Source organism: Stomoxys calcitrans, chromosome 4 (assembly GCF_963082655.1).
Source record: "Stomoxys calcitrans chromosome 4, idStoCalc2.1, whole genome shotgun sequence".
NCBI classification, from domain to species: domain Eukaryota; kingdom Metazoa; phylum Arthropoda; class Insecta; order Diptera; family Muscidae; genus Stomoxys; species Stomoxys calcitrans.
Genome location: NC_081555.1, coordinates 28,279,946 through 28,523,738, shown reverse-complemented (window position 1 = coordinate 28,523,738; position 243,793 = coordinate 28,279,946). Strand labels below are relative to the sequence as shown.

At 37.3% G+C, this 243,793-nt stretch overlaps 16 protein-coding genes and 2 long non-coding RNA genes across 33 annotated transcripts; 8 read left to right on the top strand and 10 right to left on the bottom strand.

The window, feature by feature from the left end:
• The first annotated feature begins 13,207 nt into the window (after window positions 1–13,207).
• LOC106087565 (uncharacterized) lies at window positions 13,208–13,955 on the top strand. Its single transcript, XM_013252650.2, has 2 exons — window positions 13,208–13,315; window positions 13,436–13,955. The coding sequence occupies exons 1-2, from the start codon at window positions 13,304–13,306 to the stop codon at window positions 13,721–13,723; spliced, it is 300 nt and encodes a 99-aa protein (XP_013108104.1). The 5' UTR covers window positions 13,208–13,303; the 3' UTR covers window positions 13,724–13,955.
• A 2,073-nt stretch (window positions 13,956–16,028) lies between these two features.
• Window positions 16,029–17,266, bottom strand: LOC106087564 (eukaryotic translation initiation factor 3 subunit F-1). The gene is made up of 3 exons (XM_013252649.2): window positions 17,109–17,266; window positions 16,890–17,036; window positions 16,029–16,803 (listed from the first exon to the last, which is right to left on the bottom strand). The coding sequence occupies exons 1-3, from the start codon at window positions 17,218–17,220 to the stop codon at window positions 16,220–16,222; spliced, it is 843 nt and encodes a 280-aa protein (XP_013108103.1). The 5' UTR covers window positions 17,221–17,266; the 3' UTR covers window positions 16,029–16,219.
• A 645-nt stretch (window positions 17,267–17,911) lies between these two features.
• On the top strand, window positions 17,912–18,315 carry LOC106087563 (uncharacterized). Its single transcript, XM_013252648.2, has one exon. It carries the CDS (start codon window positions 17,994–17,996, stop codon window positions 18,216–18,218), a length of 225 nt encoding a protein of 74 aa, XP_013108102.1. The 5' UTR covers window positions 17,912–17,993; the 3' UTR covers window positions 18,219–18,315.
• LOC106087560 (uncharacterized) lies at window positions 18,208–20,299 on the bottom strand. The gene is made up of 2 exons (XM_013252647.2): window positions 20,097–20,299; window positions 18,208–20,032 (listed from the first exon to the last, which is right to left on the bottom strand). The coding sequence occupies exons 1-2, from the start codon at window positions 20,109–20,111 to the stop codon at window positions 18,359–18,361; spliced, it is 1,689 nt and encodes a 562-aa protein (XP_013108101.2). The 5' UTR covers window positions 20,112–20,299; the 3' UTR covers window positions 18,208–18,358.
• A 156-nt stretch (window positions 20,300–20,455) lies between these two features.
• Window positions 20,456–24,823, bottom strand: LOC106082099 (uncharacterized). The gene is made up of 3 exons (XM_013244426.2): window positions 24,538–24,823; window positions 24,208–24,480; window positions 20,456–20,810 (listed from the first exon to the last, which is right to left on the bottom strand). The coding sequence occupies exons 1-3, from the start codon at window positions 24,778–24,780 to the stop codon at window positions 20,637–20,639; spliced, it is 690 nt and encodes a 229-aa protein (XP_013099880.2). The 5' UTR covers window positions 24,781–24,823; the 3' UTR covers window positions 20,456–20,636.
• Window positions 24,824–27,618: 2,795 nt separating this feature from the next.
• Window positions 27,619–34,958, top strand: LOC131996886 (uncharacterized). Its single transcript, XM_059367071.1, has 2 exons — window positions 27,619–27,902; window positions 29,478–34,958. The coding sequence occupies exon 2, from the start codon at window positions 29,754–29,756 to the stop codon at window positions 34,956–34,958; it is 5,205 nt and encodes a 1,734-aa protein (XP_059223054.1). The 5' UTR covers window positions 27,619–27,902; window positions 29,478–29,753.
• A 9,655-nt stretch (window positions 34,959–44,613) lies between these two features.
• Window positions 44,614–68,249, bottom strand: LOC106082088 (arylalkylamine N-acetyltransferase 1). Of its 4 annotated transcripts, none has more exons than XM_013244412.2 (4): window positions 68,036–68,249; window positions 48,194–48,403; window positions 45,389–45,658; window positions 44,614–45,330 (listed from the first exon to the last, which is right to left on the bottom strand). In XM_013244412.2, the coding sequence occupies exons 2-4, from the start codon at window positions 48,389–48,391 to the stop codon at window positions 45,157–45,159; spliced, it is 642 nt and encodes a 213-aa protein (XP_013099866.2). In that variant the 5' UTR covers window positions 48,392–48,403; window positions 68,036–68,249; the 3' UTR covers window positions 44,614–45,156. The 4 variants fall into 4 exon arrangements, with proteins under 4 accessions (XP_013099866.2, XP_013099865.2, XP_013099863.2 ...); XM_013244411.2 differs by lacking the exon at window positions 68,036–68,249 and adding an exon at window positions 55,345–55,483; XM_013244409.2 differs by lacking the exon at window positions 68,036–68,249 and adding an exon at window positions 48,588–48,606.
• Window positions 68,250–69,571: 1,322 nt separating this feature from the next.
• LOC106082110 (septin-1) lies at window positions 69,572–112,401 on the top strand. Of its 4 annotated transcripts, XM_013244445.2 has the most exons (5): window positions 86,025–86,577; window positions 86,633–86,774; window positions 110,993–111,444; window positions 111,520–111,885; window positions 111,943–112,401. In XM_013244445.2, the coding sequence occupies exons 2-5, from the start codon at window positions 86,757–86,759 to the stop codon at window positions 112,187–112,189; spliced, it is 1,083 nt and encodes a 360-aa protein (XP_013099899.1). In that variant the 5' UTR covers window positions 86,025–86,577; window positions 86,633–86,756; the 3' UTR covers window positions 112,190–112,401. The 4 variants fall into 4 exon arrangements, with proteins under 4 accessions (XP_059222182.1, XP_013099899.1, XP_059222183.1 ...); XM_059366199.1 differs by lacking the exons at window positions 86,025–86,577; window positions 86,633–86,774 and adding an exon at window positions 69,572–69,706; XM_059366200.1 differs by having other exon boundaries at window positions 86,025–86,774.
• Window positions 72,700–74,277, bottom strand: LOC106082091 (NAD-dependent protein deacylase Sirt4). The gene is made up of 2 exons (XM_013244417.2): window positions 74,019–74,277; window positions 72,700–73,566 (listed from the first exon to the last, which is right to left on the bottom strand). Exons 1-2 carry the CDS (start codon window positions 74,197–74,199, stop codon window positions 72,818–72,820), a joined length of 930 nt encoding a protein of 309 aa, XP_013099871.1. The 5' UTR covers window positions 74,200–74,277; the 3' UTR covers window positions 72,700–72,817.
• Window positions 76,864–77,703, top strand: LOC131996639 (unconventional myosin-XV-like). Its single transcript, XM_059366203.1, has 2 exons — window positions 76,864–77,279; window positions 77,560–77,703. Exons 1-2 carry the CDS (start codon window positions 76,874–76,876, stop codon window positions 77,655–77,657), a joined length of 504 nt encoding a protein of 167 aa, XP_059222186.1. The 5' UTR covers window positions 76,864–76,873; the 3' UTR covers window positions 77,658–77,703.
• Window positions 77,652–79,283, bottom strand: LOC131996638 (uncharacterized). The gene is made up of 2 exons (XM_059366201.1): window positions 79,267–79,283; window positions 77,652–78,767 (listed from the first exon to the last, which is right to left on the bottom strand). The coding sequence occupies exon 2, from the start codon at window positions 78,765–78,767 to the stop codon at window positions 77,652–77,654; it is 1,116 nt and encodes a 371-aa protein (XP_059222184.1). The 5' UTR covers window positions 79,267–79,283.
• Window positions 83,005–85,107, bottom strand: LOC106082094 (pineapple eye protein). Of its 2 annotated transcripts, XM_013244421.2 has the most exons (4): window positions 85,042–85,107; window positions 84,678–84,956; window positions 84,001–84,613; window positions 83,005–83,809 (listed from the first exon to the last, which is right to left on the bottom strand). In XM_013244421.2, the coding sequence occupies exons 2-4, from the start codon at window positions 84,816–84,818 to the stop codon at window positions 83,127–83,129; spliced, it is 1,437 nt and encodes a 478-aa protein (XP_013099875.2). In that variant the 5' UTR covers window positions 84,819–84,956; window positions 85,042–85,107; the 3' UTR covers window positions 83,005–83,126. The 2 variants fall into 2 exon arrangements, with proteins under 2 accessions (XP_013099875.2, XP_013099874.2); XM_013244420.2 differs by having other exon boundaries at window positions 84,678–85,089.
• Window positions 112,402–129,616: 17,215 nt separating the features above from the next.
• Window positions 129,617–131,173, bottom strand: LOC106082096 (decapping nuclease DXO homolog). The gene is made up of 3 exons (XM_013244422.2): window positions 130,423–131,173; window positions 130,079–130,310; window positions 129,617–130,006 (listed from the first exon to the last, which is right to left on the bottom strand). Exons 1-3 carry the CDS (start codon window positions 131,097–131,099, stop codon window positions 129,770–129,772), a joined length of 1,146 nt encoding a protein of 381 aa, XP_013099876.2. The 5' UTR covers window positions 131,100–131,173; the 3' UTR covers window positions 129,617–129,769.
• A 1,140-nt stretch (window positions 131,174–132,313) lies between these two features.
• Window positions 132,314–189,225, top strand: LOC106082103 (phosphorylase b kinase gamma catalytic chain, skeletal muscle/heart isoform). 3 transcript variants are annotated; one of them, XM_013244430.2, is made up of 9 exons: window positions 132,314–133,639; window positions 168,206–168,384; window positions 168,465–168,749; window positions 169,016–169,106; window positions 169,187–169,323; window positions 171,788–171,885; window positions 177,546–178,076; window positions 188,179–188,337; window positions 188,419–189,225. In XM_013244430.2, the coding sequence occupies exons 1-9, from the start codon at window positions 133,548–133,550 to the stop codon at window positions 188,551–188,553; spliced, it is 1,707 nt and encodes a 568-aa protein (XP_013099884.1). In that variant the 5' UTR covers window positions 132,314–133,547; the 3' UTR covers window positions 188,554–189,225. The 3 variants fall into 3 exon arrangements, with proteins under 3 accessions (XP_013099884.1, XP_013099885.1, XP_013099886.1); XM_013244431.2 differs by lacking the exon at window positions 177,546–178,076 and adding an exon at window positions 172,511–172,594 and having other exon boundaries at window positions 132,318–133,639; XM_013244432.2 differs by lacking the exon at window positions 177,546–178,076 and having other exon boundaries at window positions 132,318–133,639.
• On the bottom strand, window positions 150,290–193,751 carry LOC106082104 (uncharacterized). The gene is made up of 2 exons (XR_001220451.2): window positions 193,533–193,751; window positions 150,290–150,653 (listed from the first exon to the last, which is right to left on the bottom strand). It is a non-coding gene; the product is annotated as an uncharacterized LOC106082104 (long non-coding RNA).
• Window positions 193,752–194,075: 324 nt separating this feature from the next.
• Window positions 194,076–195,048, top strand: LOC106082098 (uncharacterized). The gene is made up of 2 exons (XM_013244425.2): window positions 194,076–194,193; window positions 194,259–195,048. The coding sequence occupies exons 1-2, from the start codon at window positions 194,162–194,164 to the stop codon at window positions 194,887–194,889; spliced, it is 663 nt and encodes a 220-aa protein (XP_013099879.2). The 5' UTR covers window positions 194,076–194,161; the 3' UTR covers window positions 194,890–195,048.
• A 3,987-nt stretch (window positions 195,049–199,035) lies between these two features.
• On the bottom strand, window positions 199,036–219,134 carry LOC106082107 (cytospin-A). Of its 7 annotated transcripts, none has more exons than XM_059366599.1 (10): window positions 219,057–219,134; window positions 214,952–215,953; window positions 214,722–214,865; window positions 205,340–205,516; window positions 203,962–205,246; window positions 203,725–203,882; window positions 200,264–200,398; window positions 199,988–200,189; window positions 199,643–199,917; window positions 199,036–199,565 (listed from the first exon to the last, which is right to left on the bottom strand). In XM_059366599.1, the coding sequence occupies exons 2-10, from the start codon at window positions 215,666–215,668 to the stop codon at window positions 199,476–199,478; spliced, it is 3,183 nt and encodes a 1,060-aa protein (XP_059222582.1). In that variant the 5' UTR covers window positions 215,669–215,953; window positions 219,057–219,134; the 3' UTR covers window positions 199,036–199,475. The 7 variants fall into 7 exon arrangements, with proteins under 7 accessions (XP_059222582.1, XP_059222583.1, XP_013099891.1 ...); XM_059366600.1 differs by having other exon boundaries at window positions 219,061–219,132; XM_013244437.2 differs by having other exon boundaries at window positions 218,950–219,130.
• On the top strand, window positions 217,536–219,140 carry LOC106082108 (uncharacterized). Its single transcript, XR_009397960.1, has 2 exons — window positions 217,536–217,874; window positions 218,492–219,140. It is a non-coding gene; the product is annotated as an uncharacterized LOC106082108 (long non-coding RNA).
• The last annotated feature ends 24,653 nt before the right edge of the window (window positions 219,141–243,793 follow it).

Below are 243,793 nucleotides of genomic sequence, written 5' to 3'. Positions count from 1 at the left end.
TAACGAGATCGTGTGCTAAATTTCAAGGCCCTAGGTGGTGCGGTCGCCTTTTGACAGACACCTAAAGTTGGTCACCTCGGTATTTCGAAAAATTGTTCAGGCTGCTAAATCTTCATCCATGGTCTATTTTTTTTTTGTGAAATTTTAACGGAGATCTACTTTGTATTTTGCAATTTTTAAAGGCATTTGTGGTTCGATTTTCATCGAATTCTGGAGATAAGTGTTTGGGGGCACGCCTTAAATCGCCCTCAAAACTGAACTTCATTTCCGACCATACCAATATGGAGCTCAAATCATCGGTTTTGGGAATAATTTGAATATTTCAAAATTATGTGGTCTAATCTAGACTTGAAAAGGTCGAATAGGTTCGAAAAGTGAACATTTTAAAGTTTCGCCTTTGGTACAAAAATTCTGTATATGAAGAATGAAATTTATTGTCAGGGTAAAATAGCTTTATAATTGTCACAAATTCTTGTAAAAAACATGTACTTGCATCGTAAACAAAGTCCAACGTTTTTCACAAAAGAAGTGTTCTTATCGAAAATTTCCTTTACGTGAATCGAATTATTTTTGCATGTGTCCCGCACTGGCATTCAGAAGGAGTTTCACTTTAAGTTCTCATTTCTTTGAAAACTCGTCTGATTTAGCGGATGTGAACATTCCCAAGTTGTTGGGCTTTTTTTGAAAGCGATCAGAATGGTTCAACGATAGAGCCTAGAAGGCATCTTCCTTTTCCTGTTTTTGTGGTATTACAATGGTCGAAAACATCTAAGTGAATCCGATGACAGACTGCCACTAAGGTCTAACCTAACCCAAAGCCGAATAATTGAAAATCAGGACTGCAGAATGACAAGAAAGCTAAGAGCTTAGAGAATCTACGCTCGGGAACAGGTGTTCACCCATTATCTTGTGTCTTCTCATCGCAATTGCAGGACTATGATACAAAAGGTGTTCGACTGTCTCCAACTCTTCCTCGTCATCGCACATCCTGCAGAGGTCTGCCTCTCCCTGCGCCCAACGTGACGTCAAAGACCTGACGTTGCAATGATCAGTCAGGACTTCTTTTAGCAGTCCCAAGTCATGCTTTCCCAGGCCCAGAATAAGCGACGTTCTGTTTTGGGAAATACTCTGCCATATGGTCTTTGAAACTCTGTAATCTGCAGCTCCAGCCCGCGCCTTATTCGCGCAGTCATCGTAGAAGGCGTCCACTCTACCAACAAGCTCGCGCAGTGGAGATCTTAATGATTCCATACCAAGATCTGTGCTGATTGCCGCACCCAGAAACCAGCTATCAAAGTCTGCAAAAATATTGAACACTTTTTTGCTATTGAGAAAGCACAAAATGTTTGCTACGATGGCAAATATATTGCATTGCATTGAGAGTGAGTGTATATTTGCGGGGAACGTTATTTATTCTCCCATTTTATTTTAGTTTTGCACCGTTTTGATGGTTCTTATCCTGAAGGCGGGAAAACTGAGTCAGTCTCTACCCAGAACTGCAGACCAATAAGTCTCTCATTGTTAGTTTTGTAGTCTTTGAAGAGACTAAAACATATGTCAATTAGTCTCTTCAAAGACTGCAAAACGAACCAAGAAAGACTTATTGGTCTGCAGTTCTTGGGAGACTGACTCAGTTTTCCCGCTTTCATGAACCATCAAAATGCTGCTCCTAAAAATCATCTCAAGGAGTTGTATGACAATCGGTCCAGCCCTTTGCAACGTAGCAGGCAATACGCCATATGGTGTCATTGACTTGTAGGGTTCAAATGAATTCACCGTCCAGACTATTTCCCCTCTGTTTTCATGTCTTCAACCATGGGAGTGAGACATATTGGCCCATAGTCCATTGGTAGACAATAACTCAGTTTCCCCCCAAAAAACCAACCTTACCTCCTGCAACCCTTTTGAAATCACGCTACAGTCTTCAAAAATAGAGATATTGAGCTGAAATTTTGCACAGAGTCTTTTTTTGTCCATAAGCAGGTTGAGTTCGAAGATGAGCTATATCGGACTATATCTTGATATAGCCCCCATATAGACCGCTCCGCCGATTTAGGGTCTTAGGCGCATAAAAGCCACATTTATTATCCGATTTTGCTGAAATTTGGGACAGTGAGTTGTGTTAGGCCGAACTTAACGCCTTTTTACTTGTTTCTTACATTTTTTGATCTTTCTTAAAGAACAAAAAAGTTTCTTTTAGCAATTTTAGACAAAGCAAAGTACAAACCTCGTACCTACAATAACACTGTAGTGATTATAAAAGTCAACCTAAACAATTATTCAAGTAGTTTTACCATTGTTTTATAATAAAATATTTTTTTTATTATTTTAACTTCTGCTAGCAATTATAGCTAACAAAAGCTCCATACTCACTGGGCGAAACATAAAACCAATTGAGATTGATTGAATTGATGTGCTACTTTTTTCATTTGTTTCTCCATTTTTACTAACAATAACTAAATCGTGATGTGATTTATTTAAATCAAGCAACAGATGTTTATGCTATCTTCCATCGAGAAAAAATACTTAAAAATAAATATTGCATAATTGAAGTCATCGTTCTACCAACAAAAGTTCTAACAAATTTAATTAAAATTAGTCATTCGGTTTTTTAAATATCAATGTCTACCTTGTAAAACCATTTAAAATGCACCATAAAAGCTTGACATTTCTTGTAATAAATATTATATATATCATTTTTCCTTTCATTTTCTTTTGATTAAATTGCCACATTGCTATGACTTATGACTGTGCGACTATTTTAATTATTGTGTAAGTTGCGGTAGGCCCACCAACAACCTATTGCCGCATTGAAATCGAAGACACTCTGTTGTAAATTGATATTGAATTACTAATATCCATAGTCATGAGTTCCATATACGTTTTTTTCTCCTTTTTCAGCTAGCTCTACTAATTATGAAGACTCTTGGAGGCACTTGCATTGCGTATGTCTGTCATCATACATTTGATACCATTCTTTAATAGGTTTGCCTACTTTTTGGGCATTGCGGTCATTTAATAATCATATTAGTTTACAATTTTGTATGTGTGTGTATGGGTATGTCTGCAATGTGCATGGTATTCCCTCACGCATACATTACCTTTAATGCACACAGTGAGAAAAATATACGATACATAAAAAAGCAAAACAAAAGACTTAAGAAACAAACCTGAAAATTTGTTAATCCCTTTAAAGTTGCAAGTCATATAGAATAATGATTTTTTAGAAGATTTTTTTTGGAAATTTCCAGAAAAAATCTGGGGATATGTCTCGTTTCAAACTCAAAGAATGGTTTTAAACCCGTGAAGGTTTTGGAGGCAGTGGAAAAATTCCAGAGAGATTAAAGATACATGTATCTAGAAGCCACCACCAGAGAACTGCATGAGACCTAAAATTTGGCAGTCAATAGCAACTTTGACCAAAGCAATTGTCTGTATCGCATGCCACATAAAAATAAAGTTAGCTAGAAAAACACAAGCATATATACAATAGAGTGAGAGATGCGCGATCGTTCAGTGGATGTGATTTTCAATTTGGTCGACGAACATCGTGTGTTGTTTGCAAATGAACACCACTCAGATGAGTGCCATATGAAGCCAAAGCAAGCAGAGCAATGAGACATCAAGTTTGGTTGAGCGGCATAGATTTTTTTTGCACTTGCTTTTTTATTTTTGGATGAGAATTGCTTTTATCAGTGGCGTACGTGCTGTCTGTCTCCGTCTGTTCAAAAGTGACAGACTTACTTCCATTTTTCCTCCTTCCTCCATAGGATTCAGTTTGCAACACCTCGAAATATGCGTTTAAAACCCCATAAAGTATATATATTCTTGATCGTCATGACATTCAAAGTCTATCTAGCCATGGCCGTCCGTCTGTCTGTCGAAAGCACGCTAACTTTCGAAGGAGTAAAGGTAGACGCTTGAAATTTTCCACAAATACTTTTTATTAGTGTAGATCGGTTGGGATTGTAAATGGGCCAAATAGATCCATGTTTTGATATAGCTGCCATATCAACCGATCCTAGGTCTTGACTTCTTGAGCCTCTAGAGGGTGCAATTCTCGTCCGATTTGACCGAAATTTTGCACGCCGTGTTTTGGTATCACTTCCAATAACTGTGCTAAGTATGGTTCAAGTCGGTTCACAACCTGATATAGCTGCCATATAAACCGATCTGGGGTCTTGACTTCTTGAGCTTCTAGAGGGCGCAATTCTCGTTCGATTTGATTGAAATTTTGCATTTTGATTGATTTTTGGGAAATTGGTATTCATTTTCGTGACAAAGACCTTGGGGTCCACCCCATCCTCAAACACAACTTATTTACTATGGGGCACATATGAAAGAGAAAGTGAATTTTTTACATTACCATGCAGGGGGTGCAATTCTCGTCCGATTTGACTGAAATTTTGCACGCCGTTTTTTGGTATCACTTCCAATTACTGTGCTAAGTATGGTTTAAGTCGGTTCACAACCTGATACAGCTGCCATATAAACCGATCTAGAGTCTTGACTTCTTGAGCCTCTAGATGGCGCAATTCTCGTCCGATTTGATTGAAATTTTGCATTTTGCCAAATATAGCCCGATCTCCACCATATTCAAGAAGGCTATGTTAGGGTCTAATACAACTCATTGTCCTTTCATCGGTTAAAAAATTCACCTTTTTTGGGTCTAATAACTTAAATAGATAGATCGGTAGATATGTACATGACAGCTATATCCAAATATAGAACGATTTATAGACCTTAATCGATCTTCAATCGAGAAATCGGTCCATATGACAGCTACATCCAAATCTGAACTGATCTGGGCCGTATTGAAGAAGGATGTTGAGAGGCCTAACGCAAATCACTGTCTCAAATTCCAGCGGAATCGTATAATGAATATAGCTTTAATGGGCCTAAGTCCTTAAATCGGCAGATCGGTCTATATGACGGCTATACCAAGATATAGGCCGATTTAGTCCATCTTCGAACTTATCCTGCCTATGGACAAGAAAATAATCTGTGCAAAGTTTCAGCTCAATATTCCTTTTTTTAAAGGGATATTAAGCTGATTTCAACAGACAGACCGACGGACAATCTATATACTTTATAGGGTGGGAAACGGAATGACAAAATGAATAGACCCCCCATCCTTCGATGGTGGGTATAAAAACACTGTGTGCAAAATTTCAGCCCATAACAATTGCGGCTCCCCTGTAAGCCGCTCAATCTGTCAAATCGAGAAATAGTATTATTCATTTATATGAGTGCTATTTTAAGTTATAATTTGGATTTGGACCATACTTGGCACGATGGTTTAAGTCTTAACAGAACACTAAGTGCATTCCAGCTCAATAGGATAAAAATTGTAGTTTCTAGGGGTTCAGAGGTCAAGTCGAGAGACCACTTTATATGGGTGCTATATCCAAATCTGAACCCAAATGGACGATTGCCCAAAACTTCAATCGTGATTTCTATAAACGGGACGGACATGGCTAGAATTTCCATCCATCTAAGGCTTTTGTCTATCATATGCATACACACAATTACAATAAAATTTATCATCTCGGTATATGCGTTTCTACAGTAAATGCCAATGTAAGTGAACATTATTTCTATTAAATCACTCCTAATCCAAAGGCATTAGCCAGCACTCAACATAAGGAAAATTCGTATACGCAAGAAAATAAATTTTAAATCTATGCTAATGGAATTTCCCCAAAAAAATTCCAAATTTTTACTTTTTTCCCTTTCATCAAAATCCCTGTACCACAAATAAGAACATTTTTCCCCTATCACGAAAAAAAATCACCTGTTTGGGGAAATTTCTCCTAGTCTGTCAATACTGTTACAAAGCACGCAAGTTAATTTCAGCTCTCTTTCAAAAGTAGCTGAGTGCGTGTGTCTTCTATTCAGTTGGGCTCAATGTGAGCCATCATGTGTATTGCCTAAAATGCAAAATAGGATTGATAATCATTTTATGCTCATAGGCAAGAACACTTACAATAGCTCAGCGTTTTGGTCGTTGAGAGTCGCAAGCGTCAACAATGATTGCTGGTATAAGGTGGGAGCGTGTCATTCGGTTCATGTCTACCGTGTGCACTCATTTTTAATGTGGCTTGCTGCTGTTCTCTGGTTAGCATGTCCGCCTGTGATGCTAAAGGCCTGGGTTTAAATCCTGGCAAGAACATGGGAAAAAATGTTCAGCGGTGGTAATCCCCTCCTAATGCTTTTGCATTTGTGAGGTCCTATACCATGAAAAAACTTCTCCCCAAAGAGGTATTGCACTGCGGCACGCTGTTCAAACTCGTCTATAAAAAGAAGGTTCCATATCATTGTGCTTAAATCATGAATCGGAGAAGTTTTCTCCTGTTCATGCCCAAATTTGTATCTGGCAGCACTCTACCCTGTGTTTCGAAAATGGTTATTCTTGGGAAAATGTAACGTAACCTTGACTTTTCAGTAAAAGCTAATATTTTCCAAAACCTTGAACCAATACCTATTAAACAATAACCAATTAATGACCAACATTATTTCTCAACACCACAACCTTTGAGATTCTCTTGTGACTACGATTTAATCAATAGTGAATGACAGGTTTTTACTCTTGAACATTTTAATAATTGGATGCACTATTTTCATTCTAAATGCTAATATTAAAGCATATGAAACAATTGTGGCCAAACCCAGCATTTAATTGATACATGATATCCTATACACACCAGTACAAAATGAAAGGTCAATTGCTTGGTATCAACATACTATGGTACTATCTCAATGTAGTAACATTGATGTGTGAGTTACGTATCAATTAAACAGCTGCAACTTGTATTAGAAAAATGTTTGGTTTATTAGAATAATTGTATTAATAAATACGTTCAATTATAATTGTAGCAGGAGAAAATTTGTAAAGCATAAAATCAGAAAAATAAAAAAGAATTCAATTCAAGATGGATATATTGGGTTGCCCAAAAAGTAATTGCGGATTTTTCATATTGTCGGCGTTGACAAATTTTTTTACAGCTTGTGACTCTGTAATTGCTTGCCCAAAAAGTAATAGTGGATTTTTCATATAGTCGGCGTTGACAAATTTTTTCATAGCTTGTGACTCTGTAATTGCATTCTTTCTTCTGTCAGTTATCAGCTGTTACTTTTAGCTTGCTTTAGAAAAAAGTGTAAAAAAAAGTATATTTTATATTCTAAGTTTCATTAAAAATGCATTTACTTTCTTTCAAAAAATCCGCAATTACTTTTTGGGCAACCCAATAACAACTAAAAAGGTGCTGAATCTTGGGAACAGTGTTGCCACTCAACAATATTATTTCCTATCAAATTTTAAGAAAAATCCTATCAAACCCCACCAAAACCTACCAAGTGTTTTAAAAGCCAAAAATGGCACCAATGCCAAATGCACCCACCATCGATGAGTTAGCCATTTTTTTATAACTATACAAAGTACTAGATCATCGTTATGCATATAGGATCTAGACATGTCCGTCCGTCTTTTTGTCAAAATCACTCTATAGCCTTACGTTCAAAGATGGCCTATATCTTGATATAGCACCCTTTATACCGACCTCCCGATAAGAAATCTTGAGTTCAGAAAGTCGTAGCTTTGCCCCGATTTCAAAGAACAACCGGGCCGAGTTCGGATAAAAGGATCTCCCGACTTAAACGTTTGAGCCCAAAAATTCGCTTTACTACGCTACCAAAAACGGCAACACTGCTCGGGAATCCACTACCATGAAATATATTGGGTTGCCCAAAAAGTAATTGCGGATTTTTCATATAGTCGGCGTTGACAAATTTTTTCACAGCTTGTGACTCTGTAATTGCATTCTTTCTTCTGTCAGTTATCAGCTGTTACTTTTAGCTTGCTTTAGAAAAAAAGTGAAAAAAAAATATTTTTGATAAAAGTTCATTCAAAGTTTTATTAAAAATGCATTTACTTTCTTTTAAAAAATCCGCAATTACTTTTTGGGCAACCCAATACTAAAAATTTACCGAAATTAACTTCGTTGAAGGGCACATGTGTACTGTACGTACAAAATTGCCAACAAATTGGGCAAATTTTTAAACTTCTTGAGGACGTAGATTGTCACATTATACCCCATTTGGATCATACTTACCACGCTTGTTGAAAGGCGTATCAGAACACTTCGTATAAAATTTCTGCTAAATCGGATAACAATTACGACTTCCAGGGGCTCAAGGTTTCAATTCGGGAGATCGGTTTATATGGAAGCGATATTAGGTTGTAGAACGATTTAGACCGTACAAGGCACGGTTGTTTGGAGCCATCATAAAACACTATTTCACCCAAATCGGATAACAATTACGGCTTCCAGGTGTTCAAGATCTCAAAGCGGGAATTCGGTTTATATGGAAACTATATCAGGTTATGGGCCGATTTGGACCGTACTCGGCACAGTTGTTGGATGTCCAGAAAGAACACTAGTGATGAATTTCAACCAAATCGGATAACAATTATGGCTTTCAGGGACTTAAGATCTCAATTCGGAAGATCGGTTTATGTGGGAGCTATATCAGGTTACAAGTTGTTAGGTTAGGTTGAAAAGAGGGTGCGGACATTAATCCGCCCCATGTCAATATGGGCATACACCTCAGCCAGTAAACGGCTTGTTGTGCGCTCTTAAAACTAAAAAGTAATCTCGAAAAAATAATTTTTAATTGTTTTCCATACCAATCACCTAAGTTGGTTCATATCTGGTATTGTGTCCCCACTTAAGAACCGGTGTCTTTTAGCCGCGAAAGCCGGGCAAACACATAGGAAATGCTTCAACGTCTAATAATCTTACCCCCATGCCTTACACATGCTATCACTTGCCGCACCGATTTGCATAAGTGAGCTCGTTGTCCTTTGTGCCCCATTATGATATCAATAGCTATACTGACCTCCTTCTAACTTCCTTTCTGTAATAGCCTCGTCTTCTCACGAACCGGATCACCCCATAAGATTTTCGCCGTCCTACCGACAGTTACATGCGCGTTTGTCGCCTACGTCCTTAAATCGGACTGCATCGAGCGGAAAGGCCACGGGTTAACCAAGTTTATTGACGGCAGTCCTCCATTCCCCCTTACTCCGCTTTGGCCCGGCACCCAAATGATGCGGATTGTGCCATCCTCAGAAAAGGCGTTAATCTCCCTTTTGGCCATTTTACTGTCCGTAAAGATGTTTACACTCGATGCCCTCACGTTAGTACCGCACCATATTCTATATTCTCCCAACGCCTTTAGTCTCGTAGTCGCTGCCTCATACTTAATCTGTATGTCAAAGGGTCGGATATCTAGAATAGTCTCCAATGTCCTAGTAGGTGTGATCCTCATCGCTCCGCCTATGCCAAGACAACATGTTCTCTGAACCTGTTGTATGGTCCTTATCTTGCACTTTTTCTCCATAGCAGTCCACCAAACTACTGAAGGGTAGGTAAGTATTGGTCTAATCACGCTCAGGCCCCATTTCGAGCATACGGCCCGTCTACTTGGTGCCCAACATCTGTGAGCCTTCTTAGTACGTTCCTGAATGTGACACTTCCAATTTAGTTTCCTATCCAAGATCACACCTAAGTATTTGACCTTGTCAGATATCGAAATAGTCTTATTGAGGAAACGTGATGCGTAAAATTGGCCCACCTTCGCCTTTCTCGTGAACAGGCATATGCCATATGCAAGACCCTTTCGGCCCTTCTGCATAGCTGGTTCGGATCCTTAACCCTAATCCCTCCTCATTCAGCTTCCTTAATAGGTCATATATGGTGGTCACCCATAGGAGTGTCGATTAAATACCCCCCTGTAGCGTGCTTGTGCCACTTTCTACCTTATATTTCTGCCATGGAACACACAATTTATCCACCTGTTCCTTAGCATATGGTTTATCCAGTCTCTAAGGATCGGGTCCAGCCGGTACTGGTCTAAGGATTGGATCAGTTAGTCGGTCCGCGGATCATCCATCCATCACGTCCGGGTGACTTAAATGGTTTGAAGCTCCTCACGGCTTCCTTCACCTTAAATTCCGTTATGATATCATATTGGTATTCTACTCCCAAATTTCTTTCATTTCAGCGTTATACTGCTATGGTCAGTAAATATGTCCGATATGGCGGTGATTTTTGGGTGAGGTTCAGACTCTACTTCCAAAAATTACATTTGAACTAAATATTGCTATAGTCGGTATATATGTGTGGTTTAGGGGAAGTTTTTGTGGTGAGACGTCCCTGAAAAACTTGGCCATAAAACAGATATCAGATTTGAACCCCTTTTTGCCATAATCCACAAATATGTCCAGTTTGAGGTGTATCTAGGGTGGGGCGACCACCCACCCACTTAGCCCTGAAAAAATGTGAGCATCGTGCTCTACTCCCAAATTTCTTTTATTTGAGCCAAGATTGCCATTGGTTTAGGGTCCTCCTCCTGTGTTTATCCCAATTTGTGGGTAAAAAGTGTACTCTCCTACCAAAGACCTTTTATTGGTGTCCTATTCTATCCTGATCGGCCTTCATTTTTTATTTTCATAATTCCTTGTTTTGGGTAGGAAGGAGAGAGGGCGATTGCCCTTTGACGCGTCTTTTCATTTGAATACAATATATTCTCGGTCGTCCTACATGACAATTTGGTGTTGTTCTTACTGGGAGGGTCGCTCCCCCCGACGCTCCTAAGACCCAAAAGACAATTTATTTGAGTCCTTTAATGTCGTGATCTACATGTCCAGTTGAATGGCAGGACGCAAGGGCGCGACCCAATACCTTCCATTAGATATCAATATTGTCCAAAGCGGTAAAAGTGTTCTGCTGGAGGGTTTTGGGGGGTGGGGAGGCCCCTCAGACACCAAGGAATACATTTTTATCTCAAATTTGTACTCTACTTTTAAATACTTTTCATTTGATACCCATATTGCCCAAAGCAGTAAAAGTGTTCTGTTGGATGGTGTTTTTGGGAGTAGGGGACCCCCCGACACTAAAGCTAACATTTTCATACCAAGTTCGTACTCTACTCTTAAATACCTTTCATTTGATACCCGTATTGTCCCAGTCGGTAAACATGTCCGTTCGGGTGGGTTTTGAGATAGGGCGTCCCCCCAGGTAATTGACCCCACAATTTTATGCACATTTCATGTTTTTGAGGTACCATAAGGTGGCATTCAAAATTTCGCAGAAATCGGTACACCCATCTCCGAGATCTGGCGTTTTAGAAAATGGGGGTATGGGGGAGGGTCCGCCCACCCCCACCCCTTCGGATATCAAAAAATATAGTACTTTATTTTCACCGGGGCCTCAAACTCTACCATCTGTGAAAATTTCATACGAATCGGTTCAGACGTTTTTGAGTCTAAACAAACAAAGCGCAACAATTTCATTTTTATACCCTCCACCATAGGATGGGGGTATACTAATTTCGTCATTCTGTTTGTAATACCTCGAAATATGCGTCTAAGACCCCATAGAGTATATATATTCTTGATCGTCATGGCATTTTAAATCGAACTAGCCATGTCCGTCCGTCTGTCTGTCTGCCGAAAGCACGCTAAATTTCCAAGGAGTAAAGCTAGGCGCTTGAAATTTTGCACAAATACTTTTTACTAGTGTAGGTCGGTTGGGACTATAAATGGGCCACATCGGTCGATGTTTGGATATAGCTGCCATATAAACCGATTTTGGGTCTTGACTTCTTAAGCCTCTAGAGGGCGCAATTATCGTCCGATTTGACTGAAATTTTGCATGAGGTGTTTTATGATGACTTCCAACAACTGTGCTGAGTATGGTTCAAATCGGTTTATAACCTGATATAGCTGCCATATAAACCGATTTTGGGTCTTGACTTCTTAAGCCTCTAGAGGGCGCAATTATCGTCCGAATTTTGCACGTGGTGTTTTGGTATCACTTCCAACAACTGTTGAAGGTATAGTTCAAATCGGTTCACAACCTGATATAGCTGCCATTTAAACCGATCTTGGGTTTTGACTTCTAAAATCTCTGTTATCGCCCGACTTGGCAGAACTTTTGTACCACATCTTCTCCCATGACCTTCAATATAGGTGTCCAATATGGTCTGAATCGATCTTTCTTGCTTCTTGAGCCCCCACAAGGCGCAATTCTTGCCCGAATGGACTGAAATATCACACAATGACTTCTACAACGTGCAGCATTCAATTCATTTATGGTTCGAATCGGACCACAACTTGATATTGCTCCAATAGCATAACAGTTCTTATTCATTATTCTTTGTTTGCCTAAAAAGAGATACCACACAGAGAACTCGACAAATGCGATCCATGGTGGAGGGTATATAAGATTCGTCCCGGCCGAACTTAGCACGCTCTTACCTGTTATATTGGGATGCCCAAAAAGTAATTGCGGATTTTTTAAAAGAAAGTAAATGCATTTTTAATAAAACTTAGAATGAACTTGATTCAAATATACTTTTTTTACACTTTTTTTCTAAAGCAAGCTAAAAGTAACAGCTGATAACTGACAGAAGAAAGAATGCAATTACAGAGTCACAAGCTGTGAAAAAATTTGTCAACGCCGACTATATGAAAAATCCGCAATTACTTTTTGGGCAACCCAATATAATAGATTTTATTTTAGAACACTTTCAAGGTGACCCTTTTCAATGTACATCCCTTTACATTGACGCGTATAGGCAAATGCGTATGAAATTCAATTACCATGAAGACAATGTTGGCGGCTTTTTGATACCTTAAAGGCATACGTGCTGCTAAAAACAAAAGCAAAATTAATATTTGGAAATCTATTTTTTTTGTTACGTTTTTTTTTTCAACAGTTTTTAATGTTGGAAAATATGAGAGACAATGGCAATAGGTCAAATTTAGACAATAGGCCAAATGGGTATGGTAGGTGGAAGCCCCAACTACATATGCAAGTTGATATACATTCAAAATTTGCAATGGGGGTAAGTGGAAGCCTCTTTTTGAGTGATTGTTTGCCTCCAACCCAACTTGGTGAAGATTGCGGCGGTGGTGTTGCTGCACTACATAGCCCTATTGCAATTGATATTGTTGAGCTCTACTGGATACTCGGATAATGACGATCTAAGTGCAGTTTTAGCGCTGTTTAAGGGTGACGACAACAGAGAGGGCTTAAAGCCATGCTCAGCAATTGCATGCAAAAATTATTCTCCACAGCTGCACCCAACTCGGTTTGCATTTTGCTGTTGGTCTCAAATGGTTGCAGTATAAATATTGCTGCACCAGCGACTACTAGACATCAAAAGCAATTAAGCATTCGTGCAAATAAGATCACTATCTAAAACAATTCTAAGAGAATACCAAAAACTTGCCACAATGAAATATTTCGTAAGTGTGAAATTTAATAAAAAAAATCAAATCCTTTAGGCAAGACTAATAAAAAAAGGATAAAAAGTTAAGAAAAAAAAATATAAATTGGTGTTTGTGTTTACTATTTTGTAATTCCAGAGTGTTTTGTGCATTTTTGTAATCTTCGCCTTGGCCGCTTGCTATGCTGCCAACGCTGAGCCTAGCCAGTTGGATGTGGCCGATGCTTCCCTAGCCGAAAAGAAGACTGAGAAGCGTGGCATTTATGGCTTTGGTTATGGCCATGGGGGCTATGGCCATGGATTCGGAGGCTATGGTGGTTATTATGGCCATGGCATTGGCTATCCTCATTATGGCGGCTATCATCATGGCTTTGCTGCTCCCTATTATGGTGGCCATGGATATTATCATCATGGTCTTTATCATTAAATTTGTCTAAATTCACGGTAGTCGTTTGTAAAAAAGTTGGCTAACAAATTTTTCTTAACAAAACTACATCTTAAAGGACTAAACATACTTTTTAGCAACTTAACAAGGGCCAGTTTTAAAAATTCACACAAAACAATGCAATAAACATCATTGCCACGGTGGAACTAAAGAAGAAAAGCCAAACAAGAAAACCTTTTTGTAAATAAAAACACACTTTTTCATAAAAAAACAATTTTTTGTCAATTTAATCGAAGCATAAAAAATGCAGGGAAGGAAGTCAAAGTCGCTGAAAAATATAAAATATAAGAAAGGTTAGGTTGAAATAGGTGGTGAGGACTAAAATTCTCCTTAAGGCAATATGGACATGAATTTTAGTCAGCTGCAAACTGCACGGAACCTGGACGTCAAAAACCTGTAAACACAACAGCCTGTCTGCCATCCGACAGTCTCAACTGCTTAATAAACTAGCAGTAACCCTGCTGAAGAATAATAAGGCAGTAAAAACCGATGGGTTAGCAGCTGAACTATTTAAGATTGGAAGCGAAACACGTATGCTTCCGTTCATCTGCGCGATGCGCATTTGTACAACACATACCCATGATTAAAATTCCAGCATTCTATGTTCCGTACACAACTATAGGGAAATCCATCTCCATCCTTTTATAAGCCTTACATCTTTCTCAAACCATGGAGCTAATGATGTACACTATGATAAAGAGTAGGACATCCAGCGACTTTTTCATGTACAAGCAGCACTCCTATGTCAAGGGGTACCTGCTGCCCGCCACAGCGGAGTAGAGGAGAGAGCAGACTATTTGTTGGTAAGGTTTAGAGGACTATCTTCGGTAAACTTGATGAATGCGAAACCGTTCAGGGCAAGCATTTAAAGCAATGTACAAGGAAAGGCTACGGGGTCATCCGGATACGAGGCCATCCCGTGACTTTTAGCAACACATGGGATGGAACTCTGTATTCCCATTTGTGTGATGTTCATCGTCATTACGAAAAGCTCAGCTGGGAGCTACCGGTTGCGTCCACAGGTTGCGGAATGCTTCGTATAGGGACTAGCTGCAAATGTAGTCTCGGACAATCAGCGATATCGAGGAAGAGTGGCTACAACAACCACATTTTTATATGGCGGTGATGATCCTCGTCAAACTTCTACAGGTGAGCAGGCCCATTCCAACGCCGTATCGCCGCGGGAATGTGATAACCATTGGTTATTTAAAAGCGCCAATAACTCGCCTTGTCATATCGAGCATCATAGGCACTCAGTATTTATGCAAAAACCAGTGACGCCCGACCGCTCGATACCGTTGATTGTCCGCGACTGCCCTTGCAGCTACTCTGCATGGAGCATTTCACTATCCACAAGCTGTGGACGAGCCAGGTAGCTCGCAGCTAAGCTTCTCGTGACAGCAATCAACACCACACAGATCGGAACTCAATGTTTCAGCCTGTGTGGTGCTTTCCCGTCCCGAGTGAAGAGTCTCAGCGAGAGGCCGGTCGGTACGAGCTCTTGCTTAAATACGGAGTGCCTGTGATACTCGATATGACAAGGAGAGTTATTGGCGTCTTTAAATATCCAATGGCCATAAAGATCCCGCAGCCATCGGTCCTATGGACCGGAACGAGTTTGCTCATCTATGGAACTTGACGAGGATCGCTACCTCCACATGAAAATGTGGCTCCAACATCAACTGAGCGGAAGTAAAAAGTAGATCCCAGCAAGGGATAACTATACAAACCACACAGGCTGGAACCTTGAGCTCCGATGTATGTGGTCCACAGGTTGGAATGTGAAATGCTCCATAAAGACTAGCTGCAACTACTGTCGCGGGCAATCTTGCTTAAATACTGAGTGCCTATGTTGCTCAATATGACAAGGCGAGTTGATGGCGCCTTTAGATAACCAATGGGCATCACGTCACCTGTTTAACTGCCCAGCCAGACTCACTCGACTCAGACCCAAATCGCTGTGGACGCACCCCATCTTAGTCGCAGAGTTCCTGGGTGTTGACACTCAACAGAATCAATCAGAAGAAAGATAGAACACAACAAACTGCTACAACAACAACGTTCCCGAGGCGATACGGCAGTTGGACCGGAATGAGCCTGCTCACCCGTAGAAGAATGACGAGTACCTCTACACACAAATGTGGCTAATACAACAACAACAAGGAGATAAGTATGGATTTCGGTATCATTACGGACATATTAGTCTACGGGCGTTTTTTACCTTAATATTAATAAATTTTTTAAATAACAAATAAATATAAGACATTCCATAAAAAAAATATAAAAGTTTGTGAAGTAGACAAAAGCGCATAAAAATTTTATTTTCCATTAATACAGGTGATTTCTTTCTTCTTTACAAAAACAAATGCCACACTAATGTCCTCTTCGGTAACTATTACTTTCGCCGCAACGACCTTACGCTTTATCTTCAAATAATAAAACTATCTCAAATAAGTATGTACGTATAGCTTAATAAACTCAATTTGTTGGCAAATAAGTTAATTTCTCGTTCAATTGAAGTTGTGTCTTAATGAGGTTGGACAAAGTGATGACCATTAACAAATCGCGTACATTGGCATTAAACATTTGTGTGAATTGTTCATGGGTCATGTGTGGCACCGAGTGGATGAGGTCCAAGAGTTGACGACCTACAGCATTATCTGGTGGTTGTTTGTGAGCAATAACATCTTCCACGTACTTAAGAATAAGCTCCAAAAGACTTTGTAGTTTTGTTGAAGCCTCGGCAATTTGTGCCAAATCCAACATAGGCGATACTGTTTTTGTGCGGTGTAGAGCCGAATGACCGACGGTCTTTTGCAGCAATTTCAAGCCGACAGTTTCAGGTTCGTAGCATGTCATCTCCACAGGAATGGGAGTGAACATACAACCAGTTTTGCCACCGGGTACTCCCAATGGTATACAAACGTAGGCACACAAACCCATACGACCACCCTGCAGTGAAGTATCCACAGTCAAATGGACAGGATTGTTGCATTCACGGGCATAGTATTCGTGAATGACAGAGCTGTGATTGGTCACTTCGTTGCCAGTGGCCCACCAACCTGAAAATATTGTAAATATATATGTATTTAGTCGACAATTGACATTATTCACTTTTCCGCCTCTTATTGAGGTTATGTTTACTCACCCACAACATTTTCATTGGGATTTACTTTGCGATTTAAGTCATACAAATCCAAGGCATAACTTAATTCGGCTTCCACTTGATCATCATGTTCCTTGTGAGGTACACAAAAGCAATTGGTCACCTCAACAACACCTTTATCGACAGAGCCTGAAATTTGCAAAAAGTAACAGCGTGTCAGCACCATCGACATCAAAACAATTCTTAGGTGATTTTACTTACCCAATAAGGTGCCAATAACACGATGGGAGTCAGCATTACGCCTTTCATAGGCATCTACCACCTGGAACAGCACTACAGGATGCACTTTTACCACCAAATTAAGACCAGACATTGCGTGGCGTTGCAAATTGTAAATTTGATGCGAAAAAAAGAACTATTGGAAGAAGAACAAGCACCAATTATCGACTATCGATAAATCGACTTTATGTGCCAAGACGTTGAAGTCGACTTTCTGTTTTGAAAAAATCGATCAATTGATTTTGCAGATGAGTAGTACTTAATTGTATATTGTAACAGGTTTGCATTTGGATAAATCCCCATTTCTTATTCTGTAAGTCAACTTTTCTGCCTTTGAGCTTGACCGGCAGCATAGCACTTGTGCGGTGTGCAAATCAGTTGTTATCGATTTGCTGCATTGTGCATACTCGAAAACGAATCGGCTTTTTTGCCGTGTTTTTTTTAGTTCTATCCAGTCTTCTGTACTGGAAGGACACAGTTATACAAGATTGTTATCGGTATCAAACAACAGATAACAAAAACCGATGAATCGTGATTTTCACCGTACCGTACGAAAACAACAAATCGTAAACTAGTTATTGGAAATCGATTTACAGTGCAGAATGGTTTACCAAAGAATTTTTTGCAAGGTTTTTTCTTTCTTCAAAGTTGTGATTACAACTTCCTTTCCAAATCTTGTTCAAGTCAATTCGTTCTAATATAGACACCAAATTTTAGTTTTTTTCAAGTGTATTCATGCAAACATTGCGCAGACCCTAGTAATATCTACTGTGAATGCCTTGCAGAACAGCTGTTCGATTGATAAACTCTACTAATAGGTTATAAAACACCCCAGAATTCGGCAGCATTTATTAAACTCCTCAAAAAATGCAAAAGAAACGTATTAGCACCTCAAGTCTGCTTGATAAATTGCATCGCGGTGCCGTCTACACCTGCTTAGGTATCACACTCTATGGTACCTTCTTGTTGGGTATGAGGGGATGGCGTTACTACACTGTGGTTCGTCCAGAAAGGCAGCAGGCGGATCTCAAGATGTTGGAAGAGGGAGCTCCAACACAGAACAACGATACAGCAAAGGAACTAAAATGTTGAATCTAAATAATTTATTTGTTGGCTGTTGCTTTTTAAGTTCATAATGATACTAATAAATAATGATTACTTTAATATAAAGTATTATAAATTAAACTAATTGCGGCCGTTTGCCGGTCTTGCTTGTTGTATTGTGCAACTTGTTAGTTGGTTGTTTTGGATGCTTCCGTTATGGTAGGATGCAATAATGTCAATAGTTCGATTGATGCCGTGGGTCCTATGTTATGTCTGCTTAACCAATTCAATATTTTCTGGTGCAATGTTTCGGTAGCCACCGGAGCTTCGGGAGCAGTTGTTTTTAAAGTCATTGGGTGCAGGGGTGAAGGTGAGCGCAGGTTTGGCTTGATGTCCTCATGCTCTGACTCTGAGTCGGTTAAATCAACAAATTGCTCTTGTCCCATCATAAAAGGTTTAATATCTATGTGACCATTATGTTGACTAAAACTATAATCATCCGCCTCGACTAATTCCCTTTTCATATTAACCTCATGGTCAATGTGAATGTCATCATCATCATCACCACCACCTCGGCCATAAATAGCTTCGGGCACATGAACCTCATTAGATATGTGGGTTTCTTCATCCGTATTAGACGCATAGAATGGTATTTTGCGATGCAATACTTGATTTTCATTAAAGTCCATATTCATGCGTATTTTCCACTTCTCAAGCCAACCTGTGGAAGCTTTGAAATCAATTTGCATGCGATCTGCAATTTCTTTAGCCTTTGTTTTAATTTGTGATCTAGTTAAAGTTGCGCCTTCCTCCATTTGTTTAAGCACCCAAGAATTCAATTCCACCTCACCCTCTTTGAATATACCGCCTCTGACCCTTTTCATTTGTAAATTTTGACCTATGGCAGCAAATTTAAGTATCTTCTTTTCATCAGCCACAATTTGGGACATGGCAGATTGAGAGAGGCGATATTCAATAATCAAATCTTGTCTTCTTTCACCATTTTTCATGCGTTGTAAAATTTCCAGCTTTTGCAGTAGCGTAAGAAATGTTTTCTCTTTGCGATATCTTCCGGTGCTGGTAAGAACATAAACAGGATCATAACTGTAAGGAACTTTTCTGCCAGAGGTGGAGGGGGATGTGTTTGAAGATATCGGTGGACTTTTAGGTGTTGGCTGTTTCATTTGCTCCAAATGGGGGCTGGCGTGGGCTTGCTGCGGTGTCTGCTGATTTTTTGATAGTGTTGACTCAACAAAGTCTAGGAAACTTGGTTGATTTTGTTGTTGTGCAAAACTTTCGCGATATTCTTCGTCTTCAGACATTTTTAATCTCTTAGTGTCAGCAGTTGGTATTTGCATTTCGTTGGAGCTTTCCTTTCTCTCCAATAAAAGACCTTTTAAAATGTCCTCATTTGCCACAGAATTGATGAATGGATCGGGATCATCTGTTTTATATTTCTTGCAAAATTGAACGTTTTCCCTTTCTTTCCATTTATAAAGCCAACCGGCTGATGGCTTAAAATCTTGTCCCATATTGCGAGCCAACTCCTCGGCCTTTTCTTTAACTGCAGCCGCTGTTATGGTATAGTTATTGCGTTTCATTTCCTGTGCCCACTTACTCAAAGCTTCATCGATTTCTTTGTATGTGACCATAGCCACCCGCTTACGGTTTAAATTCTTTCCCTCCTCGGCCAATTCCAGTAAAATTTGTTTATTCACCAGCACCCTTGCAAGAGTAGATTGGCTGCATTTAAATTGTTCGCCAATTTCCTTGCGAGACACACCAGCCTCTAGTTGCTTTAAAATGGCAAGTTTTTCTTGGAAGGAGATGGCTTTGATGGTCTTTTTCGTCTGCAAATCTGACTTTGAAATGTAGGAAAATTATGGCATCCACATGGGAAAGACGAAAAATATGTCCAACACTTACTTGATTTGTTGTCATTATAGGAATACTCCAAAATTATTGAAATTTCCCTTTTTTCCTAAACCTGTGTCTTGTGGAATTCTTGGTAAACAAAATCAACTAGCTTCTTTTTCTTAGGTCGTGGCATGCACAAATGAATGATAGCCCAATGGCTTTTGTTGGTGGTCATATTTCTCTATACGAAAAATACACTTTCATTTCTATATACAGAACTGAGAATAAAAACACATTGAATTAACTGTTCTTGTTCTCTCTAAACAGAAATGAGAACAAGGCGTTTGTTCGAGCTGACATTGGGAGGTGAATACAGAAGTGAACTATCCCGCACTTGCATTAAAATAAAATATGGTATCGGTATCAAATTCAAGTAAGTAAATTTAACGTTATTTATTATTTCCAAAAACTTTACAATGGTCATGTTTTATTTTTCTTCTATTCAGTGCAAGTCAGATGTACTAGATAGTTTGGCAGTGCAAACTGATAACTACGAACCGCTTGTTTTGCCATGCATATAACTTAAACACAGCCTTGAAAATGTAATCTTTAACGTAATAGTTTGTATAGTAATTGATATTTGGAATGTGGTAAATTCCGCAACTTTATTGAGTTGTCATCCTTTTTTGAATAGTTGTTATAAGGGACCTCGTTCAAACACTTGAAACCACAGTATGAAAATATCTTTTGAGAAAAATTACCAGTTGCATCGGCTTTCATAACCTAAAAAGGTAAGAACATTTTATATAGAGTGATTTGAATAACGAATATTGTAATTAAAAAAAACCCCTTTGCAAAACACAGCGGAAATCCTAAACTCTTTAGGATATGTAGGTAAGGGGTAAGGTAAGAGTGGCAGTCCTTTACAGACTCACTTGGACAATTTTAGTCCATTGTGATACCACAGTAGCGACAAACTAAGGCCTCTGCTGGGAATCCAAAACACGACTGCCGCACGGCAATCCGAGCACGCTATCAACTCTGCTACAAGGCTGGTCTGAGCCAAAAAATGTCTAACAGCACAGTATGATGAATAACAGTATCATTTAGGGGCACTTCTGTTCAGTAGATAGTAAGAAAGACTAATTTTCCAGCATATGGAGGTCAATTGCTTACGTGCTGATGTGAGACGCAGTTATAAAAAATGCATCACCTTGTTTGTAAAAGAACGCATATCCTGTTGATTGGAACAATAGCATACTGTACCCAGTGACAACAAGGGAAAGAAAACTCTTTAGGTACACTATTCAAAAAGTATCAGTTTTCGCCTTATCATATACAGGACATTGACCACCATTTTTGTCAATCCCGTAGAAGCCGATTCTATAAACCAGATTGAGCCGATGAAGTTATATGTGTGTTTAAGGTTAAATACACATATTGTACGATTGAGTTGTGTAAGTGACTGATATCCACAGTTGATGAGGCAATAGGACATTTTAATGGGCAACCGTAGCGCATAGATAAGCCAGTTCCCAATGACGCTGAAGGCGTTGATTATCCCTAACTGGACTGTATATAGGAAGTCCCTTATTGATAATTGAAAAATCTCCATGATGCTTCATAATGTTATGTATGTGGGTAAATTTCTCATACTTGATTGCCGTCGTGTAACGTGTATATACCATACCGGCACGGTAAGGTTATGGGAGGTCTGCTGGGATCAGTGTACGGAACTGCGATAAGATTCGGCGATGGCATGTATAAGATTCGGCGATGGCATGTACGGGCTTGCGTGAGGAATAGGCGTTTCCAGCTTTTCTGTTTCTGTTTTTATTCGTGTATAACCTCTAGATATGGTTCGATGTCTCACATCTCCTTTCTCTTCTCCTTCTTTCATAATGGGCCAAACTGACCTTTGAGTGAACTCACATATGGTCGGCAAACCATTCAACTTAACCTAACCTAACAAACGGAATGACGAAGTTAGTATACCCCCTGATGGAATATTTCCGGCGGAGCCTCATCTGGTCAATATTTTCACAGCGTGCCTAGGACTTGCATATACTCCGAAAGCCTGGCAGGAGGCAAGGGTGGTGTTTATACCCAGGCCAAAGGCCAACAGACCCATAAGCATTACTCCCTTTCTACTCAAAACCGCGGAACGTATTGTGGACACCATGATAAAGAATAGGACATCCAGCGAACTGCTCAAATACAAACAGCATGCCAATGTCAAGGGAAGGTCGGTGGAGACTACCCTGCACGAGGTTGCCCATAAAGTAGAAGAATCCTTCGATGCCAAAACGTACACCCTGGCGGTATGCATTGACATCGAGGGGGCTTTAAGCAATGTGCGGACCGACATACTGATTCAATCCTAAGACCAGTACTGGGTGGACCCGGTCCTTAGAGACTGGATAAACCATTTTCTAAGGAACAGGTGGATAAATTGTGTGTCCCATGGCATAAATATAAGGGAGAAAGTGGCACAAGGCACGCCACAGGGAGGCATTTTATCGCCACTCCTATGGGTGACCACCATAAATGACCTATTAAAATGCTGACTGAGGAGGGATTTGAACCCGTCTGTTACGCAGACGATGCTATAATACTTCTAAGCGGTAAGGATCCGAACGAGCTATGCAGAAAGGCCGAAAGGGTCTTGCATAGACCCAGAGGTCTCAATGTTAACCCAGAGAAGACTGAAATATGACTGTTCACGAGGAAGACGAAGGTGGGCCAATTTAACGCACCACGTTTCCTCAAAAAGACGATTTCAATATCTGACAAGGTCAAATATTTGGGTGTGTTCTTGGACAGGAAACTGAATTGGAAGTGTCACATTCAGGAGCATACTGAAAAGGTTCACAGATGTTGGGCACTATAGGCTCGAAATGGGGCCTGAATCCGAGGATTGTCCACTGGCTCTACAGGAGCGTGATAAGACCAATACTAACTTACGCCTCAATAGTTTGGTGGACTGCTATGGAGAAAAAGTGCAACATAAGGATCATACAACAGGTTCAGAGAACATGTTGTCTTGGCATAGGCGGAGCGATGAGAACCACGCCCACTAGGGCACTGGAGGCTATTCTAGATATCCGACCCATTAACATACAGATTAAGTGTGAGGCAGCCACTGCGGCTATGAGACTTAAGGTGAGGGGAAAATGGATTGAGGATGGAAGCAGCTCATACCATCGCGGTATAATCGAGGCGACGATAGGAAACTTGGAAGGAAGGGAAGAGGTTTCCAATCGGATACCTGAGATGAACCTTGAGGCCGAGTGCGAGGCACTGCTGCCAGCGGCACAGTCTTGGATTGACGGAACTCTAGTATTGCCATTTGGAAGATCATGTTACACGGATGGATCAAAGCTAGTAGACAGAGTGGGCCTGGGGTCTACATTGGGAACTCAGGGACTGAGATCTGTTTTAGACTGCATGACCATAATATGATCCTGCAGGCGGAGATCCGGGCGACCACGGAATGCTTGAAGTGGTGTGGTGCTAACGCGAGGCCGTCGAGTTTGAAGATCTTTATCGACAATAAAATTGTCATAAGGGCAATAACAACCAGGACGGTAATATCACCAAAAATCTTGCAGTGTAAGAAGGAGATTAACGCCTTCTCTGGGGATGGCAAAATCCGCATCGCTTGGGTGCCGGGCCATAAAGGAGTAAGGAGGAATGAAATGGCAGCGTGTCAATAAACTTGGTTAACCCGAAGCCTTTCGGGTCGACGCAGCCCGAGTTAAGGGAGAGGGCGACTAACTTAAAATTTTCTTTTTAGAGTTTACTTTATAGTATTTAGAGCGCACAACAAGCCGATTACTGGCTAAGGCGTATGTCCATTGTGGCATGGGGCGGATTAATATCTGCACCCCCTTTTCAACCTAACCTAACTAGTATACCCCCGTCCTATGGTGGAGGGTATAAAAGGTAAATGGCACAGATCAATTTAACAATTGATTATCGATTTCAATAAAAATTTTGAATATATGATGCAAATTTGATTCTTTTGTTAGATTTCTAAAAACCCCAATTAAAAATCACTCCTTAATTTCATTGATCGATTACTCGAGATGTTAAAAAGGTAATGTCAACATAGATCAATGCAATCCTTTCCTATTGTGATATGTATACGAAAATTTGACCATTCGATACATTTTCTTACCTTATGGTCCTTATTGCCAGCTACTATTTCACTTAGACGAATCAATTGTTTACCCATGATGCGTCCATTATAATTTCTGCTATCAACCGAAAGTAGGCGTGTCTCGAATACTTTTCTGGTTTTACAAAGATCAAAGATATTGTTCTTCATATTCTCTTCCAATTGCAATTGGAGTATACTTTGCAAATGCGAATCTTTTATTTTAGTTAAGCAATTTTTTAAATCCTGTAGGTACTCGGGATTTGCAACACCATTGAGAACAATGCCAACAATCTAAGAATTTGAGTCAATACATATTAAATTCTCATTTATTGACACTTCCATACTCACATTCCCTTGGCTGTTAAGGGCCATTAGGCTTAGTTCATCGTTGAGCGTTTTATATGTAAAATATTCTACAAATTCATCGCCTCCCTTACGTATGCACTCGCAAATTGTTTTATTTAATGGATCGGTTTGTGCACACATATCCCTTAAATGAAACATTACATCCTTATAGCGATCGAGAGTTATGAGTCTGTAGTCTAAATTAATGAAATTTTTAGCCATAGGCAAAATACTTCGTCTAAACATTTTAGATGATTAAGATTTTGATTTTTTTTTGAAAATTTTTGAGGCAATTGAAATTTTTAATATTTTTTTAGCATATGAAAGAAAGAAATTTGTTTTTAAAATTTAATAAACCAATGTATGTATGTATGTCAGTTTGTTGAATGTTATTTCCAACGCTTCAACCCAAGGTAAGACTTATTGAATAAGGTGACCGCATCGGCAGAAATATCCGTTTTTATGCGAAGTAGCAGCAAATGCGGAGCAAGCGGCTCGCCACAACGAAGGATACATGTGCAATCCCACAAAACCCATGCGATTGGGGCGCTGGGCCAGTAACCCGCCCCCGGAAAACTATGAGCAACAAAGGGAAAGTAAAAACGGACCCCCCAAACTTTGACGACACACGCAAACGAAAAAAGGGCCATGATTTGCGGACCTGCACCTGGAGTGTCCGCACTCTTTATAGAGAAGGTGCAGTATACGCGCTGGCGGATGTATTAGAGTAGTACAAGGCAGATATTACCGCCTTACAGGAAGTGCGTTGGACTGGGAATGGCGTCACTACAACACTAAACGGTGATGAACTTTACTACAGCTGCCATAACACGAGACATGAATTTGGCTGTGGATTTGTGGATAGTCGGAGACTGAAACACCTTGTCTCCAGCTTTACTCCGGTGGATAAGAGGCTAGCCACAATCCGCATAAAAGCCAAATTCTTCAAGACTAATTTCTGCCCATGCCCCGATGGAAGACAAAGACGAGCAGACCAAGGATATTTTCTATGAGCGCCTAGAGAGAGTATATGACCGCTGCCCCGCCCATGATATTAAAATCGTTCTGGGAGATTTTAATGCGAATATAGGGAAGGAAGACATTTATGGTCCAACAGTTGAAAATGTAGCTTCCAAGAGATAACGACTAGTAATGGGTTGAGGCTGTTTGATTTCGCTTAGTTAGTAGCCCCAGATTTCAACATAAAAATATTCACAAGGCCACATGGCTGTCACCCGATCAAAACACGAGGAACCAAATTGATCACGTTGTGATAGATGGAAGGCATATATCCACCGTGTTAGATGTACGATCGATCCGTGGAGCGAATAAAGATTCGGGTCATTACCTTGTTGCAGCAAAGGTTCGCACCCGTTTGAACATGGCGAGGAAAGTACGATCTGACACTGCACGGAAGCTGGACATTGAAAAGCTGAAAACACAACAAATTGCAGCGGCATACTCCACTCGACTGACCCAACTGCTTAATGAAAGCACTCCTTGTTTCGATGATATAATGGCGCAGTGGCAAACTATTTCCCACTCCATGGAAAATGCCGCGAAATCCGTACTTGGGTACCGGAAGCCTCCTCCAAGAACCATGGTTATAATGCGTTATATAGAGCAACCCTGCAATCAGTAGCAACGAGGTATCGGGAGAAAAGGAGAGGAAAAACGAAAACGAAATTTTACCAAAGAATGGAACATCAAACCGATGGCTTTGGTGCAGGCACATCCTCCTGCAGAGGCAAAGAAAGAAATCTGGTAACTGATACAGATAACATGCTGAGGATATGGAAAGAACATTTTACCCAAATGCTAGTGTCCGATGTTGGCGGCGAAGAGTATACCGCAGAACCAATCCCTGATGATGGTATAGAATGTTTACCTCCTAGTCAGAATGAGGTGCAAGTAGCAGTGACCCGACTAAAGAACAACAAGGCAGCAGGAGCCGACGGGTTACCCGCTGAACTGTTTAAGACCGGAGGCGACACGCTGATAAGGCGTATGCATCAGCTTATCGGCGCAATCTGGCTAGAAGAACGCATACCCGATGATTGGAACCTCAGCATACCGTCTTGTCTCCTTTCTTGTGTACGGGACATAGTACACAAAAAGGAGACAAGACGGTATGTGTCAACTACAGAGGAATAAGACTCATCCCCATAGCATACAGGATACTTTGGAGCGTACTGTGTGAACGATTAAAACCTAAAGTCAATGAGATAATTGGGCCCTATCAATGTGGCTTTAGACCTGGTAAATCCACCCTGGACCAGATATTCACACTGCGCCAAATCCTGGAAAAAACCCCAGAAGGACAAATCAACACCTACCATCTCTTTGCTGACTACAAAGCCGCCTTCGATACTCTTTTACGTTTAAAGGTATTTCAAGCCATGTCTGAGTTTAGTATCCCTGCAAAATTATTAAGACTCTGCAGACCATTGCGATGTCAAAGTCCTGACATCGCAATGGCTTTTCAGGACTTTCAGTAGTGAGAGCGGCAGCTCCATCACTTCTAGGAGATGTCGCCTGAACATACCAAATTATTGGGTTGCCCAAAAAGTAATTGCGGATTTTTTAAAAGAAAGTAAATGCATTTTTAATAAAACTTAGAATGAACTTTTATCAAATATACTTTTTTACACTCTTTTTCTAAAGCAAGCTAAAAGTAACAGCTGATAACTGACAGAAGAAAGAATGCAATTACAGAGTCACGAGCTGTGAAAAAATTTGTCAACGCCGACTATATGAAAAATCCGCAATTACTTTTTGGGCAACCCATATAGTACCATGTTAATCTTTCGGGGGTTTACGTCAAGCCCATTGGCCAATTTTGTCAGCATTCTGTATGCACTCTGTGCAGTCACACATCATGATGACAACGTCATCCTCTTAGCCAACAAATTTAAACCGTCTAAATGACCTGAAAGTCCCACAAATATCCAAGGGACAATAAGGGGTACACAACCCCTCCTTGTGGTGATTGTACTCTTTTCACAGTCTTCCTATTTGAGCCATTTGTTAGAATACATTAATTATTCCGCCCATCAATATCAGCATTCACTTGGTACCTGTTGAAAGTAGTTTCCCTCTGATGTTATTTTGAATTATTTGAATTGATTATCTAATTTACCTTACCTTATTTTGAATTACCATGTAATAGTTTTTAAGTCACTGTTGAAACATCCCAGTATTCCAAATTAATAGTATGGCAACAAGTTAACCATCCTCTTTGTGTGTTGTTGTATTGAGTGGAGGCCGATGCTTCTTGGTGTTGCCACGAAGAAGTCTCGATCTCTTTTTACTACAGCATCACATCCAAGTGGTTGGTTCTCTGCAGCTTTTTATCATCTACATAAAATGTAAGTTGTATCCCATACACCCCTCTAAATAAAAGACAACCATATCATCCCATTTTGAACTCAATCATCTCGGGTTTTCATTTAAAAGGCAAGTGAGGTGATTCATTCCTCAATAAACTTGAAGCTTTTATTTTATTTGAAATAAAATAAAAAATATAAATAGTGAATTTGGAGTAATTTTCAAACAAAACGAAAAATATACTACATCTCCGTAGTATGAATTTGCCATGTGCAAAGTTTCTCCACATTAATGACACAAATCCCAGCTCATTTACTCCCAAATAGCTAAAATCCCTTATTGATATTGAACATGGTCCTTCGAACCCTTATTGAACACAGCTTAATGGTTAAATACCTCAAAAGTTCATTTTGTTAGTATCACGGAAACCCTAACTCGCTGTAACAAATGTCAAACTGTCGTTTTTTTACATGTGCCAAGACCGAAAGGAGAATTATAAGTTTTTATTAAATATTTTTCATCAGACAACGGAAAGTTAGTTCAAGATCGTGAAATCGGTGGAAAACTATTGTTCTCCATCCCACGCAACGAGAACGCGAAGAATTGCTGAAATTTTTAGTTACAAGGCCCTGACACGTGTAGGTAACGGTTCAAGGCCACCAACCTTGGAAACGGGCACATTCTGCAGGAACTGTACACTTCAGCAAAACCACAAAATTAATTAATCGATAATAAAGGCGGCGGCATCGTAACTTCCAATTACAGGAAGCCCCATCATCGCATAAAGTAATGTGAATAATATCCAATATTTCTTTTGGAAAACATACAGAACGTACATAAATACGTAGTCTTCGCCTGAACCACGTTATCTAAATGTATGTACATCCCTGTTTAAAAGAGGAGGCGACAAAATTTCGAAAGGCTTGTACAACTAAATTGTTCTCACCGACTCATTCCTCCAAGTCAATAGACAGGGACACCCAATTTCTAAACCCTTTCAACTGCACCACCTCGTCAGCAGTATATTTTCTTTGGTGATGTCCCGCTGGATTAATGATGTAAGTCCAATTCCAATTTTTAGCTAGAAAGATAAGTGAAAAAATATGAACCATCTCATTTCTTACGGCTGAACAATCCAAGTTCCCTCCGAGAAAGATACAGGCGAACGAAAACTACCATCTTTCGGTAGAATTTAGTTTCATGATAGTTTTACTACATTTGCCTACAGATTTCTGGACACACCATCAAAGCCTAACACATTTTCACCAACATTCACAATAGGCGTCATCAATTTTTTTTTTTGCATGTTTATAAGCCAATATAGGAGAAACTCAACACATTCCGATTAGACTAATAATTGTTGAATGCAAATGCCCAACACAATAACCACCTTTGAACAATCACAGATCTCCATTTATTCTAAATGGAATCTGGAATAATAAACTGGAATCATCCTTAAAGTACGCCACACTATTTCTACATTAGTGATTCACAATAACACACATTTGGTACCATATATAATTTTTCACCTTTTGCACAAGCTGGTTATTTATGTTAACTGGAGTTGTACTATGCAATAGTATTTGATTCTAATTTATAAATCTATTCTCGATTAGAACCCTTATAAAGGCCGCTAGAGACTAATTTTTGGCACACATGCTGGACGTTTTAACTGGTATGAAATTCATCTACAATAACTTGTATTGCCCCCTGCATGCGGAATCTGTTTTCTTCTAATTGCAATGTAAAGATAATATACACGCAGTATTGGTTTGAATCAGTATTTTTTGGACCCAATTGATAAACAATCCCTTTGTTTTAAGAGATAACCCCGTTTGAATTCACAATACCTGAGTTTTATATTCCTCTTTTAAGCCAAGACACAAACCATTATGGAGGATTTTACATTTTATTCCGATGATTTGGTAATATTTTGTTCGGAATTTGATAACCTTGCAAAGACTGAAATTACGGACTCAATGCTTGAGGTAAATTTGCATGACTTGAACCATCGATGGTCAGAGGTGCAAAGGTCATATAAGGAACTTCTTATCAATAAGAAGGGCGACCTTGACCAGAAGTCATTGGAAGCGGCACGAGGCAAATATAGCACATGCACGAAGTCCTTTCATAATTGTAAGGCGAATATCTTCGACTTGCAGAAAACTTTTGTTGCTTCCCCTATAAGCTCCTCCTTTATAGCGAATGACATTCCAGCTACCGATTTAGCTATAAAGGTACCTCCCTGCGACACGGAGCTGTTCTATGGAGGCTACGAAGAATGGCCAGCATTTAGAGACATGTTCTCTGCGGTATATGTCGATCACCCTAGACTACCGCCTGTTCAAAAGCTTTATCACCTCCGCCTCAAGTGTCGCGGGCAGGCAGGAGAGATTGTGAAGAAGTATAAGCTCTGCGGTGAAAATTTTTGCTTAGCATGGGAGGCTTTGCGTATGAGGTACGAAAATAAAAGGATATTAGTGGACAATCAACTTAAAATTCTTCTAAATTTACCTCCCATTACTTCCGAAAGTTGTGAGTCCCTTCAATACTTGCGAAGCACAATTAATGACTGCCTCTCTGCTCTGAAGGCGCAGAATATCTCGACAAAGGACTGGGATCCTATACTTATTTACATTTGCTCCACTAAACTTCCCCACGAAACTCTCTCCCTGTGGGAACAGTCCCTGAAATCTCACAAGGAACTTCCAGAATGGGAACAAATGGACACCTTTCTCTCACATAGGTATGAAGTGGTGGAACGTTTGAATAGCATTCAAGATGCACGACCTGCAACTAAAGAAATTCATAGGGAAAGTACTACTGTGACCAAGAATGAAGCCAGTTTCCCGTGCAAGATATGCAAACTTAACCACCCATTGAAACAATGCCCAGAATTTAAAAAGCTTGACCCACAATCTCGAAGCACATTTGTCTCCTTAAATAACATATGCATTAATTGTCTCTCTTATACTCATACTCGGAAGAACTGTCAGAGCAAATTCACATGCAACACTTGTAACAAGAACCATCATTCACTACTGCATTTTACCCGAAATGGAGCTAGTTCTAATCAAAAAAGCTATAGTCCAAAATCACCGGTTAGCGACGAATCTCAGGCCCCAGAAGAAGCCCCGGATTCTTCTTATACGCATCACAGCAATGTAACTTTGGAAACAGCTTCACACTTTACTTCTAATGCTGACAATTCTTGGAAAGGAAACACTTTGCTACCTACTGCTGTTGTCCAAATAAAGCACAATGGTGATTTGTTAAAAGCAAGAGCTTTTCTTGATCAAGGCTCTGAGCGCTCTTTTGTTTCGAAGACTCTTCAGCAGCGATTAAAGCTTGTGGTTGAGAATAAGAATTTCCAGATCCATGGAATGGGTGGTGAAATTGTGGCAAATTCTAATTCCATATGTTCGTTAACTCTGTATTCAGAGAAGCATGAGATTGAGGTGAATTTGGGAGCGATAGTTGTCCCAAGAATCACAAGGCTTTTACCTAATTTCGAGATAGCCAAGTCACAAACCAATTTTAGTGGCATAGAGGGTTTGGAACTCGCAGACCCTGATTTCTACACTCCTGGGAATGTAGACTTGCTCCTCGGCAGCGATGTGATGCCCTCTCTTCTCATAAACGGGTTACGTAAGATTTCTGAATCTCTCCTTGCTCAAGCCACAATATTCGGTTGGATTATTAGCGGGCCTATTCAGTGTCAATCTGTTTCGGCATTCTCCATTGGAATTTCTGAAATGGATGACGAAGCCATTAGTACACAACTCAGAAGATTTTGGGAGCAGGAAGAGATACCGAATAAGATTCCCTTTTCGAAAGAAGATGAGTTCTGCGAATCTCTGTATTTGAAGACCACGTATAGGAATAAGGATGGCCGATATGTGGTTAAACTTCCATTCAAACCTGGGTTTCCACGGGAGATGCCTTTGGGGTGTTCTCGTTCTAAAGCCCTCATCCAGTTTATTGGTATGGAAAATTCTTTGAAAAAAAATTCCGAGTTTGCCGAAACTTATCGAAATGTTTTGGCCGAATATTTGACACTTGGTCATATGACACCAACATCATCTCAGGAAATAATTTCCCAAGGTTCATTTCACTCATATTATATGCCTCACCATGCGGTTATGAAGCCCGACAGTCGGAGTACTAAGCTAAGGGTAGTCTTCAATGCTTCAAGGAAAAGTAACTCAGGCAACTCCTTAAATGACATCTTATTAGTTGGACCAACCCTACAACTGGACCTCATGACCCTGATCGTTAATTGGCGGCTATATCAGTACGTTTTTTGCGGTGATATAGAAAAGATGTATCGCCAGATCTTGGTCCATGATGGAGACACTCCCTTTCAACGAATCGTCTTTCGGATGAACCCATGCGATCCCATTCAAGACTTCACACTCCGAACGGTGACATTTGGTGTAAATTGTGCACCATATTTAGCCATCAGGACATTATTACAGCTTGCCAAAGACTCTGAGGATCGTTTTCCTCAGGCAGCACATATTTTAAGAAATGAGACATACGTAGACGATATTCTGACAGGCTCTCATGATTTAAATTCGGCTATAAAAGTGCTCTCTCAAATCATTACGGTATTGGAATCTGCTGGATTTCATTTGAGAAAAATATCGGCAAACACCAAAGATATACTGGAATCCGTTCCCAACGAATCACTCTTAGATTGTGACTTTCTCAAGTTCGCAGAAACAAGCGGTACTAAAACGCTTGGAATACAGTGGAACGCGCTGAAAGATTGTTTTTCATATAAAATAGAACCCATAGAAAAACAATTAGATATTACAAAAAGAAAAATACTGTCCACTGTCGCAAAAATATTTGACCCGGCGGGGTGGATTTCGCCCATTATAATCCAGTCAAAAATGCTCCTACAACATCTCTGGTTGGAAGGAACTAAGTGGGATGAAAGCGTCAAACCCAATACCCTGCTCAAGTGGAATCAATTTGTAGATAACATACAGCTAATACCCAACATACATATTCCTCGCTGGGTAAAGTTTGCCCCCCTTGTCTCTACGCAGATTCACGGTTTCTGTGACGCGTCTGAGAAGGCGTATTGCGCGGTTATCTATTTACGTGTCCAAAGAAATCAATCAACGGAATCTAATTTATTTGTGTCAAAAACCAAAGTGGCTCCGCTAGAACCCGTAAGTCTACCAAGACTGGAATTGTGTGGTGCTCTACTTCTCTCTCGGTTGGTGAAAAAAGTACTGTCTCAACTCCCGATAAATAATTATGACCTCTACTTATGGTGTGACTCATCGATTGTCCTCGGCTGGTTAGAAAAACCGCCATCATCATGGAAGACATACGTCGCTAATAGGACAGCAGAAATTATTCGAAATATTGGTAACATTTCATGGCGTCACATTCGATCAGCAGACAATCCAGCAGATGTGGGTTCTAGGGGTTGTAATACTATGGACCTCATGCAGAATTCCTTGTGGTGGAAGGGTCCAACATGGCTTATAGAGCCGCCAAACGAATGGCCAAAGTCTCTTCCTGCATATATTGACCCGCCCGAAAAGAAAAAGATAAATGTTTTCCATATGAACGAAATTGTAGATCCCTTAGAAAGATTTTCAAGGTGGGACCGCGCCATACGAGTAATTTGCTATGTACGAAGGTTTTTGCATAACTCCCACAAAGAAAAACGACAACAACACACTCAAGACTCCAAAATTATAACACATTCCGAATTCACCGAAACAAAAAACTTGCTAATTACTTTGGCCCAAAGGCAGTACTATGGCAAGGAATATCATTCACTTTTGACGTCAAAACCTATTAGCAAGAAAAGTCCTTTATATTCTCTAAATCCTTTTATTGATAAATGTGGGGTACTCAGAGCCTCAGGCAGAATCTCAAATTCAGATTTCGCCTTTAACGAACGCCATCCCATCATAGTCCCCGTAAAGTCCAAATATTGCACTTTATTAATCGAGTTTACTCACATTTTTTTGATGCACGCCGAACACAACCTAATGATAAGGACAATTCGAAGCGAATATTATGTATCGAGGCTTAGATCAGCAATAAAGAAATGCATACATCAATGCAAAACTTGCATTGCATATAAACAGCGCCTCCAAACACAGTTCATGGCAGCATTGCCTATTGAACGAAGCAAATTTTCCCCTCCGTTCACCATAACAGGTCTAGATTTCGCGGGACCATTTCCAATAAAGGTGTCTCGACTACGACAGGCTACATTTCTTAAAGGTTATGTTTGCATTTTTATTTGTCTAAGTACGAAATCCATCCATTTGGAACTCTGCTCGGACCTTTCATCTGCCTCATTTCGGGCTGCCTTTGTAAGATTTGTTGGAAGGCGAGGCCTGCCACAAAAGTTGATGTCGGATAATGGTACTAATTTTGTGGGGGCTGAGAGAGCATTTAATTTCCAATATGTCCATTTTCTCAAAGCCATATCCAAGGATATTGTTGAAAAGTACGCTACACATGGATTTCAGTGGACCTTTATTCCTCCCAATGCCCCACATATGGGGGGAATTTGGGAAGCTGGGGTGAAATCCTTTAAAATGCATTTTCGGAAAGTAACCCAGAATGCCAAATACACGTTCGAGGAATTTTGCACCCTTTTAGTACGAATCGAGGCGGTCTTAAATTCTCGACCCCTATCACCGATGACGGACGACCCTTTGGAATTATTAGCCTTGACCCCAGGTCACTTTTTACGAGGTGCTCCTATGGTTGCTATGCCGGAGGCTACTGACGAGACATTTCCTATTGTAGACAAATGGGATAAACTCAAATCTATCCAACACCAATTTGCTCGGAGGTGGAAGGATGAGTACATTAAGGAACTTCAAAGCAGATACAAGTGGCAGCGTTTGCAAAAGAATTTATCCGTAGACCAGTTCGTCCTTATTAAAGACGACTCCTTGCCTCCGTGTGAATGGCGGTTGGGTCGCATTACAAAAGTTTATCTAGGACCAGACGGTCTTGCCCGGGTAGCTGATATAAGGACTCAGCTTGGGACCTTAAGGAGACCAATAGTAAAATTGTGTATTTTACCATATAATGCTCCTCAATCTTAAATATTCCTTACAATCGTTTCTGTCAAGACGTACCTATTTGAAATTATCATTATTTCATATCATCACACAAAATTTTGTCTTCCACAGGGACAGAAGAAATTCCAGAATCCATCAATGCCTAATTTGTAAAAATTATCACCCTCTTAGATATTGTAGACAGTTCTTAAAAATGGCGGTCAAAGATCGTCGTCGTGCTGTTGTTCGCCATAAGTATTGCTTAAATTGTTTGGCCCGTTCGCATAAAACAGCACAGTGCACATCAACTAATTTATGCCAACGTTGCGAAAGGGGACACCACACCCTACTCCATGAACCAATTCAACAAAGACTACAACCAGAACGATGCCGAGCTGACAGAAGAAGAGTTCTAAAAAACAAATGCCAACGTCCAACTACACAATTGCGTCCAGCCGAGAGAGGTGGTCATAACTCAGCAAATTCTAGACTACGTTATGGTAATAACAGTAATTCAGAAAAATCTCAACGGTGCCTGGAGAAAGCTTTTCGTATATTGAACCAGCTCAAACGCGCTCTATAATTGTTGCCCTTTCCGGCCAAGGGGGGCAGGATGTTGAAAGTAGTTTCCCTCTGATGTTATTTTGAATTATTTGAATTGATTATCTAATTTACCTTACCTTATTTTGAATTACCATGTAATAGTTTTTAAGTCACTGTTGAAACATCCCAGTATTCCAAATTAATAGTATGGCAACAAGTTAACCATCCTCTTTGTGTGTTGTTGTATTGAGTGGAGGCCGATGCTTCTTGGTGTTGCCACGAAGAAGTCTCGATCTCTTTTTACTACAGCATCACATCCAAGTGGTTGGTTCTCTGCAGCTTTTTATCATCTACATAAAATGTAAGTTGTATCCCATACACCCCTCTAAATAAAAGACAACCATATCATCCCATTTTGAACTCAATCATCTCGGGTTTTCATTTAAAAGGCAAGTGAGGTGATTCATTCCTCAATAAACTTGAAGCTTTTATTTTATTTGAAATAAAATAAAAAATATAAATAGTGAATTTGGAGTAATTTTCAAACAAAACGAAAAATATACTACATCTCCGTAGTATGAATTTGCCATGTGCAAAGTTTCTCCACATTAATGACACAAATCCCAGCTCATTTACTCCCAAATAGCTAAAATCCCTTATTGATATTGAACAGTACCTATCTACGGCTACAATAACCTAATGAAAACTATTTAAACCAGCCATCTTGGTGGTTTTGTGGGTAAAGCCTCTGGAGCTAATTGGAATTTTTAAAATTTTTTTTAAATTTGTTATTTCTTGCTTCACAAGATCAAAAATTAATAAACTTCTTCCATCTTGCTCCGATTGGTCGAAGCAAATTTGCCGAACATTTGCTTCGACCAATCGGATGTTGCAGCAATTCGCCGATGCGGCCACCTTATTAAATACGCCTTTCTTGTTCACTACCATTGCTTTGCTCATATTGTAAAGCTCGACCTCACTTTGGAGAAAAAACTAATAAAGTAATCATATATACATGACCGACCTGTAATAGGTTTACATAAATGAAAGCAGAAATATTTTTTTTTTATAAGAATGTTGTAAAAATTGTTTTTACCGACCTACTTATGTAGACTAGCCTGGCTGATTTTTATTATTACCTTGTTGGTATACCAACAATTCCAATATTCACAAAACGATTATAAAGGGTGATTTTTTTGAGGTTAGGATTTTCATGCATTAGTATTTGACAGATCACGTGGGATTTCAGACATGGTGTCAAAGAGAAAGATGCTCAGTATGCTTTGACATTTCATCATGAATAGACTTACTAACGAGCAACGCTTGCAAATCATTGAATTTTATTACCAAAATCAGTGTTCGGTTCGAAATGTGTTCATTCACCGTAACGTTGCGTCCAACAGCATCTTTGAAAAAATACGGTCCAATGATTCCACCAGCGTACAAACCACACCAAACAGTGCATTTTTCGGGATGCATGGGCAGTTCTTGAACGGCTTCTGGTTGCTCTTCACTCCAAATGCGGCAATTTTGCTTATTTACGTAGCCATTCAACCAGAAATGAGCCTCATCGCTGAACGGTGAATGAACACATTTCGAACCGAACACTGATTTTGGTAATAAAATTCAATGATTTGCAAGCGTTGCTCGTTAGTAAGTCTATTCATGATGAAATGTCAAAGCATACTGAGCATCTTTCTCTTTGACACCATGGCTGAAATCCCACGTGATCTGTCAAATACTAATGCATGAAAATCCTAACCTCAAAAAAATCACCCTATATAAACCTACAAATGCTTCACACGCTATACACATATTTGTTCCATCCACGTATACTTAATGGGTCTATGTGCTCATATTACTTATACGCCACCCATGTCATGTTATGCCTATCTAAATGAATTACAAAATTTTTCATGCAAAATTCATTAAATTATGATACACAAATTCCATTTCATTGCAAACGCTTTAATGAATATTTGTTGTGGGTTGTAAAGTTTTATAGCGCGCATCGACTTAAATGTTCTTTTATTCTTATTTTAATTTTAATGATGATGATTAACACATTGCAAATAAACTTAATTTTGTATGACGAAATATTCTTACGTTTGTAAGTTTAAAACTACGAAAAAACTATAGACGTCCCTGTAAACAATTTATGCATACAGCAAATACCAGTGGTGGGCCCTGCACGGGATAGCTGTGAGCACCACCCAGGCTGGAACATTGAGGTCCCATCTTTGTGGTTTTTATTGCTGTCACGAGTAGCTTAGCTGAGAGCTACCGGGCGGGTTCACAGGTTGCGGTTAGTGTGCTTCATACGGAGTATTGTGACAATCAGCGGTATCGAGCGGAGAGTCTTAGTAAAAGTTCGGGCGGCACCGACTCTTGCACAAATACTGAGTGCCTATGAAGCTCGATGTGACAAGGCAAGTTATTGGCGCCTTTAAATAACCAATGGCCACACTGTTTCTACGGCGATCGGTCCTTTGGACCGGAACGAGCTTGCTCACCTACAGGGGCTTGACGAAGATCGCCACCTCCACATGAAAATGTGGCTACAACAATAACAACTGCCTTAATAGAGACGTAAAAAAATACGTTAAAAGATATTGAGCTGAAATTTGGCACAGATACGTCTTTTTGATGCACGCTGGTTTAGTTCTACCATATTTGGATATAGCTGCTATATAGACCGATCTGACGATAAAGTGTCTAATGCCCATAAATGCTTTATTTTTTATCCGATTTCGCTGATATTTGAAACAGTGAGTAGTTAAAGGCCTCCCAACATCTGACCCAAATATGGTTCAGATCGGACTATATTTAGATATAGCTGCCATATCGACTGATCTCCAAATAAATGGTTTGAAGCTCATAAAAGCATTATTTTTTAACCGATTTCGCTGAAATTTTAAGTAGTGAGTAGCTTTAAGCCTCCCAATATCTGACCTAAATATGGTTTAGATCGGACTATATTTAGATATAACAGCCATATAGACCGATCTGCCGATAAAGGGTCTGAAGCAAATAAAAGCTTTATTCATTACCCAATTTCACTGAAATTTGAAACAGTGAGTCGGTTTGAGCATGTCGATATCCGAGCTTAATATGGTTGATGTTGGACTATATTTAAATATAGCTGTGGTATAGACCGATCTGCCGATAAAGGGTCTGAAGCCCACAAAAAGCTTTATTTTTTATGCGATTTCGATGAAATTTTAAACAGTGGGTAGTTTTAGGTCTCCCGATATCTGACCCAACTATAGTCAAGGTCGGACAGTATTTATGTATGTTCGTCCGATTTTCATTAATACTGCAATAAAATGGTCATTTGTTAACAAACAGGGGGCCGACAACGAGACAATCACGGCGTCTCGGAGTATTGGAAAGACTAGGAGAAGCAAAAATCCTAACACTAAAATATCAGACAGTGCAGTAATGAGAGACCCAACATAGCCGACGACAGACCCATCACCGACTTAAAGATTCGGAATACTGTGATAGGTAAAGATCCTAATATTGAAACATTAGGCAGCGCAGCGACAGGAGTCTCAATGCAACCCAACGAACAGGGAGCCGATGATGGTACCATCACCTACTCCTAAGAAGCCCAATTACTTAATATTTGGAAGACTAAGATAGGCAAAGATCCTAGTATTGAAACATCAGGCAGTACAGGGAATGAAAACCCAATACAGCTTAACGAACAGAGACCCGACGATGGAACCATTACCGACTTTATAAAGAGTCGGAAGACTAGACTAGGCAAAGAACCTAAAACGATGACATCAGGCAATGACAGAAAGGTCACCTACTCCCAAGATGCCCATCTACTGGAGGACCAATGATTGAGGTAATCCAGATAAACCTCCACCAGAGCGAGACAGCGACATCCGCTCTGATGGAGAAAATCGGAAAGGGCAAGATTCATATTGCCTTAATTCAGGAGCCATAGACGAACCGGAACAAAGTTTCTGGACTGAACCATATCGGCCGAGGACCTCCGTTATTTGCCATAAAAATTTTAATTATACATTTTTTCCACAGAGTTGTCAACGTCGGATGCAATAGTGGAGCATACCTGTCATCACTTTATCTGCCTTTCGACTCTCCGACACCGCCACCCACGTCGGAGCTGCAACGGCTAATAAGGAAAGCTAAACAGACAGGAAATGAGGTACTGATAGGGTGCGATGCGAACTCTCACCACATTTCGTGGGGTAGTACCAACACTTATAATCGGGGCCAAGCCCTGGCATAGGTCTTGGATACTTACAACCTAATAACACTTAATATTGGTAAAACCGCTACCTTTGTTAATAGGATTAGGGAGGAGGTATTAGATGTGACGATATGTTCAGAAAATCTAATCGAAGAGGTTCACAATTGGAGGGTCTCCATGGAACATCTTTCTCTGATCATCGCTACATTAGGATTAGAAAAGCACGGCCAGCGCCGAATCCGATAAGCTCCTAGAATAAGTTGAAAACCAAATGGACAAAATTCGGAAGGCTACCCAGAAGAAGACTTGGGCGACATGATTTAGATTGTCCAAGCATAGAAGACATTGACGAAAATGTTAACAGGATTACGACTGCACTGGTGGGGTCCTTCGAAGACAGTTGTCCTCTTCGGGAAAGGAAATCAGCCCAAGAAAAACCCTGGATGACCGGGGAGATTCGCAATATTGGGAAAGAGGTCCGCAGACTTTTTAACAGAGCACGTCGTAAAAAACGGAAGTTTATTGGGATGTGTATTACACACGGCTCATGGAATACAATAAGATTACCAGAGCGGCAAAATGTGCCTCTCGGAAGCTTTTCTGCGAACAGGTCGATAGCGTTAATGACGCGGCCAAGATAAAAAAGTTTCTCTCAAAAACCCATGTCCAAACTGAATCTTTAGTAGACGACATGGGAGTGAGAGCAGAGACAACGGAGGACGTGTTGAGGCTTTTGATGAAAACCCATTTTCCACAGAATACGAAGGGACTCACGGAGACATCGGAATCTTGGAATAATGACGTTGATCGAAGGTTTATAATTACGGAATTTATGCATTGACATCGAGGGGGCTTTTAACAATATGCGGACCGACACACTGATCCAATCCTTAGACCAGTACCGGGTGGACCCGGTCCTTAGAGACTGGATAAACCATATGCTAAGGAACAGGTGGATAAATTGTGTGTTCCATGGTATAAATATAAGGGAGAAAGTGGCAGAAGGCACGCCACAGGGGGCATTTTATCGCCACTCCTATGGGTGACCTCCATAAATGACCTATTACGGATGGTGACTGAGGAGTGAATTGAACCCGCCTGCGATGTTATAATACTTCTAAGCGGTAAGGGTCCGAACGAGCTATGCAGGAGGGCCGAAAGGGTCTTGCATAGATCCAGAGGTCTCAATGTTAAAGCAGAGAAGACTGAAATATGTTCACGAGGAAGACGAAGGTGGGCCAATTTTACGTACCACGTTTCCTCAATAAGACGATTTCGAAATCTGACAAGGTCGAATAATTGGTTGTGTTCTTGGACAGGAAACTGAATTGGAAGTGTCACATTCAGGAGCGTATTGAGAAGGCTCACAGATGTTGGGCACTATGTAGACGGGCCGTAGGCTCGAAGTGGGGCCTGAATCCGAGGATAGTCCACTTGCTCTACAGCAATACTTACTTTCGCCTCAGTAGTTTGGTGGACTGCTATGGAGAAAAAGTGCAACATATGGACCATACAAGAGGTTCGGAGAGCATGTTGTCTTGGCATAGGGGGAGCGATAAGGACCCCGCCCACTAGGGCACTGGAGACTATTCCAGATATCCGACCCATTGACATACAAATTAAATGTGAGGCAGCCACTGCGGCTATGAGACGAGGATGGGAGCAGCTCATACCGTCTGCTCCCATAATAATGGAAGAGCTTTCCGATCCGATGAACCTTGAAGTCGAGTGCGAGGCACCGCTGCCATCGGCACAGTCTTGGATTGACGGAACCCTAGTATTGCCATCTGGATGATCATTGTCACGGATAGATCAAAGCTAGGGGACAGAGTGGGTCTGGGGGTTTACATTTAGAACCCAGGGACTGAGATCTGTTTTAGACTGTCTGACCATAATACGGTCCAGCAGGCGGAGATCCGGGCGATCACGGAATGCGTGATGTAGTGTGGTGCTTACACAAGGACGTCGAGTGTGAACATCTTTACCGACAGTAAAATTGCCATAAGGGCAATAACTTTTCAACGGCGGTTAACCGCCTAAGACGCTGGGTTCGAGTCTTGGCGAGAACATCAGAAAAAGTTTTCAGCGTTGGCCATCCCTTCCTAATACAGGCGACATTTGTGAGGTACTATATCTTGCAAAAGCTTCTCCCCAAAGAGGTGTCGGTCTACGGCACGCTGATTGAATCTTATATATGAACCTATATATAAATTTGTGTTTGTTTGTAGGTTTGTTTGTATGTTTGTGTGTTCCTTATAGATTCAGAAACGGCTGAACCGATTTTCTTGACATTTTCACAGATGGTGCATAATGATCCCGTGGTGAAAATAGGGTACTACATTTTTTGATATCTCCCTTACCCAAATTTTCAGAAACGCCAGATCTCGGAGATTGGTGGTGCGATTTAAGCGAAATTTTGTGTGCTCTCATATAGTACCCTAAAAATAAAAATTTGGTATCCACATTTCGGATAGGGTACCTTGAGGGGGCCGCCCCACCCTAAAACCTACCAAACATATATTTAGGCCAATCACGTCAATATGGGACTCAAATCAAAGGTATTTAGGATAAGAAAACGTACGTGATATCCAATTGTCGGGCCAAGTGCTAGGGGGACCACCCCAAGCCCCAAAACACCCCTAAATCGGACATATTTACCGACCTTGGCAAAATGGGTCTCAAATGAAAGGTATTTCCGAGTAGAATACGAATCTGATATCCAAATGTGGGACCACGTTTCTGGGGGTCCACCCCTTCCCCAAAACACCCCCTAAACAGGTCTTATTTACTGACCATGGAAATATGGGGCTTAAGTAAAAGGTATTTGAATGTAGAATACGAATCTGATATCCAAATATGGGACCAAGTGTTTGGGGGGCCGCCTTTCATCAAAAACATCCCCCAAAGGGGAAAAATTTACGACCATAGCAATATGGGGCTCAAATGAATGGTCTTTGGGAGTACAGCATGAATTTGATATCAATATTCGGGAAAAGTGTCTATGGGGCCACCACACCCCCACAACATCACCCAAATAGTAAATATTTGCTGACTATTGCAATATGAGGCTCAAATAAGAGGGTTTTTAAAGTGGAACACGAATCCTATATATATTTTCAAGGCCAACACCCCCCAAGCCGGTCATATTTGTCGACTATGGAAATATGGAGCTCAAATTAAAAGTATGTGGAAGTAGACCACGTATCTGATATCAACATTAGGAGCCAACTGTCTAGCGGACGTCCCACCACCATAACAACCCCCAAATAGGACATATTTGCTCACCAAGACAATTTGGGTCTTAAAGAGAGTGGGACTAAATATTCATAGTTTTTAGGTCCAATACCCCAAACAGGACATATGTGCTGACTTTTGCAATAAGGAGTTTAAATGAGATTAGAAAACGAATTTGATATCCAATTTGAGGGCAATGGCAATATGGGGTTCAAATAAATGATATATAGATATATGAGAATAGAGCACGTTGCTGATATATTTTCAGGGCTTAGTGTTTGGGGGACCACCTCAATCCCCTAAACACCCATAAATCGGGCATATTTACCGACCATGTCTATGTGGAGCTTAAATGAAAGGAATTGGGGGGTAGAGCAAGAATTGATACCCATTTTCGAGACCAATTTTCTGGGGGTCTACCCCTTTTCCTAAATACCTCACAAACAGCAATTTTTTACTGACCATCACAATATGGGGCTCAAATGAAGGTATTTGGGAGTAGAATACGAATTTAATATCAAAATTTAGGACCATGTATTAAGGGCATCATCCCTTTCCTAAAACACCCCCAAAGGAATAAAAATTTTCGACCATGCCAATATGTGGCTCAAATAAAAGGTATTTGAGATTAGAAAACGAATTTGATAACCTATTTTGGGGCCATGTGTGTGGGAGACGCCTTATCCTGTAAACTCTTCTTAAGCCAATGGCAATATGGGGTTTAAATAAATGGCATTTGAGGGAAGAGCACGATGCTGATATTTTTTTAGGGCCAAGTATTTGGGGGACCACCTGTTCCCCGAAAACACCACTAAATCAGAAATCATGAGAATATCGGGCTGAAATGAAGTATTCTAAGAATGGAGTACACCTTACATACAAACTTAAATTCGTAGACCAATAAAGATCATATGGGATTCAGATAAAGGCACTTATATTGTTGAACTCTTAGTCAAGTTAGCATGGTAATTCACGAAAAAATCTTCGAAAATAAATATTCCAAGGAAACTTTTGTTCCATATGAAGTAAAAGAAGGCGCAGCGGAGCGGGCCCGGGTCAGCTAGTACGGCTATAAAAAGGAGGTCCCTTATCATTGATCATAAACTTGAATCGGACAGCATTTATTGACATGTGAGAACTTTGCCCACTGTTCTTTAATGGAATGTAGGTGGGAAATTTGCATAGCGATCAGGCTGGTTCAGCGATAGGAATAGGAACACATCTTCCTTCTCCAATGAAATCGCAATGGGCTAGAATGTGTAAGGGAAACTGATTGCAGATTCCCACTAAAACCTTATCTAGACCTATAAGAATCTGTTGTTTTATTTGATATTTATTTGACTAAACATTTTCAAAGTTTTGTTGTTTTAAGTTAATCGCATGATTTTAGTCTTGATTAATATTCCATTTCATTTAAATTGTTTCAAGGATTCTGGGTGCCTAAAATTAACCATAGACTTTTACATTTTTCAAGTACATGCACCAGTGCGTACACTACATTTTCTCCATAGAGATTTTGGACGTTTCAAAATTCCTAAAAATTCCTTCTATGGTTTTTAAGGTTCTAGATTTTAGTCAAATACTTTATGGCAGTATTAAGGCTACCAAGTCCCCTTGTTAGGTTTACCTCCTAACATAAGCTGCTAATAAACATATTCCAGTTCGTTAATTTCTTATAACAAAATTTCACCAATTAAGTTATAGTTCTTCAATATTTTGATTAAATTTTATTTTTTATATTTTTGATTGGTTTTCTAAAACACATTACAAACATACATACAAAATAAACTTATGCCATGTATATATTGTATATATTAACTCACGTTCAAATTCTTATATATTCCTGTTTGCGTCTTGGGCTATACTAAATATACTGCATTGAGTGCATTGAGCTTAACTACGTACATACATATAGGTATGGGCTTAAACATTTCATAAATATACTTATGTATATATAAATACATAAATGGTAATTATTGTTTTTGTATAGTTTAGTATATTCGTTTTATTGTCTTAAAATTAGAAAAAAATACGCTTGTGGTCGCATGTGTGGACAATGGTTTTTTTTTTCTCTCATGCTACTAGCTATGATCAAAATATTTGGTCTCAGGAACCTTATTCTTTGGTGGATGTAAAAAAAATATATAAAGTAGCATTTAGCATTAAGGTTTTGCCTTCACAAAAGGAAACATTTGTAAAAAAATCTTAGGTTAGGTTAGAGATTTTTCTTCATTTCTTAATTTAGTCCAGTAATTTATAAAGCAACTGTAACTTAATGTGGGGAGATTCCACATTCAACACAGGTTGGCCAAATTCATCAACATACTTATCGTAATACTGTTCCAGCAGTACCTCAAAGCCATGGGATTTTAAAATCTTTTGGGAGAAAATGCCAGTGGCATCGGCCTTCATGATCTGTAAGGAACATATTATGTGATGACCATGTTCCAAGTTTCATTGTTTAAATGCTTACCTTATATCCATATTCTTTGGCTAAATCCTCACTATGCCTCACCAAATGTTTGGCTATACCTTGGCCTCGATACTGACCATCCACTGATAATATACGCAAATCAAATGCCTTGTCCACATTGAATCTTTGAAATATGTCTTCTTTAAGATTGAGGGTATATAAAAGTTGGAATATTTTCTTAAATTTCACATCGTCATTCAATTCTAGTTTCTTTTGTGATGTTAAAATATCACCTGGACGCAAAATGCCATTTAAGATGACTCCAGCAATCTGAAAATGAGATATGCCATTTTTTAAAAGCTTTATTTATTAAAAATTTAATTTTTTAGAAAATTTTGTGAAAGTGTTTTTTACAGAAAATTTTGTTTATTTATTTTATAGAAAAATTTTAAATTTTATATAAAACTAGCTGACCCGGGCCCGCTCCGCTGTGCCTTCTTTTACTTTATATGGAACAAAAGTGTCCTTGGAATATTTATTTTGGACAATTAAAGACCTTTTCGTGAAATACCATGCTAACTTGACTAACAGTTTAACAATATAAGTGCCTTTATCTGAATCCCACATGTGCTTTATTGGTCTACGAATTTAAGTTTGGATGTAAGGTGTACTCCATTTTTAAAATACTTCATTTCAGCCCGGTATTCTCATGTCTGATTTAGTGGTGTTTTCGGGGAAGAGGTGATCCCCCAAATACTTGGCCCTGAAAAAATATCAGCATCGTGCTCTTCTCTCTAATACCATTTATTTAAACTCCATATTGCCATTGGCTTAAGAGGAGTTTACACGATGAGGAGTCCCCCAAACACATGGCCCCAAAATAGGTTATCAAATTAGTTTTTTAATCTCAAATACCTTTCATTTGAGCCACATATTGGCATGGTTGACAAATTTTTTCCCTTTGGGGGTGTTTTGGGAAAGGGGTGATAGCCTAAATACATGGTCCTACATTTGGATATCAAACTCGTATTCTACTCCCAAATACCTTTATTTGAGCCTCATATTGTGATGGTCACTAAAAAATTGCTGTTTGTGGGGTATTTTGGGAAAGGGGTAGACCCCTAGAAAATTGGACCCGAAAATGGGTATCAATTCTTGCTCTACCCTCTAATACTTTTCATTTAAGCTCCACATTGATATGGTTGGTAAATATACCCGATTTAGGGGTGTTTTGGGGATTGGGGTAGTCTCCCAAATACTAAGCCCGGAAAATATATCAGCAACGTACTCTATTCTCATATAACTTTATATCATTTATTTGAACCCCAAACGGCTTGGGGGTGTTTTGGGGAACGGGTGGCCACTCAGTGAGTTGGCCTTGAACATATAAATCGGATTCGTGTTCCACTTTAAAAACCCTCTTATTTGAGCCTCATACTGCAATAGTCAGCAAATATTTACTTTTTGGGTGGTGTTGTGGGGGTGGGGTGGCCCCATAGACACTTTTCCCGAATACTGATATCAAATTCGTGGTTTACTCCCAAAGATTTTTCATTTGAGCCCCATATTGCTACGGTCGTAAATTTTTCCCCTTTGGGGGATGTTTTTGGTGAGAGGCGGCCCCCCAAAACACTTGGTCCCATATTTGGATATCATATTTGTGTTCTACATTTAAATACCTTTTATTTAAGCCCCATATTCCCATGGTCAGTAAATAAGTCCTGTTTGGGGGTGTTTTGGGAAAGGGGTGGACCCACATTTGGATATCAGATTCGTATTCTACTCGCAAATATCTTTCAATATTGCCATGGTCGGTAAATATGTCCGATTTAGGGGTGTTTTGGGGCTTGGGGTGGTACCCCATCTGAAATTTGGATACCAAATTTTTATTTTTAGGATACTATATGAGAGCACAAAAAATATCGCTTAAATCGCACTACCCATCTCCGAGATCTGGCGTTTTTGAAAATTAGTGTTAGGGGGAGGGTCCGCCCCCCCCCCCCCTCCCCCTTCAGATATGAAAAAATGTAGTACCCTATTTTCACCACTGTGTCATTATGCACCTTCTGTGAAAATTTCAAGAACATCGGTTCAACCGTTTCTGAGTCTATAAGGAACACACAAACATACAAACAAACCTACAAACAAACACAAATTGAATTTTATATATAAGATTTTGTCAAAAATAAATTTTTACAGAAAATTTGTCAAAATTTTATTTCTGAAGAAAATCTTGTCAAAATTTTATTTCTATAAAAATTTTGTCAAAATTTTATTTCTATAAAAAATTTTAATTTTTAATAATTTAATTTTTATATAGAACTAGCTTTGCGATAAGCGTTTGCAGCCCTTTTTTGACATGGTCCAAATAGCTTTCAATAGAGGCATAATTTTTGTTTGGGGCGACCCGGAAATCGACCTAAATTTTTATATAATTTTCGTATTTTTCTCTCAAATACCTTTTGTTTGAGTCCCATTTTGTCCCGTTCAGTGTATACATACATATGGCATTTGGGGATGGGGATGGGGCGCCCCCCCTACACTTCTACACTTAAACACCTTTAATTTTATGCCCATATTGTCCCAATACGTAAACATGCCCGTTTACTCTACCATCTATGAAAAACGGTTCAGCAGTTTTAAGTCTATTCGGAACAAACAAACAAAGCGCAATGCTTAAATTTTTATTTTGTATAAAAGATTTGCCTTGCAAGAGGCGTACTCAATAGGTAGGGTTAAGCTTAAAAGGCAAAAAACAAACATGCCGCTTATATCAAAATCCCAATTTGTGATTCGATTTCCTAACACCAACAACCATGACATTGATTGATTGATTTGATTTAGCGTACTGTTTTATTACTTTACCTGATTGTTGTCTGCCACAGCCATAAAACTTAAATTATCCTCTAATGTTTCCAAACTATGATGTTCTAGATCACGATTTCCAAAACCACGTTGGCATAAGCCAGCAGCTTTGTTTAAAGGTTCATCGGCAAAGAAATTGTCTCTTAAATGTCGTATGACATCATCGTAACGATCTTCTGTGATAAGTTTATACTCCATTGTGGAAATTAGCTGAAAAAAAGAAAATATTAAAAAAAACATAGAAAAAAATTTCGAATAGAAAAAAAAATAAATATTTTAAATAATTGGCTCCAAAGCTGAAAAATATCCAGTTGAGATCATACACGTTCAGATAAAAACAAGCAAAATGAAGTTTTAAACTAAGATTTTCATAACAAAGTTGATTTTATTTAACTTTCATGTCGTTCCACTCTCGTAAAGTTAATGCGAAATTCTATTTAATTGCAAAGCGTATAACAGACATTTGTTTGTGGTTGTTAAGTTTTCAAGTGTACGTCGATAAAATTTTTGAACTAAAAAAATAGCATAGTACATTTTACGGTAATAAAACGATTAGTATATGAGAGGTATATCTAAATCCGAAACGACTTTCAAACAGATTGTTTGAAAATTGTTGTTACTACGGCCATATAAGTGGTGATACATATAATCAGGTGATACATATATATGGGAACTATATACAAATCTGAACCGATTTTGATCAAATCTTGCAGATATGTTAAGATCAGTAACAAAGCAATCCATGCCAAATTTTGTGCAGATCGGTTGAAAATTTTAGCTACTACGGACATTTAAGTAAAAATCGATCGCTACATATTTATGGGAGCTATATCTTAATCTGAACCGATTTTGACGCAATTTTGTAGATATGTTAAAATCAGTAACAAACGAGAGTTATAGGAAAATCCTTCCTGTCAAATTTCGAGAGAATCGGTTAACAAATGACCATTTTATTGCTGTATTACTGTAAATCGGACGAACATATATATGGGGCTATATCCAAATCTGAACCAATTTCTATGAAATTAACCATTAATATCGAGAGTTATAAAAAAATCCTTCCTGCTGAACTTCGAGAGAATCGGTTAACAAATGACCATTTTATTGCTGTATTACTGCAAATCGGACGAACCTATATATGGGAGCTATATCCAAATCTGAACCGATTTTTTCCAATTTCAATAGGCTTCGTCTCTAGGGCGAAAAACATGCCCATACCAAATTTAAAGACGATCGGATGAAAATTGCGACCTGTCTGCAGACGGACAGAAAGATAGACGGACATAGCTAAATCGAATCAGAAATGTTGCCAGCATTAAGGGGGGAAAACCAACGCTGACATTTTTATCTCATGGTCTCGCAAGGATTCGAACCCAGGCGTTAAGCGTCATAGCTTACCTCTGCGCTACGGTGGCCTCCATATCGCCCTTTTATATGTCCCTCTGTCATCTCATAAGTTTTTCATTCAACTACAATAAAAGTTATCTACACTATTGCTCCAGTTTTTTGCAACACCCTCATTTCTCGCAAAAATTAATTTACGCCATGTAATAAAATTTCAATTTTCTTCTTACCGGCCACATCAATTAACATATTTACGTACTGTGTGAAAAAAAGGGAATACAACGTAGGCTGCACCATGTTGCATAGCAAAACAGTTCAGCGTTTGTCTCTTAAAGCAATTAACGGCAATTTTATGCCGCTAGTAGACAACGTAGGCGCATCGCATCCCCATACCATTTGGCATTATTTATTGCAAATTATTTGAGAATTATTGCCATGATGCTAAAAACCAATTAATAATGGTTTGTTTGTAAACAAGCGATTAATGTGAACAGGCCGGAGAGTTCCCTCTCTGCAGATGGCACAAATGTTGGAAAAACAAAAATTGCCTAATAAATTAGCCAATTAATAATTAATAAAAAGCAATACTCTGTTGTTTATTAGTCTACGTTGCTCTTGTTGGCTCTTAGAAGTTTGCGAAAATTGTCGCAGACATAATGAAGCTTCTGATGTTGTAACGTGGATGTTGAAGCAACGCACAAGGGATAAATTCATGGAAGATGAATGCAACGGAGATACTACATGTTGTGCTGTAAAAGATGCAAAAAGATATTGAGAGAGGGAAAAATATAAGGCGAAATCTTAAAATTTGCTGGAAATTACCCCGGTGTGCTTTGATCTACCTTTAAGTTGTTGCGGCCCACTTTTGATATGGTCAAAATTGTAAAATAATTTATATGTGTATTTAACTCTCAAATACCTTTCAATAGCACCCCATATTATCCCGTTCGGTCTACATATCCATTTGGTGCATAATTTTGGGATGTGACCCCAATTTTTTTATATAAGTTTTTATTCTACTCTCAAATACCTTTCGTTTGAGTCCCATATTGATCGATCTACATGATCGTGTGAGAGTGGTTTTTGTTGTGGGGCGGTCCCCCTTGAACTTGACCTCACATTTTTATATAAGTTTCGTATTCTACCCTCAGATACCTTTCCTTCTAGTCCCATATTGTCGTGTTTGGGGTATATGTGCATTTGGGGCATAATTTTCGGATGGGACGACTCCCCTGGGAATAGACCCTAGATTTTAATCTAAGTTTCCTATTCTACTTTCGAATACTTTTTGTTTGAGTCCCAAATTATCCCTTGCGGTCTACATATCCGTTTGGGGATGTTTTATGCAAAATTTGTATATCAAGTTAGTATTCCACTCTTAAATACCTTCAATATGATAAACAAATTGTCCCAATCAATAAACATGTCCATTTGGATGGGGTTTTGGGGTAGGGCCTATCTGGGGGAACGACCTAAATTACGTGTTTTTGGATTACCATAAGCGTGCAAACCAAATTTCGCGCACTCATCTCCGAGATCAGGCGTTTTCACAAATTGGAGTAAGGGGAAGGGTCGGTTCCCCCTTCGGACATAAAAAATAGGGTACCCTTTTTTATATGACAGCTATATCAGTTTATTGACCGATTTCAACCATACTAAGCACAGTTGTTGGAAGTTATACCAAAACACCTCATGCAAAATTTCAGCCAAATCGTATAATAATTGCGCTTTCTAGTGGCTCAAGAAGTCAAGTCCCAAGATCGGCTTATATGACAGCTGTATCAGGTTATTGACCGATTTCAACCATACTAAGCACAGTTGTTGGAAGTCATAACAAAACACCTCATGCAAAATTTTAGCCAAATCGAATAAGAATTGCACTTTCTTGTGGCTCAAGAAGTCAAGATCCATGATCGGTTTATATGGCAGCTATATCAAAACATGGACCGATATGACCCATTTACAATCCCAACCGACTTACACAAATAGGAAGTATTTGTGCAAAATTTCAAGTGACTAGCTTAACTCCATCGAAAGTTAGCGTGATTTGAAGACAGACGAACGGACAGAAGGACGGACGGACAGAAGGACGGACGGACAGAAGGACGGACCGAAAGAAGGACGGACGGACAGAAGGACGGACGGACAGAAGGGCGGACATGGCTAGATCGACCTAAAATGTCATGAAAAATTTCAAGTGGCTAGCTTAACTCCTTCGAAAGTTAGCGTGATTTGAAGACAGAAGGACGGACGGACGGACAGAAAGACGGACGGACGGACAGAAGGACGGACGGACAGATGGACGGACGGACAGATGGACGGACGTACAGTTGGACGGACGTACAGAAGGACGGACGGACAGAAGGACGGACGGACAGAAGGACGGACGGACGGACAGAAAGACGGACGGACGGACAGAAGGACGGACGGACAGAAGGACGGACGCACAGAAGGACGGACGGACAGAAGGACGGACGGACAGAAGAACGGACGGACGGACAGAAGGACGGACATGAATAGATCGACCTAAAATGTCATGACGATCAAGAATCTATATACTTTATGGGGTCTTTGACGAATATTGCGAGGAGTTACAAACAGATTGAAGAAATTAGTATACCCCCATCCTATGGTGGAGGATATAAAAAGCGCAACACTTTGATTTTCATCCGTTTGCAACACATAGAAAAACCTCCTTTTCCGAACCTACAAAGTGTATATATGTCGAGTCGTTGTAAAATTCTAAGTTGATTTAACGATGTCCGTCGGTCTGTCCCTCCGTCCGTCAGTTGTAATCACCATACAGTCTAAAAATTGAGATATTGAGCTGAAATTTGGAACAGATCCGTGTTTCCTGCTTACGTAGATTTATAGTTCTTGAATGAGCCAAATCGGATTGTATTTGGATATAGCTGCCATATATACCGATCTGCCGGTTTAGGGCTTAAAGCTCATAAACGACTCATTTATTTCCCAATTCCACTGAAATTTGGAAGATTGAGTTTGACAAGGCATGCCATTGTCCAAACTGCAGATGGTCGAGATCGGATTTTATTTGATACAGCTTCCATATTGACCGATCTGCCGATTCAGGGTCTTAAGCTCATAACAGGCTGAGATTTAAAACAGAGAGTTAAACTATGGCTCCCGATATCTATCCTGAATATAATCCATATGGGGCAATATTTACATTTGACTGCCATATAGACCAATCTGCCTATTCTGAATCTTAAGCACATAACAGGCGCATTTATAACCCAATTTCGCCGATATCTGACCCGAATATAATCCATATCGTGCTGTTTACATATAGATGTCATATATACCGATTTGCCGATTCATGATCTTAAGTCCATAATATAACCTGATTTAGTTAAGATTTAGAACAGGAGGCCACCGTTGCGCAGGGCTTAGCATGTCCGCCTATGACTGTGAACGCCTGGGTTCGAATCCTGGCGAGGTCATCACAAAAAATTTTCAGCGGTGGTTTTCCCCTCCTAATACCGGCAACATTTGTGACGTAGGTATACCAAAGAGATATCGTACTGCGGCACTCCGTTCGGACGCGGCTATAAAAACGAGGCCCCTTATCATTGAGCTTAAACTTGAATCGGACTGCACTCATTGATATGTGAGAAGTTTGCCACTGTTCCTTAGTGGAATGTTCATGGGCAAAATTTGCATTTGCAATTTGGGTTACACTAGACATCTCGTTGTCCATATCGGACGATATTCTGATACAGCTATCACATACACCGATCTGGCGATTTAGAGTCTTAAGCTCAAAAAAACAAATTCAAAAGCCGATTTCGCTGAAATTTGGAACATTGAGTTTGACAAGGCCTGCCGTTGTCCAAACTGCAGATGGTCGAGATCAGACTTTATTTGTCGTATTGACCGATGTGCCGATTTAGGGTCTTAAGCCTATTAAAGACGCATTTATTATACAAATTCTTTGAAATTTGGGACTATATGCAGAGAAAGCTTTCATGTAGAAGGATCTGCCGATTTATGGTTTAAATCCCATATATTTACATACGATTTCTTGTCTGATTTCGCTGAAGTTTGAAACTGTGGTGCATATAAGGCCTTTTTTATGCCAAAAATAAATATGATCCTGATAGGCCCATATTTGGACATAACTTAGAATAAAGTAGATAGTTTTAATTAAATAAGATTTTTAATACCCTTGGTGTTGGATATCCAAAACTATTGTGCGGACGAACTTAATACGTTTTTACTTACTCGTATCGCATTTGTCAAGTCCTTTGCCTGGTATCTTTTTATAGGCAAACAAAGGATAATGGATAAAAGTTTCTATGCTTTTGGAGCTATATCAGTGTATGAATCGGCTTGGATGTTGGAGACCATAGTAGATGCGATTATGCAAAATTTCAACCAAGTCCTGTTTATATGGGGCTATATCAGATTATATACCGATTCGGCCATATTTGGCACTTTACTAAAACAGCAGTTTTTGTTTGCTGAAAATAAGAAAGCAGGCAGCAAAAATAGAACTGCTGATTAGCAAACATTTCTAACGACCTTAGATGTCAAAAAAATTCTTTATTTATATATTTCTCCTTATGCCAATCAAAACTACATTTGGATATCTCTTGCCTAACTCGAACTAGACAATTCTATTTTTTGGTATTTTTCTATTCATTCGGCGTTAATGGACCTGGTTCTCTTTTCAGTTAACAATGAACATCTTCCTTTGCTTTACTAATCACTTGTCTAGTTTTACTGACTTCTTATAATGACTGTCAATCATGTAAAAAATTCCAATTTTCTTAAAAAATAATGTTATCCTGCAATCGATTTCTTTTGATAATGTGTACTCAGACACAATCATACATACTTGTAATTTTTTACTTTCTTCATCATACATACACGATGAACTACACAGCAGATTCTTAAGATTATGCACACATTCTACACTGTGCTGTGTATCAACAATCCATCACACACAATGTGTGCCAAGAGGCGGATACGCATATACACATTCATACTAACACACTGGCACAATCACTAGAACGGAAGCAACAACCACCTGTCGCCATGGTGGCAGCAAGTAATCACACTCGTAATTTCACTACCAATCATTTACTACCATTCAAATATTTATCAGAAGATGAATGTGTGCAAAAGCCGGAGGCGAAGAGGTTGAGGATGATGATGAGGATGATGATGATGATGATGGCGAAGATGATTGCCCTTTAAATTACTTTGTCGAGCTTCCATTACTGTTGTTGGTGATTTTGCTTTGCAAATTTTGCTTTTTTATCATAATCCTATTATAATCTCTTCCAATGTGAAACCATTAACGTAATAGCATTTAAGGCTTATGCATGCATGCAGTTGTATATGTATGTGTTGCTGTTCCTCTCAGTTACTCACGTTCCCTAAGAACGAATGCATTTTTGTGATTTATTCTCTAATCTCAGTTGAAATAGAGCGTGTTGACCACAGGGAGAGAATAAGAGTTTCAACCTAAAGGATTGCCCATGAACTGCAGCCACTATGGCAACAAAAGAGTACTATAACATATACTCGTAGAGTACAATAACTGGTTTAATTATAATTTGTCACACGCACGCTTATTTTGTATATAACTCACACTCCAACTCTTATGGTGTTTGTGACTGACTCTTAGGGGAACCCAACAAGTGCCAAATGAATTATTAAAGCATATATTAAAGCACGCATACACAAATTTGAGTCATATTTAAAAATAAAACTTCAAAACCAACAGCTATTTAAATATTTTAAACCATACACTAGTTAGGGTATATCTTACTACCTACTGCCTGTTATTAATATTCTTTACTATTTTCAATAAATCTTATTTTTTTTGTTAATTTTTTTTTTATTATTTTCTAAGCTTATTTAAAGTAAAAAAAAAGCTTTGTCATCCGCAATATTTTTTCGGGGGAAAAAAAGTAAACCGTTCCGTTTGAATTTTGCCACTACACTAAACATTGAAAAGTCAAATAACAGAAAATCTAAAGGAAATTCCCCCCCCAACACTAACACAGTCATTTGCCAATGAAGAAAGTGATGCTGGGATGTAGAGGACGATAACACAAAACCGAGTGATTTTGAGCTGAATGTTTGATTGTGTGTGATACGATGTGATGGGATGTGATATTTGGTCATACTTACATACACGCATATGATACGCATCAGTGATGAGAAAAGGGCTCGTTAAATGGAACAAGTAAAAGTGTGCCAAGTTCGGCCGGTCCGAATTTTGGGAAGCCACCAACATAGATTCTTCTAAAACATGGGAACTAAATCTAGTTATAGACGGAATTGGACAGTTGTTGCAAAACACTATATGCAAAATTTCAGGCAAATTGGAAAAAAAAATCGCGATTTGTAAGGGCTCAAGAAGTCAAATCGGGAGATTGGTTTATATGGGAGCTATATCATGTTCTTGACCGATTTGAACCGTACTTAGCACAGTTGTTGGGAGTCTTAACATAACACCATGTACAAAATTTCAGCCAAATCAGATGAAAATTGTGGCTTCCAGGGGCTCAAGAAGTCAAATCGTTTTATGTGGGAGCTATATCAGGTTCTTGACCGATTTGGACCGTACTAGGCACAGTTATTGGAAGCCATAACCGAACTATAACCGGTTGAACGCGTAAAGCTGGCCGTTTGAAATTTTGTACAGATACTTTATATTGATGTAGGTCGTTGAGGATTGCAAATGAGCCATATCGTTTCAGATTTGCGTTTCAGATAGCCACCGTATAAACCGATCTCCCGATTTGATTTCTTTAGCCCATGGAAGCCACAATTCTTATCCGATTTGTCTGAAATTGTGTGTAACGACTGCTCCTATGGCCTTCAACATACATGCCAAATGTGACTTAAATCGGTTGATAACCTGATATAGCTCCCATATTAACCGATTTCCCGATTTTACTTCTTGAGCATCTATAGTGTGTAATTCTTATCCGATTTAGCTAAAATTTGGTACAGTGACATTTAATCTAACCACAAACATACATGCCAATATGGGTTGAATCGGTACATAACCTGATATAACTCCCATATAAACCGATCTCCCGATATATCTTCTTGAGCCCCCATAGGGCGCAATTCTTATCCGATTTGGCTGACATTTTGCACAATGACTTTAAAATCCAACATCCAAAGCAAGTATGGTTCGAAACGATCCATAACCTGATATAGCTCGAATAGCAGGCAATTTTTATCCATTATCCTTTGTTTGCCTATAAAGAGATAGCGGGCAAAGAACTTGACAAATGCCATCCATGTTGGAGGGTATATAAGATTCGGCCCGGCCGAACTTAGCACGTTTTTACTTGTTTTTTCTTAAACTTAGTTTTCAATCCCATTTATGAATTCATGCCTACCGGTCCGTATGTGTTCCAATTTTTCTGCCAACTAAAAACTCGCCAAAACCTTTGTTCGGCAACTTTGCAGCTCATTGCAGTTTATGCCAAATATAATAATAATTTTGGCAAAATTATTTGATCAAGGTGAGAACTCTATTTATCGAAACAGACGTCAAGCCAAAAATAACGTTTGACACTTAAACAGAACCTCATTTATTTGCATTAATCTAATATTTACTTAACACTAACACTAGGTACTAAATTATTAAACGCGAGCTAAATTCGATCGAGCCGAATCTTGGTTACCCACCACCATGAATTAACAAGTGAGGAAAGACAGAAGTCGAGCCAAGCCGACTATATAATACCCTGCGACACCAAATCTGACTATTGCAAATTTTCCCATGAACATTCCATTAAGGAACAGGGGCAAACTTCTCACATATCAATGAGTGCAGACCGATTCAAGTTTAAGCTCAATGATAAGGGGCCTTCTTTTTATAGCCGAGTCAGAACGGCGTGCCGCAGTGCGACACCTCTTTTAAGCAGAAGTTTTTACATGACAAAGTACCTCGCAAATGTCGCTAGCATTAGGAGGGTATAACCACCGCTAATATTTTATGATTTGAACCCCTAGGATTTGAACCCAGAAGTTCAGCGTCATAGGCGGACATGCTAACCTCTGTGGGCTCTACCTCCATAATAGGGCATACCAAATAAAAGATATATGTTTATGGGAACTATACCCAAACTGAAGTTGTTGAAGTTTTGCGCACAAATTTAGACGTCAAATCAAACATCTCGCGCAAAATTTTGTAAAGACCGAACCAAAACTGTGGCTGCTACAGTCATAATAGGCCACATCGGGTGAAAGATATATATGAGAGCTATATCTAATTCTGAAACTATTTTGTTGAAATTTTGAGCACAAATCGAAACGTTAAATCAAACACCTCCTGCAAAATTTTTTAAAGATCAAATGTCTATAGCCTTAATGGGCCACACCGGATGAAAGATATGTATGGGAGCTATATCCAAAAGTGAACCGATTTTAATGAAATTTCGCGCACAAGTTGAGACGTCAAATCATACACCTCGTGGATGATTGTTCGTTAAGATCGGACCAAAACTGTGGCTGCTGCAGCCATAATAAGACACACCAGATGAAAGATATGTATATGGGAGCTGCATGTAAATCTGGACCGATTTCTTCCAAAGTCAACAACGTCCGTTCTTGGGTTAATAAAATAGCATGCACAAAATTTGATGGTAATAGGACAACAAATGGGACATGTACCATGATTACAAGAGTTCATGGACAGACAGACGGACATGTCAGACTCGTCTCCTTATTACCATTGCAAACAAATGCCCAAAGTTATAATACCCTGTTCCACAGTTGTGGTGTAGGGTATAAAAACTATCCTCGCCATTTTATTCACATAAATATTTTTGTTCAGAATTTTTTAGAATATTTTTTTTTGTATATTTGAACATTTGTCGAAAATGTGTTCAAAGTTTATTTTTTTTTTCAAAACTTACGACGAAATCTGCACACAAATAAGTACCCACAATGACTAGGTGCCATCACTGACCAAAACATATACACAAATGACCGTTTACATTTAATTCTGCACAGCATTGCCATGTAGGTTTTACTAAATGGGGGAATATGGAAAAATTCTGCTCACCTGTAACCATAACACAGAAGTACGTAATAAATTGGCAAACATATAATAGAAATAAAGGATTTTAGGTATATGAAACCTCTTACCCTTAAAGCACCACCCAAAAATAAAAGTGGGCCCATCGAAACAATATGGAACTCAAATGAAAGGTATTTAGGAGCAGTGTATGAGTTGGATATAAAAAAATTGGTCCAAGTACTTAGAAGCCCGCGCCTACCCCAAAACCTCATCAAATAGACCTATTGTCATGACAATATAGGACACAAATGAAAAGTCTTCATGGGTAGATTACGAATATGGTATTGAAAATGAGGTTCAAGTCATGCGATCTGTATAGGCTCAAAAGGGCTGACCCGATTTTCTTGAAATTTTGCACAATTGGTATTGGGTTGCCCAAAAAGTAATTGCGGATTTTTCACAGCTTGTGACTCTGTAGTTGCATTCTTTCTTCTGTCAGTTATCAGCTGTTACTTTTAGCTTGCTTTAGAAAAAAAGTGTAAAAAAAGTATATTTGATTAAAGTTCATTCTCTTTTATTAAAAATGCTTTTACTTTCTTTTAAAAAATCCGCAATTACTTTTTGGGCAACCCAATATTAGAAGCGGGAGGAAAATCCCTTTACCTTAATCTTCAAAAACACCAGATGAGAGGTATCCCTCAAAACCCGCCCAAACGGATACAAAGACCGTTCAGCGCAATATGAGGCTCAAATGAAATGAACTAAAGAGTAGAGAACAAATTGTGCATGCACATTCGGGACTAAGGGTTTAGGGTACGCCCGTCCCCCAAAAATCCACCAAACCAGACATGTTTACCAACCATAGCAAAATGGGACTCATATAAGAGATGTTTGGGTAAACGCTTTCGAACCCAAGGCTTTAGACGGGCACGGTTCAGCTAGTAACATCCATAAAAACAAACCCCTGCTTTTACGTCATTTTTTTTTTACGCCATTTTTTATTCCCATTATTTTAAAAAGATATGTCGTCTATTCCAACTCTTGTTAAGGATGATCAAACGTTCACTGACCCGTTTGATAAGGCTAACCTCTTGGCTGATATATTTGCAGGGAACTCTTCCCTGCCGAATGGCAATCAACCACACTCCTTAATCGAAAATGTACCTGGTGTCATGCCCCAAATATATTTTCGAACTCGTGGAGTTAAAAGTGTTCTTGAGAATCTTGACGTAAATAAATCCCCGGCCCGGATGGCATACCAACACTTGTCTTACGCAGATGTTCTTCGACGCTCGCTCGTCCATTAAGAAACCTTTTCAACCTTGCCTACCATGCGGGAGTCTTCCCGGCGCGTTGGAAGGTTGCGAACGTTTAACCAATACCCAAAAAGTGTGAGGCAAACAACACTGCGAATTATCGGCCAATTGCGATATGCTCCGCTCTCTCCAAAGTCATGGTGAGCATGGTTAATCACCATCTTGTGAGGTATTTGGAGTCGAATGGCCTTATTAGCGACCAAAAGTATGGGCTCCGCAGAAATCGCTCTATAGGCACTTCTGTCGGAACGTTTAAGTCCCTCAATCCATCAGTTTGGTGAGAGTAAGGTTGTGGCTCTTGGTATCTCCAAGGCATTTGATAGGGTCTGGCATGGTGAACTACTATCAAAGCTTGTGGTGTCTGTAATGGCTTCGTTCGATTTATTTCGAGCTTTCTCAGAGATCGCACTATTCGAGTCGTTATAGATGGGTTCTTTCATCCAATGAGCATAAATTGACCGCAGGTGTACCACAGGGCTCTGTTCTTTCTCCTTCTCTTTTTTTTTTTTGTTTTCATCAACGATCTGTTGGGTCAGACATCGAAACCGATCTACTCATTCGCGGATGACAGTGATCTCTGTCATTCGTACTCATTCCACCATAGGCCGAGTCTTCGAGATATTGAGGACAAGAGGCGGGTTATGGATGATACACTCTGCCAGGATTTGCTGGCCATTTCTGAGTGGGGTCGAATGAATCGAGTCGATTTTAATGCACGGAAGACTCAGTGCTGCATGTTGTACTCCAGGGCTCCGTTCTTCCTCCTTCTCTTTTTCTTATTTTCATCAACAATCTGTTGGGTCAGACATCGAAACCGATCTACTCATTCGCGGATGACAGTAATCTCTGTCATTTGTACTCATTCGACCATAGGCCGAGTCTTCGAGAGATTGAGGACAAGAGGCGGGTTATGGATCTGCCAGGATTTGCTGGCCATTTCTGAGTAGGGTCGAATGAATCGAGTCGATTTTAATGCACGGAAGTCTCAATGCTGCTAATTGTCACACAAACGATTCGCTGACCCATAACGATCATCTTTGTCTATCAACGCTATAGGTGTTGAGCAATCAGAAGCTCTTGATGTTCTGGGCATGAAAATACAAAGTAATGTCCGTTGGGCTAAACATGTATTTGAAGTGTCGAAAGAAGCATTCAAGTGTTTGGGCTTCCTTAAACGGTGTAAGAATTACTTTACTCCGTTTGATCCTCTTAACATCTACACCACTTTGATAAGGCCGAAAATAGAGTACAGCTCACATGTATGGGCTGGAGCTTCAAAATCACCCCTGGAGCTACTGGACCGTGTACAGAGGAGAGTGATGCCGTTGATTGGGGACAGTAAGGTATCCAACCTTATTGCCTCCTTTGATCATCGTCGCAATGTGGGTTGTTTGCGCTGTTCTATCGGTACTTTCATGGTGTGTGTTCATCTGATATTCGTCTTCTTATTCCTGATGTAAGGATGTATGTCAGGGATACTAGACATCTCAGGAACTCACACCCGTTTGTAATTGATTGGCCTGAGGACCGCACAATGCATTATAGAGAGAATTCTTATTTCGCCCGTACCGTTCGTATGTGGAATTCCGGCTAATGTTTTTCCCACCCCCTTTGACATCCAAATATTTAAGACAAATGTCAATAAGCACTACATCCTTTTCCCCTCCTCCAATTCCTAATTTCCTCTCGCCAACGTAATGCACTGCATTCATAGGGGACATCCCCTGAGTGTTGGCTGATAGAAAAAAAAAGAAAAATGCCATTGGATATTGAAAAAGTAATACCAACAGCTTTTGGTAATGTGCTGACGTTTTTTAATATCTGCTCTGGCTTTGATAAAAATGCCATGAAGTGTACTCTATATGGTCTATGCCACAATCGACAGTATTTGAGCTCTTCCAGGAAAAATTAAATACCTTCGAAAGCCTTGCAAGGCTCAAAGGTGGTGACTTGTTGACACATGCCTCTGGAGATAGAGCTGCATATAGACGACATTATCATCCCCATAAAGACGTCTGTCAAATACCTAGGGATGAGACTGAATGCCAAATTAACGTACTCGAAGCAAATTGAGTACGCAACGACGGAAACAGCGGAAATAACCTCATAGCTAAGCAGGGTTAGGGCCAATATATGCTGACCTCTTCCAAGCAAAATAAAGATACTAATGAAGACCATTAAAAGTATTTTACTCGCAATGGAGCGACTGAGGATCTTTAAAGCCAAACAGGGCGTGGATTATACTAACCTCGCCCGAAGTATAGAAGATGGCAACAAAGATGGTTAAACGAGGCACGAAGAGTTGGCCGAACGCGATATGTGAGTTCTGTTATAGTGGGCATCTAAAATCAGACATGATTTAAGCTCCATTGAGAAATGACAAGGAGCAACCCTAGTAGAAAATTTACGTATGAACTCCATATTAGTAATGACAGCTCGTGGGATGGGATACTTTGCTGAACCTTACTTAAATCGTTTTCATTTGTTTTAGTTTAACAGAAAATCATCCAGTCTACCCTGCTGATACCTATTTCCCCTACCAATCTGGTAACATTAAATCTTTTATCGCTTTGTGGGCATGTCCATTATTTGCCAGTAGGAAATTTATGCGGTTATCAGTAACTAGGTTAGGTTTTCAAATAAAAAATTCCTAAGAGGATAAATTGATGACTGAATGTCGACTCCTGTCATTTATGGCTGCTATACGAGGTGTGCGATTGTGTGTGAGAACGAGAGATTGAACTCTCACATAAACACACAAGTGTTTGCGAGTGAATGTTTTTGATGTATTAAAGTGATTTTTTCGTTGTTGTGTGGAACTGTTTGTTGGTGTTTGGTGTTTATTGTGCCTTGGTATGGGTTTGTAGTAATAAAACGATTGTTTTGTTGTTGCTGCCACTACTTGCAGGGCATAATACTATCGGCAACTCCCTTATAAAAGGGCAAAGAGAAAATAGAATGAACAGAAGAAGCAAGCCAGGGGAAAGAGCAGTATAAATTGTTTTAAGGGCAGGATGAGAGAATGGAATGTAATTTGTACAATATGGATTTTTTTTTCTTTTTTTTGCTTTCTTTGAGTTTTGTCAAAACCTTTACCGAGTGTTCTAATTAAAAAAAGGAATGGGGAAAAATGCAATTAACCTACATTTCCATTTCTTTCCCCTTCAGTAATGGCATATATACAATAATTGAAAGGGAAATTGCTTATCTATATTGAGTAATCTGGAATATTTGTAGGGAAGTATTTATAGGAATTTCGAAGAAAATGTGATAGCTTTAGTATATGAAAAGAGTAAAGGTTTTAACCAAATTTCAACTTTAAGCCTGTTTTGACATTTATATCTAATTTAATAAAAAATTTTTATTTATTAACTTTTATATGTTTTATGAATATCTAATCTCTCTAAAATGAGTTGATAGATACAAATCTTAATATTATCCGTTTCCCATTCAGATAATTCTAAAATTGTATGGAGAAGTGTGATTAACTGTATTATGCCTCTCTTTGCTTGGATATAGGATCAATTATATCTTTCCTTTTGCTTTCATAATATTTTTTCAAATATCCTTCATAAATGTTTCTCCTTTAAAAATTGTTCTCCTTCAAAACTTTTATACAATTTAATTTCGCTATAACTCTACCATCTCGACCTTGCCTATAAACTGAAAATGAATTGAAATGTCCGCTCTATCATAAATCTTTTTCAACTGCTCTTTTAACCTTCAATTTCTGTTGTGTTTTTTTTTGTTGCTCCCTCATTTTCTGCTCCATTAAGTTTTTGTTTCGTGAAACAAAAAACTCAAAATGAAAAAGTCATTTCCCTTTTCAGCTGAGTTGTATGTATGTATGACTTGTTAAGGACAACTGTTGCTTTCACAAAAAGGATTTTGATGTTGTTGTTTTTCTTTTTTGTTTTGCTGCCATAAACTTTCCCTATACCCATTGTCAATACATAGAAAAATTGTTTTTCGCATGTTTTGTTCTCATCTTATGTATAAGTTAACAGTGGATTGGCCTTACTAGAAGAATGTTTTTGAAAAATTAAAAGAAGATGAAGACAAATAATGGCTATAAACAAACAAGTAAAGCGTGGTAAGTTCGGCCGGGCCGAATCTTGGAAACCCGCCACCATGAATTCTGCTAAAAATGTATACAAAATAAATTCAGTTGAAGGGCATAATCTGCATACCAAACTTCTGTAGTTAGTTTCATTTCGAAGACTGCATAGCACAACAACTGCTTTGCATGCCATCACCGCACACATTTGCCGTGGCTTCAATCAGCCCAGGCCATGTGATAGGACGGTCCTCGTGGCACTGGACCTATCGAAGGCATTCGACACCGTCAGCCATGCCAAACTATTTGAGGATATCGCCAACACGTCCCACCAGCCAGCCCTGAAACGCTGGGTCGGGAATTATCTGTGTGCTCGCCAGTTAGTTGCGGAATTTAGAGATAGGAAGTCGAAGCACCGTAGAGTGAAACAGGGAGTTCCCCAAGGCGGGGTGATATCTGCGGCACTGTTTAACCTCTACCTATTCTCCATTCCACCCCCTTCAGACGGCTTAGAGATCGTATCATATGCGGATGATTGTACGATCGGCTCCCCCTCCCCATTGTTGACAATTGTTGTTGTTGTCTGCAATAGGTTCAACGTCTACTTCAACGAACTTGCCTCATATTTCGCTGCAAGAAATCTGAAGATATCCGCCACCAAATCTTCAGCCACATTGTTCACTACAAATACGCCTGAGGTTATTACTGAGCTGACTGTGCAATGGTCGATGGAGAAATAATTCCGACCATCAAGTGTCCCAAAATACTTGGCGTCTCATTTGACAGCTCTTACACATTCTCCTTACATGCCACGGTAATTTGCGATAAAGTCAAAAGTAGAAACAAGTTCCTCAAGTTACTTGCTGGCAGTACTTGGGGTGCCAATAAAAAAACCTTGTTGACCACGTACAAAGCAATTGGCCGGTCTGTGGTATGTTATGCAGCCCCAGTGTGGTCTCGTCAGCTTTGTGACACACAGTGGAATAATATTCCTCCGAACTGCGACGGGTTGTCTCCTCAGTTCTCATGTGGACCACCTCCATCAGGAGACAAAGATCCTACCAGTGCAAAAACATAGGTTAGGTTAGGTTGAAAAGGGGGTGCAGATATTAATCCGCCCCATGCCACTATGGACATACACCTAAGCCAGTAATCGGCTTGTTGTGCGCTCCAAAAACTATAAAGTAACCTCTAAAAAGAAAATTTTAAGTTAGAAATTCCGTGCTACTTACAAAGACATGACTACATGCTATCTAAGCAATACCTTTTGGGCTGTTATCACAGAAACCATCCAAATCATCATTTTGTGGATAGATATCTAACGCCCAGAAGTCTTAAGGTAGATCTACACGTTCTAGAGTGTGAGGTTCAGCGCTACAAGAGAGAGAACCTCTAGATCAAGGGGCATATCAAGCAGGTCTAGACAACATTCATGCAGACACGGTAGCAGATGCGGTAAATGGCTACCGGGTGAATGTTGTCCTTGGAGAACAACCGCTTCCCATTGCACCTGAAGAAATTGACCCCCCCTTGAAAACCAGAGAAGTTCTGACAGATGCAGTCGCTTCAACTCCTACAGAGCAAGGATTGATGCCGACGTGCGATTGTCCCGATTGTAACCAGGGACCGCACCATACACGTCACCTGTTTAACTGCCAACCAGACCCACTCGACTCAGACCCAGATCCCTGTGGACGCACCCCGTCTAAGTTGCAGAGTTCCTGGATCTTGACACTCAACAGAATTAAGCAGACGAAAGGTAGAACACAACAAACTGCTACAACACCAACAACCGAACTTCTGTCAAACCAGCAAAAATTAAAGCTTCTAGGAACCGAACAAAGATGATCGAGAGACTGGTTTACATGGGAGCTATATCAGGTTATAGACTGATTTAGACCGTATTTGGCAGAGTTGTTGGAAGTCGTAACGGAACACCGTATGCAAACTTTTAGCCAAATCGAACAAAAATTGCGGCTTGTAAAGGCTCAAGAAGTCAAATCGGGAGATCGGTTTATATGGGAGTCATATCAGGTTATAGACCGATTTGGACAGTACTAGGCACAGTTGTTGGAGGTCATAACAGAACACTACATGTAAAATTTTAGCCAAAAATTGCGGATTGTAAGGGCTGAAGAAGTCAAATCGGGAGATCGGTTTATTTGGGAGCTAGGTTATAAACCGATTCAGACCGTACTCGACACAGTTATGGGAAGCTATATTACAACACCGCATGCTAATTTCAGACAAATCGGACAAAAATTGCGGCTTCCACGCCTCGAGAAGTCAAATCGGGTGATCGGTTTATATGGCAGCTATATTTTAATCTGAACCGATGTGGCCTATTTGCAATCCCCAAAGACCTATATCAATATTAAGTATCTGTGCAAAATTTCAAGCGGCAAGCTTTACGGGTTCGACCGCTATCGTGTTTTCGACAGACGGACATGGCTAGATCGACTCAGAACGCGAGACGATCAAGAATATATATATACTTTATAGGGTTTTAGACTAATATTTCGAGGCGTTACAAACGGTACGAGTAGATTAGTATACCCTCGTCCTATGGTGGTGGGTATAACAAAGATTAATTAAAAATGTCTTAGATTTTAACAAAATTTAATTTCTATTGGAAATTTAGTAATATTTTGATGTTGTGGAAAATTTTGTGAAATTTTTTATACCCGCCACCATAAAAATTTCTGTTTGAAACCTATCGAAATATGCATCTAAGATCCCATAAAGTATATATTGTATATTCTTTATCGTCATGTCATTTTAAGTCGATCTTGCCATGTCCGCACGACTGTCCATTCGTCTGTCTGTCGAAAGCACGCTAACTTTCGAAGGAGTCAAACTAGGCGGTTGAAATTTTCCACAAATACTTCTTATTAGTTTAGGTGGGTTGGGATTGTAAATGGGCCAAATTGGTCCATGTTTTGATATAGTTGCCATAGTCTCTAGAGAGCGCAATTTTCATCCGATTTGACTGAAATTTTGCAACAACTGCGCTAAGTATGACTCAAATCGGTTTATAACCTGGTATAGCCGCCATACAAACCGATCTTGGATCTTGACTTCTTTAGCCGCTGGTGGGCGCAATTCTCATCCTATTTGGCTGAAATTTTGCATGAGATGTTTTGTTATAACTTCCAATAACTGTGCTAAGTATGGCGCAAATCGGTACATAACCTGATATAGCTGCCATAAAAATCGAACTGGGATCTTGACTTCTTTTGATTTTCGATTTGGCTGAAATTTTGTACAACGGCTTCACCCATGACCTTCTACATGCATGTTCAATAGGGTCTTAATCGATTTATAGCCTGATACAGCTCCCATATAAACCCATCTCTCGATTATGCTTCTTGAGCCCCTACAAAGCGCAATTCTTATCCGAATGGACTGAAATGTTACCCTATGACTTCTACTATGGTCTTCAATATTCAATTCACTTATGGTCCGAATCGGACTATAACTTGATATATCTCCAATAGCATAACAATTCTTTCCCATTGTTCTTTGTTTGAAATAAATACCCAATTATGCTTCTTGAGCCCCTACAAAGCGCAATTCTTATCCGAATGGACTGAAATGTTACCCTATGACTTCGACTATGGTCTTCAATTTTTAATTCACTTATGGTCCGAATCGGACTATAACTTGATATATCTCCAATAGCATAACAATTCATTCCCATTGTTCTTTGTTTGAAATATATACCGCGAAAAGAACTCGACAAATGCGATCCTTGGTGGAGGGTATATGAGATTCGGCCCGGCCGAACTTAGCGCGTTTGTTATTTTTATAGCGATGTCAAAAAATTATTTTCATAAAAAAGTTTGTTTACATTTTATTCCCAGAAAAAAAATTTTGAATAAATTGGTTTATATTGTCACAAATACCTAAAAAGAATCCCAGTTGTGCTTCTACATACTACCAAAAGTTTTTAAGTTTTTGTCTACTCCAACAAAAACCACTGTCCATAAAAGAAAACTGCTTGTATTACTTAGAACTGTGTGTATTTCTATATATGTGAAGCAATATATTTGTATTTGTGAAAATATTGTGGATACTATAAGACCAAGCCCCCCTTGAATACTTACACAAAGCCAGTCACAAACTATACCCAGTAGTAGCAGACGAAGACAAATATATTCGTGCAATGATGTTTACAATGCCCTTAGTTGTTTATTCGTTGTTGTATGTGGTTTTATTCACGTTGGAAAAAAATAGACTGGAGCATATACTTAATACATACGTAGAGTACGAAGGAGATATGAATACGTATACGTCTCAGTGTACCACATATGAAAGTGGAAAAGTGGACAATAGACCAAAACTGAAATGAAAAATAAATAATCGTAATTATTCAATAAGAGTTAATAAAATTGGAGAAATTGACGAAAAAAAACTAAATAAAAATTAAAAATATAAAACTAAAATAAAATTCCAAATATTTTTGTATACCTTTAGTAAACGCGCCCAAAACGAAAACTAATGGAAAAAATCAAAAATCAAATCAGTTGACTTAAAGTAGAATTCCAAGAGATATGTGAATATACAATAACGGCCGTATTCACAAAACCTATTAAAGCTTTAAAATAGGTTTATTTGACAGTTCTGTAAAGGAAATCTGTCAAATAAACCTATATGAAATCTACATTAAATTTTATGAATACCGGTGTAAAAGTGTTACAATATGGGCTTAGAACTAAGTTTTTTCCTTAATAAGGGTAAGAGCCTCAAATGGCGTACAAAACAATATTGATTAATTGAAGCCTTGATCCTTTTTGACTAAAGTCAAATGATCGTTCATTAGCCTATGTCTATTGCATATGCATGGTACAACCAAAGGCAAGCTCTTGTATTTACATTTAAAACATTTATATTTCAGAGAAAGAAAGAAAGAGGGAGTGGAAGAAAAATATAGAGAGTGGGAGAATGAGAGAGTGAATCTTGTTTATCTACAACATTTATTTAAATTTTTGTACGTGATAATTCAAAAATTGTTGGCCAAGGAGTAATAAACTCATTTCATGATATGTATATGTATAAATATGTAAGTATATGTGTGGTATTTCAACCCAACATTATATTAAAATAAATATTAAAGAGAATACGTCATGAATTCCACGTGTAATTCTAGTTGGGTATGGTCGCATTTTTGTTTGCCCAAAAATTCATGTATTAAATTGCAATGTGTATGGCGCATTGCCGCTACAAAGGAAAGGACGTGACCTTCATCGAATTTAAAAATTTATAAAATGGTTTGTATTTGTAGTGATGTAGAAAAAATTGAGTGTCTGGAGGCATTGGTAGCCATTGGATTTTTTGATTGTAGCAAAGCGACACGTATGTTTTGTATAAAGAAAAGACTGCAAGATTGACTTTTAAATCGATTAGGACTATTTGGGATACATAAGAATACGAAAAATTACTTAAAAGTATAAGTTAATCATTATCTCTTGCTTGCTCTTTGAAAAACAGTTTAAATATAAGCGAGAAAAAGCGTGGTAAGTTCGGTCGTGCTGAATCGTTTATACCCTCCACCATGTATCGATTTTATCAGTTCTTTGTCCGGTATCTCTTTTAAGGCAAACAAAGATAATGGATAAGACCTGCTACACTATTGGAGCTATATCAGGTTATGAATCGATTCGGGACTTGGATGTTGAACGCCATAGTAGATGCCATATGCAAAATTTCAACCAAATTGGATAAGATTTGTGCCCTCTAGAGGCTCAAGAAGCAAAACCGGGAGCTCAGTTTATACGGTAGCTATTGTATATCAAAACATGGACCTTTATGGCCCATTTATAATTCCAAACTACCTACACTGATAGGAAGTATTGTATTTGTGCAAAATGTCAAGCGCTTAGCCTTTATTCAAACGGACAGACGGACGGGCATGGCTAGATAGACTTAAAATTTCATGGCGATCAATAATATATATACTTTATGGAGTCTAAGACCATATGTCACAAACGAAATGACAAAGTTAATATACCGCCATCCTATGGTGGAGGATATAAAAATATATAAAAAGTAAGAGACACGAACAACCGACATCGTAGTCGTAGAGCATAAGTTTTTATTTCCCTTACCAGCCAAACCACATTCACAAATTGGCCATTTGTTTGATGAAGCCTTCTAAATGTTTGGTTTAAAAAATTTCAAACTGCTAAGCAGACGATGTTATAATACTTCTAAGGGGTGAGGATCCGAAGGGCAGAAGGGCCAAAAAGGTCTTGCATATGGCATATGACTGGGCTAGACCCAGGGGTCTCGATGTTGACCCAGAGAAGACTGAAATATGTCTCTTCACGAGGAAGACAAAAGTGGGACAATTTGACGCACCACGTTTCCTCAATAAAACTATTTCGATATCTGACAAAGTCAAATAATTATTAGTGATCTTGGATAGGAAACTTAATTGGAAGTGTCACATTCAGGAGCGTACTGGAAGTATCACAGATTCAAGCACTCAAGTACTGCACCGTCTGCTTTCACAAGTAACCATGCCTTGGAATCATATAACTTCTTCGTCTACCGAGAGGCGGCCTTTTCCTAAAGAATACTACTGTTTCCCAGTATTATTCTTCGCTTTATTTCAAAACTGGTGTCATTCGTTGCGGTTACGGCAGTGCCTAGGTAGATAAAGTTCCTGAGTATCTCAAAGTTGTGGCTCCCAACTTTTTCCATTTTCTTTATCTTTATTTATCTTTTTCTCTACCAAAATGGATGGTAGATGGTTATTTCCATTTACTGCCAAACCCACTTTCATTGATTCTCTTTCATACCTTTTGAACGTAAAGGACTGTCGAACGCGGCTTTGTAGTCAACAAAGAGAAGATTAGAGTCGACCTGTCCTTCTCGGGCCTTTTCCAGAATTTGGCGCAGTGTGAATATCTGGTATATTGTGGATTTAGCGGGTCTAAAGTCACATTGATGGGGCCTAGTTATTTGCTCGAGAGTATCTTGTATGCGATGGAGAGGAGACTTATTCCTATGTAGTGGAGACAATCCGTCTTGTCCCCTCTCTTGTGTACGGGACATAGTATGCTGTGGTTCTAATCATCGGGTATGTGTTCTTCTAGCCAGACGGACTGATACATACGCCTTATAAGCGAGTCGCCTCCGGTTTTAAATAGTTCAGGGGGCAACCCATCGATTTCTGCTGCCTTGTTGTTCTTCAGTCGGGTCACTGTTACTTGGAACTCAATCTGACAAGGAGGTAAACATTCTATACCACCATTAGGCATTGGTTCTGCGGTATTACCTTCGCCGCCATCTTCGGATACTATCCTAAGCACACTATCTGTATCAATTACCAGTTTTCTCTTTTTTGTCTCCGCAGGAGGATGGCCTGCAAAGCAATATTTGATCCTTTGGGAACATTTCCGGACTTTATTCTAACTCCTGTTCATCTCAATTCGCTCATAATCACGACTTTCCATTTCCTTTTTCGTTCTGTGAAAAAGACGTTTTCCTCTTCTCCCGATATCTCTCCTTCATCTAGCCCTTTGCTATCGATTGCAGGGTTGCTATGGTCGGGGCAAAATCTATGAGCCTCAACCCATTATAGGACGTTATCTCGTGAAGGAAAAATTTTCCCACTGTTGGACCAAAGACATTTTTCTTCCCTACCTTCGCATTAAAATCTCTAAGAACGATTTTAATATCATGGGCGTGGCAGTGGTCGTATTCTCTCTCTAGGACATCGCAGAAAATATCCTTAGGCTGCTAATCTTTGTCTTCCGTAAGGGCATGGACACAAATAACCCTGATGTTGAAAATTTTGGCTTTTATGCGGATTGTGGCTAGCCTTCCATCCACCGGAGTAAAGCTGGAGACGAGGTGTTTTAGTCTCCGCCTAATCACAAATCCATAGCCAAATTCATGTGCTTGTATAATGTGCGTATACTGCACCCTCTCCATAAAGAGTTAGGACATTCCAGGTTCAGATCCGCAGTACTTTTTTCGTTTGCGTGGGCCATCAAAGAGAAGTCCTTTTAGTTTTCCTGGTACTGATTACTGGCCGAGCGCTCCAGGCGCATGTGTTATGTGGGATTGGGCATGTAGCCCTCGATGTCGCAAGCCGTACTTAACCTGGGAATAGACGCTGAGGTTGGCGATTGGTTTCAGCTTTACTTCCCGTGATAACGATGATGTTCATCGTTATCACACGAGTCGGAGATCAAAGTTCCAGTTATTCCGTGTCAACACGACAGTCTTTAAAAATGAAGATATTGACCTGAAACTTTGCACAGATTCTTTTTTTGTTTTGAAGTATGCAGATTAAGATCGAAGATGGATTATATCGGACTAAATCTTGATATAGTCCCCATATAGACCGATCTTTATGATCTTAGGCTCATAACAGCCGCATTTATTACCCGAAAATCGGCACAGCGAGTTTTGTTTTTCTCCTCGACATCCGCACCGAATATGGTCTAGAACGAACTATATTTGGATATAGATGCAATATATACCAGTCTTAGTTCTTGGGACCATAAAATGCGCATTTATTTTCCGATTTCTGGGAAATTTGGCACAGTGGGTTGGTTAAGACCCCAAACCATATTTGGGTAAAGACTTCATATGGACCGGAATATCGCTCGGATGGGCCCTTTCTACCCAGCGATGGATATGATTTTTTACTAGAAACATTTATCCGTATGTATCTGTTAATTTTTTTATATTTTTATTCTTTAACTATTTAAATCACATAGAACATTAAAAATGTCATTAAAGAAACTTAAAATAATTGTAGCTCTTTCATTAATTTTTTTATTATGGTTACAAAGCATATTTACAAATCTCTTTAATTGATTTAACTAAAAGCTTCTTAAATAGGCATTATGTTCTTACTCCCCACCATAATATCATTTCTTTTTGAAATCAAATAACTTGGGTATAACATCGCCACACTTAGCCGACAACTTTAAATCAGCCAAGTGATCGGCTCTTGTTTCTCCTATATTAACTATGGCCACTGGCAAATTTAAATCTTTTGTTTGCAAAACCATGCGATAACCGGAAAACACTAATAAACTTGAGCCCAAAACTAAAAGACCATCACCGGCATAGATCATTTCTGCTATACGATTTACACGTTCCTTGGGTACATTATCGCCAAAAAATACAATTTCTGGCTTCAAACGATTATCATCACATTTTGGGCAAGGTGGTATGCGGAAGTTGTCAATATACTCTTGAGGAATTTCAACATCACCGTCAGGGCGTATCATGTCAGGAGCATCCTTAAACTCGGGATTTAAAACATTCAAAATGTTCTGAAACTCATGGCGATCGATGTTGTAATCACAAGAAAGGCATTTCACTACATAACCAGAGCCGTGAAGTTCTATGACATTTTTGGTTCCTGCTTTCGTATGCAAACGATCGACATTTTGTGTTACCACACACTGTATGCGACCTTCGCGTTCAAATCGTGATAGGGCATGGTGGGTACTATTTGGCTCTGTTGATGAGAATTTGGGCCAGCCAACAAAATTACGAGCCCAATAGCGTTGACGTACACTGGGTGAGCGTACAAATTCCATGTGCTGTATGGGTTTGTGATTACTGCGCGCGTAGAGACCAACACCCTCTGAGCGATAATCGGGAATACCTAAAGAAAGACAAAAAGAAAGGAAAAATATTTTTTAAGTAAATTTTTATATTAAATTTTTTATTATTTATAGTATTTGTAAAGAAACTAAGGAATTGATTAAATTGACTTTAAGATAACATATTTTCTTTATATATAGTTTCTTCATTCATGATTTTATTTTCCTATTGGGAGAGATGCAAAACAACTTTTGCTCGCCTTTTTTTTTAAAGTAACGGCATTGAAAACACTAATAAACACATGGCAATGTTGGTTGTTTTTTCACCTGCACTGGCAACTCTTTAGAATTGGCCTTAACATTGACATTCCGCTGCTAAGTATCTCCTTACAAATTTCCCACTTCTTTTGCCGTGCAAATACAATGTTTTAGCAACTTCCGAATTCTTTTCAATATTTATTGCAACTTTATCAGTAAACAATCCCTTGGATAACTTGTTAACACTTTTGCTTACCAGATTCCGTTGATATTCCAGCACCCGTCAATACTACGATGTTGGGCTTGTTCATAAGAAAATCTTCCAATTTTCTTATGTCTTTCTCCACTGCAGGTTGATGTTTAGGCACATATTGCTGCTTGGCAGCTGATAGATCTGAACACTTTATCCTTAATCGAAGTATTTGTGTAAAACGCATATTTGTTATTTACTTTGTACTTAATTTGGCTTTGTTTAAAAATGGGCTCTTGTTTGGTAAACACTCACATAACAAATAATTTTCCAGGGCCCGAAACAGATGTTTATGTTATGATCATATGTTGATTGTGCTATCATTTTTAAATGATTGACACCAACAAAATAACGGTCACAAATTGTAAAAAATTTAATTAGAAAGAGAAAAATGTTCAAAATAAATGCAAATTTGCCCATGAACATTCCTAAGGAACAGGGGCAAACTTTCACATATCAATGAGTGTTATCCGCTTCCAGTTTAAGATTAATGAAAAGGCACCTACTTTTATATTATTTTGATTGGGCTATCAGTTTTAAATGATTAACACCAACAAAACAACGGTCACAAATTATAAAAAATTAAACTAGAAGGAGGAAAATGTTGAAAGCAAATGCAAATTTGCCCATGAACATTCCATTGAGGAAGGGGGTAAACTTCTCACATATCAATGAGTGCTGTCAGATTCCAGTTTAAGGTTAATGAAAAGGAAACTAATTTTTATAGCTCAGTCCGGACGGCGTGCCGCAGTGGGAGACTTCTGTGGGGAGAAGTTTTTATATGGCATAGTACCTCAAAAATGTGGACAGCATTTAGGTGGAAATAATGAAGTTCTCGCCAGGATTCGAACTCAGGCATTTAGCGTCATAGGCTGACATGCTAACCTCTGTCTGTGCGGCAACGACCTCAAAATGTTGGCTAGACCAAAAGAAGCAATACAACTCAACCGCCGTATTGGCGAGCCGTTGTGGTCTAGTGTTAAGTCCATCTCAAACCCCGGCAAAAGGAATGACGGTACCTTAGTCACTTTTGGCGACGTAACAGTGACTGATTCGAAGAGAAGCGCCGAGTTATTCAATTTTTAAAACATCCTCCGAGGGCAAGGAGGTAAATCATTCATCGTATTCGTGGTAACCGAAGAGATGTACTGCATCGAGATCGTATCATAGGCGGTCGTTTGTACGATCATGGCTTCGGCATAGCTCCTCGTTGATGATATGTCACAGCAATTTGTGACATGGTCAAGTGTAGAAACAAGGTCCTCAAGTACTTTGCCGGTTTTGTGTTTTGATAAAAAAAAAATCTCAAAATAAGTCTCATTTTTGAGTTTCTTGGATTCTAGGCCAAAATTTTAGCGGTGGTTAGCCCCTCAACAATTCTAGCGACATTGGTGAGTTATGAGGTCGTTTTGGCGAGATGGATTAAAACTTTTTAATATCTGTTTTATATTCAGCACAAAAAAGCAAAGAACTTAAGTTATACAAAAATTTAGCTGTTTCTTAACCTTTATTTACGGTTTAAAATTCATTAGTTCATGCTTTTTTATGGATCAAATAGAGCTAGCATATGATCTACTGCCATTTGAATAAGGTGTGGTGGGGGAGGTCCACTGGTTTCCTTGATACAATTTTCTAATTGAAGCAAGGCATTGCCGTTTTCATTGCTGACACATTTTTCCAAAGTTTTTGCCATATCTTGTGATGCATCTTTTTTGAAGCCTTTTTCTTTAGGCTTTTCCATTTCAGTTGATTGCAAGACGCATTTGTCCAAGGATTTATTCATATTTTGTAAATCATACGATTTATCAGTTGAAACATGCTGTTTATCTTGGCTTTTTTCCAAGAGACTTTCTGTTTCGGTGGATTGCGTTAATAATGGCACCACAATATCCGTCATGGACATGGTATTTGAAATGAGTGCATTGTTTATTATCGTGACCTTTGAGTCTTCAGAGTCTTCATCTGAAAATTCTGTGATTTCGCTGTGTGGTGAGACGGTAGTACCGCGAAAGGTTTTCGTCATGTACAAGCTGGTGTCTATATCCAGAGTTTCATTTATATTTCTTGACTGGTTGGCCGCTTTAACCAATGTATGCTCAATAACTGAACATGTATCACACTTGATCTCTTTTAGTGGTTGTTTGGCTTTTTCAAAACCAGGTATGCAAAGTGGATTATGAGCTCCGACTAGGCCACACAATGTACATCTTATAATTTTCCATTTATCTTGAAAAAAAAGGGATACATTTGGTTAATATCGGGTCCTTTCTTGGTTTCCCTATCACATTAAGAAACAACTACATATTATTATGCTATCTCAAGTTGTTTCCAGGCGTGAAAGGTTAAGTCAAACGAAACACACACCCACCCCAATGTTTTTATCGAATGATGAAAGGCTTAAACGTTGTGGTGGTGGTCACAAGTGTGGAAGAGGTGACCGCAGTGTCGGCAGGCCGTTCAGCTCGTCGACAAATCTATCGTTTACCTGGAGGAGCAGGAGCCACCGTTGTTCCACTGTGGTGGCGGATGTTATAGCCGAATTATGCGCTTTACTGGGCATCGAATCGGAAACCGAGCAGCAACAATTCTCCTTGTATTGCATAGTTCAGGGAGATGCCTTTACTATGTCCTTGGCAGCAGATGAATATATTTTGGATGTAACCACAGAGCTACTAAAATCCGGCCAGCCTTTCTATCTGATATTCTGTCGCTCGGTCTGGCATTTCCCCTTGAAGAGGGATCCTGCCCCCACGCCCTTATATGTGGAGGTTATTTTCAATCAAGTGGCACCTGATTATTTGGAAGGTCTGCTGCTTGAATTACCCGGCAATGGAGTGCCACCACATGATGTCGTACGCGATATGGCTCGCATAGCGGCTTTATTGCATAGAGCGGCTGACCTAAGTCATGTACCAGCAATGAAGGAAATCAAATTTCTATTGCCTAAACCAGCTTTAAGTATTAGAGAAACACGGCCAGCCCAATGGGTGGGTCTAGTCCAATCGGCTTGGCCACAGATTGCCAATCTAAGTCCTGGCCAGGTGAAAGCCCAACAATTCTTGAATGTGTTGTCGGCATGGCCTTTATTCGGTAGCAGTTTCTTTGCGGTGAAACGTATATGGGCCGAAGAGGGTCCACATGTCGATGACGGTCCCATGTGGAGGGATTTGATATTGGCCCTCAATCGTAGGGGGGTGTTATTCTTGGATCCCAATACACATGTCAATGCAACATTGGCCATTTATGGAGGTCATATCGACAAGGAAGGTGGGTTGAGTAAAATAAAAATTATAATAAAAAAAAGGATTTTATATAAGAAATAAGGTAGCTCACAAAAAAAACCTAACAATGTATTGGGTTAGTAAGAACTGCGGAATTGTTCTCTGTAATGACTCGTGTGTTACCAAAGTACCCCAAAAGTTGAACTAAAGTATTTATGGTCTTTTGGTGAATCTTTTCATGATCCACTCTATTTTTCAAACAAATATTTTTTTTGTATTTACATTTTTTGTATAAATTTATGAAATGTAATTTTCTATTTTTTCAGGTCCGTTCCGAGGATGGTGCATTGTTTTTGGACATGAAGGTGGACCTCAATCTGATGCAGCAACGTGTCATACGGGTCCAAACCGAAGAGGCTCATGAGATATCGCGTTTGGTACGCCAATACATAACCATTGGCTCTTCTAGGTGGCCTTGTTTGCCATTTTCGCCAGCTGGTTGAGTGGGTGGTGGTTGGCGTGTTGATGTTGATGTAGTTGGGTACTGTGGCTCATAGTCACATTCACATTCGCCACGTTCGCAAGCTGAAGCTGAAGCTGGTTGAATTGGCGGTGGTGGGCGTGTTGCAGGTGGCTCATAGCCACGGCCACGTTCGCAAGCTGAAGCTGGTTGAATTGGCGGTGGTGGGCGTGTTGACGGTGGCTCATAGCCACGGCCACGTTCGTAAGCTGGAGCTAGAGCTGGTTGGCGTGTTGATGGTGGCTCGTAGCTACGGCCACCTGCGTAAGCTGGAGCTGGAGCTGCTTGGCGTGTTGATGGTGGCTCGTAGCCACGGCCACTTTCGTTCGCTGGAGCTAGAGCTGGTTGGCGTGTTGATGGTGGCTCGTAGCTACGGCCACCTGCGTAAGCTGGAGCTGGAGCTGCTTGGCGTGTTGATGGTGGCTCGTAGCCACGGCCACTTTCGTACGCTGGAGCTAGAGCTGGTTGGCGTGTTGATGGTGGCTCGTAGCTACGGCCACCTGCGTAAGCTGGAGCTGGAGCTGCTTGGCGTGTTGATGGTGGCTCGTAGCCACGGCCACTTTCGTACGCTGGAGCTAGAGCTGGTTGGCGTGTTGATGGTTGCTCATAGCCACGGCCACTTTCGTAAGCTGGAGCTGGAGCTGGTTGGCGTGTTGATGGTGGCTCATAGCCACGGCCACTTTCGTAAGCTGGAGCTGGAGCTGGTTGGCGTGTTGATGGTGGCTCGTAGCTACGGCCACTTTCGTAATTATAACGTTCATAGTACTCTTCGTAACGTAATGGGGGGCTGCGTGGTGGGGGTCTGCGTAGTGGGGGGCTCATGTGCCCCCTATAATAGTGGGATATATATCCCCCTTCATAATCGGGGTATGCTCCACTTCGCCACCGCCATTCCTCCCGCTGCTGTCGCTGTAGCCTGTCGTATTGGTGTAACTGCAATTCCGCTTGCATTTGCTGTTGTTTTAATTTATTTATTTTTAGCCTTAATTTTTGGCGTTGAGTTGGAGGCGCCATCTGAAAAAAAAACTATATATGAAAGTAGAGAAAAAAAATATTTAAAAAAAACAGTTACGCCATTTGAACTCAGCTATAAACAAGTAAAAGCTTCGCAAAACTATTCTATTGAGCAAATTAAATCTAAGTCTTTAAAGAAAATGTTGTTAACCCATTTTAGTCCACTACCCCTTCTTGTGGTGCAATTGCTTTGAAACTTTGCATCTAAGATGCTCCATATAAAATATAAATAAAATGTATAAATAAATAAAATAAAAAACGAGGTTGAAAAAAACACTATATTTAAAATCAAAAATAATATTTAAAAAATAATTATTTTTAGTGGACTTTACTAAAAAAAGCAAAAACATAGACGTAAATGTTCACCAAGTCACTGATGCGAAGACGCAACACCAGTCGAAAATGGGTTAAATCTGAAAGCATAGAGCTACGTGTAGTAAAATATGGCAATGTTTTCAGGTTTTCAGTTATTTTTTATATAATTAGATATCAATCTTACAAACTTTTGTCTTTCGAGAAATTTTTATACTTTTTTTGAGAAAATTTCATAAAAATGTTAGCTTCACACAAAATTGGAATAATTTTACTTAAAAAATCTGGCAAATGATTATTAAAAAAAAAAAATATATATAGTTATATAGTGCAGTTTGGTCTTTAGGGAAAATTTCATTAAAATTTTGTTTTTTTCTCATTTTCGTTTTTAGAAAAAAAAAAAATTATTCAAATAGTGTTTTTAAAACAAATTTGTTTAAACAATTTCATTAAAAATTTATCTTAAGAGAAAACCGCAGTGAATTTTTTTCTTTGGAGAATATTTCATTGAAAAAAATAATTGCGGGCCAAATTTTGTCTTTAAAGAATTTTCACTAAATTTTATCTCTAGAAAAAATGTCTTTTTGGAGCCCGGGCTTAATCAAAATTTGGTCATAAAACAATTGTTGGCGGTTATAAAAATTAGATTGAATTTGGGAGAAAATTTTATTGAAATCAAAAAATCAAATCAAATAATTCCTCTCAAGCACAAATTTTTTGGAAATTCTGTCTTTAAAAACTTCGACTGGCTCGACCATGACTAAAAATTTTGTTTTTAGAGTATATCTTATCAAAATTTTCTCTTTAAAGGAATTTAATCGAAATTTTGTTGTTTGTCAAGAACTTTGGACGGATTCTGTTTACAAGCAGAAACTAAAAACTTATAAGATGTCATAATAAGAAATCAAAGAAATCCCATCTATTTATTTTATAAAAACTGCGCCCTTGCGCCCTCTACAGGCTTAAAAAGTATGGGAGATATCATATATGGGAGCTATACCAGGCGTTGGACCGATCCGATTCAAACCATACTCAGTACATCTGATAGATGTCAAAAGAAAAGACATCGTGCAAAATTTCAGCCAAATTGATTGATTGATTTTAGATCCAGATCCCCTTTAAGCTTTAAGCTATTAAGATATTATTGGTTTAATGCAACAGGTTCAATTGGTCAATTGATGAATGAAATGGAAGCTTGGCGGCTTGGCTTGGGCTGGAAAATTGGAAGAAAAAGGGACGGAAGGTGTCAAGGTGTCTTTTTCTTTTCTTTTTAAATAATGAAAAATGGCGAATAACGCTATATTGAAAAAAATCGATTATCGATCCAGGAGAATAATCGACTGAAACATAGGCATGTTCCGGTTTATCAGGCAAAAAAAAAACAATGATTTTATTGAAATTTTCAGATTGTGTGATTGTGTAGATTGGTCTGGAAGAAAAAAAAGGCTATATAATTTTTTGATATCAGAAGAGGGGCGGACCCTCCCCCTTACCTCAACATCACCATCAAAAATCAAAAGTCCGATTGGGACAATATGGGACTCGAATGAAAGGTATTCGGGAGTAGAATACAAATATGGTATTAAAAATTGGGTTCAAGTACCCAGTGGGCCGCCCCGACCCTAAAACCCCCTCAAATAGGCATATTGGCATATTCGATCGTGACAAACAATATGGGACTCTAATGAAAGGTATTAGGGAGTAGATTATTATTATTATTTTTTATCAATATTATTTTTAGGTGTGTTTTATTTGCCCATTAAGCGGACTTTTCCGCTTAATTTTTTATGGTGTCATCATTCAATCTGGATGACAAAACTAAAGGCCGAAACAGAAAGAGCGCGTTGTGCGTTGCGTCGGGCGTCGCTTCGCTTGCCAGTTTTTGGCAATGTAAACAAACAAAAAATACATATTTTTCGTGCACACATTTTAAGTATTATGAACTTTTCAGATATATTATTTTACATTAAAGTTCCTAAAGCATTATTAGATGATTATAAATGTAACTATTTGTTCCTTTATCACCGCTAAAACATTAAAAAAAAATGAAACAAAAAACCCGCTCAATCTTTGTTTACTTTTTGTACTTATGCTTTGAACAGCTGTTGGCGACGCGTGCTACGAAGCCCGAAGTTAAAAAAATTTAACTTTAACGCCGGAAAGCGAGCGTCATTCTGTGTTGACATATGTGAAATAGTGTATTTTAACTTATCCAACGTCGAGGCGACGCGCGACGCAACACACAACGCGCTCATTCTGTTTCGGCCTTAAAAGAGGCAAAATTACTTATTCTTTTGTTTTGTTTATATTTGATTATTTCGGATGTGTATTAGGGATGCCGGGATGCCAAACGTGTGTGTTAGTGCTGCCAACAATGGATTGGATTTATAAGCTAGCGAATCCGCTAATATTATCAATATTATTATTATTATTATTATTATCAATATGGGAAAAAATTTTACAGCCTATTGGGAATTTGCGCCACCATCGCCACAGGGTTGTATAGTTGATTTCTTGTCTGCTTCAATGCTGTTGTGCTGTTGTGTTATTGTTATTTTTCCCAGCAGCATTGAACATTCGAACGCGAACAGACCTACCGTATTGGTTTGAAAGTACCTATATTCGAAATCCGATTTATTACATTATCGATTATTTGATTATTTGATTATTTTTTATTATCAAAAAAAAAAAAAGCAAAGAAGTTACAAGTGCTCCGCGTCGTTTTTTTTTTGCCCTGGCCGCAATTCCGCTCGCTTCCGCGTTTCCGTTTTCGTTTCCGTGTGTGTTTTCCGTGTTTCCGTTTTATTTTTTTTTGTGTTTAGTTTTGTCGCGTTCCGCGTTTCCGTTTTGTCGGTTTTATTATTTTTTGTGTTTTTAGTGTTAAGTGTTTGTTTTTTTTAAATTGAATAGATATAGATTTAGATTATAGATTATAATATATATCTATCTATATATCTATATATCATATATCTATATAATATACCACCATTTAACATTGTAGTGTGAAAGTGAAAGAAAGTTTCAAAAAAAAGGGAAATCGGAAATCACTCCCTTCCTGTGTTGTGTGGTGTGGTTGTTATCGATTCCAATTGGGCTACACCAATATAAGGTAGTGTTACCACAAATTGGAAAATTTTTAAATTTAAAAATTTACTATAAGAAAGTAAGATAAGAAAGTTAAAAGAGAATAATAAAAAAAAATAATAAATAAAAATGAATAAAAAAATTGAAAATAATAATGCAGAACCCAATGATAGTGCAAACAATATAACAGATCATTATAGAGGGGCAAAGTGCATTTTGTGTAAAAAACACAATAAAACATTGTTTAAAATCAAATCTCATTGGCTTGAAGCCATAGGAAATAATCTTAAAATAAGTACTCATACTAAAATATGTATAGATGAGTTTAAGAAATGTTGCCAAAGAAATGCAAAATCCTTACAGATTGGTGCAATGCCTAAAAATGACTTTGGCATAATGTGTTTTCATCAAAAGAAGTTACTAAGCTCACAATCTGCGCAAGAAATGCCTATATATGAAAATGACAATAGTCATATGTCGCAAATAGGCACAAAATCTGTGCAAGAATGGCCTATGTGTGAAAATGGTAGTAATCATAGATCACAACATGAAGCCAATGTAAGAATTGATGAAGAATTGCAATGTGAAAATGAAAATACAGTACATATAATTTCAATGCAAGATTTGCCTTGATGATATGTCACAGCAATTTGTGACATGGTCAAGTGTAGAAACAAGGTCCTCAAGTACTTTGCCGGTTTTGTGTTTTGATAAAAAAAAAATCTCAAAATAAGTCTCATTTTTGAGTTTCTTGGATTCTAGGCCAAAATTTAAGTGGTGGTTAGCCCCTCAACAATTCTGGCGACATTGGTGAGTTATGAGTTCGTTTTGGCGAGATGGATTAAAACTTTTTAATATCTGTTTTATATTTAGCACATAAAAAGAAAATAACGTAAGTTATACAAAAATTTAGCTGTTTCTTAACCTTTATTTACGGCTCAAAATTCATTAGTCCATGCTATATTATGGATCGAATAGAGCTAGCATATGATCTACTGCCATTTGAATAAGGTGTGGTGGGGGAGGTCCACTGCTTTCCTTGTTACAATTTTCTAATTGAAGCAAGGCATTGCCGTTTTCATTGCTGACACATTTTTCCAAAGTTTTTGCCATATCTTGTGATGCATCTTTTTTGGAGCCTTTTTCTATAAGCTTTTCTGTTTCAGTTGATTGCAAGACGCATTTGTCCAAGGATTTATTCATATTATGTAAATCATACGATTTATCAGTTGACACATGCTGTTTATCTTGGCTTTTTTCCAAGAGACTTTCTGTTTCGGTGGATTGAGTTAATAATGGCACCACAATATCTGTCATGGACATGGTATTTGAAATGAGTGCATTGTTTATTATCGTGACCTTTGAGTCTTCAGAGTCTTCATCTGAAAATTCTGTGATTTCGCTGTGTGGTGAGACGGTAGTACCGCGACAGGTTTTCGTCATGTACAAGCTGGTGTCTATATCCAGAGTTTCATTTATATTTCTTGACTGGTTGGCCGCTTTAACCAATGTATGCTCAATAACTGAACATGTATCACACTTGATCTCTTTTAGTGGTTGTTTGGCTTTTTCAAAACCAGGTATGCAAAGTGGATTATGAGCTCCGACTAGGCCACACAATGTACATCTTATAATTTTCCATTTATCTTGAAAAAAAGGGATACATTTGGTTAATATCGGGTCCTTTCTTGGTTTCCCTATCACCCTAAGAAACAACGACATATTATTATGCTATCTCAAGTTGTCTCCAAGCGTGAAAGGTTTGTAAAACGAAACACACACCCACCCCAATGTTTTTATCGAATGATGAAAGGCTAAAAAAAATCAAAAAACCTACTGCTTAAAAAATCACGTCCTTTAGGGCAGTGGCATATTTCCATATCGCATCTTAAGCTAGGACGATGCAAATCTCTATAGGCACCTTTTTCTCGCTCCCAATTGGCATCGCGATCTGGCACAAATACTCCAAGACGTTTTACGTCTTCCCGAAATTCTTTACTCTTGCACCAAATGCAGATTAAATAGTAGCCAGAGTTTAATGCATATTTCTTAATGCAGACTCGGTGAACGTAACCGTTGTTGCAACATTTTGCTTCTATCCAGCTATATGGGGAGTAAAAGCCCATGCCTGTTTTACAGATGTAACAAGTATAATCGTACGGTTCTATTTCAGCCTTCATCATTTGTTTCTGTTTCTCATTTAGTGGTATACATGCCCGGCAATATGATTTAAACTCCCCAGTAAACTCTGACAAACAAAGATTCGTGTGTCCGCAAACGAGATGATAGTATTTCTTGCATATATGGCACATTATATTGGCGCTTTTTGCTTCGCAGTACATGCAAGTACGTTGCTTGGCCATATGTATCTCTTTGCGTATGTCACGTAACAAAAATCCCAAGATACCGCCATGATCTTCGCCTTTTTGTGGTAAATGTGTTGATAGCAGCTGAAACGAAATACAAATGACTTTTCTTTGCGGGAAGTAGATATAGTTGAAATGTAGTACCTACCAGGCAAAAGTAATGTACTTTTACATCGCTCTTATTCATCCATTCTCCAAAATGTAAGGTATCCTCAATGCCGGCAGATGTTTTCATTTTGCATATGTCACATGTCATACAAGTTGCTTCCTCAGCTGGTCTGTTGTCCATGGCAAACTATCAAATTCAAATTTACCGCGAAGCTTTTAATTTTTTCTTTTAAATCTTCAAGTGGCCGTAAGCCGTGAGTGAATGTGTTTGTTGGTTCAGGCAAAAATTTCCTGGGAGGAACTTCGGATAAAATTTGGCCTATGTATATATATATATATATATAGGAATATAATTTTTAGATTCCTGTGTATCCAGGATGAATTGATATTGTGCATAGTCTCACCCCAACGCGTAATTTTAATTTTATTTTATAATTTAAAGTTTTGTTTTGGTTGAGCTTCCATTCACAGGAATTGATATCCGGTTGGCTATTCCAGTGAATGACACACAAGTTTGATTAATGGTTCATTCACACGAAACATCTAATTCACTAATTCACTCAAGAAGGTTAAGTCACTTGCCCAGCTGATGAAGTATTGCAACTTCAGAGCTGTATCCAAGGACACTCTTATGTGAAATAGTTTGGTTAGATTTTAAATGTTTTCATCATTTTGTTTATTTTTTCACATATTTAATATTTTAATTTATACGTTTGTAATCACAAATCTTTTCAATTTCTGGCTGCTACACGTGGCAACGCAAATAAAAACTAGAAAGTCAATTTGTCAGTGTAGAGAAGTTTGACAGAAGAGTGAGGATTTCTATCCCCATCCTAACATGTTGGGTAAATGACGCTACCTTGTACTGTGTGCTGAAAGAAATTTGTGTGAGTGTGTGTATACGTTTGCGTACATGAGCAGAGAATATGCGATAAAGAACACAACAACAACGGGAATGCAAACAAAGACCTGACATCTTAATACCGTAAAAACTTGGCAGCTGTTAACAGCTGTTCGTATTCGACCACCTTATTAAATCCGCCTTTGTTGTGTGTGGGCATTATAGTCAAGAGTCGTAACACAAAACCTAATTTTTCATATTTTTCTTCTCTTTTAATAACTTTATTTTGGATAAAATATTTGTCAAGTAACGATTACACATTTCTGTGTAAACGGTAATCGAAAGACGCCAATCATCAAAAAAATCAAATGATTTTGATTTTTCATCCTTGACTGATGGCGTGCACCCTATTTTCACCAAACTATTACAATGACCACGCATCATGATGTGCCATGTAAAGTCCGCATTAAATCGGCTCAGCAGGCTATCCGCGGCCGACCAAGATTTTAGTCAAGCCGTCGACGAAAAGACTCGACTTCGTTTTCTGTACGCGTGAGCCAAGCAGGCTATCTCAAGAACCAGAAGCCACGGAACCCAAACAGCCAACTTACGGCAATCGTAAACGTAATAAATCCGTAATCGTATACCATATCGGTGCAAAAAGCCGGTCGTCGATAGCACTAAATCGGTCAAACTCGTAGGTGTTAACGCATGACGCGAAGGTGTATAAACTTATTTTGATTCTTTGTCTGTCTACTTCATCAACATAAAAAATTCGTTAAGTGTGAGAATAAAAGCGAAAAACGAAAAAAAATTAACCAGCAACAAAGAAAGAAAGAAAAAACGACGACGCCGTGATAAAGAAAAAAAAGCTATTTTATGTGTCATCATTTAACAAATCTTATTGCATTTTGTGTATGTTAAAAAATATTGGTTGTTGGTGGCTTACCTTTCGGAGTTCTGTTTGTTGAGTGCTGCAGTGTGTGTGTGTATATGTGTTATTCTGTTGCCTTTTGTATTGTCTACATGAGCAGCATGATAGCTGGAGAAGTCTTCTTTTGAGGCAAAGCACCAAATTAAAAGAACAAGCAGCAATATAGTAAATAAACCTAATTTAAAGTGCATTATTTACCGTTATTGACAGTGAACTTTAGTTTTTTTCCTTGGAGAGAAGCGGCGTAAGACACATTTTCTCAAAGAAAATAAGGAGGAATATAAGAAAACGACAAAAATAGTTTCATAGCGTGACAGGAAAAAGGGATTAATCAAGCAAATAAAATGTCAGAAACTAAAAGTGTGAGTATATTTTTTATTTCCTAAATCAACTTCCATATTGTACATCTGAATGATCGATTCGATTTCTTATGGCTTTTCTTTAGCAAGTTATTTTTCAATTTTTATTATCAAGGGCGCGGTTGTTCCAGCAGACTCACTGTTGCATCGTACATTTCTTGTTATATATGTTTATACACATGACTTTGTTGGGGGGAGAGAGTGAGGTTGTGTGTGGTGTGCGTTCGTTTTTTTTTTGTCAGGTTTACTTTGGTGGATCTCTGTGTTGTTTAGTTTCACCATGCAGTGGCCAATTGCTTGTTTCATGACAACAACGTGTTTTTTGTTGCTCTTTTGTTCCGTTGACTTCTTCCATATTCTTTGAGTCATGTTTTGAATGCTCACACACACACACACACACACACACACACACACACACACATACACACACACATACAATTGTCCCCCTTGAATATTCCTTGAATACAACAAAAAAATAACTCTCATTATTTTTACACACAGTTCTCTTTAGCCAAGGATCGTCATTACCAAATTGGAGCAGCAGTCTACAAAAAGCACACGTAGTTTCGTGACGATTTCCTTTTTCAGTTGCTTTTAGAGAAGTGTTTTGTGTCTGTGCATTTATTGTTGTTGTAGGGACATGTTTATATAAAATAGGAGTTTGTGTCTGAGCTCTTATACCTGATTAAGTAGGTCAAGGAGAGGGTGTCTATTTCGTTTAATGTCACAAAACAGGAAATCAAACCATCATGTCGCATTTCAAGAAAAACAAAAACTTTAAAACTATTGTGGATGAAGCAATCTAAAGCTTATCTGTGAGTGGCCAAAATGTTATTATTAGGCCACTTACCCAAAAAACCAGTAACCACTTGACAAATGGTGAATAAAATAGTTTATATTTAAAAGAGAGATGTCAAAAGCTAAATAACAAAAATCTTACAAGTTGTGAAAGTTTTAAAAATATACCAATTGTGCAGGTTGCTTTAGTACCAAAATACTCATTCCATAAGATGTATGGCAATAAGATGTAAGCAACCTGTACCAAAGATCTACACATATATACTTTAAACAGTGTGTTGTACACTGAAGCGGCAGCCCTTTACGTTGAAGGATTTCAACGGGTCAATCCGGTACGTACAACCGGCTGCCATGGTTCATTTAGGTGCCAGTAAACTGTGGTCTTCTGCCAGGTTACTCTCAAGCTCCAGCAGAAGATATCAGTTACTTTAGACCACATAGCAGCGACTGATCTAAAGAGATGCGTCAGGTTGTTCAATGCTTAAGCATTCAGAGATTGATAGAGCGAAAATGAGGTCCATTCATCCTACATGCGGGTCTCCGTGCGGATCAACAAACATCATAATTAACCGTGAACGAATTTTCGAATATTACTCGATGTTGAAAAAACTGAATGTACAGGGAGTCGCGAACATGACCAAGATCTTCACCCTGTTTCTGGATAGCTTTATAGCTCCAGATCCCTCGAAAATTGGACGAGTAATGCCGACACTGAAATCAGTAAAGTATTCAAGCAATGCAGAATCGTACAATCCTATTTGTGATCTCTCGCCAGTATTAAAGACATTAAGGATTCTCCTCCTGAGTCTGTTGGAGCATTGCCATATGCTGAGCCTGAGTGATATCGCCTGTGGCACTGCACACCTGTGTTTGACTTTAAAATTTTATAACACATATTATGCAAGACATGACAAAATTCAAATTGTCTTAAAGAGTCTTTGAAGACGATGTCATGATAGACGTTTGGACTGCTGGGCATAGTCTTGGAAATAGTGTGCATATGTGTTACCATGCCCACCTCTGCTTTGGACAAAAGGTTCAGCTCTAAATATGTCTCTAAGTGAAGTTGCTATGAAACATTTGGAATAACTTATCCAGTCAACCCCACTTTCACTTGATCCAAACCCAAATCACTCTGGGCGCAACCCACCCCAAGCTGTATCGATGTATGTTACAGAAAATACCGAGCAAATGAAAGGTAAAATCCTTTTTGGGTAAAAATGCTTATAATGGAGTACGGCATTAGTAAGGATTTCTGATAAATATTTTAAACTTTTTGCTGGAACATAAACTTACCATAGTTCTGATGGTTAAGCACTCATCCTTCACTAATGCCACAGTGCCTACCCACTTTATTATGCAACTCATCATATAAAAGTAGAGATGGATGAGGTATGGACATATAACATGCAAATAAAACTCCCTAAAAGGTCGACATGTAAGCATTATTTTTTTCTCCTATGACAACTTCCGTTTTTGTTTTTCACTTTTTTATATGTATATAGTAAAAAAAACATAAGAGCGATATGAATATTTGCCAAAAAAAACATGACAGCCATACGAATATTTGCCAAAATAGAAATTTTGATTTCATTCCAATGTTTCGACAAAATTTGGCCTCAAAAACAACTTTCTTTTTATTATGATTACTAAAAAATGGATACACCTTTTCGGTCAACTTTTTAAGCTTTTTTGTATACCAACCCATATAGGTACATCCATGGCAGCGGAATATATTTTTTTAACTGTAAATATCAAAGACAGTTTTGTAGTATATGACACATTTGTTGTACTATTTGTAGCAGTGTGTTTTGTACCATCCATTCATCTGCTGGGTTCTGTTAATAGGTAACTGGTCATAAGTCTAATAGATTTGTCTTGGCAGTTAACAGATGGCGCGCGTTGCCTGCTTAAAATTTTAGTTCTGTAAGAATTGAGGCGGCTGCATCTACTGGAATGCATACGTACAGTTGTGTTCAAAAAAATAGAAGAGCAACCAACTAAAAAACAAATATTAATTTTTGTATACTAATATTTTGTTTTATTTAGATGTTTGTATGTAGGATTAATTATTTATCAATAAATGATATAATTAAAGCTACAGTAATTTTAAATATTTCAAATAATAATTTTTTTGATATGTGTTAATGTGGTAATTGTATCATAGATGCGTTTTCGCAAATAATACGATCCAAATACAACATACCCATGGCATACCGGTTGCACGTAACGTATATAGAACAATATCAATGCACAAACCAAATAAAACCAGGGTTAATAAAGTCAGTTGGAAGTCATGAGAAAAATCTTTGTACAAAATGTTTGTCTAATCAGATGAAAATTGCGCCCTCTATAGGCGCAATGTATCTTATAGGCTACATTCAGTGCGGAATGCTTATTTCCATTTAGTTTGCAAAAAATTTGACTTTTGCGATAGTACCCATCGGAAAAATATCAATCGATATTCAGTCAAAAAATTAAATATCGATAGTGCCATCGATATTTTGTCAGCTCTACAAGAGATGCTGCCTCAGTGTATAACACACTGCTACAAAAACACCATCAATGATATTTTACGTTTGAGCCCGAGTGTTTTAGACGTTTTTAATGTGATGAGGTATTTGCAGTGATTAGATCAAATCATCCTACAATTTCGGTTATTTCTCTATACATTTTCATAGTAAGTTTGTTCATTGGAACAGTACTTTCCTCGTCCTACTCTTACAGACACCATTGTAAAAATTAAATAGATAAAATTGAAATAGCTTTAAAGCGACGTTTCTTTTCATAGTTTTATCTTTTTTGTTTAAAATTTAATACTGTGTATTTTTTTATTACAAGTCATACTCCTATTTTTCTAAACAAGGCCATGGAGTGACTAAACGAGAGAACCATCAATGACATCAAAAATATAATATTTTTAATAAAATCATATTCGTTACTTTACTTCGTACATACCCTACTAAGTACCCTTAGAATATCACTTAATTTGCAGGGTTCACTGAATAAGGTTAAGTCAAGCGATACATACAATTTTTTTAATTGTTAGTAGTACTTGGCATTGAGGATGTCAACTTGTTCTCTTACATTCATCTTATATTCTTTCTTTTCCTTACATTCATACTTTGTTTACGTTTTCTCCTTTTTGATGTCATTTTCAATCGATTAGTGCATCCTGTTAATGTGGATATTGATATGCTAACAAATTTCACTTTTTAAAATGTGAGGAGAAGGCACTCCTATTACTTTGAACACAGCTGTACATGCGTATGTATGTATGTTACTCAAATTTATGTTGCCGTTTTTGGACAGCAGCGGTAAATTTGAAGGCAAACATATTTATTATAACTTTTGCTCAAAGATTTTCTCACATTTTATGTAGATGTAGGTGGAGCTTGTTTTTTTTTGCATCATTGTATGTTTTTTTTTACTTTAAAAATGGGATTGTGAATCTACACATGACCATGTGTTTACGGTCACAAAAGAGGCTTGAAATATTTGACTTTGATTTAACATTGTGTCTTCCTGTATTGTCGCCTAATTTCGTTCTGAGCGACAGTACAAAACCCCTTATACAGTGCTCATTAAATCTGGATTTAATGCTTTCGTCAGCTGATTTTACAAAGGGAACACAGATGATCGAGCCGTTAAATCTTGATTTAAAGAGCAGCGTTAACGGGGTCCAACTGCAAATAATTTAAAACAAAGTTTTAATTTAATTTCACACATTCCGAAAGAATTCGTTACAATTTTCTATGAAAATTCAATTTAGAAAGTTCTAAAATATGTCTTCCTTTTTAGTATTTTCAAACATTTGTAAAGAATTTTTTTTTTGGTTTTGGTAACTCTATTGCCGAATTACCCTAGATAGCTCTGGAGATAGCTATAAACAAATCCGAGTTCACAAAAACCAATCTTTTTAAGTGAATCACTGTTTTGTTTACATTTTGGAAATGTACTTCAACGATGCAATCCATCTACACATGCCAAAGCTCTTATCTCAAATCAACTGCTATAAACAAAGGCAATATTTTCTTCACATGCAATACAAACAAACAAAAACATTTATATATATATGGCTACACAAACACAGTATACGAATATACAATACATACATATATGTATGCTCTTCGTGCTTATACACGGAACACATTAAATCCAGCTATTTTTGATAAAGAAACCAAAAAATATTTCAGCAATATAAAATACAAAGGAAAACAAAAACAAGCATCACGGGCATTTGCCGCTATGTCGGCAATATAAACAGCAGCAGCAACAAAATGCACTCACGCTCCATAACTCCCGAAGTCAATTGAACTCTTTATTTAAATTACAAACAATGAGAACTGCATTGGCATTTACATGCATATATATATATGCATACATGTGCATCACTCACTGTATAGGCGAACGATGTAATAACAACCGTTATGACTTAAGGGGTTTTATAATACATCATAACACAAAAACAAGAACAAGAACACCAGACGAACAGAATGCATCATAGACATCAGAAGAAGTTCAAAGCATAAAAGGCAAAAAAATATACAAACCTAAAAATGAATGCACAAAAGATTGTAAACAAAAAAAGGAAAGTGTGGGAGGTAGAGTTTCGTGTAGAATGTGAGTTATGCAAATCTGGACAGGGAAATAAATTTAAAGAATACACCAGCTACTGATTGTCGAAGTGAGAGGGTGAGAGCAAAATTGTAATAGTATAATTGGTTTAATCATTTTATTAGTTGATTATGAACAAATGCGTGACAATGTGTTCATTTCCACTATTTGGAAGTATGCATTTACTTGATAATGTTTAGATTTCAGCTGATTTGTTTGTAGGAAAAATTGTTTATTTCCTTGATGGATAACCTTACAGCTAAGCCCAGTTGTTGGAAGTCATAAAAGAACACCACGTGCAAAAATTGCGAATTCCAGGGGCTCAGAAGTCAAATCGGGAGATTGATTTATATGGGATGTATATCAAGTTATAGACCGATTTGCACCGTATTTAACACATTTGTTGGAAGTCATAGCATTGCAAAATTTTAGACAAATCCTGAAAAATTGCGGCTTACAGGCGTTCAAGAAGTCAAATCGGGAGATTACTTTATATGGGAGCTATATCTGTTTATAGACCGATTTGGTCCGTATTTGGCACATTTGATGGAAGTCATTAAAAAACACTACATGCAAAATTTTAGACAAATCGGGAAAAATTGCGGCTTACAGGGGTTCAAGAAGTCAAATCGTGAGATCGGTCTATATGGGAGCTATACCAGTTTATAGACCGATTTGGACCGTAATTAACACAGTTGTTGAAAGTCATTACAGAAGACTACATGAAAAATTTCAGCCAAATCGGATAAAAATTGCGGCTTTCAGGGTCTCAAGAAGTCAAATCGGGAGTTTTTAGTTTATATGGGAGCTATACCTGTTTATAGGCCGATTTGGACCGTATTTGGCACAATTGTTGGAAGTCATAAAAGAACACTATAGGCAAAATATCAGCCAAATTGTACAAAAACTTCGGCTTCCAGGGTCTCAAGAGTCAAATCGGGAGATTAGTTTATATTTATATCTGAACCGATATGTCCCATTTGCAATCCCCAATGACCTATAAAGCGGCCAGCTTTAAGCGTTTGACCTCTATCGTTATTTCGACAGACGGACGGACGGACATGGCTAGATCGATTCAAAATGACGAGACGATCAAGAATATTTATATGCTTTATGAGGTCTTAGACGAATATTTCAAGGCGATACAAACGGAATGCCTAGATTAGTATTTCCCCATCCTATGGTGATGGGTATAAAAAATGAAATGAATGAATATAATCCCCTTGTATCCCCTATACTCCGGTGCTGTGTATCATTTCCCCTTTCTAGTGCCCTATAACAGACCAGATACCAGATGCGGTAGATACCAACTACCGCAACCAGCATATCGTTATTTGGTGGTTAGAACTTCAACCTATCTGAATACCAGAAGGGGGAGTGTCTCTTCTTTAGTCTCTATTACGCTCCTTCTCTAATTTAATATATGATCCAAAGCGCTTAGGCTTGTATTTGTTGCGGAATTTTGCAGTTTTACGGCCAGCAACTATCCTCTAAAAAGGCCTTGATGCCCAAACCGATCTAGACAGCTCTTTAAGTTACAAAAAAAAAGAATAAATGCAAAATCTCTGCCTCTGCCTTAATAAGAGGGTGAAATTTAATTTAAACAAAGACAACATAACACCAGGGTTATTGCACCTACCGGCTCATAAAGTGCAATAAATTTCCATAGTAACCACATCAACCCTTTAAATCCTTTATTGCAATCACCCTTTGCACTCCAAAGAGACAGCGAGTAAGTGTCAATATTTGTTTGCAGTTACGTATGAGTGGGGAATACGTTTGTGAAGAGCCAACAAGAATGCTGCAGCCGTATAGCCATATGTATGTGCCAGTCTGAATACAGGGGAGGACCAATATTTTGAATGGAAAAAATCGTAAAAATTTAAACGAATTAAATTTAAAAAAATATATGGAAAAAATATATGGCATTTTTGGGGTTAGCTTTTAAAATTGTGAAAATATAATGAAATTGAACTTTTTGAAAAGCCTGGTACCCTCCCTAATATACTTATGGGGGTCATACAGCAGCAAGAATTGATGGTTATGAGTATTATTTGCATTGGAAAACAAATTAAAAAAGGGGAGCAGTCACATTTAAGTCTTTCTTCTGTCTGCCTGGCTGGTTGATGAAACATTAAAAATTGTAAGCGTTACACAAGAGTGTTTGTTGCACTGGGGTTGGGCTATGAAAGTAAACAACTCTCCACTTCGTTGCTTTCATTTGCTTAAGGGTGTTTTGTTTATTTTACAGGGCGACTTTTTACATGGAACACCAGGTAGATGATTTTAAATTTTCACTGCCACACAATACTGAAAGGTGTCTTTGGTCGTTTGCATATCACAGCTTATAATCTTAAAAAATACATTAGTCATAGACATGTACACATTTTCGGATCTAGACGTTTTTTGTAGATTTGTTAGGAATTTTAATTTGAAACCCGAGTTTTAAATGTATCAGACATTGTGGTTTAATTTCATTTAAAGTTAAATGCATGAAACGAATATCAAAACACAATCACAATTTTTATGATGAAATGGATCCACATGACAATGAAAGTTTGTTTTTAAACACTTGTATGATTTGGTGTTGATGACAAAATGGCGATTTGAGGGAGGGAGTAAGAGGATAGGAAGAGTTTTTGGTTTGTATGTATTGGGTTGCCCAAAAAGTAATTGCGGATTTTTCATATAGTCGGCGTTGACAATTTTTTTCACAGCTTGTGACTCTGTAATTGCATTCTTTCTTCTGTCACTTATCAGCTGTTACTTTTAGCTTGCTTTAGAAAAAAAGTGTAAAAAAAGTATATTTGATTAAAGTTCATTGGGAGGGGAAAACCACCGCTGAAAATTTTTTCTGATGGTCTCGTCAGGATTCGAACCCAGGCGTTCAGCGTCATAGGCGGACATGCTAACATCTGCGCTAGGGTGGGCTCCAAAAGCGAACGTTTGTATTGTTTTTGCCGGCTGCAGGAGGCACACAAATTCATCTCATGGTGCCAATTTGTGAATCACTGAAGCAATCAGCTTACTTCTTTCTGATTGATAAACGATTATCCTTCAGAGCAACCTTGGTCGCAAACCGCTTCATTTGGATATCTTAGTACCATAGTATCCATCTCCCTAGATGGGAAGAATTCAGTCGTTGCAGTGGGGATAGGCGTAATCCGGCATAGGGAATACAGTATGACGAGAGGAATGTGTGCTTGAAGGGAGCCCAGGCACAGAAAGATGTGTTCGCTCATAATACTGTTGTTTTGTTGCTGGGAAATCGTTGGCCAGGTATAATCCTGACTCGATACCGGTACGTAAACCCAACAGTAGTGGGGGTCGACGTAATCCTTTAATCATGTTGTTGTTGTAGTCACATACTTGCATGTGGGTGTACATATCTTTGCCAAGCTCACTTTGGGAAGCAAGGACGAAGTTGAAGATGGTTGATAACCTTTTTGGTGCAATCCCCTGAAATTGCGCGAACTAGAGGCTCTATTTCACGCAGTTTCAGAGGATTGACACAAAAATTGACGCTTGTGACCAGCGTTCCTGTGTAAGATTCCTGACCTTGCAATGACCATTGACCATAAATCCCATCTGCAACAGAGATAATGCTACCTCCGCCTGAGATTAGTTGACGACGTCCTGTTCTGTGAAAACTCATCTACATTGCATTGGCCAGCCTACAACACACAACTTCATCCCACGCTGATTATGGGGTGTTATCGTCAAAACTTTCTATCATACCAAAGTGCTCGCACAAGGAATGGTTCGCCGATTCAGTAGCATTATCAGCACTTATCAGCTATCCGTTACTGGCTAGCTCGTCCTCTGTCTAATTCTCTGCCACTAATTGATCGCGCGGGACCTACGCTTTACAGTTTTTCCCATAGTACGAAGAGACTCTTTGCATCTATTAATCAGTCTCGACCTCACATGGTCAAATGTCAGAGCCTTCAACGTCGCCTGGGATATCCAAATATATCAGGCGCTGCTCCAATCCTCTGCTTGGCCTTCAGAATCGTGAAAATTGCCGCATGAACAGCTACCACTAGAATGGAAAACTGCCCAAAGTTTGATGTGCCCTAGGATCATGACTCGCTTAGTCTACCTGTAGATGTTGTTGTAGCCACATTTGTATATGGAGTTAGCAATCCTCATCAAGTTCCATAGGTGAGCAAGCTCGTTCCGGTGCGTAGGACCGATCGCACTCAATATTTAAGCAAGGCACTCAGTATTTAAGCAAGAGCCGGTTCCGTGCGCCCTCTCATTGAGACTCCCCAGTCGATATCGCTGATTGTACGCAACTGAAATTGCAGCTACTCCGTATACGAAGCACTCCCCTTCCGCAACCCCGGTAGCTCCCACCTGAGCTTCTCGTAATAACCATAACACCACACAAATCGAAGCTCAGAGTTCCAACTGGTATGGTGCCCATAGTCATCCCATGCGTAAGGGTGTTCTTCGTTGCCACACACCTAACACACAATCGGAACGGCCTACAATCGAACATGGCATTCGCTGTCTCTCTCAGAACGTTCCTCCCAGCCATCGAAATCAACACCGTTCTTGTCCCTATACCTTCTCAATCATTCTGCATTAGGGCGTAGCTTTCCAAAACCTGATACCAGACCAGACATCCAATCGTGATAGTCGGCCGAATCAAGAATCACGCCCAAGTATCTGGGTCTCCGGGAGGAGCGGTAGTTATCAGTTATTCTGGGATTTATGCCTAGACAATTGGCCCTCGTCCATTCAGAGAGCTTGCTCAACGCTTGCTAAAGTGGCTTCGTGATAGAAGAAAGCAATCGGCCACTTACCAAATAATATCGTCATTCGCAATCCCATGGCAGCCGGTTGTATGTACCGAATCGGCAAGGGCTGCCGCCTCGGTGTACAACGCACTGCTACAACAACAAAAACAATCGTCATTCGCATAGGCAACGACAGTCACCATCTCCTTATCGAAAGAAAATAGAATTCAGTTGATAACTAGATGCCAATTGTGGGTCTTTTTGACCCTTTTGTACCACGCAGGTTGGAACTTTAAGCTCCAATCTGTGTGGTGTTTTTCGTTTTCACGAGAAACTTCGCTGGGGGCTACCGGTTCCATACGGAGTAGCGGTATCGAGTCTCAGTGAGAGACCGGGCAGCACCGGCTCTTGCGTAAATACTGAGTGCCTTCATTGCTCGATATGACAAGGCGAGTTAATGACGCCTTTAAGTAGCCAATGGCCATCATTTTCGTCGGCGATCGTTCGTTTAGACCGGAACGAGCTGCACATCCATAACAGCTTGACGTGGATCACCACCTGCACTTGCAACAACAACAAAGCCAGGGTCTCCAGAGTCTTAAAGGCAAATGCTGAGAGATTGATTGGCCTCTGCGCCTTCGAGGTGAAACCCTCCTTTAGCAACATCTACCTATTGCGTTGTGACAGTGCAATAAATCAGTTTCCTATTAATCCTCTCTTCGCCATTCTGTCTAAAGTTTAGTTTCTGGGCAATAAACACGCCCACGCCTTTGGGCAGAGCAGCAGCTCATCCAGGACAAATTTCTAAATTCGCAAAACTTGCTTTGTCCGGTAAGTATAAAGTCCCAGCTCAATCTGTCTGGGGTTAATACCAAGCTCCATGATCTTTGCTCATCCAGACTGCTTCTTTAATGCACTCTCAACGAGTTCTGTAATAGTAAATCGATAACGGCCATACATCACGACGACAAGGTCTTGCACTTTCTTCCGCTCCTTTCCTCTTCAAAATACCCAATAAGTTATGAAATTGGGTGGTCTGGTGGTAGATAGAATTAAGAGAATATGGTGGCCATCAATTTGCTTTGTCAAAACTGTGAGCCTCCGATGGATATCAAGGAGAAAACACCGTAACGTGACTAAGGGCTGATAACCTCTGGTATTTATAGCGCCATCAATTGACAATGTGCCCTCAGTTGAGTGGTGTCCCTCAATTTGCTTTGTCAAAACTGTGAGCCTCTGGTGGTTATAAAGGAGAAAACGCCATTTCGTGACTAAGGGACTGATAACCTGCGGTATTTATGCTTTGTATAGCACTATCGAAGCATTGCAATCCTGGTGGCTAACTAGCGGAGAGGATGGCATTACACCTGAAAAATGATCTAATAACAGGTGACTGATGTCATGCCTCTTACCTTTGATATTTAGTAGAGGACTTTTTTGGCAGATACCGACTTAACCAAGATTGATTATACTACCGGTTTCACCTCCTAGAAACAGACAGAAGATGCATGTGATTTCGACAAAACGGAGTGTGAGGTTTTCTACGATCAGTAGCACACACAACAACAAAACTTTTTATGGCAAATTGTCTTATTTACCCCAAAAGTTTCTTTCAATTTCATATCGCAGAGAAAGTACTTATTTCCAAAATGAATACTTAATTCAAATATTCATTTTTTCGTTCACTGCCATAAGTGAGCGCATGTCTGCTCAATCAACAATCACGTCTTTTTTCCAATTCTCGCACGAAATATTTAATAAACAATATAACCGCAATTGATGGAAGGTAATGTTTGCATTGAAATGTGTGCCTGGCATTTCAATTAAGAAACTGTTATTGGGTTCTCCATTCTCAAATTGTGGAAGTCTCCATTCAAAGTCTCCCCCCGCAAAGACAGGCTTTCTATTGTTGTGTCCAACACACTAGCAAGTGGTGAGTGGTGCGGCTTGGCAGCGTACAATGTGTGTGCCACATAATTGACACAGTATTTTGTTGTTGTTGCTTTTTTCTTTCTTATTTTAAACAAAGAACAACAACTACAACAAAAAGTGATATCAACATTAATTTAACTGACTGATTGCCTGTAGACCGTCCGTCCATGCATTCGTTAGAGACTTCTTTTTTTTCAGAGCCTTCCAACACCCAGCAACGTCTACGCTCAAATGCCTGCTAGTGAGTGAGCTTGTTTGTATGAGAAATCACTTCAGATTTTTTTTGTTTTATTTTATTTAAATTGTTGTACCAAAACAGCCATAAATCAATTAATACCACAGAAGCATCATCCAATCGCCAATGTTGTAGTATGACGAGGCGGTTGCAGCTAGTAGCTGAGCAGCAATAGCAATATTTTGAATTTTGATGCCGTCACAACTGCTCTAGAGACCGACAATGTTGATTATGGTGCTGATAAAGGCAATGCATAGAAACAAAAACAGAACCACTGCCAGTACCACCACCACCACCATCTAGTAACCTATGGGTGAATTGGAGAAGCCTTGCATTCATTCATTCATATCTTGTGCTATGGCCCAGTGCATCATCATCCACATTTTTGCTCTCTATGCATGTTTGGATTCAATTTAAATCTTTTTTTGTTTTCCTTTTTTATTTTTGTTAGGTTTGAAGTGTTAAAGCCCCCATTTCGTTTGATTGAATTGAGTGGTGTTGTGTTGAAGTGGTCTTTGAGTTAATTTTTTCCTTAAATAATATACTTGACTGGCAATGAATGGTACTAAAAGCAGCTATTCAGAGAATTTTCGTTTTTTTTTTTGCTTTGATTGTTAAATGGGAGGAGTTAAATTAATTGCTGTTGTTTATTGAAATGACTGCCAATGAAGACCAAAGAGGAAATCCTAGATTTCCAGTTGAATAAAGGATAAAAAGAGAAAAAAATAAGTAAATAGTGGGATATTCGTTATATTTATTAATATTTGACCTATGATAGCTAAATCGATGTGCCATGTGATCAAAATTCTGAGCAAAAAATGCCCAGGATCCCTTATTTGTTCAGATTAATAGTGGTAATAATCAATGCCAAACAAATCGAAACTCAGAGTTCCAACTCTTGCAAGTGCTCATAGTTATCTCGTTCCGGGGCGAGGTTAGCCTGTTTTTGTGGATTAGGATGGGGAAAATGCTTTACGCATGTCACGAGTACGTCTCTCGCCCCGGCACGGGATAGCTGTGAGCACCACACAGATTAGAACATTGCTGTCACGAGAAGCTTAGCTGCGTGCTACCGTAGATAAACGGTGACGTGTGGACGGAGGTCCACAATCGGGACACACATCCTGCACGTTGGCAACAATCCTTGCTCTGTAGAAGTTGAGGTGGCTGCATCTCCCTGATCGTAATTGAGCCAGAACTACACTGGTTTGCCAGGGAAGGTCAATTCCTTTAGTTGCAATGGTTGGCGGTCGTTCTCCAAGGACTATATTCAATCGGTAGACTACATTCACCCGGTAGTTATTCACCGCATCTGCTACGGTGCCTGAGTGAATGTTTTCTAGACGCGCCTCATATTCCGCTTGATCTGATCTCCTGTTTAGAATTGGACATGGTTAGCCCTATTTTGATTTGTAACAACCATGTCCAGTTTCCAGATAAACAGATTTTTTTTAACACCTTGAGGGCTTAGAAATTTAGCAGGTGGAGTTTTGTATTTTAATATCATTGCCAAGTATTGCTCATATCTTTCAATCGAGTTCTTAGTTTTTCATTCGAATCGTTTGCAATTTTACTCACTGTTACAAATTTCATCAAAATTGGATGAAAAATTCTCCTTTTGTGAGATCAATACTCCATATTGGGAGATCGGTCTATATGGCAGCTATATCCAAATATAGTCCGATCTGGAAGATGAAATCGGATGAAAAATGCTTCTTTTATAGGCTCATTACACTATAGCGGGAAATCGGTCTATATGGCAGCTATATCCAAATATGGTCCGATATGGACCACATTTGACATGAATGGGAAGGGTTCTACCACAGTGCCAAATTTAATCGAATTCGCGTAAAAAATTTATCTTTTATGTCCTGAATATATCTATATCCAAATATAGTCTGATCTGCATCACACTTCACAGGTGTCTACCAGAACTCTCTGTGTCAAATTTCATAGTAATCGGGTGAAAAATTACCAATTTATTGTCTCAAGACTTTAAGTCTGGAGATCGGTCTATATAGCGGCTATATATAACTAAAATCCGATTTTATGAGATCAGAAGATCAGGTTTATATACAAAGAATACGAAATCATCAAAAATTGTTTGGAAAATATTTTTATGTCCGAGAAATCGGCAAAATTACAAATACCCAAAAAAGGTTGGGTATTTAACCGGTAGAAACCCATCTCTACATATGGTGGGTACATACATAAAATTCAGCCCGGCGAACATAGCTCGTTTTTTTCGCCTAACTAATACCGGTCCTATTTTACCCATTACGTTGGTCTTATCAAGCATTTTAGTAAAGAGTTTCCACTGCTGTATATAGTAGACCTCTCATGGAATGTTAGAAAAAGCTAGTTTACATTTTTGGCGCTCACGTATATAACATAACAGTCGGTAAAAAATATGTGCTACAATTCGTCTTAGTTTTATTTTATGGTATACAATTTGGTTTCTATTGAAATTGTTTGCCAGACAGTATTGTGGCAACGGAGATTTTTCCACGAAAAAGCAGCATCTTATTTTCTAACTACAAAGGAAAATCCCACCATATGGTTAAAAATGCAAACAAAAACACGAATACCTATTGTTTGCCACAAAAAAAACTGTATGACTGTATTTTTAAGGCTGCCCATAAACCTTATTTTATATTTTCTTTCGCTCAACAGTTTCTTTTTCCACACTTCGGTTATTTTTAATTATTTGTGTATGTGGAGAAACATATTTTTTATCTTTTTCCATTACTTTAATACATATTTTGCAATTATGAGTACTGCTGACATGCCTACTATTCTCCCCCTTCATACTTGTCTTGAATGAGTTTTGGTAGGTATGTGTTTGCAAACACACAAACCATAAACAACTACAGTGTATAACATACTGCTACAACAACAACATCTACTACTACATTTAGTATTGATAATTAGCTTTTCTCCATGTTGTTGTTGTTTTTTCTCTTCTTTTTCCCATTTAGTCCCACCCAGTGCCATACCCCCTATAGAGTGTAATTTTCTGGGTCATTAATGTATGATGGTGAAATTTTTACTATTTCATTTTTTTTCGCACTCATTCTTTCGTCGCAACAATACTTTAGAATAATTTTTTTATTTTTTGTTGCTATTTTCCTAATGGCCAAAGGCTATTAGTGTTGAGCAAACCAAAATATTGGAATAAAAATAAATGTTTACTAAGTAGTACATTATTGATTGTTTTCCCAGATTGTTTTTTTTTTGTCCAAAGCTTTATGTTTGTATTTGTAACTAAGGTCGCACTAATGGTTCGTTGCTTTCAAGAAAAGTTATCAAGTCTTAAATATTAAAGATAAAACCAATGGCCCATTATAAGCTCTAACCACCATTAAGACGTACATAGGTAAGCCATGTCAAACACTTCAAGAGAAGGTTTTTAATGCAAACCCCTAAAATATAACGGTTTAGAATTTGCAGAGAAGATAATTATGTCATCATATTACCGATTTCTTGTATAGAAAATCGATTATTTTGTCAACTGTGTCTTTTTGGGTGTTTTCTATTAACAAAACTTAATTTGTCCATAGACATTCCATGAATGAATAACGATCGGTACTGTCCGAATCAAGTTAAAGCTAAACGATATGGGACATTTTATTGCCGAGTCAGAACAGTGTAGAAGTTTAGAAGTTTTACATGTCCTCACAATTGTCCCTAGCATCATTCGATGAATGACGTCTATCGATTACCGTTTACAAGGAAATGTGTAATCATTAATTGACAGATATTGAAAAACACGTTCTGTGACAAATTAGGTTAAGAAATGAGAAGTAAAGTATGAAAAATTAAATAAAATCAAAAAAAGAAAGATAGATGTACTATTTTAGTCAAAAGCTGTAATCAACACGTACACACGATGAGTACGATCATGATGTAACATGTAAACTCTGCTTTAGGGCTAGTACTATATTCGACTTTTCACATGAACAACTGTCAAACTCCATATAAAAAAAATTAGAAACGGAAAATAATGACACAAAGATAGCAGTTCAAAACACTACTTCCTAGTATAATATGAATTACGACGACGACGATAATTCGGATTTTACCCTTGATTTCGGTGAAATTTACCCTGGCTTAATTTTAAAGTTTAATAAAGATCGGGTAGTAAATATGTAAAACGTTTTATGATCAAATAGACCAATTTTTCGGGAGATCAACTCAAGACACGGTAAACACGGGACTGAATACCCGTTAAAGGCTAGTTCTGACTTCGAGTTTTCGTTCGAGCAAGTGTCAAAACTATAAAAAAGCGAAATGACTACGAATTTTTTTTTAAATACGCAGTACTAAGTTCTTTATACGAAATGATTTCAACATGTTGATAGCAACATTGTCAAATTTCGTAGATTTTAAATGTATATGTCTATTAATTCCAGCATTCAGTGCTGCTCTCGGAGCACTCCTCTTCGCCTCCAATATCGGCATTGCCGCAATACCCTGTACCTTCTCCACCATACGGAGTATACTCACCCTCTCCACGACCCGGTGCCACACCAAGCGCTCATAGGTGAAGATCAGTAAAACACAGCAAAGTACATCCAGCGGATCGCTCCTGGTCTATGTTCCCAACTTCTGCCTATTGAGTTACGCCATGAATAGAGCGCACTCAGACTCCGAATAACTCTCTCCTCAACGTTCATCTCTCGTTCCATTTATGGTCAAGAATAACGCCCAGGCAGCTTCACTCCATTAAGGACCAATCCCCTAAACTCGTCATACGTAGTCGTCAACATGCGCTCTGTCTTTCTGAGGTTAATGCCAAGCCCATTTGCCCTCGCCCGTGTAGACAGTTTTCTCGCCGTACCCTGAAGGGGATATATGATAGTATTGACCTACCACGCCTTAGTTTGACGTTTGTAACTCATACATGAAACGTATGACGGTAGCAGTCGGTGTGTTGACAGTGTCCTTAATGATACACGGATCGGCAAATAACATGGGGACACTTTGGACATGCTTATTTTCTCCTGGGAAATGAAAATGAGGCTTGGCGGCATGTTATAAGCGGCGCGAATGATTAAATATCAGCGAGGCTGAAGGCTCTGACGTAGAACTTTGTGAAGTAGAGACTAGTTAGAAGATGCAAAGAGCTTGTTTGAACCATGGAAAGGGCGGGGCCGAATCTTATATACCCTCGACCATGGATCGCATGTGTAAAGTTCTTTGCCTGGTATTTTTTTAAAAGTAAACAGAGGATAATGGATATGAATTGCTATGCTGTGGGAGCTATGCTAGGTGAAGAACCTATTCTATATACTAGAAGTCATTATGCAAAATTTCAGCGAAATGGGATAAAAATTGAGCCCTATAGAGGCTCAAGATATAAAATGTGGAGATCGGTTTTTATGTGAGCTAATGGAACGTTTCAGACCATATTTGGCACATACGCAAACAATTCAGACATATAATCGAGAGATCGGGTTATATTTCTTTAGGTGCAATGGATGGCGGTCTTTTTCCAAGGACTACATGTGTCGGCATGAATGTTGTCTAGCCCCTCTTGATACCCCTTTTTGTATTGTTTCATGTTGTGCTGCCAAACATACAGCAGCTTCTGTTCCTAAATCCATTTCTTTGTTTTATCTTTTAAATTTTCTTCAAAAAAAAATTGGACACCTTGTAGTTAAAAAATCCCAATTTGTTTTTATTGTAGTTTGGTTGACATTCGTAAGATAACAATGATGTCAACATACAACTGTTTACTACCAAAACAACGCTTTAACGCCATATAAAAACTTTAATTACAACTAAACAAATTAGCAACACTGTTGCAAACATTATGAGATTTCACAAAATTTAATTGGTGTTTAGCTACATTTTCCGCACAACCGAAGTAAATACTAGGCTAAAAGCTTCAATAAAAGCGTCCCATTGGCGCGTTATATTCGGCTTACCAAGGGATCGAGGGATCGACTTTCACCAGGTGTTTTATTTTGTGGTTACTGTGGAGTCTCATTGGAAATAAAATGATCATAGTGGGTCCATTACAACCTAAAATTAACTGTTATTAGACGTCGCAATATGCTAAATAATCTAAATTTTTCTTACAACCGTCACTTATCAATTATTTTAGTTCAACTCCACTGCCACTTAAGTGCTGGCATTGAGAGGTAATTGCTTTATAATTAAACGCATCAATAAATATTGGGGTAAATCGAATTTAAAAATAAAATATAATTTGTTTTGGGCTTTTTTTTATCAAAATCCTAGACGCAACGGTCCATTGTATTCACTCTAGAAGAAGAAGATCCCTCACGGTATGGTGCAAAGAATAAGAATGAAAGAATAAGGGAAGAGAAAATCAATGCACAGGACCAAGGCGGATTTATGAAGGTGGTCTCACACGAACAGCTGTTTGCAGCCGGCCAGGTTTGACTGTATTAAGTTGTCAGACTTTTGTTTGCATGCTCTTTGTTGTTATCTTCTTTCTCACACAAATTTCTTTGACTGTGTTGGCAAAACGTCGATCAGCTTGATGGCAAGAAAGCAGATTCCACCATATGATTTGTTGTTATTGCACAAATGAAACCACCTTTAGTTGTTTTGCCATAGCACAAGACAAACAAGAAACTGGGGGACCATAGTGGAGTTCTCATAGGTGAGAGCTTCGTCCAGTCTGGCACTTCACGTTTCTAAAGTGGCCTAAATTATGTCTGGACGGAATCCTGGCTCGAAATAAGATATTCCAACTCCTCATCGTCACCACAGACCCCGCAAAAGTCCGGTTTTTCCTGTTTCCAGTGCGACCCCAAGGACCTGAAGTTGCCATAACCATTCAAAGCTCCTTTCGAGGTCTTGCTTTCGCAGCCCCAGGATAACAGTGTGTCTATGGCAACTCCATATCTTTAAGTGAATAACAATGCATTATGGCCAGTCATTCTTTTCACTCAATTTGTGGCGCATGTACTTTGAAAAAACACCTTGGCCGACGTCTTCATAAACCAACTCAACATAAGATATGCATAAAGTGACACAATTTTTACAATTCTATTCATATTTTAGTTGTTGGCGACCCATAGCGGTCATAAAAATTAACTTTTGCAATATGCTAATTGTTATTTTATATTTTAATTTATTGCAAATGTTTAATCGTCTTATAGCTATGGTCATCCTTAATCGTATTACTTGGAACATGATATATTTACATATATATTGGGTTGCCCAAAAAGTAATTGCGGATTTTTTAAAAGAAAGTAAATGCATTTTTAATAAAACTTAGAATGAACTTTAATCAAATATACTTTTTTTCCAAAGCAAGCTAAAAGTAACAGCTGATAACTGACAGAAGAAAGAATGCAATTACAGAGTCACAAGCTGTGAAAAAATTTGTCAACGCCGACTATATGAAAAATCCGCAATTACTTTTTGGGCAACCCAATATTTAGGTATTCATTAGAATCTATTAAGGGAAGTATAGCGAACAAGAGTGCACATAAGTGCAAAGCCGTCAGTAAATTTGTTGTACTTGCAAAATACGTTTCCAATAGATTTACATTTCAAATAGTGTTGGCTATGTATCCAACTTAAATATAATTGCATTAAATTGAGAGAATATTTAAATTTACTCTATCGCAAATAGTAATTAAAAAATTTTTGCATACAAAAATTGACGTTAGTATTTTTAAAAAGATAAATCTAATACATATTTGTAATCTTGTTATTGGTTAGAGGCATAAAGTGGAAAAAAAATTGAGGCGATTATTTTTTTAAGACTGTCCTCAATAAGAAATAAAGCAAATATGAGGTTTTCTACAAAAGGTTTACAAGATTTGAACAAAGTACTTGTAATAACCATCCAAAACCTCCAAGAAAACTTGAAATCAGGCCAAAGGTGGAATATAACTCACAAATAGGGACTGGTGCTTTCAAAGCATCTTTGGAAATACTGGAGCGCGCTTAGGTGAGAGTGTTGGTCGTGATTGGAAACAATATGATATATACATCTATGATATGTGATTGGAAACAATAGGATATGTACTTCTATCATATATGTTCCAACACTGTCCGCCTTCTTATTTCTTATGTAATGATGGTTTGTGAGTTCTCACTAACCTACTACACCATAAACTGTTTGCCACTGTGCAAAAACCAATCGACATTCATTTGATTCTGAGTAATTTTAAGTAATGCAAAAGTAAGTGAATGCCACCATTGCTGCTTTAACACAAATAAACAACAGCTGCAAATTAGGTTTTAGTAAAAGCAAAACAACAATAAAGAGAATTATTTAGAATTGCCAATGAAAAGCAAGGCATAACAGCTGAATGATGAAATAAGTGCCGCAATGTATTACAAAATATACCAAAAAAAAGACATATTTGAATCCATAGTACGGCCATATCTATCATGCAAATGTTGACTGTGACTGCGCCTTAAATGGTCCACCCGCTTAGTCCAATTTTGACATACTCTTTCCAATATTTCTGCCGGTAGCTCACGAATAAATGTTTCAATGTTGTCTTTCAATACGTCAATCGAAGCGGGCGTCTGTATAGACATGATCTTTAATATAGCCTAAAGACGTTAAATCGCAAGAGCTAGGCGGCCAATTGACCGGTCCCGAACATGAAATAAAATGTTCACCGAACTCACCTCTTAATAAGTCCATTGTTACACGTGCTGTGTGGCATGTGGCACCGTATTGTTGAAACCACATGTCATGCAGACCAAGCTCTTGCATTTTGGGCAACAAAATTGGATATCATCTCATAGTAACGCTCACCATTCAGAGCTACGTTACGATTCGCATCATCTTTGAAAAAGTACAGTCCAATGATGCCACCAGCCAAAAAACCCCACCAATCTGTGACTTTTTCTGGATGAATTTTGGTAGCTCTTGCAAAGATGTCCTTCGAAATGAAATGAAAAATTAGCGCGATTAACTTTCTTAACAGAGTATGCATTTTGATAATTAACTTCAATAATTCTAATCCGAGTTGGCTCCAACTTTAAACAATGTCTTCTTCTATGACATCCAACTTCCATGCCAAATATGCTCTGAGTTGGTTCATAACCTGGTGTATCTCCCAAATAATACTATCTAACGATTGAACTTCTTGAGCCCTTATCCGTTTTGGCTGAAATGTTGCCCAATGTCTTCTCCTATGACATCCAACTTCCATGCCAAATATCCTCTGAGTTGGTTCATAACCTGGTGTAGCTCCCAAATAATACGATCTAACGATTGAACTTCTTGAGCCCTTATCCGTTTTAGCTGAAATGTTGCCCAATGTCTTCTCCTATGACCTCTAACATCCACGCCAAGTATCGTCTGAATCGGTTCATATCGTGATATAGCTGCCATATAAAACGATCTTTCAGTTGTACTTCTTGAGCCCCTAGAGGGCGCAGTTTTTGTCAAAATAAATAAAAAAACAAGTAAGAGCGTGCCAAGTTCTGCCGGGCCGAATCTTATATACCCTCCAACATGGATCGCATCTGTCGAGTTCTTTGCGCAGTATCTCTTTTTAGGCAAATAATGACGGAGGAGGAGGAGCAGCTATATCATGTTATAGTCCGATTCCGATCCAAAGCAAAAACGGGAGATGGATTTATATGGCAACTGTATCAAGCTATAGATCGATTGAGACCATTTTGTACAGGTATGTTGAAGGCCATGGGAGAAGGCGTTGTACAAAATTTGTGCCAAATCGGATGAGAATTGGGCTCTCGAGAGGCTCAAGAAGTCTATTTGGGAGATCGGTTTATATGGCAGCTATATCAGTTTATGGACCGTTATGGTTATGGCAAAATTTCATTCAAATCGGACGAGAATTTCGCCCTTTAGAGGCTCAAGAAGTCAAAAAGTCAAGACCCAAAATCGGTTAATATGGCAGCTTTATCAAAACATGGATCGATTTAGCCCATTTACATTCCCAACCGACCTTCACTAATAAGAAGTATTTGTGCAAAATTTCAAGCGGCTAGCTATACTCCTTCAAAAATTAGCGTGCTTTTGACAGACAGAAGGACGGACGGACATGGCTAGTTCAACTTAAAATGTCACGTCGATCAAGAATATATATACTTCATGGGGTCTTAGACGCATATTTCGAGGTGTTACAAACAGAATGACGAAATTAGTATACCCCCATGCTATGGTGGAGGGTATAAAAATCTATGCGATTTATTGCTTCACCTAAAATTATCTTTTTTCTTTGTTTTTGCCTGCAAAAAGAACCATGCAAGAACTTGAAAATGCGTTAATTGGTGGAGGGTATATAAGATTCGGCCGGCCGAAGGTAACAAGTTTTTAATTGTTTGATGTATGGCAACACTAGTCAACAACTTTTAAATATTTGTGAAGAAAGGGGTAGGCAGCAGCCCTTCTCTGGACCTTAATGCATAGGGGATCGAGACAGACGTCTTTATTGACTTTTTAGAATTTTAAGAAATCTGCGATCTGAATAGAGGAATATCAAAATATATGGCGACAATTATATTGCTTGCCATTGTAATTTCGCAATTATAAATATAAGATTAATGTTGTTGGTTTTGTAGCCACATTTTCTATGGAGGTGACGATACACGTCCAGCTCCTGTAGTTGAGCAAGCTCATTCCGGTCCAAAGGAGCTATTAACTCGCCTTGTCCTATCGGGCATCATAGGCACTCTGTATTTGTGCAAGAGCCGGTGCCTCCCGACTGCTGATGGCCCACGACTGCTTTGCAGCTACTTCGTATGAAGAAATGCAATATCTGCAACCTGTGGACGCGCCCTGTAGCTCTCAGCTAAGCGTGGCAGCAATGAACACTACACAGATCGGACCTCAATGTTCCAGCCTGTGTGGTGCTTAATGTTATCTTTTTGTGTGTGAAAGCAATAAAATCAAATCAAAAAATTACCGTTAACTTTTTCGATAAGTAAATATTGTTATCGATTTGTCAATGTTTTGCTAACATAATTTCGATAACACTTGAACTGCCTACTGCTGTAAGATAAATGGATATTGCACATCTTCTACCGAGATGCGACCTAAGAGAACAAAAACATGCAATATTTTGCCATAGGAACCAGTTTCATCTTCATCTGCTGGCAATACATCTTCTGCTTTCTTTATATATGTATTTACCTTGTATGCAACTTTTTGCAAATGTGCAAGATAATGTGCTTTACTTTGGATTCTACAGAACAATACCCTCAATTATGCTCGCTCATAACATCTTCTGGTTTTTAACTTGGGGTTTTCATACAGAAAATAAATTGGAAAGCACGTCCATTCACATGTAATACTTGCTTATTTTTCATTGATGTTACCCACATAAGCAGTGTAGAGAGGAGCCAAGGGAAGAAGATGCAATCATTAATTTTTTTTTTTGCTCTGCGAATCGTCATTTGCACTTGGGTTTTGCATTATCGTCTTTGGGCCCGGCCCCCCCAACTTGGCCTTCGCACCATTGCAATGGCAAAACAAACCTGCAGTATATGCTCAAACACATGATACGTTATGTGGCCACAAAACCAGCCAGAATGAAAACCGCTTGTGGTGGGTATGGTGGGCAGACCGACTGACATTTATTTCCCCCTCAAATGTTTGCCACACAATACAATATCGGTGTAAGCACTATGCACGACGATTTACATTTGAAGTGGCATCACGTTTCTTTTGCATTTGTCTTTTAACAAACAGTTAAGGAGAGAGGGAGAGTAGTTAGCGAGAGTTTGTCTTATCGTGTATTGTGCAGCCAATTCGGGTGTGCCATATTACCTGCAAGCATTTCCTGACAATGGGGAGAAATTAATATTGCTTGGTGCTTGGTGCCATGAAGGTGCAAAACCATTTGTCATTGTTTGTCTCTCAGTAGAAATTTTAAAGTATATGTGCATTAAATTCTTATATTTTTTGTTTTCTCTTGCAGTTTTCCAGTATCGAAACACCCGGATATGTGGGGTTTGCCAATCTTCCCAATCAGGTACATAGAAAATCGGTGAAAAAGGGTTTTGAATTCACTCTTATGGTTGTGGGCGAATCGGGTCTGGGAAAATCCACACTGGTCAATAGTTTGTTCCTAACAGATCTTTATCCCGAACGCATAATACCCGATGCCATAGAAAAACAAAAACAAACGGTGAAATTGGAAGCATCAACAGTGGAAATTGAAGAGCGTGGTGTCAAGCTGCGTTTGACGGTTGTGGATACACCTGGTTTCGGTGATGCCATCGATAACTCGGACAGTTTTAGTGCCATATTGGAATACATTGACGAGCAATACGAAAGATTTCTGCGTGACGAGAGTGGCTTAAATCGCCGCAATATTGTGGATAATCGTATACACTGTTGTTTCTATTTTATATCGCCATTTGGTCATGGGTGAGTATTAGCAGCATAAACTCAAGTCGAATGTCGTTAAAGCATTTTTTAAATCTCTTTCCTTTTTCAAATCAGTTTAAAACCGCTCGATGTGGAATTCATGAAGAAATTACATTCCAAAGTCAATATTGTGCCTGTGATTGCCAAAGCCGATTGCCTTACGAAAAAGGAAATACTACGTTTGAAATGTCGCATCATGCAGGAAATCGAAGATCATGGCATCAAAATCTATCCCTTGCCGGATTGTGATTCGGATGAAGATGAGGACTACAAGGAACAGGTTAAGCAACTGAAAGCAGCAGTGCCATTTGCCGTTTGTGGAGCAAATACTCTACTTGAAGTTAAAGGCAAGAAAGTGCGGGGACGTTTATATCCCTGGGGTGTAGTGGAGGTGGAAAATCCAGAACACTGTGATTTCATTAAACTAAGGACGATGCTAATGTAAGTAAAGCCTTTGTCCAGCATGTGTGTTATTATATTAAGTTATTGCGTTTATAGCACCCACATGCAAGACTTACAAGAGGTCACCCAAGAGGTCCATTATGAAAACTATCGTTCAGATCGTCTGGCCAAGGGCATTAAAAACAAAGAGAATGGCATCATCAAGCCAGAGCGCGACTCCGTGGTACCCACACAGATAGTGTTGAATGAAAAGGATCGAATACTGCAAGAAAAGGAAGCCGAGTTGAGACGTATGCAGGAAATGCTGGCACAAATGCAAGCCAAAATGCAAGCGCAACAATAAGTCATTATAAGACCTCGTAACGGGGTTTGTTCAAACGACAAAACACACACTCCCACAAAAACATGCATACATACATACAACACCCTCACCTTTTATCTCTAGGCATATAGAAATTTTATAACACACACACACAAGAAAAATGGTGCCGAATTTCAAATGTTTTTTTACACATATATATATATATATAAAATGTAGAATATTTAAAATCTCAACTTGGTTTTGTAATAATTTCTAGGATTTTTTGTGAATAATTTTTCTAATGGAAAAATCTGTGAAAGAGAGCAATTAATTCTCTTTGAAGAAAGATATATTGCTAATATATACATAAATACATATGTAAGTATTATTAAAAAAAATACACAAAATATTCTTCAAAATTTAATTAATTTTTGAATTTAAGATTTCTGTTTGAATATAAGAGCTATCTTCAACAATTGATAACCTATAGCACTGTTACAGAGTGCTTATATACAGAGTATGCCAAATCAGCTAGCTTCCCGTTCTTTGCCACACCTCAAACAATTGTGTAGAACAACAAATAGAGGTCCGCCAAACCAAAATTTCATTCCTGTTGTCTTATTCCAGAAGGGTTACCTTGGTAACAATGCGATAGAAGAGTAGTCAACTTGCATCTTCAAACGCAGTTACTGATGTTTATGTGAACGCCTTTTTAAGCTCGTTGTATTGTCTTTATCATGCATTTTCTCTCCATCGCTGACCTTGATGGGTGTATTGGGTTAATTAAACTTTAATAGAGCCAGTGAACCTTTTAAAGGCTAGGGTTCCATTAAGAGCCTTTAGCTCCTCTACATAAAGACTAAAATCTGTGCGTCTTGTACGTATGCCTTAGACTGTAGCACTTCTACATCAGTCTATCATACTGTGCAGGCGTATTTTCGATAGAATGACATGCCAGATGCGTTTAGCAACATCGATACATAGACGCTTCACTCTGAGGCTATTGGGTTCGGCCTAAAAGTAAGAAAGTGTAGAAATGAATGCCTACGATGTTTACCAAGGTTTGATGCAAGACAGTAGAACAAAAAGGAAAAGAAACCAGTGATGATAAGAGAATATAACTGCCTGTCCCACTAAGTTTTCGTCACAGAAAATAAGCTATTTTCGTTCGCTTGTATGTCAAAATCAACCGCCTTCATATGGAAAAACAGATGCTTTAGTTTGTCGAATCACTCATTTGAGAGACTCATCGTCGAGAGTTCCCTTCAGTCAGCCGTTTTATGTCCCTGCAATTATCCAGAAAAATGAGAGGCGCGAATAATAGGTTTTTTGTAGCGAAATGTCTATATGTGGAGTTGGCGATCCTCGGTAAGCTCCATAGATGAGCAAGCTCGTTCCGGTCCAAAGGACCGATTACCACGGGGACATGATGGGAACATATGTTTCATATGGAAAAACAGATTCTTGAGTGTCGGGTCACCCATTTGAGAGAGTCAGAGATCTCATTGTCGAGAGTTCCCTTCAGTCAGCCGTTTCATGTCCCTGCAATTATTCAGAAATATGAGAGGCGAAAATGTCTATATGTAGAGGTGGCGAACCTCGTCAATCTCCATAGATGAGCAAGCTCGTTCCGGGCCAAAGGACCCATCGCCGCGGGAACAAGATGGTCATTGGTTATTAAAAGACGCCAATAACACGCATTGTCATATCGAGCATCATAGGCACTCAGTATTTATGGAAAAACCGATGCCGCCAGGCTTCTCACTGAGACTCTCCAATCGATGCAGCTACAACCTATGGAGAACTCCACTATCAGCAACCTGTGGCGCGCAGTTCAGCTTCTCGTAACAATAATGAACACTACACAGTTTGGAGTTTAAAGTTCCAGTTTGTGCGGTGCTAATAGTTATTCCGTGCCGGCAGAATGATAGGTTGTGTCGATGGGTGGCTTAACTTGCAGACCATTGTGCTCGCTCTAAAAGAGAAGAAAGTTTTAAAATATGCAGAATTCTAAGGCATTGGGGTGTAAGATAGCACAATGAAAAGGTAAAGAAATGGATCCAACGCATTTGACAACAATGGGAAACATGGGTGCGTGAATAGGCTTCTGCTATAGTCCACAATGACGAGAATCCAGGAACAAAAATAGTATTGCTGTGTCATTTCTCCGCAAAAACACAAATGTGAATCCAACCATCTCTTAATTCCTTTTCTAACCCACAAATCCTGTAGAAACCCGCCTCTCCAATGGCCAGTTAAGACCCCTATCAGTTGTTGTTGTTGTAACACTGTTTTGTGCACTGAGGCGGCAGCCCTTGCTGATTGACTCTAACGGGCCAATTCGTTACGTACCACCGGCTGCCATGGTATTGACTCCTATCAGTGGGTCGCGCCCGGTAGATCTCAGTTGAGCCTCTTATGATAACGCTGAAAAACACACAAATCGAAGCTCAAAGTTGGAAACGTAGTAAGCCCGTGCCGGGGTCCCTTGTGAGAAGAGATCATACGATGTCTCCCTTTCTGAAAATTAGTTTGGTACTGTACGATTCGGAGAGGTTATTTCCTATCAAACTCAGACACAGCTTATAACACCTTTGAAGAAGCATTCAACCATCGGCAATCTATGAACGTGCCCGGTGTCTCAGCTGAGCCTCTCATGATAACGCAAACTCAGTTAGCCCGTACAGGTGTCCCTTGGTGTCCCCATATCTATATCATTTGCATAATCCCGTATAATCTTCTCCAAGCAGGATATTAAAGAGATCATACGATGTCTCACTTTTTGAAAATTCTTTTTGTACTGCACGATTCGGAGAGGTCTTTCCTATCAAACACAGACGCCGCTTGTCGAAAGTATACGACGAGTTATTTACCGCAGTGTGTATATCTGGTCAATCGTGGATTTATCAAGTCCAAATAGACCCCTCATTGACTTTAGATTTTAATCTTTCTTGTATGCAATTGAAAGGAGACTTACTCCTCTGTAGTTGGTACTCATACTCTCTTGTCTAGGAGACATAGTATGCTGAGGTGCCAATCACTGGGTATGCGTTCTTCTGACCAGTTCGCGCAGATGTGGTGATGCATACACCTTATAAGCCCGTCGCCTCTGGTCTTTAATACTTCAGCTGGCTACACGGCGGGTCTTGAGATGTTTTTTTTTTTTTTTGAGTTGGGTCACTGCTACTTAGGGTCTTCCTGACTTGGCGGGACACATACTTTTACCATAATCATGGATAATTTCTGCGGTATCCTCGTCAACCTCACTATCAGAAACTAAAAAAAAAACTCCTGAACTCTGGCCGCTGTACATCTAGATTGGTACACACTCATGTCTTTTAATTTGCCCCTTCTTTCTGCGGAATACACTGTTCTCCTCTCTCTCGTCTTCTCACGTAACTCTCCTTCACCTGTTCACCTGACAGGTTGCTGCTGTTTACAGGGTTGCCCTGTGCGTCGCATTCTTGACTCAGCAACAATAAGACCATAGATGGGCAACAACACACAACCGCACATAAATTTTTATGTCCGAAGGCATAGGAAAAACAAACAGAAACACACGGATAGTGTAAGCAACTCGTGTGCCTTTATTCAGTAGGCGAATTATTGTTATTTTAGATAGCATTGCCGTTATTTACCTTTTTTCTAGATTGTGCAATGGTTTGCCATTGCACCGTTATATCATTGGAACAAGGGGTGCTTTCACAAGCAGTTGTGTCGGTCGAGTGGTGTCCCCACACCAGTTTCTGTGCATTGTCAGTTCGTACGTTTCTTGCTACGCTTATACGAGTGCGAACCTTTACTAAAGCACGTAATAATACGAATCAATGTTACCTTACGTGCAGTTCCTTATCCAGCATGTGCAATCCTATCTGAAAGTCCGTCTGAAACACCATAGATCTATCCAACATAAGTTTGTATTTTGCCGGTAAACTACAAAATAAGTTAAACTGCGACAATCTGAGAAGAGTCCTCACGACTGCTTCTCTTATAAACATGTCAATAGGTTGAATCCGCCACATCGCCCTTAATGATCCAGTCACAATGATTGCCATAAGTTTGTAACTTGCCGGCAACCTACGAAATAAGTCAAACTGCAATAATCTGAGAAGAGTCCTCCACGGTTTCCCCTATAAAGACAGGTCAATAGGTTGAATCCGCAATGTAATCCTTAATGATCCAGTCACAATGATTCCCATGGTCCCTGAGATAAATAAATCTTAAAGCTACCCTTTCTGATAAGATGATCTACAGGTGACCTAAAACTTAAACTTGTTACCAGCCACCTGACATGGCACCGACAAGCCAGAACTGGCTATACCGCCGCTATTAGCGTAACAAGACCATTTTTTTATTGAAGTTTATTAAAATGGCAAATTTTGTCGAAAACAAGGTGATTTTTAAAGTTCCCAGCCTTAAACTTTTCTGGGGTTGCTTAGCTCGCTCCCAGGGGCTTTCTCCGCCGATGAACACCTATAAAAATCAGTGTTTTAGCTTGGACCTCAAACCCCACTAGGAGATTCTGGCACTAGTATTGTGCCGCGAAAGTCTTCGTAATGCTTGATTCCACGTTGTGTCTCCAGCCCAGTTTTCTATATAGAATTACACCAAGAAATTTCACCTACCGTCAGAATTGTAAGGTCATACGGTGGGTAGCCTAAAATCCGGTATTTTCCACACACTTGTGAACAGGATTAGTTCCGTCTTACTGTTATTTACCCCAAGGACATAACCCATCGCGAATGCGGCTATGCATCCGAGTGTAACATTCAAATCCCTCCTCTTTTAAAATCCTCAATAGGCTTAATGATTGTTGTTGTTGTAGCAGTGTGTTGTACACTGAGGCGGCAGCCCTTGCCGATGAAGGACTTCATCGGTTTAATCCGGTACGTACAACCGGCTGCCATGGGATTGAGGCTTAATGGTCACCCAAGGGAATTGTGTGCACTGTGATCCTCTGTCACCAAAACTCGTTGACTTTTTATTACAACTTTGGAACTTTTTATTACAAAATTTCCCATTAGCAACGCAACTGAAGCTGGGTTGTTATCGATAATCGATACCTTACCTTATTTCCAACAACACTACCTGGTAATTATGTCATGTGTACATCCTAGAAAGGATGTTAAGCTTAATGATTTATATGCCTTAGGCGCCGCGTAGTTTGCCTTACTGGTTTTTAGTATAAACACCACCTATGCCAGGCCTTCATGGTATATGCGAGTAATAAGCAACAGCTTGAGTTTAAGTTAGAGGCATAAACTGATAAATTCAAGAGAGTATCTTAAAAAAGTTTTATTATTTCATTGATAAGGATTCAGTAAAGTGTAAAAGTTAAAAACTAAGTTTATGGGTCGATTATGGATTGCAACTCAACTGCAGTTGCGTTGCCAGGAGATTAAACCTTGGTATAAAATTAATTTTAAAAATTCAGCTACTAAGCATATTTAAAAAAAAAATGTGCAATTCAAAAGAAGGAATGAAACTTTTATTACAAAATTTCCCGTTGGTAGCGCAACTGAAGTTGGGTTGCTACCCATGATCGTCACCTTACTATTTCCAACAGGCTGAAAATTTGGCTAATTCAGATAATTTGTGTATGTAAGCTAGAGAACAACTCAACTTTTGCAAAATTTTGAGTATCTCTTATTTCAATAAGAATAAATTTTAATTTGGAATCCCTAATCTTCTTGTATTCTCACACGCAGACACATCTACTCACTACACACACACACACAAAACGTTTACCAGTTCAATAAGTCATAGCATATTTTAGGCGTTAACAGGAGACGCTTTAAAATAATCCCAAGAAAATAAAAACCTACAAAAATGGAAACAAAACAAATCGAACTTCTTGTTTGTTAAACAATTGTTATTAGAATATCAACACTCCAAACACATCATACACCTTTAACAAAAATTCTTATTGAAATTAAAAAAAAAAACAAAAGAAAGACGAAAATATATACATACATACATAACTATAATTTCACAAATAACACACACACACATACAAAAAAAAAAAACAAAATTCAATTACGTCCTAAACCTTATTCCTATTACAAAAACAATGAACGATTATCATTAAAGAAAACTATAAGAAAAACCTTAAAAAACTTTATATGCTCAACCTACAATCAAAGTAATTATAAAAGTTTATTAAATTTTTTTGAAAACATGTAAAAAATAAAAGAAAAAAAAAACACAAAATTTATTAAAAAAAGATACAAATTTTTTTTTTTTAAATTTTTTAATTTTACTTTATCATATTTTTTTATTAAAAATTTTAACGTTTGTTACAAAATATCAAACTAATAAGATCGAATATTATATGTTTTGTATTTATCTTCTGTTGGTGCAATGTTTTTACTTTTCAATTTCAAAGATTACAAAAAAGCAGTTTATGAGAATTTTGTATTGATGTGGCGTTAGAAAATTTTTTGAATAATCACCAACAATGGGGGATACATAGTGAGCTGGCAAACTATCGATAATCGCAACATTCGATATTTTCGATAGTTTTTATAATAAATATCGATAGTATCGATACTATCATTAATTTTCCATCACCTATATATCAAACGAAAATGGAAGGTAAAAATCAGGAGATCGACTCATATAGGAAACAAAATCAATGCACAGACCAAATAAAATCAAGGTTTATAAAGTCAGTTGGAATTCATGAGAGAAATCCTTGTACAAAATGTTAGCCTAATCGGATGAAAACTGCGCCCTCTATAGGCGCTATGTATCTTAAAGGATATATTCGATGTCAGATTGCTTATTTTTGTTTAGTTTTGCAAAAAATTTAACTTTTGCGATAGTATCCATCGGAAAAATATTAATCGATATTCAGTCAAAAAATTAAATATCGATAGTGCCATCGATATTTTGCCAGCTCTAGTATAAGTCTTCCTTGTGGCGTTCATCCAATTACAATAATGTGGTTGTTGTTCTTGCCAGATTGTATGTCGTTCAGTGGCAGATTCAGCTCTCACTAGTTATACATTATCTTAACATACCGCGACCCATTAAACCTTAATAGTCTTTCTCATGGTTTAAAGATGAAGTTTGCGTCTCCTAATCAATCTTGAACTCACATGACCCGAAGCCAGAGGCTTCAGCGCCTTCCCACTATCCACATGTTGTTGTTGTAGCAGTGTTTTGTACAGAGATGCGGCAGCCCTTGCCGATGAAGGATTCCATCGGGTTAATCCGGTACATACAACCGGCTGCCAAGGGATTGATTGTAGTAGCCATATATGTATTCGCATGTGAAGGTAGTGCTCTTCGTCAAGCTCCACAGCTAAGTAAACTTGTTCCGGTCCATAGGACCGATCGCCGCGGGAACGTAATGACCATTAATTATTTAACAAGAGTACCTCAGGAGAGCCCGCCGATACCGGCTTGTTTTAATACTGAGTGTTTTGAAGCAAGCCGGTGCCGGCTGGCCTCTCACTTTGACTCTCTTCTCTATACCGCTGATTGTCCGCGACTGCAGTTGCAGCTAGTCTGTATACGGAGCATTCCACTATCCGCGCGCCCGGTATTTGTCAGCTGAGCTTCTTCTGATGAAAATGAAGACCACACATATGGGAGCTTAGAGTTCCAACCCGTATGGGGCTCACATGTATCCCTTGCCGGTAATGTTTACATGTCTGCAACCTTGTTTGCTTCTGAATACCTTGGAGGGATTCTTCCCAAATTTGAATGGTAATCGAGTTTCAGTTAGCGTTGAAGCGACATCGATTGCTCTTCATAAACAGAACACACCTGTAAGCGCCATCTACAAACTAATATGCAACGACATCATAAAAAATATAAACAGCACAGCTGTGAGGAATTATCATCTGATGGTGAATGTAAGAACTGTTATCGGATCACCTGTTCATCTTAAAATTGTACAACCAGTCTGTCAGCAAAAAAATAATTAAGCCAAACAATTTCGTGTTTTTTACTTTTTTAATGTTCTCGCACACTGGGACGAACTTAAACAGTTAGGCTATCAAGGGATGTTATGGAATGTGTCTTGGGCCTAGTAAAATTAGATAGGTTAGGTTCTAGTGATCTTCAACTCAACCTAACTGTCGTTGCGGTGCGTAGAAAATCGATCGCTGGGGTAAAGTTGGTTTCTTTCTCTGTGCAACCCATTTTCATAAGCACTACAGCAAGTAAGTGACTTAAATAAAGGTTAGCAGGAAAAAATCAAAAACTTATTTTCTATACGCTACATAATGTACATATAACTAAAAATAACAACAAAATTTTTATCATTTTCTTAATATTTTATTTTGTGTTAATGTTTTTTATAAAAGTGCTTTTACCATTGGTCATTTTAATACTCTCTTTTGTTTTAACTTGTTTTTTATAAAAATTTTATTTTCATTGGCTTCTTAATTCATATTTAAATTATTTATTGAGTCAGTTGAAATAATTTTTTAATACGATTTGTATTTGCCAGCTTCCCCTATGTTACTTTTATATACACACATTCATATAAGCATATATAGTAATTACATACACATACATATTTCATGTATGTAGTACTATGGTCTTTTTATACATCATACTTGCTAACCTAACCCACTATAAATATACGTATATATATTATTGATATTTTTAAGGGTTTTTCTTACACACGATTATAAATTAAAATTATTATTACTAGAATTTAAAGCGAAATGCAAATTCTTATAGTTACTTAAAAGTAAAGAAAATAAAATTATATATATATACATATATATTAAATATATGCGCTTTTTTATACATATAACAAAGTTATGGTGTTTTATTTAACAAAAAAACTTAAGTTGAGCGCCCCATATAACAACTTGTCAAGCTATCATCTCATCATTTATAGATAGTAGTGGGGATATTACCGAATAAGTCCCAAACGACGCACAGTGGGCCAAATGGCAAAAAAATTGGAAATAAGTCTACAACTTTTTATCTGTTGATTTTAGCCATACAAAATGTTCTAGACATTTGTAGAGGAGGACATAGGCTTTCAGAAAAGTGCTGTTGTTGGTCCATATCTTTAATACAGGGTGAGCTACAGGGTGTCAAAGTTGACCACTTTTGACTTCTCCAAGCTTCTGGGGGCCATAACTTTTGATCTACTCAACCGATTTACATGATTTAGGACTCTAGAGAAAGAGCTTGACAAGATCTAAAAAACTTATGCATAAAGTACCATGCCATCGTGTACTGTTAAGGAGTTATGAATTGTTTAATTTTAAAATATGAAAATTTGGCCTTGGTTTTTTTCAGTGTTTTTTAAATAACTCCGTCAATTTTAAAGCTATAAACTTCATACTTCACACAAATTATGCCAGCATATGTGTGCATAAAATACAAAAGGAATCACGTGAATATCTTTGGCGGTTTAAAAATGGCATCGTTTTCAATATGAAAAATATTTTTTTTGTCAAAAAATTGCAAAATTTTTCAAAAAAGATACTCCCATTTCCTTTAAGTTTTCGCAAACTTTGGCCATCAAAGCATTATCATTTCTTTCCATTTTCACAAAGTCGAGGTATTAAGAAAAGTTTTAAGTGCTAATTTGGCTAATTTCGATATCAAACAACACCGTTATCTTAAGACCAAAATGGCCAATTTTTTTACTAAACTTCAAAAGTTTCTCACTGGAAAAAAAGTTCCACGGGGATTTTTTCGCTTTTTTTGAACTTAAATGAAAGCTTAAAATGTTCCCAACATTTTAAGGTATGTCTCGCCATATCCTAGCCATAAATGAGATCGTAGCGATCAAAATACTGAAAAAAGTCAATTTTCAAGTAGTGCTATATTCATTGCTAAAAAACAAGTATTACGTCACATTTTATTGCAAAGATGTTAAATAAACTTTTATTTGGTAACACTTCTTCTACAAAACACAAAAAGAATCATGGAAATATCTCTATTCTATTCCATTTTATGGAACCGGCAATAAAAAAGTCAATTTTTCAAAAAAGTCGAATTTCCCAAATTTTGTTTTTGTTGTCCTAATTGCACATGACACACTATAGCCATATTTACGCAACATACCTTATCGTAAAGGAAATTTTCATACCTTTCCAACGATGTATAAAACATTTCTCAACTCGGATTCTATCTACTCTAAAATTCATTTACACTTCATTAAACTCTATATAAAAATGTCTATTTGTGAAATGGAACCTTATATGGGGCCTACACTAAAACATTGATAGATTTGCCCAGGGTTTACAATACAAATGTGTTAGAATAAAAAAAGGTCTCCTGCCAAAGTTTAAAAAAATTGGAATAAAAATATGTGTTTTAGAGCGAAAACACTTCGCATCGGCGTGCGTTTATATGTATATTAGCTACTCCCAAAATAAAAAAGCATTTTAGTTTTGTATTATTTGATTTTATTCTCTACCAAATAATCTAAGGTATCAAAATTTAAAAGCTCTTTAATTTGAATGGCATCGGGATCGTCCTTATCTATATCGTCACATATTTTTGGTAGCCATTTAGTTCTGATGCTGTATAGTACCGGATCAGACGATAACAATAAATATTGAAGTAAATCATAATTTTGGTTAAATTTGGTGCTCTTTCGGGTATTGAAAAGCCGGAACTGTTTAACATCTCTATTACGGGATTCCTGAGCTTCTTCTGTAAGTTCTCCTAACGGAAGTATGTTGTATTCCACAATTTCCTTGCCATGATGTAAGACTTTATGTACTGTCGGTGTTAAAGCTTTCCACGAATATAAATCAGATAAAATGTTTTTTGTGTCATTACTATAAGCTTCAAATTTGGTTGAATTTATCATCTTTTTGCTATTGATTACAGCCAAAATCACTTTGAATCGTCTTAGCAAGTGTTCATCAAGACCGGTTATTTTAGATGTCGATACGGGGTCCTCAAAAAACCGCCTTGCCGAGTTGCCATCATTTGTGCTTCCGTATCCGTAAAGAGGTTTATCTATTATAAGTCCCTTTTGTTTAAACTCCAACTGGATTCGATTCTTCTCTTCCTGCCTCATTTTGTGAAGATCTTGGTTGTTTCTAGCAGAGACATCGCGGTTTCCAGGGCTAGTCCGATATTTAAGGTCATACGATAAATGCAAACAATACTCCATGAATCGAATTCTACAGTGCAGGGGCGAAATACCGAAATTGAGCGCATTTTCGTTTACTAAATTTTCATCAGACTTGTCCTCGAATTGCCCATTCTTCTTGCCACAAATATTGCATCTCCAATTGGACATAACGCCAGTTAATGCGTTTGCCACCTTTCCATCGATCATAGTGAGTTGTAGTTGAAACGAAACTTTTATATTTCTTCCCAATTGGTTTATAACAATCATGGGTAATGCAGCAATTTCTTCCTTTATTTCGTTCACCAAAGATCGTGTTGTGTTCCGGTCTTCCTTTGTATACTCAAACCGAATTGGGCGACATAAATATTTTGACCCAGGTGTTCTATTTATCCATATATCTTGAAATGCATTTTCTTTCGATGATGAAGATTGGTCCTTGTACAATCTCATTCTCAATGGTACTAATGATGCCATGAAAATTGATGCGAAGTTGGTATCTATTTCTGTTTGTTGCTTATATTCGGAAAATCCAGATGATCCATCACAACCCCATTTGCTGATCAAAACCACTTCGGAATTATTACATGTGTTCAACTGTTCTTCAGTAAAATTAGAAATAATTCTAACAGCTGTATTTTCAACAAGATCAGCAAGTTTCACTCTTGCTTTTAATTCGTCCACGTATATATTTGATGGCACCATTTTCGTCCTGGTGTTGTACAATTTATGTTTTGAGGGTAAACAACCCCATCCTTTTTCACGAAGAGCCTTCCTCATTGTTGAGTATTTGTTTCTTGAGAGGCCTAGGTTCAAAATCAGGGCCAGTGCATCTTCCTCCGTGAATTCTGTAGTCGATTTTGGAGTTGGAATACTTTCTACCATTCTCTTTACCCTTTTCGGAGATGCTAATGGTAAAACATCGACAATTCGTCCAACATTTTTTGGTTGTGTTTTTAACAATGCTGTTTTGAACGTATCTTTTATTAAATTTGGCGGATGTGCCGCCAATAGTTCCTCTTGTTTTTTCTTTTTGGTTTTCTCCGTAACTTCGTCGTATGCTTTGCTAGGCCGGCCGGGAATCAGCGGTTTAATTTCAATAAGTAGATCCGATTTCAGCCACTTCTCATACATTTTGAAAAACTTGATTTTTGCGAATGAACATTCTGGCAACCTTCTCTCAAATGATTTGTAGAATTTTTCAAGTTTGTCTAAAGCGTCTTTATTTAGCCTTATTCCATATATGTGGTCCAAAGTGTAAACAAGTTCCTTAAATGACTCCGTGTATGATTTGGAATCATTTTTGATGTCCCATACAATTTTCGAAAGAGTGGAATACTTCAGTATGACTTCCATAACTTATAAATGTCCTTTACGCCTCTACAAAATATAATGAAGAAAATTTGGATTTTGTTCAAATATTTATGCAATATATTCACAATTAATGACCCATTTCAGGTATCAGACGCAATCGTAAAAAGGGGTCCAAAGTGCCTCTTTTTACTTACTCTTCTATAATTATTTACCTGGACTCGAATTTGGTTAAAAAAAATGACAATGAATTTTTTATGGGTAGGTTTTTTCACATTCATTGATACGGTGGATTTCCTGGGAATTCGACATAGCGAAACAGGTAACATTTGTCTGCATCAAATCTTAACACAAATATATATATATATGCAGGTATATTTCTAGGTTACTTTTTATTCAAAAATCATCAGCTTACATTAAAAATAGATGTAGCTAATATACATATAAACGCACGCCGATGCGAAGTGTTTTCGCTCTAAAACACATATTTTTATTCCAATTTTTTTAAACTTTGGCAGGAGACCTTTTTTTATTCTAACACATTTGTATTGTAAACCCTGGGCAAATCTATCAATGTTTTAGTGTAGGCCCCATATAAGGTTCCATTTCACAAATAGACATTTTTATATAGAGTTTAATGAAGTGTAAATGAATTTTAGAGTAGATAGAATCCGAGTTGAGAAATGTTTTATACATCGTTGGAAAGGTATGAAAATTTCCTTTACGATAAGGTATGTTGCGTAAATATGGCTATAGTGTGTCATGTGCAATTAGGACAACAAAAACAAAATTTGGGAAATTCGACTTTTTTGAAAAATTGACTTTTTTATTGCCGGTTCCATAAAATGGAATAGAATAGAGATATTTCCATGATTCTTTTTGTGTTTTGTAGAAGAAGTGTTACCAAATAAAAGTTTATTTAACATCTTTGCAATAAAATGTGACGTAATACTTGTTTTTTAGCAATGAATATAGCACTACTTGAAAATTGACTTTTTTCAGTATTTTGATCGCTACGATCTCATTTATGGCTAGGATATGGCGAGACATACCTTAAAATGTTGGGAACATTTTAAGCTTTCATTTAAGTTCAAAAAAAGCGAAAAAATCCCCGTGGAACTTTTTTTCCAGTGAGAAACTTTTGAAGTTTAGTAAAAAAATTGGCCATTTTGGTCTTAAGATAACGGTGTTGTTTGATATCGAAATTAGCCAAATTAGCACTTAAAACTTTTCTTAATACCTCGACTTTGTGAAAATGGAAAGAAATGATAATGCTTTGATGGCCAAAGTTTGCGAAAACTTAAAGGAAATGGGAGTATCTTTTTTGAAAAATTTTGCAATTTTTTGACAAAAAAAATATTTTTCATATTGAAAACGATGCCATTTTTAAACCGCCAAAGATATTCACGTGATTCCTTTTGTATTTTATGCACACATATGCTGGCATAATTTGTGTGAAGTATGAAGTTTATAGCTTTAAAATTGACGGAGTTATTTAAAAAACACTGAAAAAAACCAAGGCCAAATTTTCATATTTTAAAATTAAACAATTCATAACTCCTTAACAGTACACGATGGCATGGTACTTTATGCATAAGTTTTTTAGATCTTGTCAAGCTCTTTCTCTAGAGTCCTAAATCATGTAAATCGGTTGAGTAGATCAAAAGTTATGGCCCCCAGAAGCTTGGAGAAGTCAAAAGTGGTCAACTTTGACACCCTGTAGCTCACCCTGTATTAAAGATATGGACCAACAACAGCACTTTTCTGAAAGCCTATGTCCTCCTCTACAAATGTCTAGAACATTTTGTATGGCTAAAATCAACAGATAAAAAGTTGTAGACTTATTTCCAATTTTTTTGCCATTTGGCCCACTGTGCGACGGCTAAAGAGTATCAGCTTGAATTTTGAACAAATTTTTATAAAATTTTTATCTCGAGTTTTGAAATACTTTTCCTACTCTCTTAGGCTTTTTATTTATTTCTCTTAGTATTTGATTTGAGTGTGCCTGTTAGCCCCTCAACCACTCGACGGGAAACCCTATTTTTGAGTTTTGAAAAACGTTACTAAATGTTTATTACAAGTGAGTTGCTTTCCTAATTCTTCTTTTACTGTGCCTTTAAAAATATAGCAGAAGTACGTTTGGAGGCCGAAATTTGGGATCCATCTATTGTTGCCTAGTAACGACGGTTGTTGTTGTAGCCACATATCATATCGAGCATCATGGGCACCGGTGCCACCCTGCTTCTCACTGAGACTCTCCGCTCGATACCGCTGAATGTCCGCGACTGTCGTTGCAGCTACTCTGTATAGAGCATTCCACTATTCGCAACCTGTGGACTCGCCCGGTAATTCGCAACTAAAACCCCGTTTACACTGCTCTTTAAATCCTGATTTAATTGCTCGATCATCTGTTCTTCCTCTTCACAATCAGCTGACGGGAGTCTTAAATCTGGATTTAATGAGCACTGTAAACGGGGCTTAAGCTCCTTGTGACAGCAATGAACACCACAAATCTCAATAATTAAGCCTGCCAACACACACAAAGAAATTTGTGAGCGTGTGTGTATACGCGTACATGAGCAGAGATTATGCGAGAAAGAAGATGACAACAAAGAGAATGCAAACAAAAACCTGACATCTTCAAACCGTCAAACCCGGCCGGCTGTCAACAGCTATTCGCGTGAGACCACTTTTTTGAATCCGCCTTGGTATACACCCAGCAAAGCTTTGTTTTTGCTTGGCGTGTTAAAAAACAAACAAACAGAGGTGTGTAATATAGTATATATGTGTGCATGCGTGTGCGTACATGAGCAGAGAGTATGCGAGAAAGAAGATAACAACAAAGAGAATGCAAACAAAAATCTGACGTCTTAATACCGTCAGCTGTTCGCGTGCTGCAACCTTGTTGTTGTAGCAGTGTTTTAAACACTGAGGAGGCAGCCCTTGCCGATGAAGAATTCCATCGGGTCAATCCGGTACGTACAACCGGCTGCCAAGGGATTGACCACATTGTTAAATCCGCCTTGCTCTATAGCATAGTCCCCAATTGCTACGTTATAGAAAAGTTCGACTGTACTTTGTTTTAGACGTGAGTTAAGTGCAAAAGCGAAAACAGCATATTTATTAAAAAATAAATCAAATTTATACCTATTGACAAAATCTATAAACAAAATATTGAAAATGTTAAAAGAAATACTTTTTACTTGAGTCCTATATTCCCTTGGTCTGTAAATAACTTCTGTTTTGGGGTGATTTGAAGGTTTGACCACTTAAGAAGTAAAATCCCCAGATTGGTTTATATGGGAGCTATATTCATTTATAGGCCGTTTGAGACCATACATAGAGGTCATAACAAAATACTGTGTACAAAAATGCAGTCAAATTGTATACAAAGTGCGCCCTCCAGGTGCTTTAAATGCCAAATCGAGAGATCAGTTTATATGTATCTAAACATCTTCAACTTAGATATTAGGAAGCCTCCTGCAACTTACCGTTCTAAATTTTAGCAAAATCAGGTAAAAAATGTGGCAATTATGGGGTTAAGCGATCTAGCCATGTCCGTCCGTCTGTCTGTTGAAATCACGCTAGTCTTTAAAATGAAGATAATGAGCTGAAATTTTGCACAGATTTTTTTGTCCATTGACATGTTAAATTCGAATATGGGCTATATTTTGTTATAGCGCCCATATAGACCGATCTGCCGATTTATTATCCGATTTCGCTGAAATATGGAACAGTGAGATGAGTTAGGGCCCTCAACATCCGTTAATTCAATATTGCTCCGATAGTTCAATATTTGGATATAGGTGTCATATATACGGATCTAATGATTTAGGGTCTTGGGCCCATAATTAGCACAATGAGTTGTGTTAGGCTCCTATAAAAAAGAAAGTAAATGCATTTTTAATAAAACTTAGAATGAACTTTAATCAAATATACTTTTTTTACACTTTTTTTCTAAAGCAAGCTAAAAGTAACAGCTGATAACTGACAGAAGAAAGAATGCAATTACAGAGTCACAAGCTGTGAAAAAATTTGTCAACGCCGACTATATGAAAAATCCGCAATTACTTTTTGGGCAACCCAATATTAATAGATTTTGCTAAAATTTGGCGCAGTGAACTGTGTTAGGCTCCTCCACATTCGTACCGTGTAGGGTTAAGATCGAGTTTTATTTGGATGTAAGTGTGATATATACCGATCTCCAGATTCAAGTTCTTGGGCCCATATAGGCAGCATTTATCCGCAACCTGTGGACGCCCCCGGCAGCTCGCAGCTAAGCTTCTGGAACCATTTTTAGGCACTTATGCTAACGAATATTACAATAAAGCATATGAATGATTAGTAACCATTTGCTTTTCCCTCCTCTTAGATTTTAAGTTACAAAAAAGACAATTCATAAGTAACAACAACGTTTGGATAAGTTTCATTATTATTTTTTTCAAGTGATTTTACCCAAAAAATCACCATAACGAGCATCCGTTAATAAAATGAAATGAAATTTCTCAATGTTTTGTTTAATATTGTTCTTATTATTCTTATTCTATTATTTTTTCCACCACTGTATATACTTTGAGGTCGCAGATCAAAAATTCGATATTTATACCCCCATCCTATCGTGTCGGGTATAAAATAAACATGCCCCTTATCATTCAGCTTGGAAGTTAAAACAAAATACGTCATGCAAAATTTCAGCCAAATCGGATACGAATTGCGCCCTCTAGAGGCTCAAGAAATCAAGATTCAAGAACGGTTTATATGAACGCCTGGGTTCGAATCTTGGCGAGACCATCAGAAAAAATTTTCAGCAGTGGTTTTCCCCTCCTAATGCTGACAACATTTGTGAGGTACTATGCCATGTAAAACTTCTCTCCAAAGAGGTTCAGCACTCATTGATATGTGAAAATATTGTGCCTGGAACTTTAATGGGCAAATTTGCATTGTTTATGGAAAGATTTTTACGAAGTTACAGTTCCTTTTATAATAAGATCAGATCAACTTTAAATGCGTTTAGAAATTATATTTAAGGTCTTACAAACGTACATATGTATGTTGGGGGGTATTATACCAAAAAAATAACTTTTCCACGATCTTATAAACCAGTTTTTATTACTACAATTAATTACATCACAACCACACTGTGGTGATTATGTACTTTTTAAACATAGTTAAAAATAATGAGCCCTCTGAACCCTTCATGCATATAGAAAAAAATTAAGAAACACTTTTTGTTCAAATCTATAAAACTAATTTAGTTTTGTATTGCTTTTATTATGTCGTCTTACTAATTCTATGTACCAACTTGGCAGGAAGGAATGCTCAGTTTTTCCTGGAATAAATTGAGATTTGATTTGTCCTGTCCTTGCATTAAAATAAAATTCATATACACTATAGGGACAATTTTCATTGGCTGTAATGGTTTTTAAACGGCTCAAAAATTGCAAAAGAAAATTTGCACAAACCCAAGGTGACCAATGGTTTTGCTATAAAGAAATAAAAGATAGAATTCATGCATAAACACTATATATGTATGTATTGACATTGACTATGCTTACCGCCCCTGACTTGGGAAGAGATCTGGTTTCGACGTGCTCAATACTTCTTACTAGTCCTTTTTCATTACGTATACCAACGTATAGATCTTCGATGCCAACAAGAAAGGATTGGCACCACCAATTTCGAGACTTATGTCTAAGAAAAGAAGTTCTTTGACGTTCGTTTGAATGTGCCTGACGCGTTTTTAACTCCACAAATTTAAGATGCTCAATTATGGGCTTATCGTAATTGCTGTAAAAAAGAGAGAAATGCGATGAGTTTCAAATGGGTAAGAATTATTGTTTTTTATAGTAATTTAGTATATTTTATGTGAAGTAATTTTATTATTATCGGTACTACTTACAGTTGTAAAGGTTGATCGCTAACAACACCATCCATTTCTGCGCCATATAACAAATTCATGCCACCTAATCGTGTCTGAAATACCATCGAGAATTCTTCGCACTCATTGACAGGACAGCTAGTGTCCGGTCCTCTAAAAGGTGATTCTGATAAACAATACTGCTCAAACTTGAAGCCCCAAGCGGCACAATTCTTTTGGTACGTTGTCTCCTGTGATCTTTCATATATTTTTTGTTCTGTTTCTCTTTCAACCAAATAAATGGTATTATTAAAACGTGTCACATGTATGCACCAGTCCTGCCGGTATTCATAGGGAGTGCACATTAGAAGCCTTAAAAGTCCCCGCCATGAAACAAATTCTGGAAATTGGCCATTACTGAATATTTTTTGATAGTGATCAAAGATGAACTTCAATAAATTATCCAGCAGTTCATTTCTTGCGGACTCGGGCTTATGAATAGCTCTATCCAAGCCTATATTCAAATCAAGTGGAAATAAATCCACATTTGGAGGTTTATAATACCGCAATTGAATATCGTTGGCTCCAAAGTCACGATCTGAATCGAGGCTGAAAAATCCAATCGGTTGTGGTTTCTTTATATCCGGAAAGGCAATTTCTGTCTCTGGTGGTCGTATCCAAGCAAGACCAATATCTTTTCCACAGTTATAACCATTCATGGCGCAAAAGATGTATTTTTCTACTGAATTTCGGAATTTGTATTTTTCTTTAAATTTCGTAAACAGCTGTTTTCAAAAAGTGTAAGCTTTATATTGAAGCTTTCAACGTACACGCCTGGCAAAAAAAGCTATCAGCTTTTAAGTAGGAAATGTGTTCGTGTACTTCTTTCAGTACAAATTTCAAGAGTAAAGCTGAGTGTTCTGTTCAGCTGTTCAGGCGGAATGCTGTTATTGTGTTAATAGAGAATAAAGGCGACGTATGAACCACGAGCTGTATGACAACGATAGCAAAGTTACACGCATCAAAATACAACGGCTGCGTAGGCTAGGTCATGTTGTCAGAATGGATGAAGAAGCTCCAGCAAAGAAGTCTTTTGAAGGCAAACACGATGGTACACGCAAACCGAGAAGACCAAAAGCCCGATGGAAAGATCAAGTGGTGGGAGACACCTCGAAAAATCGAGGCGCTTGGAACGCCATTCTACGTTCGGTTAGCGGAACAAATATTCTGTCATAGCCAATATATTTAAGTAAGTGAGTTGGTGCACTTGTCCAGCTGATGGAATTGTCCAACTACAGAGTTACATCCATGACATAATTACCAGGTAGTGTACCGTAAACAACCGAATACAATTTTTTGTCGCGATGTGCACTATCTGTCAACTAGTTTTGGTTGTGTGTGTGTATTATAGTTAAGAACCATGACAGCGAACTAATAGTAACATACACAATCAGAGTTGCACTTATCACAGATTTTGACAGATAGTGCACTCAATATTTAGTTGTTGACCAACTGCCACTACCTGTAAATGAATATACTTGGTTATATCCGTCAAATGCTTGGTTTAAATTTTATTTTTTTTTTTACAATTTGTTCCTTTTTTCACTTTTGAATTGTTTTATTTATAATTTGCACGTTTATAATTATACATTTTTTGATCTTGTGGCTGGTACTCATGATAATGCAAATAAAAACCAGAATGTCGATTAGGAAGTGGAAACTTGCGCTACCATCTTCACAGGGTTGTATCGTTGATTTCGTTGTTGTTGGGCAAGTGAGCCAACTTTCTTAATTCAACCATCGTCAAGCAGTCGGCAGCAAAAATCGACTTTGTCTTTTTTTTTATCGATTATTCGACTTTTTTATACAGTAAAAGTTGACTTCGATTTTTCGATCGACTAATCGATTATTCGAAAGTCTACTTTTATATACATAGAACAGCCCCCAAGCATCCAGGAGCTCCACTTCCACACTACCAACCAACCAACCACCTACTGCAGGAGCAACTTGACAAAACAACGTAAAAGTAAAGTGAAATGAAAAGTGTTAAGTTTCGATCGCCGCGTTGCAAAGAAATAAAAAATGATGCGATTAATAAAACGAAAAAATGAAGGTGTAACAAAAAACTAAAAATGAAACTGCATACCATTTGATTCAATAATATCGAACCCATACAAGGTGGAGAGGAACAAAAATTCTGTAACCTTTTTTGACATTGAGCTGCGGGAGCGACAAACCAAACCAATCATCATCACATCATCAATAATATACAACATATCTACGTACCAGTGCCACCATTAACTAAGAATAATTAATATATGGACAACAAATTGATACGGTGTATGTGTATTTCCATGCAAAAAAGTAAAGAATACATATGAAAAAAAAAAGTATTATAACAATTTTAGAATGAATGTCTAGAATGAGTGTTTGCATATACCACAGTGTCAGAGAAATCAAAGTGAAAAAGTGTAACAAAAGAGAAGAACAAATAAAATTCTACATGGGCAAAAGCATAAAAAGGTGTAAATTAAAAGAGAATGCAAAAATTTTGTTGTGTAATCAAGAAAAAAATTAAAAGAAAAAAACTAAAATAATACAACTGTTGGGAGGAACATCGTTAAAAGGATCATTGTTATAGACAACAAAAATTCACAACGACGGCAACGAAAGGCGTGCGTGCAAATTCACACGCAGTTTCATCATCCATCGCTGTTGTAAAGAACTCAAAATACACGCAAACGAGTTGCACCATAAGTTGCCTAAACCGCCTGCCTGTCCTACTATCCCCAAAAGACGTATAAAAACAAACAAACAAAATTTTCCATATACATACATAGAAAGCCATAAACAAAAACAAAACTCTTGGGAATTTTCCATACTTGGCCCTTCAACTTTGGAAAACTACCACCACTACAACGACAACAAACCAAAAAGATAAACAGCCAAACATCAACATTGTAGGACAACGACACCAACAAATTTCTGACCTTCGTGTGTCTTAGCGGTTATATTGTTGTGACATTACCGTGGTAGTATAGGTGCCCCATATATCCGTTTGCAGCTTAAAGAGATCAGTGCTAAGAGAGTCGTGTTTGCGTGGGTGTAGTATAATAATTGTGCACGTTATTTGTTGATAAATCACCATCAAAATACCACCAGTCCCAATGGCTAAAGATGAAGAAGATGATTTGTTGCCCGACAAGGATGCCGCAAAGGGCTTTTATGCTAAATATGAACCTAAAGAGATATTGGGCAGGTAAGTGTATGAATTAAAAAATTACAAAAAAGGTTAATAGAGGCAATATGGGGATGGTATATGCTAATCCATGCTACTCTATGCATGGATTAGTATTTATCTGAGATAGTTATTCTCCAGCCATGATTGAGTCATTAAAACAGGTTCTAATGTTAAGTGTGAACGTGCTTTAAATCTTTCAACATCACATTTTTACCAATCGAAGCTTAGAGTTCAAATCTGTGTGGTGCTCATAATTAACCCGTGTCGGGCACGAGATGGTGATTTGGATGGCTACTGCGAAAATACCTAGTAGATACTACTTAGAAAGCATATAATTATGCCATTCTACAGAAAGGATATTTGTTTACTGATGGAAGTAGTTACAATTCTTATTGTGGAATTCTGACAAGGTTAGATCTTATTCTTAACCACTAACTGACCAAATTTATAATAAGTAGTCGCCAAGGTTTCTTTGGTTGCACCCAAAGTGCTATCTGCCAGCGACTTGATGAACTTCTGTTCCTTTGATAGCTTGTCCTATAGCGATCGTCTTGAAAGTCGTCTCTAAAAAATTGGTTTCATCACAGTTTACTGTCATACCCAGGACTTTGGTGACGAAGTTTTGAAGTCGGAGGGAGTCTAATTCAGATTGCAGAAAGCTTGGATACCGAACCCGGGGTCTGAGTCGAGATTTGACCCCGCAGTCCTAGTCAAACCAACGTAGCGCATTGGCCGCCATGTACTCCTATCCTTGAAGTCGGAGTCTAATTCAGAATTGAGAAAGCTTGGGTACTGAACACAGAGACGGAATCGAGAATCGACACCGCAATCCTGGTCAAACCACTGTAGCACATGGGCTTGTATGTCCTCCTATGCCGCGGATTGACTAGGTTACAATGCGAGGGGTGGCCCTCCTGAGACTTTGCGGCTAATTCTGATATCTGATACGAGTTATACACCCAAATATATTTAATTTGAGGCCCATATTGTTCCGATCGCTCCCCATGTCCCTTTGAGGCATTTGTGAGCACCCTCCCATATCAAAAAATATATAGCCTAAAACTCCTTCCAGACTACTTGTTAATGGCGTTGTTATGAGTGATTTGATTGACTTGATTTAACAAAAATATAATTTCATATTGTGAATATTTTATTTCGTTCCTGAACACTAAATCTCATAATTTTTTGGGTCTTTTCCAACATTATTATGTTATAAATAAAATATTGGTGTTTGCGTTGTTTTTGGCAAAACCTCATCTTACCACCGCATATACAAAACCTCATGAAAAAAGTATTTGTAGCGGTAGTTTTAACTCAGGCATCGCTCGTTTGCTTCATAGCGCTACATTCATATCAGTCCCAGCGCAAAATCATTAGTGTTTTTGTACAAGCCGTTTGCGTTGATTAGTTGTTGTTATAGCAGTGTATTGTGCACTGAGGCAGCAGCCCTTGAAGCAGTCTATCGAAAAAGTCTTAAAAATTTATCGAAATTCTGAAAAATTTGAATTATCAAAATTGTATATTTATAGAACAATAAATTAAAATCTGTTTTGTGGAATTTTTTTTTAACGAATTTTTGTCTTAAAAACCATATGCCGATTTTTTTCAGCAAAGACTTCTTGAAAATTTGCAATAAAAAACTTTAAACTAAATTCGATAAATTTCTTAGGACAATTTTTTATTGAAATTTTGCTCATGAAAAATTGTTATTAAGAAAGCGCAAACAGACAAAATTTTTACTTTCACTAACATTTTTTCTATAAAAGCTTCATTTTAAGCTTATTTATGAACGGTTTAAACGATTGTTTAAAAATCTCAAAAACTTAACCAGTTTTTTTGAAAAGCAAACTGGTTTTTTGAAAAATCCGGTTTATTGATCAACCTAGTTCTTAGGCATTGCAAATAATAATCCCCAACAATTGCATCTTGCATAAGACGGCACGGGATAGCTGTGAGCACCACACAGGCTGGAAAGCTCCATACAGAGTAGTTGCAGCGGCATTCGCGGCCAATCAGCTGTATCGAGCGGAGAGTCTCAGTGAGAGGTCGGGCGGTACCGGCTCTTGCACAAATACTGAGTGCCTATGATGCTCGATACGACAAGGCGAGTTATTGGTCACCTTGTTCCGCATCGATCGGTCCTTTAGATCGGAACGAGCTTGCCCACCTACAGGAGCTTGAGCAGAGCAGCGATCAAAGCCGATTCAGTGCGAGAAAACAGTTCCAAAGCGTTTTTTGCTTTCCTATTATGCCTTTTCATTTCAACACTTTCAAAATTATAGTTATGACTTTGGCATGTTCACTATGTCAATCCTTTAACTGTATATCTCACACATTTACTTACTCTTAACTACTGATTTTGTAACATGGCCTTTGCATAAACACAAACTTGAGTTAAAGGTAAAAACAATTTCTGACTTATATAATTTACTTATTTTAGTACGTTCTTATTGGAATTTAAAAAAATCCAGTCTTATCTCGCAACTTCGTAGCAAGAGTGATCTTTGTGCAAAATATCAAGTTTTTAGGTTCAGCCATATCGCCTGGGCGAATATCAATCAAAAACGCTAGTCTTTTATAAATATAGAGTTGATATTAGAAGATCACACGAGTTGTAGACATTAAAACCATGTTTGTCACTTAATGAAACTGAGAGGTTTTTTTTTTAACATATGTATGTTCAAGTATTAGATAAAAGATTCCATACTCAGTCATAGGTTAGAAAACCTTTTAATATATAGTACTGTTAAAAGGCTTCTTAGTATTTGAAAAATATATGTAAGATGTGGATCTGTTAGCATTTGATCTCATATAGAACTGAGGTAGTGCGAATATCTGGTCGAAGATAGATTTTTCAGTTCTATCTTAATGACTTAAACCTCACCGTATCGCCTGCTGTATTAAATTATATAAATTTTCTGTCTTTTCTTATTATGATTTCTATTTACGCAATTTTATTTATTTACCACCATTTTACTTATTTATTTAAATCAACTTTTGAACAATTTATTTTTACCAACAAAATTTCACATACTATAATTATAAGATTCAAAATCTTGTTGTATGTGAAACAAACAAACGGAAAACAAAGCAAAGGTGACAACAATTTCTGAGTTAAATAATTTTCTTAATTTAGTATGTTCTTATTCGAATTTTAAAAAATCCGGCCTTATCTTTAAACTTCCCACCAAGAGTGATCTTTGTGCAAAATATCAAATTTTTAGGTTCAGCCGTTTCGTCTGGGCGAATTTCAGACAATAACGCTAGTCTCTTATAAGTATAGAGTATATATTCGAATATTACATGAGTGGCAGACACTAAAACTTTGTTTGCCACAGAATGAAACTGAGAGGTTTTTTTAACATATGTATGTTCAAGAATTAGATTAGATCAATTTCCAATGTCCTAGCTTTAAACACTTTTTAATATATAAGACTGCGGAAGACATGGATCTATTAACATTTGATCTTCTATAGAACTGAAGTAGTGCGAATATCTGGTCGAATATAGATTTGTCAGGTTTACCTCAATGATCTCACCGTATCGCCCGCTGTATAGCTTTGCTTTATTGGTAACCCATCAGTATCTGCTTTATTATTCTTTATAGCTTGTTGAGCATTATACACTACTCAACAACACATTTGTTGGGGACTATTCTGGATATAGACTTTTTAATGCTCCTTACAGTTTTTTTAATCTTACCTAATAACCTTCCTCATATCATGTCATGCAGTTTGGTATGTCTGTACCAAAACCACCAGTCTGATGCTCATTTTCTTCCTTGGTAAAATATTCGCAAAGTTTGACAGACCCCCAAAAAGCAATTGAATGCATGCATCTTCAATTAAATGAGAATTAGAAGAAAAGAAAATATCGAAAAATTAATTTATGGCAATGGCGGCGCTTAATTTTGTCTCAAACAGTTCCATTATGTGATGATTTTTAGCAAGCACTTGGCATCGCTTTCCTTTTTTTATTTTGAATCGTTTATTTGGTTTTGATTTGACCATATGTACATGCATACATACTTACCTATGTATAAATTTGTATATTTTCAATTTTATTTTTATCAATTTAGTTTCAACTGCTTGGCTGTTCTGTGCAGTTTCTTGCCATTTAATTGAACGATTTCGTAAGTTGTCATACAACTTTACGTGCCAAAAGCCGCGCAAATCATTTATAAATAACACACATACAGTCAGAAAACGAGACCAACCCGCTGTTGTACAACGACGACGGACAATGACGAGCCCACAATACATTAAAGAGGAGACAGGCCCCTCTAATTTAAAATCTTTAAACACGAAACCAAAACGCCAACAACCACATGCTTACTTACCTACAATGGCATTCAACAAACATACTTGTGCTTACATATGTACGTCTCTTCAAGCCCCGTTGTATATTCGATATAATAAAAAGTGACTATATATTTAACAAACCCACAAACATCAGCACTGACACCGCCGCCCTCGAGAGCTCTCTGTGAGTATGTGTAGATTCCATACGAGTGTGTATGTTATGATGTTATATGTGTCGTCGTCTTCTACACTACTATGCCAATGAATTTTTATTGTTTACATCAGCAATAGTAGACCATAGCCTGAACATACTGTAGACAGCAGCCAACGCCGGCATTGATCGGTCATCGAAATTTGTTTAAAGTCAATGGAAATTTACCAACATATACCCCAGACGCAAACGCCAGATGGGACAACAAATCACGTGCCCACGTGTTCTGCTCTCAGGCTTGCGATACATTAGAAGACATAAATCGGCAAAAGTCATCATATAAGCAATGTTATGTTCACATCCAACGGAAATATGGCTTAAGCATTCTCCCAGCTTGGAAACAGGTTTTGCTATAAATGCCATATTGCATTCTTTGCAAGACTAAACATGTGCACACAGCATAGAAGGCTTGAGTGGATGAGCAGCCGGTAGAATTTTTTGTTACCACTGAAAATATGATTGCTTTTAAATATCCAATTCATTGCGAAACAAGATAAAAATTGAGAAAAAACATATGAATAGGCTACAAGTGTTCATAAAATAGTATGTATAGCTGATTGAAAAAAAAAAATATTTCTCCAATTTTCGTTGATAGAGTGGATCACAGATAGTGGACCAAAGTGGAATTCATTGTAGATGGGAGCTATATCAGTTTGTGAACAGATTTAGACAATATTCGGTATAGTTGGTGAAAGTCAAAACAAACCACTTCATGCAAAATTTCAGCCAAATTAGCTAATAATTGCTCCCTCTAGCGGCCCAAGAAGTCAAGTTCCAAGATCGGTTATTATGGGAACTATATCAAGTTATGAACCGATTTAGACCATACTTGGCACAGTTATTGATGGTCACATCAAAACACTTCATGCTAAGCTTCAGCCGAATTGGATCAGAATTACGCCCTCTAGAGTCTCAATAAATCAAGATCCAGGTTCTAGTTATATGGGAGCTATATCGAAACATGAACCGATATGGCCCCAACCGACCTAAACTTGTAGGGAGAATTTGTAAAAAATTTCAAGTGCCTAGCTTTACTAAATCGACTCAGACGATTTAGCCCACCCCCACTATAGGATAGGGGGTATATTCATTTAGTCATTCCGTTTGCAACACTTCGAAATATCTACAATATTTCCGACCCTACAAAGCATGTATATTTTGGATAGCCGTAAAATTCTAAGACGATTTAACGATGTCCGTGTGTCTAACTGTCTGTTTGTTCATTTGTATGTTCGTCTGTCTGTTGTAATCAATTTACAGCCTTCAAAATTTGAGATATTGAGCTGAAATTTGACACAAATACGGCTTTTTGCTGCACGCAGGTTAATTCCTTGAACGAGCCAAATCGGACCATATTTGGATATAACTGCTCTATAGACTGATTTGCCGATAAAGGGCCTGAAGCCCATAATACCTTTATTTATTATCCGATTTTGCCGAAATTTGAAACAGTGAATTGTTTTAAACCTCCCGACGTCCGACCTAAATGTGGTTCAGATCGAACTATATATAGATATAACTATCATATTGACCGATATGCCGATTAAGGTTCCGAAGCCCATAAAAGCTTTACCTATTAGCCGTTTTTTCCGAAATTTGAATCAGTGAGTTTTTTAAGCTTTCCGCCATATGACCCAAATATGGTTAGGATCGAACGATATTTAGATATAGCTGTCATAGAGACCGATATACCGATTACGATTTTACTTGTTATCATTCCTAAACTGTATTTGTTGTTGTAGCTCTGAAAGTGTGGAAAGATTGTGATCCTTGGCAAGGTCGTTTCGGTGTATAGATGCGCTGTCCCTGGGGGTTCCAGTCTAGGACATTTCTCATATCATCGCGCGGTCGGCGTAGGATATGACCTAACCAAGTCCATTTTCTCTTCCGGACTTCTACATCGACAGGGGAAATGTTTGTTCCTATTTCTTATATTTTTCATTTGAAATACGGTTTGACCAAAAAAATTGTTGTAGACAGCGATTTATAAAAATTTGGACTTTACGGGTAGTCGCTTGTGTCAAGCTCCAAGTTGTAGTAAAGCTATGTAATAAAATAGATTTCACACTACTGTTGAAGATCCAGATTTTTGTATTATGTCAGACGTCACTGCATCTCCAAACTTTGCTGAGTTTAAGAAAGGCGCCTCTGGTCCTTTGTTTTTTTGCTGCCTAGATATGAGAAGTTTTCAACGTCTTCAATGATATGGTCTTTTATAGTCTTCTATATGTGCTCGATGCGATCGCATTACAATCCAATTTTCTGCACATCAACCTAAAATAAAACCAGGAACGCGAACGGGTAGTATTATAATATCGTAAACGTGCTCAGTTGGCCGACGAAATAATCCAACGTCTCTACGCCTTCCCTATATTCTTAACGCTGTCACTTGCCGCACATATTCTTTATAAGCCTTTTCTTGATTTTACGTGTTCTATACAGATAACAAAACCCGTGCTGATCTTGTAAATACGTATACCTCTTAAACCGAACCACCCTGAAACTTTTTGATACATTTTTACTTTAATGATTTTTCATGGTTTCCTTTTCGGACACTTACGATTCCGAGCATGGCAATTGCTTTGTTTGAAAGGCGCACTTCTCGTCTATAAAAAACTTGCAAACTTAGTTTTTTAATATCCAACCATTGCAAATTTATACACTCAATCAAATTTGGTATTCAAAACAGAAAAAATATGTGCTAAAACGGCAGTTTTTGTCTGCTGAAAATGGGAAAGCAAACATTACTGCTGTTTCAGCAAACATAGGGCTGCTCCAGATCTACTGCTGTAATAGCAGAACTACTGCTAAAATAGCAGCAAAATTAACTACTAATATTCAGCAGACAGTGTTTGTCATTTTCAGCCAACTTTTTCCTATTAGTACATATCATTCGCGTACTCTTTGTAGAACATTAAATTTAATTTTGTCTTAAGAAAAAATTTCACAAAAATTTTGTCTTTAGAGAAAATTTCATAGAAATTTTATCTTTAGAGAAAATTTCATAGAAATTTTGTCTTTGGAGAAAATTTCATAGAAATTTAGTCTTTGGGGAAAATTTCATAGAAATTTTGTCTTTGGAGAAAATTTTATAGAAATTTCGAAATTTTGTTTCGATGCAGTCTTAACACGCTTTTACTTATTTTAAATAATCCTACTCAATAAATGATTTCAATTTCATCGCACGCTTAGCAATCATATCGATAATTACGTATCCATACTTTAATGTTTCATCACGCTTTTGCTTACATTCCTTTCATTCATTGTTACTTCTTCTTTTGTTTTTAAAAATTCGTGTTGCATGTTTTTGTATTTTTGCATTAGTGTGAAGTAGTACGAAGTACGTATTTGCCCCTTTTGTTCGAAAATTCTTTGAAAACACAAACTCACATGCCATTACAAATGCAACACACTTTTTACGCCAGACGAGACGCAACCAGACCAGGCCACAAAGGCATTGACCGTGGAGGTCATTGTGTTCAATTGTTCAACTGTTATCGCAGGCGCTTTGTTTCAAATTCTTCACATACAAAATTCGCAACTTTCTTGTTTACAACAACAGTAATAACAACAACAACAGTAATAACAACAACAACAACAATTTATGTAAATTTACACATTATTCCTATATAACTTCTTCTTTTGGAACCGGCAACCATTCGCACTGTGTAAGTTGATATCTTTTAGCCAGTGTGTCAGGGTTAGGACGGTCACACACAGCAGGCAAAAGAGGTTACAGGTAGAATGTGGAGAAAAACCTGTTGCGGAACGAATTAATTAGGCCCAATCTGGACGAGTTAAATTGTTCTTGTAAGTGTTACAAAATCTGTCTATACTTATACCATTGCTTTAGTTGTTGTTTAGATTTGTTAGTTATCACCTGCCAATGTTTCTAGAATATGCTGCCTGTTATTTACCTATAACTGTGGGAGGGCTTTAGATGAAGTAGATTTTATAAACAGTCACGTGCTCCTTTTATACCCACCACCAAAGGATGGGGGTATACTAACCTTAGTCATTCCGTTTGTAATACCTCGAAATATTGATCTACGAGCTCATAAAGAATATATATTCTGGATTGTCTCGACATTCTGATTCGATCTAGCCATGTCCGTCCGTTTGTCGAAATCACGATAGTGGTCAAACGCGTCAAGCTAGGCGCTTAAAATGTTGCACAGGTACTTAGTATTGATGTAGGTCGTTATGGATTGTAAATGGGCAATATTGGTTCAAATTTGGATATAGCTCCCATGTAAACCGATCTACCGATTTGACTTCTTGAGCCCCTGGAAGCCCCAATTTTCATCGATTTGGCTGAAAATTTGCACATAGTGTTCTCTTATGACTTCCAACAACTGTGCCAAGTACAATCCAAACCAATCTATAACTTGATATAGCTCCCATATAAACCGATCTCCCGATTTGACTTCTTGATCCCTTACCATCCGCAATTTTTGTCCAATTCTATAATTTTGCACAAAGTGTTTTGTTATGACTTCCAACAACTGTGCCAAGTACGGTTCAAATCGGTCTTTAACCTTGTATAGCTCCCATATAAACCGATCCGCCGATTTGACATATTGAGTCCTTACAAGCCGCTATTTTTGTCCGATTTGGCTGACATTTTGCATGCGGTGTTCTGTTACGACTTCCAACAACTGCGCCAAATACGGTCCAAATCAGTCTATAACCTTATATAGCTCCTATGTAAACCGGTCTCTCGATCATCCTTGCTTTTATTTTTGCTGGGAAGGGAAGGAAGTTTGGTACATAGAATAAAATTATGCCCTTCAACTAAATTTATTTTGTATAAATTTTTAGCAGAATCCATGGTGGTCAACCATCTCAAAAACTTCGAAAAACTCATGAAAATCACTCTTTACTTGCAGTTTAGAAACTAGTCGACCCAGTGTGATCCTCAAGTTTCAGTTGGAATACTATTCTCTATCCTATTTCTAAACAATCTCAATTCTCTAAAGATAAAATTTCTATGAAATTTTCTCTAAAGACAAAATTTATATGAAATTTTCTCTTAAAGACAAAATTTATATGAAATTTTCTCTTAAAGACAAAATTTCTATGAAATTTTCTCTAAAGACAAAATTTCTATGAAATTTTCTCTAAAGACAAAATTTCTATGAAATTTTCTCTAAAGACAAAATTTCTATGAAATTTTCTCTAAAGACAAAATTTCTATGAAATTTTCTCTAAAGACAAAATTTCTATGAAATTTTCTCTAAAGACAAAATTTCTATGAAATTTTCTCTAAAGACAAAATTTCTATGAAATTTTCTCTAAAGACAAAATTTCTATGAAATTTTCTCTAAAGACAAAATTTCTATGAAATTTTCTCTAAAGACAAAATTTCTATGAAATTTTCTCTAAAGACAAAATTTCTATGAAATTTTCTCTAATGACAAAATTTCTATGAAATTTTCTCTAATGACACAATTTCTATGAAATTTTCTCTAATGACAAAATTTCTATGAAATTTTCTCTAAAGACAAAATTTCTATGAAATTTTCTCTAAAGACAAAATTTCTATGAAATTTTCTCTAATGACAAAATTTCTATGAAATTTTCTCTAAAGACAAAATTTCTATGAAATTTTCTCTAAATACAAAATTTCTATGAAATTTTCTCTAAAGACAAAATTTCTATGAAATTTTCTCTAAAGACAAAATTTCTATGAAATTTTCTCTAAAGACAAAATTTCTATGAAATTTTCTCTAAAGACAAAATTTCTATGAAATTTTCTCTAAAGACAAAATTTCTATGAAATTTTCTCTAAAGACAAAGTTTCTATGAAATTTTCTCTAAAGACAAAATTTCTATGAAATTTTCTCTAAAGACAAAATTTCTATGAAATTTTCTCTAAAGACAAAATTTCTATGAAATTTTCTCTAAAGACAAAATTTCTATGAAATTTCCTCTAAAGACAAAATTTCTATGAAATTTTCTCTAAAGACAAAATTTCTATGAAATTTTCTCTAAAGACAAAATCTCTATGAAATTTTCTCTAAAGACAAAATTTCTATGAAATTTTCTCTAAAGACAAAATTTCTATGTAATTTTCTCTAAAGACAAAATTTCTATGAAATTTTCTCTAAAGACAAAATTTCTATGAAATGTTCTCGAAAGACAAAATTTCTATAAAATTTTTTCTAAACACAACATTTTAAGAAATTTGTTTAAAAACAAAAAGTGTTTGTTGTTACATTATTTTGTATTACATGTTAGGATATAATAAATAAATATGTATCCTATTCTGGCGTTAAAGTCATTTATCTTTTAATGACTTACAATAAACTCCTTATTCAATAATGGGCGTCAAGGTAAAACACATTCAATTCATTGCCCTGCATGTATGTGTCATACAACTGGAAAAAGGATTTTATATTTATTTATAATAGATAATATTTTGGATAAATGCAATTCAAAAGAAACACTTGCACATATTTTTACAGACAACAATGAATATGATATTTTATTGTACGATATATTGTTTTTTTATTATTTTTATTTTTTTTTTATTTTATTTTGTGCAAACAAAATAAATCAGCGTAAATGTTTGAAATCCATTGGCTTTTTGGCATATATTATACATATGTACTTTCTTGTACATTATATACGTTTATGGTACTGTGGTAGTGGTGTTGAACCTTTGCAAATATATTTTACGTTGACCCATCTTAATCTGTAACTTTTGTTGCAAAAAAAAAAAACAAAATAATAAATACGTAAAAAAACAACTACGACGAAATTACAATGAGAGATACAAAATGAGGTTGTAGCTAAATCATTTGTCAAATAATACATTTAATCAATAGCAAATATATATCATGCTAGTGTATAGGTTTTTTTTGTTAAAAGCGTTTAAATGTAATCCAAACCACAAAACAAAACAAAAAAAAAACATGTAATTGGAAATGACATATTGGAATTGAATTGAGTTATCCCAATGGAATTTGAGCAAGCAATTTTTTTCTTATAAACCCAAATAAGAAATGACAAATCGATTTTTTTAAATGTCATGCAATTTTAATTGGAAATAGGAAGAAACGAAAACAGCTTTAAAAGATAGTTAAAAAGTTAATTTTTGTCCCAAAAACAAGGAATCTTACTTCAATATAGGTGGAAAAGAAAAAAATCAATATATTTAATCACAATACAATCCAATTTTCTGCATTATATATCGTAAACGGGCTCAAAACCCTCCTCAGTTTGCCGAAGAAATGATCCAAAGTCTCTACGCCTTCTCCATATTCTTAAAGCTGTAACTTGCCGCACATATTCTTCATAAACTTTCTCTTAAATTTTTGTGCAGATCGGTTGAAAATTGTATTTATTGCGGCCTTATAAGTGTAAATCGTGCGAAATATATATAGTAGCTATATGTTCAAATCTTAGCCGAGTATAATGAAATTTTGCATATATGCACAAATGCATGAGTAACAAAACAATGCGTACCAAAATTTTATGCAGATCGACCGAAATTTGTTGTTACTATGGACATATAAGTGTCAATCAGGTGATACATATATATGGGAGCTATATCAAAATCTGAACCGGTTTTGATGAAATCCTGCAGATATGTTAATCTCAGTAACAAAACAATGCGTACCAAAATTTTATGCAGATCGGTCGAAATTTGTTGTTACTACGGCCATATAAGTGCCAATCAGGTGATACATATATATGGGAGCTATATCAAAATCTGAACCGATTTTGTTGAAATCCTGCAGATATGCGTAGATCAGTAACAAAACAGTCCATTCCAAATCTTGTGCAGATCGGTTGAAAATTGTAGCTACTACGGCCATTTAAATGCAAATCGGGCGATACATATATATTCGGGAGCTATATATAAATCGAAACCGATTTTTACCAAAATCAATAGCGATCGTCCTTGGGCCAAAAAAGTAGCATGTGCAATATTTCCTGATGATTGGACAACAAATACGATCGGGACTTTGATTACAAGAATACATGGACTCACAGATGGACACACAACATTTTTTTATACCCTACACCACCACTGTAGTACAGGGTATTATAAGTTTGTGCATTTGGTTTGCAACGCTAAGAAGGAGAAGAGCTAGACCCATTGATAAGTATACCGATCGACTCAGAATCACTTTCTGATTCGATTTAGCCATGTCCGTCCGTCCATCTATCGAAATCACGATAGCAATCGAACGCGTAAAGCCATAGCCGCTTTAAATTTGGGGATTGCAAATGGGCCATGTCGGTTCAGATTTGGTTATGGCCCCCATATAAAGCGATCCCTCGATTTCTTAAGCCCTTAGAAGCCTAAATTTCCATTCGATTTGGCTGAAATTTGGAACAAAGATTTGAGTTATGACTTCCAACATCGATGCAAAGTATGACCCGAATCGGTCTATAAACAGATATAGCCCCCATATAAACCGATCCAGGGATTTGACTTCTTGAGCTTTTAAAAGCCTCAAATTTCATCCGATTTAGCTGACATTTGGAACAAAGATTTGCTTTATAACTTTCAACATCTATGCCATGATCCGAATCGGTCCATAAATTGATAAAGCCTCCATATAAACCGATCACTGGATTTGCCTTCTTTAGCCTTTAAAAGCCTAAACTTTCATCCGATTTGGATGAAATTTGGAACAAAGGCTTGAGTTATGACTTTGAACATCCATGCCATGCATGATTCGAATCGGTCTATAAACAGATATAGTCCCCGAATTTGACTTTTTCAGCGCTTATAAGCATAATTTTTTACTTGATTTGACTGAAATTTTATCCAAAAACCTATCTTATGACTTGCAACATCAGTGCCAAGTTTTATCCGAATTGGTCAATATGGTGATATAGGCCCCTCTAAGTAGCGATATCACGATATGACTTCTTGAGACCAAAATAATTCAAATGCTGTTTTAGTTTTAATTAAAAAACTTTTGTAGCGCTCTTATTGAAAGACCCTATATATGATACATATCATGGAAATATCGACATAAATTTTGGCAAAAAAGACGACATTATTTTCAACTTTTTTATTCTGCATCAAATTTTACTACAAGTCTTAGAATAGATAAAACAAGTAAAAGCGTGCTTTGTTCAGCCGGGCCGAATCTTGGGAACCCACCACCATGGATTCTGCTAAAAATGTATACAAAATAGTTTCTACATACCAAAACTTCTGTCAAACCAGCAAAAATTTAAGCTTCTAGGAACCGAACAAGGATGATCGAGAGACCGGTTTACATGGGAGCGATATCAGGTTATAGACTGATTTGGACCGTGTTTAACACAGTTGTTCGAAGTCGAAACCGAACACCGCATATAAAATTTCAGTCAAATCCGAATAAAATTGCGGATTTAAGGACTTAAGAAGTCAAATCGGGAGATCGGTTTATATGGGAGCTATATCAAATTATTGACCTATTCGGACCGTAATTAGCACATTTGTAGAAAGTCATAACAAAACACTACATGCTCAATTTCAGCCAAATCGGGCAAAAATTGCCCGAAATCGGGCATCGGTTTATATGGGAACTATATCAGGTTTTAGACCGATTCGGTCCGTACTTGGTACATTTGTTGAAAGTCATAACAAAACACTACACGCTTAATTTCAGCCAAATCGGACAAAAATTGCGAACTCCAGAGGCTCAAGAATATAAATCGGGAGATCGGTTTATATGGGTCCTATATCTGAATCTGAACCGATATGGTCCGTTTGCAAACCCCAACGAACTACATCAATATTAAGCATCTGTGCAAAATTTCAAGCACCTAGCTTTACGCGTTCGACCTCTATCGTGATTTCGACAGACGGACGGACATGGCTAGATGGACTCAGAACGTCGAGACGATCAAGAATATATATATACATTATGGGATTTTGGACGAATATTTCATGGTGTTACAAACGGAATGACCAGATTAGTATACCCCCATATTATGGTGGTGGGTATAAAAATTTTAAGAAAACCAAGGTATAAAATTTTTCATTTCATGCGAGAATTATTTAGTGGCAATCTTAAGTGTTTTTTGAGGACGTTTTGGAATTTAGCCAAAATCTCCCACAATATTTCACTTTAGTAGCATGATGTCAGACGAAGAAATGTTCTACATCCAATTTTACCATGAGTCAGCGAATAAATGGAATGGGTCAATATAATACAATTCACTTAAATACCGCCAACAGATTAGCATGTATAAAATAAATATCTTTTATTTTAGTTAATTTTTTATTTTTCCGAATTCATTTCATAGTGTCCCCAAAAGTCTTCACTTTAAGAAGATGAAAGAAATATTCCAAATTCAATTTCGCTAGGGGTTACTGAAATATCAGAAACAGTTTGGTCATATTAAAATCATCATCTTTATTTTAAGTTTTTTTTTACATTTTTGAGTATTTTGCAAATTTAATATCCAACCATAGAATTGACGTATACTAACATTGAAAATGATGCAAATAGTACCATATTCAGAGTAGGCGTTAATAACGTTCTTATATTCCAAGACTGTCGCTCTTACATTACAACACTGTCCAACTCAAGTTGGCTTTACCTTTTTAGTTGTTATTGCCCCAATGGGCAATATACTGTCCGTAAAGATGTTCAAACTCGTCGATCTAGCATTAATATGATACCAACTATAATAATACAACCTCATGCTATGGTAGTGGTTATAAAAATTTATTTATACTAGGTTAAGAAAGGTTTGACCTAAAACCAAAGTAATTTTCATAAAAACAAAACAATTTTCCACCTTATGTTGTGAAAAACTCATTGTACGCCTTACATTTTGCTTAGTGAAGACACAGAATTTACCAGTAATTCAATCTAAATAAGATTTGACTACGTGCTTTAACAAACGTCTACTTTCAACTTTCTTCGATATTACATTCATGCGTTAAAAAAAATACAGCTCATCCACCAGTTCTGATTAAATGAAATATAATTTTGACGATTTGTGTCGGTTAAGCATTAATAGTAAGTTCTGTTCAATTCCTGGAATTGATGGTCTTTAAAACAAGAGAACTGCTTAAACGCCCAAAGTAATAAAACACCCATCAAAGGTATTTAAACTTTAATATGCATAAAAACATAAAAATGGTTAAAAAGAAAAATGTACTAAGTACGAAAATAAAATATTGTGTATTTGGCTTATTATATAGCATATTTAACATATACTCCTAATGCCTTCTTTAGTTTATTTTAAATACTTTTAACTTAATATTTTTTGACTTGCAACTGTATGGTAATGAATGTTGGCTCAAGAAAAAAATCAAACCTTGTTTTGATAACAACCTGAACATAATACCAAAAATTGCAATTCAACAGATATCCGGAATTGCCTATTGATATGAGGCAATTTGAATTTCATAAAAACGCAATTCGATTGTATGAGAAATCAGTTGAACCCTTGGTGCACAACCTCTTTTCTTTTTTGGCTTTATTTATATGTCCAACTTTTTATGCTCAGAACATTAACCCTTGTTTTGACTAAAATAATACAATAACAACAAAAATGTAAGAAAAACATAACCAATTTCTTTAAAAACAAAGAATTGAAGTTCAATAACCCAAAATCTCTCACGCTATGGTCTGGCTGGCCAATCACCATATTCAAAATACTGAAAAGTTGCTAATTTAGCTGTATGTAGTTTACAATATTTGTTAACATACTAAGCATTCATTTGATTCCTGGCTGAGTTCAATAATACAATATTTATTTTTAAATCCATTTAATTGTTCATCAGCAAAATTTTCATTCAAGTTTTTTGGTGTTATATATGGTCAGGTTGATGACATTTTCTTTCATTTTGGGTGAGAAATTGCTAAATGGACATTTTATCAAATATGAAACTATAACAGATGTTTCCTCAATTTGGTGCAAGATAGTAAAGAGGAACAAAGGCTTTCTTGGAAAAATTCATGACCGAGAATATGTTATACTTTTAGGTCCACCATACTAAGAGAAGAGGTTTACTAATTTTGTTAATTAGTAAATTTAAAGGTGGCAAATTTATAATAAAAAAACATTTGCTTTGGTAAAAGATTTTTTAATTGATATTAAGGACTTTTTATCTCAAATTTTAGTATAATACATGTCAAATTTTCCATCTTATTATTAAATACAAAAATCTTTAAATAAATGTCAAAGTTTGGTGGAAGACTGGGAAATTTATTTTGGAAAAAGAGCAACATTGTATATAGGTTAAAGAAGCTGAACAGTCTTACGAATAGAAGTGTTTTTAAACATTTACACCGGTATTCACAAAACTTAAATCAGTTTTTTGAGTAGGTTTAAATCTACTTTAAGTTTTGGGAATACGACCATTATACATTAAAATTTCAAATGCTTAGGTTAGATTAGACTTAATGAATTGCTCACCATAGGTGAGTTCACTCGGAGCCCAGGTTGGCTCATTGTGATACCCTATAAAGAAAGAGAAGAGAAAAAAAGATGTGAGGTTGACCACCATAGATGAGTTCTCTCGGAAGCCAGGTTCGCCCATTGTGATACCCTGGAAAGAAATAAAAGAGAAAGAAGATATAAAACCTCGCATCATATACAAAGCTAAGATTAAGTTGAAAATAGGGTGCAGAAATTAATCCGCCCAATGGACATACACCGTAGCCAGTAATCATCTTGTTGTGCGCTCTAAAAACTATAAAATATCCACTAAAAAGAAAACTTTAAGTTGGGAATTCCGTGCTATTTACAAAATCCTTGATTGTTTTGAATACTACCACCACACCACTTCACGCATTCCGTGATCGCCCGGATCTCAGCATGCAGGACCGTATTTTGGTCAGGCAGTTTAAAACATATCTCTGTCCCTGGGTTCTCAATGTAGACCCCCAGGCCCACTCTGCCTGGTATGAGCGATGATATGAGCTGCCATTCGCCAGAAAGGTTATACACGAATAAAAGAAACAGGAAGAATGAAGAACCATATCGGGGGGGTTAAACTCCCTCCCTGAGCTATGTACGTTCGCAAGATCAGCCAGATCGTAGATGAACCGCCTCCCCAGAAAGGAGAGCCTGCGTCCTTGCAGATTCGATATTTTTATTTATAGTATTTTATTCATATATTTATAATATATATCAATAGTATCGTTACTATCGTTTATTTCCCATCACCAATATTAAAAAAAAAATTAAAAGTACCAATCAGGAGATCAATGTACAGACCGAATAAAATCATAATTAAAAATCAGTTGGAAGTCATGAGAGTAATCATTGTACAAAATTTTAGTTCAATCGAACTAAATCACCTCTATAGGTGCAAGCATTTTATAGGCATGAAGTAATCATGGAAGTCATGAGAGTAATCATTGTACAAAATTTTAGTTCAATCGAACTAAATCACCTCTATAGGTGCAAGCATTTTATAGACATCTCCTATCATTGTGCGGTATTCCGGTTATGACCATTGTCAATTTGTTCAGCAGTCTTTTATAAATGCCAGGCCAGAGCTCCTTAGGGGTCCGGCAACATCCCGCTGAGTCCCATCTCGCCACCGACTCCGCTATACACATTTCATCTACTATATTCAGTAACTCCACAAATGGCACGTAGGCAAGACCTGTAACTGGTTCGCCCGACACAGACGAACCCCTCTTGGCGCATTCATCTGTGCCTTAATTTCCTGGAATCCCTTCATGTCGGGGAACTCATATCAGCGTCACATCGCGAACCCAGCGCCTATACAGGGACCTCAAACAATCCGCCACGCACCTCCACCTCACCCACCTTAAATCCAAGGCGCTGAGCGCCGCCATACTGTCCACATAGACCGTACACCCGTCCGTTAGTCTCAAAGGTATACCGATGTTCAGTGTGTCGGAGTAGACCATTTTTGTACGTGTAAAGCAACTTCTATAGTTTTTTTTTAATTTTACGTGGATTTTAAGGTTTCGGAAGTCAGAATAGTTATAAGTTTTTAACAAGTCTTATAAATTCTCATATTAAAAAAAAATCTTCAATTAAACATTTTCAACTTCAACAAGTAAAAAGGCGTTAAGTTCGGCTGGGCCGAACTTTGGATACCCACCACCTCGGGTATATACGTAAACCACCTTTCATCAAAATTCGGTGAAAATTTCATACCTTATACTCATATACCTCATACCGATCTGAACTATATACGACACGGATGTCGAAAAGCCGAACATAAGTCACTGTGTCAAATTTCAGTGAAATCGGATTATAAATGCGCCTTTTATGGGGCCAAGACTTTAAATCGAGATATCGGTCTACATGGCAGCTATATCCAAATCTGGACCGATTTGGGCCAAGTTGCATAAACATGTCGAAGAGCCTAACACTAAGCACTGTCCCAAATTTCGGCGAAATCGGACAATAAATGCCTCTTTTATGGGCCCTAAACCTTAAATCCAGAGATCGGTCTATATGGCAGCTATATTCAAATCTGGACTGATCTGGGCGAAATTAAAGAAGGACGTCGAAGGGACTGACACAACTCATTGTCCCAAATTTTAGCAAAATCGGATAATAAATGTGGGTTTTATGGGTCTAACACCATAAATCGGAGGATCGGTCTATATGGCAGCTATATCCAAATCTGGACCGATATGTGCGATATTGCAGAAGTATGTCAAGGGGCTTAACTTAACTCACTGTTCCAAATTTCGGGGACATCGGGCAATAAATGAGCATTTTATGGGCCCAAAACCATAAATCAAGAAATCGGTCTATATGGCAGCTATATCCTAACACATCTTACTGTCCCAAATTTCAGCAAAATCGGATAATGAATGTGGCTATTATGGGCCTTACACCATAAATCGGAGGTTCGATCTATATGGCAGCTATATCCAAATCTGGACCGATCTGAGCCAAATTAACGAAGGATGTCGATGGGCCTAACACAATTCACTGCCCCGAATTTCATCAAAATCGGATAATAAATGTGGCTTTTGTGGGCCTAAGACCCTAAACCGGAGGATCGGTCTATATGGCAGCTATATCCAAATCTGAACCGATCTGGACCAAATTAAAGAAACATGTCAAAGGGCCTAAGACAACTCACTGTCCCAAATTTCAGCGAAATCGGACCATAAATGTGGCTTTTATGGGCCTAAGACCCTAAATCGGAGGATCGGTCTATATGGCAGCTATATCCAAATTTGGACCGATCTGGGCCAAATTGACAAAGAATATCAAAGGGCCTAACACAACTCACTGTCCCAAATTTCAGCGAAATCGGACCATAAATGTGGCTTTTATGGGCCTTAGACCCTAAATCGGAGGATCGGTCTATATGGCAGCTATATCCAAATCTGGACCGATCTGGACCAAATTAAAGAAACATGTCAGAGGGCCTAACACAACTCACTTTCCCAAAATTCAGCAAAATCGGATAATAAATGTGGCTCTTATGGGCCTAGAACCCAAAATCGTAGGATCGGTCTATATGACAGCTATATCCAAATTTGGACCGATCTGAGCCAAATTGACAAAGGATGTTAAAGGGCCTAACACAACTCACTGTCCTAAATTTCAGCGAAATCGGACCATAAATGTGGCTTTTATGGGCCTTAGACCCTAAATCGGAGGATCGGTCTATATGGCAGCTATATCCAAATCTGGACCGATCTGAGCCAAATTGACAAAGGATGTCGACGGGCCTAACACAACTCACTGTCCCAAATTTCAACAAAATCGAATAATAAATGTGGCTTTTATGGGCCTAAGACCCTAAATTGGCGGATCGGTCTATATGGGGGCTATATCAAGATATAGTCCGATATAGCCCATCTTCGAACTTAACCTGCTTATGGACAAAAAAAGAATCTGTGCAAAATTTCAGCTCAATATCTCTATTTTTAAAGACTGTAGCGTGATTTCAACAGACAGACGGACAGACGGACGGACATGGCTAGATCGTCTTAGATTTTTACGCTGATCAAGAATATATATACTTTATAGGGTCGGAAATGGATATTTCGATGTGTTGCAAACGGAATGACAAAATGAATATACCCCCATCCTTCGGTGGTGGGTATAAAAAGAAGCGACTTATTTAATGACTTCTACTCTTTCAAGTTTAACCGTATAAAAAAGTTAAACTGTTTTCTTTCTTAAGTTATACATTTTTGAGTCACTTCTTTTCTGTCACCGCCACATGCATCTGATGATGTATATACTTTTCATGCGATGAGTGGATGGAGATAAGCAAATATTTACTCAAAGTCAATGATTAAGAATAAACTAATACGTCATAAAAATATCACCAATAAGTGCGTCAAATACGTTGTTATTTATTTGGTATTAAAAAAAGAAGAAAAACGTTTCATTTTACGACGAGTGACAAAAAAAAATTGCTTCAGACCATAAATGATATTTTTAGTCTTAAAACAAAAATTTTGTTTTATAATGACGTGTTTTGTAGACACTTGTAATTGTTATATGGCAAATTCGGTCATTGACTTTTAGCAATAATTTTGACGGCATAACAATGACAGCACAAAAATATTTTTAAAAAGATTTTCAACTTATTGGTTATTGCACACCTTAACCAAAAATGTCATTACAACTGATTAGCAGATTTGCTAAGATGTTACAGAAAACGTAAGTGTTGAAACAAAATACTATAGAAAATTAGCATATTGTGTTCTTGGAATAATACACGTTGTAATTTCTGTTGAAGTTCTAACAATAACTTGGTTGCTATATAAACATTTAAATGAAGTTTTTCTACACTTTAGAGAATATAACAAAAATCGAACAAAAATGATTTGAGTCGTAAAAATTTGTGTTATCTATATCAAGGTTCTCTGAGGGACATACACAAGATATAGCCCTTTTAAAGGGAAGCAAAGGAAAGATAAAAAGGAAACATTTTATACTTTTAGTGTTAAGGAACTGGGGAGAAACGTCCCCTGTAAGGGGACTTCTCTTACATATATCAATGGGTTTCGTGCGATTTGAATTGCTTTGGTCTTATGAGCTTTTCTTTAGTTTCAAACATTAGGTTTCAAAATGTCTTCCTCCATTTCAACTCTACCATCATGTTTTCAGTTTTCCCAATGTGACTATGTATTATAATTTCTTGATCTGTTATTGCTTAAGTTCATTAAACTTTGGTCATCTTATGGCCTCACTTATGGATTTACACTCACATTTGTTTACACTACAGAATAACTTGCAAATGTATTTTTTTTATCTTGTCTATTTTCACTCAAGGTCATTCATAGTTTTCCTGTTTGTATAATTTATTGATATTTTTTTATGTTTACGTTAAATTGACTGAAATTGAAATTTTGTTTTCTCAAACTATTTGCAACAATTCATTAAATATGCCAAATTCTCAGTCAAGGTTAGCCATTTGGCAAAAAACAAAATATGAGACAGACAAACAACAATGGGTGTCAAAATCTAAAGGGGCTAGACATAAAACTGTTGGGATATCACATATGTGTCATATGTGTATGCAAATTAGAGTATTATTTGAATTCTTCTAGGAAAGTGCGTAGTATAGGAAATTGTAGGAGGTTTTTCAAATTGGAAATAAGAATATTTTTATTTAAATTTTTCAAATATATGTATTGTTATGTATATTTAACTTAATTTAATATTGCCCTACTTTTTTTAAGGAAACATTTCCTTTGAAGAAATATTTTTTAGAAGTTCAAGAGATTCCCAAATTGCGTCTTATTTTCAAAGACAAAATCTTTTAATGATGGCAAACATATCATTGATGGTAAACATTTGGTACAAGGACAACGATGTGCCTTATTTAAATACGAAAAAAAACATTGCAATAAGTGCGTCTTTGAACTAGTCCGTTAGATTATAGCGACTATACTTTAAAGATAGCATCTTTATTTTGAAGAATTGCTTCTTTGGCTCTAAATCATGGCCAAAAACTCTTCGATCAAGTAAACAATTTTTACCTATAGTAATCTTAACTAATATTTAAAACAAAATGGTTATAATGTTACACCAAAGAAGCAGTACTTCAAAATAAACATCTTTATATTAAAGTCGCTACACAGATTAAAATAATTTTAAAAAACAACAACTTGGGTTGAAAAATCAACTACGGAAGTTGTTAATTTTCCTGCAACAATTTATTTTGAATCATAAAAGCACAAATTTGTTAGTCAAAGGCATTCTTTGCAAGTCAACATATAACAACAACAATATATCCATAAGCAAGACAAAAACCATCTAACCAGCCGCCGCATGTGAGTTGTTTGGGTTGGTGGTGTTTTTATTATTATTTTCTTTGTTCGGCTCACGCTGCTTTGTCTCGTATGTTTTACTGCTGCTCTCGGGGTTTTCTCTACCACTTTCTCTCTTAAATATTACCCTTAAAAACAAGTTTTAATAATTTTGGTGCCGCAGAGGATTGAACTTATGATCTCACTAGCTTACCGACATCATCTTCTTTATGATGAAATCACTCAATAAGTACTGTTGCACAAAAACAGGTGTTTCAATTAATTAAATTTAAAAAAAGGGAAAAACACTCTAAAATTTTTTTCTCAATACGAAACTCATATTTTTTGTGCAGAATTTTCGAGAAAAAAAAACGTTTAATGAAAAAAAAAACCTTTTTTTCGACCGACTGTGTTTTTGCAACTCATGAATGGCATGGGAGTTTTGTGCGCTACTCGGTAGTACTCCTATTTTAAAAACTACCATAGCTAAAGAATTTTTTGAAAGTCCACAACTCGCGTACTTCAATAAATAATGTCTTCGATTGAATGCTAAAATTCGTTGAGAATTTAAAGTTTCATAAACAAATTTTGTAGTTGGTTTTTTCTAAGAATTATTTTTTTCTGTGTATGTTTGACGGAGACAACCTTTTGGTTTGAATTGAACTAACTAACTATTAAGTTCGTGATAACTAACCGGTACATTAATACATCGAGTGGATAATCCTCCTGTTAACAAATTTGGTTTTCTCGTACATTTTTAAGAAAATTTTAGGTGATATGTTCGGTGGGCCATTTAAACTGAATTTTTTCCCTATCGACACTATCGGCAAGGTTTTTTTTTACAAAATTTAACACAAATAAAGGATCCGACGCTGAATGTATCTTTTAAGATATATTGCGCCTATAGAGGGCGCAATTTTTATCCGCTTAGGTACAATTTTGTGCAATAATATTTCTAATGACTTCCAACTGACTTAATTAAATTTGGGTTTTCTCGGTCTGTGCATTGATATTGCTTTTATATAAATCGATCTCCTGGTTTTTACTTCTCATTTTCGTTTTGAAATGTAGGTGAGGGGAAATTAGCGATAGTATCAATACTATCGATATTTATTAATAAAAATATCGAATGCGATTATCGATAGTTTGCCAGCTCTGGGTTGAGGGGAATTTGTTGTGACTGACTTCATTTTGGCGGCCTTCTTGTTCATAGAAGGGGCTTTTAATAACGTGAAGTTGGAGTACGTAAATGGCGCTCTGGTGGACACGATGGTCCTCTTTCGGTAAACTGGGTTAATACAGCAGAGGCTCGATAAGAAAGACCAGACCAGATGAACTTCGCAAGGTAGAGTTTTATCTCCAATATTGTGACTTTTGGTGACCAATTTGATTCTGAGGTCTTTCGAGATGGAGAGAGGATGAGGGTAGTTGCCTACGCGGACGACGTAGTCATCGTGGTAGGTGCCCGTTTCCTCTTTACTATTACGGACCTCGTTCAGGGTGTTTTGAGGAAGCTGTCTGGATGGGTGAAGGCCAACGGGCTTGGCATTAATCCCAGAAAGACTGAACTGGCCCTTTTCACCAGGAAGAGGAAGCTGGGTATTTTTAAGGTACCTGTCCTAGATGGAATAGAGTTACCACTCTATTCGGAGGCCAAGTACTTGGGCGTGATTCTTGACCAAAAATTTAATTGAAGGAGAAACGTCGAAGAAAGGCTCAAAAGAGGACTGTATGGGCTCTACTCCTGTCGCAGTTCGAGACGGTGCACTGGATGTATACGGTGGTTGTACGGCCAATTCTCACCTTTGGTTGTCTTGTGTGGCACAATGCTCTGGACAACTGTGCCCTTCGCAGAATGATCGAGAAGAGCCCCAAGAGAGGTGCTGAATGAGGTGCGATATGCCTCTGCACCCATATGTTGAGTGTGTGGCAACAGAGATCGCCATGAGATTAAGGGAGTCAGGTACATACCGCTTCTCTAACTTGGGTCATTGTATGGTTGTATAACAGGGGAGTCCTTTTTTCCAACCGATCAATAGGTTGGAAGTCGTTTTCCCAAAAAGGGATCGCTCTCTCTCTCTTCATCTTGGGGGCTCCCCGCCCTTCCCGGTACCCTCTGTATACACGGATGGCTCTAAATTGGATGGGGCACTGGTGCAGGAGTCTTTATTTGATTCCTTGGAATCAGGGTATCTTATAGACTTCTGGACGGGAGCAGCCTCTTTCCGCGTACAGCTCCTTATTTGACATATAAATAATCTATTATAGACAAAAATGTGCCCAAGGACCAGCAATCCTTATATTTTCTCTTTCAAACGTACTTAAAATAAGCTCCTTTCAGTACAGATAGCCCTAAAACAAGTTGCTTATTATATGCATTATTGTGGTGACACTCAATGTCAATAATTCTTAAGTTTAATTGTCGAACACCTTAAGTGTTGTCATATACTTTATGACCCTTTATAGTACTTGATAGCAGTTTTCTTAAAACGCAATTTTTACCATTAAAACTATTGCTAGGTGAATACAGTGTGAATGCTTGATATTTCTGCATCCACCCCATTCATCGATTTTATTGATATGAGAACGATGTCAATAGAATTTAAAAACTTGAAAATTTGAATAGTAATTGACAGTGAAAGATGCCATGCTGCCGTTGTCAATGTGACAATAGCAGTGAAATGGTATAGAAAAGGAATTGAGATCATCAAAGTGAAGAATGAATTGAAATAAGCACAATGTCACTGTAGTTAAGTAAACAACAACATGAAAACTTTTCATTGAATTTATTTTCAAACAAAAAATCAACTTTTATGGGAATCTTGCAAAAAACAAAGGAAAAACAAAAGAAAAGGGCATTCAGAGTTAAGGCTTGTTTGTTTTAGTACTATTTAGAATTTTCAATTATATTTATTTTCAGTTTTTGGGTCAAACACACCACAAAGCCAAAAGTCAAATAAACAAGTCGCGTGAGAAGCAAAAATCAAATTCGTGATCATAACAAAACAAAAATAAAGCACATCTGCGTTTATTTATTTTTTTATTTATAATTTGGCATTTGCTGGAGAGTTTCAAAACATATCGGAAAATCAAATATGTACATACATGATCGTGGGACAGTGGGTAACAGTGACAAGTAAAGTACACCAAAGTTATATATACAGAGGTTTTGGTTTACCTGCCTATCGCTTAAGTGCGAATTTAAAATTTCTGCCAAATAATGAAAAAAAGTAAATTTCTTCACAATTGAGGCTCTAGGATATGCAGTTCTTATCCGGTTTGGCTGGAATTTCGCTGGAATGACTTCCAACAGATGCACATTATGGCCTGAATCGGTTCAAGACATGATATAGCTCCCATATAAACCAATCTTCCCATTATACATCTTGGGCCTTTGTAGAATTCATTAATAACCCATTTGGATGACATTTTGCACAATGATTTCGGCTAAGACCTTAAACAGATATTCCAAATATGACCCAAATCGATCCATAGCCTCATATAGCTTCTATAAAACCTCTGACTCGATTTGACATATTGAGCACCTAAAAAAAGCAATTCTTATTCAAGCAAATTAAAAAATTCATGAGGATTACTTGTTTCGGGTATGACCTTCCATAATCTTCTTTTCAGTTTATGCCTGTAAAGAATTACTTTTTTGGTTTGTTCGGCTCGAGGTCATGAAAACAATTGTTAAAAAACTAATGTTATTGTTTTTGAAAAATCCATTTATTATTGAAAAATCCAATATTTCGAAAACCACCGGTTTTCTTCCTCATGGAACTTCAATGTTTATACATTTATACATTAATATACAAAACAAAAAGTAAATATTTTTTTTCTCTTCTTTTCAATAATTACATTATTCTTAACAATTTCAAACAAACTCTTATAAATCTGTGCGCAGTGGTCTGTGTCCGCCTTATTATTCTAAATACAACATTTCTAACATGTATCTACGTTTGTAATTGTTTTCTTGTGTCCAAATTTCTACGTCATTAATGTTTGGAATGTGTCCCGTCAAGCTGCAATGAACGGCAAGTGCCATATTTTGTTCTATGGCTTTGCGAGTTAGTTTTTGGTCCAATTTGTGGGCCGAAATTTGAGTTTTTTGTTTTGTGCCTGTGGTGCCTACATATGCTTTTGGGCATGAGTTACCCATATTTCCATTGCATTGTATCTTATAAACTACATTCGAATTATCTTCTTTATTAATTTTAGTCTTTGTCCTGCTATTGTCCTTTTGTTGCTTTTAAATGCTAATTCGAGTTTTTTTGGCGTTCCGAAAAACCAGGGATGTAAGGGATGTATGATGAATTTGATTATGATGTCTGCAATAATCGGTGACACTGGGGATCCCATTGGCATGCCTTTTCTTTGCTCATATATCCTGTTAATGTATGTAAAATACCTTGGGATCTTGATATACTTTTCTACGGTAGTCCACTTTTCTTTTATCAGCCTTATCATCAAATTTACTGGTACGCTTGTAAATAGGGAGATACCATCAAATGAAATGTAAAGAAAAACTTTGCGAAGAACTTGACAATTGTGATCACTCTGCATATTGGACACAATGAAAAAGTAAATGGAACAGCTTCTTCCTTGTAAATTTTGGATTATCGTCATTCAATTTGGCACCTCAAATCAATACGTAATGAGATAGAGATAAGCCAATGATGGCAGACAACTATGTGATCGACATCATATAACCTACAGTTTCTCCAAACTCAAAAAGTGGGAAAATGGTAGACATAGGCTTGAATTACATATTTATTCGATCTTCAATATAGGATAAAATATAGATGTTAAAGTTTATGTTTTTTGAAGGATTAAAAATTTAATTGTCTATATCCGTCGAACGTCATACGACACCTTAGTCGTATAAACGTATTGATTAATGTGTTATCAAACACTTCCTTCCGCCAAAGAGGATGTAGATCGTAAAGTATCTTAATCTTCAGCTATCTTGCCCTGTGCCTTGAAGAAAGGGGATTTATTTTAATTTTTTACATTTTGGATCATGTCAAGCTTTACAATAGAGCTGTCAGTTGGCAGATTGCAACACAAGGGTTGTCCAATACCGAAATATAAAAGGCAACCCTCGTAAAAGATTAAACCACTTGTCGAAAACAGAAAGTGGAAAGGCCCCATGAACATTAAGGATGTTAACATGTGCCAATTAAAAATCACACAAACGTACACAAAGAATGAACGCAAAAGAGAAAAAGTTGACATCCTCAATCCCAAGAAGTACTGTTACAAAAAATTGCTTTCGCTTTCCGTAAACTTATTTAGTGAATCCAGGTTTTGGACCACAGTGCAACTGTCCAATCCTCTCTTTCCAATATTCTGGCTAAACTCGGTTTAAATTGCTTATTAAATTCGGATTTAATGGGTCGATCATCCGTTTTCCTTTTATTATTAAGCTGACGAGAGCCATAAATTCGGATTTAATGAGCAATGTAAACAGGGCTTAAACTGTCTGAATCTATGGCAACTATATATCACCTTGTGAACAAAGTGTATCTGAGTCTGGGTTCAAATCCCGAAAATGACATTAATAGAGATGGGCGATGGCTAAATACCCAAAAGGTATTTACCCAATTTACCGGGTAAATACCCGGGTATTTGCCCATTTATACCCAAAAGCTGGGTATCTATAATTTTGCAGATATCTTGGGTATAAAAACATTTTTCAAAAAACTTATGACGATTTCGTATTCTTTGTATGTAAACCTGACCTTCTGATCTCAAAAAATTGGATTTTAGTTATATATAGCCACTATATAGACCGATCTCCAGACTTTAAGTCTTGAGGCAATAAATTGGTAATTTTTCATCCGATTTCGATGAAATTTGGCACAGTGAGTATAGTCCGATCCGAACCGCATTCTGTGAAATGCGGTTCGGATCGGACTATATTTAGTTATATCTGCCTTATAGACCGACCACCCGATCTCCCGATATAGGGTATTGAGGTCATAAAAGATCCATTTATTACCCGAATTCAATGAAAATGGGTTACAGATCGGACCATATTTAGATATAGCTGCCATATATACCGATCTCCCGATATTGTGTAATGAGCCTATAAAAAGAGCATTTTTCATCCTATTTCAATGACTGGTACAGCAAGTCTCGGTGACCCTCTAAACCTTTTAGTTGAATATCGTCCAGATCGGACCATATTTGGATATAGCTGCTATATAGACCGATCTCCGGATATAGAGTATTGAGCCCATAAAAGGAGCATTTTTCATCCGATTTTGATGAAATTTGAAACAGTGAGTTTTGATAGACCTCTACACCTGTTTGCTGAATATCGTCCAGATCGAAACATATTTGGATATAGCTGCCATATAGACCGATCTTCCGAAATAGAGTGGTCTGCCTCCATAAAACGAAAATTTTTCATCCGGTTTTGATGAAATTTGAAACAGGCTTGTGTTTAGAACCTTAACCGTTGACTTTATGAACTAAGTTTTTATTAATTTTCCACATTCAGACATTTCTGTACAGGAATTTCGATCTAAGTCAGATTTCCCACGCAGCTCCTTAATAGGATGTTCGTACCATACTTGTGTATATAACTTTGTTTCTTAAACAAGGTATGCTTCACAACAAAGTAGAGAATTGTTTCTCATTGATGGGTTATCACTTTCATTTCATAAATTTTTTTTTTCTGCTTGCCATTGAAAATTTGAGTTATTGCTATTGCTTTAGTTTAAAATATTTAAATGTTTGTCTCAAACCCACACACACACATGCACTAGGCTGGCTGGTGATAACAATTTTCTGTGATTTGTTTGTTATATTAGAATGCAAATATGGAATTGATTTGAAATTCAAGCGATACAAATGATAGCGCGTGCTGCTGTTACCACGAACAACAAGCAGATGTTAGATAATGTGCTAGATGTTTATGGGCATAAATTAGCACCATGTTAAGCCTATTTAATGAAATATTTAACAAGATATTATGTTTTAAATTTATCACAATCTTAAAACTAATAATATCTTGCACAAATTTATAATGTTTTCTATTTCTATTTTTATTTGTTATTGTTATATTTTTAAATGTTTAATTTGTTGACTTTAAAAATTATCCAACTGCTGTATTTGTTTAGCTTTGGTTGTTTGGTTTTAAAGGTGCTTGGCTTTTTATGATGGGCAACAAATTCTTTTATTACCTTTGTTATGATTAAAACGCATGTCTGGCGATGACTAATATTGTTTACAAATCCAGTTAAAAGAAATACCAACAACATAAGCAAACTAGATAAGAGAAATGGGCAGACTTTAGGGGTTTTATTCACTAAAAGCAATTAACAAAAAAAAAAAAAAATAATTGGTTCTAAAAATACCATTCACTTTGTTAATGATCGTTGCATGTCAAATTCATGTGACATGACTTGAATACGTTTGCCTTTTTTCTTCTCTCTTTTTTTTTTTGTTTTGTTTCATTTTATTGGCATTTATATGAAGAGACATTACGATAACAAATTTTGGTATTTTGTTTTACTTGACATAATACAATTCTAATGCCAACCACTCAACTGACCGGCTTTATTTGGCTGCCAGGTAATTGTTATAAAATCTCTATTTCTTTATTTTGGTTTTCTGATTACTTTTCTTTTCAAAGTGTGTCTACAAAGCGTAATGGGTTTCGACCACTTTTTGATAAGAAAAACGACTTAAAGCAACAACGTGTGAAGTGCATGACAAGTGATAAAGAAATGGCAATAAGGAAATTCCGGTTAGGAGGTTTATAGTAGATATCGTCAATCAAATAAAATTGCAAACAAAAGGCTTCCCCGATTTTAAAACAACATTTGCTGATATAGATTATCAAAATATAGGGTTTACAGAAGCAGAAAGTTTTTGACTGAGTCTATGCTACAGAAAATTTCTACCTTGCAGTATCAAAACTGCCAATCTCGTGTTATATTAGGTCAGCTGTGTTTTTATGGCCCTTTTAGACGGCACATCATGATCATACTCATCGTGTGTACGTGTTGATTACAGTTTTTGCCTAAAACGATACATCGATTCTTTCTTTTCTTTGATTTTATTTAATTTTTCATACTTTACTTCTCATTTCTTAACGTTTTTTGTCACAGAACTTGTTTTTCAATATCTGTCAATTAATGATTAAACATTTCTCTGTTAACGGTAATCGATAGACTTCATTCATCGAAAAAAAAATAAAATTATTTTGATTTTTGAGCCACGACTGATGGTTATGTGTACATGCCACGAATACACCTTTGTTTTCACCAATACTATTACAATGACCATACATCAGATGTGCCATTAGAAACGGTTATTGACTATGTTATCGGTTAATATGTTTCAGTAAAAGAAATATATCGAAATAACAAAGATGTTGCAAGTATTGACAGCAAATTAATTTGAAGTATAGCAATGACAGTTGCTCACAAACATTTCATGAAGGAACAGCGGGAAACTTGTGGGATAAAGAGGCATGAGGAATAAAGAAATCAGCCTTTTCACTCCTTCTCCTATAAAATGTTTAGTACAAAAAGGAACTTGACCCTCAGAATTGTTAAGTGTATGTAAAAACTTACCTCCCGGTATAATACAGCCTTCTTAAAATCTGACATCATCAAGCTTTATTACGACAGTTATTATTATTTCTCTTTTTGAAGCACAAATTTCTTCACCAGGAATGACTGATGGCCATGATTAATTGTACACTTCCGTAGATTAAGTAGCTATCTATTTTGCAATCCCTATCCAGAAGTTTACACAAACCTGTTGTTTGGCGGCTAGTATTTCTTCGCGTGCCCACTCTAGTAATAGAGGTTCAGTAGTCAACAATGTGTCATTTTTGTAATCCATTTTTGGCTACTTTCGAAAAAAAAAATCAAAATTATTTTGATTTTTTTTTTTGATGATTAGCATCAACTGATGTTCCTTTTTGTCGTAATGGGGTAATCATTACTGAACGGAATACCCATATAGCTAAGAAAAGGGCAAATCGATGTTTGGTTTTTTTTGAAAAATTTTAATAATCCACGATGAACAATCGTTTGATGTACCGTGTAAACTCTGATGTACAATCGTACATCAACTCTGGTGCACAATTTGTACAATTAGCTAAACGGTACAATTATGAACAATCGTTTGATGTGCCGTGTAAACTCTGCACAAGTATCAATAAGATCAAAATTGAAGTCTTTGATATGAGTTATTGAAATAAGACACCCAAATAAAATGTTCTTTTAGAGCATCGATGCCCAAAATGAAAATGTGACTGTATGTGTGAAATACTCTCTTCAAAAATTTGTAATTCTCTCAATATGAAAAAACTTTTTGGACTGATTGATAGGTGTTCCTTAGTGGAATGTTCATGGGTAAAATTTGCAATTTGATTGGTGTTTCACAAAAATAAACATAAAATAAGGAAACTTTCTTACTTTTCAAGTAATTCATTCAGGAAACGATGCGTATACCCCCCTGCGCATGTTCACTCGTTGCTGTCTCAACAACGTCTGAAACAAAAAAACGCTACCGTAAAGGGCTGGGCATCACTGTTTTAGAGACTTTAAGTTTGGACATAAAACCATGTTTACACTTGGACCAAATCTAGATTTGCGACGTGATTTGGAAATCGCATGTTTTGCAAGGAGGTGTCCCATTCATTTTCAGTGGTTCAAGAGATTTGTAGCAAATATCCTTCGAAATGCAACACAGCCAGTTATTATCGGTATTTTCTACAGCACTATTTTTGCAACATCTGACAATTTCTTATTATATTATAAAATTTCGTACTTAAATTTAATAAAATCATTTCACCAATATAATTGCTGACCACAATATATATGCTGAACTCAATAAAAACGCTGATCACAATAAAAACTGAATCGTAGTGTAAACGGTTTTTTGGAGATTGTCTCAAATCAAGTGGATTTGCGCTCTAGTGTAAACATGGTTTTAACTAACCGGCAAACAAACAAACAGCTGTATTTATCGGGACGATAAGTCACTAATCGGCACCCATCTGCCGGTTAAGGTTAATCGTTAGGATAAGCAATAATCACATTTGTATTCAGAAAACCAAATTCCTTTAACCAGAAGAATATCGATACGATAAATTGTAAACGGGTAATAAGAAAACCGGCCTAAGTATAGTGTTCTATTAGAGACTTTTGTTTTGCACATAAGTCAATTAGAGAAGGCGTATTACCCAAGCCACTGCAAAATATTTGTATTTTCTGTAGTCTTCTCATTGTAAATACAATCAAAATATTTAAATAATACTTCAGTCTCTGTCATATTCTGCAACTAACAATTCTTATATAAATATCTGTAAACTGCGCCGTTTAAAATGTCTTCATATTGCATTTATTACCGGTAATTTAGATAATTATTTTCTATTTGCCTTCCCTATCTTTAAGTAGGGAACCCAACTAGTATGTCACCAACAAACACATGGCTACATACTTAATGAAAAAAGTAAAAAGCAGTAAAAGTCTGGTATTTAACCTTGAAAAAAGCGAATATCAAAGTAGTTGCCATAACTTTCTTAAGCATATAGAGGGGGGAGGTATATTCAATTTGGGTTATTGTGTTCAATTTGAGTGCAAGTCAGTAGTATTGTACAGTTACTTAGTAGGACGATAATACCGTATATTTAATAGTTCACACATATACTTTTTGGGCAACCCAATAGATATTTACGTTATCGATAAAACAGTGTGTGTCGATAATTCAGAGTTCACTCACTGCTCGTATACAAAGAGCGAGTAAAGAGACAATTAATTATCTATTAAAATGAAGCATCAATTGTCTAAAATGTCTTCATATTGCATTTATTACCGGTAATTTAGATAATTTTTTTCTTTTTGCCTTCTCTATCTTTAAGTAGGGAACCCAACTACAATTGTATGTCACCAACAAACACATGGCTACATACATAATGGAAAATGTTAAAAAACAGTAAAAGTCTGGTATTTAACCATGAAAAAAGCGAATATCAAAGGGGTTGCCATAACTGTAAGCATATAGAGGTGGGAGGTATATCTAATTTGAGTTATTGTGTTTGTCTTAAGTGCAAGTCAATCGTATTGTCCAGTTACATAAGCAAAGTTTACATGGCACATCATGAGCGTACTCATCGTGTGTACTTGTTGATTACAGATTTTGCCTAAAATGGTACATCGATTTTTTCTTTTCTTTGATTTTATTTAATTTTTCATACTTTACTTCCCATTTCTTAGCCTTACTTGTCACAGAACGAGTTTTTCAATTAGTGATTAAACATTTCTTTGTAAGCGGTAATCGATAGACGTCATTCATCGAAAAAAGCAATGATTTTGATTTTTCAGCCATGACTGATGGTTATATGTACATGTGACGAATACACCTTTGTTTTCACCAATACTATTACAATGATCATACATCAGATGTGCCATGTAAACTCGGCATTAGTGGGACGATAATACCGTATATTTGATAATTCATATATAAATATGTACATTATCGATAACACAGTGTATGTCGATAATTCAGAGTTTACTCAAGCTCGTATGCCAAGAGCGAGTAAAGACACAATTAATTATTTATTAAAATAAAGCATCTATTGCCAAAGCTGTAAATGTGGCTTGTGGATAGGGGCGGTAGCTTTTATGTTTCATTGTTATACATGTTATTTTTCAAAGAAAACATTAAATAAATTCTGATTTTATGCTGACAAAGAACTTTGCTGATTAAATATATAATACATTTAAAATCTGTTTGATTTCATATTTGATTATAGATAGAAAAAAGGTTTAATATACTGATATAAGAATTTATTTTATGCATATGTATTTTGATGATATATTTTAAATTGCCTTTTTCTGTTTTGTGATTTCAGAGGCATAAGTTCAACGGTCCGAAGATGTATCGAAAAGGAAACTGGCAAAGAGTTTGCTGCAAAAATCATCGATTTAGGTGCTGGCACAGAAACCGGTGATACAAATCCCCATCATATGTTAGAAGCTACCAGACAAGAAATCTCAATACTCAGACAGGTTATGGGACATCCCTATATAAGTAAGGCAGTATTTTAAACAAAAATCACTATCAAATAAATTGTGAATTTTCTTTAAATTTTAATTTAATTTTTTCTACAGTTGATTTGCAGGATGTCTTTGAGTCTGATGCGTTTGTATTTTTGGTATTCGAACTTTGTCCGAAAGGAGAATTGTTTGATTACTTAACATCAGTTGTTACGCTGTCCGAGAAAAAGACACGCACAATAATGAGGCAAATATTTGAGGGTGTGGAATACATACACTCGAAGAATATTGTACATAGAGACTTAAAACCAGAAAATATTCTACTAGATGAAAATCATAATGTTAAAATAACAGATTTTGGTTTTGCGAGGCAACTGAAGGAGGGAGAAAAATTAACAGGTTGGTATGGAATCCATAAATAAACTAAATTTTTTAGAAGAACAAACAAACGAAATGTGCATGTTACGAATGAAAAAATTGATATACATAGTCAAATCCAATCATATCTGCCATTAGTTTTAAGTAGAACAAATTATAAAAAATAAGATACAATTAATCAAAATTGATTAGCAAATTTTGTGCCTAATTTTTTAATTTTTCACTGGGGGGTATTAACTTTTTAGATTTTTCTCTATTAACTATGTATGTATTTCTGTTTTTTTTAGATCTTTGTGGGACACCGGGTTATTTGGCTCCCGAAACCCTTAAATGTAATATGTTTGAAGGTTCACCGGGCTATGGCCAAGAAGTAGATATGTAAGTATATGAATTATTGAAATTTTGATTAAAATAAATACACTACATATTTCGTTTATTGTTTTCCCTTGTGATTTTAGATGGGCCTGCGGTGTCATAATGTTTACTTTACTGGTGGGCTGTCCACCATTTTGGCATCGTAAACAAATGGTAATGCTGCGCAATATCATGGAAGGCAAATACAGTTTCACATCACCAGAATGGGCGGACATATCAGGTAATTTCAAAAAGTATTTCTAATATCTTACAGAGAATAGGAGAAGAGGAATCGTTATATATAATAATGCCTATTATATATAATATCTATTATATATAATATCCATTATATATAATATCTATTATATATAATATCTATCTAGGCTAGGAATAATGCCAACCGGGGTGTGTGTCCTGATTGTGACCTGGGACCACACGAAACCCGCCATCTATAGTTTTTTTTTCTCCGACCTCACTCCGAAGTCGAAGTGGAAGTCAGGGCAAGCATGCTCAACTGCTAAACGCTAACTCCGACTCCGCAGCCCTGAGACTGACAGCCCTTCCTATGGTTCAAAGAAGCTCTTTGCACCTGCCAGCCAGTCTCGACTTTACATAGTTCGTCGCTAGAGCCTTTAGCGACGACAGACTGTCCACATATATATTGATATTCTGCTCCATCCGCCAGTCCCGCATTGACATATCTTCAATGCCTTCATGACCACCGAAACGCTGTACACGTCCAAAAGCCTATATGATTCCTTGTTTAACGGAATACAGAAGCTCTCGGAGAGGGCGAGGTACCTACATCTCCGAGTTCTCTTTTCGGGAAAATGTTATTCCCACCATCAACAAGGAAGGACTTCTTGCCTAGATCGGCGATGGCCAATGGGTTTAGCATAAAACACAGAGAGGCAAAGCTGGTTATGTTAACTAGAAGGAGAGAATTAAACGAAGGCAGAGTGCGCTCTAATCATGGCACAACTTAATAGGCGGCCCTCCTAGGCACCCCACCCCAGATTTTGATACTAAATTTTTGGTTTTAGGTTACTGTAAGTGTACAAACAAAATTTCGCTTAAATCGCCCTACCCATTCCGAGATCTGGTGTTTTTGAAAATTATGGAAAGGGGGAGGATGGGAAAGTTCAAAAATAGTACCGCAAACAACGGCAACAAAGTCATAACGAAGATAAATGCTGTATGATCAATTTTGAACACTATGCCCTCCTTCTGTTCATGTTGGCTTTTCCAAATTAGCGCCATTTACTGGCTGTTTTCAATTGGATAAATTAAATCCGTTTGAAAACAGGCAGTAGATGGCGCTAACTTTAATGTTTGTGCTTGGAGTGGCTTAACGCCTATAATATTGATCATCATGTGGTAGTTGTCTATAGATATATGAACAGAATGAAGATATCAGATTCGTAGTCCACAACCTTGTACCTTTAGTTTAAGCCCATATTGTCATGATTGGTGTATACAGCCGTTTGGTAGAGGGTGTCTCAATATATTTGAATGACGCACTATATTCAAAAATATCTATCATTTGATCCATTGTTTAATTGGTCAAATAATCCCATGTTTTAATTGGTCAAATAATCTATCGAAGGCGCCACCTAGATTGTTGGACACAAAGTTTAATGTCATATTCGTAATCAACTCCCAAATATCTTTCATTTGAGTCTTCTATAGCTATGATCGAGTAAAATTTCCATTTGGGGAGCTTTTGAGGTTAGGGCGACCCGCAAATACTAAGACATTATTATTAATGTCATATATCTTCTCCCGAATACCTTCCATTTGAGTTCCATATTGATATGTACGTCTACTATGTTTGTTTGGGGAACTTTTGGGATTGGAGTGGACCCTAGGTTCCTTGGACCCAAATTTTAATACCATATTCGTATTCTACTCTCCAATACCTTTCATTTGATGCCCATATTGTCCCAATCGGTCAACCTTGATTTTGGGGGGTGTTCTTCCAATATCAACAAATTATATAGCCTATTCCTTCTTCCTGACCATATTCGTAATCTACTCCCGAATACCTTTCATTCGAGTCCCCTATTTTCATTAGCGTCCAATGTGCCTATTTGAAGGGGTTTTAGGATCAGGGCAGCCCCCTAGGTACTTGGATCCAAATTTAGATATAAAAATTTTATTCTACTCCCGAATACCTTTTATTAGAGTCCCATATAGCCTCGATCGGTCCACTTTTATATTTGGGCGTTACTTTTGGGATAATAAAATAAAAATTATATAGCCTATTGCTCCTTCCGAACCATTCCCCACAATTTGTGAAAATTTGAAAGAAATCGGTTCAGCCGTTTTAGAGTCCATACGGAACAAATAAATTTACAAACCCACAAACAAACACAAATTCATTTTTATATATATATATTGGGTTGCCCAAAAAGTAATTGCGGATTTTTTAAAAGAAAGTAAATGCATTTTTAATAAAACTTAGGATGAACTTTAAACAAATATACTTTTTTTACACTTTTTTTTCTAAAGCAAGCTAAAAGTAACAGCTGAAAACTGACAGAAGAAAGAATGCAATTACAGAGTCACAAGCTGTGAAAAAATTTGTCAACGTCGACTATATGAAAAATTCGCAATTACTTTTTGGGCAAACCAATAGATAGAAGATTGCATGCAAATATAATCATAACTAATTATTATTATTTTTTTGTTGACTTCCCCAACAGAGGATCCTAAGGATCTAATACGAAAATGTCTAGTCGTCGATCCTGCCCAACGGATAAGAGTCCATGAAGTATTACAACATCCATTCTTTAATCAAATGGTAAGTTTTTCTACCAACTATACAGTAACGCTAGTAGCAGGTAGTGGTTTTTTACCAAAATATCAAATAAATAAACCAACAACACATCCCACATTTACCCTTATAGCGACAATCATAATTAAACCTTTTTCCTCCAAATGTTGTATAATTTAATAATTTTGGTAAAAAAACCATTCTTCAATGTAAAAAAATCCATAATCATACTTGTAGTCTTGTGTATCATCATTCATTGAACATCTCTATAAACCTTTTCCTTTATCACTTTAAAACTGCAAGGATTTCTTTTCAAAATTTCAAATTTTACTTCAAAACGATTGGCATTTTTCTACTTGATTAGTTATTATTATAGAAATTCTGTAAAACTATCATAGACATGGACCCTATTATCGCTTTTTTTTATTATGTTTTTGTTTTGTTCCTTACTTTACTTCTTAATTCTTATAAACTTTTTATTCTTTTCTCTTTTCTTATTTGTTGATGATGTCTTTAAAAATAAAAATTGTTTTATGAACAAAATTGAAATCAAAAAAAAAAATATTTCATTTGAAATTTGTTACTTTGAAATTATTATTGTTATTGTTGTTTATCTATCACCGTTACAAAAACACAAACAATCACATTCAAGTTGTTCGAGCAAAATATCGATGGTCTCAAACGCAGTCTCTCGACCAAATCTAGGAGAATGAGTCGCATTGCTGAAATTACCATGGTAAAGATTTGTTTTTGGGATTAACCAAAACTGTCACACATGTCTCAAAGTGAAACGAGTGATTGTTTTTTCTTTTATTAACTATTTATAAGTTTGTATTAATTTCTAACGTTAATGGCTCGTTAAAAATTGTTCAGTTTAAACAACAAATCTTACTATAATGTTTTCCTATTGTTTTTGTTTTGTTGTTTTCTTAAACAATCGATTATCCGTTTGTTTGTGTGCAAACCTTTTTTTGTTTTATTGTTTTGTTTCCTTACCTCTTTTTTTTATGTTGTCCCCCATATCCTGCAAAGGATATCTATGTCAGCATGTTTGTGTTTGGATTTCTTCCCTTAAAACAATAATTGTTTTGTGTATTCTTTTACTTTCTTCTAAAGGTGCATATATAGGAAACAAAATTTTTAATTTTTTTCTATATACAAAAAAAAAACAAAATTTAAAATATAGATGTAGGATTTTAGTATGTTAGGATTTATAGGTAACAGCATCATCATCATCATCATTACCGTCATTGTCATTGAGGTTAAAATCGTAACGGTGTTGAAAGTGGAAATTTAAAATGTCGTTCAAAAATACTTTGGATATCTCGTTAAGAAAAAAAAAGGAATCTTAAGAGTATCAATACTCTTAAGAGTAGTAATATCTGTAGCTCAGAGGTTAGCATGTCCGCCTCTGACGCTGAACGACTGGGTTCAAATCAAGGCGAGAACATCAAAACAATTTTTTTTTCATAGGTGGTTTCCCCTTCACTTGTGGGGTAACTACCTTAGTTAACCAGCCATCTTCTCTACAAAACCCTTTCCCCTAAAGGAAAGGGTGTTGCTCGGAGACAAGCCATTCGAACTCGGCAATAAAAAGGAGATTCCTTATCATTGAGCTTAAACATTGTTTCTTAATAGATTTTTTAGGGGTAAATTTGAAAAATTTGCGATAAAATACCTTAAATGTTATAAAGACTTCTGTATAAATAGCAGTCGGAACATATATACCAACACCATAATTGGAATTTCCAAGTCCTTGAAATGATTTACGGTCTAACTAACATTGGCGAAATTTGTAAAGTTTTAAGCTGGGCTTCGGTATAAAGTTATGGTATGACACCACTTTCCTTCCGCCAGGCCTTCGAAGTGCCTGAAACTTGCATATACTTAGAAGGCCGGGTAGGAGGTAATAGTCTAAGGGGGTTTTAGCAATGTAAGGACCGATACACTGATCCAATCCTAAGGCCAGTACCGGTCCCCAAGGGAAAGGGTGGTTAAACTACCCTTCCCCAAGAGAAAGGGTACTAAAACTATCGTTCCCCAAGGGGAAAGGTACTAAAACTACCGTTCCCCAAGGGAAAGGGTACTAAAACTATAGTTCCCCAAGGGGAAAGGTACTAAAACTACTCTTACCCAAGGGAAAGGGTACCAAAACTACCCTTCCCGAAGAGAAAGGTAACTGAAACTACCTTTGCTCAAGGAAAAAGGGTACTAAAACTAGCCTTCCCCAAAGGAAGGGGTACTAATACTACCCTTCCCTGAAGGAAATGGTACTAAAACGACCCTTCCCCAAGGGAAAGGTTACTAAAACTACCCTTCCCCAAAGGAAAGAGTACTAAAACTACCCTTCCCTAAAGGAAAGGGTACTTAAACATCCTTTCCTCAAGGGAAAGGGTACCAAAACTACCATTCCCCAAGAGAAAGAGTACTGAAACTACCATTCCCCAAGAAAAAGGGTACTAAAACTACCGTTCCCCAAGGGAATGGGTACTAAAACTACCCTTCCCCAAGGGAAAGGGTACCAAAACTACCCTTCTCCAAGAGAAAGGGTACCAAAACTACCCTTCCCCAAGAGAAAGGGTACTGAAACTACCATTCCCAAAGAAAAATGGTACTAAAACTACCGTTCCCCAAGGGAATGGGTACTTAAACTAGCCTTTTTCAAGTAAAAAGGTACTAAAACTAGCTTTTCCAAAAGGAAAGTGTACTAAAACTATCCTTCCCCAAGGGAAAGGGTACTAAAACTACACTTCCACAAGGAAAAGGGTAATAAAACTACCTTTTCTCAAGGGAAAGGGTACTAAAAGTAACCTTCCCTAAAGAAAAGGTTGCTAAAACTACCCTTCCCTAAGGGAAAGGGTACTAAAACTATCCTTCCCCAAGAGAAAGGATGATAACACTACCGTTCCCCAAGGAAAAGCGGACTAAAACTTTCCTATAATGAAGGGTACTAAAACAACCCTTCTCATAGGGAAAGTGTACTAACACTATAATTCCCCAAGGGAAAGGGTACCAAAACTACCATTCCCCAAGAGAAAGAGTACTGAAACTACCATTCCCCAAGAAAAAGGGTACTAAAACTACCGTTCCCCAAAGGAATGGGTACTAAAACTACCCTTCCCCAAGGGAAAGGGTACTAATACTACCCTTCCCTAAGGGAGAGAGTAATAATACTATCCTTCCCCAGGGAAAAGGGTACTAATACTACCCTTCCCCAAGGGAAAGGATACTAAAACTAGCCTTCCCCAAGGGAAAGGATGATAAAACTACCCTTCCCCAAGAAAAAGAGTACTAATACTACCCTTCCCCAAAGAAAAGGGTACTAATACTACCCTTCCCCAAGGGAAAGGGCATTAATACTACCCTTCCCCAAGGAAAAGGATACTAAAACTACCCTTCCTAAAGGTAAATGGTACTAAAACTACCCCTACCCAACGGAAAGGGTACTTAAACTAACCTTCCCAAAGGGAAAGGGTATTAAAACTACGGATGGATCAAAGAGGCTACATTGAAGATCCATAAAATGAGATCTGTTCCGTTTGCATGACGAACGAAAATCCAATGGGGAAATTCGATTCAGTATATTACTCATAAGAAGTTAAAAGTAGATCAGGATAGCTTTCGGTATACAGAACAAGAGCGGCAAGTGATAGCAAGTGAAGTGCATGTAGGGACGATGATGAGATGTTGAAGTATTTCCTATGCAATTGGCTGGCTTTCGCGGCTAACACGCTACGGTATTTAGATGGGGACATAATAGCAGACATGAACCAAGAGGGGGTAAAATGGAGAATGAGGGATTTTGTGAGTTGCACTTAATTTCAGACTAATATCTATTTTAAAAAGCTATTTTTCGGTATTTAAAGCGTATAACAATTCGACAACCTTATTGCACGTAATTCCGTAGCGGGAAAGACGTAGAATACAATAAGATATGTTATTGGTAAAAGTCGATTAGGGATAATTTTGAACGTGTAGATGTCATTAGGATGGAAGCACTTTCACATAATCTATAAAAAGTACACATATATTAGCCCAATGAATTATTTGAGGGCTCACAGATGGAAAATTACATTTAAAATACCAAATATTAGGAAAATCGCTAAAAGAGATTGGGTCTATTTTTACCAACGGCATCTGTTGACCACTACTTCTAACTAATTTAGAACTGAAAGATGGAGCCTTTTTTACTAACGACATCTGGCATCCAAAAGGAGCAATTGGAAAACTGTGTATCTTTACGTATGTTATTGTTCTAGCAGTGTGTTGTACACTGAGGCGGCAGCCCTTGACGATGAATAACTTCATCGGGCCAATCCGGTACGTACAACCGGCTGCCATGGGATCGCAGAGGTTAGCATGTCCGCCTATGACGTTGAACGCCTGGGTTTGAGTTCTGGCAGGAACATCAGAAAGTTTTTCAGCGGTGTTTATATCCCCTCCTAATGCTGGCGCCATTTGTGAGGAACTTTGCCATGTAAAAACTTCTCCCCAAAAGGGTGTCGCTCGCCGTTCGAACTCGGCTATAAAAAGAGGTCCGTGATCATTGAGCTTAAAATTGAATCGGACAGAACTCATTGATTTGTGAGAAGTTTTCCCCAGTTCCTTAAGGGAATGTCCATGGGCAAATTTGCATTGTATGTTTTTGGTATGCGCACCCTCTTTTCAACCCAGCCATGTGAAACTTTTGTCATTCTACGGCACTGGATTATAAATAGAAAGTTCCATATTATTGAGCCAGAACTTGAATCGGACCGATTTGGGTCATATTCGGTAGGGAATATGGCCCAATGCTGATCTCCCGAGCAAGAAAGAGGCGCTGAATGCCAAGCTTGGGTATGCAACCTACCTTGCAACACTCATTCGGTTTAGTTCTGTGGATCACTGCCAAACAGGGACAATACCATCTGAATTCCGGCACGGGTTAGCTATGAGCACCACACAGGAAATGTACGATCTGTGCGGTATTCATCGCTGTCACGAGAAGCTTAGCTGCGAGCTACGGAGCTGCGAATTACCGGACACGTCCACAAGTTGTGGATAGTGAAATGCTCCATACGGAGTAGCTGCGACGACTGTAGCCGATAATCAGTGGTATCGAGCGGGGACTCTCAGTGAGAGGCCGGGTGGCACCGGCTCTTACGTGAATACTGAGTTCCCATGATGCTCGATACGATAAGGCGAGTTATTGGCGCTTTTAAATAACCAATGGCTATCATGTTCTCGCGGCGATTGGTCGTATAGACCGGAACGAGCTTGCTGGCCTATAAGAGCTTGACGAGGATCTCCACCTTCACATGCAAATTTGGCTTCAACACCATCTGACAAAACTATTAAGATTACATATACAAATATACAAAGGATTATAACGACATGAAAATTTTCCTTCCACACCAACCCAGCTCTACAAAAGCCTCTTTATCATTATTCTTAATACTCTCTGTCTTTCTGCTGAAGATCATACCTTCTTCTTAAGTAGTTTTGATTACTTGCTTCGCATCACCATCTATTGTATCTTTAGAATTTCAAATCTAGCAAAAATTGCCATTTTTCTTTTTTTTTATTTCGATATTTTTTTTTTTCTTTTTCACCTTAAAATTATATCATTTAATTTATTTCCAAATTCAAAAAAACATTTTTCTATTTTTTTCATTAATAAAATGCAACAAACAACATGCATTTTTTAGGTTTTATTACCCGAACCCTCGTTTGATGGTCAAAAAACTACTTATCATCTGCGCGAACAAAGTATTCATGAAATTCGGCAATATTCCAAATTCTATCAAAACAATTCCATTAACACTAATCTGTTGAATGCAAACAATAATTACCATCCTGGACAAACTGCATATTCCAACAATGCCTTAAACAACAACGTGACTCCCAATACTAATAGCATCAGCAACAATTTGCCCGCTGGCTCGGGAAACAATAACCAGCAATCGCACAATAATCTGCAGCAAAAGGATAAGCAACTGATATATCGCCAAAGTTATGATAGGAATGCCAACAGTATATATGGCTCTCAAGCCCAGAGTGGATTTACGGATAATACTCAAAATCTCAATAAGGCGGGAGATTATTTTGTAACACCTCTAGCACCAGGACCATTATCCCAACAGCATATGCAGCATCAAACGTCGGCATATCATCATCAAATATCCTCTCAATTACCTAACTATCCTTCTACTCATCCTGAGTTTTTCTATACACCCCAGGCAGGTTTTGTTTACTTCTTTTGTTTTATATGAATTTTAGTTCTTAAGTTGTAAGTTTTGGAGGCACCTTTTCTTTTGAAACAAAAACAAAATATCCTTTTGGAAAACCAAGTAGAAAGTACTCTATATGCACCTTTTATTTTGTGTGTAAAGTTGGTTGTGTGTGCGTGTGTATATTGTCCATATATGTATGTGTGTATTAAATATTTGAATGAGTGCGTGTATGTTATGTGTGTTTATGGGCATAAACACACATAACATAGCATAATATTTTGTATATATGTGTATATGTATATATATTTTTTTTAATATCAACAGTGGGATTTAAAAAATAATAATATAAAAATAATGTTTCAAAAGATCTTGAAGGCTGTAGCTATTGCTCAAAAAGTGAATAGTATCAAAATACGGGATAAGGAAGCTGGCGAATTTGCCAGGTTTTACACCAAACATTTATTGTATTTCCTTTAATAGGAATTCACCCACTATTGAAACAAAACTATTTCTTTATCGCCTAAATTCATATTATAACTAGTAAAAGCATGCTAGGTTCTGCCGGACCGAATCTTGGGAACCCACCACCAGGGAAAGCTGCTAAAAGTTTACACAAAGGATTTGGACCGTGCGTGACACGTTTATTGGAAGTCGAAACAAAACACTAGGTACAATATTTCAGGCCCATCGGATAAAAATTGAGGCTTCCAGCTATATCAAGTTATAGACCGATTCAGATCTTACTTGGCACGATTGTTGGAAGTCGTAACGGAACACTATGTGCAAAATTTCAGTCCAATCGGTTAACAACTACGGCTTTTAGCGGCTCAAGATGTCAAATCAGGAGATCGGTTTATGTGGGAGCTATATCATGTTATAGACCGATTCAGCCTATATTTGGCACGATTATTGGAAGTAGTAACGGAGCGCTATGTGCAAGAATCCAGCCCAATCGGTTAATAATTGCAGTTTCTAGGAGCTCAAGAAATCAAGTCGAAGGACCGCTTGATATGGGAGCTATATCCAAATCTGAACCGATATGGCCCATTTGCAATCCCCAACGACCTACATCATTTCATTCACCTGGAGTTGAGTACCTTACTACTGTCCTCAACCTGTATCTGGAAAATAAGCAGAGTGATCCCGCTACTGAAACCTGAAAAAGACCCGAGTTTGGGGGAGTCGTACAGACCGATCTCCCTTCTCTCACCAGTAGCAAAGACGCTTGAGACATTACTTTGCCCAAGCCTTGTAGGAGAATTTCCATTCGCGGAGCATCAACATGGATTTCGAAGACTGCATAGCACAACAACAGTTTTGCATGCCATCACCGTACACATTTGCCATGGCTTCAACCAGCCTAGGCCATATGAAAGGACGGTCCTCGTGGGACTGGACCTATCGAAGGCATTCGACACCGAGCCAAATTATTTGAGGACATCGCCAACACGTCCCTCCAGCCAGGCCTGAAACGATGGGTCGCGATCTGTGTGGTCGCCAGTTATTTGTGGAATTTAGGGATAAGAAGTCGAAGCACCGTAGAGTGAAACAGGGAGTTCCCCAAGGTGGGGTGATATCAGGGCAACTGTTTAACCTCTATCTATCCTCCATCCCACCCCCTCCAGACGGCATAGAGATCGTTTCATATGCGGGCGATTGTACGAAATGGCATCAGGCCCCCACCCATTGTTGACATCTGCGATAGGTTGAACGTCTACCTCAACGAACTTGCCTCATATATCGCTGCAAGAAATCTGAAGATATCTGCCACTAAATCTTCAGCCACATTGTTCACTACAAGTACTCGTGAGGTCAATACTGAGCTGACTGTGATGGTCGATGGAGAAATGATTCCGACCATCAATTGTCCCAAAATACTTGGCATCACATTTGACAGCTCTTATACATTCTCCCCACATGCCACAGCAATTTGCGATAAAGTCAAAAATAGAAACAACGTCCTCAAGTCACTTGTTGGCAGCACTTGGGGTGCAGACAAAGAAACCTTGTTGACCACGTACAAAGCAATTGGCCGGTCTGTGGTAAGTTATGCAGCGCCAGTGTGGTCTCGTCAGTTTTGTGACACGCAGTGGAATAATATTCAGATCTGCCGGAATGACGCCCTCCGAGCTGCGACGGGCTGTCTCCTCAGTTCTCATGTGGATCACCTCCATCAGGAGACAACGATCCTAGCAGTGCGAAGATATAACTACTTGCTGTCTAAGCAATACCTTTTTTGGCTTTTATCGCAGAGACTATCCAAATCATCATCTTGTGGATAGATATCCACCGCCCAGACATGATTTAGAGCGTGAGGTTCAGCGCTACAAGAGAGAACTTCTAGATCAAACGGCGTATCAAGCAGGTCTAGACACCATTCATGCAGACACGGTAGCAGAAGCGGTAAATGCGTCCCGGGTGAATGTAATCCTTGGAGAACGACCGCCTCCCATTGCACCTGAAGAAATTGACCTCCCCCGGCAAAGTAGAGTGGTTCTGGCTCAATTACGTTCCGGCAGATGCAGCCGCCTCAACTCCTACAGAGCAAGGACCGATGCCAACGTGCAGGATGTGTATCCCGATTGTAAACTAGGACCATACGACCCCTTTTTAACTGCCAAGCCAGGCCCACTCGTCTCAGACCCAGATCCCTCTAGACACACCCCACCTTAGTCTCAGAGTTCCTGAATGTGGGTATTCAACAGAACCAAGCAGATGAAATATAGAACAACACAACATGACAGTAAACAGGTCATAAGGGTAATAACAACCAGGACAATAAGCTCACGAACAGGGTTGTCTCTGAGAATGGCATGATTGTTTGTCGTTTGTCTGTCGAAAGCACGCTAACTTCCGAAGAAGTAAAGCTAGCCGCTTGAAATTCTGCACAAAAATCTTTTTTAGTGTAGGTCGGTTGGGATTGTAAAAGGGCCAAATCGGTCCATGTTTTAATATGGCTGCCATATAAACCGATCTTGAGTCTTGACTTCTTGAGCCTCTAGGGGGCGCAATTCTCGTCCGATTTAACTTAAATTTTGCACGCGGTGTTTTGGTATCACTTCCAACAACTGCGCCAAGTATGGTTCAAATCGGTCCATGTTTTGATATAGCTGCCATATAAACCGATCTTGGGTCTTGATTTCTTGAGCCGTTAGAGGGCGCAATTCCCGTCCGATTTGGCTGAAATTTTGCACTTTTATTTTGACTTCCAATAACTGTGCTAGGTATGGTGCAAATCGGTACATAACCAGATATAGATGCCATATAAACCGATCTTGGGTCTTGATTTCTTGAGCCGCAGAAGGCCCCAATTCTCATCTGATTTAGCTGAAATTTTGCGTGATGTGTTTTATTATGACTTCCAATAACTGTGCTAAGTATGGCGCATATCGGTACATAACCTGATATTGTTGCCATATAAACCGATCTGGGATCTTGACTTCTTGAGCCTCTAGAGAGCACAATTCTCATCCGATGTGGCAGAAATTTTGTACAACGGCTTCTCTCATGACTTTCAACATACGTGTCTAATATGGTCTAAATCGTTCATTGGCTTGATACAGCTCCCATATAATCCTATGCTCCTACAAGGCACAATTCTTATCCGAATGAACTGAAATATTACACAATGGCTTCTACAATGTTCGGCTTTCATTTATGGTCCGAATCGGACTACAACTTGTTACTTCTCATTTTCTTTTGAAATATAGGTGATGGGAGATTAACGATAGTATCGATATTTATTATAAGAAATATCGAAAATATCGAATGTCACGATTATGGATAGTTTGCCAGCTCTAGTAGCAACAGCTATTAGTGGTCATTTGTGCTAGGGTTCTTCCCGTCTATTCATGCATTTCCGGTATTAGTGATTCACATTCGACTTTAGGAATTCGATCCGAAACTTCTTCAATTCGGAGGCATTCTATGGTAAAATCGATTATACGACAGTTGTGCGATCTGCTTATACCTTCAATTTATTTCCCCATTGTATTAAGTCTCATACTTTACGAGTCTGGTATTCAAAATAGTCACTAACGCCCTATGCCGACATGGTTCTCATGGCACCACTTATGTTAAGCCAAAATCTCCCTGTTACCTGTTGTAATATTTAACTGTGTCCAATATGGAGATAGTTCCATCTAAAAAACATGGGTGCTCGTATTAAACTATTGTCGTTTTCCTAGAGAATAAGCAGATGTTTGTTTTCTAAGGGTTGGCATTGAGATCAAACCATTCCCTAGACTCTGTCGCACATTTGGATCCACTCCTTTAGAAGAGGACCCATAGTGGGCGAGGGTCCTAAGTGAACTACATACAGTGGTGGGGCTAGAGTACCGCCCTGCAATACCCTTTTTAGCATCTCTATGCCTTTAGACTCACATCTTATCCATTTACTCCCTATGCTTATCCAGTCTTTGAGAGCCTGATCCTTCTAGTACTGTATCGTGGACGAGGGTTCACAGATGACTGTTTAAAGTAATCAACAACAGCAGCGGTAATAGAAGACCACCTGCGACGTGCCTTGCAATACTCTTTCTCTCATCTTTGTGCCATTAGACTCATATCTAAACGATATACTCCTTCGGCTTATCCAATCTCTGAGAGCCTGTTCTATCTTTTGGTGGAAAAAGTATATATAAGCCAATTTTATTGACATCGGATAGAAAACACAATGCTGCGCCTTCGAGAAATCAGATATCAGTAATCATTTTGGAAAATTAATCAATGTAGGAACTATATCGGAAAGAAGACCTATTCGTACTTCCCAAGCACAGATGTGGAAAACAAAACTAAACATGTTTTAAAAGTTACCAATGTGAAACTCTTACAGAAGATGAAACAGACATAAACTCCCCAAAGAGATATCTCCCGGCGGTATGCTACTTGGCTATAAAATGTTGAAAGTCCCTTACCTAAAACTTGAATCGTACTGCACTCTTTTTTCCTTAAAGAAACGTTCGTCGGCAAATTTGCAAAGCATGATACGAAATATTTTTCTACAAGTATTAGAAGATTTTTATCGATTTTTACTTTTAGCAAAAAAAAATATTTGTTTATTATTAAAGCTTTTTATTTTTTCTTTGTAAATATGATTTAGTTTAATCCCACTGAGAAAAAAAGGATTGTATAGTGCACTAAATACTAACTATTTCTGCCTGTCTTTTACTTTGTGCATTGTTACATCTATATCACTGCCCTTTCCCTGAGTATTTGAATAAAATATTTTTGAAAAAATTATTATATAAATTTAACAAAATAATAATCTTATAATGGTACAGCTTTAAATAAACAAAAAAAAAAGAAAAATATGGGAATATATTAAACGTAAAAAGCTAAAAGAAGAAGAATAGCAAAAAAGTGAAATTTATATTTATTTTTTAATTTTTTTTTGCAATATCTTATTTTATTCTTTTTTTTTTTCTAAGAAGAAATATTTTTTTCTTTTTTTATTTATTATTTAAAAATATTGGAATTTTTTATATTTCTAGAAGAAATATTTTTACCTTAATTTTTTGCCCACCACCATAGGTTTTTCCATTTGTAACACCTCGAGATATTGATCTGCGACCCCATAAAGTATATATCTTCTTAATCCTCTAGACATTCAAAGTCGATCTAACCATGTCCATTCGTCCGTCTGTGGAAATCACGATAGCGGTCGAACGGACAGAGACTTCTTATTGATGTAGGTCGTTGGGGATTGTAAATGACCCATTTACATCAATCGGTTCAGATTTGGATAGCCCTCATATAAACCGATCTCCAGTTTTGAACGGTTGGCTGAAATTTCGCACAAGGACTTCTGTTCTGAATTCCAACATATGTGCCGATTATGATCCAATATCGGCCTCAATTTTTATCCCATTTGGATGAAATTTGGCTCAAGGACTTCTGTTCCTACTTCCAACATCCGTGTTGAGTATAATCCGAGTCGGTCTATTAACTAATTTAGCCTCCGTTAAACAGATTCCCATTTTGACTTCTTAAGCCCCTGAAGCCTCAATTTGCATTTGATTTGATTTAGTACAAAGTATATCCAGTATCCGTGCCAAGTATGATCCAATCACGATAGCGGTCGAACGAACATAGACTTCTTATTGATGCAGGTCATTGGGGATTGTAAATGGGTCATATAGGTTCAGATTTGGATATAACCCTCTTATAAACCGATCTCCAGTTTTGATCGGTTGGCTGAAATTTAGCACAAGGGCTTGTATTCTGACTTCTAATATACGTGCCGAGTGTGATCCGATATCGGACCCAATTTTTATCCCATTTGGCCCAAGGACTTCTGTTGCTACTTCCAACATACGCGCCGATTATGATCCGAGTCGGTCTATTAACTAATTTAGCCCCCGTTAAACAGACTCCCTTTTTGACTTCTTGAGCCCCTGAAGTCTCAATTTGCATTTGATTTGATTTAGTACAAAGTATAACTAACAGTATCCGTGCCAAATATGATCCTATCACGATAGCGGTCGAACGAACATATATTTCTTATTGATGCAGGTCATTGGGGATTGTAAATGGGTCATATAGGTTCGGATTTGGATATAACCCTCTTATAAACCGATCTCCAGTTTTGATCGGTTGGCTGAAATTAAGCACAAGGACTTCTATTCTGACTTCCAACATACGTGCCGAGTGAGATTCGATATCGGACTCAATTTTTATCCCATTTGGTTGAAATTTGGCTCAAGGCCTTCTATTGCTACTTCCAACATCCGCGCCGAGAATGATCCGAGTCGGTCTATTAACTAAATTTAAACAGATCCGCTTTTTGACTTCTTGAGCCTCAATTTTCATTCGATTTGGCTGAAATTTCGTACAAAGTATAACTGCCAGTATATGTGCCAAATATGATCCTAATCCGTTTATATACTGATATAGGCCCTTAAATGCCAATACCCCTGTATGACGCCTTGAGACCATAGAAACCCCGATTTGTTAGTTACAATTTTATATTTTTCGCTTTAAATATTTGTACATGTATTATAATTCCTCACAAATTAAGCCACAATTAACTCAAGAACTTAGTACTGGGCTCTGGCCGTGTCCCGTTAAAAAAACGCTCAGCCATCTACAGTGATTGGCAACGCTTCGTATAATTTCTCACGTTTATATCAAGGTCGATTTACAGAGGTAGAATGACTCCAAACAGCTGATTATGAATCTTTCAATTAATTTTTTTTTTTTATTTTTGTCAGATATTATTTTTTTTTAATTTTCCAGATAAAAGTGCTTAAAAACCAAAAATAAATTCTGTCCGAGTTATTTACAAAAATCCCCAAATGATTTCCAAATCGAAGGGGTTTTCCAATTTCTTAGTAAAACATTGCCTTTGAAAGAATTTTGCAAATCGAACCGAAAATGAAGATTTGGCTGGCCAAAGAATTTTTCGAAATGACCAATTTTAGGGCCCTTGCCAAATGACCATTTCAAATTTCAAAGAGTTATGTCTATCCCTTCTCAAATGGCATATTTTTTATTAATTTTTTTCGGTTCTTTCCCTCTGTGCATCACCTGTGTCAACAAAAGCATGCCTTAAGTAATGGCAAGTCCACTGAAACGCTGATATTGTCGCCATGATTCGACTCCGGGCGTTCAGAGTCATAGGCGGACTTGCTAACTTCTGCGCTACGGTGGCCATCGGGAAAAAAAACCACCGCCGAAAAATTTTCTGATGATTTCGCGGGGATTCAAACCACAGAAGGCCATGTGGACGCCAATGCATATGACTTGATTACCGTTAATGAATTCTACCAATCCCAAGGCAGCCGGTTGTATGTACCGGATTTACCCGGTAGAGGCCTCCATCGCAAAGAGCTGCCTCCTCAGTAGATAACACACTGCTCCAACAACAACCATCCAATGAAAAAGCATCCACCGCCCAGAGATATCAGGATGGATCTACATGATCTAGAGCGAGAGGTTCCGCGCTACAAGAAAGAATCTCTAGATCAGTTGGCGTTGCAGGGAGTCTAGATAGCATTCACACCGATCGATCTTTGAGATTGCCCCAAGTAGTTTAAATGCGTTCCAGCTTATGCAGCCACCTCATCTCTTACAGAGCTAGGATAGATGCTAGTATGTTGGCTGTGTATCTCAATTGTAACATGGGACCAGAGATCTGCAGCGTTGCATCACATGTGCGGTGAATCGTAAAAAAGCTTGTCTTTTTGACGCAACGCAACCATTTAACTCTCCAATCAACGCAAACACAAATTATCTTACGGTGGTGCTAATGTGAATATACCGCTTAGAACGAGTAACGCCAGAGTTTTAACTAACACCGCAAATACGTATGCTTATGGGTATCTTTTATATGCGGTGGTATGATGATTGCTTGCCAAAACCATCGCAAACACCGCAATTGTTTCTATCTTATAAAAGTTTGAAGAAAATTATGATAATAACTAGTAATCAGAGTAAAATAAATTAGCTTTCTCATCGTTGCAAAAGCAACACCGCAATTTTTATTCGAGTTGATGCAGTGTTTCCCTTATCGTCTTACATTCACCCATAACACCGCAATGGGCAAAGACGATGTTAAAAGCGGTGGTACGCGAAGCATGAACATTAATATATGAGTATTCATATGATCGCCACTCATATGAGTGTGCTGAGCGTAAAACCGCATCACTTGCAGTGGCAATAGATACTAACAACGCATTTTTATGAGTATACCACAAAACAGAAAAATACCACAGTTTACACAAATCCTACTTGACTTAAGACCAGACTCTGGACGCACACCAAATTAGTCGCAGAGTTCCTAGATCTGCATATATAACAAAAACCAGCAGACGAAAAGTGAATCACAACACACTGCTACAACATCAACGTGGCTATCTCGGTTCGACCCGACAAGGGATAGCTGTGAGCATCACACAGACTGAAACATTGAGGTCCGATCTGTGTGGTGTTCATTCCGGTCACGAGAAGCTTAGCTGCAAGCTACCGGCCGCGTCCACAGGTTGAGGATAGTGTAATGGTCCATACGGAGTAGCTGCAATGGTAGTCGCTGACAATCAGCGGTATTGAGCGGAGTCTCAGTGAGAGGCCGGACGGCACCGGCTCTTGCACAAATACTGAGTGCCTATGATGCTCGTTATGATAAGGCGAGTTATTGGCGCCTTTAAATTAACAATGGCCACCTTCTTCACGCGGCGATCGGTCCGATCGACAGATCGGTTTATATGGGAGCTATATCAGGTTATTGACCGATTAAGACGTATTTGGAACGGTAAATGGAAGTCACAACAAAAGACTCCTTCAGCTAAAATGGACAATAATTGCGGTTTTTAGGGGCTCAAGAAAATCAAATCGGTAGGTCGGTTTATATGGGAGTTATATCAGGTTATAGACCGATTAAGACGTATTTGGAACGGTAAATGGAAGTCACAACAAAAGACTCCGTGCAAAATTTCAGGTTAAATGAACAATAATTGCGGTTTTCTGGGGCTCAAGAAAATCAAATCGGGAGATCGGTTTATATGGGAGCTATATCTGGTTCTTGACCGATTTGGACCGTACTTGGCACAGTTCTTGGAAGTCATAAAATAACGCAATATGAAAAATTTCGGCTAAATTGGAATTAGAATGAAAATTGTGGCTTCCAGTGGCTCTAGATGTCAAATCGGGAGATCGGTTTATATGAATTATGATAGGAATCGGACTGTAAATTGATATAGCTCGAATAGCATAACAGTTCTTATTCATTATTCTTTGTTTGCCTAAAAAGAGATGCCGAGCAAAGAACTCAACAAATGCAATCCATGATGGAGGGTATATAAGATTCGGCCCGGCCGAACTCAGCACGCTCTCACTTGTTTTTATTATTTCTATTTCCGTTTAATTTTGTATTTTATTTTTATTTTTTTTTTTTTATTTTATTTTCTGTTTTTTATTTTTTTAATTTAAAATTACAAAATAATGCCTTAAAGAGTTTAGTTTAATTATTATCTTATATTCCCACGTTTTTCTTTACAAGTATCTATTAATGGGTGATATATGTTTAGTGTGTTGTACTTTGTCTTGGATATCACTATAAAAAAAGAAAAATATGCTTAAAATAGTTTTTATATTTTTTCCTATTCAACAGCTGCGTAAACAGAGTCGCTTTAATGCCCGCAAAAAATTCCAATTTGCTATATTGGTAATCCGAGCAGTAATACGCATACGAAGATTGAGGTACACTGCAGAACCATTGCATGTTGAAGAGGCTATACGTGATCCTTACAGAGTTAAAGTTTTGCGTAAAGTAAGTTTTTATAAAAAAAAAGGAATTATTTATAAAAATTTGTTTGTAATTTTGTTTTTACTCTTTTTTTCTTTATCATAGGTTATTGATGGCTGTGCCTTCAGAGTTTATGGTCATTGGGTTAAGAAGGGTGAAGGTCAAAACCGTGCCGCCCTCTTTGAAAACACACCACGCACTGAGTTACATGCGCTGTATATTAATAACTTGAGTCGATAGTTTACTGTTTTGTTTAATTTTTTATTGATCTTATTTAACATCCTCACCTCAACTCACCTCCCCCAATCTCCTTTTATTGTTTTATGTTTACAATACTTGTTTTGTCTGCACAATAGAAATGATCCGAAGTCATTTCTTTGGTTTTTTTTTATAATTTATAAGTGAAAATGAAGTTTCCTTTTTTATCCAAAAAGTTGCAAAATTTTTAGTTTTTTAAAGCTTCACCGTGTTGAAGCATTGAGAAAACCTAACTATTAGTGTGTACGAGAGAATATACAAAACCCATTGATCAAAATATTCTAGTTTTGTTAAGCGACAATTTTTTTTTCTAATTTTACTATATTTAAAAAACAAAAGAAAAACTATTAATTAGTTTTATATCAGTTGTAATTTATTTGCTAACTTAGTAATATCTAGTTTTAATAATTCCTACATTGTTTTGTTTCTTTTTCTTCAATGATAATGTCAGTAGTTGAAGCTTTTGAGAATATTGAGCCATAAAAACAAAAAAATAATTATAATTTTAAGTCTATAGGAGTTGTTTGTTAAAGTCGACCATATCATAAGAAACAAAGAAATTAATTATACTATAATGAAACACCCACAAAATCGTAATAAAAATGTCTATTTATTAATTCACAAATAAAGATTTATGTTTTTACCACTAGAAAAGATATTTGATGTCATTTTGATATTTACAACAAATCGAAGCAAGCAAATGTAAAGGTAAGGGGTATAGATATACTTAAAGGGATAAGGAATAACAAGTAAAATCGTGCTAAGTTTGGCCGGGACGAAACTTAGATTGGACAGCATTTGACAAATTCTTTGGCCGGTATCTCTTTATAGGCAAACTAAGGATAATGGAGAAAAATTACCATGCTATTGCAGACATATCAGGTTATGGACCGATTCGGAACACACCATGGACCGATTCGGACCATAAATGTTGGAGACCATAGTAGAAGTCATTGTGCAAAATTTCAACCAAATAGGATAATAATTGCGCACTCCAGAGGCTCAAGAAGTCAAGACCCGAGATCGGTTTATATAGCAGCTATATTAAGTTATAAACCGATTTGGACCTAACTTAGCACAGTTGTTGGAAGTCATAATGAAACAGCTCATACAAAATTTCAGCCAAATAGGATAATAATTGCGCACTCCAGAGGCTCAAGAAGTCAAGATCCAAGATCGATTTATATGACAGCTATATTAAGTTATGAACCGATTTGGACTTAATTTAGAACATTTGTTGGAAATCATAACAAAACACATCATACAAAATTTCAATCAAATAGGATAATAATTGCGCACTCCAGAGGCTCAAGAAGTCAAGACCCGAGATCAATTTATATGGCAGCTATATTAAGTTATGAGCCGATTTGGACCAAGCATAATACAGTTGTTGGAAGTCATAATAAAACCCCTCATACAAATTTTCAACCAAATATGATAATAATTGCGCACTCCAGAGGCTCAAGAAGTCAAGACCCGAGATCGATTTATATGGCAACTATATTAAGCTATGAACCGATTTGAACCAAACTTAACACAGTTGTTGGAAGCCATAATAAAACACCTCATCTAAAATTTCAGCCAAATAGGATAATAATTGTGCACTCCAGAGGCTCAAAAACTCAAGATCCCAGATCTATTTATATGCCAGCTATATTAAATTATGGAGCGATTTGGACCAAACTTAGCACATTTGTTGGAAGTCATAATAAAACATCTCATACACAATTTCAGCCAAATAGGATAATAATTGCGCACTCCAGAGGCTCAAAAACTCAAGATCCCAGATCTATTTATATGCCAGCTATATTAAGTTATGGAGCGATTTGGACCAAACTTAGCACATTTGTTGGAAGTCATAATAAAACATCTCATACACAATTTCAGCCAAATAGGATAATAATTGCGCACTCCAGAGGCCTAAAAATTCAAGATCCGAGATCGATTTATATGACAGCTATATTAAGTTATGAACCGATTAGGACCTAACTTAACACAGTTGTTGGAAGTCATAACAAAACACCTCATACAAAATTTCAGCCAAATAGGATAATAATTGTGCACCCCAGTAGCCCAAGAAGTCAAGATCCGAGATCGATTTACATGGCAGTTATATTAAGTTATGAACAGATTTGGACCTAACTTAGCACATATGTTGGAAGTCATAATAAAACAGCTCATACAAAATTTCAATCAAATCGGATAAGAAATGCGAAGTCTAGATGCTCAAGAAGTCAAGATTCAAGACCGGGTTATATGGCAGCTATATCAAAACATGGACCTATATGGCCCATTTATAATCCCAACAAACGTACACTAATAGGAGGTATTTGTGCAAAATAACAAACGCCTAGCTTTATTCCTTTGAAAGTTTTGCGAGTTCGAATCCTGGCGGAAACAATTTTTTAGCGGTAGCTGTCCCCTTCTTATGCTGGCGACATTTGTGAGGTACTTTGCTATGTAAAAATTTCTCTCCAAAGAGGTGTCGCTCTGCCGCACACCGTTTGGACTCGTCTATAAAAAGGAGGCCCCTCATCGTAGAGCATAGACTTGAATCAGATAGCCTTAGGTGATATGTGAGACGCTGCCTCTGTTCCTTAATGGAATATTCATAGGAAAATTTGCATTTGCATGGGGTCTTAGACGAATATTTCGAGGTGTTACATGGTAGAGGGTATAGAAACAAACTATAATCTACAAACTTAAATTAAAAAAAAAAACATCCTAATTTAATGAATAGCTTTAGCAGGAAGATCATGACTCATGATACATCTGCGTCTAACGCCTATAGGCATAATTGTCTCGATATGATGCGATCTCAATAGGATTTTGATTTCTTATCCTCGTTAATTTTTCGAATGACATACGACCCCGACAATAATTCGCCATGCAACGTTTTTGGCCTGGCTGGAGGGACATTTTTTACGTCCTCAAACGATGTATTCAAATAGGTTAGCGATGATTATATCGAAAGTCTTCGAAAGATCAAAAACATGTCGAGATCTCGCTGAAATTTCGACTAATAAGTGCTGTGACGGCTTGCAAAGCAGTCATAATGCTGTGCAATTTACGAAAACATTGAATTCACACATAGAGATGCCCTAGAACACGAAGGAGAGTCTTTCGTAGCATACATGGTAGCCGAGCAGAAGAACAAACATCACAATTTACCAGACCCACTCGACTCAGACCCAGATCCCTCCGGACGCATCCCATCTTAATCGCTGAGTTCCTGGATCTTGACATTCAACAAAATCAAGCAGACGAAAGATAGGACAAAACAAACTGCTACAACAACAACAACCGTGGAGGAAGGTTCGAATATGACCCGGAGCGCGTAGTGCCTCAAGCGTTGAGAAAAGGAAAGTCTGTCTGACGATTCTCCCATGACCAACACCTTTCCTGCTTTCAGTAGCAACATCACTCGCCCATTGCTCACCTACAGGAGCTTGACGAGGATCGCCAACTCCACATGAAAATGTGGCTACAACAACAACAACGTCTATCTCAACGAGCTTGCCTCATATTTCGCTGCAAGAGATCTGAAGATATCTGACACCAAATCTACAGCCGCTTTGTTTGGTGTCAAATAAGACAGCTCTTACAAATTCTCCTTACATGTCACAGCAATTGTGATAAAATCAAAAGTACAATAGAAACAATCTCCTCAATCACGCGCCGGCAGCACTTGGGATGCTGAGAAAGAAACCTTGTTGACCCCATACAAAGCAATTGGCCGGTCTGCGGTAAGTTATGCAACGCCAGTGTTGTCTCGACTGCTCTGTGACCACAGTGGAATAATATTCAGATCTGTAAAAATGACGCCCTTCGAACTGCGACGGGCTGTCTCCTCAGTTCTCACGTGGAACACCTCCATCAGGAGATAAAGATCTTACCCATGTGAAGACATAACTACATGCTGTCTAAGCAATACCTTATGGGCTGTTATCTAACACCGTACAAATCATAATCTTGTGGTTAGGTACCCAGCGCCCAGAAACCTTAGGGTAGATCTACGTGAGCTAGAGCTTGAGGTTCAGCGCTGCAAGAGAGAAACTCTAGATCTAGCGGCATATCAAGCGGTAGACCCGCTGCAGACACGGTAGAAGATGCGGGGAATAGCTACCGGGTGAATGTGGTCCTTGGAGAACGCCCGCCTCCATTGCACCTAAAGAAATTGACCTCCCCCGGCGAACCAGAGTAGTTATGGCTCAATTACGATTCGCCAGATGCAGCCGCCTAAATTCCTACAGAGCAAGAATTTATGCCAACGTACAGTATGTATGGTCCGATTGTGACCAGGGACCATACGACTCACGTCACCTGTTTAACTGCCCAGTCAGACCCACTCGTCTCAGACCCAAATCGCTGTGGACGCATCCCATCTTAGTCGCAGAGTTCCTGGGTCTTGACACTCAGCAGAATCAAGCAGATAAAAATGAACACAACACAGCTACAACAACAACAACATCAATCTGGCTTATCGCGTTCAGAGGTTGCGGATAGTGAAATGCTTCATACAGAGCTACTGTAATTGCAGTCCGATTCGAGTTCCTGAGGTCAACCCACATTTAAACACCAAATTTCTGCGAAATCGGAAGTGCGCCCTATAAAGTGTAGTTTTGCCGATGATGAGACGTTGGAGCATTTCCTATGTCATTGCTCGGCTTTCACGTCCAACAGACTCCGGTACTTAGGACAGAATACCAGACATGAACTAAGTGGTGTAGTATGGAAAACAATTACGAATTTTGTAAGTAGCACGGAATTCTTGGCTTAGATTTCTCTTTTCGAGGTTACTTTTTAGTATTTAGAGCGCACAACAAACCGATTAGTGTATGCCCATAGTGGCATGGGACAGATTAATATTCGCACTTTCTTTTCAGCCTAAAGTAACCTAATGCTTCTAGGGCGTCAATCAAATAATGTTGGAAATGGTTTTGTACAATACTAAGACTTACCTGGTACGATTCATAGACTTAGCTAGTACTTGCAAATTTTCCCATGAACATACCATTAAAGAACAGGGGCAAACTGACACTTATTTGGTTTAAATTCATAATTGCACTGTTCATACCACATTTCAGGTTAATTGGGGATTATATTGACTTTTATTTAATTTATTTTATCTACTAAACTTTCAAACGAAATAACTTTGTGCTTACTGGGCTGCCTAGCAAAAAAAAGACTATTCACAATAAACCGAATAAATCAGCTGACCATGAATGTAAACAAATAAGGTTTACACGATGCTCTGCAATAAGAAATAAGAGCATAAACTAGCGACTTATAAATTTGTACAATAATTATTTTTTGTTAACAAATCTAATAGAACTTAACAAATTCGCACGTAATACTATAAAAAAAGAATTTCAAAATGTGTATGATGTGACTCCTGTAAATCTATTGATAAGTAATTCAGACTTTCTTCAATAAAACGGCTACCACATGTCGCTGCAACATAGCGCTTAGAGACTCCCAATGAAATCCCACATGTAAATAAAGCGTTTGTTTGTTATTGGTTTGCATGTTCAGGAAGTTGTCGTGGAAATAGTTATCGTGTTTCCTTTACCGTTACCTATAGTGGACAATGAGCATTAACTGGATAAAAATAACTGATAGGTATGAACTCTAAATGCATTATATAACCTAAAGGACTTCTTACAAATTTTGTTTTCGTTTCCCAGAGCTCGAGAGGGTATAAAAATTATAAATGCCTTGCCTTACAATACATTTAGTACCGTGCTTCAATATGTACATCGCCAAATGATTACTACTGGAGGTGGTGCAGATTCCAAGGGCGAGAATGTTTCATCCAGTGCCGAGAATGAAAATGCTTTGGAAGAATTGGAACGCCTAGTCGGTGTGCCCCGTCCTGATTTTTTGTTGTTGATCAAAACTTTCTCCTATATATTGAGGCGCACCAGCACATACATTATAAAACCTTCGTTGCTTCAAACAGAGCTAAGGGATAAGTTACAATTACAAGATGAAGCAAAAATCGATGCCATTGTGCGACTGTGGGTACGTCAAACTACCCCCATTATGAATAATTTGGCAAGGGATTGCTATGAATCGAATGAAATAGCAGATGTGGCCTGGAAATTGAATGTGGAAATATCATCGCATTGCCAGCAAAGGGAAAAGACAGCATTAGCTGTATTGCAGTTGAAAACTGGTGCTGGCGAGGACATAAATATGGAAATGAATCACGAAGAGTTGTTGCAATTGTATCAACAATTTGAGTGCATACAAAACGAACTAGATGCCATGAATGCACAGCCGAAAATTGAAACTACAAAGCCAGCACAAATGTAAACGTTTAGTATAAATGAATGATGTTTTCCTCATGACTACAGTATTATTTAAGAAAACATGATAACTGGAAATGCTTATATGTTGTTAAATTTTGGATATTTATAAAAAAAAAGTATAAAAAATATATGTTTGTGATGTTCACTGGAGTCCCAAAACTAATTTTTGACTTCTGTTGTCCCCCCCGAACGCCGGGCGTTTATTAATCAAAGGAAGGGGGTTCAAATGCTTCAGGGAATGCTTCAATCGTGTTGCTGTGAAGCATGATTCCCAGCATCAGAGAACTAATTCTAGAAATCACTAGGTAGTCAAGGAATGACTACCACAATTTATCCAAAATTAACCAAAGTTACGAAATTTTTAAAGTCTCAAAAATGATGACAGATTACAAATCTCTTGTTTTCGGACCAAACATGGCGAATCTAAATTGCAATGAGTGGAAGTTCGTCAACGCAAAAAAACCTTGTGTTTTTAGGCTTAAAATGGGCTTTTCAAGAATCTGAAAAATGCCAAAGGTATTGAATATGGATGGTGGCGCAACTATAGTTGCGTTGCCAGGAGATAAAACCATGAAATAAAAAGTAGTAAAAATTTGGAAATTGTTCCCAGTTTCATTCAATATCGGTGTTTTGTGCTCTCAGTTACTAAGTAAATTGTAAAATCATGAAATTTAATACAGAAATTGAAATCTCTATATTAAATATGGCCATTAACAAATCAACTGAAGTTGGGTTGCAATCCATAAACGACCAATAAATGCTTTTGGCTTCAAACGACGCATTTTCTGCGCATACAACGCGCGTGGGTCAACCACTAACTAAATTTCGAAACATCTTAAATTTTAATGATTTCGAAATTGGTCAAAATATTTTCTTGATTTTGCCGAAAAACTTCGGCCAATAAGAATCCTGAACTGAGAGCATATCAGTGTATATTTCAGATTTTCGAAAATACCATTTTTTTTTGTCAAAAACGTGAGGTTTTTCAGTGCAGATGAATTTCAAAACGTCGATTCATCAGCTTTTAAGAATCACCACAAGTACTAATTTTAAATGCATCTTCATTGATATGTGAGAACAACATTTGTGAGGTACTATGGCATGTAAAACTTCTCTCCAAAGAGATGTCGCACTGCGGCACGCCGTTCGGACTCGGCTATAAAAAGTAGGCCCCTTATCATTGAGTTTAAACTTGAATCGGACTGAACTCATTGATGTGTGAGAAGTTTGCCCCTGTTCCTAAGTGGAATGTTCATGGGAAAAATGTGCAATGATAAGAACACAGAATATTATCCCGGCACGGGATAGCTGTCAGGACCACACTGGCCAAACAATGAGGTCCGTTCTGGGTGATGTTCATTGCTAGCACGAGAACCTTAGCTGAGAGCTACCGGCCGCGTCCACAGGTTGAGGATAGTGCAATGCTCCATACGGAGTAGCTGCAACGGCAGACGCGGACAATCAGCGGTATCGAGCGGAGAGTGTCAGTGAGAGGTCGAGCGGTACCGGCTCTTTCACAAATACTGAGTGCCTATGGTGCTCCTGTTCCTTAGTGGAATGTTCATGGGCAAAATTTGCAATTTGCATGGTGCTCAATATGACAAGGCGAGTTATAAGCGCCTTTAAATAACCAATGGCCGCCCTGATCCCGCGGCGATCGGTACTACCGATATGTGGTCCAAAGGACCACCTCCTCCAGACGGCATAGAGATCGTATAATATGCGGACGATTGTACGATCATGGCATCAGGCCCCCCACCCATTGATGACATCTGCGATAGGTTGAACGTCTACCTCAACGAAATTGCCTCATATTTCGCTGCAAGATATCTGCCACCAAATCTTCAGCCAATCTACAAATACTCGTGAGGTGAATACTGAGCTGACTGTGATGGTCAATGGAGAAATGATTCCGACCATCAAGTGTCCAAAAATACTTGGCGTCACATTTGACAGCTCTTACACATTCTCCCCACATGCCACAGCAATTTGCGATAAAGTCAAAAGTAGAAACAACGTCCTCTAGTCACTTGCTGGCAGCACTTGGGGTGCAGACAAAGAAACCTTGTTGACCACGTACAAAGCAATTGGCCGGTCTGTGGTAAGTTATGCAGCGCCAGTGTGGTCTCGTCAGTTTTGTGACACGCATGGAATAATATACAGATCTGTCAGAATGCCGCCCTCGAACTGCGACGGGCTGTTTCCTCAGTTCTCATGTGGATCACCTCCATCAGGAGACAAAGATCCTACCAGTGCGAAGACATAACTACATGCTGTCTAAGCAATACCTTTTGGGCTGTTATCGCAGAGACCATCCAAATCGTCATCTTGTGGATAGATATCCACTGCCCAGAAGCCTTAGAGTAGATCTACATGATCTAGAGCGTGAGTTTCAGAGCTACAAGAGAGAACCTCTAGATCAAGTGGCATATCAAGTGAGTCTAGACCACATTCATGTAGACACCATAGCAGATGCGGTAAATGGCTACCGGGTGAATGTATTCTTAGGAGAACGACCGCCTCCCATTGCACCTGAAGAAATTGACCTCCCCCGGCAAACCAGAGTAGTACTAGCTCAATTACGTTCCGGCAGATGTAGCCGCCTCAACTTCTACAGAGCAAGAATTGATGCCGACGTGTAAGATGAATGTCCCGATTGTAACCGCGGACCGCACGATACACGTCACCTGTTTAACTGCCAAGACAGACCCAGATCCCTGTGGACCCCATCTTAGTCGCAGAGTTCCTGGGCTGGGTCTTGACACTCAACAGAATCAAGCAGACGAAAGATAGAACACAACAAACTGCTACAACAACAACAACAATTTAAAAACATTAAAAAATAATTAAAAATAAAATAAAGTTAAAAAACAAAATTAAATTAAAGAAATAAAATTAAAAAACTAAATTAAAATAAAATTAAAAAATAAAAAATAAAAAACAAAAACATAAAACATAAAACAAAAATCAAAAAAATAAAAAAAAAAATTACCAAAAAAATAAAAATAATAAAAAAGAAAAATAATAAAAAAATACCAAAATTTAAAAATAAATAGCAAATATATTGAACTTTAAAATAAGGATAAAAAAAATGTTAAAATTAAAGAAAATGGGTATAAATATTAAAAAAAAAATATTCAAATAAAACGAAATATTAAAAATTAAAATAAATATTAAAATTAAAATAAATATTAAGATAAAAGATATATAAAAAATTAAAAAGTATTAAAATTAAAAAAATAAAATAGAAAAATATTAAAATTAAAAAAATATATACAAAAAAATTTTAAAATTAAAAAAAATATATAAAAAAATATTAAAATAAAAAAAAATAAAATAGAAAAATAATAAAATTAAAAAAAATTAATTAAAAAAATATTAAAATTAAAAAAAAAAAATATTAATATTAAAAAAAATATTAATATTAAAAAAAAATATTATAATTAAAAATATATATATAAAAAAATATTAAAATTAAAAAAATATATTGGGTAGCCCAAAAAGTAATTGCGGATTTTTTAAAAGAAAGTAAATGCATTTTTAATAAAACTTAGAATGAAATTTAATCAAATATACTTTTTTTACACTTTTTTTCCAAAGCAAGCTAAAAGTCACAGCTGATAACTGACAGAAGAAAGAATGCAATTACAGAGTCACAAGCTGTGAAAAAATTTGTCAACGCCGACTATATGAAAAATCCGCAATTACTTTTTGGGCAACCCAATATATAAAAAAATATTAAAATTAAAATAATATATAAAAAATATTAAAATTAAAAAAATTTTAAAAATAAAATATAAAAAAAAATATTAATATGAAAATTTTTTACCCAAATGATAAGGGGACAGAACACTATTACAACAACAAAGCGTTTCCTTTTCGCCCTTTTCGTTTGCAGCACTAGGGATGTATGCAAAGAAATCTTGTTGCATGCTTTTAGGCTAATGAACGGCCATTGGTAATTTATGCAGTCCCAGTGTGACATCGCCAGTTGAGAGTCATACTCCGCCTTTATTTTGACCGCAACTGTTACTCACCCAACATCCTGAGTTAGTTTTCATTTCTTTAAAAATAAACACTCGCAGCACATCATTTTAATATTTTTTAGGTATGTATTCATGTTTTGTTTTGTTTTTATCAAAAATAAATAATAGTTTATTTTAGTAGCTTATAATGGATCTTTTGCAAAATATTTACATATTCTTAATTGAAAATTTATTATAATTATTGTATTTTGTAATTAAAAGAAGAATGCACAATTAAATAAATAATAAAAAAAATAATAATGAAATGAAAAAAAAAAATAAAAAAATTTGGCTTCATTCAGAGGGGTGGTTGTTGGTACGAGTAAAGTATGGATAAAATCAAAAATTATTAAAAGATTCAACGCGAACGTTTCGAGGTGTATGAGGAAAAGGAAAGGAGCTCGCGCCTATGTATTTATGTATATATAATAAAAAATAACATTTGTATTTCGTTAACAATAAAAATATGAGCCAACAGTTGTTAAAAATTATAGTATGCCGTTAAAAAATTAAATAAAATTGTAAATCATAAATATGCAATACAATGCAATGCAAAGCGATGCACTTAAGTTTCAAAATATTTATAAATAGCTGTAACATAAGACATTATTTGAGTCCAATCGGGACGTTCGATTTGACACATATCATTGATGTTCTGCAAAAAAAGGAATAGAGAGAGAGACAATCATCCATGAGAATAAAAAACTAAAACACAAATGGGCAAAAACTCACCAGTGTTGTGGGTATACCAACGCTTTCAGCTGCCGCAAAGGCCAATGAGAAATTACGTCTTTTGTTGGCTGGACTTAAAGTATCATAAGGAATGCGATCCGGTAAATAGGAATGTAAAATTGCACAAAATGCCAAGCCATCATTCCAGGATGAACTGAAATTTGTGATTTCTATATTGCGATAACCGACAGTTTTATTTTGACACCATTTCAACAAAGCATTGCGCTTTGAACCACCATTCTTAGCCAGCATGTTCAAAGGATCTTTGCGTTCACCTTTAATTAGATTTAAATAGAGGAAGAAGTTATTCACCACAATTCTTAAAGAATATCTTACACTTCTTACCACTTAACAGAGATTTGGAAACATTGTTGAGACTGCTTATGTGTAAATTGGATACTACAGATTGTTGTTGTTGCTGTTCTCTTAGTGGGCCCTTGGTTGTTGCTGTTGTCAATGCTGGTACCATTGGTGTTGTAATATTATTGGGTGCTGCTGCCGTTGTTGCAGTATTTAAGCTGCCTATTAAGGGTGTAAGTCTAGAAACCTATTAAGAGCCAAAAAAAAAACAGTAGGAATTTAGATTAAAACATTAATTATGTTCGTCATTGTGAGCCTTACATTTTCAGACCAGTCTGGATTGTTCGTATTGGTAGTGACTAACGGTATAGCACTGGGTGTTATTTCTGGAGTACTACTACTATTTAAACTTGATGAAGAGCTGTAGCGAGACTCTGGCTCCTCTGCTTTAGCGGTCTAAAATAGGAAACATAAATAATATAAAAAAAGAAAGATACCAAATATATATGCACATACAATTATGTTTATGTTTAGGGCTTTTTATACAATAAAAATAAAATACTTTTCAATCAAGCCTTCAGCAATTTTTTGAGGAAAATCACATGAAAACACAAATATGAAATGGGTCCATTTTGAGTACTAGTAGAACATGTGGAGTCATGTCTACAGAACTTTTGTTGTTGTTGTAGCAGCGTGTTGTACGCTGAGGCGGCAGCTCTTGCCGTTGATGGATCTCAACGGGTCAATCCGGTATGTACAACCCGCTGCCATGGGCCATGTGATTGACAGAACTTTTGTAATCCAGGAAAATGTTATAAAGGGTTTTATAGCTTTTGTCTACATTCTACAGTATGACATTTAGCCGATGTGTTAGGATATTTGAAATTGGACCAATAAGCCTAAGGAAGGAATGCAAATTATAAACCCTCAATATGCTGATCTTGTTAAGAAAAGGAGGAGGGCGGCGGTAGGTGTAACAAATATGGGACCATCTAGCTATGTCCATGTCTCTGTTTTAATTACCCACTAGTTTCTTTACCCATAAATGCATAAAGCTCTCTCGCAAATTTTATTCAATGGTAAAAACTTTTCTACTAACTAGTGTCACTTCGTGGTACGTCGTTCGGACTCGGCATAAAGAACAAGGTCCCTTATTATTGACTAAAGACCTTAATCGGACTGCACTCTTTGATATGAGAGAAGTATCCCCTGGTCCTTAATGGAATGTTCATGGGAAATTCAGTAGTATTAATCCTTTATAAAGGACGATATACTGGGAGTGCGTATAATATAGACCAATATGCTCAATTTGTATCACAATTTGCACGATCATACTGTCGGTAGAGAAGACGATGCACGATGAAAGGAAGTAAGAAGTAGGTCAGTATAGCTTTTGGTATCATTTTGCAAGTGTGAGCTCGTAGTCCTATGTGTCCCGTACATAGGACTACGATCTCATTTCTGCAAAATCGGTGCAGCAAGTAGTGATAGCATGTGTATGGCATACGGGGAGGATGATGAGACGTTAAGGCATTTCCTATGTCATTGCTCGGCTTTCGCGGCTATCAGACACCGGCATTTAGATGAGGACAGACTACCAGACATAAACCAACTAAGGGACGTGATATAGAAAACAATTAGAAATGTTGTAAGTATATCGAATTTTGACGGTACTTAGTATAGTTGTTGGAAGTCAGAACAAAACAAAGACTTCATGCCAAATTTTGGTCAAATTGGGAAAAAATTTGCCAAAAAAAATTAAACCAAAAAAATATATAAATAGACAAGAGACAAAAGACATAGAAAATAATGAACATAGTTAAATAATATAAAAAAATAAAATTTAAAATAGAAAAAACAATAAATAATAGAAAAATAAAAAAATAATAATAATAAAAAAATAAAAAATAAACATAAAAAATAGAAAAAAAATAATAATAATAAAAAAATAAACATAAAAAATAGAAAAAAAAATTAAAACTTTAAAAATAAAAAACATTAAAAAATAAAAAAAATTTTCAAAAGTAATAGGGCATTAATAATACAAAAATGTTTTTTTGTTCGTTCGGCTTTAGTGCCTAAAGTCGAACCAAATGGAAAATCAGAAAAAACATTAAAAAATTAGAAAATTAAAAAATAAAAAAACGTTAAATATAAAAACATTGGAAAAAAATTATAAATAGTGTTAAGACATTAAAAATAAAACAAATCATTTTATATTAAAGAAACTAATATAAATTAAGAAATAAAAAACATTACAAATATATTAAATAACAAAAATCAGAAATAGATAAGCAAAAATAAGAAACAACATTAAAACATCAAAATAAGCTAAAACAATTAAACACACCATTAAAAAATAAAAAACAACATCCAAAAAAAAAAAAACAACATCCAAAAATAAAAAACAAAACTATAAAAAAAATAGTAACATTAAAAATATTAGAAAAAAAGAACTAAAAACAATAATAATTGAAAAGAAAAATTGAAAGAAACAGAAAAAATAATAAAAAATAAGAAGAAAATTATATTTAAAAATCATTCGAAAATTAAAAAGAACGACCGAATTTGAAAAAAAACAAACAGCAGAAATTGAAAAAAAACATCGAAAATTGAAAAAATTAAGTATTAAAAAAAATATGTTAAAAATATTAAAAAAAATATTAAAAATATATAAAAAAAATTTAAAAAATAATAAAAACATTAAAAAAAATAATAAAAAAATAAAAAATAATAAATAATAAAAACAAAAAAAAAATAATAAATAATAAATAATAAATAATAAAAACAAAAAAAATAATAAAAAAATAATAAAAAAATAAAAAAAATAAAAAAAGTAAAAAAATAAAAAAAAAATTAAAATTTAAAATTTAAAAGTAAACTAAAAAAATGTAAAAGAAAATAAAAAAAAAAAAATAAAAAGAAAATGAAAAAATAAAAAGTAGAAAAAAACAAATTTAAGAAAATAAAAAATAATAAAATAAAAACTAATACAAGAATATAAAAAACAACAGAAAAAAAGGAATTAAAAAAACAATTCAATAATTGTTATATTTTTTCAAGAAAGGGTTTACTCTTTGTTTTGACTCATTTGTTGGTGAAAGAAAATTTTGGAAAACCTGGCAAATCCGGTTGTACATAGCGGATTGAACCGATGGAGTTCTTCGTCGACAAGGGCTGCCGCCTCAGTGTATAACACACTGCTACAACAACAACATCAATATAACACATGATGACGACCTCGGCTAATATGCGAGGTGATGGTGTGCAAAGCAATTGTCGTGCTAGATTATTTGTGAAATACACTACTGGGTTCTTGGCTACCGACGAGAGAAGCGATATCGGTCTGTAAAATTCTCCTTTACTCGAACCTTTAGTCAGACAGTTACTGCTAGGTCACCAAAACTTGAATATGAATGCTTTTTAACGAAAGCTTCAATTCAGTATCTGCCCAATAAAATTTGGTTCCGATAGCCTTTAATTTATATACGATATTGAACCGATAACAGTGCAGCAAGCAATTTGTCAAGCACCATCTTTTGGCTGTAATTTGTATGCTTAAGCAACACCTAGGCAACGCAGGAGTAGAGTATCTGCCGAGAAGCCTTCATTTCTCGATTACTTTTAGACACATCTGCAGGTCGAGTAAAATACTACACTTTAATAAATCTCCTAACCAAAGTCGTAAAAATTATTTTAGCTCTATTCCCAGCTAGCTTAAGCATGTCCCTACTTCCAGCAAATCATCAAAACGTCTTCCTTCCCAATGATTAACCACTCACCTGTTTATTATTTTCTATGCTTTCAATTAAAGTTTTGACAGACAAACGTGAGTCTTGTCTTGAAAAGCTGCCTACTTTGCTGCGTCTCGAGGCCATTTCTTGTTGTACAGTCGATACTGTGTTGTACACTGATTGCTGTGTCTCGGTTTGTTGTTGTTCTATAAAACAAAAATAAAACAAAATATTCCTATTATAAGCAAGGTCTTAATTTTATGCATTTTCTTCTTTAGAACTTACGTTGTTTGTTTAATTTCTCAATTTGTTGTTCCAACATACGTATTTTCTCCTTTTGCGTCTTATTATCCAATACTAATTGTTCTCTAGCACTAAGGGCTTCAGTCTTAAAATCATTGGCTACCCGCACGGTCATCAGTAGATCCGATTGGAATTGTTGCCATTCTTCGGCTTCTTGTTTTCGTAATTGTTGCAAATCTTCCAGTTGCTGTTGGGTGTCGTTTAATTTACGTTCGACGTCAGCCAAATGTTTTTGCGTTTCACTCAGCAGTGACTGGAGTTGATTTTTGTCCTCCAAATGACATTTGCATTGCACTTGTAATTCACTTGTACTCTCGCAGAGTTGTTGGTGTTCGGCTGAAAGCTTATCCTTCTCCTGTTGAACTTGGTCCAGCCGGTATTCGAGATGGGAGAGGGCACATTTCGAATTGTTTTTGGAAACTTTGAGTTCCTCAGTTAAATCGGCAATTTGATCCTTGAGTCGCCTAACCTCGGCCTGACTGCGAGACCACTGATCTTGTATTTCGGCTACTTTTTCTTCCAATAAGTCTTTTTCTTTGCGCGCCGCATCTAAAAGATCACTAAGATCGGTTTTATCGCCTCGAGCCAGATCCTGTTCGAGTTCTTCAATTTTTGATTTGGCATTCTCTAGTAGGGTGGTCAATCGATTTATTTCGATTATACCATGTGATATTTCCTCTTTGGCTGCTTGCAGTTGTAGTTCCATTTGTTTGCGCTGAGAATGTTCCGCATCTATGGAGGACTCTAGCAGAGCAATGCGTTCCCTAAGGCGGGTTTGCTCTGCCGTATAGCTTTCATTGGTTTGCCTTAAATCTTGCAGTTCAGCATTGAGTTCCTCCTGCTTGACTAAGGCCGCTTCACGTTCATCTTGGGCAGTTTTGATTAGATCCATTAATTTCTTTTCCCTTTCCGAGGAAACAGCCTCTTCGGCGGTGTTTTGTTTAGCATCTCTTAGCAAAAGTTCTTGTAGATTATTGATTTGGGTGCGAGAATCGTTGAGTTTTTCAGTTTGCCGACACAACGACTGAAAGAGAACGTCCTTTTCTTCGGCTAAACGTTCATTCTCGGTTTGGGCATCACTCAATTGAGCCTGCAAATCGGATAGTTCCTGGAGAGTGGCTTGCAATTCTTCATTGGTCGAGTAATGGGTCTCTTCCATTTGTATGATCTTATCTTGCAGACAAGCTACAGATATTTCACTAGAAGAGGAATGCTTATCCCAGTCGGGCGTAAGGCAAGGTGTGCCACCATTATCATTGTCTGAGGACTAAAAACGAACAGTAATTAAAGTAATTAAAAGATATTAAAACGCTGGCCATCAATCAAAAAGCTAAGACATAAGGAATGCCTCCCAACTTACTGTCGGTAGTGCAATGGAGGCTGGCGCAGAACTATGTAGACGCTGGGAATCTTGTATGATTTGGTGCTTTTCCGCATCGGATAGCGGTGAGTTGACAACGTCTCTCAAACGGGTTCTCAACGACTCATTTTCATATTTCAAATTGGTGATTTCCAACTGATGCTTCTCTTGGGCACTCTGAAAATATACAACAACAACAACAACAACAATAACAATGAATCAACATAGATCACAAGTAATTGTAGATGCCAACAAAGGGAACGTGTGCCAACTGCATCAAGCAATTTCCACCACTAACCAATAAACTGGGGATCATGTCTGCCCAAAGGGATGTATTCCTCTGTATGTCAGTCTATGTAATAAAACAAAAACAATATCTTAACTGTTTGCTTTCCTCCCTTTGTTGTTGTTTGGTGTTTTTTTTTTTATCAGAAATCATTTGTTAGTAGTGGCTGTTTTGTTACCCCGCTTAAAGATTCTTGATAGATTTGTGGTCGATTGGTTGATTTGTTATTGAGCTGCTCGACGACAGATACGTTAGTTAGATAGATGGGTTAGGTTAGACAGACAGACAGACAGACAGATAAATGTAGATCTATATTTGCATTGATCTCAAATGAAATGTTTTCGTTTTGTGGTTTTATAACTGAATGAACATAACAAATGCGTTGCGTTGCATATTCTTCTCGAAGAGGGCAAAGAAAAACCATAGTACAACACATGCCTCGTTTTCATAGCATGTGCATTAAATGTCACAATTTTATTGATACCTAACTAGGTAGATAGATAGATAGAATAGAAAAAGTATTTTTCAATATTTCATGGTTGGAGGTGATGAATCATTGAGACAAGTCTCACAGTAAAGTGTTGTGGCGTACTTAAACCAAGAATTAGCAGAAGGACAAATAAAAATTATTAACACAAAAGTCTAAGGGCTTATATGGCTAGCCTAACAGACACAATTGAATAAAATATGATGAAGTGCAAAGAGGATTGAAATAACGAGAAATTGTTGTGCTCTCAAAGCATTTTAAAGCAAATGTCAAGCTAATAGGTGTCGAAAAAATTAATTAAAATCAAATCTACAGCAAAAAGAAAGATACACCTATTGAAAGATACGACTGTCGAAACCCTATATACATGCATTATGCCATATTTTCCTTCACGGCAAAGGAAATATTGCATACTTAGAAAATGCAAACGACGCAAACTGCATGCCATTGAGAGCAAAAAGAAAGGCTTCGCGGCAATAGTAAATAAGATGAATTGTTATTATAAAATTGTCTTTAATAAAGTAAATTTCGAAAATCTGCTAGCAATTATCTAAGAAATTCTCATTTATCTATTGGGTTGCCCAAAAAGTAATTGCGGATTTTTCATATAGTCGGCGTTGACAAATTTTTTCACAGCTTGTGACTCTGTAATTGCATTCTTTCTTCTGTCAGTTATCAGCTGTTACTTTTAGCTTGCTTTAGAAAAAAAGTGTAAAAAAAGTATATTTGATTAAAGTTCATTTTAAGTTTTATTAAAAATGCATTTAATTTCTTTTAAAAAATCCGCAATTACTTTTTGGGCAACCCAATATATTCACAAGCGCCGCCAAAAAGTCTATGTACGAAGTTCAAATCTTTATCTATATACAATTTATCTTTGTGAAGTGCTCACATTGTGTTGTTTGTTATCACCACAGAAAATTCCTGAACACTAATTCCTTACGGATATAATTTAAAAAAAGGGTTTCTATTATACCCTTCACCATAGGGTGAGGGTGTACTTATTTTGTCATTCTTATGGGGTCTTAGACCCCATAAACTATATACATTCTTTATCGTCATGACATTTTAAGTCGATCTAGCCACGTCCATGTGTCCGTCTGTCTGTCAAAAGCACGCTAACTTTCGAAGGAGTAAAGCTAGGCGCTTGAAATTTTGCACCAATACATTTTATTATAGTAGGTCAATCCCATGGCAGCCGGTTGTACGTACCGGATTGACCCGATGAAGTCCTTCATCGGTAAGGGCTGCCGCCTCAGTGTACAACACACTGCTAAAACAACAACAACAACATTATAGTAGGTCGGTTGGGATTGTAAATGGGCCAAATCGTTTCATGTTTTCATATAGCTGCCATATAAACCGATCTTGGGTTTTTTCTTCTTGAGCCTCTAGAGGACGCAATTCTTGTCCGATTTGGCTGACATTTTTCACGTTTTGTTTTGATATCACATCCAACTACTAAGCTAAGTATTGTTCAAATCGGTTAATAACCGGATATAGGTGCCATATGAACCGATCATGGGTCCTAACTTATTGAGCTTTGATTTGGATGAGATATTGATTTTGCTGTAATTTTGTACGTGGTGTTTTGGTATCACTTCCAACAACTGTCCCAAGTATGGTCCAAATCGGTTTTTAACCTGGTATAGCTGCCATATTAACCGATCTTGGATCTTGAATCCTTGGGCCGCTAGAGAGTGCAATTCTCATCCGATTTGGCTGAAACTTTGTTTTTGTTTTGTTTTGATATCACTTCCAACAATTGTGCCGAATATGGTTCAAATCGGTTAGTAACCGGATATAGCTGCCATATAAACCGATCTTATATCTTGACTTCTTGAGCCGCTAGAGGGCTCAATTCTCATCCAATTTTTGCATGAGGCGTTTTGTTACGTGCTAAGTATGACGCAAATCCGTTCATAACCTGGTATAGCTGCCATATAAACCGATCTGGGATCTTGACTTCTTGAGCCAAGAGAGAGCGCAATTCTCATCCGATTTGGCAGTATTTTTGTACAACGGCTTCTCCCATGACCTTCAACATACGCATTCAATATGGTCTCAATCGATCTATAACTTGATACAGCTCCCATATAAACCGATCTCCCGATTTTGATTCTTGTGCCTCTACAAGGAACAATTCTTATCCGAATGGACTAATATAATCGAATCGGACTATAACTTGATATAGCTCCTAAAGCATAACAGTTCTTATTCATTATTTTTGTTTGCCTTAAAAGAGATAGCGCGCAAAGAACTCTACAAATGCGATCCATGATGGAGGGTATATAAGATTCGGCCCGGCTCGGCCGAACTTAGCACACTCCTACTTGTTTTTAAACTCACAATGCCACTTTTCAAGATGATTTGGTGTTGTATCGATCCAACGATTTCAAAATTAAATAATTTAAAAATCGGTTGTCTCCTTCATGTGAGAATAGACAAAAGTTTCTTGCCTGAGAAATGTTCTATGAGACTTTGCTCTCGCAGAAGCTCAGTATGTTAGATCATCAGCTGATTTGAAGTGAGCTTGAAACTATGTACGTGTTCTCAAATGAGAAAAAGAATTATTTGTGGGGTGACGTTAATGTCAAAGTATAAAGGATAATAAATGTGGAACAATATCACAAATGGTCCCAAAAACGATACATCGATAGAAAAATAAAAACTTGAGTGAATGTTGTCAGAGGAAGAAATATTTGTTGGATGAAATGAATGTCAAAGGTTAAATGCGTGTGAAACAGATCGAATATGACCCCGAGATGTTGAAAGTAAATTAAACAAGTAAAAAGGCGTTAAGTTCGGCTGGGCCGAACTTTGGATACCCACCACCTCGGGTATATACGTAAACCACCTTTCATCAAAATTCGGTGAAAATTTCATACCTTATACTCATATACCTCATACCGATCTGAACTATATACGACACGGATGTCGAAAAGCCGAACATAAGTCACTGTGTCAAATTTCAGTGAAATCGGATTATAAATGCGCCTTTTATGGGGCCAAGACTTTAAATCGAGATATCGGTCTACATGGCAGCTATATCCAAATCTGGACCGATTTGGGCCAAGTTGCATAAACATGTCGAAGAGCCTAACACTAAGCACTGTCCCAAATTTCGGCGAAATCGGACAATAAATGCCTCTTTTATGGGCCCTAAACCTTAAATCCAGAGATCGGTCTATATGGCAGCTATATTCAAATCTGGACTGATCTGGGCGAAATTGAAGAAGGACGTCGAAGGGACTGACACAACTCATTGTCCCAAATTTTAGCAAAATCGGATAATAAATGTGGGTTTTATGGGTCTAACACCATAAATCGGAGGATCGGTCTATATGGCAGCTATATCCAAATCTGGACCGATATGTGCGATATTGCAGAAGTATGTCAAGGGGCTTAACTTAACTCACTGTTCCAAATTTCGGGGACATCGGGCAATAAATGAGCATTTTATGGGCCCAAAACCATAAATCAAGAAATCGGTCTATATGGCAGCTATATCCAAATTTGAACCGATCTTGACCAAATTGAAGAAATGTGTCAAAGGGCCTAACACATCTTACTGTCCCAAATTTCAGCAAAATCGGATAATGAATGTGGCTATTATGGGCCTTACACCATAAATCGGAGGTTCGATCTATATGGCAGCTATATCCAAATCTGGACCGATCTGAGCCAAATTAACGAAGGATGTCGATGGGCCTAACACAATTCACTGCCCCGAATTTCATCAAAATCGGATAATAAATGTGGCTTTTGTGGGCCTAAGACCCTAAACCGGAGGATCGGTCTATATGGCAGCTATATCCAAATCTGAACCGATCTGGATCAAATTAAAGAAACATGTCAAAGGGCCTAAGACAACTCACTGTCCCAAATTTCAGCGAAATCGGACCATAAATGTGGCTTTTATGGGCCTAAGACCCTAAATCGGAGGATCGGTCTATATGGCAGCTATATCCAAATTTGGACCGATCTGGGCCAAATTGACAAAGAATATCAAAGAGCCTAACACAACTCACTGTCCCAAATTTCAGCGAAATCGGACCATAAATGTGGCTTTTATGGGCCTTAGACCCTAAATCGGAGGATCGGTCTATATGGCAGCTATATCCAAATCTGGACCGATCTGGACCAAATTAAAGAAACATGCCAGAGGGCCTAACACAACTCACTTTCCCAAAATTCAGCAAAATCGGATAATAAATGTGGCTCTTATGGGCCTAGAACCCAAAATCGTAGGATCGGTCTATATGACAGCTATATCCAAATTTGGACCGATCTGAGCCAAATTGACAAAGGATGTTAAAGGGCCTAACACAACTCACTGTCCTAAATTTCAGCGAAATCGGACCATAAATGTGGCTTTTATGGGCCTTAGACCCTAAATCGGAGGATCGGTCTATATGGCAGCTATATCCAAATCTGGACCGATCTGAGCCAAATTGACAAAGGATGTCGACGGGCCTAACACAACTCACTGTCCCAAATTTCAACAAAATCGAATAATAAATGTGGCTTTTATGGGCCTAAGACCCTAAATTGGCGGATCGGTCTATATGGGGGCTATATCAAGATATAGTCCGATATAGCCCATCTTCGAACTTAACCTGCTTATGGACAAAAAAAGAATCTGTGCAAAATTTCAGCTCAATATCTCTATTTTTAAAGACTGTAGCGTGATTTCAACAGACAGACGGACAGACGGACGGACATGGCTAGATCGTCTTAGATTTTTACGCTGATCAAGAATATATATACTTTATAGGGTCGGAAATGGATATTTCGATGTGTTGCAAACGGAATGACAAAATGAATATACCCCCATCCTTCGGTGGTGGGTATAAAAACTTGAATAATTACATTTTCTGGAGGAAGCGTTAGGTTATGTAAAGTGGCCTTTCGATTTGACTTCTAAACCCCCAGAATCTGCAATTTTTATCCGATTGGGTTGACATGCCCGTAGTGTTTCGTTACGACTTCTAACAGTCGTGACAAGTATGGTCAAAAATCGGTTTATAACCTGATATAATAGTTTCTATATACAGCCTCTTAGCATGCCAACCAAAGCTAATAGCATAAAATGTTGAAACACGAAAAAATATCAGTTTTGGTTCAACAGAGATTTTGTCCTCAAAAAATGTTCTTACATTGGAAACCTAAAAGTGAGCTTGTGATTCATTCAAATTTCAATGAAAATCTAATCATAAAGCTACAAAAGGGTAGTGTTGTCAGATTACGGGGAAATTTTCCCAAACAGGGGATTTTTTTAAGTGATTGGGGAAACATTTTCTTATTTGGGGTAGGGGGTTTTAATGGGGAAAAAGTAAAAATTGGGGATTTTCTAGGGGAAATTTCATCAGCATAACTTGAAAATTAATTTTCTTGAGTATAGGATTTTTTTTTTTTTTGTTTAGTACTGGTCGATACTCTCGGGTAAGGTGTGATTAATTAGAAAGCATGTTCATCTACACTGGTGTTTACGGTAGGAATGTATCTCCCAAGAAATTGTGAGAAATTATGCATTAATATATAGACATGGGATTTAGTCTATCAGTAGGCATGGGCTTTAGTTCATCGTACTGGAAATGCTTCCAACAAATTAAGCTCGGCAAAGGTAGCGGCATTCAAAATACAAAGATGACTTTTTATAACCACCACCATTCAATATAATCTAATCTAGTCATTCCGTTCGTAACACCTCGAAATATTGATATGCGATCTATTCATGTTCGTCCCTCCGTCCGTCGGGGAGTGAGTCATGGTTCAACGATTGAAGCTATCTCCTTGAAATTTTTGGCCATTTGCAAATGTGCCACATCGGTTCAGATATCGATATAGCTCGCACATAAAGTGGCCTTTCGATTTGAGTTCTAAACCCCTAGAAACAGCAATTTTTATCCGATTGGCCTAACTTGCACGTAGTGTTTTGTAAGACTTCTAACAATCATGGCAAGTATGGTCAAAATCGGTTTATAACCTTATATAATAGTTCCTATATAAACCGATTACAACTATCTCCCGGTTTTACATCTTGACAATGACAAAATGAAAATGAAATCCTTTGGTTGTGAAAATAAAACTTAAGTTTTTTATATAAAAATGTTATCCGTAATTTTTTTTAGGGGATTTTCTTAGTGGGAAAACATTTTAATTGGGGATTTGGGGATTATTGCCACTAGAGGTCGCAATTCTTATCCGATTGGCCAGAAATGGTCCAAATTGATTCATAGCCTGATATAGCTCCCATATTAATCGATCTACCAAATTGACTTATTGAGCCTTTAGAGGGCCCAATTCTTAACCGACTTGGCTGAAATTGAACGGTTGATTTGACTATTTGAGAGACTTCCGATTTGCCTGAAATTTTGAATGTGGAATTTATTTATGACTTCTAACAGACATGACAAGTACGGTCCATATCAGTCCATAACTTGATAGAGCTATCATATGTTTGAAATCCATTAAAATAACTTGTGGCATGCTACAATATGCACTTTTATATGTTTTGGACGACTGAATTATTGGCGAATCTCTCGCTTATGGCGACTCCTCTTTATTCCGTTCCCTGCGTTTCCCTTAGTTTTTGTCATCTTATTTTCGTTTTTCGTTCTACTGATATTTACCATACTATAGTGGATCTCTGTCTTTATTCTACGTCTTGTCCTATACTCTAAGGCGAACTCAACGGATCTAAGGTCTCTCAATGAAAAGACTAGCAATTGAGGTTGCCAGTAGCCTTCAACCTTATCTAATATAAGGTTGGAAAAAGGGTGCTCCAATAGCATGTCCATGCCAATAAGTATAACAGGGACTAAGACGCCCGAACCTTTTCCTTTTAATTAATTCATTCTCAATTCTTGGGGAGCTCGGTACGGCCATTGGTAACATTTTCAGCATTTACCGTTATAACCTAACTTACCGTCAAGTTTTCCCATGAACATTCCATTAAGGAACAGTGGCAAACTTCTCACATATGAACGAGTGCTGTCTGATTCATGTTTAAACTCATTGATAAAAGAACTTCTTCGAACGACGCGCCGCAGTGCAACACCTCTTTGGGGAGAATTTTTTACATGGCTTCTATGCATGGCAAAGTACCCTTTAAATGTCGCCAGCATAAAGAAAAAAAATTCGGATGTTCTTGTCAGGATTAGAACCCTTGACGTTCAGCGTCGTAGACGGACATGCTAACCTCTGCTAACGGTGGCTTAGCCCTAATGAATCCTTCATTCATAATCTGTATGTCTATCGGGAAAATCATAATCATTGCCTAATTGGCGTAGCTCTCGTTCTAACGTTTATGCCAAGTCAACAATTTAATTAAACATTTGTAAAGTCCTTGTATTGTTTTCCCTTCATGACCTTCGTAGGCAGCTAGAAATACGAAAAATTACGATATAGGTACCACTTCAATCATTACATAGAGAACCCTGTTCGCATGCTCCCAACCAGAATTCATCCTAAAGCACTTAAACTTATAAAATCTTTATACTAACGAAACATTACTCATGGAATTGACCAATCCTAGTTTTGTTCGTAAGCAGGCTGGTTAAAAGTTCTCCCCAGTGGACTAACACAAGGTTCGATGGAATGTCTTCCTGTTGGAAGTATTTTATGTCTGATACTAAAACGCAAAGCCAACAAAATTAAATGGCCAAATCAATTTTTAAGATTGAATTTAATGGCATAGGTTTATGGGTTAGGTTGAAAAGAGGGTACGGAAATTAATCCGTCTCATGACACTATGGACACACGCCTAAGCCAGTAATCGGCTTGTTGTGCGCTCTAAATGCTTAAAAGTAACATCGAAAAAGAAATTTTAAGTCAGGAATCCCCTGCTGCTTACAAAATCTCTCATTGTTTTCCATACCACGCCCTTTGTTGGTTATGGCCGGTATTGTGTCGCAACTTAGTGCCGGTACCTGTAAGCTGCGTAAGCCGGACAATTACATAGGTAGATTGGAGAAAAATTCCTGCAGCGAATGTTTCCCTAAAGCTGAGCTATCTACAATGACTTAAATCTTATTTAGAGCGAAATATTGCTCTTCTACTTACAAACAGTTAAAACGTAATTCTAAATAAATCTCCATTTAAAAAAGGGATGAGCTTTACCTTTCTATCTGGGGCCGAATTACCGCATGTGATCGAGTGCGTACTCTTGCGAATGGAATTTCATGTCGAATTTAAGGGATGTTATACCACTTTTATACCTATTGAAATATTAAATTTGTTATAAAATATGATCGATTTAAAAATTCGCGTCCTTACATTTCATTCACGTTCAAAAAAATATATATAATTCACAATAGAGGGATTTCGAACGATTTTACTCTTTCACGTATGCGTTCTAACATTCCATTCCATTGCATTCACGTTCAATAAAAACATCATTCACAATAGAGTTTTCGAACGATTTTACTCTTTCAAATAGCCCGCGTTCAACCAACTAACTTTAAATGACTTGGGAAAGTTTTTTTTAAACTTCCTTTACAATTCAAGTCCATTTATACACTCTAGTGGGACCATTAAAAAACATCATGGAATTGTATATGGGGAAAAGTTGGCATACTTTGATAAATTCATCATTACAAGCTTACCTGCATTTTCACTAAATCACTTTTTAGTTTGGTTACTTCGTTTTGATACGGCAACAATTCTGTGACTCGTGATTCTGCCAGCATTTTATCACGAGCCAAACGATCCAGTTGGGATTGCAACTCTTGCATTTTAATATTTGAAGCCTACAACAAACAAAAGAATAGAGGAAATATGTTAATACACACCAAAACAAATAAAAATCTTACAAACACCAACTCTATGACCATACCTCTAGAATTTGTTGTTGTTCGTTGTTGATAAACTGATAGCTGGCTGCTGCTGCGGCAGCCATAAATGCAGGATTTAAGGCATACAAATCATTGGCGGAAGTACCAGCAGCATTAGCTGTCGTCGCTGATATGGCAGGGTTAGAGTGTGATGTTGATAACGAGGTCGCAGAGCCCGGCTGAACGGAAGAGCTTTGGGAACCTGGTGCCACAGCAGCCATTGAAGACATTACTACATCGCCGCCTACACCCGGTGGAGGAGCAACAACCGTTGGTGCAGTGCCTTTGGGGGCAACTGGCAAAGGCTTTGGTTGTTTTTGGCCCTTTTTCGATGTACCTCCCTTACTCTTTTTGTGGGGTAAAGTGTGAGCGTGTTGTCCAGCTGCAATAGCGCCAGCGTTGGCTTGTGCCAATTGATTCGCTTCCAAACTATGATAGCTATTATTCAAACGATCATCGCCCACATCAACACCGCGTTCACTCGATGAACCTTCTATTTGCACAATGGGGGGATTCTGGGCATCAGGATAAAATTTCGTTGATGTTGCTCCTGCTCCAGCCTGTTGCTTTTTATCCTCGTTCTCGATGGCAGTGTTCAGAGACTGGGTTGATTGGGATTTGTTGCGATTGTTGTTACTACTGTTGCTGCTGCTGGAATGTTTAGACGAGGACTGTGAGGGGGTTTGCCCTCTGCGAAACAGTGATTTCAATTTAATCATTTTGCCAAATTTTTAGTATTGTTGGTTGTAATTATGGACAGAGTGTCGTTGTAGTTCTGAGAAATTCTTGTACCAATTTCCCCAAGGTGGTTCGATTTTTTTTATATTGCTCTCTTTTTTTTATAACAAAAGACGAATTTTCGAGTTTGACGAAACACTTTTCTTTCTAAGATCGTTGTTGTTCTTTTTATAAAATATTTCGATGGTATGGTTCATTACACATTTCCAGTTCATTTTAGTTCATTTGTAGCGACTTTTGTCTATTTTATTTCCATTGAGAAATACCTATATAAATTATGTTCACTGACTGGTTGCCTGGCTCTAGCATTTTGTGTGTTACTTAAACAAATCAGCCCGTGATAAAATTTAACAAATTATCCCCCTCAACAAATAAGACGCGAAAGAAATTTCAAAACGCAAGAGGATTTCACAAAATCTGTAAATCTGTTGACAAATTTATTGGAATATTGCCGTTGTCTTGCTAGCAGTCAACACGAAGGAAGAAAGAGAAATCGAATCTTCTCATACTCTAGCCACTTACTCGATCCCATTCATCATGTAAAATAAATGTCGGGGGAAATGAGAGGAATATGAAACAGACAGTTGAAAACAAGCAGCAACAGCGGACGGAGGCACACAACGAAACACCAACGTGCTATGCATTTCAAAATGTGTTTCCCCCTCCCCCTCCTTTTTAAGATGCAATATAACATATGTATGTAGGTACATATTTTTCATTTTTCGTAGAGGAATTAAAAACTAAAAGATAATGAATGCCGGATAGAGAAAAAGTGATAGATGAAGAAAAATTTTATTGCTTGATGCTTATGAGAAACAATTCGTAACATTCGAACAACCACAAATCCAACAAAAGTCATAAAGATCATTATCAGCCGGCAGAAAAGCCACAAAACGAAGAGTTGAGTAGTAGAGATTTTTTCTTTGAAAAAAAAAAAAACAAATGTCCAACCTGTGGAAGTTATGTACAAAACTCAAGTGTGTTTAAAGAATATCAAAAATTCTAAATAGTAAAGGCGCTTCCATTAATCCAATAGTAAAAATAAAATACTATATAAACCGGGTGTGCGATTTAATCCTAACCTATCCTTCAAGATTCACTAATATAAGGTTGTCACTTGAGAAAACATAAAGTGGATAGTCCCCCACGAACAGCAATAAGATTGTCGAAATGTGCCTATTGTGAATGTTAATAAATGTCAGTAAAATTGTTTTTTCTCTGACAAAATGCAGCATAATGCACATCCACACACTATTTTTTTTCCTTTTATTTTTTATAATTATTTCTTATTTTTTTATAATTATTTTATTTTTTTTTAATCTGGCTTGAAATATTTCAATTTTGTATAGGTATTTAATTAATTCAATTTAAATTTTAACGTGAGCAAACGCACTTAATGACGAAAATTCAAAAACAATCCCATGGCTGCCGGTTGTACGTACCGGATTGACACAATGGAATCTTTCATCGGCAAGAGCTGCCGCCAACAACAAAATTCAAAAACTTGCGTGTTGGCTGCCGCAACCTTATTAAGTGTATCCTGATTTTTCCTTATTGTTTTCCTATATACCTTTCCTTATTTTTAATCTTGTTAAGAAATTTTTTCTTCAATAATAATTTGTTTGTTTTCCACCATAAACTGCAATCAAAGGCAAAACAAAATATTCTGGCAACGCCGCCAGAATTAATTGAAAACTGGTATCTCCACTCTCTCTTTCTCAGAGAATCTATTATCTACTTTTTATTAACAATCCTAGGTGTGATTATAAACAAAACGCAAGTGTTTTTTTTTATAATTAGAGATATTGGCAAAAAAAATATTGTGTAGTCACAGCAGCATGTCTTGCTGCCTCATAAGGAATGTAGACAAGACAAAAAGTACATAAATTAAAGACTAACTTGTTTGGTTAGATAAAGCGATAAAACCAAGTAACGTCATTTCTACGACTTGCGACTATTGCTTGCGTGTTGTTGCTTAAAAGCTTATCTACTATCTTCCATGCATGCATGTGTGGTTGGTTGGTGGGGTAATTGTATCACATGTAAAACGCAATTACTCATTGCCATCGCAGCACAGCACAACACAGCAATAAGGTGATGAAGGAATAGTGAAAAATAGAAAAATACAGAACGACGAAACGAGGAACGAATATAGGGAGGCGCTACATACTCGTGCATTGAATGAGAGTGAGTGACCAACATTATTTAAAGGGAACACATTTCAGTTGGTGGGCTGCAGCATTGGGATTTGAGTTTTCAATGCTAAATATGGTTGTCATCTGTTCAGTTTGAATGTTGGTTGCTTAAGAGCCTTCCAAAATATTTTTTCACTCGGTTTCGGAGAAACTGTTGCTTTTACTTTTTTTTTGTGTAATGCTTCAAATAAACTTCCTGTCTAACCAAAACTTTCCAAAGAAATATTGTTTTTCTTCTTTAACTAATATATTATTATATGTATCACTTTTTTTTAGCACTAAAAAGATTGAGTTTATTTTGCTCTTAACACCATTTTCAGAGAATCGTTTTTATGACATTTTGTGAATGTAGGTTGTATAATTTAACATATGATTTCATTGAACTTTGTTAATTTTTGGATGTTTCAAATTTGAAACGGCCTCTAAGATGCAGCAATTACGACTGATTGTCATTGTAGTTGTTTTCTCAAATTTATAAATAAAATTGGCTTTTGTGTTATTGCATGCATAATTCATAAATTTTTGATTATTGTTTAACTTAATTTGACGCGTCACATTAAATTGAACAACACTGTGTTTTGTTGTTTTTCTTTTCATTTACTTCAATAGCACACACACACACTCCTACAAAGAATACAATGAGTTCAAAAGAGAACGAGAGAGATGGCCTTACAAAAGACGTTTTTCTTCATCTCTCATACGCGGGCATCAAGTAACACCACACATAGATATGAGGAGACACTGCAGTGTAAACGATCATGAGTTATGTAGTTAATTGTGTTACAAAGGTTGCCACTGTTATTGAAATCGAAAAAAAACCTATACAATCAACCAGCCAGTCAGTCAGCATCCACATAATTAATGATTGACATTTAAATGACACTTGGGGTATGATTTAAATAAATATGTGAAGTTGTGTTTTGTAGCTTTTTCATTCATCATCTTTCACAATGCAATAATTAATTTCAGGCCCCCGAGGAAAATTTCATAATTTCTTTTGTAGCTAGCACTTTCATTTGGAAAAAGAGAAAATATTGGCAGTATTATCTATATATATTGTAACACACAAAAACAACGAATACAGCAACCGATCGCTTTGTAGAAGTTTTGTGGGCAAAGAAAAGCCAACAAAATTTCACACAAACTCCTATTTACTGAGGGACACAACACACACACACAAACACAAAATCAACCGCTCGATCAACCCGCCGCGCCAAACATCCGACCAACTTCGCTCGTACGATGAACATGAAATAAATGCTTACTAGAGTTCAAGCACAGCACACACCGGTGTTGTGAGTGTTGGTACAGGCGAACCAAAAAAAAGGTACCTTCAAGGCCAAACAAGTAGATGATTTGGTACTATTTAAAATCAAAATTGTAATGGTTTTAAATGGAAAAGAAAACGAAAAATAAAAAAAATTATGAAATTTGAGATAAATTTGTCGACCTAAATAAAAAACCTAATACGAAATAGCTAGAATTTGGATTTTGTTTTTTAGAGAAAAGTTTGTATGGAACGATTCCTTAATATCCTCGCATTTGTTAAGTTTTTAGTACGATTTTTATTTCTATCTTAACTTAATCGAATTAGAATTGATACCATTAGGTGAGCAAAATGTCAAATCACAGGATATGGCTTCTATGTAGTTTTTTTTGAACCGATTCGGATCATTTTCGTCGTGTATGTGGTACGACAATCTCACTCTAAAGGCCCAGGGGAGCAACATTAGGGGAGCTGGTCCCACAAAAACCGAAACTGGTACAAATAATAGATGGCACAATTCGAGAATGTAGTTGCGCACCACTGATACACAAACACACATACACAGCCACAACACAGCGTTAACTTCGTCAACAATAACATTAGTAGCTCTCTCACGTGAGCTAATGAAGCAACAACGTAAATGAAAAAGAGGAAAATGAAAAAGATAAAAATTAGCAACAACTTCGTCATATAAAAGGAAGAAAATACGAGAAGAAAACAACATGTAATGTAATTCTACAGCAACAACTACTATTTAGGCAGGTGGTAGGGGACAACACCCCTACAAAAGAAGCAAGCATAACACATAATTATGCCAAACCTGAAGACAATGTTATAAACCTGCAAAACATTAGAAAAACACCCACAAAAAACTAACCTCAAACTGACTAAGGTTCTACCAGTCCTAGGAGGGTTTTTATGCACCTTTACTCTGAAAAAGTATAAAACGTGGGGGTGGATACAAAACAAAATAAACAAAACCAAATATGAAAAATTATCTTATTGCCCCTTTGACGTAATATGATCAAGAGACCGGTGTTCTCTTTTAGCTATAGAGTGACAGAGATCGAGAGAGATAAATGAACAAAGTCCATATTAACAGCAGAGAGCTTACAAATTCAACATGCAACACAACATTCACAATAACTATCTACAAATTAACATTCACATTGATTGCGTACATATGGAAAGCTTTTTTTTAATGTGATGTGTAAATGACTAAAGCAAAATTTCAAAGCAGCTTTTTAGGAGGAATATAAAACAGAAGAAAATTGCCACAGTGTCTAGATCCAGTTGCAAATACTAAACTGTGTTGGTGGGAGGGGCAGTAAATTTTTTTGTGAATATAAAGATCCCCCCACTTTTGATAAATTGGGTTGATATGACGCTGACATACCCGGATTATCAAAGCTTCATAAGCGGAGGACACGATTGTGACAACAGGAACTTCGCAAGGAGGGGTTTTATCCCCTCTTTTTGGCTTATGGTCAAAAATGGGATTCTGAAAATCCCATGGCAGCCGGTTGTACGTACCGGATTGGCCCAATGGACTCTTTCATCGGCAAGGGCTGTCGCCTCAGTATACAACACACTGCTAGAACAACAACAATGGGATTCTCGGGTCTTTCGAGGAGAGTGTGAAGGTCGCTGCTTAGGGGGATGATATCGCCGTCATGGAGGGTGACCTTTTAACTATTACGGCGCAAATGGCGTTGTAGATGCTGTCTGGATGGGAGAGGGTCGACGGACTTGGCATAAACCACAGAAATATTGACCTTATATTTCATGAGGAGAATAAAGATGGATGTTTTCAGGAGTTTGCACTCTTTCCGGAACCAAAGTACTTGGGCGTGATTCTTGACTAGAAACTAAACTGGAGAAGCAACGACAAGGAAAGGAGAGGCGCTGAAAGCCATTCCCGATCTAAGGCCCTTAAACAGAGGGAATCAAATACCTTGATATATATGGATGTCATTCCATGTTTGGCGTTTGGCATCGTTTTCCCCAGAAGGGATCTATGGTCCCGCCCGTCCTGGGACCTTCTGTATATTCAGATGAGTCTGACACCAGTGCATGAGTCTTCATGCACTGGTGTCAGACTTCGTCTGAAAAAGGCCGCACACGGGTGCGGCCTTTTTCAGATTTTGATGCGGAAGCGGCGCTGAACCCCGACACGGGATATTTGACAAGGCCGGTTATTGGCCTTTAAATAACCAATGGCCACTCTGTTCCCGCGGCAATCGGTACTTTGGACCGAAACGAACTTGTTCACCTACAAGAGCTTGACGAGGATCGCCACCTCCAAATGAAAATATGGTTACAACAACATGACGCTGAACGCCTGGGTTATACAGTTCCAGTGTGGCCTCGTCCGGTCTGTGACACACAGTGGAATAATATTCAGATCCGAGACTATCCAAATCATCATCTTGTGGATAGATATCCAACGCTTAGAAACCTTAGGGTAGATCTACATGATCTAGAGCGTGAGGTTCAATGCTACAAGAGAGAACCTCTAGATCAAGCGGCATGTCAAGCGGGTCTAGACAACATTCATGCAGACACGGTAGCAGATGTGGCAAATAGCTATCGGGTGAATGGAGAACTACTAACGTGGACTGTCAGGTGCCGGTTAAGGTTCTGGCATCGGGTCATGTGGATTCGAGCCTAGTTAGAAGAACCATGGAAAAGACGGTCGAGCCATGTTGGGTTCCGGGGGCCTTCAAGAGATGGCGGGGGACTATGCGACCGATGAGCTGGCCAGGAATGGATGGCTGATCAGCGCAGAACGTGGAAGCTCTCTCCCGTGCGATCTTCATGGTAGGATGGACTCCTACGCTTACGATGACACCGCGAATAAGGCAAGGGCCCTTTGGCTGAACATCATTATCCTGACATGACTTTGGACTGCTGATAAGAATCCTAACCGTTCATTACAACGTCCGGTATTTGACGTCGCACTGAACACAGGCAGAGGCGGACTCCTGCAGGGTATGTGATGATGAAGAGGTAGAGGTCGTCGGGTGCCTTTTGTGTCACTGCCCTAAAATTGCGAGAAGATGCAGGGTAATGGGTAAACACCTCTTTCCGTGACTTGATACCCACCAGCCACTTAGACCTCTTCTCATTCTGGAGTTCTGTAGGGGCCTGTAGTGGTTGAGAGGACGATGCTCTTGCCTTTGAGAGCTCTTCTCTGGACAAACCACCGCTGAGGTTCTCACCAAGAATCGAATACAGGCAATCAGCGTCATAGGGGGAAGTGCTCTGCGCCACTGTGGCCCCAGTTTTGGAGCAATGATATAAACTAAGCACTACCGCTTGCATGCCTTTTATAGACTTCATGATAGGATAAGGCATACACTACGAGTCAACTGAGCAGATTGCTAAACGGGCGAATCTGTGGAATTTACTAGGACGTGTAGGGTGTGTTGGGGCAACTGCTAGAAATTGCAGAAGGACTATGAATGCGAAATTTTATGCAGCAAAACTGCTTTTGGAAGGAAGTATGCCAAACATATGAAACATCTCAGAGAGTTAGGTATAAGATAATGGTTAAGGCCCTCTGCCCTATTGATAGTCAAAGATAACAGAACAATAAGGGCAGCATTTTGCAAACCAAATAAAAATGATGTTGAATGGTCAAAAAACACTTCATGAAGAATTAGAAAGAAGGAAAACCCACCACAATGCTGAAAAAGTAACACAAGTTCTATTACTATAATATCCATATAATTTGTTGTTTTCTACACACATTGGAATGGGACAACTTTTGAATTTTAATTGGCAAAAACAAAAAAGAAAGAGAACCAAGAACTTGAACTGCATACAAATGGACAGCACTTCAAACAAAAAAATTGGAAAAAAAAAACAAACTGACCACCATACCACATAATGCTAATGTTGCTGTTGTCTGGTCATCATCGTGTGGCCAGCAAGTGTTATTGCTAAGAAATAACCACAATTATATTTGGATTTGTGGAGAAAGAAGTATTATTTACATGGAAAAGAATGCCCATAGATACATAAGCGAGCAATGAATGTGGTTAAGGAAGAAATTCCTCAAAAAAATTTAACTATGCATTTGTAGAACTCTTTTTCTATGCTGACGACAAAAGCAATGGCAAGTGCCTAGGCGGCAGACAGCCAGCAACATGGTTACATGCTTCTTGCGTTGCAACATAGATGAATGATAAGCTTTCTAAATTTTTTTTTTAAGAACATTATCAACACATCATCATCGTCATCTTCTCCCCAATCCAAGCATGACCATCATAAAAGTGGCTATGGTGTAATGGCAAAGAGCAGAAACTTTGTTGTTTACAAACTAACACTGAAGTGTGGCGACAGACGGTTGGTGATACAACTATGGCAGGCGAGCAGGCGGTATGTATGAACAAAAATTAGAATATAAAAATATTTGTATTATAAAAAATAGATGTAACAACAATAACAACAACAAGATTCTGGGAAACAAGTGTGTCTTGCATCAGAACATAAAAAACAGCGCCAGTGCAGAGCACCAGTGGTTCCCAAATTATGCACCAGCTTCTGGGAAGTATGAACAAAAGAAATGTCTGAGGACTTGGTAAAACATATTATGGGTAAAAAATATTCACTGTGTAATATTTCAGTTCATTCGGATAAAAATTGCGCCTTGTAGTTGCTCAAGAAGCAAAATTCGGGAGATCGGTTTATATGGGAGCTGTATCCAGCTATAGATCGATTCAGACCATATTGGACACGTACCTTGAAGATCATGGAAGAAGCCGTTGTACAAAATTTCTGCCAAATCAGATGAGAATTGCGCTCTCTTGAGGCTCAAGAAGTCAAGATTTCAGATCGGTTTATATGGCAGTTATTGGGAGTCACAACAAAACACCTCATGCAAAATTTCAGCCAAATCGGATGAGAATTGCGTCCTCCAGCGGCTCAAGAAGTGAAGATCCAGGATCGGTTTATATGGTGGCTATACCAGGTTATGAACCGATTTCAATCATACTTGACACTGTTGTTGAAAGTGGAACCAAAACACCAAGTGCAAAATTACAGCCTAATCGGATAAGAATTGCGCCTTCTAAAAGCAGAAGAAGTCAAGGCCCCAGATCGGTTTATATGGCAGCTATATCAGGTTATGAACCGATTTGAACCATACTTAGCACAGTTGTTAGAAGTGATACCAAAACACCAGGTGCAAAATTCAAATCGGACGAGAATTGCGCCCTCTGGAAGCTCAAAAAGTCAAGACCCAAGATCGGTTTATATGGCAGCTATATAAAAACATGGAACGATTTGGTCCATTTACAATCCCAACCGACCTACACTAGTAAAAAGTATTTGTACAAAATTTCAAGCGCCTAGCTTCACTCCTTCGAAAGTTAGCATGCTTTCAACAGACGGACGGACGGACATTGCTAGATCGACTTAAAATTGCATGACGATCAAGATATTCTTTATGGGGTCTTAAACGAATATTTCGAGGTGTTACAAGCAGAATGACGAAATTAGTATACCCCCATCTTATGGTGGAGGGTATAAAAATTTGAATAGGAACCTAGGATATGTAAGGTTGAAAAGAGAGTGCGGATATTGTTTTTGTAGCCACATTTTCATGTGGAGGTGGTGATCCTCGTCCTGCTCCTGATATGAGCAAGGTCGTTGCGGTCCAAAGGACCAACCGCCCCGGGAACAAGTTTGCCAATGGTTATTTAAAGGCGCCAATAACTCGCCTTGTCATATTGAGCATCATAGGCACTCAGTATTTTGTGTGAGAACCGGTGCCGCCCGGCTTCTCACTGAGACTCTCCGCTCAATACCGCTGATTGTCCGCGACTGCAGCTACTCCGTATGGAGCATTCCGCTATCCAAAGCAAATCAAATTTTCTCACGCACACAAATTTTCTCCCCCACGAGCCCCTTACGTCATGATGTTATGCTATCACGTACCTATTGACATGTTTGCTGTGTTTTATTTTAGTTCTATATAGATAAGCCGTGAAGGATAAAAATAAAACGCAAAAAAGTTTCCAATGCAAGTCTGTTTGTTTGCCATGAAGTGGTAACGCTATTTGCCAACCTGTCAAAAAATACCAGGGAAAAAGTGCAAATATTTGTACAATTTATTACTAAAATTTGCAAAAAAAATTTTTGGGCATAGCAGTCAAATAAAATTTATTAAGATTTGTGCACATAATTGGTTTTGATTTTATTTCACCATTCACAATAGAGGTATTTCTGCAAGTGGCCGCACTTATTTGTGAAAAACATCATGGCAATCCTGACAACAGATGTTGAACACTGAGACGGCAGCCCGGTACATACAACAGGCTGCCATGGGATTGCCTGCACTGGGACCTAATAACGGCATCCGTGAAATCGTTCGAAATCTATCTATTGTGAATTATGTTTTTCTTTATTAAACTAAATTTTTTGTTTTTTTTTTTTTTTTTTTTAACGCGGATGTTTAAATCAATAACAACTTTTAAATAATTTGTCATTAAAACCAGGGACGGGTCCTCCTTCACCAAAAGTGGAGTCGGAGAACAATAGCATGACCGCTAATATTTCGTTGGATGCAGGAATAGAAGAACTTCTCCGGTGCCTTGAAATGACGATAAGCTGAAAACGTCCTAGCATTTATTGTCCTATTGCTATGCAATAGCGGGGAGGAGGAATAGAGATTCACTTTAGATAATTAGTCATTTTGTCATTTTGTAGGGGCTTGAAACTGTGAGTTGGCGGTATAGAACCTATGAGATGATCATGGTCATAAAAAAAGAAAGTTATTACTTAGGGATGTAAGAATGTCATCCGTATGACCTTCGTCACCTCTATGGGACAAAGACGTTGGAGCACTTCAGACATGAATCAGACATGAACTAACTTTTTTACCTAGTCTCACCCTAACTATCATGACAATTTTTCTTTAATGAGCGTATCTGGGAGGACTTACTTCTATGGTCGTGTTGATTATTCCCAGTCGTTACTGCCGAAGCACTGGCCGATTTATATATTTAATTGCTATCGCACCCATTAAATTACGCACATGGCTTGTGGCATCCTGTCCTGTCGTCCAAATGCCTGAGATATAGTCACATATGAATCTCCAAAATTAGTGATACTGATTGAGCTAAAAGATCTATAAACTATTTTTTAGTTAGTACTATTAGTGCTAACGCTAACCTTGGCTGCCAATTGAAATTAATTTTGGCAAAAATAACCAGAGTAACGCTTTGGCAAACTCTGCTCTACACTATTACCTGGTAAATGGTTTGTTCTTGATGTTCATTGTGTTCTTAGTGTTTTCTTTTGGTCTGAAGATCAGGTGGTTTCGTTATGTGTTTTTCTCTTTTTTGTAGTTGCTGTGGCTATGAAAAATTGTTTATTACAGTTATTCATAGCTGCGCTTAGCGTTGGCCGCGATCATCTTTTAATGGATGATGAGATTCTTCTCTATTGACTGCAGCATGCCAAAACGAGGGATGTATGATAAATTCTTTCAATAACTTGAAATATGCAAAATGGGTTCTTTCAAATATTTAAAGTAAATTCCGTATTCTGTAGGTATATTATTTACTAGTGTGCCTTATCTAAACTGCTCTAATGACTGTAGTGATATTTAAAACATCATGTTTTTCATGTTTTTAAGATGATTGGTAATATGAGTTACTTATTGTTATTCATGTATTGAAAATATCACAAATGGTACTATTGTGAATTATTGGTGAGCAGCTGTTATAGGAGTGTTACTAACGCTCATATAACAATTTAAGCCTAGTATTGACTTCGTCTTTTCGCCCGGGCCGAATCTTAGAAACTCACCACCATGGATTCTGCTAAAAATTTATACAAAAAAAAATTAGTTGAAGGGCATAATTTTATTCATTTCATTTCATTTCATTTCATTTATTAACCAAATATGTAATATAAAGCCAATAAGGCCCATAAAATAATTACATACAAACATTTCAGTAACCTGAGTATAACAGATAATTAAATTCATTTCTTAACATAATGAGGTACTTTATTATATTTACCTAATATTTGGCTAATATTCTACACACCAGACTTCTGTAAAAGCAGCAAAAATTAAAGCTTCTAGAAACCGAACAAGGATGATTGAGAGACCCGTTTAAATGGGAGCAATGTCAGGTTATAGACTGATTTGGACCATATTTGCAACACCGCATAGGTGTTGCAAGTCGTAATAGAACACCGCATGCAAAATTTCAACCAAATCGAAGAAAAATTGCGGCTTGTAAGAACCCAAGAAGTAAAATCGGGAGATCGATTTATATGGGAGCTACATCAGGTTATAGACCAATTTAGACCGTACTTGGCACAGTTGTTGAAAGTCATAACAAAGCACTACATGCTTAATTTAAGCTAAATCGGACAAAAATTGCGGCTTTTAAGGGCTTAAGATATCAAATCGGGAGATCGGTTTATATGGGAGCTATATCAGGTAATAGACCGATTCGGACCGTACTTGGCACAGTCGTTGGAAGTCGTAACGAAATACCACATGGGAATTTTCAATCAAATCGGGAAAAAAATGCGGCCTGTAAGACTTCAAGAAGTCAAATATGGAAATCGGTTCATATGGGGGCTATATCAGGTTATACACGGATTTAGACCGCATTTGGCACAGTGCGGCCTCAAGAAGTCAAATCGGGAAATCGGTTTATATGGGAGCTATATCTAAATCTGAACCGATATGGCCCAGATGCAATCCCCAACGACCTACAACAATATTAAGTACCTGTACAAAATTTTAAGCGGCAAGCTTTACGCGTTCGACCGCTATAGCGATTTCGACAGATGGACGGACGAACATGGCTAGATCGACTCAGAACGTCGAGACAATCAAGAATATATAAATATGGGGTCTTAGACGAATATTTCGAGTTATTTCAAATGGAATGACTAGATTAGTATACCCCCATCTACATTCCGAAGAAGTGGTACTGAGTTCTCTGAGCAAAATACCAGCGACATGTCGCTGCGCCAACATAAATTTCGCTTCAATTAATTGCAAAGGTAATTAGTTGCTCATGAACTGGGTCGCAAGTAACTCTGTTTCAACGTATTTTCTTTTGTTGTGTGGCTTTGTATGACCTTTGTTTGTGTTATGTCATACAAGGAATGCGGCATATTTCGCAACCAATTAATAGACAATTTTATGTAGTGAGTACTAGACTTAAGAGAGCAGACGTTTAAACAGCAGCATGCGCCACATTTGTTGCTATTGTGAATTAAAGGTTAACTGTCACAAACATAACAGATATAACAGTGAGGTGGACCTTTTTTCAGGGTTATGTGGCCAGATATTCATTCCAAATGGTGCCTAAAGAGCCTTAACAAACAAAGGAGTGAGTTAATAAAATATTACCCTTAAAATGCCCAAAATGTTTACTTAAAATTCTAATTCAACCCTCGCTATTTTTGCGGTTTTGTGCAACCTGATGTGGTTAAGCGAATTTTTTGTTCTTTCTATTTTGTGGTTACAGTTTTTTATATTTCTTGGCCTGGGCATGTGTATAAATAATTAGAAAAAGTAGATATGGTCAACATAGCAGAATTGGTTTCATCTGCGCTTTTGTTTTTGGTTTGTCAGAACAAGTTACAATTATGAGCAAACTACACGCATATCAATTACAATATGTATAACAACTACACCAAAACATATACATAGAGAGTTAACAACAACAAAAAACCTTAACGCTATCCAACAATAGTGCCATAATAATATAAACGTTAATAGTGATGTATAGAAACTAAAGAACGACCATGCCAATCACCAAGAGGCACCCTACCATGTCATGCGGTGGCAGGAGTAACACTTTAAGGAAAGAAATATGTACAGTTTTTGCAAATAAGGGAATGAATGCCGGTTGTGTAGCAAAAATAATAACAAAACAAACAATAACCATAGAAACACATGTAACCAAGAGGAGGGACCAAATGAAGACAATAGCACAGCGGAGACAAGAACCATCATATAATGTCGTCGTCGTCAAACATAAACGTTATCAATTACAACCAGAAGAGGTACATATAAGGCTTTGCGGTTTGTTTGCTATACCCTACAGACACAACAAACAATGGGCCTTATTTTCTTCTCTTTAGTGAAGATATAACCGCAATAGCTGTTGAAGAAAATTGTCGGTGGTTTTTAGACCAAACAGCTGAAGCTAAAAGCCAACACTAATAATTAAACGAAACAGGAAGTACTTGGGGAACATGGAGAGTAAGAAGGATTATACATATACATTAAAATTCTTGGCAAAATAAAAAAAGAAAATTATCGCAAAATTTTTATATTCTATGAACGATTTAGCAAGTGAATATCTACTTCCGAAAAATAATATCTACTTCAACTTTTATAGTATATATAGAAAATTATGTTAATCCCCGTTTACACTGCTCATTAAATCTGAATTTAAGGCTCTTGTCAGCTGATTTTATAAAGGGAAAACAGATGAAACTTTTCTCCAAATTTTATTTCTATAGGAAAATTGGTCAAAATTTTATTAACTAGAATTTTTTTTAATTTGTTTTTATTTTCTTTTATTTTTTATTATTTTTTTAATTTGTTCTTCTCTTTAAATTTTTAATTTTTCTTTAATTTATTAATTTCTTTTTTTATTTTTTTTTTTAATTTTCTTTCAATTTTTTTTATTTTTTTAAATTTTATTTTTAATTTTTTTGTTAATTTTTTTTTTACTTTTTTTAAACAACTTTTCCTTGAGGCAACTTTCCGTAAACTTCTAAATTCTTTATTTTTTAAGCACCACACAACTTTTTGGCCAAATTCTAATATTCCCCCGTACCACAGTGCATTCTATTCTACGGAACTAAAAAAGATTAATCTTTAGTCATGGGCGAATAAAGACATTTCTACAAATTATAATTGAGAGATAACAAACAAAAACTATAACTTTCAAAGTGACCAAACCACTATTGGAAATCTGGAAGACATTCTCTTTTTTTGTGTGTGCGTCGTACTCGTCGCTGCTTGTTTATCACAGACCATTAAATTCTAATTGCCGTTAGTGAATGGGAAGCCTATCCATAATCCGATCAAAACGATCCATCAATAGCGACGACAAAACATAGGGCGATTAAAAGAGGCGACCCTAGAAAGAAGTCGTAACGATAACGATAAACATCGCACATACAAAACAAAACAAAAGCTGTAAACCAGCTGTATCATAAACAAGAACATCTTTGAACGCATCCCTATTCCAGTCCATACTATTAAACAACAACAACTTTATACATTATTCTTTTTTTCATAGGCGAATAGAAAGACTGTCTGTCCTCTACTATAAATTGGAATTTTAATCAAACTGCCTACCTTACTTGACCAAACCAAAACAAAATACACAAAAAAAAAATCAAAAGCCGACATAAACAACAACAAAAAAAAACGCATTCCTAATCGGTCCAACGATCGACCGATTGAGCATTGCTGAACAATATAATCGAACGGATTCGTTTCGATTGTAAGAGAAAAGAAATAAGCAAGCCAGGTAAGAGCAGGCAGAGAGGAAAAGCTTGAGAATAAGAACAAGCATTAAGAATACATGAGCATGTCTTGTCTCTCCTGTTTATCTGTCTGGCGATACAGTGAACTGCAAAAAAGTCAAAGTCAAGAACTATGAGAAAAAATAGAAAAATCCTTAAAATGATAATCATCGGCTCTGACCTCAAAATTAGGTTAAGAGGCACTGGATATGAAAAAAATAAAAACAAAATCTATGAAAGCAGACTTTTTTTTGGAGATATTGCGACATTATTTTCTATAGAAATAAAATTTTGACAAAATTTTCTATAGAAATAAAATTTTGACAAAATTTTCTATAGAAATAAAATTTTGACAAAATTTTCTATAGAAATAAAATTTTGACAAAATTTTCTATAGAAATAAAATTTTGACAAAATTTTCTATAGAAATAAAATTTTGACAAAATTTTCTATAGAAATAAAATTTTGACAAAATTTTCTATAGAAATAAAATTTTGACAAAATTTTCTATAGAAATAAAATTTTGATCAAATTTTCTATAGAAATAAAATTTTGACAAAATTTTCTATAGAAATAAAATTTTGACAAAATTTTCTATAGAAATAAAATTTTGACAAAATTTTCTATAGAAATAAAATTTTGACAAAATTTTCTATAGAAATAAAATTTTGACAAAATTTTCTATAGAAATAAAATTTTGACAAAATTTTCTATAGAAATAAAATTTTGACAAAATTTTCTATAGAAATAAAATTTTGACAAAATTTTCTATAGAAATAAAATTTTGACAAAATTTTCTATAGAAATAAAATTTTGACAAAATTTTCTATAGAAATAAAATTTTGACAAAATTTTCTATAGAAATAAAATTTTGACAAAATTTTCTATAGAAATAAAATTTTGACAAAATTTTCTATAGAAATAAAATTTTGACAAAATTTTCTATAGAAATAAAATTTTGACAAAATTTTCTATAGAAATAAAATTTTAACAAAATTTTCTATAGAAATAAAATTTTGACAAAATTTTCTACAGAAATAAAATTTTGACAAAATTTTCTATAGGAATAAAATTTTGACAAAATTTTCTATAGAAATAAAATTTTGACAAAATTTTTATAGAAAAAAAATTTTGACAAAATTTTCTATAGAAAAAAAATTTTGACAAAATTTTCTATAGAAAAAAAAATTTGACAAAATTTTCTATAGAAATAAAATTTTGACAAAATTTTCTATAGAAATTAAATTTTGTCAAAATATTGGTCTTTTTGACAGATGTATCCAAATATAGACCGAACTGAACCATAAAGGACACGTATGTCGAAAAGCCTAACATAAGTCACTGTGTCAAATTTCAGCGAAATCGAATAATAAATGCGCCAAGACCTTAAATAGAGAAATCGGTCCATATGGCATCTATATCCAAATATTGACCGATCTGAGCCATCTTCAAAAAGGATATTGAGGGGCCTAACATAACTCCCTGTCCTAAATTTCAGCGAAATCGGACAAAAATGCGCCTCTTATGGGCCTAAGACCTTAAATCGAGAGATCGGTTTATATTCCAGCTATTTCCAAATCTGGACCGAACTGGGCCAAACTGAAAAAAGATGCGGAAGGGCCCAACACAACTCACTGTACCAAATTTCAGCGAAATCGGACAATAAATATGTTGTTTATGGGCCCAAGACCTTAAATCGAGAGATCGGACTATATGGCAACTATGTCCAAATCTGGACCGATTTGGGCCAAAGGATGTCGAGAAGCCCAACACAACTTACTGTCTCAAATTTAGCAAAATCGAATAATAAATGCGCCTTTTATGGGCCCAAGACCTTAAATCGAGAGATCGGTCTATATGGCAGCAATATCTAAATCTGGACCGATTTAGGTCAAAGGATGTTAAAGTTTTTTTAAAAAACCAAAATTTTGACAGTACCTATTTCTGAAAATTGGATACTTTATCCCTTCAAATAAAAATTAGTTATAAAAATTGGCAACTTTAAATCAAATATCACAGATACTGTTTAAGATTACCCCAGTCTAGGATGATAAGGACAATGCATGCTGTGCTGCGAATGACATTGACTACGAAGGCCGGCCTTTTGTTGGTTTTACTTGACGATGTTGGTGATGTTGATGGTGAAGGAGGAAGTGTTTTTATGGGTGGGAAGAACGAGCTATCGTGAGAGTTCAAAACAAACAGACAGAAGGTAAAAAAAAACGAAAAGAAACAGAAGACTGATCTTTTGTTTATTTTTATGTCATCACATGTTATTGTAGTTGCTGTTGTTGGTGTTGTTGTTGTTGTTACTGATGTTCTATAATTATCAACAAGTCTGAAGTTGGGAAGCGGGCAACAAAGCCTGCTGTCTATTTAAGAGCAGAGTAAGAACAAAATGAAAAAAAAGGCGGAATGACAACAACAAAGGCTATATCATCAACAACATGGGCAACAACAACAAAAACAACTTCTTTTATAACAATAACAAACATCAGTTACACTCGAGATAAAATATCTGAAAATAAAACAAAATTGAAGACACCAAAATAAACGGCGAAAAAATAAAAACAGTAAAACTATAAAAAAACCGTCAAACAACTATAGGTCGATCGGAATTCCTATAAAAAAATTAATAGGATTCTGCTTAGTAAGGTGAAGTCACTATCGGAACCAGGTATGTTTTGCACACTGTCTGGTATCAGGGTCATGCACGTAAAAGAGCACTTTTGAAGTTCTTTTTGAGTCTTGCGCTGTAAGAAAGGAATTTTGGGTGCTTAATCAACCTACGGGGCCACCGTAGCGCAGAGGTTAGCATGTCCGCCTATGATGCTGAACGCTTGGGTTCAAATCCTGGCAAGATCATCACAAAAAATTTTCAGCGATGGTTTTCTCCTCCTAATACTTGCAACGTTTGTGAGGTACTATGCCATGTAAAACTTCTCTCCAAAGAGGTGTTGCACTGTGACACACCGTTCAGACTCGGCTATAAAAAGGTGGCCCCTTATCATTGAGCTGAAACTTGAATCGGACTGCACTCATTGATATGTGAGAAGTTTGCCCCTGTTCCTTAGTGGAATTTTCATGGGCAAAATTTGCATTTGCAATCAACCTACATCCTCAAATTTTGAACTTGCAGCATGTTGTTATCATATACCTGTACCCTCAACCATAATTTACCATCCATTTGTTTCGAGTGTAAGTTCTAGAGCTGTTGTAAAAAATCTCTAGTAAACACCATCACAAAAAAAACAAAAAATTCCAAGCAAAAGGAAAATCCAGTAGTGCTTCAAAGTCTGCTACAACAGCATTACTGATGCTGCTGCTGCTGCTTCTGGCAACGACTGAAGCCATAACAAAAGCAAATTATCTTTTGTTGGACACAATGTTTTTCCTCTTCCATTTCTTTGGTCGTTTGACTGTCGTAGATGTTTGTCTTCTTCCTTGATTTCCAGTTTCTTTCTTTGAATGGCGATTCTGCTGCTACCATCATCATTATAGGCTACACAAAGTCCACATTATAAGTAAGAAGCAACGCACATTACATTATCATTTTCTTTTTATTTCATATTATTTTTCATCTGATCTGATAAAAAAAATCTACAAAAACTTTAGATGTGGAATGTAGGAGACCAATGTCGTGTATAATCAAATTCAGATGTAGATATAAGAAATCTGGTCACATCATAAGCAAAGTGGGTAATTCTTAAAAAAAAACTGAATATATACTGAGAGCCTACTCTCTCAATAAGAATAACAGACTTCCAATGATTGGGTTGGATTAAATGGATCAGGTGGCTTAACTCAGTGGTCTATTTTATACCATTGTGATGCACTAGTTATTGGACCCCAGATTCGGATGAGAAAAAACAAAGGCCTAATCCAACCCTAAATGTAGGTATAAGAATCTACTTCCAAAGCCCATTCGAGTCGTATATTATCCCGATCTATGAAGGTGACCGATTGATGGCACTTCAGTGTCTGGGTGCCAATCCACATTTGGATGTCTGATTTATACACTATTTGGATGGTTAATTTTTATATGGGTCATTTATAACCCATATAGTACAGATCAGCTTAAATATCCCCTTTTTGGATTTAGGTGATCAGCAGCCTTGTTGTTGTTGTTTACCTAGAACCGATCGCGGGGTATCGATATCGCTGACTGACAAAGCAACACCGTATACGGAGCATCCCAATATCCGCAACCTCTGGATGCGCCCCATAACTCTCAGCTGAACTTCTCGTAATGATGTTGAACACCACAAAAATTGTAGCTCGGAGTTCGAACCCGTGTGGTGCATACATTCATCACGAAACATTTTATTTCAATAAATTTACATAGTTTTTGACCTCATATTAAAATATCGGATATGTACTCTACTCCTCAAAATTTTAATTTGAGTCCCATAATATTGTGGTCGATCAACAATCCCGTTCAAATAAAAAAAAAATATTTGAACGGGACTTCCCCAATACTCTTGACTCGACATGTCCCTAATAGAGCTGGCAAACTATAGATAATCGCAATATTCGATATTTTCCATAGTAATAATAGTAAATATCGATAGTATCGATACTATCGTTAGTTTCCCATTGTTTATATTTCAAACGAAATGAGAAGTAAAAATGTAGGATATCGATTTATATAGAAGCAATATCAATGCATAGACCGAATAAAACAAAGGTTAATAAAGTCAGTTGGAAGTCATGAGAGAAATCATTGTACAATGTGTTAGCCTTATCAGATGAAAATTGCGCCCTCTATCGGCGCAGTGTTTGGTTTTTCCAAAAATTTAACTTTTGTGATAGTATCAATCGGAAAATTATCAATCGATATTCAATCAAAAAATTAAATATCGATAGTGCCATCGATATTTTGCTAGCTCTAATCCCTACTCTTCTTAATTGGTGATTTTGGGGGTGGGGCACTCCCCCTGTTACTTGGGTCGATATGTTATATTAGATTCGACTTCCACTTCAAAATACCTTTCATCTGATACTTATTGTGTCAGTGGGCCAACATGTCTGTGTAGGTATATGGTGCTTAAACCAGGTTGCTTAAATCAAATTGTATTCAGTGCAAGTTTGTTAGTTTGACATCAGATGGTAGCACCGTTTGGCAACGTGTCCAAATCATACGGGGGAAAAAGTGCAAATATTTGAAAAATTAATAAATACAAGTAGTAAAACATATACAGGCATTAAAGTCAAATAAATAATTTTATAAGATTTGTGCTTGTAATTTTACTTTGGCTGTGTTTTATTTATATAGTGCTGCGCAATAAACTTTGTATGAAAATGACATCTATACAGGACAACGAAGTTCTGGATAAATTACCGCAGGCTTATACAGAACATCTGTTGTCAGGATTGCCATGGTATGTTTTTCACAAATAAGCGTGGCCACTTGCAGAAATACCTCTATTGTGAATGACCAAATAAAATTAAAACCAATTATTTATAAAATTTGGTGCTCGAATCTTATTAAATTTAATTTGACTTCTATGCTCACACATGTCTTGCATAGTTATACCCTACACCACTACTTAGTACAGGGTATTGTAACTTAGTGCATTTGTTTGTAACACCCAGAAGAAAGATATATCCATTGATGAGTATACCGATTGACTCAGAATCACTTTCTGATTCGATTTAGCTTTGTCCGTGTGTCTGTCTACGCATTTATTGACCAATCTTGACTACATTTTGTACAGCGTTTTCCCCAACGACTACCACAATATTTAAGAAGTTTACTCGAAATCGGTTTTGATGTAGATATACCTCCCATATATATATATGTTCGTCAGATTTGGACTAATATTGCAATAAAGCGCTCATTTGTTAACCAATTCTCTCAAAATTTGGCAGTAAGGATTATCTTATAACTTTCGTCATTACTGTTACGATTTTATAGAAGTCGGTTCAGATTTATATATAGCTGCCATATATGTATTTCACCCGATTTTCACTTCCAGCGTCACTGCAAGCGCATTTATTGACTAATATGGCAAAATTGTGCACAACTCTTTCCTCGTTGTATACCACAATATCTAAGAAGTTTGTTCAAAATCGGTTCAGATTTAGTTGTAGCTCACATATATATGTATGTTCGTTAGATTTTGGTTAATTTGCTATAATGTTGTCATTTGTCAAACGTATTTATTGCAGTTTGAACATATTTTCTCGAAATTTGATACGAATTGTTTAATAGCCCATCTGAAAACATCCGCAGAGGTCCATCAAAATTGGTTCAGAATTAGATACAGCTCCCACTTTTTACCTAAAGTTTAGGTGTATTATAAAGTCGGCATCGCCCGGCTTTTTCCTTTTCTTACTTGATTATTTATAAATTTAACAACTATTTCCCCTTTTTTTCCTCGTATTGTTCTGACAGTTTGACGAAAGGTGTTACCAACTCATGGTAAACAAACAAATTTGCACTTGAAAATTTTTTTGCGTTTTTATTTTGTCCTTCACGGCTTAACTATCCAGTACAGTTGAAACTCGATTATCCGGGCCTCTACTAACCGGTTACCCTTGGTAACCGGCATGCTGTGCTTTTGGTTTTGTACCTCTATTAAGCGTAGTTTACCTTTATTATCCGTGCTTCAAAAATGCTCCCTTTATTAACCGTACTTTCCTCTGTTATCCGCGCACCGCTCATATTTTTTTATGTAAAGGGTGATTTTTTTGAGGTTAGGATTTTCATGCATTAGTATTTGACAGATCACGTGGGATTTCAGACATGGTGTCAAAGAGAAAGATGCTCAGTATGCTTTGACATTTCATCATGAATAGACTTACTAACGAGCAACGCTTGCAAATCATTGAATTTTATTACCAAAATCAGTGTTCGGTTCGAAATGTGTTCAAATTTTGACAAATTTTGTTCAGCGATGAGGCTCATTTCTGGTTGAATGGCTACGTAAATAAGCAAAATTGCCGCATTTGGAGTGAAGAGCAACCAGAAGCCGTTCAAGAACTGCCCATGCATCCCGAAAAATGCACTGTTTGGTGTGGTTTGTACGCTGGTGGATTCATTGGACCGTATTTTTTCAAAGATGCTGTTGGACGCAACGTTACGGTGAATGAACACATTTCGAACCGAACACTGATTTTGGTAATAAAATTCAATGATTTGCAAGCGTTGCTCGTTAGTAAGTCTATTCATGATGAAATGTCAAAGCATACTGAGCATCTTCCTCTTTGACACCATGTCTGAAATCCCACGTGATCTGTCAAATACTAATGCATGAAAATCCTAACCTCAAAAAAATCACCCTTTACAATTCTGGGATTCCTTTTTTATTTTGAGCTAAATTAAATTATCAAATTATATTCAGTTTGTAATTGAAAGTTAATACAATAGTTCAAGTTGTTCGTTCGAAAAACTATAAAAGAAAGAGAACGTAACGTTCTTTCAATACAGGAAAAATTAGAACTGAATAAAGATCACGGTAAATACACATCTCCGTTGTTTTGCTATCAGAAAAATATGATGGGCAAACAAACTTTACGGGATTTAATACCAAAAAAGAAATTAATTTTCAAATACACCTATAGAAATACTAAAAAACATTTGCACCGAACGATTATTCGGCTCGCTCGAGGTTTAACTGTATTAGAATAAAACAGCAAATGTTTAGTTTTCAGCGCATAGATTCTTGCCCCATTTTGTCGCATTTAAAAAAAATATGGAAGCTAGGGCTTTATTATAGTATTTTTTACCCTTTTTTGCGATTTTTGTTGCTCTTTTTTGCTGATAAATAGTTGGCATCACTGAATGTGAGTGTCATATCCCTCTGAAACAGGGCTGGGAATGTGTAATTCTATACTGATGCCTTGAATGCAGGGTAAAAATATTTCTCACAGGTTCTAACTACTATTCCTACCATGGCCATTACAGGGATGATAAATGCAACGATCCTTGAAAGAAAAAATAACCCAAATTGTTCTAAGACGATAAAAAACATATTTTCCCCAAATTCTTGTTTAATAGAGTGTGGTTAACACTTTGTTTCCTTGTTTAAAATGATTCCTCCTTCTCTTTTTTTCTCTTAACCAAAATCACAATTAATTTTAAGCATTTCATTTAATTAAAACGCGAGCCAGACATTGTGATGTTTTATTTATATTTTGTTATGTGGTGGTATTGTTATATTTGTTGTTGTGTATTACCATGCTTGTTATTATTATTATTATTGTTAAAGTTATTATTATCATTATTTCATACATTTGTGTAGCAGGCAAATGACGTCAATAGTTGTTGTTGTTGATCTCTCATTATGTTGTCTGTTGGCTATTTGTTGTTTTTTTTTCTATTTACTGTGTTCTCAAACCAAAAACGAAGCAAACGCCAAACGTCAGTTAGCCCCGCCCGCACGCGCGGGCTTTACTTTACTCTATTCATTCATTCATTAATTCATTATTTATTTATTTTCTTAGCTAACGGCATATATCGTGCATAACATGACGCCGTTGTGCGCATGTGCACCGATTTCTGTCATGGTGAGGTAGTTGTAATGAGTGGTCTCAACCAAGCCTCACCACTTCCCTGTTCGATTCTCTCAGTTATTTGCTTGCAGCCAAAAACTAAGAAAAAAAAATACATAGGTACTCAGAAACCAGATATAAACTCAAGCGCAATAACAACAAAAATCATTATAACAATTGTTATACATTGCCAGTACCTACTATGAAAATAGAAAAAAAGAAAACATTAAATAAATATTCATAGTTTTGTCTTGTTGTTATTAAAATATGAAATAAATGAAAAAAAAAGTACGGTAATTAACAAAAACGACCCCATGAAATGTATACATAATACCCAAAGCAAAAGTAGGAAGGAGGTGAAATCATATGGCGGCACACCACCACCAACCACATTGTCGGCTGTTTGGTTCACACATAAAGCCACCAAAACTAAATTTTATTATTTCCATTGAAGTTCAACGAAGCTTAGCATTTCTGAACAAGTGAAAATTTATGGTTGAACATTATAAAGTTTCACCTGTAATAATCTAAACAAACGGAACACTACCATCATCTACTGTGGGTAAATGGGCCCATAACAAATGAAAAACAAATAGACGAGATGAGTATTATTGTAAAAGAGAAGAGAGTTCCAAAAATTGAAGTTAAACAAAAAAAAATATCTAATAATCAGGGGTGGGGAAAAAGGTAAGAAAATATCTTCTTTAAAGGTTAAGTTTTAGTTAGGTCTACACGGCAACTTCCTTTTAAATGCTAAGCTTCCTATTTGCCTGATATAAGCTGTGTTTTATTTTAGTACAATATATGTATTTTACGCCATAGTTTCCTTCACGGGAAAGGAAATGAAACATATTAAGAAAATGCATACGACGAAAACTGCAAGCCATTGAAAGCAGAATTCTGGTTGCGGCATGTTCCTAGATTATCTATGCACGATTTCGGTTTCGGCAGTCATAGCTTCCAACATGTGTATCTTTCCAACTTTTTTCCATTTCTTTTTGCTGTAAATTTATTTTTTTTTTAATTTTTTCGGCAGAGCTGCTTGCTTTGAAGAAAAATAAAATAATTACCGACACCTATAAGCTTGACATTGTAAAATTTTGAGAGCACAAAAATTTCTCTATCTCATCTATCTTCCTTGATGTTCTACATAAGCCTGCACTGGTAATTTATCCGTTGTTCTGGATAGATGTCATTTTCATACAAATTTTATTGCACTGCACTATATAGGTAGTACTAAAATAAAACACACCTTATATTTGCAAGCGCCACCAACCAGTCTATGTGCGAAGTTCAAATGCTTTATCTATAGGTATATAATTTATCTATGAAGTTCTACATAAGCCTGCTGGTAATTTATACAGAACTTCGTTGTCCTGGAAAGATGTAATTTTCATATAAATTTCATTGCATTGCACTATATAGGTATAAAACACAGCTACTGTAATATTACTCGATAACTTTAGCTTATAATGGAGCGACAATTCTCGAATATACCTAGCTAAAAAAACAAAATAATGCATTCAATTCCTTAAATGTATCACAAAAAGGGGGTTGTGTTGAATTTGGTGCATCGGATATGCACCCTCATAAGTATGACAAAAAAAGAATAACATCGAAACTAAATTTACTCTCTCTCTCGCTCTTTCACTGTCTTTTTCTCCCCGTCAGTCAATGTGCTTATAAGAGTTCTCAATAAAACCCGGTCATGGGAAAATAAGAATTTTTGGGTTATCTACCTATACACACTTACATATGTTTTTCTCAAATGTGGGATATTTTAATGAAATAAGGTTATAAATGAAAAATGTGTTTTTATAGTGTAAGAAAATGTGTCCAATATTAATTTTGGTAAAAAAGAAAGATAGAAAAAAGGATAGTAATGCTACTGTTACTATTATCTATTTGAAAAACGTCATTTAAGCCTATGAAAAACGAAAACATTCAATAAAACAAAAAGCAGGGTTGCCAAGTTTTTCAAATTAATTTTTTGCGAACAAACAGTCTCGGAATGTAAGAAAAGCCTTCTTTGGTACGATCCGCATCGTTTGGGGGCCTGGCCATAGCGGAGTAAGGCAAAATGAAAGGGCAAACGATTTAACCGTGAAGGCCAGAGATCTGGCCTCAGTAAACTTGGTAAATCTGAAGCCTTTCGGTGCGGCGCAGTCCGAATTAAGGGCGTGGACGAGGAACGGGCCGGTAGCACTGGAAAAATGAATAGGTCAGTAGGACGGCGAAAATCATATGAGGAAATTCGGATGGTGAGAAGAATAGGCTATTACAAAAAGAAAGTAAGAAGAAAGAATCAATATAGATTTTGGTATAGTCACGTAGGACTAGAATAGCATGTGTAGGGCATATGATGTTGAGACAAAGAGCCACCGGCACTTCACTGTCAGACAATGTCAGATTTTAATCTATTTACTAAGGGGCGTGGAATGGAGAAAAATTAAAGATGTTGTTAGTAGCACTGAAAACTTGTAAATTTTTTCGAGGTTACTTTTTAGTATTTAGAGCACAGAACAAGCCGATCGCTGGCTTGATTGTATCGATGTTGTCCATAGTGGCATGGGTGATTCATTTTCAATTCATTTCAATCAAATGTCAATTTATTACCTTTTTACATACATTCTTTGTTTACTTTTTCTCCTATTTGATGACTCTTTCAAATCGGTAGATTTGACATCATTAATGATGGTCATGGGGCCTATTCACTTTATGTTTCGCAAGTGACCTAACCTTCTATTAGTGAATCCTGGTCGCCATCTTGTAATCTACACAACTATTTTTCAGTGGCAGCATAAATGTCTTGGCTGCAAACGAAAATTTCGCTAGAGGTGCATAGCCAACCTAAGACCTTAACAAAGTTTAAGGCCATTTTAGTTTTCTTCTGAAGAATAATTGAAAGGTAATTGAATTGAATCTGTTAATGGTCTAAAATATTAAATTTTTTTAGAAAATGGACAATTTTTGTTGGTAAGTTTGCAGATTAGGTGGAGTATATGATGGTTTTTTCCTCTCCCTGATATCACTCCAGAACCACAAATATGTCTTCCAGACTTCTCTACGTTTTGCGAAACGTCGAAAGCGCATCTGCTTCAACCTAGGCAAAATTGGATTCAAATGCAAGATTTTTAAAAGGAGAGGAAAAATATTTAATATTTCGTGTGCACATTTAGGCCAATCAGGACAAATAGGTAATGAGGGGTAGAGAATTTGAGATTCCTGTTTGTTAAAATTTTCTGGAGATCAGAAACATCATGCAAGGTTGAAACTATGTTTGTGGGAAACTTTTAACCCCTTATGCCCCCAACGAGAGGGCATATAGCCTAAACGGATAATAAATGGCAAATGACAGATGAATGGATCAATCGATTTTTAAGCGTCACTGGCTTGAATCGGTTGCAATAAAACTCTTCATCCGATTTGTTATTTGATCCCCTGAAAACACCGATTTGGCTAAATTTTTTCATCAATGATATTTTTCAAAACCAACAACAAGTTTAGTCCAAATCAGTACAGAATCTGATATATATATAAATATATACATACATTTTATTGGTCCGAAACAATTCTCAGCCATATAAAGCTATATTTCTTCTATTCTACATGCGAATCTGCCTGTCCTTTATAAGGCGGAAAACCGTGTCAATCCTACCGAAAGACAAACGGCAAATTAGTCTCTCGTCCCAATTAGTTTCTCACCTTGTTGAGAGCCCAGAGAGACCATTGAACACGTTTATCTGAAACTTACTGCCTAGAAAACGAATTTTGTTTTTTCTTTTTGTCACTCGATTAATTCACCAATTCACTTTAAAACAGCTGTTTTCCCTTTATAAAATCAGCTGTTTTCAATAAATTGGCGAACGACTAGTAAGGACATTAATCGACTTTTTGTAGCTCTTAGTAATCAATGGCATTCTCAGACCACTTGATGAGGAGACGAGTGTATGGACTTACAAATAGAATACTTCGGGATACGATTTAGAGGCAGGAGCCACCGCCCGGTGGGATTTTCACGATATAAGTGGACAGTCAGGTGGCAATGAAGAATAAAGAACTCGGGTATGTAAAATTGAGACTGCAAGGAAAGGCGCAAGAAGCATCACTGGATAAGTAGTGGCGGGAAATGGGGATGCTGACGAACAAATCAAGAACATGTTGCTGATAAGTTTTGGCACTGTGAGACCTGCTAGATGATGATAAATTCTGATGTTATGAGTTTCAGGCATGACAACCCCACTGTGAAAGTGTTTCTCTATAAAAAAAAGGGTATTTAACTTGGAGAAAAGAAGGCATGACCTGGCTATTGATAGTTGTTTTAACTGGTCATTGCAGGTGGTTTACATTGGCGTTACAATTATTGCAATGAAGTTTTGCACAGATACTTCTTAAGGTAGATAGTTGGGCATATTCATTTGCATATTCGTAATTTGCTCGACAATACCTTTCATTTTATACCTTTATGGCCTAGGTTGGACCACTTGCCCGCTGAGGGGGATTTTTGGACCCTAGGGGGCCTTTACCCCAAACGAATTCGGATTCGGATTTTTTTATTTTTCTTTAATTTTTAAGTATTTTGCCACTGTCAAGAATTACACAATCAAATACCTAAGGCAAGC

What these genes read in the sequence shown, in the direction of transcription:
- LOC106082110 (XM_059366199.1), top strand. Translation starts at nt 69,620, where the DNA reads ATGCCATATGCAAAATTTCAACCAAATTGGATAAGATTTGTGCCCTCT. An exon ending in CCGGGAGCTCAGTTTATACG is followed by an intron (nt 69,707 to 110,992) that starts GTAGCTATTGTA and finishes TTTCTCTTGCAG; the next exon opens with TTTTCCAGTATCGAAACACC. An exon ending in ATATCGCCATTTGGTCATGG is followed by an intron (nt 111,445 to 111,519) that starts GTGAGTATTAGC and finishes TTTTCAAATCAG; the next exon opens with TTTAAAACCGCTCGATGTGG.
- LOC106082091 (XM_013244417.2), bottom strand. Translation starts at nt 74,199, where the DNA reads ATGCGTTTTACACAAATACTTCGATTAAGGATAAAGTGTTCAGATCTA. An exon ending in TGGAATATCAACGGAATCTG is followed by an intron (nt 73,567 to 74,018) that starts GTAAGCAAAAGT and finishes GTCTTTCTTTAG; the next exon opens with GTATTCCCGATTATCGCTCA.
- LOC106082107 (XM_059366599.1), bottom strand. Translation starts at nt 215,668, where the DNA reads ATGATTAAATTGAAATCACTGTTTCGCAGAGGGCAAACCCCCTCACAG. An exon ending in CCTCCATTGCACTACCGACA is followed by an intron (nt 205,247 to 205,339) that starts GTAAGTTGGGAG and finishes GTTCGTTTTTAG; the next exon opens with TCCTCAGACAATGATAATGG. An exon ending in GCATAGAAAATAATAAACAG is followed by an intron (nt 200,399 to 203,724) that starts GTGAGTGGTTAA and finishes TTCCTATTTTAG; the next exon opens with ACCGCTAAAGCAGAGGAGCC.
- LOC106087564 (XM_013252649.2), bottom strand. Translation starts at nt 17,220, where the DNA reads ATGTCTGGTCTTAATTTGGTGGTAAAAGTGCATCCTGTAGTGCTGTTC. An exon ending in TGTTATTGGCACCTTATTGG is followed by an intron (nt 17,037 to 17,108) that starts GTAAGTAAAATC and finishes TGCAAATTTCAG; the next exon opens with GCTCTGTCGATAAAGGTGTT. An exon ending in TCCCAATGAAAATGTTGTGG is followed by an intron (nt 16,804 to 16,889) that starts GTGAGTAAACAT and finishes CAATATTTTCAG; the next exon opens with GTTGGTGGGCCACTGGCAAC.
- LOC131996638 (XM_059366201.1), bottom strand. Translation starts at nt 78,767, where the DNA reads ATGGCGCCTCCAACTCAACGCCAAAAATTAAGGCTAAAAATAAATAAA.
- LOC106082088 (XM_013244409.2), bottom strand. An exon ending in CTGTGGCAGACAACAATCAG is followed by an intron (nt 45,659 to 48,193) that starts GTAAAGTAATAA and finishes TCTCATTTTCAG; the next exon opens with ATTGCTGGAGTCATCTTAAA. An exon ending in CCAAAGAATATGGATATAAG is followed by an intron (nt 45,331 to 45,388) that starts GTAAGCATTTAA and finishes TGTTCCTTACAG; the next exon opens with ATCATGAAGGCCGATGCCAC.
- LOC106082099 (XM_013244426.2), bottom strand. Translation starts at nt 24,780, where the DNA reads ATGTTTAGACGAAGTATTTTGCCTATGGCTAAAAATTTCATTAATTTA. An exon ending in CCCTTAACAGCCAAGGGAAT is followed by an intron (nt 24,481 to 24,537) that starts GTGAGTATGGAA and finishes TCAAATTCTTAG; the next exon opens with ATTGTTGGCATTGTTCTCAA. An exon ending in CTGGCAATAAGGACCATAAG is followed by an intron (nt 20,811 to 24,207) that starts GTAAGAAAATGT and finishes TTACCTTTTTAG; the next exon opens with GTTATGAAAGCCGATGCAAC.
- LOC106082098 (XM_013244425.2), top strand. Translation starts at nt 194,162, where the DNA reads ATGAGCATTAACTGGATAAAAATAACTGATAG. An exon ending in TGGATAAAAATAACTGATAG is followed by an intron (nt 194,194 to 194,258) that starts GTATGAACTCTA and finishes TTCGTTTCCCAG; the next exon opens with AGCTCGAGAGGGTATAAAAA.
- LOC106082094 (XM_013244421.2), bottom strand. Translation starts at nt 84,818, where the DNA reads ATGGACAACAGACCAGCTGAGGAAGCAACTTGTATGACATGTGACATA. An exon ending in AAGTACATTACTTTTGCCTG is followed by an intron (nt 84,614 to 84,677) that starts GTAGGTACTACA and finishes ATTTCGTTTCAG; the next exon opens with CTGCTATCAACACATTTACC. An exon ending in AGGACGTGATTTTTTAAGCA is followed by an intron (nt 83,810 to 84,000) that starts GTAGGTTTTTTG and finishes CTTTTTTTCAAG; the next exon opens with ATAAATGGAAAATTATAAGA.
- LOC131996639 (XM_059366203.1), top strand. Translation starts at nt 76,874, where the DNA reads ATGGCTCGCATAGCGGCTTTATTGCATAGAGCGGCTGACCTAAGTCAT. An exon ending in AGGTCATATCGACAAGGAAG is followed by an intron (nt 77,280 to 77,559) that starts GTGGGTTGAGTA and finishes CTATTTTTTCAG; the next exon opens with GTCCGTTCCGAGGATGGTGC.
- LOC106082103 (XM_013244430.2), top strand. Translation starts at nt 133,548, where the DNA reads ATGGCTAAAGATGAAGAAGATGATTTGTTGCCCGACAAGGATGCCGCA. An exon ending in GGAGGGAGAAAAATTAACAG is followed by an intron (nt 168,750 to 169,015) that starts GTTGGTATGGAA and finishes TGTTTTTTTTAG; the next exon opens with ATCTTTGTGGGACACCGGGT. An exon ending in AGTTTTTCTATACACCCCAG is followed by an intron (nt 178,077 to 188,178) that starts GCAGGTTTTGTT and finishes CCTATTCAACAG; the next exon opens with CTGCGTAAACAGAGTCGCTT.
- LOC106082096 (XM_013244422.2), bottom strand. Translation starts at nt 131,099, where the DNA reads ATGAATGGTTATAACTGTGGAAAAGATATTGGTCTTGCTTGGATACGA. An exon ending in AGCGATCAACCTTTACAACT is followed by an intron (nt 130,311 to 130,422) that starts GTAAGTAGTACC and finishes TCTTTTTTACAG; the next exon opens with CAATTACGATAAGCCCATAA. An exon ending in CTCTTCCCAAGTCAGGGGCG is followed by an intron (nt 130,007 to 130,078) that starts GTAAGCATAGTC and finishes ATTTCTTTATAG; the next exon opens with CAAAACCATTGGTCACCTTG.
- LOC131996886 (XM_059367071.1), top strand. Translation starts at nt 29,754, where the DNA reads ATGGAGGATTTTACATTTTATTCCGATGATTTGGTAATATTTTGTTCG.
- LOC106087563 (XM_013252648.2), top strand. Translation starts at nt 17,994, where the DNA reads ATGCAAAAGAAACGTATTAGCACCTCAAGTCTGCTTGATAAATTGCAT.